At 42.6% G+C, this 258812-nt stretch overlaps 4 protein-coding genes and 1 long non-coding RNA gene across 9 annotated transcripts; 3 read left to right on the plus strand and 2 right to left on the minus strand.

Annotated features, from left to right (window-relative positions):
• The first annotated feature begins 16966 nt into the window (after positions 1-16966).
• ZMYND8 (zinc finger MYND-type containing 8) lies at positions 16967-59924 on the plus strand. Of its 3 annotated transcripts, none has more exons than XM_083873156.1 (21): positions 16967-17070; positions 26970-27040; positions 37707-37855; positions 42293-42511; positions 43369-43482; positions 44268-44360; positions 45638-45725; positions 46374-46429; positions 46883-46960; positions 47988-48103; positions 49198-49679; positions 50021-50161; positions 52725-52877; positions 53585-54088; positions 54549-54917; positions 56222-56412; positions 56951-57031; positions 58050-58128; positions 58677-58916; positions 59069-59226; positions 59508-59924. In XM_083873156.1, the coding sequence occupies exons 1-21, from the start codon at positions 17057-17059 to the stop codon at positions 59520-59522; spliced, it is 3411 nt and encodes a 1136-aa protein (XP_083729282.1). In that variant the 5' UTR covers positions 16967-17056; the 3' UTR covers positions 59523-59924. The 3 variants fall into 3 exon arrangements, with proteins under 3 accessions (XP_083729282.1, XP_083729284.1, XP_083729283.1); XM_083873158.1 differs by having other exon boundaries at positions 42368-42511; XM_083873157.1 differs by lacking the exon at positions 16967-17070 and adding an exon at positions 17119-17476.
• A 26-nt stretch (positions 59925-59950) lies between these two features.
• On the plus strand, positions 59951-63349 carry LOC310915936. Its single transcript, XR_014591240.1, has 2 exons — positions 59951-61310; positions 62535-63349. It is a non-coding gene; the product is annotated as an uncharacterized lncRNA (long non-coding RNA).
• A 4471-nt stretch (positions 63350-67820) lies between these two features.
• On the minus strand, positions 67821-153669 carry EYA2 (EYA transcriptional coactivator and phosphatase 2; the record flags this gene model as incomplete). 2 transcript variants are annotated; one of them, XM_083873555.1, is made up of 17 exons in its annotated part: positions 67821-68061; positions 70605-70705; positions 71487-71608; positions 72189-72303; positions 73290-73450; positions 74249-74307; positions 79684-79773; positions 91937-92020; positions 92507-92634; positions 94334-94511; positions 96444-96511; positions 108907-109023; positions 111817-111959; positions 112545-112593; positions 113551-113598; positions 116225-116343; positions 153605-153669. In XM_083873555.1, the coding sequence occupies 17 exons, from the start codon at positions 153667-153669 to the stop codon at positions 67981-67983; spliced, it is 1728 nt and encodes a 575-aa protein (XP_083729681.1). In that variant the 3' UTR covers positions 67821-67980. The 2 variants fall into 2 exon arrangements, with proteins under 2 accessions (XP_083729681.1, XP_083729682.1); XM_083873556.1 differs by lacking the exon at positions 113551-113598.
• Positions 153670-240067: 86398 nt separating this feature from the next.
• Positions 240068-246930, minus strand: SLC2A10 (solute carrier family 2 member 10). 2 transcript variants are annotated; one of them, XM_083873348.1, is made up of 5 exons: positions 246478-246930; positions 242943-244319; positions 241802-241924; positions 241121-241256; positions 240068-240461 (listed from the first exon to the last, which is right to left on the minus strand). In XM_083873348.1, exons 1-5 carry the CDS (start codon positions 246479-246481, stop codon positions 240362-240364), a joined length of 1740 nt encoding a protein of 579 aa, XP_083729474.1. In that variant the 5' UTR covers positions 246482-246930; the 3' UTR covers positions 240068-240361. The 2 variants fall into 2 exon arrangements, with proteins under 2 accessions (XP_083729474.1, XP_083729475.1); XM_083873349.1 differs by having other exon boundaries at positions 240068-240458; positions 246478-246926.
• Positions 246931-251571: 4641 nt separating this feature from the next.
• TP53RK (TP53 regulating kinase) lies at positions 251572-253147 on the plus strand (the record flags this gene model as incomplete). Its single annotated transcript, XM_083873557.1, has 2 exons — positions 251572-251971; positions 252539-253147. 2 exons carry the CDS (start codon positions 251572-251574, stop codon positions 253015-253017), a joined length of 879 nt encoding a protein of 292 aa, XP_083729683.1. The 3' UTR covers positions 253018-253147.
• Positions 253148-258812: the final 5665 nt, after the last annotated feature.

Genomic DNA, 258812 nt, shown 5'->3' on the forward strand with positions numbered 1-258812 from the left:
ACCTCCTTTACAGAATCCATTAGAGTTCATTGGGTTTTCATACCTTTGAGCAATGTGTTTCACATGCTAATTATGAGTTGTGTAAATAATGTTCTAAACATTCCCTTTCTTCATTTAAGATCCACTGGTTTTTACATTGACAGGATTAAAAGGTATCCAAGACTTTCCTACACTTTATTGTTCAGGGCTTTGTATTTGCCTATAATATCATATCTTTTGTTATTATATTCCTCCAAATTACATAATATCAGATTTCCAGTCTCTTTTCAATACCATAGTTTGAATATGTTGTGCATTTCTGAAACTTATTCAGTTTCATCTCTGTGCTTTTGTGATATAAATGAAAAAGAATTGAAACATCATCCTGTAGGGAAAATACACTATAAGTCAATTGCTGACAATGGTTTTTAGTATCTCCTGATCTATTTTCTATTAATGCCATGTTTGTTTGTTAGTTCAGCATTTGCTTCACTTAGCCCACAACACAGTCTTAGTTCATCCCGTAAAAAGGAATTATGTCATAAGAAGATATAAAGTAACAAGCCTGGACAAGATGTTTAGCTATGTGGATGGATAAAATGGGTGTATTGGAAATTGCGTGAAGAGAGGCTGCACAACAAGCTGATGTGTGAATTCCATAATGTTAAAGGAGAGGATTGGAGTGTATCAAATGAACTGGCACAGGATTTGCAAATAGGGTGCTCAGGGAGCTGGTAACCACAAGGAAAATTCTGCAATAGCTGGAAATTCAAAGGAAACAACTGTTAGAAATGAAAGAAAATATTGTTATTAGAGAGAAGCCAAACAATTGTGAAAGTCTAAGGAGCAGAATTAAGGAGATCAGGAATTGGAATGGAGCACAGTTGGAAGCAGAGAGAAAGATGAAAAGTTGGTACATTTGAGATAAAAGAGAAATAGAGGAATTAAAGATAGGAAATTAGGCTATGGGGAAGAAGAAAACCAGACATTCTGGTATCTTATTCATGGAAGAAATATTCCCCTACAAGAGGAGAAAATGAAAATAATGAAGGAAACTAAAGGTGACTTAAAGATGGAGAAAACTGAACTAGAATGATAGTTTGGTATTTATTAGAGTGGAAGAAGAGTAAAACCAAGGAAGAGGAGAATGAAGTCAGAGGAAATGCCATCAGAAGGAGGTACTGGAGGAATGCCTAGCCTGGGGATGATGGGGAGGGATATGATTATGAGAGAGAGAAAAAGGATCTGGCATAAAGGAAATGGAAGCTTTAAGAGAATCAAGGACCAAATCAAGGAAGAAAAGGGAGAGGATAGGGAGTAACAAAGTACAGAATCAGCATAAATAAAAATACTGTATTTCAATGGCCTCACTGAAATTCAAGATGCTCTCTAAAATAGTTAGCAAACCTTGTGTAAGAAATCACAACATGCCCATAGCTTTTCCATGTTTTCCAGTTGCATCTGCTGGTGCAATAAGCAACTGTTCCAGCCTTGAAATCTTGTTTGTTTTGTGACCTTGGACACGGCAACAGCACTGCTGGAATAGCTGTGGAATTTTGGCAACTTTGAATCTGTGCTGAGAATTTAAAGCAAGACTTCACCTGGGACCAAGTGCTTGCATCTCTATCAACAGAGCCTTTGACTCAAGGCTAGGTGTTCTCTTTTTTCAGCAGGAAATCAGGTAGCACTACGTGCTGTGGCTCTGCATAACTAGGAAGTTTTAGGAAATGTTCCACAATTCCCCAGCTCCCTTGGCAGTGGACTGCTGAGACTCTAACAAAGCAGTCCTAGCCTGCAGTCCTAGCCTGCAACTCCAGTCTGCAAAGCAGGAAACTGCCAAGGACAGAGGCTGCTGGGGAGTCAGCAAGATGCCATCGGGGTTTTTTGCGTCAGAGTGATGGAAAATCCCAACTGTTGTTCCTGATGCCAAGCAGGGAACACCCTGCCAGGAGTGCAACTACTGTAGGATAGGGAATATCTCTCCCAGAAGCAGTGGTTGCCATCCACAGCTCTGTCACACCAGTGGTCCCTTTTCTCCTGGGCACTTCCTGCAGCTCTATTGTGCATCTCCATCCCTTTCCTTATTTTGTTTTCTTGCAGCAGGGGCAATCAGACGGGCACTTACAGATTTAGAAGGGCTGTAACGAGATAGTTAAGAGGTCACTTTGTAGTTCCATAATGGATAATTGTGCCTAATGCTGACTCTGAAAGAGAACTCTTTGGAATGTATGAGTGCCAAGAAACAGGTCCTGCCCACAGTATACTGGGCTACAAACACTCTGTCACGGTTTGGGGGAGGTTTTCTCCCCAGACACTGGCATAGAATTAACCTGAACTACCCAAACCTGTTCTGCAGAACCCAGCACTGTACATTGGAGCTGCCTCTGTAGCTCATCTTTACTCACAGCCACACAACTTTGCTCAGTTTCAAATCAGACTGAAGACATTTCTGGCCACCAGTGACCTGGCATCTTACTTAGCTATGAGCACATCCTGTGCTTTGAGTTCCTCCAGGAAGAAAGCATTTGGTCAGAGTGGAATGCATGACTATGGCTAAAATAGAGTATAATCCATTTAGGTCCCACACTAGACTCTATTAGTCTGGAGTAAGAATGAAAAAGATTTGGGGAGAGATTGGAAACACAACAATCAAATGAAGGCACTTCCTGAGAATTATTTCCAAGACAAGAGATCAGCCTGTATTTTCATTTCAGAGAGTTAAGAGAGTCTAATTGTTTGTTTCTTTCAGACAAATGAAACTTCTCTAACAAGAAGGTGAGTGTTTCCCATTGTAAGAGAATGGAACATGAGACAGGTTCAACAGCTGAAGTTTTCTATTTTGAACAGGATTTACTTTTGAAAGTCTGAAGCCACTTGTAACTGTGAAAGAGGGGAAGGGCCATAGGTAGATCACATGTGATTGCTTTGATACTATCCATTTTGTGTCCCTGAAAACATAATAATTTCATAGCAAGGGTATTCATAACACTATCAGCTTACCTTGAACACTTTTTAAAACTTTTTCCCCCTAAAACTTAGTATCTGTAGTGAGTAGAATTCACTTTTTACAGCTGGGCAAACTGGCAGCATAGGTGCCATGATTTGGCACTGTAAGTAGTGTGTCGTAGTCCCATCCCACTACATTACTGTCAGACCTTTTGTCCTATAAACATTTCTCCCCTTGGAATATTTTTTAGCAAATAACTTCATAAATGATACTGAAGTAGTTTATCCTTTGTATTTAGCAGTATAACTATTGGCATGACCCAGTGGCTACACACAGAAAGAACTGGTGACTAGTACCAGATACCTCACCATTTTTAAACTGCTGCTGTTGGTAATAACAATAACAATAACGGCATTGACTATTGCAATTGATTCTGGCTTTTTTCTTTCCATTCAATGTAAAATGCTTTCTGAGAAGCCTTGAAATCTCCAGGGCTTTAAGCCTTGCAGTTTCTATTCTGTATTTGAAATTGGGTTTCCAAGCCTCACGTATACAGGTAAACACTCATTTTCCTGGCTCTCTCTCTGTTCAGGTTGCTCATATTAGTACAGCAGTGCATGTGTCACTGAACACAAATGTTTAGGACATTTCCTGTAATTTCATACTCAGGGCTGGTTTTGAGAAATGAACTTGTTTCAACAGTTATTTCTTCTTTGTGAACTGTGAAATAAGAAGTTATTGGTGTAACAGCAGAAATTGAACGTGTGCCAAGTCCCTTCCTTTGGGCAAAAGGGGAAAAAAGTGTTGCCTCAGAAAGAGAAGCCTTTTCAAGCCTGCCATGTCCTCACTTCCCTAAATAGCTCTCTCTCCTTAGACATTCTTCTGTAAGCACACACTTTTACATTTTCTTGAAAATTTTTAACAATCATCTGTGAGCAGCACCTGATGTGAAATGAACATAGCAAAGCTAAATGTGAGACTGTATAGAAAGGGAAGGTGATTTTATTTTAAACAAAACTGGTTTCAGTCAGTCATGCTTACTCTCCTGCAAATTTCATTCAGTCAGTCTTTCCTACTTGTTTTTCATACCTGCATTTTAACAAGGACTAAGATGTGCATGTCTGGCTAGTCCAACCAGGATTACTTGTGGTGCAGGCAAGGACAAAGGATGCCAGTTTGGGAGTCATCAGGTTTTCTGGGTTCTTTTTGCTGGGTGACCACATGCTGACTTTGGAAGTGTCTTTTGTGCCCTTCAGGAACCCAGATCTGTGAGTCATTGAGCAATGTTATTGATGGGCTCCCTGTCCTTTTGTCTCCTGTTCTGTGAAAAGTCTGGCAAGTCTGGCTTTAGTTTTATTTCTAGGCAAGGGAAGTACCGTGTCTCAAACATTGGTGACAGGTTATAGAGGATCCTGGGCTAAGGACTGTGCCTCTCACAGTGAGGTTACACTTGGAGGGAGTTCTGTGCTGGTCATTCTGACAGCAGCACTCGTTCCCAATGGAAGGCCACAGTGTAAACTAGCTCACTCACTTGTTAAAGCATGAATGGTGCCTGGAGTTTCCTGGCGGTTTTTTAGTCATGAAACTCAGTGCTATGAACACTTTTGTAAGGAGGACAGTGAGATGAAACCTCAGGAATGACTGTAAATACATTAGTGCTCTTTTGTATACTATTGTTCCATTGTTACCCAATAATAACAACAACAGTGCTGTACAGGCTTTTGTAAGAGGAGTTCCTGAGTTCAGGTGCCAGTAGCTTTGTTTGAGAGGGTCTGCACTGTTCTTTCAGCTACAGATATGCTTGTGGTTGAATAATGGCCTGCAGTTCCTGGAAGCTCATTAAATGTCATCCACATTATAGGCAGTCCAAGACTGAGAGTGCTGAGGGGAGGTGTGTTTATATGAGGGTTTGAAAGAGAATATCCAACAGTAGAATAACACCGAAACAGAGTAAAACCAGTATTTTATGGAAAATGTTGCAGGTGAGTGTAAGATGATGATGATCCTACCTGTCTAAAAGTCAAAGGTGCTGTATTTAATGTTTCCAAAATTTTAACCCTCTAGTGCATGATGTAAGTTATGTATTATGACCTTTCCTTTAAGGGAAACAAAACAGGAGAAACCCACCATCATGCTAAAGAAAAAAAAAAAAAAAAAAAAAAAAAAAGGCACATACATAACTTTAACAGCATCTCAGTTAAAATGAAATGTAAAGCTTATCTGTTTGTTACAGGCATGCAGCCAATGAAAGCAAATGTTAAAAGATAACAAACATTTTTGAATGAACATTCAATATTTCATTCAAAATTTTTGAGTGAACATGTTTAGCACAGCCCTGTATCAGCTGAATCTCCTACACAAGGAAGTGGTCCAACCTCCTTAAGTCTGATAACTACTGAGGATAATTGTTCTTTATTTCTGACTCCCACTTGCACCCCGCCACTATTGTTACTTGTTGTTTACCTTGGCTTTGCTTCAGATAATTCTGTTTGCAATCTTACCTGCATTTGTTAAACCAGAAAGATGCCATGCTTGGTTTCTAGATTGTCATGGCTGGAGCTGAAGACACCAGACAAATATAATCAAACTAAAGTCATCAAATCAAATAGATCTGATGGAAAGCTGCCTCCATCTCCAAACAAGAGAAACCAGATTTCTTCTGGTGATTAGGAGAGAATCTCACTAGCATGTACTGCCAAGTCTGTAACACAGACTATGACACATACACATATATTTGTGTGTAATGAGGCATTATCCTTTAAAAGCTACAAGGCACCAAGTTATTATCCCAGGTGGATGGTTGTCAAGTGACCAAGGCTACAGAAGAGGAAGTGGATGAACTGTCCAAATTATAAAGCTCAGAGATCAGCTTCAGTAAGGCTCAATTAGTGCTACTCCAGGAACTGTAACTGGGGAAATGGGAAAACAGATAGTTACAAGAAAGATTAAAGCTTTTTGTCAAATAAACATTGTTTATCCCCAACTCCAGTTTAAAGCAGCTTTAGGAGAATTTGAATTTTCACAGCAGTGCAAGGTAAGTCTGCCAGTATCAGCAAACTGCAAGGAAAATGACAAGGATTGGAATGGAGCTGGAACTTGACTTTGAAGAGTCACAGCGTCCCTGGGCTGCCAGTGCCAGTGTGTCACCATCCTCAGTAAAGAACTTCTTCCTAATACCTCATCTAAACCTATTCCCTTTCACTTTAAAATCATCCTCCCTTTGCCCTGTCACTGCACGTTCTTATAAATAGTTTCTCTCCATCTTTCCTGTATTCTCTGTTCAGGGACCAGCCCTACAACATCAGGGGATGCTACCAAGAACTCGGTGTTGGCGACCTTCGCGAGCATCAGCCCAAGGCTTGAGCGGTCGGGAGAACGTGAACAAACCCTGCATAAAGGAGCTTTAAGTTATAACTCAGACCTTCGATCGCCGCCCAGGCTCATCCAGCCCCGCTCAAAGCCCCCAGCTGTCGGCACACGCTGCCCGAACCCCAGCCTGGGGCTGTCCCCGACCCCAAACCCCGGCCCGGGGCTGTCCCCGACCCCAAACCCCGGCTCGGGGCTGTCCGCAATCCCAAACCCCGGCCCGGGGCTGTCCCCAATCCCAAACTCCGGCCCGGGGCTCTTCCTGACCCCAAACCCCGGCTCGGGCTATCCCCAATCCCAAACCCCGGGCCCGGGGCTGTCCCTGACCCCAAACCCCGGCCCGGGGCTGTCCCTGACCCCAAACCCGGCTCGGGGTCCCCGCCCGGGAGCCCCGGCCGCCCGCGCTGCGCTGCTGCCGCCTGTCGGCCTGAGCGCGGTACTGCAGGCGCGGGCGCACGCCCGGCCGGGGCCGCCCGCGGGACGGAGTCGCGGAGAGTGAGAGTCAGTCACAGAGTCAGTGACAGAGGCAGTGACAGAGGCAGTCACACAGTCAGTCACATAGTCAGTCACACAGTCAGTCACAGAATCACAAAATCACAAAACCAGTCACAGAATCACAAAACCACAGTCACAGAATCACAGTCACATAATCACAGAGTCACAGAATCGGAATAGGTTGGAAAAGACCTTTTGAGATCATCAGGTCCAACCCATGACCCAACACCTCCTCATCAACTAAACCACGGCACTGAGCGCCACGTCCACTCTTCTTTTAAACACGTCCAGGGACGGCGACGCCACCCCCTCTCTGGGCAGATGATTCCATTGCCCAATCTCTCTTTCAGTGAAGAATTTATTTCTAACCTGTAACCTAAACTTCCCTCGGCGCAGCTGAAGACTGTGTCCGCTCGTTGTGTCAGTTGTTGCCCAGGAGAAGGGACCGGCCCCGCCCGGCTCCAGCTGCCCCGTGCGGGCTGATCCAGCAGCACCGTGGCCTGGGCTCAGAGAGCACCACAGCATCCCCAAAACGCTGCTGGAGAAAGAGCGTTTCATGGGTGCTGGTCCACCCCTCACCCCAATAACTGGCCACCCTTACCATCAAAAACATTTAAATATAGTGATATATATAGTACGAGGGTGTAACCCCCCCCCCTTCCCCTTTTTTCTTCCCCTCTTCTTGACTCTTCTCAACTGTTTTTAAGGTAAATTCTCTCATCGATTTCCAAGCAAAAGCAATTAAGGTAGTATTAACAGGAATGGAAGATGAAACTGGCTTTTATGCATTGCTCTGCACAAGGAGGGCACATGGAAACTTTGGGGCAGTCTTTGTTGGCCCTCACACTAGATTAATTCATATTTACAATGCTTTGCTTCATCTGAATGGAGCTTTTTGTGATTTATTGCTAATATATCTTCAGAAATGTAGCCCTGGCCTGCCAGTACAGACAGGAATTGAATTAAAATAGGCTGTGGCTTGGTTCCTGGCATCTATTTACTGTTCTCATAGTAAACAGCAAGTTATGTCATTTGCAATGCTTAATAAACTCCCTTTTTGTTAAGAGAGTGTGTGTGTGTATAAGGAGAGCCTTCCACTGTGCCCGTGCTGAGAAATCCCCCAGCTCAGGTGGGTGGGTGTGCAAGGTACCAGTGCAAACTTCATACTGTGCCCTGGAAACACTTGGAGCCAGGAACGGGTGTCCACCCTTTCCTAACAAAGGCCTCAGGACCTGTGTCTGCAGCCAGGGTGGGGAGAGTCCATCACACAGGGACTCTCAAGAGCCCCAGAGACAAAAATCACCATTGGACAGGGCTACATAGACTGTAAGGGCATAAACCTCCAGGGATTACTTTGTTCAGGGTCTGTGTCTGCAGGCACAAGTCTGAGCTGTTCCTATTGTGCCTCTGAATTATTAAATTATTTTGCCCCCTGAAATACCTAGGGTAGGAAATGTCTTTAACACCTGCATGCATGCATGTTTATAGCAGTAAAATTTTCCTCTGGAAGTACATGTAGAGATGGTGGGGTGCCCTGTGTGTCACAGGGGGGACATACGAGTCACTGAGGGGAAAGTGTGTCACCCTTCATTGGCTGAAGCCGTGGGATGGTGAGGTAAGAGGAGCAGTGGCTTTGAGCTCAAGACTGGAATGGTGAGGCAAGAGTGAGGAGGTAGAGCTTGGAGCTGAACAGGGGGCATGAGAGGTCCTCTGGGCAAAGGCATTCCTGGCATCCCCAGGGCACCTTCTGGGGTGTGGCTGGCTCTGAGCTGGGTGACCTCCCTGTGTGCAGGGCTGGGCCTTTGCTGTGCTTGGCCTTTTGCCCTTGTGCTCCTTTGGCTGCTTGGAGAGAGAGGCAGCCCTGCCAGGAGGGTGAGAGTCCCTGGCTGCACACCTGCTCCCTTGTCTGTTTTTTATTTTTCAGGAATGTGATGGTTATCCTGCATAAGTGAATACTGAGTAATACTTATTATGCTTTTTTTTATATTTTCTGATGTAGTGTGTTTGTAGCTGTGTGACAAGGTATCACACTGATAGTGCTTGGATGTCGATGCAATAAGTCTCCTGAAATGGGATGAAACACTTAAAAAGAATATAATCCATCATTGACCTTTATAGCTCCCACAAATGTGATAAACCACAAAGTTTAGAAGGGAATTGAGAAGAGAATTGTAAATTAGATCATTCTGTTTTGGATTACTGCAGGAAACACAGATACTCTGAGTTAAGCTCTTATGTCCATTTGAAATTAACTTTGAAAACTCTCACACTGCCATTCTCACACCACTTGAAAGAAATATTTTATTTTCAATTTTCTAATAAGGGAATACATCCAGTTCAGAAAATGTTATTCTGATTACAACCACTCACTTGAATGTAAATGAAACATAGCTCCAAAAGCTCAGACAGACCTTCTTTATTTTCAGTGAGCTTTGTAGGAAACTGAATTTTGATCTGACATATCAAAGCTCAAAAAAATCGCGTGCTTTGTGCAAGAGTACTCATTCTGAATGTCACTGGGTATTGACAAAACTTTGAAGATATCCAATCATCATTTGGAATGAAATTAGAGGTGAATTTTGAGGGCCCATATGCCCACCTGTTCTCTCTGAGGTGTCACCATAAATATGGTGAGTTTTTTAGTGTACATTGGAGTTCTGTGTGTGTGGCTGCCTTGTGCATTCTAGCAAGAGGCCCAGTTTATTGAGGATTTTCTCTGTGCTGTTGCACCATACAAGAGCCCATTTGCTTCTAGCCTGTGTCTTTCCTACCACCTTGACTGAGATTTGCTATAATACTTGATTTTGAACTGTGACTTATGTGGCCAAAACACATCCAGACTGAGAACCAGCCGTTATTTCAAATGCTTTGTATTCCCTTGTCTTCATAGAATTAAATTATTGCAGGAGGTATTTGATGTGGATGGAGGAAGGTCATGCCTTAGGAGGCTCCTCTTTCCCACCACATCCAAGGACTGATGTTCCATGGGGACCTCACTAGAGAGGTGGCTTTCCGGGTAAATGTGTAATGTCCCTCAAATGAGCACTAGGGGATGCTAAACTCCTACACTATTTCGCGTCTGTGGGTTGGAAAATACCAATTTTGTGGCCTTATTACCATTCCTTTCCACACACACACAAAAAAAGGGAAAATAAGCTTTTGGCCATTCTATGCAATAAGGGTATTTTATTGGTAAGTATTCAAGTGAGTAGAAATAGATAATTTTTAAAATTCTTTCCTAATTGTTTGTCCTATTATGTATAAATGTCCTTTTTATGTGGGTATAAAGAAGTTTATTTTAAAATATCTATCATATAGAAACAACTAAGTCAAGACCATGATCCCAGTTCAATAAATTGCATGCAGAAGTAGGTAGAGAACATAAGATACACTTTACACAAATCTACAGAGATCTCTAGTCCAGTGCTCAAATTGTAGAAATTACCCTTTGAGAACAAACACAGAACAATCTGTAGATCTGAAATTTGTTACAGAGCAAAGCTGGTCATTCTGCACTAGAACATAATTTTCCTTTAAATAATTCAACAATCTAAATACTTCAAAAACCGTTGTTTTCAAGTGCTTATAAAAACTGTACAAAAAATGAATATTTAGATGTTTGACAATTATGTAAACTTCCATAAACTGTTAAAATGAAAAACGAAATATAAAAACAGATACAGGTAACATTTTTCAGTTAAAAGAACGAGCTTGGAACAAGCAGGAATGACGAGCTTACTTTTCAAAGAACTGCTATTTAGAAATTGCATTTGCTTTACAAATGTTTGCAAATAGAAGCAATATTAAAGAGAATTTTTAATTTTTATACATGAGTTACAGAGGACCAGTTTTTAATATGTTAAATTACACAGGCAGCCGCATTTGAAGTTTCCACTGAGAGCTCTACCTAAGGACATGCTGCTCTGTTCTTGAGGCAGTGCAGCATTTGTTTGTCAGAGTCGCTTTGTTGGGTTTTGGGCCATCAGAAAAAAGGAAATTTTTTGGCTGTTATTTGAAATGCTGGTGGCATTCTATGCTATCTATCAGGATCTAAGTTTTGAACCAATGTATACACATGCAAATAACTCCAAGTGTCTGTGCCCTTTGTGAGGTTGAAAAGTTGCATACAGGTTCATTTTTGACTCCCCTCAACTGTGACATCTGTCCACTCTAATGTCATCTGAGGATATTATGGCCCTTAATAACAAAACTTGCAGACTAGTGTCATACTTGAGACTTATTTTATGTACATAATTAACACACACTTGGATTTGATTGCTAGGGGCAAGTAGGTTAAATAGAGCATGATTTGTTCTGCTCTTTCAGAATTACTTTCATGTGGGCGTGCATTTCTTTACAGTAAGCAAAATGAAACAAGAGTTGAAAACAACTTTACAGTGGCTTTAGCTCAGGAATGTCCTCACTTTTGTCACCTGATAAGGGGAACACAGTAAACATTGGCTGCAAGTCCAGTAGTGCAAGAAAAATAACAACCTGTAAAGGCAGTAGAAGGAATTCAACAGTTTATGTCCATGCTAATTGATGTGAGTGACGTGTGCTAATTACAGGCAAGGCTTTCACCTGGCTTCAGAAGGCAAAGCCACAGCTGGAAAACCTGTTGCCTCTTTACAGGGACATGACTCTGTTTCAAAGGGTTTTTTCATTCTTGAAGAGACAAAAAGTCAGATCTACAGTGTCATTAAGACACGAAGAAAACCTAGTTGATACCACAAATGTGATGAAAAGATGGTAGCAGTGTTTTATCATGTAGTCTCACAGAAGCTTCTCATGGTGGTAGTGATTGTTTCAATTACCTGGAGCTGCTCAAGCCTGCTCCCAGTCCTGCCATGGCAGCAGTTACTGCAGCAGTGCTGTGAACTGGTGTGAACTGGAGCCTTTCCTGGCTGAAGACAACACAATAAATCTTTGATTCACTGTTCTCAGTGTCACAGTACAGACAGTTCTGCTAAAAGTGCAGCTGAGTGCTGTGGCTGGAAGGAAGGGCAAGATGCTTAAGCAAGTAAGTATGACTGAAAGAGAAAAGAAACTTGTGGTGGAAAAAGAAAGGACTTTTTGCTGGTGAGAGGTAAACCACAAACCTGAGATGAAATAGCAATTGGAACGGCACATAGAGAGGAGAAAGGTGTGAATACACAGAGCCTTGAAGCTGAAGCCAAACAGCAAATTTAGTGTGTGGAAGAATATGAAGGAGGTTAAAAGTGAAAATAATATAGTCTGAATCTGGCTTATGCAGGAAAAATTAATGTAGTAACTTTATCTTTATAATTTTGTCACTTGACATCTTTGGTATGAGCTTTAGCTTCTGGGATATGATCAGATTTAATTAAAAAAACCCAAACTAAAACAACAGTAGTAAAAACCAAAACATGAAAGAAGTTGTGTCGTCTGATTATTGCTAACCAACTGATTCCTGAATGTGAAAAATATCAAGAAAGAAATCATGGTAATAGGATTGGAATGTAGCATTATGTAGTCCTGAATAATTCCTCCCTAACAGCAGTGACTTCCTTTTGTTTCCTTTAGAAATACCCTATGCCAGAGTAAGTGCTATATACAAGATGACTCACACTTGGTCATTAGAATCAATTGGTGAAGTACAAACTTCTTTCAAGATTCTGTACTTGGGCCTCATGAAGGGTATTTACATTCCCATGGCCACAGAGATTGCCTGTGCAGAGCTGGACTCATCACAGAGCAAGGCTGATAAATCCACTTCTTCACCTGCATGGTGGGTGTGCTTCAGGCCTGATGTGCATCATGCCTGCATGTGTCTCACAGCTGCTTTCTGGGTTACTAGAAAAGTATTTGTCTGCACATAAAATATGAAACCAATCCTATCTGTTAGGCCTTTAATACAGAACATAAAATTTAGATACATAATAATGACAATTCCACTTTATACAGAATATCCAACAGCCCAGCTGTTTAATTGTGGAATGACTGGTTCAAAGTGGGGGTGAAAGCACTGAAATGGGCTTATGCCTTAAGGTAACATAGGCTGTGGTGCTTCTTTTAAAAAGCTACAGCTGTTAAGGGGCTCAAAGATGCCTTTTTTTTTTCCCCCAGGTATTTTTGGAAGATGATTGAACATGAATGGAGATTTCCTTTGGAAAGAAATGTACATGAAGCAGTTGCACAGCACACTAAAAATGGCCGTCAAGAGACACTTTCATAATGCACCAGATATTCTGTGTGTGCTAAAACTCAGCCAGGTTTTAATCTGCAGACAATGAGTGACCATTTTAATCCAGAACAAGTAATGTCAACCCTAAGTACTGAAAGCTGCTCTTCAGAAGGACCAATGCATGCAAAGCCTTTTAAGCTCATGGGCAAACCAGGGGCCTGCTGTGTATAGATACCTTCTCCTGTAGTTTCTAATAATGTATGAAATTACCAAGCTTCTTTGACAGGTCACTAATTTTAGAATCCAGTCCACTTTTAAAAATCGAGGAACTGTTTTTATAGACATTTATTGTTGGATTCTGTACCAGCAGTCTACTGGCCTTCAAGCAGTTGCTGATACTTTGTCAGATTCATGATAAAGGGGAAAAAGTTGAAGAGTTGTTTTTTTCCCAAGGCACTGAATGACAATGTTTTATGTTCTTATTCTAGAAATCAGGGTTATCAGCCAATGACTTGGAAATCCTGGATCGAGCTACACACTCTTAATGCATTCCCCCCAACTCTGTTTTAATGTATTTATTAATTATACTTGAAAAACATGACACTTCCCCTTTTGCTCATCTGTTCAAAATGCTCTGTCTTTTGTCCATCACTTAAATGTTCCATCGCTGTCAGTGATGATTCAGCCCTGTAGGGAGGGGTAAATATCAACCCCTGCTTCTGTCATACAGGCAGACATTTTCCTTACTGGCATTTGTTTAATTTGGAGGCTCTGGTATATATTATGTAGTATAGTCCCTTATAACTCTGTGATGCCTGGTGTGTGCACTTTCTGCAGATGCTACACAGTGGGCAGAGTTCTTTGCAAAGACCTGTATAATGGTCATAATAATTTTAACATTACTGTCTTTTAATTTTCTTTTGACTGAATTTGCTTTCCTTCGGTTTCTCTGTTCAGCTTTTTTTCTCCCCTGCCTCACAGCCCTGTTTTCCCTTAATATCTCCAAAGAATTGAAAAGAACAAATACAAGCTAATCTGATCTCCGCCCCCTTTTCTGCTTCAACAAAGCTTTTAGCTTCCCCTCTCGTGCTCTTTTTTTGTTTGTTTTGTTTTCTTTACCTTTCCTTCCCTCCCGCCATGAAAAGAAAAAATCACTACTCCTGTGTAAAAGAAATGGTCAAGCTGCAGCAGGACATGCAACCATGGTGACTTAAGACAAAAATCTGTATTTTCCAGATCTATCTGTGTGTTATACAAGGCTTGTACCTCGTGCTGCAAAATAAGCATGTGGACAAGAGAATAAAGAGAAATATATTTCAAGCTTCCCCTTTAATTCCTGACAGAATTTTTTGTCTTTTTGAGCAGAGAAGCCGAGTGGCTGAATATACACACTGTATGTGTCTGATGTGTTTTCTACGGTTTTGTTCCTGCTAATGACTGCAGGTTTATACATTTTTCTTTTGCAATTGGGCCACGGTTTCCGTGAATCAAGAGGAGAGGGGCCTTAGGCCTTTCCTAGGGCTGCTGCTGCCTCTCTCTCCACTGCTGCTCATTCTGTCTGATAGGCCCAAGTGTGTCAGCTTGGCAGCGTTCCCAGGCACCATCAGCATTACAACATTCCCGGAGTCGGCTCTGGGTTAGCACAAAGCATTGACAAATTCTGTGTATTTAGTTTTGTTCTCATGCTGTTCTTCACAGGGATTAGGACTTTTTTTTTTTTTTTTTTTTTTTTTAAGAGAATAATATTAGAGTAGAGCAGTCACACAATGAGCATAAATGTTAATGACTGACAATCCTCACATTTACTGCTCAGAGGAATCAAAATTTGGATGTTTGTGTGTCGGGGGTGATATCTCTGAGCAACGTAGGCCTTTAGCTGTTCAATTAAAAAGAAATCTATCTTGAATGGTTTGAACTGTTGAAACTGATGCAAGTATTTGCTGAATGTCATGAATTTCCAGTGTGTTCCTGCTGCTGTAGTGGGCTGTATGATTCCCTTTATAGCAGCATTCTCCCCAGTTTCTGCTACATTCCTAAAACAGAACAAACGGTCAGTGTCTCCACGAGCCTTCCTGCTCCCTGCCCTGAAAAACGCTGCCAAATCTAAAAAGAGAAAATGCTTCCAGCAGGGACTCTAGAGTTCCTTATGAGATGATAATTTATACCCTGGGCTGTTAATCCTCTGTTGCAGCCCGAAATGCAGAGACACAGAAGTGTAAGCCCAGCAAAGGGCTGCTGTGGCAGTTCCTTGTGACAATGCTATCTCAAGGAATAATCTGCATGCAGTATGGGACAATGCAGAGCAGGATGACTAATTTTACTGAGTGGCACAGTTATGAGTCACGTCGCTCTCAGGCAGAGAGGTTTGTGTGGTAAAGTAGTTATATCGTGAGAGGTGCTGTATGGAGGTAAGGGAGGGCACTAGGTTTTTTTGTGGTGATTGTTTCTGGGATTATTAGCACTCGACTAAACGTGAGGTGCATATTCTGTTTGCAATTGTCATAGATTTATGGAAGAGGGCTTTTTATAGTTGGTTTTGCACAATCTGAGATCCTGCATGTTCTGCTGGAAGAATGTTTATTTTTCTTTGGTTATTCTCTCTCATTATTTAATAATTATTGTTTCAATGTTAAGTGTCTCCCTCTACACCTTCCCTTGTTTTTTTTTTTTTTGCTTTTGTTTAATGAATAATTATTTGTTATTCAGTGTGCTTCAGAATCACCCTTTCATCTGCAATTTCCATTGCAATCTTCATGGCTACAGAATGATATATTACACAGATGCAAAATTTTGAACAATAATACAAAGGCTCGTTGGAGGCTTTCTAAAAATTTAACCTTTAAGATCTTCATCTGGAGTTAAGACTTCCTCCTTGGCACAACGATAAATCCTCCCACATTCACTGCATTAGGGAAAAGAACGCAATCACATTTTTTAATCAAAAGCTTGGGAACTGGCCCAAGATCAAACCGGTCGCTTACACGCCGTTTTTTTCTTTTTTTGTTTCATTTGCAGCGTTTTAGCAGGAGACAAAAAGGCAAAAACAAAACAAAACAAAAAATCTGAACAGCTCCATGAGCGTTTTGGTGGGGGCAGGCGGGTTAACTGGCCACGTAGGGAGAAATGTGTGTGTTTTCAGGGCCTTGCTGCATGTCAGAAAGCACCCAGGGCTAGAGGGTTAACGGACAGGAAGCTGCAGTTGCAGCCACCCCTGAGGAAGCCAGGTCTGTGTAACAGCCCGGGGCAGGCCCAGAGCTGGGGCCGGGGGATGGACAGCCCGAGCTCTGGGGTGACACCGGCTGTATTTTTAGTTTTGCTCTGCAGCATTTTAAACACAGGGAGGGCCTGCTCCGAGTGGTAGCAAGGCTCTGTGGTAAAGCAGTTTCCACTCTGGAATAGTTTTTGGGAAAAGGAGACGTGAGTGTTCATGTTTAAGGCTCTTTTTTGCTGTTGAGACTCAGCATATCGTGATATCTAAAGAAATCACACTGTAGGTACACGGTGGCTCTGCTGCATGTTCATACATTTAAATTCTGGAGCAGGACAACCCTTCTCTGAATCCTGAGTTATTAATTTCAGCCTCTCCTGTGCTCATGCACTCTCGGTGAGTTCTGCCCTCCGCCTGCGGCCTCGCCCTCTCGGCCAGCACAGCACCAGCGAGCCGAATTTCCCTTTCCCCGCAAACAAAAGAACAGCCCTGGCGACCTGGGCGAACTCTGCCTCCTTTGGCGTTTAGAAACAGCCAGACGGCTTCCACAGGCGGCAGGCCGGGGCCCATCTGGCGGGGCCGGCGGGGTGCGGGCGCTGCCCTGAGGCGGGCAGAGCGCGGCCGGGCCCGGGGCAGGCCCGGGGCGGGCGGCGGGAGCGGAGCGGGGCCTAGCGCGGCCGGCCTGCTCCGAGCCCGGGATGGCTCCTGCTCCCGGAGCCGCACAAAGATAATCGCTCAGGAAGTGTCTCAGCCAATCCCCTGGCGCTTTACATGCGGATTTGCCGGGGCAGCCAATCCGGGGGCGGCTTTCATGGGGAAGACAGATCATCAAGCCCAAGTGCCAAGCCCTCCCTGCCCGAGTACTGAGAGTCTGTCCTCCATGTTTTATAAGTATTGACATAACACTGTGTTAACAATGCATCCACAGAGGTAAGCCTTGCTTTTTACCTTGCTTTTTCTCTAAGGCCTATGAGTTGTGGGTTGAGAGTGTGGTTCTCTGTGATTTCTCGTGCAAAACTCACACCACAGCACTTATATTAAGTTGGAACTGTTTAAATTTTGCTTTCTTGGGTCACATGGTTAGTAGCCATTAGCCACAGCTTTATTTTACAGTCTGGCAAAGCCTTGGCATGCCTACTTCTTCACAGGAGGATGGTGTTTTTAGAGTTTATCAAGATCCTGGTATTCCAAAGGAGGTTTGTGTCTCTGAGCAGTTTGCCAGCACTATTGTCTGTTGTGTCACATGCCTGCTGGAGAGAAAATGGAAGCTAGGGAGCAGATGCATTTAACTGCCCTACAGGGAGTCAAGCAGGGATAATGGCAGACAGAGGAACAGGCAAGTTTACCTTTCTAAACAGTGAATGGAACAGCTAAGATAAGTTATCTCTGAGAAAATGTGGGATTTTTAAAAACCTAGGCATCAGCAAAAAGTGCTAATGGCAGATTGTAGATATTGGGCCTAGGTGGTGGTGGTGTGCTGTTGCATCATGTTTTTTATGCAGCTTATCTTAACTTAAAATGACTATTGAACCTTTTTTTTGCAGGAGTAATTAATACAACGCTTTTCTCTTTCTGAGGGGCAATGTATGGTTAATATTTTGTTCCTTTAAAAGGGAGTTTTTATGCTGCAGATTTTGGAAATGGAGTGCTGCTCAGTAAAACGCAGCAGTGCATCTGTTTACAAATCTGATGCTTTATGGAAAATGTTTTTGAACTGTTAGCTTTCTTGTTTTGCATAGTTCAAATAAACTAATGTAACTTTTATCTGTGCCTTTTTGTTTTACATTGTGTCAGCCACAGTTCTGTGTTTTGGAGTCCAGAAGATATAAAATCATGTGTGGTTCATGACAGTAGTACATGTTGTTTGTTCTTGTTTTTTTTTTTTTTTTTTTTTTCTCCTTTTATTTTTTTTAACTTTTGGTTTAATGCTACGTAATTATTTCAAGAAATTCCTTTTTGATCAATTCCCATATCTGCCAGCCTGTTGTATCTTCTTAACTGGAAAAATGAGATGGGTGCTTGAACAGTTGGTAAGTAAGCAGCATGCTACTCTCTGAACATTTTTAATAGTTTTCCCAAGATTTTATTTTTAATGGGTCAGTCAGTGCAGCAGATGAAGTGATGTTAGTGGTTGCTCATATAAAAGATCAGATTTGCTTAGCGTCCATTTTAAGGATCTTGTACATGTAAACTGCTCTGTTTGAATGCACTGTTTTTCTGATAATATGTCTCTAAATTTTGAAGCTTTTACTTCCTGTTTACCTCAGGCCGGTGAAAAATATTCTCCTTGCTGTTAGTTGATAGTTCACTAATTACCGTGTTTGCAGGGCAAAGCGCGTTTTCACTGTTCCTGGGGCTTTTCGGGTGTGATGAAAGTGCTAGTGCTCAGCAATGGAGTGACCTTATGAAGTAAAGTAAATAACACTTAATGAGCATATGTTTCTGATACTATACAAAGTGTAACCTCAGACAAACTCGCTTGGTTTAGAACTAATTTAGAAACATTTTGTGCTCTTTATAAAGATTTTAATTGTAGCGCCTGCATGCCTCTCTGAACAAGCTGTTTTTCAGTGATCACCAGGGCTGTTACAAAAGCAGAGGAAGGATGCTCTTTTGTGCTTTTGATGTAATTTTTGCACTTGTTTTAACAGTCCATACACATTATTTTAGGAAAGAACTGAAAGCTAGTCTGGCTTTGCAAATGACTGTGCTGAGGCACAGTGCATGCAAACTTTCACAGACCCTTGCCATGTATTTGGTAACTTGCTTTAACATAGCAATTTACCTCTGCTTACTTGTTTACCAGGGTGAATATCTTACTCTGAATGTCTCACTTTGGTTAAAAGCTTTCCTCCCCCCCACTCCATGCTTATCACCCCCCCCCCCCCCCCCCCCGCCACCCCATCCCTTAGGATTAGATTATAAGAATGTCTAGTTCAATTTGAAACCTGAAATACTGCTGGGGTACCACTGAATTTCATGTGATAGTATTCCTGTATGCAATTTTAATGCTTTTTTCAGCATACATGAAAGTGCTGACACAGCTAAGAAGTTATCCTGTTTTTTTGTTCTTCAGTTGTTAAAAACCAGAAATTACATTTGGACACAATTGTCCTAGTAGTAGTTTATACACGTTACCAGTTTACTTTCAGCCTTTAAGAGTGAACAACATAATATTTGTTTAATATCAGGAAGCAGGGGTAAGTGGTCTGCAATCAGAAAGCTTGCATTAAAATGGCTCCCACAGGTTTTGTTAAACCAGGATCTGTTTCAAATCTGCACCTCCAGACACACTGCTGACAGTGAAGCGCATTTGTGTGAGCTGCCCTCGTGCATGCAATGAAACGGAGCGCCGTGAGTCTGTTAAAGTTGGCTATTTTCAATCACTTGGGTGTAATTCTTTTATAGTTCACAAAAAACAAATGTCTGCATTGCAGCAAGATGTCTGAGGCAAGGTAGAGGCAGCAGCGTTGTGCCTCGGCTCAGCCCAATGGCGCTGCTCCGCCGGCGCCGGAGCCAATTGCCGCAGCAGGCAGGTTAAAGATTGACAATTGCAGTGGCAGGGCTGAGAAAGGCCTTCTGGAAATTTCTGCCATCTTTGTTCCGTCTTAAGTAAAGCTAATTCAGCCAAGCTGAACAATTTCATATATATATATCTATTTATTTTTTTTTCTGCTTTGTCAAGGTACAGTGTTGTTATCACTCACTTCCCTAGGTTGCATAATAAGCAGCACTCTGCTGTTTTTTTCTGTTCAGGACAGATGGAATGTGGGGTTTTGTTTAAGTGACAGATGCAGGGAAAAAGCACGTATGCTTTCTCCCCAAGATTTTACTGGCCTGGATCTTGTTACAATCACAATTAGACAGGACATGTATGAAGCAATGCAGCTGAGGTTTATTCAGCTTGGAGCAAATGGCCATTATTCTGATTATAACTAGCAGTTAATCGTATAATTGCACTGTAAGTTTTCTGGCTACTAGAGAGTAATTTGAATTGCCCAGGATGAATATGATTAGCCATTATTATTTAGTGCCAACATCCAGTTACTTTTGTAATTAACTGGACAAAGAATGGAGGGGGGGGAAACAAAGGAGGGATCTGGATTATAAATCATGGTGAAAACAGTAGCTTTTTAAAAGCTACATGCCTTTTTCATTCTTTGCAGGCAAACTGTTTTACTTGGAAGCTAAATAGTGCTAGGGAAAAGCTGAGTAATTTCTTTAAACAAATGACACTACTTAACATATTGAGAATGAAAAAAATGCGGAGTATAAACCACTCCAAATGTAACAGTCACCCCCCCTCACAGTAGGTAGGAGTATTGAAATGTAGCAGAAAACCTATGTTGCTACTAAGGGAGCATGTAATAAAAGGAACTTCATGCTCAAAAAGCAGAAATAGATTACATTACAAATTTAGCCCTTCATATCATGTCCACAAACTTCAACTGGCTCGTCTTCCTGAGCTGTCTTCCATTTTGTGGTATCACTTTTGCTTGAGGTTTTTGTTGTTGTTTTGTTTCGTTTCTGGTTTTGTTGTTTTGCTTCTTCTGTTCTGCTTTGTTTTCCAGTATGTTGTATTGGATCACTTTTCAGCCACTGGCCCTGTGGATCCAGGAGCTGGAAAGTGATAGCTGGTGGTCAGTTTTCCATAGTGGTGGTACTACTCCAGCATAATTGGTTAAAGGGAGATAAATCTCAGTAGAAGCTCTCCTGTGTCTGAAATTCAGGGCATTAATTTGAATTTCCTAAATATCCTGGAAGTTGAACAAAACCTTTGCCCATGCAAAATGGCGTAGACAGCGATTTTCAAATTTGTGGATCCCCAGTATTTTTCCCATGGGCACATGGATCCCATTAGAATGACTTTAAGCCTGTTAGACCAGGTTTGATTTACTTGGTTATTGTCTGCAAACCCCTTTGTGGTAGTCCAGTGGCTTTGAGGGGTCTGCAGACTGGGAACCATCACAGTAGGCCATCAAGCTTGGCCCTTTAAATGGTATTTAGGAAGTAATTTAAATACATTTGTTAATAAACATGTCTTGTGTTCATGGGTTAAAGTTTAATTTAGCCATAGCTACATAGGAAGTGAGTTTCAGGTATTTGGTAGTTGTGTGTCATTCTCATGTTAACCCTTTATTGCCCGTTGTCAGAGCATCTGTGTTTCACACTGTGAGATGAAAACCATGCTGTAACAGGATGTTAACATTCTTAATTCAGCTGATATAAAGCTTTACTTTCCAGCATGATTGTTCTCAAATTTTATTTTCAGCATCTGAAATCTGTAGGTATTTGGTTGCCTTGCTTGGGCCTCAGCTATATAGTTTATAGACTTAAAGATGACTGTTACACCAAGGATCCCCCTCCCTCCCCTGATTTTTCTTTTGTGCAGCTATTTTGCATGGACATTGAATAAGTGTAAGGTTTTAAAAAGGACCAAAATGTCCTTTAAATGAAAAATAGTTGCTTTGCTTGTTATCACAGGTAACCAGCTTAAACATTGCTGTACATAGATATCTGAACAAGCCTTTTGTGTATGTTAATTACTTAATACAAAGTGTTATTTGCTTAATACACATGGAGCGTTTTGCAGGGAATTCTGCAAAGGGAAATGTAAAATATGAGGTGCTCACACTGGAGGGTGAAGCTAAAATTGAGTGATTTCCTTAGTAACCTGTGACTTCACAAATCTCCCTGTCTTGTGCCTTTTTAGTTAAACGTTCGGATGTCAGGTGTCCTTTGGTCCTTCTTTACCATTTCTGATATTTAGGTGCTGCCTTTGAATCTTGCCCTGCTGTGTAAACAGGAGCTGCTGGTATTGAACAAAGTGCTACCATTTTAGCTCCAGAGCAGGAGTGAGGCAGTGCAGTGCTGGCAGACGCCATTTTAAGAGCCCTGCATAAATAGCATAGCTACCGATGAGTAAGAGACTGTTATAGGTGAGTGCTCATACAAAGCTGCTATTTATTCAGCAATGGCATGCAAATAGTGGTTTTTTGGTTTTAAATTTTTATTGAATGCAGTTTTTTTTTGGAGTCATTGTTTAGGATTGCTGCTCACAAATGTGATGCATGAGAGGCAGGGGTTATCTTAAAGATGAAATTCAGTTTTAGTGCTTATAGTCTTTAATAATTTTTTTTTGTTTTGTTTTGTTTTCTGTTAATTAAAAGGAAAAATGAATTCCAGAAATATGTAGTTCTTGATCTGAGATTCATGTGTTATTCCCTAATGTAGATCTAGATTGTGTATGTGGGCATTAGCTGTTTCGAGTGGTTTTCCATATCTGTCAGTTTTTCTTGGTTAAATGTCAAGGTGCAGTAGTTCATCTGCAACTTTTAATTGCTCTTCGTAGTTACTATGGATTAAAGCAGCTGTATATATTCTTGTATATGTACATTTTCTCAGGTAAGTACTACTATTAGTAAAGGAATGATTTTCCTAAACAGAAAAGTCAGTATATAATTCAGGGATGTGAAATTTGAAAACCCGGATTTTATATTAAAAAATCACCAGCCTCTCTTTAGTTTGGTAGAGAACATATTTAAAAATTAGGCAGCTAAGTTGTTTTTCTATTTTTGCCTAAGTATCAATAAATTTTGTATGCTTGCAGTCCTTATTTTTTTTTCTTTCTGTGCCCAACTCTCAAAGGCATAATCTCCACCCCTTCTACCCTCATTCAGACAGGCTAAACTAGTTTGTATGAAACAAATTAGCTTAACATTTTAGAAAACAAACTTCTGTTGTTGTTGTTGCAAGTTTTGTCAATATGAGTAGGGAAGTTTTAAATGATTAATTGGTTTTCTGGTCATTTGACAGGGGAACTGGCAAAGCTTGAATTTCAGTTGTGTTCTTAAGACGTGTTCCTCTGTGTTCATTCATCTTAATGAGGAAATAAGAGTAGCTTTCAGAATTACATGAGCTATTTGTTGTATTCATTTAGGTACTTAATTGAGTATATTTCAGTATCATTTTCTGATCTGCAGCCTCAGAGCATCCCATTCATAGATGCATGACAAGTAACACAGGCTGGCTGAAATAGCTGCTCTGAGCCCTGCAAAAATGAATTCTTAAAATAAAACTCTCTAGCATACAGTTATTGTTTCCATGGAATGAGATACTTGTTTTTAGTTATTTTGCTGCTGGTCTTAATTTGCCTTTTATTTTGTTGTGGGTAACAGAAGGTAACTGATTAAGAACCTGTTTTTCTTGAATTATTTAATTGGAAATCTTTTGCTGCATTTGGAAGTTTGTGCTTTATAAAGAAATTTCCGAATTTTCCTTGTATTGGTGGAGGGTGCAAAGGTGAAAAGATGTCAGCTTTAGAAAAGTTACTGTAAACTTGCTATGAATTGCTGCTATGTGTTTATAAACTGGAATCTCAAAGATGACCACTACAGTCATCACTGCCAGCATTCAAACAATGTCATGTTGTGGAAGTCATTATACATTACAGCAAATAAAGCAATGGGAGATGCCTTTGAAGAGCTGTGAATGTTCAGTAACTTTTATAGCTATGTCTAACACACTTTTATTTAATTGTTCCTCACCAACACTGGGATTTTTTTTTCAGAACAGTCTCTGTGGTTTTCTTATATACTTAAATGTTTGTGCCCTTAAAAGATTAATTAATTGCAGAGAATATGGAGATGCCTGTGTTCCTCTGAGGCTCAGGTTTCACATTGTAGTAGGTAATTGCTGGATTTTGTGTGACTGATGCACACTGTGCACATGTGTGTGTGGGGAATGTGCTCCTCCATTGCTGAGCAAAGTGGGGAACCTTGGCATCAAGTGGAGAATGAATTTTGACTGCTCATTTATACTTAAAATCTTTAAGAAGGCTTTTTTTCAGTCATCCTTTATGCGATGTTTGCATCCGTGCCCAGGGCAGGAACTAGATCATCTTTAAGGTCCTGTCCAAGGCAAGACATTGTATCATGTTATGATTCTTTGTATCAAGATTTTGCAAGACACTTTGTTTACCTTACAAGTGTTTCTGAAGTGTCTTATTTTTGTTTATACTGCTATTGCAAGAACACTTTAAGGGGTGATGGAGGAAACTGGCTCAGTTTCCTAAATTAGGCTGGTTGTATGAGTGGGGCACATTCTGAGCTGGAAAACTCTGCTCTGCTGTAACTAATAGGTTGGAGTCCTGCTCTGCAGTGCTGGGTTTGGGCCCAGGGGCCCAGAACATCCTCAGTCAGTCTGAGACATCTCCTGGTGCTTTGGTCAGTGGAGTAGGAGCAGTTCCTGCTGTGGTGTTGCCATATTGATCCATCACTCCCATTTCTCAGCCAGGATTCATGCACAGCTCTCTGGATTGTAATACTGATTTGTACCAACTACTGTATCTTTCATGTTGTACCATGTTCCCTCAGGCTGTGTTTTAAACAAAATGGCCTGATGGATTTGGATGAGTCTGGAATATTATGATTGCTTTAATGTGACTTAACTGTGAGCTGCTAAAAGGGTGGTGCCCTTTTCTCCCTGTGTGGTTCTCTCCCATTTTCTGCTTGTCCAGCTGGACAGTGAGTTACATTCCAGAACTGATTTGGATAAAATGGACATAATTTCTGGAACAAGAAGTTAAGGATTGGGGAAACCATTCCTTTTAGTGGCAGCCTATGTGAAATGAGCATAAATGTTCAACCTGAGTCTCATAAAGCCTTGTGTGTCCAAATCTGTGTCTGGAACTGGACCTATGTTTTAGAAGCAGGTAATGTGCACTGCCAGATTACTCCAGTCTTACAGAATTACTGGGTATGAATATTCACCTGTATGCATTATTGATTACATATACATGATGTTTTAAAAATATGTGGTTTCTTACAGTTTGGCTATATTGAAATAGGGTTTTATAAAGAGGGAAGGGAAGAAAAAACTCCAGTGCAGCATTGGAAGAGAACAATGAACCCATCCCATGAGCCCATCCCTGCCCTTTGCTTAGAAGAGGAACAGGCAAAGACAAGTGGTGCATGAAATGTTTTGGTGTCTGCAGGCCACTGCCAGCTCCTCTTTGCTGAGGCCCCTGGGAAAGGGTGTAACAAATGTGCAGGATAATTGATCTGCCCATGCATAGTAAATGTGTGAGCATCGTAGTATGGTTGGCTGTGTTGTGCATTTAATCTGCCCATGCAAAGTAAATCTGAGAAGCATTGTGTTACAGTCAACTGTGCTACACATTTACCATATTTCTGGTCACATGGGTGCCTTGCCTTGCTCCTGAAATGATCAGAATAGTCCGTGAGCTGGGAGGTAGATGCTGGTAGAACAGAACTCCCCTTCAGTGTTTTAGGACTTTAAAGAGCTTATTTTATAAATTATTTCTATATCCATGTGACAAAGAATAATGATTTCTGGCATTCGTGGAACTTCTCAGCTTTGGATCTTCCATACATTGAGCTTGGTTAATTTGTATGTAAAATTTCTGCTGACATAACTGTTCTGTTTAGAACTGTGAAAGGAATTGCAACAGAGTAGTTCATAGTTGATTAAAAGTAGTTTTGTCAAATAACAAATTAAAAAATCCTTCTGCTGTTAAGTTTTACTTTGTTTAGGATTCTCTTTTAACTTATACCCTTAACAAAGCTCCTGCTAATATAAACTGTTTGTCAGGCTGAAGAGTTTCTCTGCTATGAATGTAACCAAGTCCTCACTGTTGTTTCCGAGCTCTGATGAGATGCCTCAGGCAGATTTATGTAGTGGCTAAAGCAAAGGTTTCCAGCTGCCCTCTTGGCCCTGTCCCTGGGGCTGGGGTGGCTGAATGGAACCTCAGCCCACTCCATAGCAACAGAAATTCATAATCTGCCATATCAGCGCAAACTGGTGTCAGCAACAACTTCCATTAACAGACTGACTCTTAAATTGTCCCTGTAGAGGAGAGGATCCACATCCCTCATAGCTGTTGTGCTCTGGTGGACAATGCAATGCTGCCTGAAGCTCCAGAACCCCATTTGTCCATCATTTTGAGTTTGGGTTTGCTTCAACATCGTGTGTTTTCTTTTACTTTTTATCTAGGATAGTCACATCTCCAGAACTGCTCTGTAACTCTGTGTTTGTTCTTGTTCATTTTTCTTCTCCCTTCCATCTTCTTTCCCCGAAGTGACTTAACAAGCCAAATTGATTGAGTTGTTTTCTTGAATGGCATCACTATAGAATATCACAAGTAGAATATCAGGAAGTCAGATGTACTTTGTAATAATTTGATCCTGCCTGGAGCAAATGAAAACTGACTGTGTAAGATTGAATGGTAACAACTCTATACTGTTTACTCTTTATGGTTAATAATTGGTGGAATTGTATTGCCAATAAATTACAAATAATCAGTTTTCTGTTATACAGTCTAGTTCCAAAATCCTTAAAATTATTTATTTAATGGTTTTTAAAATTCCATTTTACCTTCTAATTTTTCGAGTTGTTCCGTTTTGCTAAGTCTGTTACTTCAGCTAATCTGTTCACAAATGCTGATGAGCATTTAATTGTTGGCAGGTATCTGTCCACATGGTTTATGAGATTAGAAGCTGCAAGGGACAGAATTCCTGTTTGTTACACACCAAGAGTTCATACATACATTGCCATAATCTTCGGTACATGTCACAAGACTGTCTTTGGTACAAAAATGTAACTTTTGTGCTTGGTAATTTGCAGCATATGTGTGTACCTGGATTGTTTCTCACTGTGGTTTGATCAGTGTATGCCCTGGCAAACAGCAAACCTTTCATTCCATCAGAAATTTTAATGTAGTTGTGTTTGACAGTGTTGGGTTGAACTTAATGGTCATGCAATTAATACAGTCCATAAAGTATTCTAATTCACCTTTTTGAATCCTGCAGCTTGGCTGAAGAGGAAATAAAGGCAGAGCAGGAGGTGGTGGAGGGGATGGACATCTCCACTCGATCCAAAGGTGAGTAAGAGGAATATTTCAATTAGATTCTACAACACAATCATTTCTAAACCAGTGTAGTGAAGCTGTGTTGTCTACCATGAGGCTACTCTTGAGTGGAGACTCAAGATTCACTGCATTTTTTGCAATGACTGCTCTATGTTAAGAAGTGTTTCAGTTTTTCCTTGGTTTTCATTATATAGCAAATATACACACACAAATATTTCAGTGTTATTTCTGGTCTATGAATAACCAAGGTTAAATTACCAAAAAACAGCAACCTCTTGTGTCACTTTATCATGGCTTCCTATTGGCAAGGCAGGAGAAAGTAGTAGTAGCAGCAAAACTATTAAGATAGTATTTCCTACTGTCATGAATTCTCTTTTTTCCCTAAGAATAAAGAATCACAGTAGCATTTCTATTTCCACAGAAATTAGTCCCCTGAGCAGTATGTATTTCATGGACATTCGTGCCTGTCCATCTCCTTTTGTACTTGCAGCTGACTTTGCAGCTGAGTTTACCTGAGAGCCATTTCTCTAAAACAGCAGCAATAGTTGCTACCATCCTTTTAAAGTTCTGGCACGTGCCCAGTTTCTCTTCATATTCCTACAGCAGGGCTCACAAGTCTGGGTAACTATGGATGTGCAGGTGGGCTTATCTTGAAGGCATGGCACAGATCAACTGCATGGTTTTTAATGAGGAAGCTTGGCTGGATAACATGGTTATAAAATTGGATTCAAGTCTTATTTGTACTGACAGACAGTAAATTTCTTGTTTCAGTTCTCGTGGTATGGTTAGGTGAGGTAGTGATTATGATCTGCCACCTCAGAAGAGACACACTTCGTCCTTTTGTCCCTTCTCCTTGTCTTTTTCTCCCTTCTCTCCTTCTCATCTTGTCAGTCTCCACCACTGGACTACTTTCAATATTTACTTCTCTTTGTATTTCAGTTTTCTAAGCCAGCAGAAAGTAAATGTTTTTGTTGCTTTAATGATTGCTGCTGACTGGGGTAAGCTCCCAGCTCTGCACTCCACCACTCACTTCCTTTGTGGTGCATGTCACATCCCAGCCACTTGAACTTTCTAACCAACTTAAAAGCTGAAACAGTTTTCTACTGCTGTAGTGGTCAACTTGTTTGTGAAAGAGTTTGATAACATAAGAACTTGGTATAACAGACAGTGGGGGTTATTAGATGCATTTAGCTGCCCATGAAATCTCATCTTTATTTCTCCTTGGAAACACTGGCCCGCTTTCTAGTACTGAGAGTTCTGCATGCCTTAACTGAGCTAAACCATTACTTATGTCACTCTGACGTAATCACTGTCTAAAAGACACTTAAAAATCTGATACCTACTTATGTAGATGTTTACATTTTAGTTCTGGTGCTTCAATCAGCCACAGACAGGTGTATGGGCCATACAAAGAGTTTCCATTTCCTCGTGGTCGTTCTTGTGCTGCCCTGACAGGATATGTTGTTTCAGTGAATTAAGCCCACAGGAGACTTTCTGCTTTTTGTTTGGAAGGGTTAAGATGAAGTTTCTTAGGACAGTGAACTGATTTAATATTATGGTTATTAAAAGGTCAGTCTGTCCTGTCCCAGCCTTCTCACACACATGATGTTGCAGCTTCCCTTGCATCGTGGGCTTCTAACAATTATACCTGGTCAGTTCAGAGGGATTTAACCTGGCAGAAAGAGACTCATGTTTTCACACTGTTTACTGTTATTGTAACTCCCTGTACCAGCTGATGCCAAAGCCAGTCTCACCACGGTGCTGGTTTAGGTTGACCAAGCTGGCTGTGTGGAAGGCACTGGTCCCTGCATAGATGTTCTCCTAGTGCTTTAAATACCAAGTGGGAGTGATGTAAATGGCATTTCTATATCACCGTAGTAGAGATAAAACTTAGTAACTGTTGAATCACTTTAATAATAAGGGAATTGGTATTTATTTAACTAGGTACTGATTCGCTTTAGTTGGTTTGTTAAATTTAACATATATGTTGATAAAACCCCTGCCAGCACCACTCCAAGGACAAGAATAACAACCACCCACCTCAAGCCCTTGCAGGCTTATATTTTTTCCAGTGAAGAATGTGGGATATAAAGAACCCTTTATACTTACCTGTAAACCATTTCTCTTTGTTATATACCCAACCTCATCTGTAAATTAGTTATAGAACTTTATAATAGTTGACAATATAATTTTTCACAGAAAATAAAAGAATCATAAATGTCATCTCCAGGAGCTGGCCACATTACAGGCCTGGTGTAATGAATCTTTCTGGACTCCTGTTATTTGGATTGAAACAAGCTTCTCTCATAGTTTGGTGCAGTATTTCTGCAGCAGAGAAGTCACAAACCAGAATTTCAAAACTGTTACTCTGCTCTGCGCAAGGCAGAAAAGGTGCAGCAAAGTTCTCAGCTGGTGGGATGGTGGCAGCAATGTCTCCACTTGTAGCAATTGGCTTGTGCAGAGTTTTGTTTTTTGTGTTTTGGAAAGGATGTAGATGAGGAAGGTGACCCCATCTAGGCAAACCTGATGGGGAGCACACAGCTCTTTCTGCTTTGTTTGGGTTTTTTGATGTGTGAGAAGCTGGTACAGGAGATGAGTCTGAGGCACTGTATAACTTCAGACTTGACCCAGAGCAGCGGATATGCTGCAGGTCTGTGACCTGCTTTCCCAGCTATGGTTTGTACAGCTCGTGTGAGGCTGTGTCTAAAGAAAGTTGTAGGGAAATAAATTTAATTGCTTTAACACCAATTAGCCCGATGCACACCTCTTCATGAACATTCTTGTTTTGATATAAGCAGTTTAATTGCTATAATTCAATTGCAGTTCAGTTTAAACTAAACTAAACCAAGCATTGTTTAATCTGGGACACAGGTCTGAACACAGCCTTTGAATTGGTCTAGGAAACGTGGTGGTTTCAAAGCAGCCTGAGCTGGTCAAACGGTTCAGTGCAGCAGTTTTATCCACTTCTTTCCATACCCTAGCTGGCAGGAAGCTAACTGAACCATAAAATATGAACAGTGTTCTACTAGCTCAGTGTGCTGAAACAGCTTGGTGGGCTGCCAGAAATGGTGTAAGAGAGAAGGCAGGAATACACCAGTTGGGTGCAGGAAGTGTGGAGCTTTGTTAGCAAGCATTTAGGCAGGACTAGGCTGGAATGAAACCAGAGCTGAGAGCCATCAATGACACTTCTTACTTTATATTGTGGTAGATTAAGCGAGTCTGTAGCTGGGGTCAGGCCTGTGGAGTCCTTCCTACATGTTCAGCAGCATTTCTCTACCTTCTCCTTTGCTGGCTGTAATCCTTCTGTGTCAAGCAGCTGATCTAGCAGAAAATTGATCATTTTTTGTAGTACCAGATTTTTGCCTGAATCATGAACTGATTACTGCTATTAGACATAAGTGCCTGTCTCCAAAAAGTTGTGGGGGACAGATACATGGTAAGGTGGGAAAGAGGAGTAGAGTTACTCCAGCAGTTATAATTTAGATCTGCTTGTAAGCTGTGCCTGTGCAGCATTGTTAAAGACAAGGTTTTAAAATACACTGCTCTGTTGATGAGAACAAGAAGGCATAAGACATCTGAGAACTGGCAATGGGAAATGACAGCTTAAAGAGAAGGCAAGGAGTTCAGAACCAGAAAATGGAGTGAACAAAGGATTGCTTTTTAGTGAAGCAGAGAGGCCATGGTTACATGATTATGTTTTGTCCTTTGTATAGGATACATTAACATGTCCAGCAGAAACATCCTGTTACATTTCTGTTCCAGCCTTATGAACAACTTTTTAACCTTGTTTATTGAATATTTCAAGGTCTCTGGATAAATGTCTAGGCATTTCCAGGTTTCAGAGCAAATTTTGCCTTTGCTTGTACTTGTTCTCTTTGGACAAAATAAACTCCCCATTGGGTGTTTTCTTCCTATTAACCTGGAAGAATTTTTTTTTTTTTTTAAGCCTTCCTGCTAGTTTAACCTACTTAGCTGCCAACAGTAGCAAACTGTGGTGGCAGATGGACTTCCATGTAGGTTTTCATGTATTTCAGCTGGTACTGGAGCCATTGTCTGTTTAGTGCCCAGTCAAAGGGAGCTCTTCAACTCTCTTCTTGCCATCATCAGTCTCAGATCTCTTATATTGCCTTTGCATCTCTGCTGACTCTTAGGACTTGGGTGAAGAGGTTGTTTTCTACCTGCTTTTCTTACTGTACTAGGTTACTGGGGAATTGAGCAGATGTTGGACATTGCTGGGAGCAGCCTTGCCCTGGCAGGGACAGTTGGTCATAAGATGGTCTCAGCTTGGCATAAAATCATATACTGAGGCCTTACTGCTTAATGGGGAGAATTCTGACATTTACAGATTTGGTTGTTTTTTTTTTTTTCAGGTTTGTGTTAAAAGCTTTGGTCTTAAGAAACTCCTCTCAGTGGTAGAATGTTCAGATACAATGAATATAAATACAGAAATGACTAATTAAATGGAATTCCCAGAGTGCATGATACATTTTGTAACGGTTTCATAATTGTACATCTCTATCAGCTTTCTCTGCAGCGATACCAAGTATTTAATCACACAGAGATGAGATTTTTACTCCAGTGTTAGGCTGAGACTCCTGCAGGGAACAGGAGTGTAGCCCTGGGCTTTTGTCTCTAGTGCAGAGCCCTTGCTATCAGCAGGCCCACCTTAGGAGGGCCTTGGGACAGCCAGGCTCCAGCTTATCCTTGCCTTTCAGCTCTCACCTTGCAAGTTGTTGGGGAGTGTTTCTTTTTCTTTATCTCCCAAAGTCTTACAGTGAAGAAACAACTAACAGCGTCCTTTTGTACTGGTGTAAAACTGTAACGTGGCAGGGGTTAATCAGAATTTACACAACCACGGCTGACCTCTGCTATTTATTACATTAAGCAACTGGATTGGGTTAATTACATTGGTTGAAGTTTCTGGAATGTAAACAGAGCTTTAGTGGTTGGTTGCAACTGCATCATATTTCAAAATTCCGGCAGAAAATTAAAATTCCTCAAAGCTGAGTGTAAGTTCTAACAGATTTATCCATGGTTTTATTAAGTTTTTAAGATATTTACCCTTGCTAAGGTATTATAGGTAATGGATTTGAAAAATCAGAAATCTTTTAACAACCATTCAAATTCAACTGGAAGGCTTCACAGTTCTGGAATTTGTCTAAATTATGAATTGAAACCTGTTCTATCAAATGGGACAAGTTAGTATTGCTACATTTTCTGTCAGATTTCTTCAGTGATTACACTCCAGGCCATTTGAAGTACAGACATTCAGAGATTTTGAGGAGTGAAGAGAGACGTGACAGTCTAGGTGGAAGTCTAGGTGATTTTTTTTTCTTCCTTCTAAAGCCATGGATACACATTTCTGCAGGGTAATGACAGCTTAAGCAATCTTCAGTCACCTTTCTTTTCTTGTACCTTCTCTCACACTGCCTTCTCATAGCTGTTTCTTAAATCCATCAAATCAATTCTTCATGCCACTGTTTTCAATAAATTTTTGTTCTGTTACATTTCATTGAATTTAATTCCTTGATTTGGTTCACCAAACGTTTGCAGAACTGTTTGTGCCATAATAAAAGGCAGAGCAGGGCATTGGGGATTAAGGTTAACAGAAGTAGCCTTGGGCTGGCTCTGTTTAAGTGACACTTCTGAGTGTCTCATGTTTCTAGTTGGAAGCATATTCAGAATTTTGCATATTTGACCCACTTGCATTGAGATATCAGAAACTTGCTTATATTACAGAGAAGTCATTGGTGTAACTCAGTTTACTGATATCTCCTGGGAGGCTAAAATAATGCTTTCACTGAAAAAACACATTACTGTTCCTGGCTCCTGGAAAACCAAGATGACTGCTAATCTTACTGCCTTTATCACAAATCATATTGAAAAGCTTTTTTAATTTCTTCTTCTTGTTGTTGTTACGATTTAAACAAAGGTGTTTCTTAGTTTTTCTCTTCTTGCTTTCCAGAACAGAGAAGTTTTATTCTCCAAGCAGTGAACAGCTCATTTTTTTTCATAGGATTTATATCTACAATTTAAGAAAATTAGGTACAGAAATTGAATAAGTAATACTCTTCATGAAAGTAAACTTGCTATAGTTAAGATTTATTTTTTTTATTGTCTGCACTTTATTTTGAAATGCAAAACTTTGCTTCCCATCCACATAATCTCAAAGAAGGATGGTTCTTCATTCTCAGTAAAAGGTTTGATCTTCCAGTTTCCACATTTTTTGGGAAGACTTTTGTTTTTTTGACTTAACTTTTTTGTGGGGTTGAATTTGAAAATGGTGGTCTATTGTAATTCTGATTTCCTCTGGCTTTTCTCATTTGCCCTGCCACAGCAGCATCCCTCCTTCATTATTACTTTTCCATCCTTTTCTCTCATACTGGCTCTTTCAGCTCTGGGACTTGTTGCTTTGCTGATTTAACTCAAATTAAATTCTAAGGTTTTTCTTGATTTAGGCCATATCAGTTTTCCAAACTATCCTGCTTCCTGGGTGAACAAAGCACAGTGCTAGAGAAAGAAAAAAGGAACAAATTTTATTTGTGGAAAGGTGGTGTGAACTTTGACTTAGGTGTGGATTTTAGCTCTCATTAAAGCTTTAATAGGAGAGAAAACAATCCAAATATAAGAGATGCCTAGAAATACGTATGTAGACATGATTTCACCATTGTTTTAGTTTGGAATTGCTTTGATTGCATTTAACTTGAGCTTTTTAATTTAAAAAATAACAGAAAAGAAGTATGAAAAGAAGGGCATAAGGGAGTGTCACTGTCAGTCTTTGGTACTGAGCAGTTTATGCTGTGTTCTTACAGTAAGGCATGTTGATGTTGCTTATTTTCAAGAAGAATTACATTTAAATACCACAGGAAAAGCAAGGAAAACAACATCCTACTTTTACAGGTTTTCTGAGTTGGCACCTGCTTCTATTGAGAAAAGTGAGACTTCTCACTTGTCAGGAATCACTGCTATGGAGTGTTTACAGTGCAGCACTTTGCAATACACAGAGTATAAAAATATTTGGTTGTGGTCTGTGTTCCATATGCTGCAGCAAAGATAAGATCTCTGACATAAATAATACACTTTTGTTTGTTTTTATAATTTTTTGAAGCTAAACTATAGTAAGTCATTACCATAGTTAGCTGCTTACAAAGTGCATTGCCATCACATAGAATTGGACTTACAGAAGAGTCATAAAGTGTGAAATGATGGTGCTTTAGGGTTTGAGTATTCTTTAGTCTGTCCCCTGGGAGCAGTAGTTACTAATCCTTTAGTCTCATGGTGGCATCGGGAAACAAAGGTTTAAGCTTCAGGTGAAGCTCAGGTTGGCTTGTTGCTTCCCAATGGATGATCTGTAAGAGCACTCAGAGGTGCTTATTGTCAACCTTGACAACATCACAGACCAATTAATACTAACCTAGTGATGTAAAATCAGGGGACTTTTCAAAAGTTATTTCCGATGTCTGTTTTTTTTCACTAGAACTGAAAGCACATTTTAAAAATCGTGCTAAGAAAGCAAAATCACACACACACAAAAAATCAAGAAATAGGTAGACTAAGGTTGCTGGTCAAAATTAATATTTTTAGTACAATTGGCTTATCAATGAGAAGTTTGGTTCAGACTGACAAGCTCATTGTGTGATGCGGGTTCAGTAGGAACAGGGACATTACAGGACCACATGCCGGGTGGTGACCAGCTGGCATGGTGAGATCCTTCCTCAGGTGAGACCATTCTTGCTCATTAAACACTTTTTGAAAAATATTTACTTATCATAGAAGAGATCACAGAAATTCTGGCTGTTTCCTTTGGAGCAGAAACTCGAGTCCACCCCTTAAGCAACTGTTCTACTCACCAAGTTATTGCCCAGCTTAAATTTGGTATCTTTTATTCTTTCCCTCCAGATTTGTGTCAGTTTTTTCAAGTAAGCCTACACTAGGGAAATGATTCAAAATTAAAAATTAACTTTCTTCCTGACAGGTTGTTTTAATAGGGATCAGTTTCTTGATGTGGCTCACAACTCAGCTACAGGAACTTTGCTCACACAGCTGGGAGGGCCAGGGAGTGAGAAGCAGCAGTTTGTGCTAAACAACTGAAAGAAAGTCACACAAAATGCAATTTTTTAATCATAAGTAGAATTGGAAATTATAGCTCAAACAATTTAAGAATATGCCACCATTTTTTTGTTACTTGAACTGAATTAAAAGATTGTTCATATTATCTGATCTCTCATAGATAGGTAAATTGGCAGAAGAGTGTGGTAGTTAAAGACAGTGGCCTATTCCACTAGCACAACTAAATCTGAAACAACATGCCTGTGCATTGCTGTTTTCCTGTCTATTCTTTAATTTTTCCAGTTACATTGCCTCAAGAAAACCCCTCTGTGCATTTGAATAACTTGCCAGCTGAAAAAAAAAAAAAAAAGGGAAGTGTATTTCAGGTCAGTTTTTGTACTAAGTCTATGAGTCACCACCAGTTGATTTGAAAATCCCCAGTATACTCAGGCTTCTTGAACCAAAGAGGAAAATTACATCACTTTAAGTGGGTTTTGAAATTACTTAACCAAACATACATGTTTGTGTGACCATTTCATAAGATTGGTATTAGATCAGCACCTTTTTTTGCTGAATTGTAGCTTGGATTTGGCTGTGACTGAATAGTCATTCAGTTCTGGTTTAGCTAATAACAGTTTCACACTTTTCCTGACCCTGAATCAGTTAGTTTAGGAAAGAAACAACATTTAAAAGTGAAAAGCCTCACATTATGGGGCAGGAACTTCACAGCTGATTTTCATATGGAGACCTGAGACACAACCTGCAGTGTCACAGTTTCTTTGTAAACATCACAATATGAGCTGAAGAGCTGAAAGGAAACTGGTGTGCTCCACTGGTGGCAGTCATGTACCTGGAAATAAGAAATAAAGCCAAAGGGCAGAAAACTCTACTGTCCATTTTCCCTCCTGGTTTAAGGTGTGCCTGCAATAGGTACAATCGGGAAATAAAAGCCCAAGGCTCCTCTGGGAGTTATGCGGATGGCTTTATTTGCTGATGAGAAACTTGGGCTTAGAGACCTTTTTGAGGATATTGTTTGCAAATTTTAATAAACAAAGACTTTAATGTGATGATGGGAAAATGAGAAAAGACATGGTATGATGCTGTTTTTTGTGGGTCACTCTGCAAACAGTTCCCATGCTGAATAAGTTTTATTCTACTTCCATGGAAAAAAAAATAGCATTCAGAGCTTGTTTGTTTTTAGGTTTGATCATTTTGATTTAGTTGTGGGCTTTGGTTTAGCTGACACTGATGCTGCAGTTTCTTCCAGGATAGCTGGATTAGCACAGCTCTCTTGGGATATATGAAACATATCCCAACCTAAGGAGTTCTTCTGCCACCTTCTGTGCATAATCAGCTAAAGTGACAAGCCCTCAGAGTCTCCTGTCAGCAGACTTGTACTGTGTTGGCATTTTCATTGTCATAATTGCTTAAGGAGAGCAGAAAGCAGACATTGTATTTTTCACACATATAGGTGACATAGCAGCTCTTTGTATTGTCAAATCAATCTAAATTTTGGGCTAAATGGAGCAGGAGGCAGATTTTCTTGAATGCAAACACACAAAGTAACAATAATGGCCGCAGACACATGGTATTGATTGATTTCAGCCAAGGCATGCCAGCAGATATCTGGTGCTAAATGCTGCCAATACGTGTAAAAGGGGAGGGGGTGTGTGTGAAGGGAAAAAAAGTCACAGGTCTCGGTGTCAGAGCTCAAAACATGACAAGTTTTTGTTTGTTTATTTAAACCAGCTTTACTACATTTTGCCAGCATTTTGTAACTTATGTCAACAGAGGAGTTTCTCTGAGAGCTGACACTAATATGTCTGCTAGGCAGCACTGCTGTGCCTACAGAACTAGTGGGAGACGTTTCTAGAATTGTTGAAATTCCAGATGTTGTTAGCCTGGTGTAGCTATTCTGGAGTAGTAAAACACAGGATGGGCAAAAACTCCTACAATTGTTTTCTCTTTCAGTTATATGTCCTTCCATCTATGTTTTCATGTGTTTTTTGTATTTATTTTTAGTTTCCCTAAATGTTATCATGACACATGTTAACCAAGCTTTTGGTCAATCAAAAGTCATCATATAGCACTATATTTTCCATAGATTTGTGTAAAAAGTAGCCAAAACCACTGGAGTTTTGTTTGAAGTTTTTTTTTTTTTTTTTTCTGTGCAGGTAAATATTAGGGGGATGGTTCACTTGTTTCTCTTGTGATATTGTTGAATTCTGGTCCCTGTGGTTCCATATGTAGTTTTGTTTTGTTGCATGCATTAAAAGCTTAAGGAAAAATTAATTTTGTTGACCCAGCTCTGATATTTCAAAAAATACCAGAGAAAATTTCACTTGTGTTTTGTCAGAATCATATCACTGTTCTATGTCTGCCCTTTACAGCTGATTGTGTACTTGTTTCTTTTGAAAAATATCTGTAATTTCTTTTTAATTGAGCTGAATATTTCATATTCATTAGGGATTGCTGCAGTTTTGTTCTGAGAGAACGAAGTTGCAGATGCAGTTCTTTTAAAAAGATGAAATAAAAATCTTTGAAGAGTGTGAATGAGAAACCAATAACATTGTTGGAACATTTTTCATCAATTTGCAGCCTTTAACCCTGTTGTTTGTACCTGTTACAGATCCTGGCTCTGCTGAACGCACAGCACAAAAACGGAAATTCCCCAGCCCTCCACATTCCTCCAATGGCCACTCACCTCAAGATGCATCAACAAGTCCTATAAAAAAGAAAAAGAAGCCTGGTCTATTGAACAGTAATAATAAAGAGCAGGTAAGAGAAGTCATGGTTTTATTACACTGGAATATTGAACAGTAGAGGATGTAGAGATAGCTGATCAGGAGCTCAGATTTGTTTAAGGAAGCTCCATTTTTGTAGAGGAATGGATCTTAATTTTTGAATGCAGTGGGAGTAGGAGTTGGTATTATAATTTTGATTTGAATACTCTTTGATTATTGTTTTACATCTGTTGAAAAAGACCACCTGTGTCCTGCTTAGTGTTTTCATAAAGGTAATAAGATGTATAACCAATAAATGCACTTTGGAACAGAATTATTATGAGTAATAACAATAATGAATAATAACAATAATGAATAATAACAATAATAAAACCAACAATAGCTGGTTTTTTATTAAAACCATTAGCAGGAAATGTTCAATAATGTGACAACCTAGGTTAAGAAAGGTCTCAATGTCAGTGAAGTTCCTCATCTGCTTGCAGTCCTTTCTTACTGCCTGTTAGACAGTTCTACCTTGGTGCTCTGTATATTTTTTCCCCTTCCTTAAAAAGGCAGTATACACTCCTACCAAACTTGTTAAATCAAAGGGTCACACTGGTTTTTCAGTCTTTATACTTGTAACCTTATTTTTGCTGTCTTCTGAATGCTGAATTGATAGCATTTGTTGTCCTTCTTAGAACTTAGACTCCACAAGACTTTGACAATTTCTGATTCATTGTATGATGCACACAAAAGAATTATACGAATTGTATTGAACAGCAAATGCTGTAAAGCATCTGTATCATCTTGGAGTAGATGACATGAAAACAGTCTTCAGCCTTACTGAAATTACTTCACACCTGATGTTCCTGTGTATTTTTCAAAGTGCTTTTTTGTGTCATGGGGGTTTTTTGCCAGTGTCATATAAACACAGGATTAAGTTCTGAGTGTTCAAAGCACTTTCTCCTGGCATAAGAGCATCCACATTATCCTGGTACAATTGCACTGGTGAAGAAAGAAAATGAAATTCCTACTCTGCACTTGTCCTGGAACAAAAGCTGGGAATAAATCAGGCCTTAAACCCGTGTAAATTGTATTTTATTTCAGGATAATCAGGAGGTGTAACTGTATCATGTGGAGGTGCACTGGGGTCAGTTTGGCATTTGCTGAGCTTCACTGCAGCCTGAGTTTATTCCTTTACATCTTGGATATTTTCTAGACAGATATTGTCCCTCTGAAGTTTCAGCTTGTAACTGTGTAGTGCAGAGATAATTTTGCAAATAATGGGATTGAATCCTTGGGTATAAATTTCCACTTTTTCTTCCTGCATTTAAAAATACATGTGAAAACGCAGTTGCAGTTGTTGAACTTGATAAATTCCCCTTGGTAAATACTTTTCTGTTTTCCAGGTGTCTCAGACCTGAAATGTACAGGCTAGAATAAAGTTGTGTATCTAATGAAGAAAACCTATCAGACTTGCTTATTTTGCTGTATTTATTACAAGTTAGCAAGAAAATATCATCTGTTTAGTTCTGTTTAGCTTTCGCAAGTTGCTTTTCATTTGATGTTGTCTTGCATGTCAGATTTGAAGTGGGCATGCCTGAAGATTGTCGTGTCTAAATAGGTTCAAACTCTGCTCTCTGTGGTAGTGGGAGTTGTTTTTAAAGATTCTTTCATTGCTAAGTAGATGTGAGCTGAGCATACAGGTTCTAGTTTTGCTCTCAGGGTGAGTTTGAGTATGATGTAGCTGCTAGCTGTGGTTTTGATTGACTGATAAATCTGTTTTGAGGTATGACAACCTCCCTGGAAACCTCTAACTTAATATTCTACGTTACAAAGTGCTTTATAGTACTTGAACATTTTGAAGTACAATTTCTAAAATGATGGTTGCACAAAGCTTTCTATTCCATGTTATGGGTGCAGTAACAGATCTTCAGAACGGTGCCAATCAAGTATTTAAAGTGCTGAAAATCAAGCAAAGAATTAAGGAATTGTAGAATGTAACTAATGTGAAAAATCAGGAACTTCTGACACTTAATTGCTCAGTTATAATGTAATTGAAGTTGTCAGCTTGTTTTACTACTAGTTTCAATTGTAATTTAAACTGACTATAAATAGTGGTCTTTTTCTCTCCAAAACAACACTACAATACTGTTGTTTGTTTTCTTCAGTTTTCTTTGTCATTCTGCAGGTCTTAATAATTTCAATAAGGCCTTTAAAACAAGCTACCACCTAGTTGAGCTTGAACTTTAATAACTGTTAAAGTTTTAACTCTTAAAACATATTACTGTGACTAGGATAAATGAAAAGGTCTCTTGATGCAGTTGAATTGTTCATTTTCAGTCTTTCAGTTTTGTTCTTTGCGTCTCTCTTGAGTCTCTAAACCCTTTTTTTTGTTTGTTTGTTTTTTGTTTCTTAAACTTGGCTTTGGCAAAATAAAGATAGGTGGTAGATGTCTAAATGATAAATGCATCCTTGAACAGAAAACCAATTCATCTCATGTTCAAGCAAAAATTGACTTCTCTTCAGTTTGGATGTTATGATTTCTTTGGAAGTTTCACAGGTTTTATGTTTGTTTTAAAGCAGAATCTTTGAATCTTACAAAGTTAGTGTGGATATACTACTTATATCCACTTCAAAGTCAGAATATGCATGAAATTCCTCTGGTAATTTCCTTTATCTTCAGTGGAGGAAGTGCCCCATAGCTTAAGATGATTGGTCTCACAGCTGTGGTGCATTTAGCTGCAAACAAAACATGTTTCTGCACTGGAAATTACCAGTTTCCCTTCCTCATTCTGGTTTCATTGTTTGAATGCTTGTTGTAGTAATTAATTTGAAATGGTCTTAAACCCTTATGCTGTCCCACTTATTTCACAAGATCTCACAGAACCATCCTTCTGAAATTCTTGTCATGTTGTGTCATTAAATGTGTGTATATAGAAAGTACAGAAGTAACACTTTGCCCATTTCTGTGGTGGGAACAAAGTGTCTCTTTGGGCTTTATCATCTGTAGAATAGAAAATGAAAACCACCAAAACCAGCACAAAATCAAGTGAAATTTTAGACGGCAGAGTGTTTATGGATAACATCCTTTCTTTGCCTAAAATACTATGTAGTGTTAGATAATCTGGGATTTTTTTGGGATACAACATCTTCAGGTGGGTTGTTGCTTCTACCTTGAAGATCCCTTATTCCTGCAAATAATTAGACCTCCTCCTTTGTAACTTTAGGTATCTAGAAATGCCATGGTTGAAAGTAACACACTGGTGCTTTCTGGGGACATTATTTATGCCCCGTGTGACTGATTTTGTTCAGGATGCCTTAGAGGTACAGAACACACCTTTGGTTGCCCTGGTCTGTGAATCACATGGGGGTGTGTGAGAGAGTCTCAGAAGCTTGACAGTCTCAGAAGTTGCAGATTTGTAAATGGTGTAGGACACTTGCAAAATGACCTGAGAATCAAACAAAATAGTTCTTCAGACTACAAGTGTTTGGATAATTACAAGTGAAGTCACGAGCAAGTGGTTTTACATCAAACAAAAAAGTCTAATTAAATGAGCTGTGTAAAATCTCAAGGCTGTTTCCCTCCTCATCAAACTACCCCTATAAAGAATACCAAACAGAGAATTTGAGTTCCCTTGTCACTAATAAATAGAAAATAGTTTTCCAATAAATGTTAGCAGCTCTTCAAAGATGATATAACAAACTTTAGGTAACTCTGGACTCATTTTAAACCATCCCAGGCTTTTCACTTCTTGTGTTTTGGCATCAGCTGTGTCATCTTTGAGCTCTCAGGCTCAAGGGGAAGACCAGCTCATGCAGGTTACAAAGTTAACACTGTTTTCTAGTGCAGGCATACCAGTAGAGATGTGAGTCTTAAACTGTGATATGCATTTAGGTGGTGAATGAAATCTCTCCTGTAGTGGAGGTGGCTGCTCAGAACGTGAATTTGCTCCTTTGTCATCCTTCTCTACAGTTTGCCTTATTAATCAAAATCAGCATTGGCTTGCTTCGTGGTACAAAGCTATAAACTGCTGCAAACCTGCACAGATTTGCATGGTGTTCAACTCTTTGTTTCAGGACTAACTTCTTCAGTTGTCCCAGGTTTAGCCACCACTAAATATCTCAGTATTTGGCTTGCACGGCCCCATGAAATTCTGAGTTTAGAGGGCGTTATAGCTTCTATAGCAATACTTCTTTCTTGCAGCTGAAAGTGTTTGCTGGCTCTTGTTGAATTGCATGTCTTGCACTCAATGCCCTCACTTGCCACAAAAAATTTATTGCTGGTCTTGAGTGCAAATTGTCATTTGACATCTGATTAAGCAGTAAACTTCTTTATGAATGATTTTGTGCAATGACTAAGATACTGTGCTTGCATAAATGTTAATCAAACTCTGTAAATTGCTGTTTGCTTATATATTATGAATATTATGATGTGAAAAAATGCAAATTTGTTTTGAAACCAAACCTGTTTTTCTTGCCTACATTTCAGTCAGAACTAAGACATGGTCCGTTTTACTATATGAAGCAGCCACTCACCACAGACCCTGTTGATGTTGTACCACAGGATGGACGGAATGATTTCTATTGCTGGGTTTGTCATCGGGAAGGCCAAGTCCTCTGCTGTGAACTCTGTCCTCGGGTTTATCATGCTAAGTGTCTGAAACTGACAGCCGAACCAGAGGGGGATTGGTTTTGCCCAGAATGTGAGGTTAGTTTGCCATAAGGAGTGGATTTCTTTCTTGGTTTTGAGATTTAAGCAGCTTTTTCTGTGTGCTGAAGTGTTTCTGGTTTATTCCTACATTGCCTCTTGGTCAAAGTACCAGAAAAATTTGTACAGAAGAGGAGGCATCCATGGCTCTGCTTCACCACTTTTTCTCTGTGTGTTACCTGGCCTGTGTTTGCCTTCTTACCACGAGTCTCCAGCTTCCTCTGTGTCTCCAGCTCTAGAGAAGCACCATTTCAAAGTGATCTCTTCATCAGGCACCAGTAATTCAGAAATCATTCTGCAGTTTTCAGTAGTTTAACTTGAGCTTCTTCTGGTGGGCTGATCAGCTTTGCAGCAGTGCAGAAAAATTGCACTATAGGGTCTACATAAACAAGTGGGTATTTTGTTAATGTGGAAGAATTTAATCATTCCTCTCCAGTGATTTCTGGGGAGAGAATACTTAGCATCCAAGTATCTGTAGTGAAAGCAAATTGGTTTAGGGCATGTTTTCCTCTGATCACTTATTTTATTAGAGCCCAGGTGACCTTCTCACTCTCCCACATTGCTCTGAACCCACGTTGTATTTGGGAATTATGTATTCACATATTCACTTTGTGTCATCTTGAGGATGCTGGATAATTTTCTGGTCTTTTCCTTTTTTTTTTTTCTTTTTTGATAACATACACAGGCCAAAATCCAGGTAAAACAGGCATCTGAAGTACTTACAGTGCATTTTCAGAAATGTTTTGTTTCTTATAAAACAGCTATTATCTTTCATTTGAATGCTAGAATGTTTCAGTGGAGAAAGATTTATCTGGAAATGTTTGCTAATGAAGTGTTTTTTTAATCTGAACTTTTAGAAAATCACAGTTGCAGAATGCATAGAAACACAGAGTAAAGCAATGACAATGCTCACCATCGAACAGCTATCATATCTACTGAAGTTTGCACTACAGAAAATGAAACAGCCAGGGGTAAGGACATTTTCGTTGATTTCTTCTTTAAATACTTGGATCATGTATTTGTCATAATCTGGGGTCTGTTTCCTTTAGTGGATGATGAATGTTTAGTTTAGTTTATCAGATTGTCTGTGACAGCTTCTGTTCTATCTGCCACCTGTCTAGCACAGACAGATTAATTTAAGTTGTACAGACTGTTTTTGGAGTGCAGTGTAGTTCTGTGATGTAACTTCTGGATGTATTTTCAGTTGGTGGTTTTCCAGTGGAAGGTGGTGGTTTCTTACTCTCTGAAAGTGGACAATGCTCTATCAGACATAAAAGGAGAATGTGAGGACATGATCTCTTCCCAGTATATTTATATGGACAGGAGCCCTAGGCACTGATACTGTTGCATTATTGATTATAAGTGCTGAAAATGTAGCTTCTATCTGTTATTAGCAAGTGTTCTTACCACAGAAATTGGTTGTATCACTAACTTTTAAAGTGCTGAGGAAATTTCTTTCAGTATGTCTAAAACATGTGTCATTGTGTGTTGTAAATCACAACAGTACCTTCTGCAAATCCCCCAATTTGTGACGTTTGCAATTCATCATGTCCAGTATATGAAAAATCAGTCAAATGAGACCTTTTAGTTCCTTTTGTTCTGCTAATAATTTATTACCTCACAATATTTTATAATTACCTTTGAAGAATTTTGTCTGATAACACAGCTGGAAATAGTATTAGAAAATGAGTGAGTGTTGTCATTGATGAAACTGTTCAGTATTAGTAACCAGTGTGGTTATTTTTTCCCCTAACAGACAGAGCCATTTCAAAAGCCAGTTTCACTGGATCAACACCCAGATTATGCAGAATATATCTTTCATCCAATGGACCTTTGTACATTAGAGAAGGTTTGTATGAAGCTAACAGAGGAAGGCTCCTTGAGTTTGATTGCTATCTGTAACATTTTAGAAATGTTTGATGGCAGGAGGAAAGAAGTTGTTTGATATTTTTTTGATGGGTGGGGTGGTTTCTTAGTATGAAAGTCAGTTCATTTACAGCTTAAAAACAATCATATGTTAACTGAACTTCACTGTTTTGTCTGAGCCAGTAACAAGTGCTCAGGAAAAAATAGCGTGAAAAAGACAAGCTTACACTACTGACTTCCTCCTATTAAATTAATCTGATTCTATAAATGATCTCCAGGAGAGACTTCTTAAAGCAGGATTTTCATTTGATCATTATGTTTTATTATGTTTCATTTGATCATTACAGATCATTCGTTCATTAATTAGGGACCATTTGATGTATATCCAGGGGTCATTCCAGACTCATTTTACTGATCATTCAACAAATACTGTAATCTCCACTGCACCTGAGGTGTAGAAGAAAAAAGAAACAGTCAAGAGGTGGATAATGGCACTTTCATTCTCAATTCAATAGCAATTTGAAAGTACATAGAACGAAGAAATTCTCAATTCTCCATTGCTTAATGAAGAGTGAAGCATTGCAGAGCTTTGTTCTGTCAGGACCTGGTGAAGAGAGAAATTTTGATTTTGATTTGTGGAGGCTGATGTCTTTATGGTATAAAGTATGGTAACAAAACCATGGGACTGATTTTATTTAATCAAATTGCTTTACCCACTAGGCAGACTGTAATATCAAACATATTGTCTAATGTACTGTGACCAGTATTTTTTATGGATCTTGTAAAAATTAAAACTGCTGTGAAGTGATAATGCATCAGTAGAAGAAACCAAAGACTGTTTTCTGCAGAAACATCCTGTTCCTAATGCTGTGTTAGGAAACATGATTTTTTGGAAATGTTTGAGATGTTGACCTAAATAATTCACTATTTAATTTAGACAGTTCATACATTTTCAGGGCAGTCAAAAGGCACCTTGAATGTGAGAGATTCTTAAGCATTTAGAATCATAAGTCTGCAGTAAATCAATATCATAGAATCACAGATTGGTTTGGGTTGGAAGAGCCTTTAAAGCTCAGCTAGTTCCAGCCCCCTGCTGTGGACAGGACCAGGATGCTTAGAGCTCTATCCAGCCTGGCCTTGAACACCTCCAGGGGTCAGTTTTATTTATTGTATGACTGATACAGCACAACGTTCAGGAAGAAGCTGTCGCTTTTTTACTGATTTCTTCTTCCTGATACATTCTTAATTTCTTCTTTACAGAATGTTAAAAAGAAAATGTACGGTTGCACTGAAGCATTTTTGGCTGATGCCAAATGGATTTTGCACAACTGCATTATTTACAATGGGGGTAGGTATTAATATGTACTTACATCCTCAGATATGAAACTTTGACATAGTTAAAGTCATGGAGCAATTTCTAGATTTCTGCACTGAAAGTGTCTTCCTGTTAATGACCACAGTGCCTAAAAACATCAAATTTTTTGAACGACTGCCATAAATAAAACTGTAGGGCCAGGTACAACCTGAGCTGTCACTTGGTCATTTCACCTTAGAGCAAACATTTCATATAAGGTAAAATCGTGGAATGGTTTGGGTTCATGGGATCATTGAATGGTTTGGACCTCAGATGACCTGATCCAATTTGCATCATTTAGTTCCAACCCGCAAATTGCTTTAATGTTTTGCGTTGTACCTCACTTGATTGAGACCTAATCGAGAAGCTCATACAGCACATCCCTCATTGAAGGGGTGGGTCAGTGGTGGGAAGGCTGCAATAGGCTACAAAAAGGAGCACTTAATGATTATTAAATGTCACATTGAGAAGAAAAGTGTTGTTCTGCTTTTGCAAGCATGTAGTTCATGCATATTTTTGACATAATTTTTTTAGATCTTCTCTTTTGTTTTTATGGACAACTTTTGTATCTGAAAACTGTTGATTTTATCTTATTTCTACCATAACAATTTTCTTGGTTAAAGCATTTTATTGTTTCCTCAGGAAATCACAAATTGACACAAACAGCAAAAGTCATCATCAAAATCTGTGAGCATGAGGTATGAGTGCCTCAATTAAATTAATTGTTCTGTATGTTTAGTATTCCATGCCATGTATTTGTGAGTGATGTAATACATATTTTCCAAGATGTGTAATGCAGATTTATAATTTTTGTAGATTTCCTTAAAATTTAGGTATCCATATCCATAGCCTACAGAATGGCATTTGGCAAAGGCATTTCTAAGGTGTCTTCCACTAGGACATTCACTGTTTATAATTAAAACTTGTGGGGAGGGGAGGGAAGAGGAGAAAGTGGATATATGGATTCTGCTGAAAGGCACCTGTCTTGTTAATGAATATTTGGAGCTGGAAAAAGAGACCAACATCTTCTGATGCATAGATGTACTTTCTGTGGTTCTACTGTTACAATATGATTTTCCTCTGAAGAAACGCAAATGACCACACTTCGGACTCTGTTTAATCTCTCCAATAACTTTGCTTTTTCTTTCCAGATGAATGAAATTGAAGTATGTCCGGAATGTTATTTAGCTGCTTGCCAAAAACGCGAGAATTGGTTTTGTGAGCCTTGTGTAAGTTAAAAATTATGGTAGTCTAGCTACTACATGAAACTAATTGTTCTCATTTGACTGTTATCCCCTCTTTGTTTGAAAGTTGTGGTGGTTACTGAGTCAAGGAAAGCTGCTGTAGCTGACCAGACTGGCATATCATCCTTGTGGAATCAGACTGTCTCCAGTTACTTAGCTGTAAGACTGGAGGTTTTCACAAAAGGGTTGGTCTAGTCAGAAGTAATTGTAAAGGCTGTCAGCAACCAGTTCACAAGTTCCCTGTCCTCAAATATAAGGTAACTGCCTTGTGCCAGCAGCGCTTACATGTGGTACGCTCAGTACCCAGTGGATTTCTGAAATGTGAACCTCTCTCTGCAGATGTGCATCAGTTTAGACTTGATTTTTCTTTTGTGACCTATTGATAAGTTGTCTGTTTCCTGTTTAATACTGAACTGAATTTGGGAAGACACCCTGAGATTCTTAAGTAGAAGTGTGTAATCTGTCAAGTTTTTTCTTGGACTGTCCTGGTTTCAGCTGGGATAAGAGTTCCTTTCCTTCTTAGCAGCTGGAACAGTGCTGTATTTTTACAATAATGTTGATGACACACTGATGTTTTGGTTTTTGCTGAGTAGTGCTTACCCTAAGTCAAGGACTTTTTAGTGTCCTATGATCTGCCAAGACACAGGCCTAAGTGAAAATCAGAGCATTTCAAAGATTGGCTCTAACCTAACTTATGTGATGCTATATATTTGGAAGGGACTAATCAAAAATAAATGAATTAGGAAGTGCAATAACGATAAGTTTAATCAAGATGTGTAAAGTTTTATGTTTTGGGAGTTTTTTTAAAATATAATTTTATCATTTTGTCCTCTCAGGATTTATTATAGTTTATAGTAAAATGCAATCTTGTATTTGGCAAGTGCCTTATGCACATTGGATATTTACTGAATCTAAGTACTACATACAGTTTTTAATAAAATCATGTTTGTTATCAGATTTGAAGGTAGTAGTGCTTACATTTCCTTACTGTGTATTTTGCCTCTTCCTCTAGAGCAATCCCCACCCTTTGGTCTGGGCTAAACTCAAAGGCTTTCCATTCTGGCCTGCTAAAGCACTGAGGGATAAAGACGGGCAAGTCGATGCCCGTTTCTTTGGCCAACATGACAGGTGGGACTTGAACAAAAGAATGTCTGGCTGTGCTTAAAAAATTCATGTTGTAGTTTTGTGTGCTTAAAAGTTTTTGGATCCTGTCTTTGGAACATTGACCCTAACAAACTGTAGCAAACAGTTTTAGTTCCTTACATGATGTCTGTAAGAGGGTGAGCCATATTTGTAAGGTACATACATGATCTGGTGAGTATGCAGCTTAATTCCTGTGGCTGGTGTCGTGCTGGGGAGAACTGGAGTTCTTAAAGGTGGAAAAAACAAATGAAGTAATTTAAGTTGTCTAAACATTATGGGAATATATACACACACCTGTAGGTTTAAAATATACAGAAATACAACCTGTGTTGAAATTGCCAGTTTTGCTCTGAAGGGAGTTCTCTGTACTTGTGAATCCTCTGCTTAGATGGACACAGCCATGATGAATTCAAGTTGATTTAATTTAGAAATATAAATCTATAATATGTGCTGTAAAAAACCCAACTATACAGAGCCGTGGAATAATTAAGTCAAAGCTCCTGCTATCTTAGCATCTTGGGAGGCAGTTTCAGGGTCTGCTTTATTTCATGATAGATAAAATCTGTCCAGTACTTGCTGCTAGAACTTTTCCTGGCATGGAATTGGCCAACCTGGCCTGGGGTGTAAAATGTTACTAAGAAGGTGCTTGTGAAGTATTCATTTCCTTACGTGCTTTTTACATTTTTGTGCTATGACAGATAGACTGTTTAGCAATGGCTGTCTTGCAGTTACACAAGTGTTCCAATTAGGGATATTTCGTCATATTTGGCCAGTGTTAAGTCATGTTTTATTGCTACTGAGTAAAGTAAAATAAGCCAGTGATAATCCAAGGCATGCAATTTGCTTACTTACCAAAACTAAGCACTGAAGTATTAAAAGAATGTAATGATGGTTCTTTAAAATTATCTGAGCTCTTCATGTTTTTATGATCATAAAATCATAATTGTGATTATGATTTTATGATTATGATTTCATGATTATACGATTCACATAAATCAGTATGTGAATAAAAGTTGGCAATGTCAATTCACAGTATGAAATGTAGTGTATGATCTTTTATTTCTCTGTTTTATGTACAGGGCCTGGGTTCCAATAAATAATTGCTACCTCATGTCTAAAGAAATTCCTTTTTCTGTGAAAAAGACTAAAAGCATCTTCAATAGTGCAATGCAAGAAATGGAGGTTTATGTTGATAACATTCGTAGAAAATTTGGAGTATTTAATTATGCACCTTTCCGGACACCATATACTCCCAACAATCAATACCAAATGTTGTTAGACCCTGCAAACCCAGCTGCTGGAACTGCAAAGACAGACAAACAAGAGAAAATCAAACTGAATTTTGATATGACAGCATCACCCAAGATCCTGATGAGCAAGTCCATGCTGGGCAGTAGCACAGGTCGCAGGATTTCACTGACAGATATGCCACGGTCACCAATGAGTACAAACTCATCAGTTCACACTGGGTCTGATGTTGAACAGGATGCAGAGAAAAAAGCAACTTCCAGTCATTTTAGTGCCAGTGAAGAATCCATGGACTTCATTGAGAAAAATACAGGTAAAAAAAAATGAGGTACAGGACTTTGGAAATGGACTGGTTTTATTCCATATACTTTTTAAAGACAGGCTGTATTATGACTTGGTTTATGAAGAAATTTAAAAAAAAAAGAGAGGAATTTAACTTTCAGTATCACAGATAAGAAAGAACAGTTCTTTCTGTTACGTTGAGAAGGAATGAATAATCTTGAAAAGTGACTGAACCTGTTTAGTTTAAATAGCAGGAAATTGTTGTGACTATTAAAGTGAATGGAGAGTGGAAATAAATAAGAAAAAATTAGAATTGTCATGAGTAGGTGTTCTGGTATTAAATGTGTCTTTATTGATTTTGTACTTTTTCAGCTTCTCCAGCACCAACAAGAACAGGTCAAGCAGGGAGCTTGTCAGGCAGCCCCAAACCTTTCTCTCCTCAAGCATCAACGCCAATTTCTGCTAAACAAGAAAGAACTTCCACTCCAGGAAGCATTCTGAATCTTAACCTTGGTTAGTTTTGACATTTTAAAACCTAATATTCTTACAGCTGAGCAAATTATGGTGGTGTCAGTGCAGCATAATATGAACAAACGTGCTTGTGTGTGGCTTTAAATGAACAAAGGTCTTTAAATGAGGCGCACATGTAATTATTGTTTCATCAGATTTACTGGGTTTCTTATCTTGTATAAGAAAGTTTCCGTTATTTTTTTCTTGTTGATGAAAGGAAGTGGTTAAAGGATAATTTTTTTTCATAGCTGAACTGTAGAAGTGAGTATGTCTAAACAGTAGGTAAGTTTCTAAAGGTTGTTATTACATGAACATTGCTGCTCTTCACCACTCCGTCTCTCTCAAGTGAATTGCTGGCAAGATTTTCTTGTGATCTTTAGGATTTAGGATTTACTAGGGCTTCTCTCTTGCTGCCTTCACATCACCTCCTCACTGACCATCCCTCTCTAGGGAGATAGATGGATGAAAGGAATTAGCAGAATTCTTGAAGTCTTGAAACTCCCTAGAAGTAAATTTTGGGATTGTGGAATTTTGAAAGATGGAGTAGGTAAGTACTAAGTTGGTAAAATAGTTCTGCAATCCAAACATGTAAATCAGTTTTTCCTCAGTCATGTTTTGTTCCTGTGAGCATTCTGATTCAGTTCTGGCAACTTTTTGCCTCCAGAGAACCAGGATTTTGCCCTTTGGTGTTAGCTAGGTATTTCAGGAAGGCTTAAGTTCAATGGATGAATTTATGTTCAGTGCCTTACAGATATTCTAATTCTAGATACAAGCTCACAAATCTATTTTTCAGTGGGTCATATATGTGGATGTGATTGTAGAGTTTCTTCTGCACTGCAGCTGTTTGTCACCTCATCTGAGGTGACAATGCATTTGGAAGTGCTGCAGTTATTTGAGCCACAGATGGGAGACATCAGCTGGAGCACTTTGAATAAATAGCATAGATTGGAAATTCTGCTGTTATGGTCTATGAGTAATACCATAAAAGAAAGTGCTTGTATGCTCTCAAGTAGAATATCTGGGGGTTTTTTTCATGTTTAGGGGAATTTCCTTTATTAAATATGCTTTTTGGTGATAAGAGTGAAAATAACAATCCTTCTTCATTTAATAGTGTCAGCTGTGCAGACATGGGTTCTTCTGTGGATATTAGAATTTTTCCAATATAACTCATTGTGGCTCGTTATCATACATGACATAAACAGGATTTCTCTCTGCAAAAACAAAAGTGAGAGTCCAGAAAACAAAGGCACTCTGTTTCTTCAGAAGAGTGCTAGGATGAATCTGTGGTCTCCAATTCACCAAAAAGGAAGGAAAAATAACAGAAATTAACCATCTGTTGCTACTGTCAGACTTGCTAAATCAAAATATGGAGGTGTGAATGAGCAAGATATACAGGGATTTGGGGGGAAGAAAAATGTGTCTCTGATAGAATAGAACCTGCCCTTGGATAACAGAGGCAGGAAACAGTATGAATGTACCTTGATAGGAAATTCAAACTTAAAAAGAATGTCTGGTCAGAGGAATCATTGGTTCTGCTCTTAGTATTTATTTCACTTTTCTCTAAGTTGCACCTCAGCAGACAATGTTTTGTAGATATATATACAGTAAAATAGAGCAATACTGTGTCATATTTAACCGCTCTAGAATGAAACTTGAAAATAAAGCACAAATGCACATTGTGCCAGTGTTACCTTTTGCCCTCTCTATGGCCTCTGGTTTTTCTCAGCTTATGGCATTGGCTTTTCTGATCCTACCATGAGCCAGTAGAAGGAGCTAAATTGGCCAAACATAATTCTTCTCTTCATTTTTTCCCCTTTCATCATGGGTCCTTTCTCTTCCCCCAGCTAATTCCAGTTGGTTTAGTGCCCTGAGCACTGATGGAATGTCAGCACTCCTGGCAAAGGGTAACGGATAGGACTGTGCTATACAAATAGAGCCTCTGAAATGGGAAAATTGAAGCAAAAATGTGAAACTTAGTTGCTAAGACAGTTTTACCCTTAGCACTGTAGTGTGTATTCTTTGCAGACAGATGTGTGCATTTCAGAGTGAAAATTCTACACATGTAGGTGAAAACTCAAGATTTTGCTGATGTACACTGAAAAATGTATTATTCTATCTTGGAGTTACTAATCTATCCAGTGGAATAATCCACATTTTTATATGTATTCTCATGACCTAACTTTTGGATTTTAAATGGCTATAAAGATTTTATTTCTATTTAATTTTCTCTGTGAAGGTAGTACTCCTAGTAGTAAATAACAGCAGTAGCTTGGTAGAGGTGCTGTCAGAAAGCTTTACAAACCTGAATGGGGATTTCTTGATAAATTTGCATTGGTGGAGAAAATGTCCCCATAATTGATGCCTGTGTTTTGTGTGTGAAGAGAGGAAGAATCCATTCTTTGTAGTAAAATCATTGTAGAGCTATAATTTAACCCATAATCACAACAAAAAGCGCAGTACGTTCCAGATCGTCTGCATTGCTCTTTGGTGAAATGTGTTTTATCTGGATTCTGATCTCGGTTCTTTTTTGTCAAATCTCTTTCTTAGCGTGTGTTTCTATTTGCAGACCGTAGCAAAGCTGAGATGGATCTGAAGGAGCTGAGCGAGTCGGTGCAGCAGCAGAGCACCCCAGTGCAGCTCATCTCGCCCAAGCGCCAGATCCGCAGCCGCTTCCAGCTCAATCTGGACAAGACCATCGAGAGCTGTAAAGCACAACTGGGTGAGTGTCCCTCAAGAGCAACAGTGCACATGGGAAGGATACACCTAAATTGGAGGTTAAATAAGTTTTTGAGTAGTAAAACCATAAATATTTTAAGTTTTAAAACAAGAGTAGAGAATATTCAAACTCTTTGAGGCAAGTAGAATGCACTGAACTGGTTTGCTTTGAAACACATGAGACCTGATGTTTAAAATTTTTGTCAAAAAACTTTCATCTTTTAACCTGTTTCTGTACCATTCTGATGTGGATAGTATGAGAGGATTATAGTTTTATCTGCTTTGCATGTTGAAAAATTTGAGAATTCTGCCTAAATTGTCAATTGCACAAAGTAGAATGAATGTAAGCAACTAACTATAATCAGGTGAATAGTGTTGCTGATTTTTAAGGTGGCTTCTTGTGGATAAAAATAATTCCTTTTTTAATTTGCCAGCATTGGGTCCTCAGTTGAACAAAAGGCTTTGCAGAGGATGGGAAAAAGCAGTGAAAGGAGGACCATTGAATGAAATAAAAATGTTGATTGGATGTTGAATGTAGAAGTTCATTCTTACACATTGTGGTGCTGGGATAGGGCACTAAGCTTTGTAGCTTAAGGACTTACAGTTAAGTTAATGAGTTGTGTACACTTTGTTCCAGTATATAGAGTATTTTCTTGGTAATGTCAGTCAGCCTGATGTCAGCATGGAATGTATTTTCCTTCCCACAATTAGGAATAAATGAAATCTCTGAAGCTGTTTATACTGCAGTAGAACACAGTGACTCTGAAGATTCTGAAAAATCTGATACCAGTGACAGTGAATATAGCGATGAGGATCAGAAATCAAAGAATGATCAAGAGGATGGTGAGGACAAGGAAGGTACAAGAAGTGACAAAGAATCATTGAGCTTGAAAAAAAAACCTAAGCCTCCAGCACAGAATGAAGACAAAGAGGAACTTAAAAGCACAAGTCCAGAAGTGGAGAAAACGGAAGAACCGGTCAAGGAAAAGGCTGTTTCAGACACTGAAAAAGAATTTTCTGAAAAGGGAAAGAGTTTACAGCATCCTGCAAAAGAAAAGCTGAAAGGTAAAGATGAAACAGACTCTCCAACTGTGCATCTAGGACTGGACTCTGATTCTGAGAGTGAACTCGTCATTGATCTAGGAGATGATCATTGTGCTCGTGAAGGAAGGAAAAACAAGAAAGACTCTAAAGAACCTTCTCCTAAACAAGATGGTAGGATGAAATTATTTCCTTTTTTCCTCCTCTGTTCTGTAGGGCTCTTACCAAAGGTAGAATTGCCACCTTTATTTCTGCATTAAGATTAAAATATCTGTATTGAAACAATTTTTAAGAGTGATTGTTCATCCTTTGTGACGATGAAAAAGTTTTCAGTGCCCATTGTAGTTTCTGCTTTAAACAAAATCAGTTTTACTGTTTCCTTTCAGCTGTATAGAACTATAAATATCCGTAATTTTTGCTCTGTGACAAATGTAGAGTTTATTTTGCAATTATTACTACTTTCAGTTGAATTTCCATGACCTCCCAACATTTCAGCTATCTGTAGAATATTGATTACTTTTGAAGAAAATAATTCAAAGCAGACTAGAAGGTATATATATTCCAAAAACTAGATGGAAAATCATGAATCAGATGTGTTGGTGAAAAGCTGGCATAACGTCTTATGTTTGTTTAGTTGTAGGTAAAACTCCACCTTCCTCCAGTGCAAGCACCCAGCCTCTCCCAGAAACTCCAGTCCTCACCCGCTCCTCATCGCAGACCCCCCCAGCTGGTGTGACAGCAACCACCAGTGCTGCTTCCACTGTCAGTGCTCCCTCTGCTGCCACAGGAAGCCCTGTGAAAAAGCAGAGGCCTCTGCTGCCCAAGGAAACTGCCCCTGCTGTGCAGAGGGTGGTGTGGAATTCTTCAAATAAATTCCAGACGTCTTCTCAGAAATGGCACATGCAGAAGGTACAGAGACAGCAGCAGCAGAGCCAGCAGTCTCAGTCACAGCAGCCTCAGTCCTCTCAGGGGACAAGATATCAGACAAGACAAGCAGTTAAAGGTACACACTTTTCTAACTCATATGCTAAAGCCATTAATTATTCCACTTGCCGTGTTTACCAGTGTCACCTCAGTATCTACAAATGGCTTCCAGTTTTATCTGACAAGCAGCAGATCTGAAGGGTTTTTCAGAGTATAATTTGACAACAATGAAATTACCAGGGCTTCGGGATTTGTCTTTGAAATCCCTGTTGTTTAACAAGACTTTGATGCTAGTTTACTGAGCAAACAGCCCTGGCATTTCAGAATGTTTTCACAACTGTTTTCTCACCATTCTTTTGCTGGAGCCTTCACCAATAGCTGGCACAGGGTAACACAAGCCTGTGCTACTGTTCCTTCCCTTCTCTTAACAGCAACTTTATGTAAATCAGCTTCATTTGTCATTTCAAGTTAATAAACTGAACTGTTTACTGCTGTGCCTGATGAGGAGACATTCTCCACTCTGCTGACACCACTGGCACACAGGTGATTTTGTAGAGGAGAGAGGTTTAAGTGATGGTTCACATAAAGACATTTACAGAGACTCATTTCTCTGGCCCCAAACTGCTTTTGTTTATGTCATTTAAGCAGTGTTGAGGAAGTGGTATCTTTCTGCTTGTACACTGCACAAATTGATACAGAAATATTCAGTGAGGAAAAATAAACGTGAAAATTGGAGAAGTTAAATGCAAAACTTTTAGTAGAATCATACTTTAATACATGCCTTATCAGTGTGGGCTGAGCTTCACATTCAACCCATGAGTTTGTTTTCTCAATATTGCTTACTATTGAGCACATCATGGCAATGTTCCATTTTAAATATTATAGTCTAGAAATCTATCACGTGAAAACTATAAAAGCTATAGATTTCTTATTTACTAAATTGGCAGAAAAAAAATACAGCACATAAAGATGAATAATTTGTTTATCTCAGTAATTCCACTACTGAGAATATTGGCAATGAAGATGTCTTTTATAATATGAATCAGTAAATATAATTTGAAAAGTTTTATTCTTAAAAAAATACTATTTTAAAAATACTCCAGCAGATAAGTCTTTAGAACTGAGGGAGACTTCTGCATTGGCCAGTCTAAAATGATAAGTTTCAAAGTTATATTTGCTTCATTATCTCTAAGCCTTGCAATTTATGTACAAATTCAGTGGCTGGGCACTGTGTAATTAATCATTAGGTGGCACCATTGCATAAATAAAGCAAATCTGAAATGATTGCATGCACACAGTTCAGTTGATATTGAAGGCAGACATTTGCCTATTGTTTTCATAGTTCCTTGTGTGATTGATCCCCTCAATGTTCTCTTTCCTTAGCTGTACAGCAAAAAGAGATCACCCAGAGCACTTCCACATCCACTATAACCCTGGTCACAAGCACTCAGCCTATTTCCATGGTTACCAGCTCTGGATCTGCAAGCACACTTTCCTCCTCACTCAGCACAGACTTGCCAATTGCAACAGCTTCAGCTGATGTGGCTGCAGATATTGCTAAATATACCAGCAAAGTAAGTTCTGCAGGAAAGTTTTAAGGAAGTTGTACTTTTCTCTTAAAACACCCTGTAGTTTCATCAAGTGGGAACTTGTCATAAATGTGTTCATGCATTAAGCAGATGTTAAGTTGTTAAAGAGAAGGGGTGGTGTAGTACTGCTGTCATCATAGTGACAGCGAGGGAAGGGACATGAGCCTTCCATACTCCCTTAGGTATTTAGATTAAAAAATCAATGAATACTATATATTTTTGCATTGAGTTTCTTCCCCTAATTCATGGTCATATATATTTTGTTTATAAATTATATCAGTAAGAGTTTCTTAGAAAAGTAGAAGGTCAAGAAGTTCACCTGTTCAGGACACTTAAGAATCAGAGTCCTGATAAAAACTGTTGTGCTCTACCATGTAAATAAGTAGAACCAGGTAAATTACATACATTTAGAGAGAGAGAAGGATAGCAATATAGGTACCCAATAGAGGGGTTGAAGGAAAATTAAAGTGGGAATCTACTAAAAATATATATCAAAGAATTATTTTTCCTTTTTGTCTTTCAGATGATGGATGCCATCAAAGGAACAATGACTGAAATATATAATGATCTTTCAAAAAATACTACTGGAAGTACAATAGCTGAGGTTAGTGTAAGATTAAAAAACCCTCGTATTTTAAGTTTGCAAAATGCAATTTAGTATTTTTATATATGCAAATAACTGTCATATAACTGTATCTACAAAGGATTATATATGAAGACTGTCAAGAGAGAACTAATTTCTGTGCTGTTTTAGAAGTAATGAGTAGAGTGGTGGAAAAACCACTGAAAAAATACCAGATGGGCTCTGTAAGATAAGCATTAAGCCATCAAACCCAGGTCCTTTAATCTTCTGTCAAGAATTTGCCACCTTGTTTAAAATCAGAAATGAAGTTGACTTTTTGAATATAAAATTATTGTAAACTGTGTAGTGCAGTAGCTTATTCCAGTTACGTGATTATGACCATAGTTTTTAATACTTGTTTAAAATACTTTGAATGTTTTTCATTTTTAATGAAATGCTATACATTGCTTTTAATATTTCCTAAGGGTAGGACTTAGTATCTTCTAAGGGTTTTTTTTTAACCTTGGAAAAAGCAGATTAAGCAGTGCAAACTAAGAATGAATGGGAACAAATAAAGCTCAAAGTGTGATGATTTGTTTACTTCTTTAACCAAAATAAGGAAGTCAAAGTTTTGAGCAAAGCTATTTGTATTCCCAATCCACAGTGAATAGATAATCTTGCTTTTCTAAGCCTCATCTAGTTAAAAATAAAAAAAATAAATGAAATGTCATGCTAATAAATGCAAACAGCACTGAGGAATAGGTTCTTGATTCCAGTCAAATTTGAGACTTGACAGTTTCAGAAGAATCAAGTTTAACAAGTTTTTTTTCTTCTTCACAAGAGTCCCGTGCTCTTTATGGTGAGCAGATCTAGCAAACAGATATTTAGAATACTTCACACTTTGGTTTGGGGTTCACTAGTGCCATGTTCTTATGTTAATATGAAGGAGCCTCGATGTAAACTATGCCTGATTGCTTTGGGCATGGTTTTTATATAATAATTATGTATTACACACCATGCCCTGGTTGTAATTGCTAACTATTAAATTTTTAATATTTAGATTCGGCGTTTGAGGATTGAGATAGAAAAACTTCAATGGTTACATCAACAGGAACTCTCAGAAATGAAACATAATCTAGGTATGAAAATGACAGTCCAAACCAGTGTGTCAGGTATTGTCCTACATAGAAAATGGAAATGCTTGTAGTATGTGTTACCTTCATCACATAATGCTGCACATTGTCCCTCTTGGAACTGTCACGTTTTTCTTTGTAAAGAAACCAAGATATGATGAGCAAACGAGATGAGAGAAGAGATGGAATCCTCTGTATTTTCTGAATATTGGAGCACAATGAAAGTTTGGGCTTGCAAAGACGAGGCACATTAGCAGCAGCTACATATGTCCTTTTTGTGCTCTTGCTGTATTCTGGTCTTTTGTGGGACATCTAGAACTAAAGTGTTAAACAAATGGAAGGTAATGGTTAAAAATCATGGTGCCAGAATTAGAAAAGAAGATGGAAGACTTGCATTTGTTGAGTTGGTATGAAACAGATGCCCAAACTCAGGGAATACCTTGACTGCTAGTTTTAATTTCATGTTGTTTTTAAACTTATGAATATTACTGTGTTGCTTCTTGCTATTGTGGGGTGGAAAATGCAAACCCATCTTTCTCTGGATTTTTGAGTAGAACTGACAATGGCTGAAATGCGTCAGAGCCTGGAACAGGAACGAGATCGTTTAATTGCTGAGGTGAAGAAGCAGCTGGAACTGGAAAAGCAACAAGCAGTGGATGAGACCAAGAAGAAGCAGTGGTGTGCCAACTGCAAGAAAGAGGCCATCTTTTATTGCTGTTGGAATACCAGTTACTGTGACTACCCCTGCCAACAAGCTCACTGGCCTGAGCATATGAAATCTTGCACACAGTCAGGTAATGGTGTCCCTTACACAGCTGGAGGGAGGTTTGGTGGGTGGATGGATCCACAGTGACTCAGTTCTTCATGTGCAGATGTGACTCTAAGGAGGGACTATGAACTGGGTCCCATGAGTTGTGGCCTCATTCTCTTTTTTCCTTGATTTTAGCTACTGCGACACAGCAAGAAACAGATACTGAAATTAGCACAGAAACACTAAATAAATCATCCCAGCCCAGCTCAAGTGTGCAGTCTACACCCACAGAAACAGCCAGCACTCCTAAGGAAAAGGAAGGTTCAGCTGATAAAAGCAAAGAGAGTGTTACAGTGAGTATTATCACTTCAAACAAAAATAATGTGTAAGATTCTCTGAAGCCTGCCCCTAAAGGCTTTCCTGGATAAGCCAGGAATTTATAACTGTTTGTGTATTCCAAAGAGTTTTGGAGAGTGATAGAGTTGTGGGTTTTGTTCTTCATCCTGTGAAAAAACCTCCTCCTGTCCTCTGGGAACACCCTCTCCCCTTCACTTATTCCCAGTTAAACCTTGTGTTGGCTTACCTCATCCTTCCAGCCACGGGGGACTGGATCTCTTTCTCTCTCTCTCCCCAGGACCCATCAGTGTAGCTTCTGCTCTGGATCTTTCGATACAAGTTGCCTTCTGATAAGCAATACTGACTGCAGCACTTCCAAGCCCTTCTTGCCTGGGGGTTCAGAGGCCAAGCTCAAGACCTGCATTCAAACCAACTTACTTTCTCACCACAGACTGCCATTAGGGTACCACAATGTTCCATAACACTGAGACAACACTTCACCTGGATCTACGGTTAACGGAGCAGTTTGAAATCCTCCATAGCATCTACTCTGATAGTTTTCAGTAGGCAAGGATGAGCAAATGCTCTAAAAAAAAAAGGGACTTAACATTGCATATATAGAAAATGTTTATAGAGAAGATTCTGCTTTATAGGTAGGGCTTGACTATTAGCAATTTTGGCATCATTTTTTTTCTGCCCTTGCAAGATTTATTAAATGAAAAATTTTAGTGGGGGGGGGGCCGGGGCTGATCCTTCAAACCCTTACACATGATCCTCCACATCAGTAGGAGCCTTGTTGTATTTTAAAATATTAAAAGCAAACTAATTTTGTAGTATTGTGATTCCAGCATGATGTCTCATTGAGATAGTCCTGTAGAATTGGGAAGCATAGTAATCTAGAGAGCTGTGTTCATTACTTGACACTTTTGCTACTGTCTGGTGTTAGAGCTCTGGGCTTGAAATGTCACCTAAGGGAGTAACTTGGGGAACAGATTTGAAGAGGGGGGGAAAAAGAGGTGCTGTTTCACTTAAATGTTTTGATGAAGTTGGTTAAACTCTGAAGTTGGTTAAATTCACTTAATGTTCATATGCATTGTTATGGCAGCACAAACTTTGTATTACTGGGGAAGTAGGGAATGTGAGACCTAAAACCTGCCAGGGAATATTCCAGTCACACAGATGTGGAATTGCTTTTATATAGATGTTCTACCTGAAACATCATGCTGTATACATTGACCATGTTCATAATTTGAATTTTGTTTTATTAATGAGGAAGTAACCTGTGAATTCATTAAGATGCAAATTTTTAACACAAAGAAAACATCCAACATAAATTGCGTATCATAATAATAATGTAACAACTAGGTGGAATTTAATGTAAAAGCTGAGGCTTCTACTGAGGTTGCCTGTGCTGTCTCTGCAGATAGCAACAGGTGTGACAAGCAACCAGCCTATAAAACTGGTCCAGGTACCGCAGACCACCACCTATAGTCCAACTACTCAACCCAAAATTTTAAGTACAGTGTCATAATTTAAAGTCTGCAGCAGTGCTGTTCCTGGCATTAAAATTGCTCAGTATCTCTGGGGGGTTGTCTCCATCTGCTGTTGTATCAAGAGATGAATTCACTGGTATAGTCTCAACTTGCAGTGCAAAATGCTTTACTTTGGCTGTGCAACATTCCACCCTTTCATTCCATTCACAATTGCAAGGATCCAGAAATCTTTGAGTCTGGCAAAGGCACTGAGGACAGGCAGAGGCCATTTCACATTATTGGTCTGTTTCATGTATATACTTGACCACAACATCAATGTAAATATATAGAATTCATTTTAAATATCTTTTAAATATTGTTTTGTCTATGGTATCCTAAAGAGATTTAGAGATTTAATTATTTCTGAGCTATGCTTGATATTCCTGTGACATCTCAGTACCTGTGAAAAAGAATATGCATTTGTCAGCAATGTCTCTCCCATGCAGTCTTGCACACATTAGCATTATGAAATGAGAAATTGCATTGGAATCAGACCTGGGTTTTTCCATCAAAGGCTTAACCAAGGACATCCGAATTCCCTAGTGTCAGTCGCAGTAGATGGGATGAAAGTGAGTTGGATTTTTGTATTCTATACACCATATTAGCCCGTTATTTCAGCTGGTTATGCTCTGCAGTGCTCATGTAAGAGCCAAGTCCTGAGCTGATGCTGCCCTGGTGCACTGCTCTGCCTCTGTGCTGGGTTCAGCAGGGAAGCCCATGTGTGGGTAACTTCATTTCTCACTTAAAATACTGTTATGAACTATCTGACTTAACAGTGTACCTCACCCACACTGTGACTGTGAGGCCTGCTGTGCCTGTGTGTGCTGCTGGATACACACTCGTGCACAAACAGGGCTTCACAGCCACCAGATTGCACACACACACAGTTCCTGGTGGGGATGGAGACTTCCCACATTCTGAGCCTTTCAATTCCACCTGGTCTCAGCTGAGACCACTGTGCACCTTTGCAGCATTGGCCCTGGGTTGCTTGGACTGAACTACCATTAACAATAAGGTTTTGTATGTGTTTTAAAATCCAATAGCAGACTTCTAAGACATCAGGCTTCTTTTGTGAATAGCTGCAAGGTTGTAAGATCCTATGGTGGTTTTGTGTAATATTCAGAAAAATGGCAGTTACCCTCATTGGTTTTCTGTAACACCAAGTGTATTGAGTTATGTAAAGCAGAATTGGAAGGTGTGAAAGGTTTCCAACTTTATTTGTGCATGTTTATAACTTTGTACACATTTGCATTAGTCTTGCACAGCTACAGACACCTCTGTATTCTAATGACTGCACGTGCAATTTAAATAATTTTAAACCTTAGTGCATGTTTAATATGTATGCAAAATGTACATATGTGTAAAACTGGCAGAGGTGGAAAATTTACCTCTCAGGGAATGATCTTAACACATTTAAGGAGTCTCGCACATTCCATATTCCGATCGCGCTAAGAACTGAAACTTAATTATTTCCATGTGTGTAAGTGTGTATATTTAAAAGGCAACTGTGGCAACCCTGATTTCCCCACCTCTAGTACTGACAGTGACTTACATAATGGCTTCTTTAGAATTCAGTTTGCGTTTTGTGTCCAACTAGGAATTGCTTCCTCTGAACAACTTCCATTTGTATCTTCTGGGTACCATTTCCAGTGAACCTTGTAAACACATCTGAAATCATTACAAAATGGCAGTAACCTTGAATTTATTTAGCAAATTGGTCCCATGTTTGTTTTTTTATTCTTCCTGCAGTTAAAATAATGTAAAAATATGAACCCATCTTCTTTGCATTCCAGGGAATGGAATGAGTAGGCTTCTGGAAGGCACAGACTCAGTCACAAAGGAGCTGTAATCCATCTCAGCAGGGATACTCAGAGTCTTTGTGCAATATCATTAAGACACTCATGTGGTTTCTTGAATCAGTGTGGGGAAACATTGGGCTTCAGTGAACTCGTATTTGTTCTTCCATGTCCTCTCTGGAATGTCACACTACCACTGGGGGAAGATTTGTGCATCCCTTTCAGGTTCCTCAAAATCTCACTCCCTGTTTCTTCCACAAGATGTTGTGAACTGAAATGGATGCGTTTGTCTGATCACCAGTTGTGCATCACTGGAATTGTATTGGAACACACTTTGCAGTTTGTATGGTAGAGACATTTCTAGACTTTCTCATGTTTTTGGAGGAAGGTTAAGATACAGACTTTAGGTTAAATAAATCCTCTTACAGATCTCCAGAGTGATGTGACCCTGACCAGATTGTTTAACATTCTTGTGCCTTTGTCTCTGCATCTGTAGAATCAATTACCACCTATAGAGATGTCCTGAAACTCCATTTGTTGAGATGTACAAATCATGATCAGTATGATGGAAGTGTAAAGTTTATTCTATATTAATATTTTTACAGGGTGTGTAAGACAGTTCCCAGTAATGCTGATGTTTTTGCTATTGATTTGTGCAGAAGTTAACTTAAGTACTTTTTTTTGTTCAGATGGATGTTCTTTGTTCTCGTCTGTGTAGACTGAATGCATGGGGGAAACTTCCTTTTGGGGAAAAAGATTTAAGTAACGTGTAATGAGAATATACTTATAAACAAGGGTATTTTTGTACTCCAGTTTGATTTGTCAGAACTTTTTCAAATGACAAAGGATTTTCTTAGCCCTTTTTCCTCTTCCCATGTATTAGTTTGCAGAAAATACGTAACTGGATGTAACTCTGAAACCCTCACCCTCCAAGCACAGGCAGTGTGTGCAGCCCTATAGCACCTCTGTCCCTGTAATTCTATGGCAGTGATGAGAACACAGGAGCTCTTAGCTGTAGGGAAGTAATGCACTACTCCTCCCCTGGAATGAGGTAATACTGTGGTAATAAAGGTATTAGTTCTTGCACAAAATTGGAACTTGTTCTGGATTTCCCCTGGAAAACAAATCTCAATTTCTGTGGTCATGTTTATGTGACCTTTAACATAACAATCTGTTTCTCTTGGTTTTAATCCACAGACCATTCCTGTAGTGGTAAGTCCTTCTGCTGGGACAGTGGCAATGAGAACTGGAGTTCAGTATGTTCAGACCACAATGCCAGTCCAAGTACGAAGAGTCTAACTGCTAACAAGAAGTCCATACAATTGTTGGAATAAATAAATCTAATAGAAATGTTACAAATAAACACAGTTCTTTGGATTAACCTTAGAGGTTCAGACTTCAGCTTTGTGTATGTGTACAAAGCATAAATTACACTACATTAATGTAAAGCATTAGTGCTGGCTTAGAAAAGCTAAGGACAGGTAAGATCCATATTAAGTCTATGCTTCTTTTGTAAATAATGTACAATTTGTGGATGTCATTAGAGTACCATCTCCTTTTTATATTTGTATTGACTTTAACTTATAAAGAGCATTTGAAGTTGGAAAAGGAAGGTTTAAAACAGCCTTACCACAACCTAATGCTGAAAACTGGTCTTGGGAAACTGCATCAAATAATCTAGTATGGAAAATCTGAACAACTTTTTGCATTTGGAGTGAAAAAAATTTCTGTACTTTGAAACTTGTGGAATTTCTCTGACTAACCAAGTGAGGAAGGATCTCTCTTTTTTACTTCGCTCGATTAGGCAAATTATGTGGACCTGAAATCCATAAAAATTGATACTGTTTTTCACAATGACCAGGCTGACAACAAATATTAATGTTGTTTACAGGTTAAAATAATTTAAAAATTTCATTCAGTCCAAGATCAGAAAATTTGCAAAGTGTGATAGCAGCTGGTTGTAGCAGGATTTCTGATTACTGATATCAAAGCTTGAGGAAAGTAAAGTTTATTGCTATGCCTCACTGTTTTCTTATTTTTTAAAAAATCCTCTCAAAGGACTTTGAGCAAGAACTAGGTGTGGAGAAAAACATGGATTGGGAAACATGGGCGAAGGACTTTGGATGCTGGGCCAGAGCATGTATTATTTATATGATGGAATTTATGTTTTTCTGTAAGCATGAAGCAGTGCAGTATGAGAGGAAGCACCCCCTGGAGATGCTGTCTGTTACACTGAGGCTGTAGTCCCATTTTGTATGTTGTGTAAAACAAAAGCATTTGAACAAAGCAAAGGTGATGTATGTATATGAGAAAATTAATTGTATGATATCATTCCAGTACATTCTGTTGTACATTTTAGTCATGTTGATTTTTTCCCATTGTTTATATAAGAATGCGGTTTGTACAGTCTCCAGCTAGTACCCAGATTAGAGGGAAAAAAGTATTAGAAGAAAAAAAAAAAAAAAAGCGAGAACAGAATATTCATTAATTGCAGTTGTGTCAAAACTAGCCTAGCTGGCCTTATTTGTGAAGCATAATTGCTTTTAGCATATGGAAGTATTTTTTCACATTTTCTTTGTATAAAATTTGTATTAAACTTAAATATCTTTTTTGACAATTGTGTTTCGTTGTGACTGAGACAGGTGACACACACGGTATGCTTTGGGTTCCTCCAGTCTTTCAAGAAACATCACAATTTTTTTTATTAAACTGTTTTAGAAAAATGTTCTGTGTTCCTGGATTTCCAGTTTTGGTTCAGTCTGGAGGAATGTTCATTTCTGCACAGTCTCCAGATCACAGGTAATTTCACTTATGTTGGCATCTTCTGTCTCAGAAGTGTGGGATCTTTGGATCCAAGCCTGTTCCATTTTAAGTTTGTGTAGCATTCATTCATTGCTTGGATTGGGGTTGGACAGATACACATCAGTGTCAGGTGTATTTGTGAGTTAGAAATGGGGCCTCTCATGGTGAGTGCAGTTGGAGCCCCTCAAGAGGGCATGAACTGGGCCAGACTTCTCTGTGTGTGTCTTAATTATGAAGTTGAAACAGGGAGCTTATGAAACATTGCAAAATCTGTGAATATTGTCTGAAGTTTCTGCTCCTTCCTGCACTTACCTTGTTCTGTGCATTTGTAAGGCAACCACAGTTCATGTTCTCAGTGCTACTGTTCACAGAAAAGCACAAAACTTGAAAGCCTGGAAAGATGTTTTGGCCTTCCCCATGGAATTTGGGTGCTGAGACAAGGCCTTGTGTTAGAGGCAAAAGAAAGTGATGTAGAAATTGTTGTAGGAAACCTCACTGCTTTCTGACACCCATTCCAGTCTGTGGAGGGTTTTTGTAAATTAATGAGCATTGTTTTTTTTTCTGCAGAAGAGATGTTTTCTTTCCTCCTTTAAAATAACAGGTGCCCAAATCCTAGTAAAGTATGTAGAAAATGTAGAAATACATAAAACTACAGGTGAAGGAAGTGAACAAGTCCTATACATGTGTGTGCATGCTCCCAGGCCTTTTGGATGTTCCTAAGTACAAAACTGCTGTAGATCCCTCTTCTACCCATGATAAACTGCCTGGAACAGTAAATCCTGATACTCTTGCTGCACTGAGAGATGAATGTGCCACGTGACGGGTGGCTGGAAGGAAGTGGTGACACTTTTGTGACAGACTGTGTTCCTGACCCTTGGTGTGTCCCACCCAAAGCTCTGGTAAGAATGTCAGCAACAAAACCAAGAGCTTTCAAACCTTTGAATATATTCAGAAAGCAAAATCTTCCAAGAAACTTTAAAAAACACCCCGGAATCAGTGTTCAGACAATTGACTTGATTAAGTCAGGTGTTAAATTTGGAATTTCAAGGAAGATCAGTTAGTTGATTGATGGGGTATTAAAAGCTGAAGTTGTGCTTCTCTGGGAATCTGCAATCCCATTTATTCCTCTTTCAGAAGTTTATTTACCAGAGCGCTTACCCTGCAAACATTAGTCAATTCTCCACTGACTTTGTCACAAATAGGAAGTTGTATCACAAGTGAAGGAAACCATTCTTAGAGCAGAGAAACCTTGAGGAAAAAATTCTGCTCAGCAAGCCCTGAGTCAAGCAATGCCTGGGCTGGAAAAGTGACACTTTGCATGGAGTTGTGCTAAGCCCAGAGAGCAGCTCTTTGCAAATGCCCCCACAGTGTGTACTGAAAGGCTGGGTTTGGTCATGCTGATGTGAGGATGCTGCTTTGGATTAATTTAAGATCACATTTTCTGATTTAGCTTCGCAGAAAATCCCCTCTCAGATCTAGTATGGTTTTCTCTAAATGTTTTTAGAGGCTAGGAGTATCCCTCAGGTTTGTGTAGCACTTGTGTAACCCTTTGAGAGGTGAGGGCTGTAGCACTTGCTGCATCTCTAACCCCTCCTTCCAGAGAGGGTTTGATCCTTCTGACCTTACCTGGTGCCACAGCAAGGAACAATCAGCCATTTTCAACATAAGAGATCCATCCAGGCCCAGAGAACTTAAATATTTTGACAGCAAATTTACCAGGCCAGCCTTGAACCAGGGAGCACACATCCCACATCCTACCTTTAGATCCAAGAGTGGTGGGAGAGAAGGCAGGTACTCCAGTCCCCCAAAATGTAAACATGTTTTTATTTAATGCCTTTCACTCATCACAAGGTACTTTTCCCCATCCTCAGCCCCAAGACGGCAGCATAAGGCACCGTGTAGACACAGGCACAGTCCATGGCCCATCTTGGTAAGGTTCAAAAACACAGCTACAGTTCTTACCAGCAGTACCATGTGTCCTCACTACTCATGTACACGATATGATTCTCCCCAGGGTTTGTTCTGGAGAAATGAACTATTAATTTAGAACAGTAAGACTTTCCCCACCCTCCCTCCCCAACCCCCCCAAAAGCCAGATGAAAAACACAGGTACAGAGCTTAATACCAGAGTAATGAGATTAGTTCATAAATTAAAAAAATCCAAAAAAAAAAAAAAAAAAAAAAAAAAAAAAAAAAAAAAAAAAAAAAAAAAATCAACAGTTTCACTCCTATTTTCAGAAGGTCCTGTGTGATGTGATGGATTGTGCAGAGACTCCTTGCTGTGTCCTCTTCCCCTTTCAAAACCAAGAATGCTGACAGGGAGACCCAGACTTGTAGCATTTGCCTTGTTGATGGCAAAAAGGCCATTAGAGCTCTGAGCCTCCACCTTAGCCAGCAACTGCAGCATCCCAGCGACTGAGCAGGAGGATGTTCCTCTGTCCAAAGGAAGGAGGACTTGAGACAATATTCTTTGGCTGCAAGTTCTTAAAGGCTTCCACTGAAAGGGTTCTCCTTCAGAAAAAAAAAGAAACACTGCAGTTGCTGTGGGATTTTTTTTTTTGCTGAAAAAACGTTGAGGAATAGGTGGAACTGATATAAGAGTCTGAGTGGAGCCTTCCCAGTGCTAAGATGTTGGGGTCTGCTACAAATATTCAAGTTCCAAGGCGTGCCGAAGAGCTTCCAGGTCAGCGTGACAGGAGATTCTCCAGAAGGGCATGTTGTGCTAGAGTGAAACCAAAAGAGTGCAAGTTTTTTTCAGTTTTTGTATAATACTGAGATCAAACAACTTTCTTAGCTTGTACCCTCAGGAAGAGAGTTTTGTACTTGGCCACCAGGTTGTAACAGTGCCAGAGGCTCATCCTGGGGAGGGAGGGATCTGTTGATCTGTCTCTCCTATGCAGACAGGAAGACACATCCTCCACAATTCAGGAGTGTCCTACTTCACAGGTGATGTGGGCTGGATACTAAACTTTGCTCCTATTTTTTCCCCCCACAAATGAATTAGGAATGTTTCTAGAATTGCAGTATTACTAGAAACAGTTTTAAGTGAACATCAGTAGTGAAAGCTGTTATCAGTCATTCACAGACAAGGAAATAAAATCTATCTATTGGAAAAGGAAGTTATTAACATTTATAAAAATATAAATAAAGGGATGAAATGCCACACAATCAAAATGCTTTCTAACAATTCACTTTCCCAATTAACTAGAACAGTAGGTCATACTGCATTTTCTGTAAATGTAGGGACTGGTATCATTGCTCAGATCAATTATTCATTTAATGTAACACTGTTGGCTCAGGGGAAGGTGAACAGGGTTATCAAACAGCCTGTTCTCAAAAAAACGTTCCTAATTCCCATTTAAGGGTGATTGTCTTAAATTATTCTTCTGCCTCCCTGTTTTGAATTTGTATTTGCTGTGATAAATCTGAGGCCCTGTACACACAAGTCTAAATTTTAACCAGCCTGTTCCAATCTGAGCATCTGGATAAAATCTGGAAGGTCAGCTACCTGTGACCTACTCTTATCTTCTTTATACTATCCTGATCATTCTCTTAAAAGTTGTGAATATACTGTAGGAAAACAACATCTGAAAGCATCTGAGAGAGGACAAAGTATCAACTTTTTAATTGCTGTGAAAAAAGTGCAGTTCAATTTCATTGGGGACCTGGAATGTTACCTGTCCCCAGAGTGCCCTGAAAGCATCCCTGAACAGCAGAGTTCCTTAGCAATAGCTGTGATCCCCGTGGCTGCTTGCACAGAGAGAACCTTAAAATAATTAGAACATGCTCTTAGATATTAAATACAACTATATTTGGTGTGTTCTGGTGAGCCTGGGGTTTGTGCTGGATTTGTTTCTTCACCAAAACTGTTAAAGCAGTTAAATCAGACACAGCTCCTTTCTGCATTATGATTTTGTAACATTTGGGACTCTGATTTTGTCTTCTCCCAAAATGTCAGTCTCTGCACAGTCAGTGGTATATATGTACTAATAAATGTACAGAAAGCCTAAACTGACAGCACTTAGTCCCTTCCAGCATGAGTGTAACACTGCTAAGAGTCTTTTATCACTGCAGGAATTCACCTGTAACCACACTGCTCCTGCATAAACAGCTTCATCAAAGCTTCAGAGAACATACACTTCCCAGATAGATTCTGATGAAGGGAGATGTTCCTTTTCCAATTGTACTTACATGTGTACAAAAACCTCCAGTAGTTCCAGATGTTTTTGTTACAGAGTGACTATTTACACTCCTCTGACCTTTAAATACAACTAGAACTTCTCTCTGATATGTTGCCTGTTGCCTACCAGTAAATAAATGTTTTCTTGGAGCTGTTTATCAGTGTGTGTAGAGACAGCAAGCAAACCCAGACAGCTGAAGAGACTGAAATCCACTGCTCTGCAATTTCACTTTAAGAGGAAAAGTTATTTCCTTCCCCCTCCTCCAGTTTCTATTAAACCTCTTCCATTAAATTATCTGTTTTTCTTTCTTAAACTAGAAGAAAACTTGGCCTCCCAGCCACTCCTGTTGTTCAGCAGTTACAGATTTATCACTCATCAGACAGGTGAAGAAAAATGACCCATGAAGCTGGAGATGTTATCAGTGCTGTCAGCAAAGCAGCGAAAGACTCTCTGCCTGTCCCCTCCCTTTTTTTTTTTTCTCTATAAAGCTCAGGTGTGTACAAGGTTTGATTAATGATTGTCATCAATCAAAGGAGGCAACAGCCCAGCAAAGAATGTGCTCTACTAATGGCTGAGCTGCTCGGGCCAGGAGGAGACAGGAGGCTCTTGAAACCCCAGCAGGGGAGATTGCTGAACCTCCCCAGCTCTCCAAGCAGGCTGGGAGCCCCTGCAGCCTTTGATGCAGTTCTGTTCACTGACCCACTGCCTTTGAAGTGTGGCACTGAGCTGCCACAAGCAGCAGGCCATTGTCACTTCAGCCCCAATCATGCATTTTGGATTCTTCCTGACAGCTCCTTAACCCTTCACGAGCTACAAAACCACCTGCAGTTTTAGGTAGTTTTCCAAGGTGAGTGTAGATATTGTTGCTTCCACTGGCCAGGAAAAATACACTATAAAAAAGATTGAGTTCTGCTGCTTTGAAGATAACCTGAGATACAGTTCTGGGGATAGAGCATGTGCCCCCCAACTTATTTGTAATTGTAAGCTGCTTCAAATGGAGGGAGATTCATTAAATGCTTAAATAAAGAAAGAGTCATTGCAATCAAAACTTGGAAGAATCCAGCATGGCATCCACAAACTGTACCTTTTTTGCTCCCTGTTCCTCTTCAACACCATCTCCTATTACAATGTACACGGCTTTCCTTCCAAACCTCTGCATTATTCTTTCAAAACAGCTTTCTTTCCCTGAGCAACACAAGAGAAGATACACTTTTTATCTGGACACACACCACAAGCAGAGCTAATATTCAAGCACAGGACCTGGAGTTATCCCCCAACTGAAGTGGCTGCAACATTCTTTGCTTTCTATTCAAACTGGATCTTCTTCTGAGGCAGATCCTCTCCATCCCATGACAGTCAGTAGCACTTGTTTTGTCAGCCAAGGACTTGCAAGTGCTGCAGTTTTCTGTGGGCTTTGTGACTGTGATGGCTTAGGCCACCAGCTGGCAGACTGATGTGACACTCATGGCACTCAGTTTCCAGAGCCCTCTTCTGTTCATTCTGGTTGCAGTAAAATCATGAAAATGCAATGATCCTCAGAGGTTCAAACACACCAGAAAGAACAGAACACAAAAAAGCCCCAAGCCAACCCTATCAGTAGTTATTACTCACAAAGCTCATTCAGCACACTTGACCCCTCTGCAAGAGTAAGAGGATCCAAAAAGTGTTTCTGTAACAGGTCCAACCAGACCTTCCTTCCAGCTGGGTGCAGCTGGACATCCCACGAGCAGTCACTGCTCCCCAGGGTGGGTATATTTCTATATATCTGGCTCACTTCCCCACGGAGACACTTGAGAAGTGTTTTTTAGACTTTTTCCTGCAGTCTGTACTAGGTTAAGTGTGGGAGTCAGGATGTGAATTAGATATCTGTTATTATGGAGCTAAAAATAAAGCTCACTCATTGCACGACTTAGGGACAAAACTTCAGCCTGTCTTAGGTGAGGTTTGCTCGTCAGTTTGCTCGTACCTGTTTTTGTTGCACTGTAAATGTTTTCAATGGGGAAGACAGTGCCCAGTCCATAGAGAAGCACTTTAGCCAGAGCTGGTATAAGCTGAGTTGTGGTGACCAACACATTCACACAGTTGGGCCTAGGAAACAGAAGTTATTAGAAATCTGGGTTTCTCTCTTTCACCCTGGACTGAAAGATGGTAGGAAGCAAACTTTTCCTGCCACTGGAAGTTCCTGAGCCAAGGGGGGATTTTGCAGCCAGAGGAAGATAATGTGAGTACCAGAAATGTCTTTTGATCAGCTCAGAAGAATGAAAAAACCACAAACCAAACTAGCAGCAGTGATGCAGCCGTACTGCAAGCTTGCCAGGATCTCTTTGGTGGGAATTTAAGCACAGTGAAGTAATGTCCATGCTGGGTTCTGTGAGGGCTCTTCCCTCCCTCTCCTCTTTGGTAAAACTGCTCACATGAAAATGGTGCCATAGGTGAGGGAGCCAAGGAAAGGCAAGGAAAAGGACTGTTCTGATTTTGCTCAGTTCACCATCCCAAGCTCACCCCAGCCCTTGATAATTCAGCCTGGCAAACATGTGCAGACTGCCCTCCCACAGGCTTGGCCAGCAAAGCCCTGTGAATGTGTCTCAGTTTGTTTAGAGGGGGAAAACAAGGGAAGCAAAGGAGCTCCTGGATCAAACTCACAGGCAGTTCTTGGAGCTGTTCTTACCGGGAATGTATCAAATTCAGAGCCTTCAGAGCATGTGTGAGCCAGAGATCAGTCAGAGCTTCCAGTTCTGCTCTCAGCTGCAGCCAGGTCTCCCTCTTAGGAGCTCCTATTAAACCTGCAAGCAGGGAAAGTGTCTTTGCAGAAGCACAGAAAGGGACTTGCATGGCTTTGTATGCACAGTGCCAAAGGGCACCTGCCTGTGTTCTGCACTCCCACTGCCCCTCTCTTGGCCCTGGTGACTCCCTTTGTCACTGCCATGTCATTCCAAGGCCCTGCCTTGAGGTCTGACTCAGCAGCACAATCCTCTGCAGCTCAGCTTCCTTCCCCTTCTATTTCTGTGGAATGGTTCAGTCAAGCACACAGGGCAGGACCTCCTTGGAACACCTTTCTTGGAGTGACCATAAAGCTTGCATGGGAAGTGAGCAGCAAGATGGAAAGTGGGAAGTGACCTGAGGCCAGGATGGTTTTGTTTCTCCTGAAAAGCCATGTCCCATTTCCAGTACATGGAGGGCAGACTTGTCCTCCAACTAATAAATAAGTTGTGGTGATGCTTTGAATTTTGCTTCTTTCTTTTTCTAGTCAGAGGGAAACCTGCACTGATGTACTAAAAGGGAAGCTGAGAGTCTCTTGTAAGAACTGTCTGGAACTTGGTGAGATGAACCAATCCAGGGAATCCTGATATCTGGTGGTATCGTTTTGGAGGAGTTAAAACAAGTAGTTATAATACAAGAAAGCCTTCAGACAGCAATCAGACATGCTGTGTACAAAAAAAAGGGATTATTTAGTTTTGAACTGTTTGCTTGCCTGCTAAACATTCTGGAAAATTGGAGAAGGTAGCTTTCCTGCCAAATAAATGACAAAATAAAGCCTCACACTTGGACCTGAGTCTTTCTCAAACCACTAAACCAGGTATTTTAGCTTGACCCCTGCAAATCCTGTACAGAACCACATTTCAGGGTGACTGCAGAGGTGCTTGCTCAGCTCACTGTGAAGCACTCAAATCATGAGGCTCCCTACACCTCCTCCAGAGATGTCCCTGGAGGGTCTGCACTTTTTTGGGCAGCTGAAAGGGCTGCTGGTGGCCTGGCCAGGGGCACTTACCCCCCACATTGTTTTTGTAGGTGTTGTACATCTCTTTGACCCGGCGGTAGCGGAACGCCAATTTCCTCATCCAGTCGACTCCCCCGTGCACGCCCGAGCCTAGGCACAGGTTGGCACTGGCACTGGAACTGTGGAAGCCATCCGCAGAGAAGTTATATGTGCTGGGAGAGGGGGAGGCAAGGGGAGAGGTCACTGTAATTACAGCCTGCACAGCGCCATCAGGGAGGGGAAATGATTGAAAAGAAATGTGGAGACAAGCGGCAGCAGAGACACGCACAGGACGGGCTGTACAGGACTGAAGTTCAGCTTCAGCACAGTTACCAGCACAGATCTGAAAAATGTTCTGTTCCTGCATCAATTTCTCACAATAATCATCCATAAAACCACAAATTGCAAAGCTCTACGTGAGTTCTGCACATTTCATTCTTTTACCATGGCTCTGCAGGCAACACTTTGGGAAAAGCAGATGGAATTGTGCAGAAGTAGTTTCTATGAACATGATGACCCAACTCACACAGGTAATGGTCATGTTTGGTGCAGTTTGGGTACAAATTTCAACAAGGATCTGGCACAGCAAAGTCCAGCTCCTCACACTAAGCCCATTCACTACAGGTTGGACAGTGGGAAACCTTTCAGTCTGGTTTTGAAGCATTTTGGCAACAGCTGTGGCAATTGTCTGGTTAAATCATATCAGAAACTGGTGTGGTCTGACTGGAGTTCAACCTCATATAAATGTATTTCCCAGAATGGTTCAAAGCTCAGCACAGTCAGGGCCTGACAGAAGGCACAGGCACAATAATGTCAGAAAGGGGACTCTACTTCTGTGTGCTCGATAAATGCAGACAGCATGGAGCCAGGAGGGGAGACAGTGCAGGTCTGAGATCACTGACCAGCCCCCTGCTATTTCCAAAGGGCTGGGACTGCCTGTCCTGCAGCTTCCAGCTTGGGACACCCCATACCTTAGATCTTGACCATTATCATCTGATGATACATCATCTATGTGGATCTGGTCACAGTCCTAAGAAGCAGATTAAAAAAAAAATAAATAGAATAGTAAGTAAATGTTGTAGAAAAAAGAATTGAAATAATATAATGCAAAACAACTTTAAGCATAATATTAAGGAGATAAAATCTTACAATGATTTCTAAGTATTGTAGTCTAGCCAGTTAATTGTTAGCAACAAGTATCACATAACACTTGCACAAAATAAGGACAGACAGAGTGTGTGTGAGATCTGCTGTTATCAAAGGGCACAACAGCTCTTGAGTAACACAGTGAGTGGAACTCCTTCCTATGCAGACAGGAGGAAGAGAGATGCTTGTGTTTAACTGAGGAAAGCTGTGCTTTTTCTACTCTTGTGTGGATGATAAGGCAGAGACTTGGCAGCCTTTCCCCCTGTGAGAATACTGCTTTGGACAGGAGGTGTATGCCTGCATAATTACAGGGGGAGAATATCTGTCCCAAAGAGATTTCCAGAGATGCCTGTCCTGCCAGTGTTCTCCCAGATTGTTCTGAGGGGGCTGAGCTGCCTTTGATGTACAGGGGAGCTGGGCTGAAGCACTGAAGGCAACACTCCTTCACTGCCCCAGCCACAGACTGAACTGAGGAATAAATAGCGTGTGTCAGTAATGAGGAAATCTGTGCATAGGAAATTTAACCAGAAAATACACTTGGAGCTCAGCCTGCATGAAGTATGTGCTCAAGATCTTATCTTCCAAAATTCTTCATTGTTCCAGTGGTGGAGGCCCTTCCTCAAAAATGTGAGAAATGTCATTCCTTTGGTTTCTTTCTCAGTCTCAGCATTAACATTAGGAAGAGAAAAATTGGGAAGTTCCCCCCATCACCTTAACTCTCCTTTCTCCATGAGCCTTACAGGTGAGAGCAGAACAGAAAGCCTGCATGCTGATGAACACTATCTTTTGTTTTGGCTGATTTTTCAACAGAGTTTAAAAGCTGTGACACTTGGTACCCCAGGACTCTGGAGTCAGAACAACTGCAGCTAACCAAGGTGCAGTAATTCTTCACCACTTAACTGTTCTGTAAACTACAGAATTTGTTTTATCTTCCTTACACAATGATGAGTTTGATGAATTACTTTAAACTAGCTTCTTTCAGAAAATGGAAATAAAAATAACCCCCAAAGAAGTAACCAAACTTGTTGTCAACGGCAAAACATGACAGACAGTTCTTGTCTATATTAATGAGATTTTCTGCAGCATTTTAGATAATTCTCCAAAAAGACGCACAACTGCATCTTGTTCTCATCTCATCAGCCCTCTTAGCAACCCATCACTGGAGTGTAAATTGCTGTATATAATTGTAGCCAAGCAGAGAATCATCCAGATCTCTGCTGGCACCTCTTTCCTGCAACTCCAGCATTTTTTAAGCCTCCTCCCAGTGGTTTGGAGGAAGTCTGGCAGGAGAAGGCCCACTTTATGTCCTCAATTCTTCTGCAGGATATAATAGGTGTTAAGAGAACCCTTTTAAATTAATGTGTATTTTGGGATGCCAGGTATGTTTTGAATTTTGTAGTTAAAACACAGAACACTATTCCTGGAATTGTACAAGAGCTTTTTCACACAAGAAAGAAAACCCAAAAGAATTTGGATTGAGATTTGGACTTTCAGGAAAGAAGACTGGAATAGTGTGAACCACGCTGGGGTCACGCTGATGCAGCCCACTCCTCCTCAGCTGTACAGCGTGGGGCACTGAGTCAGGGGAAAGGCATTTGTGGAGGGATCTGTTTTTCTCATTTGTGAATGGATTGTTCTGTACACTGAAGTGTGACAACAGTAGCTATCACATTTCTGAGTTAATAAAACACCCTGACACTGGGTGAGACACTACCTCATAGCACTGCTCGTGTTACCGGGAACTCGGGGAGCTGCCTGCAGCCACAGCCTGCACCACCTCCTGCCACTGGGCTGCAGGACTCATTTTTCATTCTTGCAGGATTTCCTTGAAATCTCAGCGAGTGGGGAATCAAAGCAGGATCCCTCAGAGGTTGTTGGAATGGCAGGAAGGCTGTGATGGGGACGTGGTCTCACATCTGCTGATTTTCAGTCTGACACACTGGGATCTCAGGGTGGATGATGAGTGGCACACACAGCCCGTACCTCAGTCGAATGTGTAAGACCTCAGGCAGCCCTTGCAGCTCTGGGCACTGATCTGGTCTTACTCTTGGGATATCTCTGGGTGCTGCACAACCTGCCTCCAGGTGGGACCAGCCACATTTGGAGGAGCCTGAGCTTGTTTTAAATGGCACTGCTGGCTTGGAGAAAGCCTCTGCTGCCTCCTTGTGAAATACAGGGTTCCTGAGGAGCTCCTTCTGTTATCCCTCACATTCCCACTCTCAAGGTATGTCTCGTGCAGGTATGAAAACAACTTAAAAAGGCACATGTAGACTATTTGTGGATCAGGAGTGTGCTAAGAGTTTTAAACACCTCATGGATTCACTGATCAGTGGAGCTTGTATCCCTCATTAGGTGGGGGTTAACAGTTCCCAGGACACAAAACCTCCAGGGATGGCTCTGAAAGGCAGCAACTTGTAAACACACTAATCCCCTTGTTTGTTAATTCCTCATCTCCTTGTCAGTCCTCCTGCCCTTAATACCTGTTTTCCAGAGAGATGGACAATAATATCTCCAGAGGGACAGGGGGTGGAAGGTGCTGTTCTTTAGCCAGCATTGTACTGTGAACAAAAGGCATCTGGGAAAATAAAGCACAAGCCTGGAAAGCTCCGAGTTTGTATTTTAACTTCACTGTGATTTGTAACCTTGAGTAAGTTATTTTCTCCCCAGTTCCCCTAAAAAGGGGAGCAGAGAGGGAGAATATCTCCTGTCAGGTGAATATTGCTGATAAATTCTGCAGCATGATCAGAGCCCTTTGTGCACAGCACCTTGCATGGCTCACACTTGCAGACTGTAGGGAATTCATCTGCCTCTAAGACTTAACTTGCTGACAGAGAATCCCTTTCTGTAAAAAGACTGAAACTTTTTAGTAGGGTCTAAGATTTCTCCAGTCACCCCCCTGTCCTGGGGATCAGTGATCAGCCTCCTCCCAAGTTACCCCAAGATTTGGGGTGAACCAGCTGGAACCTGGCCTGTCTAGACTGCAGCACTAAGAGAGGATGGGCTGAAGCAAGATGGATCTGAATAGATCCATCTGAATGGAACTGCATAGCCAAAATGCATTCAGCTAATGCATCCAGGAAACAATTACCTGAATCCCTTCTGGGTAGATCCTAAGAAAAGATAAAGCCCTGGCTAACCAGAGTTTCAGATTATTTTTTTTTTTCCTGACAGCAAAAAAGGAGCATTCCAGTTCAGGCTCCTCCCTCAGATTCTAAAGTCAGTTTTTTGCCACGATGTGACATCACATCCTCACCAGACCAAGGAGAATCACACAAATGGGCTGAGAAAACCTTGCTGTATCTATGGACAAATGTTTTGTCCTCATCAGGCACTTCCTGGGAATGCTTCAGAAGGGCTTTGCACCCTGGCAGCACCTTCTCCTCTGCACAGCCCTGCAACCTGCAGCCAGCAGAATAAATCATTCCCCTGTGCTAAAGCAAGGGAATTGATTTCCTTGTCCAACTTGCCTCTCTGGAAAGGATGGGTGACATTTTCTCCACTTGTTTCCCTTATTCCACAGCCAGGAATGCCAGGAGGCCAGCCATGCTCTGGAATTCTGCATTTCAGGCTGCTGGAACCCCCCAGAATAGCTGAACTTGGATTTGTGCCACAGAAACACCAGGCTCTGATTATGAGAATTCCTGCTTTGGCTTCAAATGGGCAGCTCTGCCCCTGCTCCCTCAGGTCAGCCCCTCACACTCTGCCCCAGCACTAAAGATGGTCAGAAATAGTTTCTGTCTTGTGCAATTTTAGCTCATTTTGTCTTGCACAGGCCAGCACTGCACCACATGATGGTGCTAATGTATATGGCAATGCTTGTGGGTCTTCAACTCAATCTGTTCCCGTGCTGCTTTTTACAAATTCTTTCTTTCATTTTTAAGGATGTTATTCACTGCATTTTTTAAGCCCAGTACTTGGTGATGTATGATCCTTAAATACCCCTCTGTGAACACACAAAAGTGACTTTTATTTATCATCCCAAATGAAGGAGTAGGGTGGGTAACTGGACGACTCTGTTGCTGCAAATTCTTCCAAACTGACATGGCTTTTTTGGAAAGTAAAATTCTGTAAGGCACATTTACTTTTCTTTAAGTCTCCATCATCCATCAATTTTTCATTGAGAAAGCTCAGCTAAAACCAAACCACCAGTGCCCAGAGCTGTTACTGAGTGACAAATGTGCACAACTTGACGAAGGCCAGACAATTTGCTGCTTCATTTAAAGTTTTGGAGCAGTAAGTGAAAAAAAGGAGAAAACTTATTTTTAAGTGAAAAAAGAAGAAAACTCATTTTAAAATAACTGGTAATTCTTGCAAAAGTCTAGATAGAAAGGCAGAGGGGTTTTGTAGGGTCACTGTACAGGACATGGAGCTTTGTTGCATCACATATTGAGATCTGATGGGTGAAAGGTGATGGTTCTGTAGTAATATTATCACTTCTTAAATACTGCCCTGGGCTTCCAAAGAGGAGCTCTCTTTTTTTCTTTTTTCCCCTAAGAGAAAGATTTTACTTTGTACTTTCCGTTCCCTCATCACAAACTCCCTCTATGAAAAAAGTTGAAAGAGGAAAAGTCTGTCAGTTCAGGTGCTTGTCCTTGAAAGGAAATAAAAATTCTCAGCAAGTCAAACCTTAAGACTGCAGGAGCCAGGTGGCAGGAAAGGTTGTGCCTCCCCTAGCACAGGGGACCACAGTGCAATTAAGCAGTGAAGGAACCAGAAATTCCTGCTGAACTCCTCAGGCACAGAAAAAGTTCTCTCCTTTCATCTGGCACAGAAACAAATTCTTCCTTTTTCAAGTGAAGGAAGGAAAAAAAAAAAAAAAAAGACCACAGAAGTCAGCCCAGGGATGCCAGGTTTTTTCTTCTCCAAATGCCTCCAAGCAGTGTTTTGATTCCAAGGTGCCCTGAGCACAAACCCCACCTTATCACTCTGTACATGATCCACTCATTCTGAGTGTTCTGACTGCAAATGCCAACACATTTTCATCACTGCTGCACAGCTGTTCCTCAGCATTCTGCCAGCATCACTTTGCCTGCATTTTACCACACACTCAAAAGGATTTTTGCTTTGTATGAGAGTATTTAGGAAAAAAAAAAATTCCTGACCAGAACAGAGGTGTCAAAGGGCTGCTTCCAATAAGCCAACTAAGGTCCATTTCTCTGGGGCCAAAAAGAAAAAGTTTCTTGGTCAAAACTCCCATGTTTGTAGACCACATGCAAATGATTCCAGAGAAAGATGTTAAATTAAATAAGCAGCTACATACCTCCAGGTCATTGAAGAACAGATGTGTATCTGCAAGGTTGAAGATCATTTCTTCCATCATGAGGCCTATCCTCACAGACGTTGTGGTGTCCTATAGAGGGAAAACCAGCTTTTTTTCCATTCACTTTGATTTTCTTTTTTGAGGATGGGTGTGGGGGTGGGAGATCCTAGACCAAACTCAGGATGTACACATTCCTATTTCTTAAAACACATTTATTAAAGTAATTTTACTTCCCAAGTATATTTAAACATTAACAAGATTCTCCCATCCTTTTGCTCTCCTAGATAAACAAATTCTGTTCTTTGAAGGATGTCTGTGACTCCCCCTGACCACTAACAGCCCACACACTTCAGATGACATAAAGATCCTTTAAACACCTGAAGCTATGTAAGAATTGCTTCAGTAGGTTAGATAAAAAATTGATTTCCAACATCATCATTAATGACTAGTTTGGGGGTAGTTATGCAGCAACATGACATGCAGAGGGTGATTCTTTGCTGTCTTGTCCTTCAAACCAGCAATTCCACCCCCATTGAAGCTGCCTACTTATTTACCAGCATCAGCAGAGTTAAAACAGCCCCATCCTACCATGTACACCCAATTATAACGTGATAAAACCCTTGTCCAATATGAGTATTGCTGCTCAGATCAGCAGGCTTGCAGAGCCCCAACTGCAGCCCCAATGGCAGCTACTCCCAAATACTGACACTGCTTTAAAAAAAAAAAAGACAAGACACAGCACAAACTCAGGACAGGCTCCCTCTGCCACTGCACTGGGGTTGGGAATGGCAAAGCACTCAATGCCCCTGACTGTGCCCATCTCTCACTGATTTTCCTGTCCCAGCAGCTCCCAGCCCAACCATGTGTGGGTATCATTCAGCCCTTCCCCAGCAGGGTCCCAAACTGCTTCCTGAAAGGGAAGGGCATGGTGCAGAAGCTCTGGCTGCCTGTAGCATTTTAAAACCATGCTTTTTGAATGACTGAATGGAAAGATGCACGTGCTGGCAGCTCTAAAATATCTTCTGTACCTTCATAAGCACATGTGAACATTCTCACACCCAGATCCTGCTCCTGCCAATATCAGTGACAAAACCTTTAGTGAATTCTCCTGGAGAAGGATGATGCTACCTGCAGCTCCACTTAAGTGAGTTTAGTTAATTCATCCTAGAAAAATCAATGTTTTCCCCAGCTGAGACACCACTGAGCCTGTGAAAGGGCTGTCACTTCATTGCCTCACCAAGTCAGCAAGTCAACCACCCCTCCTGCCCCAGACACCTACACCTTGTTCCTAAATCCACAGCAAGAGCACAAAAACACATTGATGCAAACAAAGTTACCAGCAGTGCATTTTCTTATTCATTAAATACCTCACAAACACAAGCAAAAATAATCTGTATTTAATTCCATAAACAGTCATAGCACAAAAGCTTTGTGCCTGTTCAAACTGAACAACAACAGACAACTTGGGAAAACCCCACACATTCCCACAACAGAATTTCCTCTCTGTTGTTAATTCATCTTCAGCAGGTCAGGCACCTCATCTTGATGTATAAATCTGCCTTGCTTCAGCATGGTGTGTGTGACTTCAGCAGAGGAAACCCACCCACTTAAACACAGCCTCTGCTCTAATTTTCTGCAGATTTCTTTGGAGCCCTGTTATTGTATGACAGGACAGTGATGAATTGACTGAGGAGCTCTAACAGGGAGCACAATGTTGGGAGGGTGAGCACATTTCAATCAACCTTTGTGGCAGACGCCGTTGACATGGATGGTGTACTACACACCAAGCTAATTATTACACATTCTCAGTGAAGCTCTCTTTAATTAGAGCAGAATGGCTGTGGTTTCAGCCATGTGTGTGACTCACAAGCACTGTGCCCATTACAGAGGAGCTCTGTCACTCACGTTTAATCATTTGCTGTCCCAGAAACAAGAGCACTGTCTCTGGGCAAAAAGTAAAAAACTTCAACAGGCTTGCCTTGAACGTGTCTCTCATTTTCAGCCCCAGAGCTGCTCCCCTGATGAGGCACAGGGACACAGGCCCAATCAGGGCATTTGACTGTGGCCCCATAGGAGCAGCACTGAATCAAATTTTACTACCCAGGTGTAGTTCCACGGGGGAACTGTTTTGAAGAAAATATGCTGCTAGGAAGAAATTATTTTGTAAAATGGTTTTTAATGAAGCAATTTATTTTTATACATTTCAAGGATCATTAGGCTTTAAAACTCTTTCAGGAAATCTCATTGGCTGCTATCTGTCATTTATCCTCTAAGTTTCATTTTAGCTTTATTGGTATTAATCACTAATGGGGAGTAGGAAACATTTCCACAGTGTATGAAGTTACCTTCTCTTTAACTAAACAATATGGAAACCAAACTCTAGATGAGAGGGGGGGGTAGAAAAAAAAAATCTTTCTCTTGAGATACAGAGTATGATGGAATGAAAACAAAACAGAAAAATGCACTTTACCACCCAGAGGGGAAGTTGTTTGGGGAAATGATTTGGCACCACTGCTTCCACAGTATGGACATTTCCTCCACAACAAGGCACACTTCCAAGTCTTAAAGAGGCTGATAAAGTTTTAAGGCCAACCAGCACTCCCAGTATGACAGAGGTGTCCAGAGGCACGAGGCCAGGGCTCCTCCAGCAGTTATTTATTTGCATTACTGTAGCATCTAGAAGCACTAGTCCCAGACTTGAACCCCACTGTGCCAGAGGTTGTGCCCAACCCAAGGAAAGATGGAGTCAATTCAAGTAGGAATGAACAGGAAAATCAGGCTGACAGAGAAGCACCAAAATGAGATGGGTGTACCCAAATTCTCTGTGTGTAAATAATCAGAGAGAGAACTATGAAATTTGAAGATGTTGATGGAGTGCTCTTCCTAGGCACAGAAACCCTGTGCCACTAAAGGACATCTCTGTGCTGCCAGTGGTGCCCTGGTGGTCTGTGAGTGCCTGTGCTGGAGCAGTGAGTTCAGCAGAGCAATGTAAAGTTACCAGTGATCCCTGCTAAAATCCTTCTGTAGGAAAAGTGTGCCCAGGAGCCCTGGGAATGAGATTCCTGACTAACACATCCAAGTAACACTTCCTCATGCATGTGAAGCTCAAGGACCACAGACAGCTTGGAATCAAATCTCCTCCAGGAACCACTTTTCTGCAGTGAAAACAGATTAATCTAAAAACTCAACCCTCAGAGCTTGTTTAGTAACTTTAGAAGAGCGAGGTCCTCCCTCTGCTAATCTACAAGTCATGCTCTCACAAACAGGGACAATGAGAGGCAGGGGTGGAAAACAGGCAATAAACTCCTTTTGTAAATAAAACTTCCAGCAGCACAGTGAAACCCCACATGCCTCATCTCTGCCATGCTCCACTGGTGGAATGTCCTTCAGGGTCAAAATTAAACAGCCCCACAAATTAGTTTTAGTGCAAAGCCCTGGTGCTCGGACATGGCAGACCAAGCATTCCTGATCCTCCCATGCACAGCCTGAACAGCTTCCCCCCATGGAAGCTTGGGGGAGACAAGTATCAGGAGGGAAGTGATCATTCTCAATTATTCATTCCTCCATACACCCTTCTCAGCACATCCTTCACTCCCACTTCTAAAGAACAGGAGTCACAGTTTCAGAGTTGCCCATTTCTATTTAGGGCACACCTTGAGGGAACCGAGAGGTAAAAAAGTTCCTATTCCCTACTAGTGCTTCATAAACAACAAGTGATCAAAACATACAAAAAAAATAAGCCCTTATTCAACATTTTCGATCAGAAATGTTTTTCCTAAAGAGCATCATTGGACATGTCCCTGCTGACAGTGACCACACCTTGTGAGTGAGGTAATTTCCACTGTGAGAGAGGCTCTGCCAACACCCAGCTCCCCTTGCTCTGGGGAACTTTTGCTGCCTGCTCAGCACATATTCCTACTAGAGGGAAACATGGGCAGCAGCAGCCTGTGGAACATAAAAAGGAAGACAAAAACATCCACTTAGCAAGGAGCACATTTAATTTCATATCCTAGTGGCATATCACACATTTGTTGCCAGTGTTGCTCTTAGTTTGGCCATTTGCAAGCACTGCTTCTAACCCTTGAACTAGTTCTCTACATTTGAAGTGAATTGTGTTTTAAAAATTACAATTTGAGTTCCGTTATGTCCACTGAGCTACTAACACCTCCCCTAAAATTAATTTCTGTTTCAGTTTTCATGTTAAACCTTCATTTCAAGTAATAATACGACAGAAGATTGCTAAAAGGAGCTTGTTGAACAGCCTTCAGTTTGTCTTGAAGACAATTTCCATGAAAACTGGGGGTGAGCAAAGAACAAATATTTCCCCATGACAGCAGTGGGAAGGCAGATCTGCTCACACCACACAGAACTCCCACTACTCTGTATTTTAGCAGAGCAAAGGGAATGCAGAATGTGCATGTACACCCAAATTAGCTTTAACGTGGCTGCAAACTGCTGCCAGGAGGTTGCAATGTGCACTGTGTGGGTCCCTAGACCCTCTCCAGGAGCTGACCTGCACAGAAACCTTCACTGCCAGGGGTAGTGGCTTCAGCCCCAGAGCAGCCTTTGAGCCAAACTGCACCAGCAGCACCTCCCCAAAGGCTCTGCACTGAAACCACCTTCCCACAGACCTCCTGGAACACGGAGATGGATTTTTCATGCGCTGCTTCTACTTGCCCCAGAACATGCATTAAGAAGACATGTATTTGTTAACACCTGCAACTAATCCAAGCTGCATGTCCACAGCCAGCTCTGCCTTCCTGCACACGGTAATTCTGAGAGGAAGAGGGAAGGAGATTTATCTCTGGCAATCTCTCAAGTGCAAGTCACTCATGCCTCCAACCCTGGCTCCAAAGCTCTCTCCAAGCTCTGCCTTGCAGGTGCCCTGCTCAGACTTGCAGGCCATTAGCAAAGGGGCAAAGCTGCCTCCTTTGAGACAGATAACAAATCTGCTTCTTGTCTGACTCTGCTTCTCTTCAGCAACGTGACAATTAACTCGACATTGGAATTGTTGGGACAAAGTCATTCTGAGCGTGGAGCTTGGATCCAGACACCCTTAAAAACCTCACCAAAATAAAGCCCTAGCATTTAAAACTAATCAGTCCTTTTAAATCCCTGTCAAATACCTATTTATGCCGTGAGCAAATAATTACTTTTCTACAAGGAAGAAAGTATTAATTAAGAGTATTCATCAGACTCCTATTCTATAGGGTTTATCTGCCACAGGTGTCAGCCAGAGGTGAGAGACGGATTAGGATACAATCAAGGGCCTTCCAAGTTAAATCTCCTCCTTGTGGTTATCTGTTAATAACAAAGTTGTCACCAAAAGAAAGAATTTAATAGTTTTAATTGTGTTTAATTACTTGGAAACGCCTAGAAAAATGGACCAACTTGGTTGTAGCATTAAAAACAAAAAATAATCAAAAATATTCAAAGATACGAATACCAGGGCCACATGTTTGAACAAAAAGTCTGTGAGAATAATCATCCTTTCGTTGTAACATTTTATACCTTGATCAAAATTTGAGACGTGAACAAGACTTTCCCAGAATAATGGGAAATTAACTGTGTGTATGAGTTCTAGTTCAAGTAAATTCATGTCTTTTTCAGGAAAAAAAATCACATTTCACTCTTTTACTCACTACACCTAAGTAGCTTAGCTTGCAATTTTATCTCTTTAATAACACAGGCTACAGCCAGTCTGAGCCTCTCAGAGCTTTCCCAGTGAGAGTGAGTATTTGTGAGGAAAGTTCTTTAAAGTAATGAAAGTAGTGGAGGACCTAAAAGACATTTTCTGAAGTGATTTACCTAAGGGACTACACTTCAGGCTTTTTTGAAAAGGATCATCCCTTTTCAAACAGAACATCTCAGTTCTTCAGTGTCCAAACTTTTTCCCACCAAAATAAGGACATTGTTTATGAAAACATTGATACATCCAAGGTTTATTAGACAATCTACTGAATTTAAATGAAAAGTGTCCACAGACAGCACAGTGTGACATTGTGGGAAGTCCATGATGGATGGAGAGCAAACAGAACTGAATCCCTTTTCTTCAGGTCCATTTTTATATTCAACCCTTCTGTGATTTAAGAGGCACTTCTAAGTATTCCTACTGTTCACTGAAAAACTCCCTTTACTGTTGTGTCTCCTCACATATGGTTGGAAATTATTCCAATAACCAAATGGGCACACAGGTCACTAAATCCTCACATTTAGGGGCACAAAGAGGTTGAAAAGGCTCTTCTCCCGCTCCAAAGGAACTCTGCTTAGGGACAGCCACATTAATTTATCCAGGGTCTGAACCCATCAGGTCTGAAGTGGATTCCAGTCCTGTGGGAATAGTGTACCTAAATACAGGTTAAAAGCTGGGCCATGATGCTTGAGGATAAATGGGAATTATTTTTATTTAGTAATACAAAAGTTTCATGACCAAAAACCTACAAATAATTTCTTTTTACTGTACATAGCATGAGTTTCAGAAAAGGGAGTGGAATTCAAACCAAATTAATCTTCATTTCCTTCCCCTCTACACAGGAAAGTCACTGTATTTTTATATTAAAGCCCTTGATAGCCCTGTGAAAAATACAAAACTTCTGGAAAGCTTGGTGGAAACACATCATGGAGTGTAATCCTCAGCACAATGACATATTTTGCACATGCAGCTTCCTAAAATAAGTCATGTCCTCTTGTTTTTTTTAACTTTTCCCCTTAAAACTTCAGTCCCAATTCAGCCATAGTGGAAAGCAGGTTCCCTTTCCTCAAGCTTAATAACCCAGCATTGTTTCTGATATATATTTTATGTCAAAAATAATCCTTTAATAGTTCCAAATGCCACGTGTGGTCTGCTCAGAACCCCCCCTGCTCCCCTAAGCTCCAGGACAAGAGGTCACATCCACAGGAGCTCAGAGCATCTCCTGTGCCCACCTCCAACCTGCTGGGATCTGGTTTTTGCTGCTCCTGCTGCTGCTTCTCATCATCAACCAGCACAGATGATAAACACAGATGTTTGCTCCCGAAATACACATTGGAAATAATCAAATGGCTGGAATTATTTACTCCCTTCTCTCCAATAATGAGCTAAATAATTGATATAGCAGCATGTCTAAAGTAACAGACTTCTTTATTACCTGCAGTGATTGAATGCTTTTTTAATTTAACTTAAAAAGGCATTAAACACAAGGTTTAGCCTCCAGTGGGTAAAAAAATCTCCAACTTCCTCAGAAAATCCTTTCCAAATTGTATTCATCTTGACTTAATCCATGATCTACTGAGTGAATTAGGCTCTATTTGTTTTGAAAATCTATTTTATGGAGTTCCAAGGGCTGTGTTTTCCTTAGGAAGGGCTTATTCTGCCTTTCTGCCCAGGATGCCTGCTAGCAGCCCTCAGCATTGGCCTCTGCAGGTTTTTAACGTCCCAAGGTGCCCCACACATATGACTAACAAAATGTAAATAAACACAGCTGAGCCAGTAAGAAATTGGAAGGTTTTCTCATTAAAGAAATAAAATAAACAGATGTCCTTAAGCACTTTGGCTCATGTTTGTCAAAGGAATGGAAAACTCTCAGATGTTTGAACAGCAGTCATGATATAAGGCCACATCTCAAGCGAGAGAAGAGGGAAAAAAGCGATGCCCTGGCACTTAGAATTAACTAATAGTCCTCAAGGGAGGCCCCTTTTGATTTGAACCTTAGCAACTTCTACAAATAGTTTTTAACAGCCGAGCAATAAAATGGGGTTTTATTCCTTCTCAGTTTGTAAAGTAGTAAAGGACAGACTCGGCCATTAGGAGCATGAATCACCAGCAGATTTGATTAAATCCCCATGGTGTTTCAATCAGGTCCTGGCTTTAGGGTCCTGTGAGAGAACAAAGCAGGGAAAAGCACAAGCTACTTGAAGCAGTCAGTGAAAGCAGGGAAGGGAGAAAAAAAGAAATTAAAAAATCAAACCTAGGGTTTTACAAGGATCTTGAGTAGAGCCAAGGAGGAACCTTTCAATGACTTTTTTATTTTTTAAATTGGAAATTATAATTCATTTAAAGGAAAACTTTTTATAAGAACATGTAACAGCCAGTGAAACTTTGGAGGAATAAGGTTTCTTAGATCCACAACATCATTTCTGGTGAGAACAAGACAGTCCAGTTCACAGCCAGCATACAGCAGCTGTAACATTGGTTTCAATGCTAGAAAATCATATTTATGTCCTGTCCTCAACTGGGCCAAGCAGAAACTTTTGCTACTCTGTCCCAAAGGTCCTGCTATGATTGGTGGACCTCTCCTGGGTCACTGCAAACTTCTCATCAGAGAGGCCAAGCCCATGTTTGCACGGGCTGGAAAGGTGAGTGCATGTCCTGTCTCACCCACACCTGTCTGCTTAGAGCTTCAGTAAACCTCACATTGCCACTTCTGAAACACAAAAGCATTAAAAAAAGTGTCACAGAAAACCAGTCCCTGCCTCAAACCAGCCCCTCTGAGGCACACTGCAGGCCTCCAGTGAATGCAGAGTGGCTGCTCCAGGTAAAGCAACCCCACAGCCCCAACTCCCAGGGACACTGAGTCATCCAGGGGAGCCAAACTCCTTTCACTGACAGTTAACCAACATCCAGAGCATGACTCTGATCTAGAACTGGGACATAATGCACTTTCCAAATTTTTGCAGTATGTTTTTTTTTTTCTTAATTTGAGCTAATTCCAAATGCTGAACAATCTCAGAAATCATGTGGCTCTTGCAGGGAATTTTATAGATCAGAACTCCCAGGTATCAGCAGACACTGTCAAAGTGCTGATAGAGATCCAACACAATTCAAGAATTTAAACTGTCCTATGTGTTCAAATCTCTAAAAAAAAAGATCCAGGATTTTGGAGTATCTTGCATGTAAAAATGAATTTTAACTCCAGTTTTTACTTTACTCACAAGTCATTTGGACACTTCAATCCCAAGAAGTGATGCAACACAGAACAAGAATACACATTCTTGGAACAATACAAAATACTAAGAAAAGGTATTCAGGGTATTTCTGTGAAAAGCTTCACAGAGCTCCCTCAAATTAGGACAAACAACAAACCCACTGCTCCCTTTTTTTCTTGATACCAGTCCTTTGAAAAGCATGAGAATGAAACTGCAGTATAATACTGGAACAAAAATTTCTGCATCTCTTTCAGTCTGAGAAATTTTAAGGCTTAGACAACACAGGTTATGGAACAATCTTGCAAATATCCCAGATGGGGAAAGAGGAATAGAGTCATGATTATTTTTGGCAGAAGACTGCCTGCAATCTCCTCATATTGTTTCTGAATTACTACCACCAAAGGAGTCTCTCTGTGCTCACCTTGCTATGTCAAACAAATCCCTTGACTTTTACCCAACTCCTGTGAAAGCCCAGCAGTCCTGTTATGGATTTTGAGCCATTTTCCCCCACTATATTCAATGATTTGGGGGAGAAATCTTTGCTGACAAGGCAGAGCCTGCAGCCATCTCCCTGTGGAACAGCAGCTCCATCACACACACCTAAGGGATTAAAAAGGCTGGAGGGACACCTCAATAAGCCACAAGGGTCTACATCTGCTGGGGCCTGTAGGCACATGGCAAATATTCTGCACCCATAAAGTGATCAGAACCTGCAGAACAAGTTTTATAAACCCTCCTGAACAGAATATCCAGGGTTACCTGCCTGTGGAACTTTTGGGGTGTTGCCTTTTCTTGTCACCCTGTGGCAAAGACAGTAAGATAAAATTTCTGATGACTCTGCAATCCATGGGCTACAGCAAAGGTTTGGGAAGAGAGGACAAAAAAGGAGCAGCCTAGGCTGGGCTATTCATTCATGCTTCAACTTTCAGTAAATTTTGGGTTTTAACTGCTACTGATGCTGTGGGTAAAGTATTTTCTAAACACCTGAGATTAATTCTCAATCCCCTGAGGAGGCCATGTCTATGTAAAGAGCCACAGAGAAAACAAAGAGAATTTTCACATGAAGTCAGGTCAGAAAATATGCATTGAAGCATTAACCATTACTAACATGACTTTTTGTGTGTCCTTACTCCTGTCTTTTTATTTTTTCATCATCTTTGGACAGCTCCCTGTTGCTGCCATCACCAAGGAAGGGACATCACACACAACCATTTGTGATTAAGTAGCTGAAGAAGACAGGAATTTAGACCCAAATCTCTGAAGCTGTGGTTGGTGTTTTTCCTCCCATCTTTCAAGAAAAATCACCCCAGAAAAAGGTGTTACTCCTCAGCTTGAACAACTTTACAGAGTAATTATTTGAGCACCTGCAGCTCCACCAGTGTAACAGACAGGTTGATACTGGGAGATAAATGCTGGCCAGGGGAATGGTCAGGATTACATAAACTGACACCTTTTCTAGAGGAAGACACAGTGAACCAAGATCTCCATGTGTGAGATTTAATTACAAGCATATGCATGTCTAATTACAGGCATGTGAATTTTTTATGGAGAATTTTGGTTTTGATACCTAATTTACTTTGAGATTAACACTTCCTACAGTACTGAAGTAAGAGATTCTGAAACTATTAACCTCTGGCTGCTTCACTTGTACTTGATAGTTTTGAATTGTGCTACTATTTAACATTTCCCTCTTGGTTCAAGGTCTGTTCCAAAGCCCACCAAAGCCTCTGGTTGTCTTTGGATCAAGCCACAAGCCTATAATACTTTTACAACACAACCATTTCCCCTACAGGAGAGTCCTGAGGAATTTAATACTGATGAAACAAATGAAGACCTGCAAAGACAAAAAGTCCTTCTAGAGCAGTTTCTCATGGAATCTGTCATAACTTAATAGAAATGGTGATTCATCCTTTCAAAAAAATATTCCTGTTTATATAATTCTCTAAATTAGTATAAAGGAAACAGCCAACAGAAGCTCCCACACAGCAGATTCCAACTCTGCACCCTCTAAACGTGTGCAGGAGGCAGCAGGTGAAGGCATTTTCCTCAGAGGTTCTGTGCAAGGACAAATCAGCCCATTAAGGGAATTCTCCACACGAATTCAGCAGCCCCTACCCAAGGCTAAGCTCAACCACAGAGCAGATCTGCACACCCTGAGCTTGTTTCCTGATCCTGCCTAATTCTTTCTGCTGTTTGCAGGCAGTAGGTCTGAGCTTACACACCTACACCTCGTTCATTATGTTCCCTGGGAAAAGTAACCACTTCAATTACCTTCTACAACTCCGGTCTGGGTAAATCCCTGCTTGGAAACATGTGCTTGCTTTTCAGAGGGTGCTGTTAGAAGTGTTAGCAGCATTCCAAGTGCTGCAGTAGACTTCCACACCACAAACACCATTTTATATCCTTTACAACTGTGCACATCTAACAGTGAACAATAAATCTATCTTACTAATTACACGTTCAGCTTGTTATAACCATCGTAAAAAAGTACAGCTGGTAAAGCCATGAAATGATGTCAAATCATATTTCTGCTTTCTGGAGAGAAGCTGGGTTATTTTCCAGTCTCCTGATGAAGCTGAGTACTCAAAGCCATGTGTGGAAACAGCTGCCAACTAGGTCATCCACCTTTAATTAGGTAATGATATTGTCTTTTTTCCTACCCATTTAAAAGTGTTTGACATTCTGTAATTCAAAGTGACTTAGGTGTTTATCATAAAAAGCTGCCTTAGGAAGAAATTGAAGCATGAGGTACTAAATCCAAAAGCCAGTGTTTTCTCCTTAGCAGCCAAGTTCAGGCTGTTCAGCCACGGTTATCTAAAAAAAAAAAAAAAGGAATTGCCTGTATTTCAAAGGGGGATCTAAAGTATGGTCAGCTAAATGTGTCTGAAACCCCCTTAGAAATGTGAGCTTTGGCAGCTATGTGGGAAGCACAGCCAGTTCTTCATGGCAACACAGACTGAGGAACACAAAATCTCTTTTAAAAAATTGCCTGAGATTTGTAAGAAAACAAAAAAATCTAACAAAAAAAGAATTAGCTTATTCAGGCTGGAGTTAATGGAGCTGGCTGCTGGATGCTCTCTCTTGCAGAAGACAGACACTGGAAGAACATCCCAGCAAGCAGCAGCTGAACAACACAAGCTTTGGAAAAACAAAAGGGCTACTTGCAACATGAAAGGAAGGTAAATTAAATTTTCACATGTTGGGAGGAAATACCACAGGACACGTTTACACAAATATGTCTGAATAAAACAGGCAGCATCTGTTTGAGGAGCTGTCTCATCAGCTGCCCCCACAGTTCCCGACGCAATTTGGCTGGACAAGCAGTAATGCTAAAAAAATTAAATCTTACCTTCCCATATCTGGATGCAAAGGTTCCCGTGAGTAAGGAGTGAAAAATAATTATCGTCTCATCCAAATCCCACACAAACACACGCTGTGATGACAGATGGAGTGGAAAAAAAAGAAATATAGTTACATATTAAGCAACTGCAAGAACAGGTTCAGTCAGGAAATATGTCCTGTTGGACTAGAGATTTTTTAAGATCTCAAGCCATTTGGAGCACTGAGTGTGGATGTTTTGTGAAAGAAGGCAAAAGGAAACATCAGGAATTTTGGAGCTATGTGTGTGCTGGCCATCCCAAGAGCCTGCTCTCCTAACAACCACAGAAATCCCTTGTTGTCTATCAAGTCAGGGGAACAAAACATCAGACTCACAGAGAGCCCAAAGGAAAAGAAAAAAGGGGATGTATGAAGAATAGTTTGAGATATAGATAACACAGAAATTGAGAATTGTTTTGACTACTCGTGCCTGCAGATTCCAGTTGTGTAACTAATTTGGTTCTGTCTCTTGGATTTGCTAACAGAGGCAACTGTTCATCTTTGCTGGATGTACCAAAGGAATAGAAATTAAAGTTATTACCTCAATCTCACTGTCAGCAGTAGGGGAAGGATCGTTGCTTCTTTTTGACCGGGCTCGTACCTTGCCATCTGACCCTCTGTGGTGTCTGTCTGTCTCTGTATCTTTTGCTGATGTTGTTGAATATTCCCCTATTAGGAGAAAGAAATTCCATTGTAAACTTAAATTTTGCATTGTGTCACTGTAACTAGAGCATCAAACCTTTCATTGAAAAGCAACAGAAAAACTAAAAACACCATGAGAACATCTTTCTCTTTTCACATCAACAGCTAACAGTGCTAGAGAAATAAGTTTTCACTCTTAAGATTTGTTAAAACAATTTCAAAAATCACCAAAACCTCATATAGAATGTTTTAAAAAGGACGTATCACTTCAAAAAACCTTATCAAAATTTTCATTGGAAATGAAAAACTTTTGGAATTTTACTCCCCTCCATTTTTTACAAAGATAGAAATGAGAAAGGCAATAGAAACAGAATCCAATGCCAATTACACTTCTAAAATCTTTTTTTCAAATATTTTTGGTTTTTATTTTTTTTCAAATTTGATGAATGCTAATGAATAAAAATATACTTTCAACATCAACTTTTATTTAAAAATAAATAAAACTAATTAGAATAATAGAACTAACCTGTTGAGCCTTACCCCATTTCTTAGAGGATAGTATTTTAGCTATAACTAAGACAGTTAAAAGTAAACTTCCCATGTATAAAGTATCTGTTTTGATTGGCTTGAGTTTCACAGACCTGTCTGGGTTTCACTCACCTTACATTGCAAATCCTTTTCAAACATATTTTTCTTTACACCTTGCTAAATTGTGGCCTCTGCAACTTCCTAGAGTAACTGTGCTCTTCTTCAGAGAAGCTGGGATTGTGCCCAAGGAGCCTGTTTGAAATCATCCCCTCTCAAAAAAGGCTGAGATAAGATCTAAAGAACGGAAAATCCTCCAACTGCTTTTAGAGCAGTCTGTGATCACTTCTTTTTAAAAAACAATACTGGTTTATTTTTCCTTTAGAGCAACCACAGATGTTCAGATTTGTTTCCTAAGTCAGCAGACCTTCAGTGGGTGTGTACTGGGATCATCCACAAATTGTGTGGTGCTTTATATAAATGTTATTGCACGCCAATGAAAACCAGTAGGGAAGTGATATCTGGAGATTGCTCTTGAACAGGACACTGGGGGATCATAATCCACCAGTAATTCCATAAACCACTTAAGCTTTGAAGCTTTAAAAGTTAGGCATTCAAAGAGAGGACACAAATTTTGAAGGTTTTTTTTTTTTTTTTTTGTGTGGAATTCACCTTGAAGTTTCACATTAGACACACAGCTCATGTAGATTTTTTAAAGAGGGACCTTCTCTTGATGTAGTTGTTTATGAATGCACAATATTACATGTTGTTGTAAGAGGTGAATATAATCCTTGACAAAGAGATGGGCTAAAAAGTCATCAGACATTGAGGAAAATTAGAATTTTTCAGTGCATGGCTACTTGTTTTGAATTCATTGCTATCCATGATGAGCCCTCAGTACTGATCTGGGGTTGGTATGTCATTGTCTTACCTTTCTGTAGAAGAAAAGAAAAGAAAAAAAAGAAATCTCCTCCCCCTTAGAGGAGATCAAACCTCATATACTCATGAAAACAGCACAGGATGGTTTTAAAGAGCTTGGGATATTCCAACCTCTTCCCAAACCCCTGTGTGAGAACCGTTCAGTACCAGACAATCCGAGCTATCAATACGGATTTTAAAAAAACCCCAACAACAAGATGACAGTGTTTGTGTCTGCAGATGGCTGAGGCTGCCAGGCTGGGAACACAAGAGAGGCACCTACCAGAGAGGGATTCTGTGCTCTGGCTGGTGATGTTGTGGGAAGACTCCTGCAGGGAGTAGGTGGAGGTGGGGATGGCCGAGGGGCTGATGCTGTTGGCGGACACGTACGGGGAGCTGTAGGACGAGCTGTAATACTGAGAGTACTGGCTCTGAGGGAAGCTGGGATATGAGGAATATTCCTTGGAGGGAAAAAAACAAACATCTAACTTGCATACATCTGGTTTTATCTCACAAAAAAGTAAGGCACCACAAAAGCAATGTGTTATTTGTGTACACAGCAAGTCATGGCTCAGGAATATTTCACTGAAGAACTGCATTTCACTCACTTAGGGAATTACATTTCTGCTTCTCCCACATACACTCCTCTTTTATTATGATAGGCTAATCAACAAGAGGTCAGAAATCTGGCACGTTTGGGGTTTTTTATAGGATTTTAGTTATCGGTGATGACACATTTTATATTACAGAGTTTAACAATTTTATGTAACAGTGAAGTAGGGTGGCTTTCTGAAAAGGGCCATGATGGAACACATAATCTTTGTAAACAACAAAACACCTAAGAAACTGCAAGAACAGAATAAATAACTTGGTGAGGAAAGGAGCAAAACAGGCTGCATTTTCCCATGATCAGCAACATCTTCTGATCAGCTCTTAGGCTAAAAAATTAAAAGAAAGTAGCGATTCTTTTTCAGCAATGCTCAGGACAGTCTTTCCAACTATCTCAGCAATAAATAAATTCCTGACTGATCTTGCCTACCTACAGAAAAATTAACTAAAAATATGAGGTGCAAGTGACCTTGGGGAGCTGAGGTATCACAAAACTCTTTGTCTTGATTTTAAGGCTCCCAAAGAAACCCCATAGCATTATCTTTGCATGTTTGGTAGGTGTATTGTGAAAAGCAGGACATTGAAAAACATTATAAAACGTATCTCTGAACAATCAAAGCATAAAAGGTTTGATTTGTTTCTTTTTGTTTTAATGGCAACTCCTGTCCTTGTCCACTGAATTTGCTTTTCCAGATAAAGAATTGTGTTCATGCTCTGGGCATTGTCTTCAAGCAGAAGGCTTTTATTTCCTCAGAAATTATAATTAGCCTCTGGTATTAAATAAAATTAAATAATAAATAGTCTTTGGAAAGACTAAAAAGCACTTTCCTCCTTAACAGCTTACATCTTTGTCTGTGACAGCTATTTCATTAACTTCAGTCACCAGGGAGCTCTCAAGAACAAAGACTCAAATTGTCATAAGAACAATTAGACTGAAAAAGAAATGAGATTATTTCATTGCTTTCTCCTACAGAAAATTACAAAATAATAAAAAAAGCCCAACTTTCCCCTCCTGTTTAGGTAACCATGCACTTCTATCAGCAATGCTGATGTCTTAAACCCAAACTGAAGCAACAAAGAAATTGCCCACTGTTGTCATTAAAAACACAAGTCAACAATCACCCTACAAACAAGGAACTGAAATTATTGGCCAACCAAAACACATTTTCTGGGACAGAGTACTCATTGGTTTGGTCCAAACAAGAGGAGTCATTTACTACTGAAAAACATCTGTCCTATGTGTATGTGCCTGCTGTTTATTTATACACACACATTTATCAAGGTCTCTGAGGCATGGACAGGTGTGTTCTCAGAGGGAAGTGCACAGACAGCTCAGAGGACTCCACATCCACCAGGGCCTGCCAACACCTCTCTCAGACTGTTCCCATTTACTGCACAGTGCCAAGACAGCAGATGACAGGGTTCTAGATGCCTTCCCCTCTGGAGAGGATACACAACATATCTGAAAGTTGTAAGATGGCAGAAGAATGAGGAAACTCTTGGCACTGCTGCAGCAGCCAGTCAGAGACTGCCAGGGCACCCTCCTCCTGCAAGGTCTGCACTCTGTGTGTGTGTACTGAGACACATCTTAAAATTAACCAAGATATATTGAAGTCCAGCAAATGGGCAGGCCCAAGGAGTAGAGCAGAATGGTGTTCAGCAAAACACAAAAAAATACCTTCCTTAAATATCTGTGAACACTAAAATAATCTCTCTGATCTATAAATCTTCCAAGTGGTTTAAAATAAGTGACAAGTTTGCCAGCAATGGATGCTGAACCATACCTGATGCACAGCACTGAATCCTGCAGAATTTGTCAGGCCATTGGCTCCCTGGTAAATCCCTGCTGTGCCTGAGGGAAAGAGGATCACAGTCATAAGATACACCAGCAATCAAAGTAACAGGGTATGTTACTTAATTCAATTAATTTTCAACAGGAAGTAAAGGACCAGCTCACTACAAAAAAGTATGGTACAAATCTGAGGCTGTAAAAACTTCGGACTGTTACTGGGGTTTACTGACTGAAAGGCATTCATTACATACACTAAAATATTGATTATTGGGCCAGGAAACACAGCTGGAACACAAGGATTCGGCCCAGATTTAAAATTCAGTTACTTCTTTTTACAATAAGTAATGGAATAGCATTTTCTAGAATAGTAATTTTAGAAAAGTGATTTTTAGCTTCTCCTCCTGTATGAAAACCCCTCAGGTTACATTTACATCTTCCCAACATGTGCTGTTTCATGCATGGGTATCCTGGCATCTGTCCTAATTAATCAGGTACCCAGGAGTTTTCAGAAGAAAAATCTGTTCCCTGGTGTTGCTATTCCCTGTGTGAGAACAATATTGCAGAGATTTCTGGGACAGCAAGGAGCAAATGTATTTCTTCACCCTGGGTTATTAGGAAAAGATGGACATGGTTCTGTCCCAAGTGAAGCAGCTGATGTTCAGCCAGGCTCCCTCAGCTGCAGGAAGCACCATCACAAAGATTTTGTTTTGAGAAGTAAATGTTTAGGTAAGGTCTACAGGAATGGTCTGTCTTTGCCTCCCACCAGGCCAGTGGTAGCAGAGCCATAAGCTCTCATCCCCTCACAAGATCTAGCCTTGATTTAACCCCACTCTGTGCTGGTGTGGATTTCAGCAGTTTTCATTTCACATGGTATGTGAAAGAGGCATGATTTTGGTGCTGCCTGGCTGCACTGGGCTCATCTTGGCTTCATTCTGTCACCTCAATGGGTCAATCAGACTGAGCCCTAATCAGGACTTTGGCCTTTTTTTCCTCATCTGGCTTCCCACCATGTGAATGACTTTGGGCAGTGCTGATTTAACCATATGACACTCTGCACGTCTTCACGGGGCAACCACCCACCCAAGTTCCACTTGCTTGTTTTTATTTTAGGACACCAGATTAGCTGGGGAATGGACAGCTGAACAAACTCCACTCTGCCAAGTGCAGCTACAAAGCACATGCACTGAGAAATAAATCTCAAGCCAAAAAGAACCAAGAGAGAGGACTCTGCCCTCCAGAACTAATTTGTTGCCACGTGTGGTCTTTAAAAAGAAAATAGCAGAGAGGAAGAAAACAGTGCACGTGACTGCCAGGTAGCTGCAGGCCAGGTCTCCCCAAGACCCAGAATGTGCTGCCTGGGAGCTGGGCCAGTGCAGGTGGGCTTGTGTGATGCCTCCTCCTGGCATTCCTGCCTTGGAGGCAGCTGTGGGTGGATCAGTGCCCAATCCCTCCTGCTTCCAACAATCCACATGGGGAGACTGCCCAGAGCAGCATCCCAAAGACAGCAACACATTCAGCTCTTGGCACTTCCCCACTTCCCACCCGTGAAAGGCTTGGGCAGGTTTTCCAAAAGTCACAGGTATGCAGCAGCATGAATATATTCCTGTGGTAACAGCATTTCTCACCACTGTGAAGGAGAGTAATAGTGCTCACAGGCAAAAACAACTTTCACAGAAGACAAAACAGCTCTTGTACACCAGAGCTTGAAACAATACAGGGGGGAATTTTTGATTTTCCTAAACTGTCATTTAGAAACAATCCATCATCCTTTATTAAAGCTGTCAAGAGGGGGATGAGTTACCTCGAGGGACTCATGCTTTATGTGTAAATTGTGATGAGAACATGTTTGTTGCTGTGCTACCTGCACATGATACTGCAGCTTCCTGGTTTCCAAACAGTCAGAGAGAGTGAGGAAAAAGAGGGATTCACTCAGCTGGATTAAACTTCCTCAGAACTTTGCACCAGCTGTGAAGAATGCGTGTGCCTGTGCACCCACCATAAGTGAACAGGGAGAGGAGGGCAGGAATGGAGGGATGAGAGGATGGGGAATGACTCCCCAGTGTGCTCCACAGCTTCCCACAGTGCCCTGTGACTGCACCCAGTGTGGTGCATTTTACACTGTGGTTTTGTAAAATATATTTTTGACACTTTGGATGAGCTACCCAAGTTCAGATGTCCCTGCAGGCCACTGCAGGCTGGCTCCCTCTGCCCAGGGGATTTTCCAAAGGAAGGATAGATTTTTTTTTGCCTACATACTTAAATATTTGTGAAAGTGCTGAAGACTGGTATTCCCTATAAACTGAAGTTCAACCTGGTAACTCAGGTTTTTCTCTTCTTCTGGCTCCTGTCATTGCATCCTGACCAAGGAGGATGACCATCCCAGCACTGTTTATCTAAACTGGGATCAAACACAACCCTTTTCCTTGCCCCCCAGCAGTGCATTCAGAGATCTGAACCCCCTCCTCACAGCACACCTCAGAGCTGTATGTCTTGGCAGCTCAGTGTTACAGCAGAATAATTACAAATAAGGACAGTGGGGACAACCAAAGTAAGTAAATACTTAGAATTTCTTCCTAGCTGAACAAGGATGAAAAGCTGGGAGAAAAAAAAATAAAAAATTACGTATCTGCATTTAAAAGAAAGTTCTTAAAGATTCAGGTTCAGAAATATTTGTCTTGGGAACTATTATAGCTCAGACCCTGTTCCACTTCACAGGCCAGACCAGAGAGACAATGTTTTCAATGATGCACCCTCAGTTCAAATGGCAGGAAAACAAACAAGTGCCACAGGCAATGAAGACAAAGATAAATCCTCTCTCCATAAACAGAGAATGAGGCCTGCTGGCCACAATTTCTGTGAGCAGCCTTATAGAGTTCAGCGGTTCAGAACACATACCAGAACCAGCCCCAAATGTTTGCTTTTCCTCCTTAAGTTGTTGATAGGAAATAAACACTTCCGTAACAAAATGAATTCTGCCAGGTGCAATTTCAGTAAATTTTACACTCAAGAAATGGGAAAATTCTCAACAGATATTGCAATTTAGCCTTATTTCCCCTGTAGCCATTTTCTCCCTCAAACACTTTCCCAGGTAATAGCACTTCTTGTAATAGTCAGAGAGAAAGACTGGAATGAAGTTTGAAAACGGTGCTATGGGGAATGAGCAATGAGCACTCCTAGGAAGCCCCTTGGTAAGCAATGTACATGAATGCCTGGCTCCCTCCCATTTCTGCCTATTTCCAAAGAACTTTTGCTTTCACATATATTGGCTTTTTTTTTCCACGGACCTCTGAAGACAACACACACTCTCAAACTGAGGCTGGTTTTATATTTGCAGTACTGTAGAGGTGGGAGCAAGCAATTTGTTTCCATCTATCTTGGTAGCTCAATGCCAAGTAATTGCATTCAAACTCCCTGCAAATCAGAAACAAGCCTAGGATCTCTCCCTTTGGATCTTCTCCATATGGAATATGGCTCACATCTGTGTTCAATCAAGCCAGTTGCTAAATGTCACAATGCCCTCATTCACAGGTAGCTTAAAGAACATTTAGCTCATAATAAAACAATCTGAACTCTGAAGTAGAACAGCTCTTCAGATGTGTGGTACTGTAAGTGTTCCTGTAAAGTATTTATATCACAAACACACTTGCATGGAAAGACACGGCATGAAAGGAGTCCACATGCCAGGCAGAGCCAGTGCCACGATTTTTCCTTGATAAGTAGATGTGGCCCTTCCCTATGTGAGTGTCCAAGGGCAACATGTACAGAAAAACTCTTTGTGAGCTGATTAATGTTCTATTCCTGTTCTCATACAGATGGATTTCATTTGCTATTTTCCCCTCATTCACTTTCTAATTCAAGCATTCCAAAAAAGCCCTATGCCATGGTCAGTGATAATTCCAATGGTGCGTGATCTGGCCTGTGTTCCTGCAAAAACTTTCATACCAGCTTCTCACCCTCTACATCTGTCTTTCAGTCACTGCAGAATCAGGCTGTATTTCTTCCCCTCCTTGCCAGGTATGGGCAAGTAAAGAAAAGAAAGGAATATTCATCATTATTTTCAGTGTATTTAGAACTAAGCTCTGGCACTGCTAAAAAAAAAAAAAAAAAGGTTTTTTTCAGCTTATGAATGCACAGTGTGATACAGGAATGCTGGTGTCTTAGGGAGTGGTGATTATGAAGACAGGATGGACCTGTGGTGTAGTTCAGATCAAAACCACAGCAAGCTTTGAAAATCAGGTTTGTGTCCTTGTCTTTCACAGGTCAGAGGGGCCCTGACAACAGGGAGGTGTTCTCCAAGCCTCCTGTACTGCTCAAAAGAGAATAGGCTGCTATATTTAGAAGAACAGATGGTTTGCACTTTCAACATTTAATGAAATACCCAACAGTCAGAGGAGGAGATGGCCAGTTCAGTGCAGGTGGACAGTTTTGGTATTTATCACAGCTCTCTGTGCAGTCAGCAACAACCTTGAATCCAGGAACACTTCAAAGATGCAACACTGAGGGTGGCTACCACGGGCATTTCTGAGTATGTTTGTGTCATGATTTAACATCCAAAAAACAGAATGATGCAGCTTAGACCTAAGCGTTTCCTCTGACTTGCAGATGAAACACACAATGGTTCCACAGAGAGTTCTCTCAAAGGATTATTTGACCATTTAGGACTAATAAAATAAATGCCTGCAGGGGTCAGCTGAATTGCATGGTATTTTACAAGGCTGCACACAATGGCCTGTGCATTCTGACATCATGGGGCTGTTTTCCTGCAGGAAGCACTGCTGACTGTGAGTGATGCAGGCAAAGGCCCCAGCCCACCTCCCTGCACAGTGTGCCTCACTCTGTGCTGTGAACAACATCTGCCTGAGGACTTCCATGGTCATTCAGAGAGGTTCTTTGCAGTGCTTTAGCTCTCTGACAAGCTAATGTTTCCTGCAGTAAATACTGCCTTCTCCAAGCTGCTACATTTTTAGTGAGAGGTTAAGCACTCATCAAAATTACCTCCCACCAGCTATACTCTAGTGCCTTGTAAGGTTCCAAATCCTACAACATCTGCCTGCATTTACTGGGCAAGAAGACTCATAAAACCTTGCATGGTTGTCAGCTGTGGAGGCATTTCAAGACTATCTGACCTGTTAAAGGAGAAGAAAAACTCAACCCATATGTACTTTGCAGCAGATTGCTCAACTGTTTGCCATTAGGTGTAATGAACCCTTCCCCAAAAAGTCTTGTATTTCTGTCTGGAAGGGCTCAGACAGTGCAGGGAAGAGCAAACTGCATTAACCTAGATGAAAAGCATTATTCTACAATGTTACACCACTTGACATCAGCAGTGTCTGGTAAAGGACATTGCTCCCAAAAGCATATGAACACCTCCTGCAGATGATACTCTCAGATACAAAACCCATTCAACATAAGCCCATTTGTCTCCCACCACAATCCCATTCAGTCTTTTCAGCCTGACCAGGTGTTTGAGGGCACTCTGGTGATATAAAACACATTTCACAGTTCAGTTTTTCTGAGTCAAAGCTCTTCCCCTGCCCCTGGGAGTACTCAACCCACAGAGCCTCAAAGAGCTTTAATAAGTGATGACCAGAGCAGCTCTAAGAGCCTGGCTTTTACCATCCTTTGAGCTTGGTCATCTGTATAGCTCAATCCAGATCAACAATGGTGTTGAAAGTGCTGGGATGGTTTATAGTTCCTCTCAGGATTTGAACCATGGGAAAGCAGTCAGATTTTACTGTACTTTGAGAAAGTGTTTCTAACCATTTCTGTCCAACAATGCTCCAGCTAGAGAAGGAAATCACACTGGACTCTCTTCAAAAACAAATTATAAGGAAATGTTTTGGGCCAAAAAGTGAACATCCTTACAGCAAGGATGTAGACTCTTTCTATGCAATACCTTGTTGAAAAAAAAACAACCAGCAAAACTGACTTTGAGTGACTCCATGGACACCAAAGAATAAAGATTCCTCCAGCTGCAGCTTCATCCTGGAGACAATCCTCCACTGATAGATAGCAAGACATAAAGGAAGCTGGATTTTCCACCTCCTGTGCTAATTAGTGGCCATGAACCTCCAGTTCCCAGGTCACCATTCAAATCGAAGCAGCCTTGTCACATCTATTCTTGCCCTGTCAGCACAACTGTTATTTAGCAACTCTCTTCCTCTTGAGCAAAGTAAATCTCCAAATACCAGTGGAAAAGAGGGAGATGGTCAGCACATCTCCACTCTTTGACCCACTACTGAGGATTCCTGTAAGTCCGAACTGAGTACTCTAGATCCAGGCATTTGTCTTGAGGCTTTTCCAGCCTCCATGCACTGCTTCAGTACTGCAGGGGCTCCAGGAGAAGAGCCACAGCAGAGAAAAATGTAAGAAACTTGTCAACAGCAGAGTGATCTTTGTCCTGGTAATGACATGTCAGCATCAATTAATCTGCCAGTTACAGAATTTCTAAGTCAAATTTTTATCCTCCTCCTTTCATCTGTGACAACTCAATGGGCTCCCTTCAGACAGTGCAGGTACTCTCGTAGTTCTGGAGGTCACAGCACTGCAGACCAGAAGTGTCAGAGTTTAAACCCTGCCAACATAAACAGAAGGGGCATCCAAATTCCAAATAAAAAGGCCCATGCAAGAGTGTTATCCACTGCCAGCAGAGCAGTTCAGAAACTCCTGAGCTGCACAGCCTGTGCTGACTGAAGCAGGGTCAGGATGAACTTGTCCACAAACATTATCCCAGTCTCTCATCCTGGGACTGAATTCTGTTTTTTCCACCACAGCATTACCTCACACAGTGCATTGGAGATGAGGTACAAGAAAAGCAGTACCAGTACTGCATAGCATCATGAATCTGATGTTTCCCAACTTTCAAATGCTTGACTATGCAGGTATGATGTTTCTTGAAACAGATTTTTATATGTAATTTTACACTAGCTCTTCTATTGCCTTCTAGACATTTTCAAAATCATTAGGTGTACTGAATCAATTATTCAGTGAAGCTTTGATAACATTTTAGCATATTCTTTGCCAAGTGCACTGTAACCTGAAGAATCAAGGCCAAGTTCATGATTTCCTAAGCTATTACCATCCATTTTTTCTGGAGTTTTTTACATCCTACAGAAGCAATGAAAATAAAATCCACAAAGCGAAGTATCTGTGACATACAGACATCTCTGTGACTGTTTTCTGTGCTGATTTTGCTCATTAACCCACGTTTTGAGATTTCTATCTGACCTCGTATCTACCAATGCTCCCAAGACAGTGAAGCAGCATGTTTGAGAAATGTCACTTCTTTCTTCTTTGTAGGTTCCCCCTTTCTCACCACACAAACTTTTCTCTGTATTTTCCTTATCCAGTCCCTTTACCATTGCCCCTACCTTACTGCTTCTCTCTGATTCATGACTGCCACAGCTGCTGCCACCTCCCCAGTGCCACCTCTGCCAGCCTGGTGACAAAGTCACACAAAACTCTCAAGGAGACACAAGACACCTCCAAAATAAATGCTCTGCCTCAGAGAAGATTCCTGTTTTGACCGTACCAGTTAGTATTTGATTTCCATTAAACGGCAAGAGTTAGAGCAGAGCTTTCCCCTCGGGTAGCAGTAGCAGAGCTCCTTGCAGCCCACAGTGCATCACTGTCAACACCTTTGCCTCTCCCACAGACTTCCCTCTCCTAGAAGTCAGCTCGTTTTAAAACAAAGTAAATGGAGCACAGTCAGCCCCTGGTGTTTAAAAATCTTTGAAAGGGAGACTGTGCTGTTATTCTGAGGAACCTTGTATTTATACTGCAAAAAGTGAGGTCTGACCCCTCCTGAAGAGAGGCCTCTCCCTGCTGAACCCACCACGGAGTGGAGCACAACTTTACTGCCATGGCTTTAGACTGAAATTAATGCAAACCAGCTGTGAGGCAGAAGCTTTTGAAAGAGGCTGCTCCTTTTCTACGGAGGCTTTAATTTTATCAATCTAAGGCATCTGAGTGACAGTTTGCTGAGAACATGCTCTGACTTTCCTTTAGTTTTGGGACTTCACATGGATTCACTATCTGAATGCCAAACTGTGATCCACATTTCTCAGGTGTAGATTGAAATTTCACCACTATTTTCATCACAAAGTACTTCAAGAATCAAGTTTAAAACTAAACATGGGCTTCCTTTGTAAAATTCAAGCAGGCAGAGGTAACTTCAAATGCCAAATTGGTATTTATGGCCTCGTATTAAATTTTTAATACACAAATTGGCACAATTGCAAGAAATTCTGGCATCTCTTGAAAAAAAAAATTGTTAAGATTATCCAAATATCAACAAGGGTCAAAATGTTTTCAGCATAAGAAAACATTTTAATTGATTAATTATTCAGATTTTACTTGTTCTCAGGCCTGGAGAACAATTCATAACCAATTCATTCTGCAAACATAAGTAATATATATATAATTAATCCATTTTAAATCAGTGTTGCACAAGAGAAATCATAATTTCTATTCATTCACTACTTCACAGCTCATCAGAAGGGCTCTGCAAAGAAAACAAATATTCAGCAGTAGCAAAGAATTTCACTGCATAGGTCTTTGGTCCCAAATTTATGTCTGTCCCAAGCTCAACACTGCTCTGCAATTCCTTGGCAAAGGAAAGTTATCCCAGTTACATAACTGATTTTTCCTTTGTAATGTAAAAAGTATTTTGTGGGTAGATAGATTTGGATATTAAAAAAACCCCAAAAAAGCAGTCAAATCTTTTCCTGCCCAACAACAGCATCCACAGTGGTCTTTGGCCACAGTTTTAACTGTTGTGCAACTTCATAGTTTCATACCAGCTGTCATTTCAGCAATTACAACTGAAGAGCAATGCATTGTCTAGGAATTAATGACAAACTGAGAAGAGATGGCCTAATGTGCAATCAAGGGGTAGCACATGCTCTTGCAACCACAGGAAATGCTCTATAAGCTGGCTGTTACTGCACTCTCTGCAGAGCTGATGGGCTTCTGGGTTAGTTAATGTGCTGGCACAATTTTCTCTTTGTATTTTACATAGCTCACTAAATGCTAAGTTTCTTATATTCCAAAGATTTCTCCCCCACCCTCAGCAATGAGCAGTTTCCTCTGCTCAGTTAAGACAGTAAGCTTTTGGGGAAAAAACTGGAAGATAATCTTTGTGTCTCATGTTCAATTTCTATCATTGAATAATAATTTTACCAGAAGTCTGAGCAAATCACTGAACTGATAAACTGTCAGAAAATGTAAACTTAGAAAAATGTGTGCTAAAAAGCAAAATATGTTTCTAATACCAAGCCCAGGGTGTTTGGTGATTTGGTGCTGTAATTGAACACTTACATGAGGACTGACTAAGAAATGGAATGGACCTTGAAGAAACACTTCTTTCCCAGCATGACAAATTTACCACTTTAAAGGCAAAAATCTAATGCAAGCTGTAACCTCCTCTCCAGATTCAGGACTCTAAAAGTAAGTGCCATCCCCAGACTGGCCACATGCATACTTCAGATCTCTTCACTATGAAACAAATAATTTTCTAAATGTAATAATGACATGGAACAACCCCGTACACAGAACTGGTTAAAAACAAAAAAGAGAGGAAAAAAGCCACCCTTTCAGGGCAAATATGTGAATACCAAATTTCAGTCTGAATGTTACCTGAAGCCTGACGGTATCCATTGTTACTTGGCAATTAAAATCTTTATTTCAATTCACAATACCTTTGCAATATGGTTTTGAGTAATTTTTATGAGCTATGGAACTTGCTAATCTAATCTTCTATATTTGTATATGTGTGTGACACACTGCATTAGCTATCTGGCTAACAAACTCTTCCACAATCAATTTTATTTCATGCTAGGGAAGCAGGAAAATAGATTTCCCCTTCTGGCTGGCTGTAAAATAGCTCCTTTTCTTCATCATTTACTGACCAAAATGCTGTTATATCTTATTTTTTGCTCTTTAGTGGATCCTGTTCTCGCTCAAGAACCAGGATACAACTGACAGCTGGAGTTCAGGATGAAAAGCTGAATGTTACCCCTTTCCACCTGCACCTGTGTTTGTAGTGCAAGCAAACAGACCTGAACAGAGAGCAGAATGTGGCTTCAGAGGTACCATTTACTGCTCCCAGCCTCACAGGCATCCCTCCCTGCCAGCACAAACCAGCACCAACCATGCTGGCACCTCCTGAAGGACAGCATTTGTCCTAGAGCCCTGTGAGACAAATTTGTCACCCAAGAGGTCGTGTATTCCTTGGTGAGTGGTGTAGCACCTAAAATGGACTCTTATTTGCTGCTGTAACTCATCTCTGAGGGGACAGTGAGGAGGAATCACGAGGCTGAGCAATCTGACCACCCACCCTCATCCACAGATGAGATCATTATGTTGCTCTGGGACTGGCCCTCCATGGAGGCAAATAATACAAACTTATTTCAAACTATTAACACCTTGCAGTACTTGCAGAGAATAGCTTAAAAAGAAATCTTTTTCCTTGCACTTTATAATAGAAAACTGAGCAGCAGTTGGAGATGCCTTTTCTTGCTGAGCCCCTGACCATCACCCCCTTCATGATCTCTCTTCCCACATGATGCAAAAAACATTTTGTCCTTGAACGGGGAGTTAGAAGCTTGACTCTTAAAGCCCCCTTGAATTTTTCTATTAAAATATATTGACAAAAGTCTGCCCTTTTCAGCTGGTTTAGCCCATCACCAGCAAAGCCCCAGTGGTGCTGGAGCTGGCAGAGGGAGTCATCACCTCCCCACCCCCAGGAGCTGTGGCGTGGGAAAGCCCTGAGCCCACATTCCTTGGTAGCACTCAGCACAGGAAGGCTCCTGCCTCCTCACTCAAACCTTTCACTAGCACTCAGCAAGTTAAATAAACCATACAGCCAGGGAGCTTCAGACTGCTCCTCTCATGAGTGAGAAGAAGAGTGGAAATATTTGTTTACAGGAAGACACATTTACTGCTGCTCCCTGTGCCTGGGAGGAAGCACCTGCCAATTGCAGAAACTGTTTTCTCCCGTTTTCTTTTGCATTAAAGGTTTACGGAGCTGGCTGAAATGATCTTCCTGGAATAAATATCTGGAAAGAAGTGATTTTACCTACTAGCACAGCATTGCCCCAGGACACATTCATGCTCACACACATAGTTCTTCTCCTCAGCTTGTTCTGGTACAACTCAAGGCTGTGTCACTGTTGTTTGCAAGTGTAACATTTTCAAATGCTGATGCACAAAATTTGCTTGTCTAAAACCTCTTGACTGAACAATGGGAGCACCTTAAAAACCTCAGTCCTAAGAAAGTCAAGAGTCTGCCTTCTCAAAAGAGCACATGAGGAAGTAGGACAGGTGAAACCTGTAGGAGTCCAGGTGAGAAAATCCCAAACCCACAGGCTTTTTTTTTTTTTGTTTTGTTTTGGTTTTTTTTGGTTTTGTTTTGTTTTTTTTATTTTTGGTGCCACATCCAACACAGGTGCCTTCAGCATGTCCTATGAGGTATTCAAGCTCCAAAATCCACCTTAATGTTAGAGAGAACGTGCTCTGACAAAACTAGCAGGTGAAGTCTCAGCCAAGGGTCAACTCTTAGTCTTCACCTTTCTTAGATAATATCTGGAATAAAATGGATTTTACCTTGTTTTCCCTGTTTTTTGCAACTGTTCAGGATTTTAGTTGCTCTCAGACTTGAAATAAAAGTGGATTTGTATGTCCATCTTTCACTTTCAGGATTGAGAAGAATTAAGAGAACTAAAAGACAACTTTGCAATGGGGACAGCTAATTATGTCACAAACAGGCTTTTTGCATAAAACCCTCAACAATATCAAAAAGCAAAGTGGTAGATGTGATTTCTCTCCCCTTCCACAATTTCCACAAGAGTTTGGGAAAGCTGTGCAATTCCTCTGGTTTTCCAAGCCTTGGAAAATCTCAGAGGGATGGGCAAAGCCAACATAGAGCTTTATCCTTGTGTGCATTCATCTCTCCTCAAGCAGAGTCACTATCATTTCTCTTAGTATCAAAGTATCAGCAGTTCAAAAAATAATAGTAGGGAGAATATGCAGCAATTTAAGCACAGAGCAGTTTGTTCAGGTCAGAATAAGGGAGAAAGAAGTTTAATACTGACAGGACTGTTTGCATGAAGTGTAAAACCACCTTTGTTTTGCTTCCATCAGAATGCAGGAATTCACACACCAACACAACAATCCCAGGTATGCAGTCATAGAACTAATTAAGAAAAAGAAAACACAGTTTCTGCAGAAAGACAAAGCTCATATTGATCATAGGTGAACAATTCTATTAAGTCCAGTCCCTCAGCCAGAAATCAATGCCTTGATGAGCAAAACAGATCCAGCAGACACTTACCTTCTTCCCTGTGCTGAACTGCCTGCACCTACAAGCTCCCCACAGCAATTGCAGGAGGAGAATTGGTGCAGCACAGAGCTGTAGGGCTGTGAGTGTGAGTGCCCAGAGCCCACCCTGCACTCACCGTGCATCTGGTACGTGTAGGGAGCCTGTCCTGCTGCCGGGGTGCTGAAGCTGGAGCCATAGCTGAGAAATCCACTCTGTCCTGGAGAGTGGCTCAGGCTGTCCTCTGTCTTAATGCCTTTGGGGTGCACAGGGGGAACCAAGAGCAAAATGTGAGTGCTTGGCATATAAAGATGTAAAAAAAGCAAGTGTTGGAATTAACAAATTTTCAGCTGGATTTTAACCTAATAAACTCTTTTTTTTTTTTTTCACACTTTCTTTTACATACATACACATATTTTATATATCTATATATATGTTTAATTATTTGCATTACCCAAACAGGTCTCCGAACAGCCAAACAAATTAATCACAAATTTATTTGAGTCAGCTACCTCCTATACCCACACTCAAATGCACTTTGGCTAAGATGGTAAACAGCCATGAATAATATTGTTTTCAAAAACAATTTCTGAATACATAGTTTTGTTATAGAATTGAAGAAACTCACTGACACAAACTTTCTGAAGACTTAACAGTTGCAAGCAATTATTAACAATGGAACAGGACCTTCAGCAAAATAACCTCAAGATTTGTGTTCTCAAAAGAGTTATTTTTTACTTGCACTGTATTTTCAGCTTTAGTACCAAAACATCTATTGGCAAGTCCTACAGGAGGGTTATCATCTACTCAGTTGCACAGTTCAGGAACAACAGGTAAGCCCTGAAGCCACAAAAATCTTTTCATTTCTAAAACCAGGCAATTAAACTGACAATTTACAGGGGGAACGGCAATAGCTGAATTAAACATTGCAAGATGAAACCCTTGCTGGTAATGAAAGGAGTTGATATTTTATTCTGAGATTGTACAGCTGTATTATTAAAATAAACAGCTCAAAGGTGCAACATATTATGAACCCTTTGGGCGTGATCCTTCCCTCCTTTGCATCCTATTTGCACAACAAAAGATGGCCATTGGATACTCCCTGGGTGCTGGGATTAAACAGAGACCCTGCTGATGTTTGGGCCTTGGATTTACACTTTCCATGCTGCTGCCATCTTTTAGCACTTGTAGGCAAACTTGTAGACAAGTTGAATTCAGGTGTCTTTCCCCAAACATGCTCCTTTCTAGCTTAACTAGAAACAGCAAGTCTGTGCTTGCTCAGGTTTGGAGTAAGTTCTCCCACATAATGGTTTGTCTAATAAAAATCACTTATTATAGTTTTAGGTGAGAAGAACTGAGATGCAGTTTGAGCACAAACTCATAACAGGATGACCGTGAAAGGCAGGAAGTTTATTTGGACAGTGAGGGGACAAGTGCTGCTGCAATTGTGTGGCTTCATCACTGCTGGGGAAGAGAAGTGTGTGGAGAAGCTCCTCTTCCCAACACCCCGTGCTTTTCTATTCCATCAGCACTCCCCAGCCCAGCATTCAACCCACCCACCCCAGTTACAATTAATCTTCAGTGAACGGGCCTCTTTGGAAGCCTAAAAATTGTTGTCAGACAGCAAAATAACTTAGCACCAAATTAATTTCCACATAATGTTTTGTTTTGTCTAGAAGCTGGCCCAGTTTTATTTTTTGTGCCTAAAAACAATACTGCTTCATTGTTCTTGGTTGTCAGCCAGGTGGAGTTTTTCATGTGCTGTGCTGAGTATCTTAGAGAGGGTGTAGGGGCTGGGGGAGGGAAAGCACTGCTGGAGGATGCTAAGAGGTCACCCACAGGATTTATAAGCAGCATATGGGCCTGACACATGCATGCCCTAAAGCCTCTAGGCAGTAGCAAATGGCTTTGCTTTCACCTGCTCCAACAGGACAACTGTTCAGAGTTTTCCCTGGAAGTCAGCCAGCTGATGCAAACACACAAATAGCTCCAGGAAAGGGTCTCAAAACATTCCTCTCATCATCCTGGTAGAGCTTTGGCTCTGTCAAGGCCACTTCCCCAGCCTGCCAGAGTGCTGCACCAAATTTCCCTTCAGTAAAAGCTTTGTCTGTATAAAAACTTCTTGTTGGGAAGAGATACTGTATTTGCCAAGTGTTTAAGAGCACAAGAGAAAATAGGAGTGGAAACAAAACCATAAAGCCATTTTAATGGTGCAAGACTCAGCCCTTATGGGGGCAGCCAGAAGTAAGAAGCCCAAAGCTTTCTGTTAAAGAGCTGTACCTAAACAAGAGCAACATCCCTTTGGTCTTCGGGAGTGGAAAGAACTTCCTCAGGAGCTCAGTATTCCCATGCAGAGCTTGAGGACACTCAAGGCTTGGTTTATCAGGCATTCCCCTGTCAGGAATGCTGGTTTAATTATTCCCTGTGTGAACCCCCCAGCTGCTCCTGCCCAGCACTGTCTCCCCACAGCTGTTGGCAAGGCTGGGCAGAGCAGCAGGAACAAAGCCAGCTGGGGTTAGAAATGTGGACTGCACATACAGCCAGTGACTGTCCATTTAAACACAAACTGTCTTTCAAGACCAAGGTACTCTGTTGCATCTCACCCATGCTGTATTCTGCTCTGCATTTTGGTCCTTCTGTAATAATATACACAAAAATTTTCTCAAAGTAGTCTGTGTTATTGAAACTTCAGGAAGAATCAAGAATGGAAAAGTGTAGTTTTTATAAATATCATATTTACTCTACTTTGTCTTGACAGTGAATCATGGGAACACTCACGAGCTACTACTCCTACATGGCACATCCTACTGAAACTGAATATCTCATAGTCTGCTACTGACTGGCTCCAAACTTACCTAGCCTGCAAAAACATAATCCATGATATGAAGAGCTGATATGTTTAAACCTGATACAGTTCAAAATAAAACTAACATTTTTAAACTCAGACTTTCCTCTAAGCCTAAGAAGACAACATTGCTGAGACATAAATGACACTTCACTCCAAGGCTTAAAGACCTCAAAACAGGCACCAGGAGTGTGGAGTACTCACTGTAGGAGGGGATCCCGTAGGGCTGCCCTGGGGGAGGATAGGCAGTGTAGGCAGCAGCCTGCTGGATTCCTGTGCTGTACTGAGCCTGTCCATAGGCGGCCATGCTGGGGAAGGACGGGACTGTCACTATATGGGGGTAATGTCTGTTCAGAACAAGAAAACAGAAGGGTTTAAGGCAATAGTTACTGTACGTGATCTTCTAGAGCACAAGCAGAACAGTCTTAGGCATCTTGCTAAAATAACATTCAACACAGGATGCTGACTATTTTGGGAATTGACTGGACTGAAGCAGAAGTTTGTTTTATGAACTACCGGATTAAGCGTGGCGACTTTAAGACACTGCAAAATATATGCAAGTTTAAAAAAGAAAATAAAATCAACACTGATTCTTCATGTTTCATTTTGAGTTTGCTGAACAAGTGAGTGAGATGGGAAACCTCAGACATTTCGACACATCCCCTCTGTGGTCACCCATAAACACAACAATATCCAAACTGATAAGGTCTGGATACCCAGGGGTACAAAAACACAATTCATCGCACCTCAAACCCTATTTCACTGCATATCCAAGAAGATTAAGAACCAGCTACTTCACTGTGCCAGAGACGTGCGGGGGAACAGGTGGATGGGCTTAGGGCAGATGTTTTTTAAGGTGACAGAAGTCTGCACAAAATGGCTGTTCAGCAAAACACGGATTTTAAATTACAGCACTTGGCATGAGCACTCACTTTGTGGTGTACAGATGGAGAGGACACTGCGGTGCTGCTTTGCTGCTGCCTGGAAAACAAAATTAAAGCGTCTTAGATTTTCATCATGTTCTGTTCTATGGCCAAGCTGATAAAATTGTTTTTACCACTGATGGTTTGAGAAAAATACACAAGAATCAAGAGACTTTTTTATTTTTTAGTTAACAGTCCCAAACTGAGGCAGGTAAGATACTCTCTGCTTAACAACAAATATAGATTTAGTTTTTAATTGAGGGTAATACCAGTTGATTGAACTACCAGTTTCTTCTTCTCATGGGACTGATATCAGTCGTGAAGCTGGGCTTTGAAGCAATGACTCATATGCTAAAGGCTATAAAAGCCAATACTATGATTGCTGAAGTGATTTAAGCTCACTGCACATTTTGATCTTTTGCTTTTTTTGGTACTCTCCTAGACCATGACTCACTTTTTTTAATGTCCATTAAAATATCAAATAGTAGTAAATATTAAAAATACAACATCATAAATCTCCTTAATTTGATTTTTTTGAGTTAACTATAGCATACCTTATTGAACTATCAGCAATCAAAAAATTAAAACAGTAGAAAACCTATCACACAAATTATATGTGCAAGATGCTTTCTAATGGACCAAACAGTTGTGTGCTGTAACATTACCAAAGAAAAATGTGCCACCAGCTTTATTCAGAGATAAATTTACATTTACCTAACTAAAACCTAAAAACAAACAAACAGAGCTAAATTAAAACATGCAAGTTGCCTGCAAGTTATACTGAAAACATCATACCAAAATACCACCATGTACAGTTTGCAGGTTGCCTTCACAGTGCCATCCAAACTCTACTTCTCAGCTCCTGGCAGCTGGAGCTGCCATTAATTCAGCACTATAAATGCCAAAACATTCTCACAATGATCAATAATGACAAGGCACAACTGATTCAGCCTCTGTGTCTCCTGGCTGCATCAATGCCCACACCAGACTCACTGCACATGGCTTCTCCACCCACCTTCAGTGACCAAAACAGCACAACTTCCTTTGTTCACACATTGGTCAGCTGGCAAATGAAACATTTAAACCATTTTTCATTTAATGAAATATGCAAATACACATAAAGTCTAAATAAATGCAAATAGTCCTATGGGTTTGGGTAACTTGTGCTGTAAACATGGACAGAATAACCAGAAAGATCCAACATGCTCACATCTGAAATGTTTGTTTGTCCTGATTTAGATCTCTCTTGAAACTGTTTTTTCACACACAACCCTTTTCCACAACATTTTACATGGCTTAATCATTTTACACTCTAACACAGAGATTACACCAAACTATTTTTAAAAATCCTGCCATTTCATCTGGTAACTCTTTAGACTAAATTTCAATAAAAATTGCATCATCGTGAGTCCTTACTAAAAATATTGATTACTTGGTATCATTCTTTTTTTTAGAAAGTTAATTTATGTAATTAATGTGAAACCTATACAGGCTTAATCACTAACAGGAGCACTCTAATCACTGACAGAAATAAACCAGAAAGAGTCTTTCTTCAAACCCCTGCAACCCTCCAACATCTTAGAAAAGTAAAACCCATCTGCAACCCTACCTTGCTTTCTGTACCTATAAAATGTGGTACAGTAACCCATTTCCCAAGCAACAGGCAGGGAGGTTGATTTTAAAATACTGTCAAAGGACAGTGTTATACAAATGCACATATTGACAAAGGATAATGTGATAGACATGCATCTATTCACTTACACATCCACAGGAAAAACAGAGTTTAAATCCAAAACTGGGCTTACCTGAGTCACCTTCAAAATCACCATGAAAAATTTGCTTTGACTTACCTGAAAGACAACAGTTTAGAAAATTAGATTTTCAACTGTGAAAACAAGAACTACACCATTTCTGTCTGTCCCTCATTACCAAACAGAACTGCATTGAAGAAATAGACTTTTTACAGTTAATGTCTTTAATTCTTAATGGCTTTTACATCAAAAAAACCCAGCAGAATAGTTTGAGCACAAGCCTAATTTCTTTTCTCTTTGAAAAATACTACAGCTTCAAATTTTTCATTTTGGTACAGAACAAATAAGTTTGCCAAGAATGCCAAGCAGGAATTTACTGTGTGTGAATATGCAATATGCTACTGTCACTGACAAGAAAAGGCAAAACTGATCCTACAGGCAAAATGTGCACTTGAAAATTATACTGATATAACTGCACATCTCATGACAAGCACCCATGAAATCAACAGGCCAGACAGCTACATGGACATCTAAATGAATAAGTACTATGACTAGACTTGCTAAATTTAATACTTTATGTGCAATACAGAGCATAAATTGGAGTGCATTTATTACATTAAGGGCTCTGTCAGTCTGAGAATTGTCAAACACACAAGTATTTTCCTGTTCTTCAAATTAACCAGAAGTATTTTCAAGGGAAACAGCACAATCTTGGTAGCACAGGGGATCATTCTGTAGAAAAAACACCAAAATATTTCTATAAGAAACAAATCAACGAGGGCTGTCACTGGCAAACTGGTGTCCCACAGTACAGCTCCTGTGCTGGCTCTTGTTTATATCACATAACAAAAAACAGTTCCTGCACCAAGACGTTTACAAAATGATGTACCTAAAAATCATTTCTAGCTCTAATCTTTTCTGCAAACAGGGAACATTTAAAAGGATGTTTCCTTTAGGCTGTTATTCCTTCTACTGCTCTCGCAAATAGGCAGTCACAATGGGCGTGATTTAACCACGCAATTCCTAATGCCTGAGCAAACATGCAAACAAAACATCTCCTGGGCTTCTAAGAGCCTATAAATGAAGGGTTAAACATACTACTAAAACATAATAGCCAGTGCCTTTTCCTAACTCCCCTCTAACAGGAAGGCTGACAGATCCTGACCGCAGCAAACAATAGCTGGGATTGTACTAGCAAGAACTAGTTCAGCTGCATCACTTGCCAATAATTTTTTTAGCAGATTTAACATTCTTCTGTTTCCTTCACTTGAACAGTATGATGGGGCGGGGGGGGGGGGGAGAAGGAGGAGAGCAGATAAATTTCCATCAGAGCCTCAACCACTGAAAGAATTTGTCCCTGATACCTGCCAAATGTGAAACTCCAGAGCAGAGACCAGCAGGGCTAACCATGTGGGGATGGCAGCAGTGGTCTCAGAGCGATGCAAACTGGGGCACAGAACTGCTTTGGCAAGAGGTTTTCAGGCTGCTCAATACATTTCTGGGCCTGGGAGCTCCCAGGGCCCCCACCTTAACAGCAGCACAGCCAGCAAAGCCCAGGGCTCACGTTCACACCACCACTGGGGCTCCAGCAAAAACTACCAGGTCTGCACAAAATATGGTTTACACCTGCAGCTCTTCCTGTGGAACAAAAATCTACACGTGCATGTGTGTAAATGCAGGCACCAACTGTACACAGATATATAATTACATATGAAATATTTCTATTCCATTTGCATTTCAAGCCATTGTGGAAATAAAGGATTCAACCACAAGTGGTGAGTCTACAAAGAAGAAAAACAACTCAAAAATCTCAGTTGCTCACTAAACTGAAGAACTAATTGCCAGAAGAGAGGCCTTGCAGTGGCCAGCTCCCTCTGATTACACACATTCATACATGTTATGGTAAAGCAGCAAACAGCAAGCAGAAGAGCAGCCTACCTTCTATGTCATCTGGAGCCGTGGCATAAATGTGAGAAAGGTTAAGCTTCAGTCTGTCAGGGCACTCTCTATTTACAGTCAGACTGGGTGATATCACTAGATCTAGCATTTCCTTATACCTGAAGGAAAACAAAGGAAAAATACAATTTATTCATTAATTATGCATGCTTACTAATGATTCAATTTTTTTCCTAAGAGTATAAATATTAAAGCTGATTACCTAAACCCAGGCTTCATATAAATTCCACATAATAACATTCACTAAAGTTTTCATCAAAGGGAAATGCTGAATTAAAATGCAGTACTTGCTTCCTTGGAGATTACACCCATCTGATTAATGATTTCCCTTTCTTTCCAGATTTTGCCATATAAAAACTAAATTCCTGATCTCTCATATGCCATCAAAGCAAGAGTACACACACCATTGTCCAGTGAGGCTGCAGAACAGACTGTAACAGGCTGAAAATGAAGCTGAGGGCAGTTAAGATCATTATCGAGTCTTACCAGGTAATAAAGTTAGTACTGGTGACAGGATCAGTTTTGCAGGGGACACCCAAACCAGGCACCCAACTACAATGTCCTGGCCATTAGGTGGCAGTGATACAAGGACAGTCCCTTTCACATGAGCAACCTCATCTGATGCAACTAAAATTTTGCATTAGCCACATCTAGGACTTACATCTCTGAAGAAAAACCATAACTCTTCATGTGTGCACATGAGTGATACCACCATGAAAGGTTACAACCTCTGCATTACATCAACAGTCCAGAAAGCAGGACTAAATCATTATTTCAGACCTTATGTATAAAATCAATAGGTCTATTCATGGACACATCACCATTTTCAATTCATGTGCATACCTGCAGCTCTAGACCTTTTCCAGCTGCCTGCTTCCCTTGGAAGTGTTGGATGTTTTGGATGGGTAAAAAATATGTCATTAAGTGCACAGATTTACACACTTCTGCAAATTTTGGTGAAGAAAATGGGGTGAGCACATTAAGGTCTGTTACATTCAATACCTGCACGACTCCTTTTATGCAAGGCAGGTCTCCTTGAAACCTTTACTCTCACAATGTTCTCCCCTTGCTCCCTGTGCAAACAATGCCTGTGTCTGGAAGAACCCACAGGGCAAGGAAAACCTGGAGCTAAATTTCTCAATTCATTGTCTTTATTTCTTTTTAAATACACACCATGCAATGGAAACCTATTTGAATTTTCCAAGACTAAACTTGCAGCTTTTGGTTCAAGCCCAGACCAGATGAAGAACAGAGAACTCAAAGGTTCTATGCTGTTCTTTGCTTTCCACGGCCACACAGAGCACAACTTCAGTTCAGTTCCCTGGAAGTCACTGGCTGGAATTAGGGCTATTAGGGGAAAGTATAACTGTGCTCTTGGACAGAACAGGGCCTGAGCAAGAGCAGATGGAGGAGAGGGAATTTGGTGGTGAGTGGATCCTGGCTGCAGCTTGCTCAGGCTGCCCTTCCCTTGTCTCTGAACGTGCCAAGGCAGCTGGCACATCCCTGCTCCAGGCTGGCACCTCCCTGAGCTGGACTATGCAGGCAGCAGGTGGCATGGCAGCACCTGGCTGGTAACAACCCAGAGCACACCTAAAACATCCCTAAGTTAAAGAAAGCAGCGCATAAAGCTGAAACCTTCAGGCTTCTGCAATACCAATCTATGCGCTCCTGGGAGAAGCCAAGAGGTTTGTTTTGATATTCTGTTTAAATATCCCGGTATGGCTTTACCAGCTCTAAGAAAGAGAAAAGCACAGTTTTTATCTGAACCTCCTCAATCCCTTTTATAAAGTCTGTGAGCCCTTGTGAGGGAGGGCCAGTATTGTTAAGAACGAGCACAAACCAGATCATTTCACCTGTAACTAAACAGCAAAGACCGAAGCTAAATTCAGTTTCACTTTCTCACCTAACAGCTGCCCAGACAGAAAAAACATGAACCCTCTGTGAATTCACAGAACTATCCAAAATAGGCATGAACAGTGTCCACAACCCCAATCCTCCTCTCTCCAGGTGGGATCTGGGATCTGTCTGCCTCCCTTGGAAATCCATGTGGGTATCTCATCACCAACACAACCTCAATCCCAGAGGCTGGTAAAGGCTTCCCAAGTATGTGCCATGAAGGAGACCTCATGAATGACCAGTGTGGTAGAAAAGCAGTACTCTGGATCCAACACTTGTGTCATCCTTTTGTCCCCAAGTGCTACCTGCTGCAGATTTGCTAAGGAAACGAGAGCAGCATAAAAAATCAGCCTTGCTCTGCAGCTGCATCTTTGTTGTTAGTGGGTCTCAAAGGGTTCCACCTTCAGATGTGTCCTTGTAAGAGGATCACAACAGGCTCCCCCTCCCTGCCTTAGATACAAACTGAAAATGCAGATGCACAGGGCCAACAACTGTGCCCACAGCCAGTGCCCACGTCACCAACGGAGTGGAAATGCAACAAGGAGTCAGATGTGTGCAAGGACACAAAAAATATTCCCCAGGTGTAAAAATATTCTACCCAAGGCACACAGCCCAATGACAGAGCTGAAACAACAATCCACGACTCCTCACCCAACTCAGAACACAGCTCATGAGAGGCTTCACTCAGCCCCCACAGCACTGCAGGAAGTTCTGCTCCATCTGGTACCAAGCACAGACTGCAGGGCAGCAAGGGATGGTCACAATCCTTATTCTGCACTCTGAACTTGTGCCAGAGCTTCTTCCCCAGAAATGCCTCATCCCACTCCCTTGCTGGCACAGCCAGGCTGCCACAGAGAAAGGGCTCAGGAAGAATTTTGTGGTGCTTCTCAGTTGGGCAGAACAAGCTCTGGCTCCTAAGGCTCTCTGAAAAACAGCAGGGTGGGCAGGGGGCTTTTTCCCCAGAGGAATTAGTTCATTCAAATCCACTGACACCCAATTAAATTTTGTCTGCATGGCTGAGAAGGTGGGGTTCCATTTTATACAAGCTTTTCCATTCCATTCCAATCACCATTTCATCTCTTCTCCCCTTACTTCCCTAGTGCTATCCCTGAACTGAGGGAAAGCACTGCTGCCCCAGATCCTGTCAAGCTGGGGCTGCTCCACCTTGTTTCTCAGATAACACACGCCCTTCAGCATAATCCAAACCCCCATCATTCATGACAGTGCCCAGGCTGTTGCCAAGTGAACAGGAGCAGATGTTTAAAGGGAAATGATCTTTTATAGTGATTAATGCACTTTAATTACATCATTGTTCAGAGATTTCATTAGCTACTCTCTGCCTGATGATTTTTCTACTGGTTTTGTTCTGTTCACTTTTGTATTCACAAAGTCACATCGTATTTTCCTGTATTTATTCTGTAACATTTTCCTGTGGTTTTTTTCAGCTCTCATTTTAGTTTGGAGCATGTATTAGTTGCATGTACAAACAGGTAACTTTTCAGAGAAGTGCCTGTCTGGTTGTGCATGTCACGTATGAGTGCTGTGAGTGGCTCTGCCTGTTTTGCACGCACCATTTACTGATTTATTCATGTGCGTTTCTTGCCTATGGACCTCTTGACAAGAGTTTCTGAAATTCCAGTTTTAATGATGGCAAGCTACAGAAAATCATCAAATAATGGAACAGGGCTGGTATTTAGCACAGTAAATGACATGCTGGAGTGCAACTGATGAAAATATCAGGTCTTTGTTTTCTTTTTAGAGAAAAAACATTTTCTGGCTTAAGCAGCCTACAGTAAATCAGTAATAAAGTTTGCTGAATACGAGCTTTTATTAAAACCAGTGATGGCAGCATCCAGCATCTGACAGACATCTGGAAGAGCTTTTGGCTTCTATAATTAAGAAGAACCTTGTGTGAATTTGTTGCTCAGCTTTTCCATTAGAATCCCCTACTCAAACCCCAGTATTTTGCCCTGAAAGTTAGCCCACGAAATCCCTGCCAAAAACAAAGATTAAAAGTTTTTTCTAATATTTAGGAAGGAAAAAAAAATAGAAATAGATGTATTTTTTTTTCAGTCATTATGAATCTAGGAATGCCAGATTAAACAATTTAAGGTTTCAGATTTTTGACTGAGGTGTTGGGGCAGCTGGCAAATCCCATATTCTTTTGCAGTGATGTTTTGACGGCAGCGATTCCAGACCCCAAGTCAAGACAGTCAAATGTGTGCTGAAGACCGAACTCCTGAGTGATCTCATCTCTCTCCAGCACAGTACTCAAAAATGGGTGTCCAATGCCTGGAGGGACCCTGTGTGCAGACTGAGCCTGCAAGGTGATGAGAGCTCCATGGATCGTATTTTGAAAGGGTGGAACAGGAAAACCACTGTGGCATTGTGGGCAGATGGAACCTCTCCACAGCTCTGCCCAGCACAGCTGACAAGCCAGGAGGCACCAGCAACAGATCAAGGAGTCTCCTTCCAGAGCCTGGAGCTCTGCCGCTCAGGCAGAACTGAAATTCTCTCTCAGTCTGCTCTCACTTTTTATTAACATCCTCCCCACAACTCACTAAAAGCAGCTCAGGACCACGGGCACTTCCACCCTCCCTGTGCAGGCAGTGGACTTGTGCCTGGAGTCTGCACTTTTCACTCATCTCCACTCCATTTCTGGGGTGAGACGACAGAATTCTGGCTTCAAAACGTACCTGAGTGGTACAAAAAACGTTCAAAGAACTTTCAGGGCACTTTCAGCAAATAAGACACCTGGGTAGTATCAGGTACCAGGGTAAACTCAATGGCCAAGTGATTAAGAGATCTCAGGGGGAATATGAGCAAGGAAGAGCAGGATATTTTCCCCAAAATGACAGCAGTCTGCAGGAGGGCATCTGAGCAACAGAAAGGACAGTCAGGAGTAAAAGACCCAGGGCTGGGGGGAAAGCTGGCATGGGTGTGGGAAAAAAGGAGAATGAGCTCTGCATCTGTCATCAGTGAAGGAACTGAAGAGTTAGGAGCCCTGCAGGTGAAAAAGACAGAACTCCTCCCCTTGGGAAAAAAAAAAACCTGCCAGATCTTACAGTGGAAAAGACAACTACTTCAAGGGAGTGAGAAACTGCAAAGTTTGTCCATGAAGGGAGAGATAAATACAGAAATTTATGCTCCCTGCAACAATCCCATGCAATGATCTTCTCAAGAATTTTTCCTTGTATCTGGATGGAGGCCAAATACAAGCTTAAACCACTAGATCTTCCTAAACATATGCATATGCCAACACAGAGCCCTAGGCAGGAGTGGTACAAGCCAAGTCTTCTGCTTTTAGCTCTGCTGGGAAGGGGAGGAGTAGAGACAGAGATTGCAGCCAAATTGCAAGAGTAACATTTTTGTCTTGCTTCTGTGACTTTATCTGGTTTTAATTAGTTGATCAACCGCTTTCATCTTTCTACCCTCCTAAAAAATGGTGCAGATTGCTAAGAAATACTTTATTACTCCAGTGGTACTCATCATTAAAAAGATGGCAGCCTGATTTTCCCCAGTTTATTTCAGAAGTGAATCACAAGCAAAAAAAATCTGAAGATGGCTTTCTCACTCTCTGATTCAGAGAAAACAAATAAATCCCATCCCAGTCCTAAAAATTTGGGTTTAATTCATTCCTAGGAAATACAAGATTAATTTTTTCTCCCATATGAATAAAATTTTGAAAAGCACCTGCTATGCCTCATTAATTTTCATTGGGAATTAAAACTTCTACTGTTTTAACTCCATGGGAAGCATAGCAGCTTAGGCAGCATTGCCAGGAACTTTTGGTAGCAAAATTCTGCTCCCAATTTTACTTTGCTCCTGTACAAAAATAAAGGAATCATTCATAAGCAAAGAAAACAGTATTATCTTGCAGCCACCTTCCACATGGTATAATCATAGGGAATCTCCCACACTGGAGATTTTGGCTGCTTCTCTCCACACATTTCAAAAGCAGAGGAAAGTAATTTCATTTCCTCTGTCAGTACATTCCTCCCCACACTGTTTGGACGTTCTCCTCTCCATCTATAATAGATGCTTTGTTCCATTTCTCAAAAGCTCAAAAACGCTTCAGCAGGTGAAAGCCACGACCCTATTTTCTCTCCTATAATGAGTCTTAGTCCATCCACGAGTACATCTGATAGATGCAGGCAGGAAAAGCCTGAACAGGCATAAAGTTAAAGCTGGGCTGGCACGAATGCTCACGTCCAGGACTGACAGCACAGCCTTGATGACAAGATATCCTTTCAAGGTGACCTGCAGGGCAGACGCCTCAGGCTGTTTATGCTCCCGAGAGCTGCTTTTTACTGATGTAACTGCAAAATAAAAGCTGCAGGACTTGTCTGGATTTATCATTGCCCAGCCTGTTTCAGACACAAAAGAAAAGAGGAACTCCTCACTATGGCTCCCAGCCCTGGGGTGGGGGTACAGAGCTGCAGCACGTATTATCTCAGCCTAAGGATGAAACCAAGAGAAACAAGACAAAAGTTATGTGATAGGTAAGGAAAAAAAATTGTCTGGGTTAACATTAAGATTTTCAAATGCCTCTTTTATTAAAAAAAAAGAAAGAAAGAAAAAAGAAGCGTTAATTCCAAACAAGTTTAAGAAAAATAACTGAGAAAAAATAACAGAATAGACCAATTCTTTCACACTTCTGAAACCACTATTGTTCAAAAATAACCAAAGTATTCCATCAGCTTTAAAATCTTTCCCCACATGGTTTCTGTGTTTTGTCTTTCTCTCTTTAAATGAGACAGTCTTTTTTATCAAAATTTTACTTTCACTGGAAGTTTTCTGTCTTGCTCTAACCCATAGGCCAGACAGTGAAAAACAGATGAAAATTCCTGTCTCATGAATTTTTTGAGCCACATTCACTTTTTTTTTTTTCTTTTTTGGAAGGCAAGTCAGCCTTAAGGTTTTTCAGTGCTTGGAATTGGCACAAATAATCGCCTTGTTTCCCTGGAAGTCCTGAATTTCCAGAAGCATTGACTTGCTTCGCCAGGTTTCATCACCTGCTATTCCAGTCTGCTTTTCATTGATTTTTCTTTAAATACACTATTTCTTTTTTTGGCTCAGACCTGTTAATTTAAAAAATAATAATAATAATAATAATAGTAAAAAAAAAAAAAAGTAGGGTGTCTTCATATAAATAAATGTTCTTCCTCCTCCTAGCAGGGCTTCACTACTGCCTTCTCCAGGTGCTGTTTTCCCGATCCCCCCTGCAGACACAGAGTAGACTGAGATGAAAAAGGGGGATGAGCTGAGCTGGGCTGGGATTACCCTGCATTTCCTGTGATTAACATGGGAAGAGATTAAAGGAAGACAGGGCAGAGGGAGCAGCAGCATTTTCTGGCTGAGCAGTCCACAGCAAAGGGGAATCAGTTCCATTTTGACGAAAAGGACTGTCTTATTTAAAGAAAAAACACCCAAGACAAGGTACCTTCACCATTTATTCTGAAAGCACTCTGAGAGAGGCAGCTTGAAAATCTGAGTGAGCTCATGATGGGGCTCACACCACAGACCTTCAGCCTGGCAGCCTGACCAGAAATACATCATGACAGTGGCTGGAGTCATTGGGTCTTCTAAAATTCATTTCAACAACAGTATTTCACTTATTCTAAGTCAAAATGAGAAACCAGAATTTTTCACAATGCATTTTTTTGGTCTGTTGGATCTATTTGCTAAGTGGAGCAACCCTTGCAAAGATATTATTTTCCAAAGCACAAAATTACTCAGCTCTCTTACTGTGAACAAGCAAGTACCACACAGAACAGGATACATTAATAAAGAAACACTATGAGCTTATAGCCTACAGTGATTTGGAATATAAAATTGTATGTGTATCCATCCACACAAATGTACATAAATAATCTCTTTCAGCTTCCACATTCCTCTTTGACATTCACGAGCTTTTTAATTCCATCACACCTCTTCCTATTCAAAACCCCCAGGCATGCAAGGGCTGTATGTGACTGCAGAAAACCACTCCAGCAGCTCCAGCTGCAGAACTGGGGCCCTTAATGCAAAATAACTGCTTTGAGTCAGGGCTTCCCACACCAGGGGCTGCAGAGTCCAGCTCATGACACTTGTCACTATTTAGGCACCTCTTTCTGCTTTGAAGAACAATATTTTTTTACTCCTTCTCCTCAGAATCACAAGGGCTAAAAACATACTGAAACATAAATATACATATAATATATATAAATATAAATGTATGAAATTAGAGTTTATTCCCCTCACTCAGTTTTCTGCTTTCTTCTCACACATCATGGTGAATAAAGAGCCGCATCTTTGCTGGGCCATGAAACTCTGGTCTTACCAGGAAAAAACTCATTCTCAGTTGTGTGTGTTCATAGGACCTTATTTTGTAAAACATTTGCATCATCAATATACTGCAATATTAAAAAAATTACATAATAAAAATTAAGCATCCAGAAACTACTTCAGCTCTACCATACCAGGATGAAGTAGAGACAATAAAGCACTAAACATCACAGAAAAAAACATCTGCTTCCAAAAGCAGTGGAAAATCACAAATAAAAACTTGCTTTCCTGGCTTACCTGTGAAGCCTGGGGCATACCTGCCCAGCCTCCAGAGGCATGAGAAGAACAACTTCCAGGCAATCATTTTTGTACAACTAACTATTCAATGAGGCAAGTAATAACTTCCCTGGAACTCCATTTAATGCAGCAGGACAAGAAAAACCATCACAAGCTGCAGAGGACTTAGGAGGGAAAGCACCTCACACAGCTGGAGCTGCAGGGCAGCAGGAATTCTATCACTGCACAGTTTAATGGAGGGAAAGTTGGCCACTAGCTGCAATGAGTGCCAAGGGGAAACCTTTTCCAGAAAGTTTAGAACATTTATACCACCCACATCCTAACAACAAACTCCTCATTCAAGAGGTGGTGATGCACCATTCATGAAGCTGCCCCAACCCTCAGAGTGTGAGCAACCTGGTCTAGTGGAAGGTGCCCCAGCCCCTGGCAGAGGGGTTGGAACAAGATGATCTTTAAGGTCTCTTCCAACCCAAGCCATTGTATGATTCCATGAAACTTCCACAGAAAAATCAATGTATTAGAAAACACTTGCTCATGCTGCTTGAGAAGTAAAACTCTTACTAAAATCCACAGGTAACTGTGCAAGAAAAAGTGGTGCTCACTCACATGGGAACAGTTCTCATAGAGGACACAATGAGATTAATTCTGTCATAGAGAAACAGCAGATCAAACCCTGTTCTGAGACTCAGAAAACCTGGGGTTTTCTCCCTGCTCTGCCCCAGTAACTCAGCAGACTCCTGGGTGAGTCCTTTGTGCCACCACTTTGCTTCCTGATCTTTGTGTGTCTTCCCTAGAGAAGCTGCAGGACAAGTGTTCCTCTTTATGCATGTGAAGCATCCACCAGTGCAATGGTGTCCTACTCTCTGTGAGACCTCCAGGTACTGCAGTATTAAATAAACTGCAGTACCAATTATATATATATATATATATATATATATATAATTTTCCCTAGGGCTGCAGTCTACCTTGCAGTAACATTACTGAGTCCTTCCAATTGCTACGAGATTGGGCAAGTTTTTCAGGACCACATTAAGGCCTCTGTAAAACTGGGAACTACAGTATGAATTGCCAATTAAGCTCTTTTTAGGGGCTGGAAAGTGCTCTGAAATCTTTAGGTGTAATCTGTTACACTGCTGGAGTATTGATATCCATGCCAATGAATAATGACCAACGTGAACACAAGACAGCCAAGGAGGAGGCGAGGCACGAGACCTGTCCTTCAGGGCATGTTCTCTCACTCATTTTTGGTCCAAAATCTCTCCATTCCCAGACTATGAGAATTTCTTCACCATTTTGATTTACTTCTCAAACCTGTCAGAGTCCTGCAATGGCTCCAGCAATTCACTAAGAAAGGTAGGGCTGCCCCTTTATAACAGGTCTGTGTCAGCACCTCCGTTCTCAGCCTGTAAAGGAGGGGCACTTGGGGAATAATAATTCAGAAAGAGCTATGGGAAAAGAACTATGAAATGTAAGTTAGCAAAAGGACTTTGGATGTGAGGGAAAAGTCTAGCATAACAGTGCAGGTGAGGCTGGAGTGAGAATGACGTACTCTCTCCCTGGTTAAATCCCTCAAGTCAGACTTTCTCCAAGAGAGAAGACAGCAAAGAGCTGTTGTGTGTGCAGAAGGCTGGAAGAATCTCTGACTGCCTCGTTTTCCTTATCAATAAAAGAGCAGTGATGGTGATCTGGCTATGGCACTTCTGAACAGAACTGCTCTATTAGTGCTACAATTAATGAAAATGACAGGTTCACGAAGTTTATCTGTTGATCATTCTGTGATCCCTCCTTTTGGTGCTGCTTAACACACTCTTGTCCACAAATGCTGTAGGCAAAGCTTGTCCAGCACTATTGTAGCTGCTATGAAAGGCACTGCAAATGCAGGGGCTCACTCAATACCATTTAACCCTGAAGCTGGTTCCCAAATGCATGGCCTGGATGAGGAAATCCAACTGTACTCTGATATGCATTCCCTTTTTAGATACCAAGTAAGTCAGGTTATCAGTCTGGATTTAGTCAATATGTGGTTACATAAATCAAATTAATGAACTTCAAACAGTCCCTTAGTCACAATCCTTCTTTGAGAAGAGTAGAGAATAGTCCTGGAAGAGAAGATATCACTCAGCTTAACTTCAAGAAATTATCCTTCCCTTCTCTTCTTCACAGATCTAACTAAAGCCACCTTTTCCCTCAGTTTTTGACTCGTAATAAAATAAAAATCAACTGTCATTATGAATAATATTTCTGTAGTGAAAGTTGGTTACCTCACCAGTAGGAATACTGAAATGTCAATTTTTTTGTTCATGTATCTAACACTGGAAGACTCAAAAGGGACACTCTGATTCAATGGGTTGGCTGACAATGGCAGTTCACAGATAAAAGTGCAGCAGATTTCTTGTTTTAATGAGCTACAGCACAACAGCAGTGAGCAAAGTAGCACAATGTAATAATTGCTACTCATCTTGGAGATGTTAGGAGACAAAAGGACAATAATCAAAAGCAATGCTTGTGCAAAATGTGCTTTGTTACTCATGCCAATTAATAGTGTGGAAACAGCCAAGGGGAAAAGGAATCTACTCAGAGCAAATGCTGAGCATGTTTTCCTTGATATTAACTCCATTAATATTCTTTTTCTGTGGGTATTTGAAAGTCAGGCTAAAGTAACAGCATGGGAATAACAAACGGGACAGCATGATTCACTTTGTATGTTCAGGTGGGCAAAAGTCTGATTTCCCACAAGTTTTGGAGGGACAACAGGCTGAAGCTTTTTTCTTTAAGACCAGGTGAAAGTTAACCTGGGCCCAAGTTCCCAAAGCTGTTGGCTGTTAGGTTTATTTTCAAGACAGAGAGAAGGAATTTTTGCAGGGATAAGCAGAGGATATTAATAAAGAAGAATCTCAGAGATCCTGCCATCCAGTCACTGATGCTCTGCAGGACAGCACTGTAGTAAAAACCCCAAATAAAACAAATGCAACCAACATCATGCCATTACACACAAATGTCCCTGTTTCCCTTTGCAAAGCCTGGTCTGATAATGAAAAACACTTCCTGGAAGTGCCATTTTATGATATTAAACAGGCCTCAAATAACTTAACAAAGTGCAGAGGGACACTGACATTTGAACTGCAGGAGTTTTGTTTTCCGTCTTGCTTTTCCCCACTGCGAATACTGCATGTGAATAACTGAAATTTTTAAAATCTCTTTTCCTCCTTTCACCATGATGTAATGGAAGTGTAGCACAAGAATAACAATGTAGACCTACTGCTGCTGGAGCCAAGTTTGGCACCAGGAGAGATTAGGGTTGGCACCAAACACCATGGTCTTTAAAATAAATTTGGCAGCCTTAGCTCTTGCCACTGCTGCCATAAACAGCAGTCAGGGCAGTAAATGGAAAAGTGCTGAAAGAGACCATGAGTTTGTAACTGGAACAAAGATGCCCATTAGCCAACCACTTAATCTAACACCTTCTCATATATGAAACGTAAAGGGTTTTACAATGGCATGTCAAAATTAGCAGCAGTAGCAGGGACCAAAGTGTAACATAACAGTGCCTTTCATCTGTCCATCACACCAAACTGAGCTTACAAAACCCACCAGCCAGCTACCTGTCAGCCAGGAGAATTAACATGCACAACTGCAAGTTCCACCAGATTATTCAAAGAAAAATACTTAATCTATACAAGAGGACATCTGTCTCAACAATTTTTCTCTTTCCAGTTATGCTTTCCCGGGAGGACATTTGCTCCTATTCAGTGATGCTGGAACAGTTCTCTGGAAAGAGATGCATATGTGTGTTTTTCTTCTTTAAATGCAGATGGAACAGAGCAGAAATGCAAGGTTTCCTCACTGTATCCCTCCTGGCTTGAACTGAAAGAGCATGGGCTGATTTTCTCTGCTCTATAAAAGGAGTCTGATGATTTGTGATGTGGACATCTGCCTGTGACTGGACAGACGCCACCAGCTTATTTCACACAGACAACTAGACAGCCGTGTAATAGCAGCGTCTTTCAATTGCTACTTAATTTATTTTTTTTAAAGACCTAATTACTTAGAAGAAAAACTCCATATTAAATCCCAAATTTCACTACATTTAAAAATTCTTTAAGCACCAACTTGCAAATAAGAGACCACCATCACCTGTTAGATAAGTCAGAAGCATGTGTGGTGCTGTAACAGCTTTTTGCCACTTGGTTAGCACTAAAACACATAAGAACATTCAAGGCAGATTTCAAGCAGTAACTTTCACCAACAGGCACTCCTAAATGGACAGCCACCATGGTGTTTGTGTAGGAAGGCACACAGAAGTTACAGACTCCTTTTCCACCTTTGTTCTAAGGTGAAAATGCACTTTTTCCCTCACTCCGCAAAATCAAACAAAATGAAAAAAATAGGGTCTGATTACTACCACCTAACTTGTTTTCTGATAGCTTCAAATTCTTCAAAAATCCTGCAAAATCCAAAAACAAAGGGCAACTCTCAATGACCACAAGCCATGGTATCTTTTATTAGATGTTTACAGCTTCAGTGACAAAACTAGCATCTTAAAGCTCACTTTGTTTCCCTAATGAGCACTTTCCTCCTGTCATATTATACACCACTTCCCCTTGGGAGCACCAGTGGAACTCTTAAGAAGTTCCTCTGTGACACAGCTCATCACCTCCGAGGCCACCTGTCAACAGCAACAACTCACACCCAATTTGGGATGCTGGGAACACGAGGGATCCAAACCAGCAAGAGGCAACTGTGTCATCCACAGCACTGCAGGGCAGCTCCAGGTAATTCCGTCAGGGACAGAAAACGACAGCTCCTGGAGTTCTTTCAGATAATCTAAGAAAAGGGTTTTATCATCTGTACAGATTAAAAAAATACGGTTGCAAGTAAAAGCCAACTTTCACTGCTTGGATACTTGAGAACAAGCTCACGTGTGCCATGGAGAAGGTGACAGCCTTAGACTTAAAACTCAGATTTGATCTGCAATTTCCCTAGCTTAAAGGCAAATTTTGCTCACACACATGGGACTTCAAAGGCCCTCACCTTTTCACAGCCCAGGAGAGCAGCCTGACAGCCTGGTTCAGCAGTGAATGTGCTTCCTGACATTGGATTAACTTTGGCTCATCACCTTCAGTGGAGCTTCTCTCTGACACTTTTATGGAGTAACTTCTACCACAGACAAAAGAATCAAAGTCATTTCCTGCCTCCAGCTAATACAGGATGGCACAGATATGTCCAATTCACTCACAAGCATCACTCAAAAGTGCTCTTGCTGACTCCAGCTGTTTGCAGCAATCAGGTACCAGAAAATAAAAAAATAAAATCAACACTGTAAAATACATGAATGCAGGGCTTGGCTTCCAAAAGAAATACAGCAGCTCACCTCTTTTTCCCCTTCACAGAAAATCAGATAACTCTAGTGAAAAACAAGGAAAGAGGAGACTGTGCATAATTTCAGATTGTGGTATGCCTTTTCTTTTAAATTAGTGAATATACAGGAGTATTACAAAAATTGGAGCAAAGGTATCTGAGCTCAAGCAAGTTATAGTTCTACATTAATTCCCCTCAATCACTAATTTGAGAGCCACCTTAAAATACTAACACAAATAGAATTGCTATTAGAAAACCAATTTACTTTATTTCTCTTCCACTGAATGGAATTGTCAGAAATGGCAAATTTGATGCCATGATCCAGTGGCTGGGGCTCTTGTAAGGTAGACAGTCCTGTGTCAGCCACAGGTTTTCTGTTATCAGAGTAGTTTACAAAGCCAACTCCTATTTAACCTGCTTGCCTCTATTCCCCTCCTCAGGGAGTAAAACAGGGGTTTCTGCATTTTTCCACTTCTGAGCAGGCTGAGCTCAAAATTATGAAGACAAAGTGCTGCACTCAGGTAAATCAACACAAGGCTATGAGGAAGAAAAATATATAAACACCAAAGACAGAAAAGCAGCCCCACACCTATGAAAAATGCCATGAAGCCAGTGTATTTCTGAGTTTTCCTTACCACTTCAGAATCTTTTTCTGCTCTTGTGCCCGTGCAGGGAGCAGGCACTGCCTGCAGTTGTCAGAGCCAAACAGAAGCCTCAATCGCATTCCTCTTCTCTCCTAGACCACATAACATCCCTCCTCATTCCAGCACCCAACTTTTGCACGGTTAAACTCTCTCTTTTAATTCCCATTTGGCTGTGTAACTCTCCTATCCCAGTGATTTCACTCCAGCTGGTCTGTTCCTGTCTGGAGCAGGAGGTGCCAGGTTTGTGCATCTCCTGCTGTGCCTCACATGGAGCATGACCAATGTGCCAACCCCTGGACAGCTGCTGCTTTTCCAGGCTGTCATCACAAAGACTGCCTGTGTGCCTGCTTGGAGGGCTTGGATCCTTCAGGAGCACAGCAACTGAATTCATCCAGTTCAGCTGCAAATTCAAGCGTGGAATTGAAATGCCACAATTAAGAGAATTAGCCCTTGCTTAGTTCAGCTTCTAATCCCAAACTAGCACTGGGGGGATCATCTAATGTCTTAAAATCCTGCATCCTCCACTTTGAACACACTTCCTGAAGGTTCACAGGGAGCATTTTCAGCAATAGACACTGCAGTGTAAATGGGTGCAAAGATTCCAAACTGCAAGGGGAGGAGAAATGTGCCAGAACCTCCACCTCCTAAACTCATCTAGGAGCTACTTCCTTAGTGTTCTCATACCAGTGGGGTACAAGTTAAGAAAGACAAAAATCATTAAGAAAATAACACAAAATAAGAAGAATGTGTGACACAGAATTAAAAAGCTCCTGGGATGTGGGCTTAAGAAAAGCCTTTTGAAATGCTATGGAGTACTGCTGAAAAAGATAATTTCTGAAACCTTTCTGTGCAATGGATTAAAAAAAATACAAGCCAAACAAAACCCACAAAAACCTTCAGTACAATTTCTAAACAAACAAAACAAGTTTCTGCTAGAATTACGCTCCGTCTATTTCCCTCTAATTCTTGTGGACTGCCCACAAGAACTCGAGTTTCTGGCTTGTTGGAGAGAAGTTAACAACATCTGATTGAAAAAGGCCACGTTTTCCTTGTCCTGCCACATACCACTTTGCCAGCAAATACGTGGGACAAATAATTTGAAAAGCACGTACACACACCTTAAACAAAAGTCTAAGTTTTAAGAACAACAGTCTGCCAGTGAAAGCTGTAAGAGTTAAGATTTTTCTCAAAGCTAAGCATACATTTTTCCATGCAAGCAGCTGAATCATGGATATTTTAAAGAATAGTTTATTAAGCACAATATAGCATATCTCCTACTCAGCTCTATAAAATGCGTCCAGTGCTGCACAAAGCATTAAAAAGCATTTAAATCTGGAACTTGCTGGCATCCACTGGCACAGCAGAAGAATTGAGAGAACTAATCTAACAGCTGTCTGGAAACACAGCAGATTTATACCGAGGGTTTAGTCATTAACTGTAGTTATCTGACTTATACCAGAACACTGAATGAGCAGTGGTGGTCTAGATTAATGCAATGTATGGCAACCCCCAAAATACAGTCCTGGCTCCAGGATGCTGAAATTAATTGCTTTGCTTCTTAGTGGAAGCATTCCAGTCTGGTTAATAAAAAAGTGCAGTCAAAGAAAAGAGCCAAATAAAGGCTATATATGAGTCAGTTTATCAAATATCTATACATAGAATGGGTTTATTAGTCTTTTGCATTGCTATAGAAATGAATTTGCAGGCTACACACAGCAACAGAAAAATTGGCCTGATTTAATAGCCCAACACTTTTTTTTTGGTACCTGGTATACATTTGTATTTATTTTTTAAAGGGAAAAGGAGATAATATCAGAAAAGCAGAGGGATAAACAGCATCCTTAGCTGTATGGAGACTCACATCTAAGTGTGCATTTGAGACTGCAGTGTATGACAAATATTGCTAATTGGGTTAGAATTCAAATATCAAGTTTGGTGAATTCAAGGGAAAAACATTGTGTGAATACCACAAGAATCTATTAATAACTGAGCATATAAATGAAATTCTAAAAAAGCTGGTAAAATTACCCTTGGTTACACCAAAACTTTGGGTTCATGCCAAGAAAAGCTTTATGGTTTTTGACATGAGTACTCAGGTGGGTGGAATTCCAGGGGAACTTCACTCCAACAAGAGGTTTTCCTGTGGCACCTCCTAACACCTCCACTCCTCCTGATGACCGTGTGCTCTCCAGGGCTGGAGGACACCTGAGATGTTACACACTTGGGAGACAACTGAAAAACCTCCTGTGGACAATCCTTGTGAGGACTGACTGAAGGTATCAGAAGCAGAAACCACTGCATATTCTGCCAATAGCAAGGCAAGCTGCTAAAGAAGCTTTTCACTGTCATTTTGCTCAACAGTTTTTAAAGACTGATATTTTTAAAGACTGCTATCAAAGACAACACTGAGGTAATGTGAAAGCTGAGCCTGGCTTCTCCTCTCCACCTCCCATCCCCCAGGCCCTTCTCCCTGCAGTTTATTTGGCAGAGAGGGATTGCACAGCCTCATCCAACATTGCTACCCGAGTGTTCCTGAACATGATTAATTTGCTAATGATACAAATCTCCAAACAGCACGTTAGTTCTTATGGATGATTTATGAAATGCCAGAGATCATTCTCTCACCAGTGATAAGCTCTTTCAAGCTCGTGGTTTTGTATGAAACCTCTTGCAATTTCTAAGGCCATTCTCAACTTTGCATCACTCCCCAGATAGGGCAGGGGCAGAGCTGCAGCAAGGATTTCTGTAATGAACTGCAGGTTATGTATACACACAAATAAAACAGAGGGTCAGATTATGAATTCTTGCATACTTCCATATGTAAAAAGCCCAGAGTGTGCTTTGGAGCAGAGACAAGCCTCACTAGGCAAACACTCTGTTTGGGCTGTTCTCCTCCCAGGATGCAAGTACTCACCAGCAATTGCAAAATTAGGGAACGTTTCCTTTTCTCAACTGCTCAAAATATTGTCCTTGGCACCCCAATGGCTCAAGATATACAAGAGTAGGGATTCCAAATACAGTCTCAGAAACTTCAGTAGTTTTTCACAGTTCTTTGCCAGATATTGCCTATGCTGTACAACCCACCTGAAACCCACAACACCCCAAGAGTTACTCAGATCCCAGCACCCTCTTGACCAGAAGACACCAGTGATACCCAAGAGCCCTCAGCTATGATTTTACTCCTTCCATCAATGACATACAGATTAGTTTTCTTTTACAAGCAACATTTCCAGTTGGCTTGTGTTTCCTTGTGCTCATTCTCCACATTTATGCAGACTGTAAGTTATTTTTACCTATGTGGAATAACCACAGATAGCTGAAAATATTTAAGATATGAGATCTTCACTACGACCAGCCAAGAATCCTACCGCTGCTCTTTTTGCTCTGACAAGTTCGCCCCTGCTTAACAAAAATACTTCCAAAACTGGAATACTTGGGGTTGATAGGGCAGTTTTGGAACTTTTCCTGAATCTTAAGGGCTGGCATTATCTACTAATTCCTGTAACAGTAGGCTACCATGAGACACCTCTGAGTGCCATTTGTTTTTTTGCTCAAGCGTGCTGTATTTCCAAAGGGTGCGGTTGTCTCTCTCCTCAGTGCACTTACTTGTCTCCAGTATGAGTGTGCTTAGACACAGCTGGAGTTCCATCCAGCTTTGCTGCCTCTAAAACACTACATTAATTTGTAGGCATTAGTTAGCATGCCATCCCTCAGGGTGTGCGTCCCCAGGGTTAGCCAGGGGTATTTTCCACTCGTGGCACCTCCAAAGTCAGATCTTTGAACCCCTTTGCACACCACAAACTTGGGGTCACTCCAGGCCTGCCCTGCATCCTTTCCTGGCACAGAAACAAGTCAGTCTGGTCAGGCTTCTATGCATAAACAAGTGATTTTTATTTGGTAAAAAAACTTCTCAGTCTTGTCGCTATTCTTCATGCACATTTGTATCACTGAAATATTTCAAAGAAGCAACTCAGTAATGCCATGTATTTCTCTGCCTTGTTCCAAGTGTAAAATCTTTCTAAGGCTCTCCAGATTATGACATTGCACTAAGACAACTTCACATCACCTCCAAGTTACAATTACAAGCCAGTGAGAGATATAAAACCTGAATTTGGACCCTGGGTACAAAGAGAAATAACAGACAGGAGCAAACAAGATTTGGGAATTCAGTATGAAACCAGACCTTCCGTTCCTATAATAACTGGAGCAATCTGGAATTGAACTGCCCAATATTGTTGTGGCTTTCTTTTTACTTTATCATAAAAACCAATTAATACACGTGCATTTAACATTAGGGCACTGTCAGTTATAAAATAGGACCTGTACATTTGACAGAAAAGCCATTTCAAACCTGCAGTTTGTTTTGTAAATCAGTGTAACTCTGGCTGCATTTAATAAACGTGAGAAAGAGAGAATTTTACATATATTTGTTTAAATGTACTTCTGTGCTCAGACAAGCCACAGAGGTTTGCTTGTTTCAGCTCTACAGTTCTGCCCACAAGCTGGTAAAACCATTATTGCCACAGGAACCTCACAGGAGCAATAAAACAAACAAACAAACAAACAAACAAATACACCCAAGGGCCCACAAAATCCTAAAATCAAACCAATCTATCCTCATCTGTGTGCACAGTCTGACTGAAAAATACACATGCAATCAAGCTACAATTAGCTCCTGACACCATCAGCAACTTCAGATGTCAGAGATCACCTGCTGTGCATGAGGCTTTTAAAACCAAACATTTCTTTTCACTCTGGGCTTTATCTTGGTTCTCTTTTGCAGCCCGAAACGAATCATAACTCCAGGCACAGAGGTGAGGCTGTGGGACCAACACTGCTGCACTCCTGGAAGCAGAAATGTTTGAGCAAAGGTGAGGAGGTCGGAAAAGGGCAAAGTCCCAAGTAATTTTAAGTGGTTCAGCTAAGTAGGGAAGGCTAATGGGAAACCATTTTAATTTGTTACAGTCATCCCCAGCGAATAAAAGGACAACGTTTTTCTCCAGCAGCTTGATTACAAAGCAGTGAATCCCTCTGTGTATATAAAAGATCTATGAACAGTATAGATCAAATGTCAGAAAAAGATTTGTACTTTGTGTTGGAAACAGTTTTAGATACTCAATCATTCTCATTTTTAAATACTTCCAACAATTATTCTTTCCCTAGAAACAGACATATGCAAGTAATTCTGCCATTCTCTTCTACAAAGACACAAAGTAGTGACATTTTTGCAGCAAACATCTTTGGACTTTCTCTTTTCATAAACACCTAAGAAACACAGTTTTGAGCACAGAAACACGTAACCTTTCCCTCTCTCCCAACAACATTGTCTGACTCTTGCTGGTAACAAAAATTTATGCTGCTTCAAGTACTGGCTGCAATCTCTACTTTACAGACCCCAGGCAGCAGCAAACATGCAAACAAGGCACAGCTCAAGGTGACAATATTCCCCAGCAGCAGAAATATCTCGGAGTAAGAATGATGCCAGAACAGGATTGTTCTCCAGTTGCTGACAGGGGTTTTGTGCAGTGTATCAATTTCTTTTTTCCCCGAAAAACTGCCAGTTCTGATAAACTCATAGGCCAACATACAACCTATTTCAGGCACTAATCTAAGATGGGATGGAAAAGCATTTAAAACAGAGAAAGTTGTAGCTGCTCAGTCACAGGTTCTTTTTCAAAAAGAGGAGTTTTTTCGGTCAGAAGCAGAATTTTTAGGCTTAGAAGTAGAATATTCAACCATTAGGAATTATTAAGTTTTTCTGAAGTTCTATAATTCAGAGGCAAACCCCAAATATTTGGTTTATTTCTCAACAAAACAGTGACCTGGTCATGGCAATTTGTATCTTGTGCCCACATTGTTTTTTTTCTCTGATCATAAGAAATAAATACTCTGAAACAAAAAGCACTTTAATTACATCTACATTCACAGTAGGTCTTGGACCTCTACCTGCTGCTGTAATCAAAAACCACCACACACTGAACCACAAAACTTTTTGTAACACAGACTCAGTACTGCACACTAAATAGTTCTGTCAACCCAATTTTTCAGAAACCTTCTTGTACTGAATTTGCCTTTTGATAAGGAACTTCAACCAGTCCTGCAACTGAGGAAACCCTTGAGGTAAAAAATGCTGACAGCCCCCCAGGGACTACTTAGGAGAGATGTTACACCATGTCTCAGCACACACTTGCACCAGGACAAGGGGCCCTTACAGCGGGATGGGGACATGATCACATTACCAACAGCTCAGCCATGGGGTGGTAAAGCTCTTTGACAGCTTTATTCACCTTTTTCCTAACTAAAGGACAAAATTCTGCTGCTGGCATCTCAACTCCACAACATATACCTGCTTCCTGAGGCACTCACACCAACACTTCCACACTCCTGTGTCTTGAACTAACACTGTTCGTTGCATCCTGAACCAGGTTTTGGAGAGATCAGCTCAGTCTTTAACAAACTTTTCTATACACAGCATATAGTGTAATTTTTTAAAAGGCTGAATTTTAAAACTTTTAATCCATTTATTGTCAATGATGGATTTTACAGCAGTTTGGATGTGTGGGTATCAACCCCTGGCCAAAGCAGGCTCTGGTGTTTGTGTTCTGTCTGCCCACAACACTGCCTGTCACTTCTACTGCCTAAAATGTTCTCTTGTGTGGTTTTGCAGAGCGTCCCTCCCTGCTGTGCACTACACACCAACAGTTGGGTTTCAGCTCATATATGGCTCTTTTGAGCTCATGGGGAGCAAGGGGAAGGAGTGAGAACAACAGGGGATGGGACCCAAAGCTAAATAAATCAATGTCTCTTTGATCCTTTGGGACAAGGATGCTGTAAAAACACATGGTTATTAGAACTGTGATTTTATTGGTTAAAGAGTTGGTTACTGGCACTGTATTTCAGCATGAACTTACATTATGGTACTAAGTACAAAGTGTTCATTCTGTTTGTGGCTATAAGAATTAATCTCTTCCATGTGCAGAGAGAGTGTGTGATAATTCAGCTGAGATCCCCGTTGGTCGCCCGGGCAAGCACCCACCAGCTGCAGGGCTTTCAACAATGCACAGCAACAGCTCCAAGAACAAATGATGTAACTAACACCCCTCTGAGTGCTACCAAGCAGGGCCAGAGCAGCCTGATCATTTCAGGGTCTTCATCCAAGTAGGTTGTCAGAAACCTGAAAACCTGAAACTAAAAGGTGAGCTTCTCCCCAAACACTCCCAACGCTTAACTCTGGACAGGATTCAACAGCTAATGGATACTGAATGAAATGGTATGGTTCTAATAGCTTGCATTTGCCTCAATAATAAGGAAAGGTCTGATCCTGATTATTAAAAATGAAAAACTAATTTGCAGTGTTTATGTGGATGGCAGCTTTATATGCATGATAGAAATGCTCCAACTGCCTTTACAATCCAGCTGGAACAAAGTTTTCATTTTTCTTTTTCATGAAATTTCATTTATTATGAGCACTGTGTCTTAGTAAGGCAGCTGCTGGCAGCAAGATGTGAAATTTAAGTTGAGTTGGTTAGTACCAAGAGCCAAGATATAATATGTTTTTGTCAGAGACAAGTTTTTCTTGTATATATGCAGTAATTAAAATAGTTTGTCAATCAATCCTATCAACCCCCCTTGAAGGAAGAGATAATGCCATTTTAAAATAAAATTTACAAATTGCAGCCAAAAATATGTAACTGTTACAGCTCATTTCAGAGAGGTCTTTAAGTAGGTAATGCACCAATGACTTCAGAAATTAAGGATACCTGGTTTTCATCACTGTCCTACTAACATTGTGTTAGATTTTGGGCAAGTCACTCCTGACAAGATTCCAAATGGGAATTAAACAAAGATCAGTGTGTTACTGTTATACACTGAGGATGTCTCACACACAGCCTGCACCTGGAGGAAATTGTCCTGGGCTTCCTACAACTGGGGCAAGCACTCCTGTCATTCACTACATAACCATGATTTTCCTCCAGCTTCTCTGGCTGTTACAAAAGAAAGCAGCAGTAAACTTCACATCTTCCTCCAAACCTCCTCTAGAATGTGTTTAAGATGCATATTTCAAAAATACCTACCTAAAACTGCCCTTGGGGAACAGCTGAATGAACAGGACAGGACTTGGTACATGCTGTTGGAAGTTCAAGCCAGGTAAGGGTTGAAATTTGATAAATAAGTGAATAAAAGAAAACATGAAAAAAACCCCACCTAAACAGAAGTATCAAGCTGATCAATCCTCAACAGCTACAATGACTTGCAAATTGACTTCTTTCCCAAATTGTTGCCTGGAAGTTCAATTATCAAGGGTAATTGCAAAACTGTATCATCATCTATTCTGGGATTTGATAAGCTCCAAATGATTGTAAACATGATGTAAACATACTACTGACCAAAGATACAACCCTGCCCTTGGGCCAGCCACAGCCTCCTGCAGCGACACAAGCCTGACCAACAAACTCATCTTTAACTGTTGTCCAGCTCAGCTGGATCAGCACGTTGATGCAGCTTGCAGCACATCCAATGGCACCATCCCCGAGGAGGAGACAGGAACATGCAGCCAGGTCTCAGTCAGACAACCCAGTCTGGAAATCACATTTATGATCTATCAACACCACTGCTCCAGGAGGGTCCCACTGCCCACGGGGTAGTTCTACTGCCACATAAGACCAGCCCAGATTACTCCCCTGTTCAGGTGACAGCTACCTGCACTTCCCTGTAAACACAGGATTACAATTAAATACTCCAACACAGCTGAAGTTGGCACCACTTTTACTATTATAATGTTAACTGACAAACAGATTAATTTAATGGCTTTGAGGACTCTGCCCACACCACCTAATCCATAAATTATACTCATGTCCGGACTTTTGAGCAACTCTTACTTGCAATCTACTTCAGGTATTTGCAGCTCTTTGGGGGTTTACTTCTTGTCATGCTTACAGCTTGACAACCATCTACTGAAGTTGAAAACAGATCCAAAAAGTTCAACTAAAGAACTAGAAAATTAAATCGCATTTAGGAATGGGCAGGAGGTTGCTCACTGATGTTCAGTATCAGTGATCACTGTGGCCGGCTTCAGGGTACTTGCAAGTATTTTTAAGCCAAAGAAAACTTAGCAGATTTTTTCCTCCAAACAATTCTTTCTCTGAGGAGTTTTTTAAGGAATAAGCACTGGGGTTTACTCTTCTGAGATAACATGCATTGTTAAAGACAACTGGATTCTATCTCTTCTGTATTAGAAAAAATAAATCTGACTTGTCAGTATCTGGAGAGTTAAAATACTCAGATTAAAAATGCACTTAGTACATTCAAAAAGATGAGAGCTGGTGGCCCATCACTCCACAAGTACTGCCTCCAAACACATATTCACAGATTTACAGCAATACAAAAATACAAGGCTGGCAAGAAACCGAAATGAGAATAAAACACATATGAATCATGAACACAACTAATTAAACATGAAAATTATCTTCACAGTCACCTTCCCCATTGTAAGTTAACATTCAGCAGAACAAATTTGAGAAGTGTACTTTAGACATATGCAATCTGGGAGTAATATTTCTTTTAAACTCATGTCAGGATAACACAGCTTCCTTTCCAAGCACTGATTATTTTGGGCTCTCGTAAGTGAAGCGAAAAATGCTTAAGACTGAACACAAGCCTTGGCTGACAGCACTTAAGTGAGCCTGGAAATCTTCAAATTTACCGTGTTGGGAACTGCTGTGTAACTTCTAGGCTAAGACTTCAGGGCCAAGCATACCTATATTCCGTCAACTCACAAGTTAAAGAAATCAGATTTTGGCAACTAAACTCTAACTTCCTTTTGCATAAATAACACACCAACATCTAAGCACTCGACTGTTCACTGTCAGGGGACCATGTGAAAAACACCTCAACAAATCACATCCCAGCTATTTCTTCTTTACTAACATTTAATTTGCAGAATACAATCCAAATTGCACTTCCAAAAGTCACAAGGGTGTATCAGCCACTTCAGGAACTACAAAAAAGAAAAAAAAAATCCACAGCAAAATCTGGAGCTTGCTTTTCAGTGATGCTGAAAAACCCCTGTATGAAATAACTTTTAAGAGTATATGCCAAGAGTAATTACAGAATTTTGAGTTCCAGAGACTGTAACTTTGCAGGTTCCATTCTACTTCTTCTGGTAATGGTATTTTCATCAACAATGAGAGCATCCACTTGAGGAAAGACAGAGAGCATCGTGTTGGCACAACAAAACCCTTTCATTAAGGAGACATCTGGGCCATTAATAGCAGTCTGCTGGGGAAGGCTGCACCTCGCTAGATTGGGTTTCAAACCAAGTTCTCCATGAGGTGTTGAGCAAAAGAGAATTGGCTGCAAGCAGGACAACACAGGCCTGGTGGGTTTTGTTTACTGGGCAGTTACAGGACCACTAAATGATTAATGAAGGGCTGACAGCTTCTTTGTGGAGTAGCAGACAATATTTTGGGGCAAAACTTTGGCTTGTCAGGTTAAACAGAAAAATGCTTACACAGAGCTCTCTCTCCTGAGCTAACTGCTGTTCAAATGACTTTTCTAACTTGCTTCCCAGGACAAGAACATAAATATAGGGCTATCTTAAAGGAGAAAAAAGAAGCACAACAAAATGCTAGTTTGCCAGAGCATCTGGTACATTAATATGTGTGATAACACCAGCAGCACACCTTCATTACCACCTTGTTAGCAGCTACAGGCAAATCTGCAGCAAGATCCCTCTCAAAGTAAACCTAATTCCACTGAGAACAGCAGGATCATTTACCCTCCTCAGACAAACTCTGCCCTGCACTCTCCAGGCTCTTCCCAGGCACAGAGCTGCCATCACCATCAGGAATGGCAAGTGGCTCATAAGGAACTGAGCATGCCTTCCTTTGGAGCATAAATAAGGTAAAAAATGATGCCACGCAAGCTTGATGTTAATAGCTGAAAAGCCCCGAAGCCCAGCATATCAAGAAAAATTTTTATGCTATTTAAGCCTTGGATGCATGATAAAATCAAGAGGATGGCCATCAGCTGATGGCAAGACCATCTCACCTGTTTCTCACTTTAGATATGAATATTAATAGAATACAGGCAAAAACCCCCAAACATTGAAGAAGATTTGGCCTTGGGAGAGACAGAGAAGAGGAGAAGTCCTCTACAGGAGCCTTTCCAGTCTTCAGAGCAGTTATAAATTTTCTGGCCACTTAAAATCAAAAAACACACTTTAGAAAACATATCTAGGAAATGTAAGATCCTGAACATGCAAAAAATGTGTCCCTAGTTCAGGAATCCATGTAAAAGACAACACATTTCACAGCCAGCATGTCACCATACAAGTACAACTACATTTTCAATCAAAATCAGTCCTTAAACATTGGTTAAACACAAGCTCAGTTTTTCATGCAGGATCACTTGTGCCCACAAAATGCCTGAACAGCCTCCGTGCATCAACTCAGACACTTCTGGAGAGGGGGATCTAATTTTAGCACTCAGGTCTCTCAGGCAGGCAGGGCAAGCAAGGCTGGCTGACCTTCTCTGTCACCCTTCCCTGCTGCACGATGCTCTAAACCTGGCAGGAATTCCTGCTGGATGGGATGTGCCATCAGCCCATGCTCTGATGTGAATTTAAAAAGTGCTGATTTTGTCAGGCTCTACCAGGTGTCTGCACCAGGGGGGCTGCAGGGAAGGGTGAGGGTCAGTCCTGGGCTGCTTCCACCGCAGACCCACAGCAGAACCCATCTGAGGCTGGTGACACCTCTGTCAAAAGGCAAAATCCAGCACGACAGGAAAGAAAAAATGCGAGAGAAAAAGCCACAGCTCCTGGAGAAAACAGGCTGGAGCTGGTTCTCCTGACAGGCAGGAACTGTAGCCTGCAGAGCCCACACTGGAGCACGGGAGAGGTGTGAGGAAGAAGTGGTAAAAAGGAAATGAACACTCTGACTGCAGCTCCTCACTCCCCATTCCCTTGGGTGAGGCAGAGGAACTGGGAATGTGGGAACAGAGTTGAGCTTGGAAAAAGGAGGTGGGCAGGACTGGTTTAGTTCTTGCCTTTGTTTCTCACCATCCAATGCTATTGTAATTGGCAATAAATTAACAGTCCCCAAGGTGAGTCTGTTTTGCCTGTGATGGGAGATAGTAAGTGATTTCCCTGTCTACATCTGGACCCATGAATTTTTTTATCCTATTTTCTCCCCTGATCTGTGGAGGATGGGGAGAGGGTGAGGAGCTGGGTGGGCATCTGGCCACAATGAACCCACCACAGGAAAGAGTGTTTCTTATTCACCTCAGTGCTCTGACTGAAGAATACACTGTAACTGGAAGAAATGTAGCAAACCCTATAAATTTCCTTTCTAATAATCTGTCAGAACATAAAATCTTCCATTTCTCCAACTAACCATAGAACATCTGAGATTAAATCTTCCTAGTGAGAAACACAACTGTGTCACCATGGCCTGGAGTCTGCAGGACATGCCAGGGCTCTCCCTGTGACATAAACACCTCCACCACAAAGTTGTTGGGCATGTTGCTTCCAACATTTACGTTGTTTGGTGCAGTACTGACTTCTCCTTCCCAAATCTCTAACACCACTGGAGTCCTAACACTGAACAACCATTTCTGTCATAGACATGTACTGCAAACAATGAGCAACTTTTTGGGTTGGACTAAACATAGGGGAAGAGTAAACCAGAAAGCCCTCAAGAAGCAAAGAGTGCTGCTGCTGCAGGGTGAGCAGGTTGTTTAAGGGAGAGAAACTGAAATCCTTACTTCTCTCCCCCCAGGACTGTGATGGTTCATGCTCCCGCCCACACCAAGCCATTGGAAATGACAGCACTGGAAGGACAAGAGCGGAGTTAAATTTTTGTTACTGCAGCAAAAGGCAAAGTGAGGACACCACACCAGTCTCTGCACACTGGAATAACTTTCTGTTGGGAAAAATGACTTGTCAAGGCACTGATGTGGCAGAAACACCGTGCTCTCTGTGGAAAGGTTCAAGCTGCAGATATTCTCCAGCAGCTTTTTTATCCAAGTCTTGGAGCCAATTCCTTTGACACTGTGATAGAGAACATAAGCCATCAGTAAGCAGAGTGGGGCTCTTTTCTCCAGCAATCCAGTTCCTCCTCCAGCAATCACCAGGATGCAGTAGGTGCAGCTGGGAGGAGAACTGAGCGCCAGCCTGGGCATTGCTGCGTGTCACAGCTCCTCCTCTGGAGTCCTATCGAGTGGCTTTCCTCCTCAAACATGTCCTAATGAATTCCACTGAAGCCTGCAGGTAAAATCCTTCCCCAAGCACTCTGCCCTGATTGATAGCTTTAGAGCCTTCCTTCACACGACTTCGGCTGCTTTTCAGACCTTTATTTTTTCTTCTTTTTTTGTAACTGTCTCCAACGGGAAGTTGCACTTGGTTTTTTCACTGTACGTTTCTCTTAAAACTGACATCTCTGCATTGTAATGAAGGAACCCCTGGGTATTAGTGACAAATTAGTCACCAGCTAAAGAATATTTTCTTTTCATTTCTATACCAGGTGGAAGATATTAAAATCTCTAGAGGAATTTCATCTACTCTGCCACAATAAATCATCGCACGATTTTCTTTTAAAGTGACTTAATGTTACTGCCTCTAAAACTTCATCACCATTAAAATAGTCTTCTGAACTTGGTGAGGGAGACTTTACCATAAACAGTGTGTGTTTAATTATACTTTGAAAATTAATGCAATTTCACTTTCATACTTTAAATAGTGTTTTTGAAATATGAATTATTCCCTTCTGAGAAGAAAACCCATGTACTACTATAGGTAGAAATTAACAGAAAAATATTTTCCCTTCTTTGTTTAATTACCTAATAAACAACAGTATTTTAAAAATCTCCACAAGATCCCACATAGTCTGTAAGAAAAGGAGAAATATTGCACTCACTATTTTTTGTTGAAGAACTTGTAAGTAGCAGCCAAAATAGAGGGGAAAAAAATCGTAAAAACACTTAGGTAGATAACTAAAGCCATAGGACACTGAAATACATCAAAATACGCAGTGAAGGCAGAGATTTACCTTTTTTTTCCCTAGAAGGCTACTACTATTATAATAGTAATATATTATTAAAAAGCTGATGCTCAAAATATTAACTTTACAACCATGTAGATTTTGTGTCATTACAGTGGAGTTTTCTACTTTATAAGACAGATAGTTCTTTAGTTTATAATCAAAGCTAAATACTACACAAGTGGCTTATATCTTCTGATTAAATGGCTTCACATACATTTATGTGCTTTCAATCATAAATTAATTAATTTTTCAAATTATAACAGGTCCATTAAGTAAGCCAGCAGCAAAAGAGTTCATTTTACAACAAAAAGTAACCCCAAGACTGAAATTTAAGAGTCCTGCCCCACCAGCAAAGGGAGGGCAGGAGTGTGTCTATCAATAGATACAGCACACCAACTCTACATCCAATTGTTTCTTCCTCTATTTGCCAAGAAAAGAGAAGAAGATGAATTAAAAAGCAGAAATGTAAAACCAAAGCATTAAACACTACTAGATATTTAAGATCCCACAGTGTTTCTTACAAGTGCAGGGCATCACTCCCCCGCTCCTCCCGGGGGAGTTCCAGCTCCAATAATTACCTTCTGTCTGCTCACAAAGTTCAAGTTCAAAACAATATTCATTTTCCACTTCCTGTCCTAAAGCAGGGCACGATGCTTCTGTGCATGGCTCAGAAACCATCCTGCTCCACCACAGACATGGTTAAACCACGGCTGGGACTGAATAATCCTGATTTGTGGCAGGGGGCTGGGGGAAGGAGAATCCCTGGGCTTTAAGAAGGAAAGCCTCCAGCTCCAACATCAACACATCTGACTTTTAGCAGCAGCATCCTTTATTAGAAATTAGAAACCAAGCATTTGTCTCCACACCCCACTCCTAATTTGTGGGGGGTGTAAGTGGCGTTTCAAAACTAATCTAGCCCAGAAGTTTTGCTGCATCTCAAATATTTTACAGGAGACTCACTTGGATTCCTCAGCCCCCTCCCCATCTAGTTCTCCTCCCCAAATTATATTCATCTGCTGCAGTGAACAGGAAGGATGGTTGCCAAACAAACAAAATGAAATCATATATAATAACAGGCAGAATACGCCTTCCTTCAAACCACAATTTAAGAGTTTTCAGGTGAAGAGACACAGAAGAAAGGAAGACAGCAAAGGTCTGTGAAAGTGGCTATACAGAACATAATCTCACATTGCCCTGTACAGGGTTACACACATTTACAGCATTGCTGAATGATTATGTATTTCTGGTCAGAGACCTAAGCTTGCCTCTTATTCAGAGAGAAATGAATTTTATTAAAAACAAGATTCCTCCAACGTAGGTATTTATACAACAGGCCACCAAGGCTAAACAGAATAAGGATCCCATTATTTTATTTCAATAAATAAAAACCGTGTCTGCCTTATTTTCCTTCTGCACACCTAACTCCACCAACACATTCAGCAGTACCAGGTCAGAAGAGATGTGATACCAGACTAAGTCATATCATTGCAAACTTTTGGTGCAGGAGATTACAATCACTGGTACCAAAAGGGCTGTGGTACCTCCCTCTCTCCACCCAATTCAGATTTATCAGCTTTTTAAACTGCTGCTGGAAACGTTTGCTGATATGCGAAGAGGCCATTGAGCATGGATAGCACAGACAGATATTGACAGATTGACAGATATTGATTCCCACTCCCATTTTGCAAGGCTCAGGCACTGAAGAAGTCAGCTGGACTTCATTGGCAGCAGTTAAAATGGGATTTAAAAAGGAAGTTTAAATATGCATTTTTGCAACAAGTACAAAAGGTTTAGAACTGCTCCCACTCAACAAGGGCTCAACCTTTATTTGAGTGAACTGATTGGGAACTGCAGTGAGAGCATGACTGGATCTAATACATTTATGCATAGCTGAACACAAGGAAGGAGAAAATTTATGTATTTTGCTTGTACAAGCATTAAGGCTGACTTTCTCCTAACTCTATCTCAGTGAAGAGGAGTAGTATCAACACAGCACTTACCAAACTTAAAAAAACCATGGGGTTTATAAATTCAAAAATAAAGTCAGCCTACAAAAGAAGAACAAAAAGGAAAATCTGGATACAGTGAAAATAGCATTCACATATTTTACTTCAAAGAGTGTAGTCTTTCAGAAAAAAATGGAGCTTTTTAGTTTTAGTTAAGGGGTGGAAAAAACAATCTTTCTTTTTCAATAAAAAGTATTGCTCAATTTTAGACAAGATTTTGTCTTGTTTCACCCACAGGAGTGGGGAAAAATAATAAATTTACATAGCTTACAAAAATGAAGTACACACTGTCAACATTTACGAAGGGTAAAGTATTTTGTAAATACATTTTTACTTGTCTTAGAATCAAAGAATTGTCAAATAGTTGCAATTAAACTCCAAGGATGGTAACTGAGTATAGAAGAGCAGTCGCAAGGGGAATCAAAACGAGTGATACAGATCTATATTCAAAACTGATCAAAGTTATTTCCAAAGTAGCTGTAGGACAATTACACAGCAAACAGCCAAATCAAATGTGTCACCAAGAGACACGATTTGCAATAGATGGAAAACTTGTCTTTAAGACAGCTGATGAGCCTCTCTGCGTGGTGCACAGACAGAGCTGTAAATAACTGGGGCCCCCAGACTGCTCTGCTTACTCAACCTATTTAAAAAACAAGAACATTTCAGATGCCTGCCCCACTTTCCCCTCAGTGTTTCTTGTGGGTGCTTGAGTAATCCTAGAGGCATGTCCAGTTTTTAAGGCATTTGCTGAGTTTATGGAACATTTCCCACGTCCCCCTGTCTTTGGAAGTACCTGGCTGTCCTGCTCTGGTTGAGCTTCTCTGTGAAGTCTGTTCTTTCCAGCACAGACACAGGCATCAACTCTCCATAAGTTAACCAGCTACAATCTGAGCTGATCAGTATTAAATAACTTTCTTTATTTAGGACTATTGTTTTATTTAGCTAGGCTGCTTTTCATCTCAAAAACAGGGATGGCAAATGAGAATTTCTGCACGATGAGACTGAATACCTACAGTTAGGTGTTCAAGCCAGCAGCACGAACCTATCCATTTTCTCAAACCTCCCTGCACATCTAAGAAGGGGCAATTAAACCTGGAACTTCTTTGATTACTGCAACCCATAAAAGTAGGAGCCCACAGCCAGGAGCAGGCAGAGAGAAACCCTGTTTGCAAGGAGACATGGCTCCAGTTAAGCCTGAAGTCTGTAATGTTGGCTTATGTAAAAACATTCCCAAAGAAGTCTATTACACTTAAAATAATTCAAGACTTCCATTTCCCTGAATTATTAAGCGGTGTTGCAGCAAAGGCAAGCTGAGGTTCTATCATGCATCAATTTCCTCTCCAAAAAGCAGAGGGGAGATGAATGACACCAGCACTTCATGCAGCACTCACGCAAAGACATGGACGTGAAGAAATCTCAGGTTTGTAACCAAATACTTTAAACCTTCATTTCCTTAACAGGAAACCAGCTGGGAATAAGTTAGAAGTGGGCTATCATCAAGGAAGTTTCTAACATCTGAACAACAAACTTCAGTCCCACCAGTCTCTGCGCATCAATAACAAACCCTTCACCTGCTTTTCAAATTGCTAAGACCCAAATCATAGCCAGGCTCCCACACCCTCGAGCCCATTTTCACTCTTTGTATTCAAACCTGGCAGCGACAACACAAAAAACCCTCAGCAGTCTTGCAAATAACAAAATCCCACACCCCAACAAAACACGCACCCTCCTCTACCAAATAAATGTCAGTCAACAAATAGGCACAAATTTCACAATGGCTGAGGTCATTCCCTTTAAGTCATTACGGTTTGTGGGTGAGTTTTCCTGGTGGTTTTACCATTGGTTTCTGTGATTGCAGCTATGCTTATTTATGCATTTAAGGCGTATGATCTAATACACTTAGGTTTAACTACTTCATTCTTTTGACATTCTTTCCAAATTATAAAAAGGATTCTTGGTGTTTTCGCTGCCTTGGTAAAGCAACAAAATTGCTGTCCACATAATTTCTTAAAAATACAGAACAGAGTAAGTACTTGATGAAAATAATTCAAATGAAAAAAACTCTACCCCAGACATTCCCTTATCCAAGATAACATTTCTGTTCTCTCTCCTCCTTTCCAAGGGAACTTACTATTTTTTTAGAAGTAGATGTTTTGCTGGCTTTTTAAAAACAATATCCAGGCCTTAAGAGTGATTCAGCCACAACTTATAATCAACACAGTAGTTCAGCTTATTTTTTTAAGCCCTTCTATTTTTACTGTTATGCTTTTAAAAAAACTGCACATTTGCGGTATGCTTCAGTCACACTGCATCTTCCACAGCACTTTGAATTCTACAATAATGCTCATTTTATTCAATGCCTTTTGGTTATCTACCAGGGATCCTTGCTTGATAAAAATCAAAGAAAGCAATTTTCTACCTTTTTCTAATGGAAATTTAAATTATCTTCTCCCTCCAAGGCACAAAAAAGCCCAAAAAGCCCCCATCATCCAAGAGAGGCTGGAGAAACTTGCTGATTTGTAGGAAATATTCAGAAACATGAAATGAAAATTAAAATTGTGAATAGAGATGGGTGTGCACATCTCTCTCCCAATACCGCGTGTGGTGCATGGCTATTACCTTGTATGCAAAAGTCACGGTAAAATATTTTAATTGACCTTTTTAAACTTGAGGCCATGGGTACTTCTGCATTTCTGGAGTCCCTGATACGGTTCTATATGTCCATGTTTCTAAGCATGTTTCTAATCAGCAGATGAATGAGTGGAGAGCCCCCCCATGAGCTCTGTGGAGAGAGAAGGGCCCATCCTGCAGAGGAGGTGCCACCTCTCTCAGCTCAGCACCACCACCAGGCACAGCTGTCCTGAGTCCAGCAAGGACCCAGCCACACCAATAAGACATTATTCACTGGCACACAAAACACTCTCAATTTCCCGAGCCATTGGACCCCCCCATGTCCCCAAATCTGTAAAATCCCTCCCTCACAGCCACGCACTCTGTGGACACCACAACAATGTCCCAGGCTGCTCTGTCCCCTCCCGCTCCATCCTTTCCAAGCCGCTTTTTCTACTCGAACCCCAGCTAAAACAATCCTCCACAGATTACAGCAAACCTCCTTTGCAATTCCCCATAAACCTTACCACAACCCTGCAGCAGACTTCTGGCTTTGAACAGAGCCTCTGCACCTAAACACCAGGGAAAACACCCCAGCACGGCACTAAGGGAGCGTTTTCCGGACACAGCAGAGGCGACAAACAGAATGAGAGCAGAGACAAGATGCCATCTCGACTCGAGGCAAACAACCTCTTCTGACCTCTGGCAGCTCCCACACACTATTAAACAAAAAGTATTCTCTCCATGTTAATGAACCATGTACAATCTAAGAGATAACGCTGATGTTAAATAAACATGTTTATGTGTGACTCCTAATGCCGCGACTTAAGCAGCTGCAGACAAATAATTTTAAACGGGAAGGATTATGCCTGTGTAAATTTTCTCATCTCATTTTACACATCTTTGAAATAATTAAAACGCATAATTAAGACACAAGCAGAAAGACTGAGTGAAGAGAGGTTTGACTATTTTTAATTAAATATTCGCTCTGTGACACGCTCACTGGAACCATCTCTGCAGTGGATATTATTTTGGATCCAATTTTCCTCTCACACCTCTTGCAGCAGTAAATCAAGATCAACTGAACAGCCTGACAAAGAAGGGAGCTGGATTGGGTTTTGAATGCTGCAATAAAAAAAAAAAAAAAATTTCACCAGACCCAAATCCTTATTCCTGCTTTCTCCTCTCTCCTGCTTCAAACCTTGGGCAGCACCAAACCTACCTGGAAATGGCAGCACCTCCAGGCCCCAAACGACACAACCAAGAGGAGCAATTATTTGCATCCTAATTGAAGGGCTTATCCTCACCTGATTAAAGCAAGGTGTTTGTTAAACATCATTACTTGAGTTAAGATCTGCAAATAAAGATGAAGTATTGTTTTAAGAATTCGACTGCCATGAAACAATTGTTTTCTGATGGGATCTCTTAATGAACAGTCCCAACCAGGATGGTCTTTCTGGCTTTTCAGAAGAAAAGGAAGGGAAAGAGATTTGACAAGTTCTCCTTATTCATATCAAAGTGAACAAAATGCCAAGAGGTTTGAGTAGTTACATTTTCTTTTCTGTAGACATATAATAAGAGAAAAAGAAATATTGTAATTTTTACTGAATTAAGCCACCAAAAAAGAGGACGTATTTAAACCTGAATGGCTTTACTTTAGTATATACCATTGTTTATAACTCTGAACATATTTTTTATTCCTAACTATTTTTCTGTCCTATGCAGTACAATGTGAAATTTAATGAAAACAATCTGATTATTAATAATCCAGAAGACTCCTCCATGCACTCATCAAATATATATTGCTACTGCTGTTAAAAATACACAGGTACAGGGAAACTAACTATACACTGGGAATGGCGGGGTGAGATTTCCCTACACGGTCCACCAAATGACCCCTCCACTCACAGAATACATTTAAAATCTTTATATTAGAAGTGCAGTGTTCCATGGCTTATGAAAAGGATTTGAACGCGCAACTTCATTTAACAGTTTGTCCCGAATAAAAGTTACCCCAGCCGGGCAAAATTAACTCAAAAATATTTTCTTAGCATTCTAAGAACTTCTGCTAGTTTTCACAGATTTATAAAAGCATTTTTCACTGCATAAGTAATCTTAACAATCGTTTCCACAGATTAGGTCTAACAACCTGTGAATTTATTGCAGAAGGAATTTACTGCAAGGAATAATTAGTCTTCAGCACTGTTCATGCTTGTTCTCCCGCTGAAGACACCTTAAGACCATCTGGTTACTGCAAAAATTTGGCACAGAAGAAACAAATCTTACTGAAGAGAATTATAGCTGATTTCAGACTAGCTGTTGTACTACTACACATCATAAATAACAGTTGGGAAGACAGCAGAAAATTACTAACGTCTTTAATTGTTTTCTTTGTCAGCAGTGTGTACACATACACACTGACACACAAACACAGCCACGCAGACTTCAGCCCGACGCCTTGCAGGCTGCGAGTTAAACATGCAACTAATATTGGCAGGATTAACAGCTAAATTATTAAATTTTCAGGGGAAAAAAAAAAGCATATTAACCAGCTACACATAACACAGCAACACACGAGACTCTTTAAGTGATATTCTGAGATCAAGGTCTTTGTGTGAATACCTGAGTTTAATTCCTTCTTATAATTCAAGGCATATTTGCACACACTGTGGAGTTGAATACGGGACTTATTGTTGGAGGGGGAGTTATCAACAACATTTTTATTTCTCCCTAATGAAGCTTTTCTAATGGAACCTAAGACTGCCAATGTTGTGAGGTATTTGAAACAGGAACCCTTTTCAAAAATTTCAACCAAATAATGGTGATAAGATTAGCGAGTCATGGGAATCGAGTCTCCATGTACAATTTTAAAAGAAAATGAGCTGAGGGGAGTGGGCTAAACAAAGTAAAGCAAAACAAATCGATGAGCGTAAAACCAAAAGCATAAACCACTTGTTATTTAGCCAAATGTTTTGACCTGTTGGTGGGTGAATAGAAGAGGCAAGAATTACATGGACTATTTGACTCTGTAGCTGCACAATTCAATTTTACACCATACATTTAGATTATTGTTTTGTTGGGTTTTTTTTTTAATTAAGAGTTTTAAGATAGAACAATTAAGCCAAGTTATCAGCTGCTGTACCATTTCAAGTGAATTTTCAAAACATGCTTAAAAAGTTTCTGGAATGTTTCCAAAGCTGTGAGTACTGATTATTTTCAAAGCATTTGTACTGCAAGTCTTTCCTACTTGCTTGTGTTACATCCGAGGCCACACGATGCCTTCAATTTCAAAGCAGAAATAAAAATTCAGCTTTCTTTAAAAAAGAATGGTGAGAAAGAATATATCCTGTCTGAAGCAACAAGTGACAAAGCAATGCAATGCTACATGTATGAAACTATCTAAGCAGCATTAGTTTAGACACAGAATTACTGGTTTAAACGTGTCCCATCTTTTGTGGACCAGATTGCCCTAATACACACAGATGTGGGCTAGCATGAAGAAATTTAGACATGCTTTCTTAATAAATTGGGGGAGAGGAAGGGGAGGGACCCTTCCACGGGTGGCATTGCAGAGATAAGAAATATTCAGTAAATTCATGAAGTCCACGAGAGAGACTAAACAATAAACCCTCCCTGCCACTGCCTTTAACGGCGCTCAGGGATGCGTGAACTCGATACTGCGCTGGACAAAATTCTGCTAATATTTGATACAGACCAATAAACTCTTTATTGGTTCACTGCACGTATTTTAGCAATCACGACTTTATACAACAGAATCTATCATTATTTGAAAAGTCTGAACAACAGTAGCTGTACACCATGAATAATTTCCTTGAGAGGCCATTCACTGGGCTCAAGCATAATTTAACACTCAGAAAAGTTTACTTAAACCGCATAAATCACATTCAAGTTTTCCTCATAGAAGCAGCCGCGGGAAAGCGCGGCGGCTCATTTTATTTAAACGCACGCTTCACCTTCTAAAATAACTAATAAGCGGGGCTCGCTTGACGGTCAAACCGAACCGCGCACTGCGCGGCAATTAACCCCCGGCGCTAATTCCCGGCGGCCGCTCCGCTGCCCCGCCACGGCCGCCCCCCGACGGGCTGCGCGCCCCCCGCCCCGCACCCGCGGAGCGCTCCGGCATGGGAACCCCTCCGGACATCCGCACCCGCGGAGCGCTCCGGCACGGGAACCGCTCCGGGCTCCGCACCCGCGGGCGCGCAGATCCCCTGCCCCACTCACCGGCGGTGCAGCGCGGAGCCGCGGCGCTGCGGAGTGTGCGCGCCCGCCGCGGGCGCAGTGAGCATGTGCGAGGCAGGCGCGCATGCCCGCGGAAAGGAGCGGAGCGGAGCGGGGCGGCGGCTCCGCACCCCGCGCTGTGCCCCGGGCGCGCCCACCCGCCCCCTCCCCGCCGCGCCTCCCGCCGGAGCCGCCCGGGGCTGCGCGGGGCGCGGAGTTACGGCCGCACCGCACCGCGGCTCGGGGGGTTCGCCCTGGGCTCCTCTGACCGACCTGTTGCTCGCCCGGCCCCGGCACAGCCGGCCCTCCGTCCGCCCCCCGAGCGCGGGGCCGCCGTTCCCTCGCAGCGCCCCGGGGCTGCCCCCGCGCCGCCGCCGTCGGGGCGCACCTACCGCACGCCTTGGGGCCGCGGCGCAGCGCTGCCCGCGGTGCCGGGCCGGAGGAGGAGCCTCCCGCGGCTCCCGGGGCCGCCCGGCAGCCCCCGCTACTGTCACGGAGCTGCCCGCGCCCCCCGGGCCGCAGGGAGCGCGGAGCCGCCGGGGCCGGGCCGGGCCGGGCAGCCTCTCACCGGCCGCAGGTACGCGCTGCCCGCGCTGGCTCCCGCCCGAGGCTGTGGTGTGATGTTGGTGCTACCAGCGTTCATCGAGCTGCGAGTCCTTGAAAGAAATTCGTCCCGCAGAACTTGGATCCTTGAATAGCATGTGAATACCACCTTGCCTCTGTTTCCATGAAAACAGTCTCTTTCACTACAGTCCTGGTGTTACGGATCTCTAGTGACAATTTTAAAATATCAATTTAAAAGGAAAGGCTTGTGTTGACATCTGTTTTTTCTTAACATGTGCAGTGCCACAGAGCCGTGGGTCCTGCAGACCTGCAGGAACAGCATCACCCTCACTAGCCACCCTTCTGCACTCACAGAGCATCACAGAGCTCCTGGCTCCCCAGAGGCTGAGAGCCTGCCCGTAGTTCCCATCACATCAAGTGACACAGAGTGGATTTGTGGCCGTACAGAGGTGCTGTCCCATCGCTCACGTCAGCACAGAACTGGAGGCAGACTGGCGTGTGCCCCTTGTGCTCCTGCCTGTGCTGGACTCCTCACTCAGGCACCTCATCTGCTTGTCTGCACATCTGAGAGTGGGGCACCTTCAGATGGTTCATGCTGGGAAGATGGGGCTGGGACATCCCAGCCTGCCCCTTCCCTGAATCCCATTGTTCTGTTCACCCCACAAACAACATGTACTTCCCTTGCCCATGCTGGCCTCGCCCCTGCTCAGGTACCAGTTTGCCCCTTCCACCACCATACCTGCTCGCTGGGGATGCAGCTTGGCCACAGCAGCACTGGAGTGTTTCATTTCCACACCCTGCTCTTCCTCCTTATTTCCCCTTCTCACCAGTCTGGGACAGACCACAGTTCTCCAGTTCTGTCTCTCCAGCACTGGGGAGGCATCGGAGGAGACCTGCAATTCCTTGTCCCGACGGCTTTTATTACACCTAGCCCTTTCCTCAGGAAGGAGATATCCCATGAACCGCAGTGGAAAAGCCAAAGGAGCACAAAGGGTGTTGAGTTCAGGGTTTGAACAAGCTGCAGCCCACTCATGGATTTAACTCAAAATTTTGACAATGGAACAAAAACATCATTGCAACGAGACAGCTGTTTTTACTATCAAAATCTCTCAGATCAGTTTGACTGCAAAGTGTGTTCCTACAATCCAGAGGAGACAAAGCTCCCAGCATCAGTTTGGAGCTGGCAGCCTTCCTAGCATGAGCTACCTCCCGCCAGCCTAGAAAAACCAAAGCTCTTTCAGTTGTTATTCCCCATCAGTTCTCGGCACTAACCCCCTGATTTCCCCATGGATTATCTGCAGTTCTGAGTTTATGCTGCTCTCACATTAAACTCTGAGCAATCAGTGGCTGGGGGGACTTCCTTGCTGCCTTTCTCACCTGTAATTGTGGTTCTGGTGAGGAGTCTCTGAAGTACAAGAAAGTCTTTGGATCCATCTTGAAAATAAATCTTTTCCTTCCTCCCCCTGCCGTGCCCAAAAGCCTGATTGCCACATTAACTCCTTTTGAAGCTGGTTTTAACAAGTAAATTCATATCTAAAAATGCCTTGCTTGCAAAATTCTCCCAACCCCTGATTTCACAACATATTTGAATATATGCTTAGTTTTATGCATGTGAATAGGCCTGCAACAATCAATACAATTATTTACCTAAGTGCTTAAAGTCAGGCAGGTATTTAAGAATTAGTATTGTTTGTGGTAATGCCACGGCAAGCCAGGCAGGGACCAGGACCTCATTGTTTGTTCAGCAGCCTGCACACAAAAAGACACTCCTTGTCCCTTTCAGTGTAAGCAATTTTTGTGAGTTGTGAGTAACTTGTGAATCACTGCCAGAAACACCTTTCCTGAGCTGGTGCGTAAACATTATTTGTCTACTCTAATATCCTTCTTATTTACTGAAAACATTGTATGCAATATTTAGAAAAGTAATCAAGGCACAGTGGGAAAAGGGTGGGTGAAGAGGAAGATAAAGGATATTTTTTCAATTAGGAATCTTAAGTATTTTCGTCACTGTTAGTATTCAGGAAAATACTTGTAGGTCTTAGAAGCCATTTAGAAAGGCAAGGGAATCATGTGGCTTCTGCCCCGTCGGTGATACTGTGGGTTGGTGTGCATGGACAGACAGCTGCATGGGGTACAGCCTGCAGGATGAGAGATGAGGAGCCAGTCCTCATAGCTGGCTTGATAAAAGTCTCCATCAAGCTGGGACATCATCAGCCATACAATGCCAGGGATTTCTCAAACCAGTGGAATTTTTTTGGTCAAAGACCAAGCCAGGTTCAGAAGGTGGTTTGCTTGGCTTGTTACTCTGTGCTTGTTCCCACATATCATAAACTCAAAGACTAAATGGAAACGGTGCAGAAATCTCCACATAGTTACCAAATGGAAATGCTCCTGATCATTGGGCTGGGTGCCAGTGTTCTGCACAGATTTAGGAGATAATGATCCTCCTTTGGCACCTGAGCAGCCAGGCAATACCCTGTCCTTAGGGAACATGGGGAGAGGTCTCCTGCCAGACCCTGGGATCCAGAGTGTTTATCCCATAGTGTGGGAGAGCCATACCTCAGCCTCTCTGAAGAGAAGGTGAAGAGCTAAATCCCAAATTTTAGTTACTATGGAAATGTATTTCCCTTGAGGGAACATTACCAGTTTCTGCTGTTGACCTTATTGTCAAATTGAAGAGAGTTACATGGGTACAAACACTGGTTCTGCTTTTAAAAAGAAGAAATGAGCCAGTATTGAACTTCAGCACCCTCCCTGACAATTAAATGTGATGTCACCCCCTGTCACAAACCAAGGCAAGAAGTCCTCAAAAGGGATACAGAGGATTTATTTGGGTACTGAATAGGGTTAACCCTGAGCATAGAAACACCCCAAGTCAGAAATGGCTTTACAAAATGTAAGAATTTAACAGTAATGCATTTTGGGCTCTTCCTAATTGTCCTCTGGCCCTTGGGTTCATGTTTTCAATTTCTCTTTGCAACCACAATGCTGAGTAACTTAGTTGTCTTCTAAAATTAAAACTGAGAATCTCACATTTTCATGTTTTCACATGATGCCAGAGCTCATGCTTTGTGGGGAAAACAACAAAAACAAACCCCAAACACCCCAACCCTCACATTTTAAAAGACTTTCAACAAAATTGCGAAAGTTGGCAGCCATAATATTTCCTAACACATTATTTTGTGGATTCCACTGAAATTTCATTCTCAAGGCTAATGGTTGCTTTCTCTCTGGTAAATGCCCTGAACTGCTGCTTTATTGTTAGAACATTGTTAATTTATACAGTAATTTAAAAACAGAGGAGAGGTACTCTGTCCTCAAGTAATTAGAGGATAAATAACACAATAGAGACTATTTTAAATTTCTTTGCTATACAGCTAAACAGAATTATGTAAAAATGACCTTTTTTATGTATTGATGCTCAGGCCTGCAAGATACCAAGGCTCTAATTCTGGAAATACTTTAAATATATTTAATTTGAATACCACCAGACTGCCCCCAGTGCAATAAAGCATTTCACATGGGACTGTGCCATCTGAGGGGCCTTAACTGTGCAGTACTTGGTTGCATTTTTGGTGCCAAAAGGCTCTGCTCCTTGTAGGATGGATTCTTCTGTGGATAACAGGAGCTATGTCAGGATCTGAGTGCTAACATCTCCCATTCAGAACCAGAGCCATCAATTCTGAGATTATTCTTCTTATTTCTATGAACTCCTTGTTTGCAAAGTCACAGGCCACAACATTAAACACATTTTATCTCAGGCTTTGGTATTGATAATAAGCCAATATGTGTTATTTAGCCTGTTTCATCAACATTCAGAACATTTGTAACTGATAAACAAAGTGCATGTTAGCTATTAAAGCTCAAAATTAGGCAGGCAGTAAAAAGTAATCTGAGAGCAGGACTGTAGCTACTGATACTATTGAAGCTGGTCTTAAAACATATGGTTTCCAATCATTGACACAATGCACAAAAATAAAACCCTGCAACTGAGGAGTGCCTGATCTGTTCACCACTAAATGATCAAATATGCCTGTTTGTTTTTTAGTTTTATGTCCCCTTCCTCTTTCTGGTTTTCAAAAGTAGAAGCTTGCTATTTAATATTAGCTGAAGATTTGGCCCTTATTACGGACTGCAGACAGGCTTCATTAATCAATTTCTACTACTGGATTGAAATGAAAAAAAACCAGATTTTTTTTTTTTTTTTTTTTTTTTTTTTTTTTTTTTTAATACTCTCCCACTATTTTGCTTGGAATTTCTCCTGTAGAAACAGTAGATCCCTCTGCTCCATCCTTCCTGTTTCCTCATGCTTTAGCAGAAAAATGTTTTGTACTATGCAGACAATGTGATTTCACAAATAAAACATCCATTGACAGAAAATGTGTGATTTGTTTCAGGCTGAGATCCTGCCACTCTTACTGCAGGCATCTCTAACAATAGAGGTAAACCAAATTTCATCTTTGAGTACAGCTGAAAAGCAATTAGTTTGCATAGAAAGGTATTAAAATGAAAAATAAGTATTATGACTATTTTGATCTTTTTCTTCATGAGCTTTTTGTCAAGACCTCTTTTAATAACATAATGTAAGACTTAAATTCTTGTGTTGTGCTGCCTGCATGGAGCATTATATGCAAACACATGGTTCCTGCTGACTCACTTTGCCACGTGCAGTTATGAACCCAGATCAGAATATGGGAAATGCCGTGGCTCTGCTGGTGGAAGGAATGATGGTCTGCAGGAGAGATTTGAAAACCTGACACTGAGCTAAAGCCATATTTTAAAGTTAAGGTTTGATGTTATTTCAATTACCAGCAATAAAAAAAAATCCCTAGGAAGAATTCAGACATTGATCCATTTGGAGAGGAGGTGCAGGATTGGGGAAATTTTTTTTCACCAGAGTAGAGCTGAAAAATTACCAATTTTTAGTTCTAATCAATGTGTGCATCAAAAGCCAGATTAAGAAAACCTGTATTAACTTTTAATAAAAGCACATTCCCTTTGAAACTAGTATATATTGGTGGTCCAAAAGGAAGACACATGGTCCACTCCTGTGGTTGTGAGTGAAAGCGGAAGGGATTTGTGCAGTTATTTTCTCATGGGTCCTTGGCTTTTTAAAATTTTTTTCTTTACACTTCAGGTGAAACATTTTGTAGATATCAACTTCCTCCTCAGGGAAGACTTATGAATTCCACAGGCTGGCAAACCTACTCATGAACTATAACTTCTGGCTCTGTTTCACTATGACTGGAGCAGCATGCATGAGGCAAAACACAATTTGGGGCTGTCACTGAAGTTGCCTCTGACCCATATAAAGTTGTATCTCTCTCTAGGCGGCTGATTTTTCAGTAAGCCAAAAAAAGCTGAATTTTGGGTGGGCTCCAAATTAGGCACTGGTTGGCTTTTGATGCAACAGCATCAAAGTGCCCTGGCTGAGACTGCAGCAGCAGCTCAGCAGCACTGCTGGTACAGAGAGCCTGAGTAGTCTTCCAGAAATCTTTCATTTAATTTATCTTGTAGAACTGCAAGTATTTTGGAAGTTCATTCACACAGGAATCAAAAGCCATTTTTCTTCTAGCTTTATGTAGGATTTTGACTGCAAGGAAGAGTTTGATTTTAGGAATTGGAATGCAAGCAGTCCAAAATTTTCTGTCCTAGTGGGAATGAGTCTCATTATTATGTACATTAAAATTGATAATCAAAGACAAATGCTTCAGTCTGTTATTTTAAACTTGGAGAATGTTTACCTAAATTCTATCTACTTTCATTCAGGAATTCTCATCTGGCTTTTTAAACTGTTCTCTATCTTTAAGGAACGTTTCTTTAAGTCACATTATACTTGATGGAATAGCAGGGACAAATTCAGTTGTACTTTGAATGTAATTTAACTGCACCATAGAAACAGGCTTTCAAACCTTTCATCGAACTGATTTACGAGCGGAACTAAGGTTTGCTTAGTACAACATTTTCACAGTAAGAGTTACATTCCCACAAAAGGGAATGCTGTCAGGTAGAATGACCATGAGTCAATTCTGCCACACCAATTGCTTTGTGCAGATAAGCCAATCTGCCTGCCACAAAATTTTAATTAGAAATTTAACACAATATTTTAAAAATTGCTCTAAACCACGGCTGTTAATGATTTTTAAACCATCTGAGAATACAATAGATGCCTTAAGAGCATTTTGCCAGTTTCCCATCATTACTAAGGACTCCACATCGGTGAACTTTTAAATTTGTTTTACGAACTAAAGAAAGAGCAGATGCTGGAAGAAGTGGAATGTACCAAAGGAGATGTGCTTCCAGAGTGCAACTTGTACTGCATATAATAATGCTTGGGATTACAAACTGTGAAGATCCATCCCAAATTAAAATAGTAAGTGCTCTTTCCTAACTCCTATGCAAATACGAAATTTGAGAGAATCAGATCTAGTCAGTCCGTGCTAGGAAATCACTAACAGTGTATTTTCAATTTTTTGGTCAAGCATACAGTAATTCCCTTCCTGTTTATTATGACAGAGATCATTTGTGTTTTGCTAATCCATATTACAGGCAGGAATAAGCCCCGTCCTCAATCTGTGAGGCCAAGAGCTCCATGCACCCTTCCCATAACTCATTGGTCACCCTTTAGGAGTGTAAAGCAAGGAAATCAATATGATTTATAGGTTTTGGGGCAATTCTCTGCAGATCAATTTACCTAGGATAATTCTTTTAAAAACTGACTCTGGTAAAATGTTTCCTTTTCTTTCTGTGCTCAAGAAGATAATTGGACTAAAATGTTCCCTTATGCTCCAAAAATGTGACTTTGCATGATCTAATTTTTACTTTTTTTTTTTTTTTTTTTTTTTTTTAAGCTTACCACCCCCTTCTGCTCCCATGCACTAGTGCAGAGGAACAGCACTTCTTGTCCTTCCCTGGCACAGAGGAGACAGGCAGCTCTATGCCCTACACAGCCCAAATCAGTGCTGACCCTGGAGATTTATTCCTCTGCTAGGCTGTGAGCAGGGAAACTTTCAAAAAGAAGCTATTCCAAATAGTGGGAGGTATTATGATAAGATCTCCGTCTGGCGTGCAGCAATTTGAGTACTTCTACTGCCTTGTTTATACCATTTAAAATATCTAATGAATACAATATGCTGTCCCCAAAATAATATTGCATATAAGGCCTGTAAATTTAGAGTTGAAAGTTTTATTAAAGAATTTGGCATATTACTTCTCTGTAAATATTAACTGAGTGTTCCTTAAAATGCTTTCCCAAGCTTCTACTGCACCCAACAAGAAGACAGGGGAGTACAGGTAGCCAGGATGAAGTGCCAATCCAGTGGACAAGCTTTCTCTTGTTCCACTGTATTTGGGAGATATTTTTCCACCTCTTAACAAGTGTTCACTGAAATGTTGTGTTTTTCAGGGAGCAGCAAATGCCAATAGATACCTGAGGGAAGGGGGCCCAGGAGCCAAGTGTGGCTGCAGCACGGGCAGTGATGGGTGCCAACAATGGGGTCCATTTAGAACCCCAGATGTGAGGAGCAATGAGCCCAGGTCCATCCAGGGAGCCCACTCAGGTGAGGGCAGGAGAGGGCAAAGAGCAGACCAGAGATAAACCACCAGGACCAAAGTTCACCCAGGACTCCAGCCTGGACACACAAACACCTCTAATGCAGACATGGAATGGATACCCTGAGGCTGAGCCTAAACAGAGCTCCTGGGCCATGGGCAGGGGTTGTAGGTGGGGGCCCAACTGAGGCTGCTCAGAGCAGTTAAGGACTGAATACATCCAGGGCGCTGCCAATATCTAGAAATAACTGTGGTCCAAACAAATCTATTTGTTTGCTCGAGTTTGGTGCAGGGCATGAGCAAACAGGCCGGGATAAACAGGCGCCAGCCGACAGCTTGGGCTGGAGTCCAGCCCTTCCAAGGGAGGTTCTTGTGCAACTGCAGCCTGGGGGTGGGCAGAGCTGGCAGTCAGGGGTATGACAGCTGGAGTTTGGTGCCCAGCAGTGTTTGGTGATGGGTTTGGTGCCCAGCAGAGTGCCCATGGTGACCCGACTGCCCTGCAGCCACCAGCTGTCTCTGGCCACCAGCAATTTCCTGGGCCTGGCTGGGTTCTGTTATTTATGTGACTCTTCTGACTCTACCAACTCTTGGCATAGACCAAACTGGCTCTAAGGCTTGGCTTATGGCAAGGGCTGTGCTCAGCTGGTCAGGAGTAGGGAAGGCCCAGATGGAGGAAGTTGTTCCATGAAGTTTTGAGCCTCTTTCTACTGCACACAGTCTGTGAGGAGACCCAACTTGTTTTTCTCCAAAATGAGTTGATGTCTCTTTAGAGCTCTGAATGAGATGGGTTATTTTCCTTCTGCATTGTGAGGTATCCACATTGGTCTCTTAGAACACATTTACAGAAAATAATAGGTATTTATATATATTTATAGTAACTTTTTTTTTTCCCTTTATGAAGAAATGGGAAATAATGTCTTGATTTGGGAGAAAATGATTTTGCCACCAGGCTTTGTGAGCCTCTCTCCATTCATTTCAAACGTTGCCCGTTTTAACATTAACTTCCAGAGGCGTCGTATGCCAGTACAATAGAGATCAGAAATATTGAGTGCATTACAAGTAGCAGGTTACACTTCAAAACACTTGGTTCACAGTGTTTGAGACCATTAATCATTTTTATTATTCTAAAGGACTGAAAGGGCTTAGAAACTTTGCCTAGGAAGCAGTATAGATTCTGAACAGCTGCACTACGACTCCTGCTCACATTAGGTTTTGGACAGACCATTGATTTTCAGTAAATGTTCTTGGCGGCCAGGAAGTGCTGAAACTGGCAAACTTTCTCTCACAAAGCTTTTTTTTTTCTTTTTTTTTTTTTTCGCTTCTGAAATGAGAAACATGCTGGTTATTCTGATTTAGATCATCAGTATGGCCCTGATTTACCACTATATCACACTCTTATAAAACTGGAGTATCAAGGGACCTTAGTTACAGGCCAGACAAAATCAAATGCACTGTAGGGAGCATATATACAATTTTGCAAGACTTTTTTTTTTTTTTTTTAATGTCTGTGTTAATAGGCACTGTACATGTAAACTCTTGCATTTGTCTTGTCTTTGTTGTTATGACAAATATTGACAAGGAAGATACCCAATACAACTTGGCTGCATGTGAATTCAGATTTTCAGAATGGACTGAAAAACATCACACTTACAGAAAAAGAAGCATATCCACAAACTAGCAACAAGGTATTATCATTACCTGTGCAATTTTGTCTGCGCTAAAATGACATTTGATTTGGTCTCTTTATATTTTTGCATACTTTGTTCTGCAAATGAAAATACCAGACACTGTACAGAGAGATGACAGGATACTTTATCCTGGGTTTCCTTCCTGGAAGTTACACTTTATTACTTGTAAACTGGAAAATACAACCTGCATTGTTCCCAAACCCGTGGAGCTGTTTAAGAAGAGAGGTGTCTAGAACAGGCTGTGTTTTTAAGAGAAAATAGGATTGTAGTTTGGACTTGAATGTGGGACTTTAATGCATAAGAAAATCTCAATTCAATAATAAAAATGGGCTGTGTCTGAAAATGGCATTCTAATTAAGTCTTATGAAGATTTTAGTGACAAAGGGGGTAAATAAACACCATTTGTATCTCCCTAGACAAAGCAATATCACTCTTTCTTTTATTTAACCTTTTTACTTCTCTTTTCGTGCCTCTTACAAGCTCTATTGGTTTGGTTGTTTTTTGTTTTTTTTTTTTCTGTAGAGAGGGAGAAAGTTAGGAAATTGGAAACCCTCCTGCCCTGCCAGCAGAGGTGGAAAACAAAAGCAGTCAGTTGCCAGAACCTAGAATTATGTTCTGAACGGATGCAGTATAAAGCAGCAATATTTTGATATTTTTAGTTGGACCATTTAGAATGGAAATAGAATTATATCATATTTGAAAACAGTTCTGGAAACAGAAAAGCTGCAGTCTTTGTAATTGGATTTTTCTTGAAAAAGGTTCTTATGAAGAGCACTTACAAAAAAGAAGTATTGTAGAAGGGTAAGTGAGAAGTACTGCAGGCAGAGTAATAGAAACATTCTCTATATTTGATATTTTCAGTCCTATAGAAATCTTCATGTGGAAACGCCTGGGGGAAAAAAATTCAAACAGAGCATCTGATGTGATTGGTCAAATATTCAGTATAAAAAAGGCTCCCATTTCCTTGCTCAGGAAAAATAAATTTACTGTTTGTGGGTTTTGTTTCTGAAGTCAGGCCATTACAGACAAATCTCTGTTCTTGTTTTTGGTTGGTTGGTTGGTTTTGTGTTTGGTTTTTTTGGGGGGGATTTGCCTTTTTTGTTGTTTTCCATTTTTTGTTCATTTGTTTTTGAGACAGAATAAGTTTCTAGTTTTCATGGTTTTCATGAACTCAAACCAACTCATGCTGCACGAAACAAATGAGATCTCTCAAACTCTGTAACCTATAAAATCTCTTGATTCTTGAGTGAGTGTCACAATGTGAGTGTGGAGGCAGCACTGCTGTGATTTAGTGCCCACAGGGGTGGCACAGCTGCCGAGGGTGTCAGACAACGAGCCCACTCGGGCTTATTTATAGAGACCCACACGCTTTTCATCTCCCTTTGGTATTTTTATTTCAGTGCTGTTTGAGATCCCAGCCTTCCTGCACTTTCACATGAGAAAATAGTGCCTCTCCTGATGAGCTGAGATTTTAAGAGAGGCGGAAGAGGGGAGAAGGAAGAGAAAGGCTCCCTCATTCCATCAGCTCAGCTCTGGGTTCCCAACAGGAAAACTGGGATACAGAGCTTTGCACATTTTGAACTGTGGTTTTTGTGTTTTGGTTGGGGTTTTTTAAAGACAGTCATGCTTTGGGATTGCACAGAAAACCAATTTGCTGCACAGTGCCACTTAGAAAGTGAACTCGTGTCTGGACAATTTTCCACTAGAGCCTGTCCAACTTCCCAAACTGCTTTCTTTTGTTGCTTTTGGGATGAACTTGACTTTCATCGCAGAGAGCTCTCTCCTTTGTTTTCAAAGTCTTTTTCTGCCAAGCCAAGTAACTCTCAAGCACAGTCCTCTGAAGGCACTGAAGCATGTTGAATACAGAAGAGTAATTTGTTCCCTCAGGCTGTATATGTCTTGTATTAAAAGTTACAAGATGTGAATCTGTGGCTGTGCTGAGAGCACACACTGGATTTGTTGTATGGTGAGAAGAGAACAGGTTATGGTTAATCTTGTTCATTCACCGAAGATAAGAGAGGCACTGCCCTTTCTGCTTTTTTGTTTTCTTGGGTCTGGATCAAATCCCCATCTGTCCATCAATGTGAACAATTGTGTCTGAGTCAAGTGTGCTTTGATTAAAAATGATATGGCTGGAAACACCCTTTTTACAGAGAAGAAATGAATAAGGAAATGGCCCTCCTGTGTGAGCTTTTGGGGAGAGACTGTCTGCTCAGCTCACAGGCCAGTCAAAATATGCTCTCCAGCAGGGAAATTAATAAATAGACCAGTTTCAATAGATGGAGATTTAAGGGTAGGAGACTAATGTTGTTCTAAAATTCTTTTGGGTTGGAACTTAAATCCAACCTTAATGAGGTCATAGTAGAAAATTAATTTATTTTCTATCTTCAAAACAATATCTTCTTTGTTAAACAAGAAGATTGCAGAGATTTCTTTTTCAATAATTATTTTTATATATGCTCAAAAATGTGCAAAAGCTCTGGCCCCTTTCATTTCCTGAAGACAATCAGGATAACCTTAAGTGGACCACATGAATGTATTTAACCTCATATTCTTAGGTGTTACGGAGAATTGAGAAACCTCCATTCTCTGGATTTCCTCTGTATGGGATGTCAAGAATGATATGAAAGGAGTGGTTTTGTAGTGAAAATACAAAACTGCTGAGTAACAGCAACATGAGTATTCAGGGACCTGGTTTGGACTAGTCTTTAGTGGAAGTGGTGGAAACTCCATCATTCAAAACATCAAAGTCTTATGACTGCTGAGAGTCTGACAATACCGGGTGTTTTTCTTAAATCTCCAGCTTCTGGAATTCAGCATTTCCATGTACTTTACATAAGCAAGCACACTGATGAGCTACTGGTGTTGCTACTTGTGGAGAAAGGCTCAGAAATGAGACACGGAAAGACTCGAATAGTCAAATACGAAGAAGCAACGGTTCCTGATTTGGAATATGTTTATATTTTGAATATATTTTGAATATATTTCTGCGAGTTTGCCCATCCCTCAGAAAACAAAAGCAGTGGCCTGTGAAGTGTCCACAATAGAGAAATGTCAGTGGTAAGAGGTGGTGTGGGCATCCTGGGATCCTGGCATCCTTCAGGAATTTCATGGCTCTTTGGAATCACACAGGTGTTGGGTGGGTATTTCACAGAGCTGCTGCAAGGCAGGGAAGGGGCGCAATATGAGGGTTTAATGAGTAAAGAACTGCTGAGATCCACATCTGGGGCTTGACTTTGGATCTGTCCCGAGCAGGGTAAGAATGTCACTATGTATCTAAATCACTGATTTTATGAGTGATTTCCATGTTCAGTTTCCTGCATGAAGTGTGAAAGTTCTCCTCATCAAAGAATGGGTTTATTTAAGACCAAAGGACTTGGCAATACACCCTCAAAGAATGGATAACTCTTCTGTGGCAGTCACAGCTGACCCAGGGGAAGAACAGAGGTGACTGATGAAAATGGGAACCTCTTGGCATAGGTGGTGTCTGATGGATCCACACTGTGTGCAAGCAGGTAACATTTCAGCACCTGTGTGAATCTCACTGGGATTTTGGAAGGAAATGAATGGAAGGCAAGGCAGATACTTTAGGGAAGAGTGACTTGATGGAAGTGGTGGTATAATAATGCTGAGATTATTCTACTGTGGTCAGGAAACTGTTTCTCTGTTGATCAGATCCAGATAAATCTCTGTGTGTCTCGTTGCTGCAGACCCTATAGTCACAGGTAACACCTAGCACAGTCTAATGCAGCTCTGGTACTACAAGGGCTTTCCAAGAGCCTGCAGATTCCTGGAGCTCATTTTACACACAACCTTCTCCAAAATCCACCCAGGGTGGGCCACCACATGGCCAAGGCACCATTAACTCTCTGCCAACCGTGCAAAGCACCACCTCTGTGCTGAAAGCAAAGGGTGGGTCCTGCCAGAGCATTTCATTAAAATTAAAATCCACTTACAGGTAGATTCCTAAAATTTCACCTTCCAAAGGGTCTGAGCTAGTCCTGCTGGGATACAAAGAAGTGATTCACAAAGCTATTTCTAACTTGCTGCTTAGCTGCTTAAGCCATCACATGGCAACTGCTGCCTGCACTAAATGGAAAAGAGTATTCTTTACATGCAGACACAGTTTAATGTCTTTGCCAAAGTTTTTTTTCACCTCCTCTGCTACCCTGAGCCATCACCTGCTAGTGCTTGTGGCGTGCAAATTGGAGAGTTTTCTTTATGAGTTGCACATAAAATCCACACCTCTGGTCATGCATGAGAAACTGCTGAAAGAGCCCGATACAGCCCTGAACGTGTTCCCTGTTTTATGGACAGGACCTGAAGGTTGTTTGCTTTTCAGAACTGCACCATGTGTCATGCCTGACCCTGCTGGCACTCACAGATACTAAATGACACACTCTTGGCAGGGGACGCAGCTGGCTAATTATGCATGCAGTTTACCTACAGACTGGCTTTAAAAGGAGCCCAGTTAAATGATCCAAGGGGTCAGAAGAAAAATGAAAGCATTGCTGGAGGAGTGAAATCTTTTCTACCTCCTGAGGCAAAACCCACGGTTTTCACAATGATCAGGGAAAAAACAAAGCAGAGCAGATGTGTTCTCTTTAAAAAGAAGCCTATTTTGCTCCTTATTAGTTTTGGTCATTATTACGCTTGACATTAATTTTTGATATTCTGAAAGAGGGATTCCCACGCTATTTGAATATTATTTTAATACTGCTCTTTTTCTTGTTCAATAACTGTCCACTTTCATGGTGTTATTTTTATAGAACTCGTAGTTTAGGTGAGCAAAGGTAACAGAACCTGTCTGTTCTTCTCTGTCTTGTTTGTCGAGAGTTTTCTAGTTGGGCTGATGTAACCCTAATGCCATTTGTGGGACAGAATGGGCTTCCCAAATGACTCTGTCTTCTAGTTAAAAAGGCGTTTCAAAATCAAAGTTATCTGCCTAACAAAGGGAAAATGCACTTGTCACAACTTTTCACAAATCTGAATGGCCTTCTTGAGTTTTCAGATGATCCACTAAAGGACTTTGCGTGCGCTGCTGCCAGGAACACAATGCTGAGAGCAGTGCCAGTGCCCCACAGTTTGCAAAAGCCCAGGCACAGTTTGTGGTCCCAGCTCTGCAGGCCAGTGGTTACCAGGCAGTGCAGGAGCAGCACATGGGTGTTTCCAACCTTAAAGCATTTGCCATCTCAATTTTGCTCCACAGCAGTGATGAGTTTTCTCTGGAGGCATGCCCAGCCCTTTTGGGGAATATACCTCTTGCAAAATAGGACATGAACTTAAGTTTCCTTGATTAAATCTTGTGGTATGCACACTTTGAGAGTTGCCCAGCAAATGCCTTCTGCATTTGACAGCGCGGATCCAAAGATAGCTCACGCTGCTGCTGTCTGGGCAAACTGTTTTTCCTTCTGCTGCCTATAAAATAGCTGGAAAATCTTCTTGGGGGAGAAAGATTTCTGGAAACTCCAGAGTGAGCTGAATTCCCCAAGTCATTACACTTGGTTAGTGTCTTTCACAACACTGCTAAGCCCTGGGTAATGGTATGCATAACCCCGAAAAGCAGAAACAGAAAGACAGGAAATTATGGCTGAACTAGTGTTTTTCTTAGGGCGTTAGTGCTCACTGTTGGAACAACCAGTGCCAGGTATTGTGAAACACAGTGAGAAGCCCCTTTTCACCTAAGTTTCTGTTTAAAATTCAACCAGATTATAATGAGATATGAAATTCTCCAGAAGAGGTATTCTGTAAAGGCAGGAAGGAGTGTCACTGCCTCTCTGGGAGTCTTGGGTACACCCAGGTCATGGTCCCTGCAAGTCAGCCTGTGCTGCTAATCCCACAGCTCCAGCATCACAGGGGAGTTCCCTCACCAGTGTAAGGAAAAGTCAGTTGATGTTTAAAACAATTGTGATGTGCTGTTTGAGCTTTTGAGGGTTTAGATTGTCCTCATAGCTGTGATGTTGTTCAGTGCACTTCGTGTATTTCAAATGAAGTCACATCTCATGTTCTAGAACCATACCATTAAGGCTGGTGCTTTAAAAAGAACTCCAAACACTGCAATGTTTGGGGAAAAGCTCTGCGTAGTCCAATGGGTGCTTCTCTGGTTATCTCTGTCTTGTGGGCCACTCTTAAAGCAATGCTCATTATGTGAAGCAATCGACAAAATTCCAGTCTAATTGACAAGCTTTGATACCATGAGGGTGCAACAGGACACTCAGAAGGAGTGACAAGCCCCTTGCTCATGTCTGATGCCCAGAGAGCAGAGTTTAAAACAGCCTGAGTCAGGCTGTGTCATCTTCCAAGAGCTTTCCTGAGGGATATAAAGCACAGTGGAGCAATATTTGTTGAAAGCCATGTTAAGGACTTCATGAGCTCTGTGCTTGCCCAGCCTGGTTTCTCCTCACAGCCTCGCCCCACCTGAACCTCTGCAGTCTGTGTGACTGGCCAGCCACAGCCTGGTTATTTGGGGCAGAAAACAGCAATTGCTTTGGAGGAGGGAAGCAGCAGCAGCAAAAGCAGCCCTTAAACCTTCAAAAGGGGTGAAAAAATCAAGTGCAGTTGTTGGGCAATCGCAAGGAAGGAGAAGAAGGACAGCAAATCACTTCCAAGTACATATTGACAAACATGACCTTGCAGCCTTGAATCCTCACAAATTAAAAGTGGCTTATTCCAAATTTTGACAGAGAAACGATGGAGTCTCATTGCACCATTTGCTTCAATGGTTTTTTAAGGTCTTGGCGTATCAACTCAATATTTTTATTAGAAAACAGACGAGTGTTATGTGGCCTGAGAAGCTGTACAGATGAATACCTGAGAGGAGTTTTGCACACTTTTGCCATAAGGAACAGATCAAGCCTTGCTCACGCGTGTTGTTCATTTACACCTTGCATCACACGCAGCCCAGCGCCTTCATCTCAGCTTCGTGCTAAACCCAGACAATGAGCCCGATTCACCACTGCATTCCTTTATTTTTACCTCAGGATAATTCCTTTTAAATCAGAGGACAGACTGGACTAACCCAGTGGTTTTTGTGCCAAAGAAATCAATGCTACAAGCCTTTGAGCTTCCTGACCTGCTGTTTTGCTTTAACCTTCACTTTGGGGTTTTTTATCCTAGTTGGGAATCTTGATGGGTTCATAGTTGTTGGAGGCTCCTCTGTTGTCTCAAGAGAGGCAGTTAGGTGCTAGAATTAAATACTGAATGACAGATTTGTCATAGCATGGGAAGAGCAAAACAAAACAGCTGTCTGCAGAAACCTGAAGGAGCAGGAACTAGACTGCTCTTTAAAAATAAACTTGGCATTGGAGATGGTGACTGAGATAAAGTCATAGCCAAAAATGATGAATATTTAGGATGCTCAAAAATATTCCTATGTTAGTGGTTTGCAAATGTGGGAACAATATATTCAAGCTTTATTTTCTTTAGCATGTTCTTTGGCTTGAAGTGAAGTTCAACATTCAAAATGACCATGTAATAATGGAACCATTTCAGTCAATCTCCTGTTTTTCTGTATTCAGTCAGATCCTCTGTCTCCAGTGCCAAAAATAAGTTTTTACTGATTTTTACTTTTATTAGCCTGAAAGGACAAAAACCAATGGAGGATCAGCAGACTGAGATTGAATGATACAAATCCAAGTTCACTGAATTTGCCTGTTTAAACTCATTAAGGAAGTGGGCTACCATAAATGTTGCTGAGATTCTAATTTATCCAACAAAGTAATCCATGATGAAGATGTAGGGCTGAAAGAACTCACACACACAAGCCAGACTATGGTCCTGATAATATAAATCTTATTACAGTATTTACTTGTCTATATTACGTAGGTTTTTATATGGAAAGAGAAGTGAGAAGGAGTAAATACTCCATGATGGTGTTTTCAGAGCCAAACAGATCCAAACTAGTTCTGCCTCCACTGCCACACTGGTGGGTTCTCATGTGCACACCCCACAGGAAGTGAAAATTAACTAAAAAATTAATCTTCTCCACCAAAGTGGACCTTTCTGTCCCAGGTTGAAGGAACATAGTTTGTTTGCCCCCAGGTCTGACATGGGATGGCAGGAGAAGGGACAATCAGGAACATACACCAGGGAGACGCTGTTTCTGCCATAGCCAAGAGTGAGTTACAAGAAGGCTTTGCCAGTGCTGCCATGTACACATCAGTGAATGATCACTGTGGTCACCATCCTCACTGCCTGCTGAGTTGCTCGTGGGAAAGGGGCTGTGCAAGAGTCAGTGACCATCTTCATGGGTGACTGAGGCAGGATGGGTGTGTGAGAATAAAATTTCTGCATTTGTGACTCCATTTTTGTATGCTCATAACAAAACTCCAGGCACGTTCAACAGCCTATAGGGTTTGTTTGGGGGAACACATCCCAAAGCCTGGTTTGACAGTCTTTGTGCACTGTTTGGCACTGGGGATGGTATCTCCATACTGAGAAAGAGCTGAGATGACTCCAGTTACAGCTCTGTATTTCATTTCCCAGGACCCTGTAGAAATGTTTCCCAGTTTATATGTGTGAGACAGTGTCTGCTCTGGCTATCACTCAGCTGCAGACTGAGAGGCCCAAATCCAGAGGTTAAGCTTAGCTTAAACTGTTGTAATCATCTCATTTGTGTGTCCGAAGCATCTGTTCCTGTCTTTGCTCAGTTTTCATGGCAACACGAGAATGGGTCACAGGTACACAGATTTTTCAGCTGGGAGGTACTTGGTTTGGAGGCTTTGACAGAATGTGAAAGCAGATTAGTTTCACGTAATATCACGTTTTCTTACTGGCATTTTCTGTGAGTGCGTTTATCAGGGAAGCTGCAAAAAGCTGGGAAGCTGCTCCACAGGAACTTTGAAGCAGAGCTGAGATCCAAGGTACTTCTAAATGTCAGAGCTGGAAAGTGAAATGGATGCCTGTTTGTACCTATTTCACATGTAGCTCTACTTTCTCAGCTATAGTGTAACTAAGAGAAAAGTGTCAGGATTATTATACAAGGCCTAGTCAAACCTACATGCACTTCCACCTGAAGTCATTAAGGTATGCACAAAACTTGGTTTACTCAAAATGTGCTGAAATTGTTCATTTAAGCACTCAAAAACCAGAATAGTCAAGAATGATGCTGTGACTTTACACAGACTATTTTTTGTCCCTGTGCTTGATTCAGTTAAATCAAAACGGCATCATCCTGTCCTGCTTCATCCATGGACGCTCACTGGATATTCAGGACTTTTTATGCCCTTTTAATACTTGTTAATACAGATGTTTTGTACTGCACATTATTTCAATGCTGCTGGAATATGAAAGTTCATTTATTCGTGTACATTTCTGTGGTGGTATCACCATTATACCTGAATGCTTCTCAAAATCAATTACTTCACCTTTGCCTCAATGCTGCAATAGTCAATCCTATTTACAGTAAGCAGAGAAGACAGTTACTCAGCTTCCAGAAGCCTCTGATGACTGTTTGCAGACCAACAATTCTGAACTGCATGAGTTAGACGCAGGCAGAGCTGAAGTCACACTGGGGACTGCAAAACATCCAGGCACCACACACATTCCCACAGCAGCAAATGTCAAGCCCTTGCTGAAAAGAAGGGAGGAAGCAAAAACTTCTCAGTGAAATGTGTGTGAGGTTGTTATTTTTACAGTGTTTCTAAGCTTCAGAGACATCATGCAGGTGGGTCAGGATGTCAGGACCTGAATAGCAGCACTTGAAGCTTCCTAATGTGATGAAAACCTTACACAGACCCTCAGCTCTTCCTCCTGTTTGATTCCTTCTGGCTTATGACTAGAAGAGCCTTAATTAGCTCTTGAACATGTCCTTAAACGGCAGGTGGAATTTATTCCCATTCTTTCTTTGTGTATTTCTTTTTCCCTAAGGACAAAAGGAAACAGTTCTGTCTCAGAGGATCCCCCAGCTGGTACTACTTGTGGATGATGCCCCATCTGTTCTTGCTGCTGCTGAAAACATGCAGGGCAGTGCTGACAAACACAGCTCGCACTCTGCAGTCTGAGGGAAAAGCTGGCCTGACTGTCTGGGTGAAATCTCTTTGCACTGCTCTGACAGGAGTGTATCACCACTTGGGTGGCAGCCAGTTACACACCACATCTGTGAAATCTGGGGGCTGCCTGGGCTGAAGCACTCTCGTCATTATATCATGTCCAAACTATTTGTGCATGGGAACTGATGCTGATACTTCCAGTAAAAAAAAAAAACAACGCCTTTTCTGAAGCTACGTGCAATAGCTACATGGTAAATGTCTGGAGAGTAGTTAAAACCTTCTGTATATGTGTGCACGAGTCTCTTGATATCAAAGAGATTTATGACATTTCAAATAATGTTAACAGTATAGCATGCAAGTTGTGCATGAATTAGCTACAATAAATAATAAAGCAAATTGTTAAGAGGCCTATTAGATCATCTTCTGATGCCACTCTTTAAATGTTTCATGTAGCACTTTCCCTGTGTGGTGGCTTGCTACCATCTATGAGAGCATTAGTTCACTAATCAAGCATTAGCATTAATGAGAGATATTCAATCACTCTCTGAACATGCCTAGAGGACCAAGGAGATGATGCTGGCAGATATATGTCCTTTATTTTTAAAAGCATATATAGATCTTACACAGCAATGGGTAAGGAATCATAAGAAAATAATTTAGAAACAGGTGAAGTTTAATAAGCAAATTGGACTGTCAAACCAAGGTACATCCACCCTTAGCAATGGAGCTTCTGCTTTCTGAAAACTCAGATCTCTGTGTTTTTAAAAGATTATTCTGTATATCTGTTTTCCTCTCTTTTGCCTTTGTGACCTTGCATGGATGATACAGACTTTGAGACAGATCTGAGTTGTAAGTGATTCTGGAAGTGAGACAGTATTTTATCAGATTTCCTTGTAAGCTCCAGACTTACCTTCCTAACAGATGTTTCTCATGCTTGGCTGATAGAAAAGGGACCATATTATTAATAACTGAACTCCTATGGATATAATATAATAATGTCTGCAGTAAATTAAGTGAGATGGGAGGGCACCTGTGTTACCCCCTTGCTGGCTGCAGGACAGTGCTCAGAGGTGAGCACAGGCATGGGGAACACTCATGGCGCTGGAACAAAGACGCAGTTGACCCCTGACATCATTTAAAGCTACTTGATGCCAAGGACTTCCTCACTTTTTACGGATATTGAAACAAATAAGTCATGGAAATGATGACTGACCCCAGCCATATGGGAGCAGAGAGATTAACTGCTAATATGGAAAGTTACCTGGCCAGCTTTGAGATCAGTCACGGGAGAAGGGGAGATCAGAGGGAGGGCTGCCGAAACCGTGAGGTAATGTGGCTGCTGGGGAAGAGGGGCTGGAGTGGGACTGACTGGGAGAGAAGAGGTGAAGGTTTTTCTCTGCTGGAGCCAAAAGTGTTCGTCATCATGTGGCTGACTGACAAAGCTGCCTTTTCTAGGACGTGCTTGATGCTATGGGAATAACGAGCATGGGGAAGTTGCTGTGAAGTGCACGGGAGGAAAAGCAGTAAATCAAGGACCAGAACAAAGCTGGAAAGCCTCTGCCCAGTCCTCAGCAAAATATAAGCAAGAACAGTGAGTCAGGGAACAGGAAAAGGTCTGCAGGGCTCATTGAGGGAGAGCTGGAGAGAAGAAATATGGAGCAGTGTGGTGCAGGGACACTGCTGCTGACAGGAGTAAGGAACAAAACTGAGCCATTAAACTTGGGGGCTGTATAAATAAACACCAGTCCTTGTAGCAACTTGATTACATGGTTAATTAGATGATACCAGCCTTTATTTAAATACACATCCCACTGAAACCCAACAGGAAAACTTCACAGTTGTTCTCACAGCACACAGGGAGATGATACAGTTTCACTAAAGATTATTTGGGTGTGAATTTTCACTTTCCCTGAGCACGAGATTAAAACTCTCACTAAAACTATTTAATTGATTACGAAGCTGAAATATGTAGAACTTAATAAACAGTAAAAAGAAAACAGGTTTTGAACCAAATTATGGATGTTTCATTGTAAGGAGTGTTAGCCAGTCCATACTTGAAAACTTTCATTTTACAATGAACTGTAAAGTTTAATTTTAGCAAATGACCATTAATAGGAATTGCCTTGGAAAAGAGTAAAAATGCAGTTGCTAGGGCGTTCAAAGCTTTAGACATCCATAGAATTGGAAAGGCAAAAAAAACTGACATAAAGAAAAAATAAGGCTGAGATCAGATTTTACCTTTCTCACCTGGGACAGTCATGATGTAATCCTGCTGAACTGACTGAGAATATTCAACGTGAAAGACTATTCAACATGGGAAGATGTTTCTTGCTGAAAGGGAGCGAAGGAAACATGCACACACTGGTGAGGGGTTGTGGCATGCAGACTTAAATCCAGGAAATGAGGAATTAGCATGGAGCAATTCACATGAAAGTTCAGAAAACATATTGTGTGGGATAATATATTGCAAGGGGTCATTCCTACACTTGTTGGGAATTATTTTAAGACATAAAGAGACCATGTCTACATTTCTGTCTGTCTGTCCACCCATAGTGAGACTTCTGGTGAAATCAGATATCAGGGGTTTTATAGATGCATTAAATGGAAGTCGAATTTCCTTTCCAGAATATCATGAAAATTACTAATTTTTAAAAAATGAATCTTGCCCTAGGATTGCTTGGAGAGTTCTGTGTGGATAACTGTGAAATGAAGTATTTCGTTCAAATAAATTAGATCCATAGAAGAAACTGATAAAGGACAGAAGTGGAACTAAGAATTTTTTCTTTCATTTTTTTCCCCCTTATTTTCTTTTTTCCTCCCCTCTTTTTTTTTTTTTTTTTTTTTTTTTTTTTTTTTTTTTTTTTTTTAAATTTTATTTTCTTGTTTCTTTGCTCTTCATGTGGTTTTGGATAATTTTCATTCTGAATCCTGGTTTACATGATTGGAATATAATGTGTGCAATGTATTAACTTAAGTTTTTGGCAATTATGGAAATTTGTCACCCTTAGAGCTGCCTTCTGCTTCCATTTTTGTCACTTTGGTGGCTGAAATTTCTTTCAGTGTCATAAAATTTAAGGTTGTAAAATTCATATTGTAACTTTAACAGCCACATCTGTTTTAAACATTTTTTGTTTTAAGAACTCAATGAGAATTTAATGACAAGGCAATAAAAGGAAAAGTTGAAGGAAATTAGCACAGATTTGTAAAGCCATAAGACATGTTCCTGCACTTCTGTGGGCCATCAAATTACAAAGAAACAGCCCAATTGCTTTTATTATAGCAATTCTGCTCTTAAAGCATTTCATCGTTTGATGCATTAGCAAGAATTAACATTTCATTTACATCAGTATTAATAATTACAATTATACCCAGGTGCAGGATATTGTCATTAACATACAGACACCACCAGCATGTTCAGAGAAAAAACATTTTTCTACAGTGCTGCCACTGTGTTTGACAGTAATACATGATAAATTTTATTTTGGGTGCCACCGAATTAATCTACAGGACCAAGAATGTAATAAAAATCACTTTTCCCTTCATTGTCTTGCTACAGATCCAACCTTTCAAATGGTGTAAGTCAGGGTAATGTGGCTGCTGTTGCTCAGACCCATCCATGCAGCAGAACCCAAAGGTGCTGAAGATGGGAGGGATCCCTGGACATCCAGCCCCCAGCTCAGGACAGGCTCAGCCAGATCAAGTTTCTCTGGCCGTGTCCAGCCAGGTTTTGGATTTCAGCACAACCTCCTCAGGCAATCCTGTCCTGACCACTCTCACCGTAGAAAAAGTTTCTCGTTTGTTTAAATGGTATTTTTTGTGTTTATTTCTGTGCCCATTGCCTCTTGTCCTGCCACTGGGTATCACTGAGCCATCTTTTCATCCAGATCCCATCAGACCATCAGATATCTGTAGAGATATTCATGAGGCTCCCCAAGAGGCTCCTCTTCTCCAGGCTGAACAGTCCTGGCTCTAAGCTTCTCTTCAGATGTCAGATGTCCCAGTCCGTTAATCACCTTTCTTGCTCTTTGCAGGACTCACACCACTCCATGTCTCTGCTGTACTGGGGAGCCCAGAAACATTTAATAACAGCCCATTTGAAATTATGAACTTAACCTGATGTAGAGTACCTCTGACACTAGATCTCCTGGTCCTCCTCTGCCTCTCCTTCTGGCCCTTTTCAGTCTGATTTCTGTCTCTGCTGATAAATGGAGACCAAATGGAAAGCTGTAAAAATCTGTCCTACAAATCCCTTAACGTTGCATGTAATGTTTATGAAATCGGAGTCACATAAACATTTATGTAAATCAATTAGGAGCGAGCAGGCAGGATTCAGGATTGCTTTCAGTATCACTTTCCTATTGAAAACCCTTCTAGGCAGACCTGGTTAACCCAGTCAATATGTTACAAGCTGTCTCGGTGCCATCTTTTATATATGTTTGCAAAACTCATTATGGCAGAGAAAAGGAAGGGGTTTGAAAGAAGAAATTCAATGACCAGAAGCATTTCAGCAGCCTATCTTGCCAAATATAATTGCTACCATGGCTAGACTCTTGGCATCTGGTTGTGGCTCAGTTGTTATGTCTGTCACTCCTGCAGTATTTAATAAAGCATTTATAAAGAACTCTTTTTAGATAAGACTTTGCTAAGAAACACAGGTTCTATCCCACTGGCAACTATTTCAGATAAAGTGATTTACTGAGTATTCACAAGTGAGTTGCTGCTTCTGGACTTCAGAGCTCACCACCAGTGCAAAAGTTAAAAAGTGTGTTGAAAACAGTTCCACTCAGGGCAGATTTAAAGTTCCTTCCTACAGTAGGTCAAAGATAAGAAAAATAGTAGCACTGCAGGTTTAAAATGTAATTTGATTCTTGGAGGGGCAACGCTGAGCTCAAAGGAGTCTCTGTTACATGGGTAAGTGATGCAGAAAGTTATCACAGTACAGGGTCAGCATGCTCAGAGTTTTCCTGCTCCATCATTTTGAGATTTCCATTTTCAGTTCACAGCTGTGCCACAAAGCAAAGGCATGAGGAATGCGTATCCCACCAGTTCTTTTTAATTGCTCCACAGAACTTACTATAGACAGGATATGACTTTCCACTGGCAAACTGACATACGTTTCTGTAATTTGTCTGTTTTGTCTGCAAAATTCCACAGACGAAGTTAAAAGCATCTGCTGCACATTTGATCCTGGTAGCCCCACTTGGATACAGAAAGGTGCTAATAACTTGCCAAAATTTATGGAGTCTAACACTCCAGTCTAACTCTGACAGACTCTCTGAAGTCCTGAGCCGAGAAAAAGCTTTCAAAAAAATTTTTTTTCCATTATAGACTTGACTTCTGCATGATAATTTGTGTCATCTGTGTAAGTTCACTGACAGCACACAAAACTGATAATTACTTGTAATGCAAGAGTGCATCCAATTTGTTGGCTGTGTGCACAGATTCCCATTTTGCTTGTACAATATTAAGCACATCTCGCACAGGAACTTCCTGTACTCATCATTGACTTTCTCTGTTATTTTTGGAAGATCTGGATAGATAGACAATAAATGAGCACAACTTAGAATAGAAAGTTTTATCCCAATCCAACAACAACGTTAGTCTTTATTTTCTATGAAATCACAGGTCAAAATTTGCACAATAGCGGGTCAGCTGAATTGCTAGAGAAAAATTTGGGATAATCAACTATATTTGTGCAGGATACTGGATCTGCTCCATTTCTCATGAAAAGTGTCCTGAGATCACAGTGGAGACAGTAATTTAGTTACATGACTTGTAGTGTATAATTTTGTCATTTATAGTGCATCAGTGTCATATTTAATAAAACTGAAAACACACAAAATACTTCTGGCTGGTTAATAAGTTATTCTTCAGTGTTTGTCATGAACAAAATAAAAGATGTACAGAAAACTTTACTTTTCCCAGTTATTTCTAGTGCTGTTTTTTATCCTTGGAATGCCTGGAAGGATGCTTGCTGCATTTTAGGGTTGAAAGAGTGAAAATATAAATGCTTCTCTTTGATTTCAGTGAAATTTGGGGCATTCAAAAAATTATTTTTTATTTGTTGATAAAATAAATACTCCAAAGGCCACTCTATCTTTCACTTCATAATTATCTTTTCAGTTCATAATTATCTCCCAACTTTGATAGATTTTATTACAGTTTGAAACTGAGGTTGAGTTTTTTTTGAATTTAAAAGAAACTCCCCCCCACCACCACTACAAAAAAAAAAAAAAAAGGCACCAGAAAATTACAAGAAGAAAACAAAACTCTGAGTTTTGTTCCATTTTTGACCGTGACAGTAGGTTTCATGCAGTATTAATGAGAGGAGAATTTGGATCTAAAGATGTAATTTGGTTTCTTATTTCTCTTTTCTGTCACTTCCACTGAAGAAACAGACTTACAATACGTCTTTGCTTGCTTAATGCTATTGCTAATTGCCCAGATGGGACTCTGAGAGACCATTAAGTGTCTATTGATTGCAGCTTGCCTATGACAGATGAAGTTGACTCTGGTGGGCTTTTTCTTTTTTTTTCCCTGTCTGGTGCTGTAAACCAAGGTCTTTGTGCTCCTGCTGACCGTGACTTTCCTGTATTGACTTTCCTGGTTTTTTGCAACTTCCCATGTAACTTTCTGCTGTTCAGAGACGTGGCACTGGGTGATGGGTGCACTGTCCCTGTGACTATTAACTCTGGAGCATATGTGCTGTCTGCTTTTTAGTTTTTGCTGTTGCTGTGTTTCAACAGTTGAGAAATGGGATGTGTTGGAAATAGGGTTTTGTGGGAGGGCTGTTTGCCTGGGGCTCTGCACCTGTGCATATCCACACCACCAAAACAGCACTCAGGTCTGCTCTGTGGTCACTGTTTAGCAGGTAAAATGACATTTAATGCTTTTTCTCAAGAGTCATGACTGTGGATGAAGGTGTGCCACTCAGTTTAGTTATTAGCTAATGTGAATTTGAAACTGCTTACATCCATGTTCTGCCTGAAAAGTGTGTCCTGCTATCATTGCCCCCAAAGAAAGGTGAAAAGTCTGCTCAGCTTCCCTCTGGATAGAAGCCTGAATCTCTGTTGGGGTTTAGTACATTGTCCAACAGAAAGAAATTGCTGAGTTAAAATAAAAGCTGTCCACAAGTAAAGAGGAAGAAGGAGATTTGGAAATATACATTTTAAAGAGCAGAGGAGGTGGTAGGACTGAGTGGAAAAGAAAAACAAGAAACACTGTGTAGGAGGAACAGACACATGGGAAAAATGAAATAATAAAATTATTCTCTGGAAACTAAAAAAAAAAAAAGGTAACAAAACTGCCAGAAATATAAAAGGAAGTCCAGAGTTACGAAATGAACAAAAACAAGTGTGATAATGGAAGTGGGGAAAGGTGGTGCCCCCCAGTAGCCCTGTGCCTCCCCTGGGCAGGCTCTGGCAGCTTCCTCCAGTGTTCACTGCCTGTGAGAGACCTTGGCCAGGGGCAGGGAAGGTCTGGAGCCCAGCAGGACAGGTGAAAACAAGGCTCCATGATCTGCAAGGTGGTTGTTGTGGCATCTGCTCCATAATGCCAGACCAATGAAATGGCCACAACTGTCAGGCTGTGCTGATCATTCATGCTCTGACCACTGCCAGATAAACTGACTGGCATCACGTTTTGTTGCTTCCCCTGGTCACAACTGTTACTTTTTGTTTGATGATCCTGAACATGCCTCATGTAAACCTCGTCCTTTCCTTGCTATTTCCTCAAGAGAGACAACTGCCTTCCCTGTAGCCTCTTGTTTTCAATGCAGTTGAAAAATTGTTCTAACACATTGAGCCACGAGATCAGATTTCATCCCAGTCTGGGGGTCTGCACGGGCTCTTGTGAGATGCCTCATTGATCCAAAGCACTTAGAGTGACCTACTGGACTCTGTGTAATATCAGTGTCAAGGAAATGTTCCATCTGTGCCGTCCTGCAAACGCCTCGTCCCCACCAAGGTCAACATCAGCAGTTCAACCCACAAAGCTGTTGCTTGTGGGTCAAGTTCCATGATGCCATCTCTGGATTTGCACACAAAGTAGGCACAAACAGATATGTCTGGGTCTGTGCAGAGAGCATGAAGCACATCTTGGTCTCTAGCAGCGAAAGGACGGGGGGAAATGAGGGCAGACCTGCATTTCTGCAGCTGAGTGATTCAAATTTTGCCCTTAACCCTTCACAGCACAATGGACTTAGGGCTGAGTTTGGCCTTAGATACTTGGAAAGGACCTGCCTTCAAGTGTTGGGTTGGAAATATATAAAATTAATGACTAATGTTCAACAAGACTCTAACATGGATGGGTGGGGCCCATTTTCTGTGTCAGTCAAATCTGAGCCACGGAGCTGCTGACTCCTGACAGACGACCCATTTCCCAGCCCCAGACACAAACAATCCCCTTAGGCTGCTCAGGGACTCCGTGCACAGTGTGGGCTCTGCCCCCTGTGCTGAGCCAGACCCTCTGTCCCCTCTGCTAAACGTGGCTCCTAGCACAGCCAGCATAGACGCTCACAGACACCCTGTGTGCTCCTCTGCAGCCCCCAGAAGGAAGGGGCACAGGCACCATCTGCCAGCACAGGTGTGGGTCCCCACAAGCGCCAGCACAACGTGGCAGGGCTGTCACAGGGGTGGATTGTCCCAGCACAGCTGTGTGGGGACGGCCATCTGCACCCTGCAGCCACCGCGGGCCTCGGCATCGGCCATTCAAGAGCTGACACAGACTAATTTATGAGAAATTGCTTTTAGCAGGTGCTAACCTGTCTCGACCACGGATAATGGGAGAGTTTGCTGTTGGGAATCAAACCAGAGAGCCATAAAACCTGGGTATCGTTACAGATTTTACTGGAGAGCACAGCTGTTGCAATGTCATCATGTCTCTCTGTCCAAGACACACCAATTCCTGCTGAGTTCTGACCAGCTGAATGGCAGGAATTAGAGCCTTGCAATCACAGAGCAGCAATTGCCATGTCAATATTATTCAATTCTCTGTGTGTGTGCACGTTTGTCTGGCTGCCACATTGCCACATGCTCTTGACACTTACTGCAAATCTCTGTTCCTTGCTTATCCCTCACTTCCATTTCTCTGCTGGAGAAAACCAGAGAAGTGAGTATTGTCACTTCGGAAAACCAGAAGTGAGTATTTTCCCCCCCTTCAGTCTCACTACATATGTCACTAATAGGACTTTTCAAAACTTTTGTCAGTCACCTTCTGTAACAGCCTGAGGAATACTGTAGGGACATCTCTAGTAGCTGGATACAGGATATTGTATTTCTTAGTTTGTCCAGTTGAATAATTGCTTGGAGTAGCTTTATGGACTTGCACGACTTTTACTTGGAAGGAAGTAAAAAGCCAACTGGGGAATCAAAATATTTCTAGGGTGACTTACAGAAGAGTCAGGTTAAAATCAACAGGTCAGGGTTTGATATGAGATCGTAAATTAGGTGCCTGGAGAGAATTTGTTGGGAGGAGCCATATCTGACATACTGAAATAATTTGAAAAAACACCATTTATTGATGCACCATTTTTCATTATTAAAGTGTTGCTCCTGCTTTTTGCATTTAATGCATTTAAGCTGCAAGATACTGTTGAAGAAAAGGGTGAGAATCAAAGCTATTCAACTCTCCCCTTGTTGTCTCTCTTATTCTGGAGCACACATTCCTGGAGGTGATAGTCCTTGATAGTAGTGTAGGACTGGATCAGCAAGCTCAGTTCTCACCCTGGAAATCACTTCTCTGCATCAGGTAGCAGCAGGGAGCTGAGCAGAAGAGGAGCACATTTGGGTAACAGCCTGCACGGCGAGAAGGGAACTCTGCCTGTCAGTCTGGCATCTTTCACTAACACCAAATTTGCTTTAAGGATAAAAAAAAAAAAAAATGAAGCCAGGATGTGGTTGAGAGTGAACATGTGTTGGAAGTTCAGCTTAGGTAATACAATAAGCTCTTCAAGAACAGGTTCTCTTTCTTCTCAGTGTAAATAAATACTCATGATATCATGATAGCCCCAGACATATTCATTTTCTTGGGATTCTCTCCGTTCCTTATCGGAGGTGGTGTCCCGTGCGTTATTGATGTGGGCTCATTTGAGAGCCTGTGCCCTTGTCCATATGCACAAGTCATTTAATAAGATGAGAAGCAATGTGTAAAATAACAAGAGTGTTGATGTAAAGTTCTCAAATGGCCAGCACTGGGATTAATAGTTAATGGCCTATTGACACAGAATATTTACTGACGAGCAACACAGGGTTCCAGTGACACCAATACAGGGTTGTTTTGAGGGCTACATCCCTTTTTTAAATTTTTTTTTTTAAGATTTAATTAGTAAAATGCATTTTATTGGTGTTTGTTAGCAAGATTCTCATGCAGCAATCATGGGGAAGTGTTCACTTGGAAAGAAACAAATTGAGGTAAAGAAAGACCCTCTAAAATCACAGTAGATTTTTTGAATGGCCTGATGAGATTGTCACAGCTAACAGCTCTTCTAGAAATGCTTGATAAGATAATTAAGAGGAAAATCAAATTTTGTGCTTCAGGGTATAAATTGATCAAAAAATCTTTCCCATGAACAGCTGTCTAGTTAAGCATTCAAAATGCAAATGCATGTACATGTGAGTGATTGTGATTTTCCCATCCTTGGGAACAACTGTGGGAGCAGCATTTACACCCCACATCATGTCACCAGGGACAGGAGCAGCAGCCCTGATAGACCAGTGGTCAGGTGAAGCAGAGCCAGGCTGTGCTGGTTGTCCAAAGGAGAAGGGATCCCCTCTGCCTTTGGCTCCTGGTCAGCTGGAGTCTGGTCACTGGAACATGTGGTGACCCAGTGCTTGTGCTGTGGGTCTGCTTCTCTCTTGGCAGAGCTGGGAAGTTGGACAAAGTCAGAATCTGACTCCAGTGAAAGGCAGCCAGCACCATGGCTCCTCTGCTCTTCTCTTCAAACTGGCTACTGTGAAAAGCATAACTCTGAACCCAAAACCTCAGACCTGCTGCAGTTGGAGAATCCTGACCCAGAGTTTCAGGGGGATGTAAAACACCAGGATAAATCAGTGGTGCTTCCATGTGCTCAGATCCGGGCAAGGCTTTGCTCAGGAAAAGAAACCAAAGAACTCTCTGCCTCTGCAGGACAGTGTAAGTTGAACATCAGACCTGCTCTTCTACTGCCAGTGCCACTGAGTGCTCCCAGCACAGGTGTGTGCAGCCAGGAGCTTCTCCTGCCCCAGCTCTCCAACACACCAGTGTTACCAAGGACACTGCATGAGTTAACACAACTGAGCTCGACTCTCTACTCCCAAAATTGAAATTAAACTAATTATGTTTTTCTGCTAAATGAAAAAAATCTCACACAGAAACAAGCTGGAGCAAAAGGGGAATGTTTTATAATAACTCTTCCAAAGCCAACAATACTTTAGGAAAACTTCCCCTGGACTAGTTTTTATGGAAGTGTATTTTATACAATTCTTCACAGAAAAATTCATCAGGATAAACAGTCAGCTGGGTTAGTGACTCCAGAATTATCTGTGTGTCACTGGAGGAGCTTGATCCCTCTAAAAGATTGGTGCAGAAGGCTGATAGTGAATGGGATGGGAAACCTCATTAAGAAGCCAGATCCTCCTCCCCAAACTGCCTCATGGGTGACACTCACTACTGCAGCAACCTGTGCTTGGTAATCCCTTCCCAATCTCTTCAGTAGATATGAACTCCTTGTCTTTCATGTGCATTTCCTGACTGATTCCTATGGGTTATCTGTGCATTATTTTTAAGGACACCAAAAATAAAAAAGATGGCAGAATAAGACAAATTAATTCCCTGCAATTAGAAGAGTGTAGACCTAGGTAGGAATGCCAGTATTGATATATTCCTCACAAATATGTGAGCAAATATCACCTTATAGATGTAGCTGCATAAATGCTAACAGATTTTCTATATCTCCAAACATATTTTATGTGTGCACCTAGATGACAGTCTCTGTAAATCTGAGATAAGTGCTCATTGTTCCTCCCGGGCAGAAAGGCAGGAACCCACCTCTGTCACACAGACCTGTACCCAGATCCAGCTGTAACTTTAGAGCAGCAGCACATGCAGACACATCTGTTAGTGGGCACTGGGCAAAACTGGTATCAGTGAACTGACCTCTATGTCCGAGCAAGGGAATTGAAACCCAGAAGCAGCAAGGCTGGGGCTTTTAATGAAGTGAATGAGAAATGAAAAAAGAGAGATTGAAAGTGCCTTGTGCTGTGATACATAATTGATGAGACTCTAAGCAGGGCTTCAGTGGCTAATAAATTATTAAACACTGACTCATTAGGGAAAGATTTCATTATAGGATAATTTAATTAAACAACAGGCAAAAAGAGGAAAGAGCTTTAAGGGACTGCATCCTTCTGTTTTTTTCCACCGTGACACTGATGATTTAAAGAGAGAGGAGCCAAGAAATAATCCTGAAGATGGGAAAGTTGTTTACTGTGGAGGAGAGGAGTGATCCTTGGCTTTCTCAGTGCTCACATTTTCATTTCCCTGTTGTATGGTGGATGTGGGCAGTTGTTATTCTGCTTTAAATAAATTTTGCAGGACCTTTCCCTGGTGTAAAAGCCCACATGGCAGGGCAGGTGAGAAGTGGCCCCAGCAATGCTGTCCCGTGGTGATAGACAGGAGATTGTCAGCTGTGGTTCCTGCAGAGCACAGGGCTGGAGCTGTGGCTGAGGCCAGGCTCCATCCCAGCACCTCTGGTGAGCCAGGGCTGGGATGACTCTGGTCCATCCCTCACCAGCCACGCTGCCTCAGGGGACAGGACAGCAAGGGACGGTGTCCAACCTCAGCTTTCAATCTTTACAAGGCAAGAGGCCCTGGGGTAGAGCCAGATCTCCATCCTGAGAGGGCTGAGGGCCAGGAACCTCTGCCTTTGACTGACCTCTGCATTTTCCCAGGGCACCAACCCTTTTTCTTACAGATGAAATAAAATTCTCTAATATCACCATCCAAGTACATGTAGAAAGCAGTGCTCAAGACCAGGACCTCTCATGGTACAACCCACAGGTGGATGGTGTCACCAGCCTAGAGAACAAGAGTGGAGGGAAGAGCCAGGCCAGCACTCAGCAGTGGGGGTGTTTGGATACAAGGGGCTCTCTTCTTTATCTTAGTTAAAGACAATGAAGATACATGTCAGCCCCTGAAGGGAGACTGAAGGGACACCAAGTCCCCTGGTGAACATTTGGCAGCAGTGAGAGGGCTCTCTGGGTAGGGCTGGGGTTTGTAGGCACAGCTCCTTCAGGTTCCCACATTGTCTGACCTGGGCTGGGATAGAGCTCCCCAAATCACCCCATGGGCACTGCAGGAAGCAGGGCAGGGAGAAGAGACGGAGTGCTTGACACCATCCCATGACTGAAGAGGGGATACGTTTTCATTTTACGTTTTCATTGGCAGGACAGAAATTTGTACAAAGAGTGACTTTTCCTTGCTCCTCCAGGGTGGATTTTTTCTTTTTTCCCCAGATGAGTTTATTTTCCATCAGGGTAAGGACAGCTGGGAGGAAGGAGAGAGGGTGGTCAGGTCAGAGGGAGCCACAGGACAGCAATGGCAGTGACTGAGAACCCAGAGGGATTTCCTTCTGCATCTCTCCTGGTGAGAGTTGGTGAACCTCACTGAGTTCCCCCCTCCTTTTTTTCTTAAACAATATGCAAAACAAACAGATGGACAGATTTTTGGGTCATTTGGCTGTTTTGCTCAGGGCTGTGAGTGGGATGAGTGCCCAGCTGCTATTTCTGCACAAGGAGGTTTTCAAGATGGAACAGACAAGGTCAGGTGCATCCAAACTGATAAATGAAACAAGGAGAACTTGCAGGATGACAAGCATAGCAGGAGCAGAAAATCTTCATTTCCAAGCAGTTACATTCAGTATCTGTTTTACTTCAGAAAGATGCATGCAGCTGTCTAACATTTGCTCAAGCCCTCAATTTTGGGCCCCATTTCAATTCCTTTGGGCTTTCCTACACCCAGGGTGTATCTGCAAAGTAGGAAAAATTAGGACTGAATTTTTTTCCCAAAACTGTGAGGTTACTGCAAAATCAAGAACAGTTCCTTTTATTTTTGCAAAATGCAAAGGTAAACAACACAACAAAATTACCTTTGATTGAAAGAATCTGTTCATCTCCTCACAGGGAAAGCAAGAAGAGGGAGGGAACAAGGAATACAGATGTGATGAAGGCACATGGGGATGTTTTAATAAAACCATAGCCAGTATTTTGGAGAAAATGGTGATTCCTCTGTGTCTCACAGCATTGTGACCCCTCATGGAGTGAAAGGCTGGTTCTGGGCTCCCCATTCAAGACAAAAATAAATGGAAGGGAGGCCAGAGAAGGGGCAGGAAGATGGTCAGGAGGTTGAAGGAAGCAGCTGAGTGGAAGCTACGAAAAAGCTAACGGGGATCTTAATTGCTTCTAATTGCCAGGCTCTTCATAGGGGTTGTACCAGGTAATTGTATCCCCCCAAGGATATTTCTGCTTATCAAATGTAATGAAATGCTTGGCTAGACATCATTCTCAAGTCTATAGGAAGTAGGAAAAATATCTCTGTCCTTTTTAAATGAGAAGAGGGTTCTTCATAAATATAAAATTGTACTTAACTGCTGTCATTTGCCAGCAGGCTGCCCACAGCTCCTCCTTATTTGTGCTGATCTTTTGTGGTCCTTGTTTACTAGTTCCAACAGAAAAATAGGAAATGGCTGGGGTTTTATGCTGGAATGCAATCCCATGGCAAGTGTGGTCAGAAATTTGGGAAGTCCCCCAGAAACACTAACTTTTTAATTACTACTCAGAAAATAGAGAGACAAGAAAGAAAAAAAGCCTGTCAGACAAAGGAGGAATATGACATTTGCCTCTTGATAATCACCTATAAATGCCCGAGAGAAGGGAAACCAGTCCAAAAAGTACTTATGTGCACTGTGAGAAGAGATTATTCTGTCTGAGACTGACTGACAGCTTTGGTTTAGAGTCTCACTGGCATAAAGTGAATATGCATGAGAGAAAAGGACTTAGAAAAGGTTTTGTTTCTGCAGAGAAGGACAAAATCTGTTTAGTTCACAAAAAAAGAGCAAAATATGATAGAAAATATGAGTTCCTAGCTGCCAGTCTTTTCAGCTTAGCTCAGAAGCTGCTCCTCTGCTGAGATGGGGAGGCTCCAGAAGACTTGTGGCAGCCAGAAAGTTCATCAGATTTAATTTCTGGCTGGGCAGTATAAATGGAGTTCTGCAATTGTATCTGGTCCTGTCTCACTGGCCAAAATTAAGGGACCTGCTCTCATCAGTCCCTTTAAATGGTGACCTGGGAAATAGAGCTGGGATGCTTAAATCAAACAGATAATCAAGTGAAAAACAATTAATCAAAAAGAGAGGGGAACAGCTAAAGCAGATCCTAAAATTAACAGCAATTGACATATTCTAAGTTACACTCTTGAACTGTCCTGCAGCAGCCTGATGCAAACTCTTTCCTTCCATTAGCTGTGGGTGTAATTCATTTGTGAAGTTGTAGGTTGGTACTGGGTAATTGATACAGGACCTCAGTCTCAGAAGAACTCAGCTTTTAACATTATATTTTCTTCTTAAGTTCTCCCTAAATGGATTCTAAATTTTGTTTCTGCAAATATTCTTTGCCAGATCTTAGTGTGTGAAGTTGAGAAGCCTCTTCCCCTTCCCTTATAAAAACTTTCACTCTGAGCACTTATTGCTGCTGTGCACAAAATGTCTGTGATGAGGATGCAGAGAGATGCTGTGGTCACATCTTCCTTCCTCTGGCTGACAGTGAGTATCAACTATTTCATTTCAGGAGACATGGCACATGCTCGCATTCTCATTAATGGCAGAAGGATTGCTGTTCTGATTAACCTCACTCTCAAGGATAGTTTTGGAAAGTAGTCAATGAAGCTAAAGAAGACAGTCTTAATAGTGAAAATTAATATTTTTGCATTATTGCCCAAATGCAGTGCTTGTTCTGTTCTAAGAATTCAATAGAAGCTGTGGAAAAGTGAAATCTCTCAGTTTTATGCTGTGTCTTGAACTGTGAGTTTTGATTTGCCAACAATTTAGAAGTTTGGCTTCATTTGCATAGATGCTCAGAAGATGATGCTCTCTTTGGTCTGCAGAGGGAGCAGATAATTTTTTAAGGGAAAGTGTTTCTTTGGAGAATTTCAAGAAAAGTTGAAATCATAAGTGGATTGCCTGTCCATTTATGGATCAGGCTTTTCCTCTGGAATGAGGAAGATTAAAAGAGGTATGAAGTGGTTATGGGGAAAATGGTAATAGGGGGAAAGAAATAAGTAGAAATACCTCCCTCTCGTTACTCAGGTTTTGCATACATTCACTTTTGGCTGTGCATGCACGAGATCAAGATTTTTCCCTCATTTATCTCAGAATAAGGCTGGAGTAACTCTACCAGTGTTCACAGACTCCTTCTTGCCTCCGAACCATCCTGTCCTTCTTTTTTGACCCTCCTCCTCGGCTGAGGCCATCCTTGCATGGCTTTGCACCAGAGCTCATTGTGCCTTTAGCTGTCCTGGCACTCCTTCCTTGGGCTCAGCATTCCAGCATTGTTGGCACCAGGGCTTGCAGACCACATTTTTCCTGGCTGTGCTGCTGATAGGGGATTACTGCAGCAAAGCTGGACTTGGCACAAGCCTCCAGAGCCAGGCTGGCAGGAGCACTGTGGTCCTGGCAAAGGAGGTATCACAGCTCCCAGATCCACTGTCCCCTCCAACTCTGTCACTGAACTGGGACTTTAGTAATCCCATTCCCTGATTAAACTTGTTTCAGGTATAAATGTCCTTCTCTACTTTCATATATTGGACTATTGAGATATTTCTCAGTCATTAATGGAAAATTAATATAAAAGGGATTTCTGTAATGCAACAGGTCATTGAAGGGTTATCTGGCACTCCCACAGTTTCATTTGGTCATTTTTGGAAACCATCTGACCCTCTGCCTCAGTTTCTCTCAATATAAAATGCAGAAGTGTGCAGATGTGCTGGAAGTCAGCAAACAGGACTGATTCAAATGGTGTGAGAGTGGGACAGACAGACAGACATCCTTTTCAGCAGTGCCATCATCTGAACTGATGTCAATTAGTGGGAGCATGTTTTTAGGATTAGCATAGCCCTGGGGAGGGAAGGGGGGTGGGCTGCTGCCACATTCTCTACTTGGGGCCATCTCACTGGCAGAGCTCTCCCAAATGCAGTGAGGAATGAATACAGCAAGATGTGGAGGAGATTGATGTTGATGCTCCTCCCCAGAGCCACAGAGGTTCAATAAACATCTCTGCAAAGCCTTCAGAAACTTTTTTGGGTAGAAGCTGTGGCAGCAGAGTAGTCTAATTCTTCTTTGTTGTCATAATGATTGTTTTGAAAGATTTGACTTGCTGTTTTTCAAAGAGATTTTCTACCTGATATGCAGAAAACCACCCCGAGGGGGAGGAAGAACCCTCTCCAGTGAAAGACTTCCAGTTACAGCCCAGAGCAGAGACAAGCCCCTCTTTTATTTCACCAGTTACCTGCTTTGCGGGCTGATGGCTCAAAAGGATTTAACCCCCCTCCTTCTCTCAGCTTCAGAGGTAAAACATCGGGCTTGTTCTCTCGCTGTGACCTCCAGGAAGTTTGGCACATTCCTTAAGTGAGATTGACCCCAAGTTCCTTTTTCTGATGTTTTTGGATTAAGGCAGACTTGGCACTCCCGTGGGCTGTGATAGAGTCAGCATTCCCCAACTGTGATGGTTTGTCATGGGTCAGCACAAGCAAAAGCCTGTTCAGCACAAGGTCGTGGAGCTGCAGCAGGGCTTCCTGCAGATTAGTGCTGAAAAGTGTAAAAGCAAGAGGAGGGAGCATGGCTGAGCAGGCTGAAACCCTCTGGGTTCCACGGGTTAGCCCTGCTGTGCTGTGATACTCAGACACACTTAGAAATGTGTTAAAAGCTGGTTTATGAGCAAAACATCTCTGGGGTGTTTCAGGCTGCCCCACAGACTGCTCAGCTCCCCATTGTCCCACGCTGGACTGGGCAGGGTGTGTTCCTGTGACATAGACTGATGTTTCCAGAGGTGTTGAGGCCAGTTAGACACATCTCCCTTTACTCATCACAGCTCTCAAAATGCCAACAGTAGCTTCACTGGTAGCTGCAAGCTGACAGAACTGGGAGCCTGGGAATAAATGCAGGCTGGAGTACAGCAGGAGGCACTGCTGGCTCATCGAGGGAAGATCTGACATCTCATCTCCTTGTGGATGAAACAGGTATGAGGGCTGTGAGATCCCAAGGAATACCAGAGTCAGATCATTATTTCAGATCCATGGCCCTTAGAGCTTCCTTGGAGAGTGATTGATTCTGCTTTGCTATGATATGTCTAATACAGCACTGATAACTTCAGAGTGTCCTGCACTTCAGCTGTCATTAACTAGGCTTTGCACAGGTTATTGCTGAATCTTTTTTTTTCCCTCTTTTTGCAGTGGATTAAGAAGACTGCAAAAGTGTTCTGGGTTTATTTACAGTCTATTGATATTCCAAACATAAGAAACACAAAATAATTGCAGGAACAGGTTTTTATAAGATGATGGTTAGACTTGGGAATAGATTTTTTTTTTTTTTTTAATTTAACACATTTGCATTTCTTACATCTTATTTAAGCAGTAAGCAGTGCTGGATCATTAGTAAAGCAATTCTTCATCCATCACTGCTGTTACTGCTGGTTTGAAAATGCAAAAATCAAAATTTGGAAATTCAGAGTAAAAGTCTAATTTACATTTTAGTTTAATCCCCCTTCAGTGTTGCTTCTTCTTCCTGAACCCTTCCATCCCCTCCCTTCCCTAAGCACCCCCAAAGGAGACACACTACTATTGGTGACCACTGAGTTTTGTAGATATGCTCTGGTCAGTGCTGGATTGCAGAGGGTGCAGCACCCCAGGACCCTCTAATGCTGTTTATTACAGTATTCCATGTGTGGTTATCACAGGTGGAAAACACTGAGTCCCTGGCACAGGCAGAGCAGCCTCATCTCACCCCTGAGCAAAATCAAAAGCTCTGAACAGAGACAGGAGGACTGAGAAGGTGAGAACTGAGTTATCTTTCTTACAGACTTGCTGAGGCTGCAGGCAGAACCCACAGTAAGGGAGGCAGAGGCTCAGCCATGGATGGATGGAAGGATTTGTGCATTTCACTGCAGGATTGGTGCATTTAAGTGCAGCATGAAGAGGGACCTCAAGCACCCTCTTGGCTGTGACTGAAATTAGAGCTGGTTCTCCTTGCCATCTGTGCCCTTCCAGGAGTCCTTCCCCCTCAGGCTTCACAGACACATCAGCAGTAGTTTTCTTGCCAAGGCTCACTCTGTCTTAGACATTGCAAAGTGCCTTTTGTGAGTTTCTTCAGAGTTTTGATTTTTTAAATAAACTTCCAGGATAGGCCATATTTCATACGGAAAAACAGGAAAAGAAGGAGTGTGAGTAGTGAAGTGGAGTGAGAAGAAAGATTTAAAACACCAGAGAATTTTCAGTTACTTTTAACTGTCTTAAGAGGCATTATAAATAACTATAACAAGCCCAGTTTTTCACCCTTCATTAGTTATTCCAATCCAGCTGTATTTATTGATGGTGATTCTCCAGCTGAGCAAAACTCCATCATTTCTAGTGCTTAAAAAAGTCGGTGAAAGACTAAATGCAGAGCTGAGGTTGGTAGATAGACCATAGCCAAGAAAGCTGAAATTCTGGCTCTAAATAATATTTTCCAACCCACTCTATAATCAGAGACTTGCTGGGTCCCCACATAACTTCTTAAATTATTGTATGTAACCCCTGAAATCAAACATAGACATGACTTTGTCTTTAAGGAGGGGTTAGATTTAAAATTAAGTCATCTGGGAGCCAAGGGAAATTTTCTAGGTGCTAAAATTGGCTCTGGAGCTGCCATTTCCCAGCACAGCAGAATAGTTCACCCCCATCCTAGAGGTCACAGCAAAGCACGAATTGAAGGTGTTAATGTAAAACCTCAAATCCACAGACTTCTTGACTTATGGAGCTGAATTTGCTTTCTAGGAACGAAGGACAAGATTCATTAGAGATGAGGATGGAAAAAAAACTTTCATTTTTTTGTGTCACAAGGCTTAGATATGCCAATTGTTCCTGCCAGTGACAGGTCAGGACACCCCAGACAAGCTGTTTTGAGGTGCTTTGCAGAACCTCTCTGGGTCGTGGCCCCATCAGGTTTGAAGTGGCTCTCCAGGCACAGAGCAAGAGGAGGTACTAATGAGATTGTGAATATGTATTTATGCTAATAAAGGCACAGGGGCCTCTAAAAATAAATGCAGAAAAATCCTGTCTTTACTGACCTCAGGAATAAGCTACTTCTGTTCTCAACCTCGTCCTTTGCTGCAGAGGTCCAGGAGAACCATTTCCAGCTATGGCAGGGCAGGTGTACCTGCAGTTGTTGGGGTCTCCAGCTTGTGAAAGACCTCAGATGTGAAGGAGAGGGTCAGTGCAGGCATGAGGGAGGCTGGTTCATCTCATGGCTCCCCTCCTCTTTCCCCTCATTAGCATCACTCATGTGCTGAGTGCTCAGTGTTTCAGGATGGGAAGAATTTGTACCAATGCAGGTCTCTCCCCATCATTCCTATTAAAATCATTATACTCTCTACCCCTAAATGCTTCTACCTGATAAAAGGCTCTGCTGATCCTGAAATAAAACAGAGATGTTGGAAAACTCCTATAGCAAAGCCTACACTGAGCCATGGCAGAATGGATAAATAGGATATTTAAGCACATCTGCTCTTGTATAGGTGAGTCCCTGAGTGGCACCAGGATGCTCTGGAGCTGCTGTAACTGTCACAACTCCAAATTCTGACCTCAGCAACAACGGAAAAAAAAGCAACAGAAAGTGTTTTCCTCCAATGGATCCTCATCTGCCCTTGGTATCCAGAAGCTGCAGTGGGTGACCGCAGTGTGAAGGTAAACCTTGCCTTGACATGGAGAGTGATGAATTGTTTCTATCCTGAAATCCAATCTCTGAAATTGATTGCACCATCACAGTAAATCCATTACTGGAGCAACCCATTTTACCAATACCACATTTCAATAATTTATTTTAGAATAAAAGGCTTTTTAAAGTATCAGATGAAATTAAGATCAGTTCTTTGATATCTGTAAATACTGGAAGCACTGCTTCAGATGGAAGTGTCATAGATACTTCCTGAAAGTGAAATTATATTTCATAAAGATAACAGGCTAGATGGAGGGAGGGCTGTGGGGAAGGAGAGAAATCTCATTTAATGTGTGCACCTCCCTCTTTGGGGATGGTCAATTCTGTAATATTTATGTAGGCAGACTTGCTCAATGGCTTATATATTTTGAAATTTTGCAGGATAGGAGTTAATAAATAAAGACAAATAGTTCTGTGAGTCAAGTTTTTGCACTGATGCTCAGACAGGCCAGCATGCTTTTTTCAGAGCTAATGATGTGGCAGATGCAAACAGACAGAGCAGATCAGGCCATCAGCCCATCCAGCCTTGCACCTTGTCTCTGCCAAGGGCTGGCAAGAGGGAAGAAATGGTAAGAAACCAGAGCAATCCCAGTGTCCCATCACAGCACCTGGCCAGCTAAACTTGCAGAGAGTTCTGAACTCTTCCACTGAGTCCTTGGTGGACTTCAATGCTTTTACAAGATAAATCCACAGAATGCTCAGAATGGGCTCCTGTTTTTGATAATACTCTCCTTTTCTAACAATTTATCTCTGATTACAATGACACATTAACTAAATGCTGTGTTATATCGATGGATATTCCCAGCACTATGGCCAGACCCTGTGTCACATCCGCCCTCCAGGCAAATCTACCCCAACCTGCTCTGAAGCATCTAGAGCTGGTTTTAAGGCAGTTGGAGGTTTCCATGTTCACTGTGCTGTGCTCTGCAGCTATCAGAGCTCTGAGTAATGGGATCTGTGTTTAGGAAGCTGATAGAAGGGAAAATGCAAAGCAGGGGTATATCCCCATATTTAATATACATGTAACATTTTATCCTCCAATTTCTGCCTGTTTACAATACAAATAAAATGAGCTGCCCTTGGTGTGACATTCCTTGCATTTTTACATCAGCTTAACCCTGGAAATGCTTAATCCTGGTTTAATGGTCTTTTAATAGAAGTGGTCAGTAGTTTTGTAAATGTTTAAGTGACAGGTTGACAGACATTGAGTTAACACTTTAATCCTGGCTGCAGGCCAAATGGCTACCAAGCTGGTTTTTCTTTAAACCTGAGAGTGGGGCATTTATTTCCAACTCAGCCTCAGGTTAGAGGTGGTGGCTCTGAGTGTTTACAGGAGGAAAATGGGTGTTGCACTGCGTTATCAAGAGGTACCTTTGGGCGGTGGGCAGCATTTCTATCCCAAACCTTTGACAGACAATTTCCTTTTCCTCTGCAGAATGCAGTAACGTTATTACAGGTGGGTCTGAACACTCTGTAGAAAGATTGTCTTTCTCCTAATTGCCAAAGAGTTTTTCTGTAAGTGACTCTAATATAGAAATACAGAATCATTTAGGTTGGAAAAGACCCTTAATATTGAATCCAACTGTAAATGTAACACTGCCAAGTCCACCACTAAACCATGTCCCTAAGTGCCATGTCTGCATTATCAAGAATTCCAGATGCGAAGTATTAGAGGGAGATTTCCCAGAATAAGTAGGTACTTATAAATGCTGCAATAAACACTGTCTGTGCACTGGGCATCTTGGATGACTTTCTTACAAAATCAAGCATGAATTTACAACTGAGCTTTTGCAGCAAATCTGGACTAGACAGCTGATGCCCTCATAGTCCAGAAGTGTTCACTTCCCCAGATCACACTGCCTCCTGGGCCAGTTCCTTCTCCAGCTCTGGGAGTGCACACCTGGTCCATGTCCATATCCATCCCTCCATGGTTGTGCCCATGTAGGGGGAGCACAGAACTGCTCAAGTATTTGAGGACCAAAGTGAAATAAGAGTTAAGAACAGGGACTGGTGCCTCTGACTGTCTTTGCAGTCCTGGGAATACTGAATTGATGAGCTCAGGCTCTGCAGACACCAATGGTGTCCAGATCCCATAGGAGTGTGGGGTAGCCCTGCAGTGATGTGCTTCCCAAAAGAAAAGACAACTTTGGTGGGGTTGGCACTGCTGAGGAAGGGCCACAGCTCCTCCTGCAACATCCTCTGAGCCTCAGATATGGCATAATTTGATGTAATACATTATTCATGTCAGCAGTTCTCTGAAAAATACTGAAATAATTTCTTTTATGCTCCAGACCATATTTGGCTTAGGTCAATCTGTTAAACAGTAAGTTTTAATTTTATGGGAACAGTCTTTCCTCTTTTACAGAGGAGGGATTTAGCAGATTCATTAGTTGCTACCAGCTTACATGGGAAACAGTGAGCTAGTAAGGACAGCTGGAATATGTTTTAGCTAGTAAAAAAACATTTCTCTTCTTTAAATTTATGCACTTTATGCAATTTATGCATATTCTTAGCTATGCTTTATTTTCCCCTTCATTTTGGAATTTACTGTGTTAAGTTTTTTGTTATATGTTCAGAGTGTGTGTTTGAATATGTGTCTGTGTATAAAGTATATTCAGTTTGGAATGACTTATTCACACAGGGATAGATTAGGAAAAAGTCTCTCCTGGTGATTGACAGTTGCACTCAGACCATGGGGATTATGGGGGATCAGTGAGGATTATCTCATTTACTTTCATTAACCCTTGAGTTTACTTTGCCAGTTCTCTTCCAAATGCCACTCAACTCAACGTTAACAGTTTCTTTTAACAGACAACTTTGCTGCCTAAGTCCAAAGCTGGTTTTTAAAGATGAGCTTTAGTGTTCTAAAGTGGTTAGTGATAAGGAGAGATATTTAATGCTGAATGTTGAATGAATCAAAAAGGATTGATGCTCCGCAATGGTATAAAAAACCTCTTCCAGAATTTTTATCTACTTAGCTCAATGGAAACAGAAATTTAACTTGCTTAGGCATTTCCTTCCTAATGTCCTGCAATGTCTTTGTAGAAACTTTAGATCAGAACAAAACTGAACAGAAAATTCAATCCCTTCTCCCTATGGTGAATGGTTCAATATCCATCTACTTAAATTTTGTACTTTCATGATTGCATTTTTTTGATATTGAGCCTACAGATCTAACTCCTGCTGGTGAGAGGTACCAGCCTGGAGCCAGATTATAGACCAGGTAGATGAGGTGCTCCTTGCACTCAACCTTTGTACCAGCAATGAGGGGAGTATTATTTCTGTTGACACAAATTCAGCAGCCAGAGAAAGCACCCAGAGGAATCCTCTGTTATGTCACCATTGCTAAAGTCACATCAGCTTCTGGTAGATTTAAAAGCATGAAAGGAGAAGTTTGGTGAAGGACCCAGATTTGCACTCCCTGTTGCAGGAACCAGTCCCTTCACTCAGGATTGAAGGACCCAGATTTATCAAAGTTTTTCTGAATCTCAATGTGTGGAGTATGATTAACCTCCTGCTTCTTTTCCACCCATTCTCTCCCAAGGCTATGAACAAAACAAAGATGATACCTGAAATATGAAACCTTTCAGCAACTTGGAAGAAATTAATTTCGTCGCTGACCATTGTGCAGCACAGTTGCTCATGTGCCTGCATATTACATGTGTAATGCTAATAGCAAAACATGGAGAGAAAGCCACTTAATCCCACTTTTGCTCCCATGTGACTCTTATAGGGAAACATCCAGTCTTGGAATATGTGGAACTAAATGCAGAATGGATATGTATACCCACGGAGGCTGAGCTCAGCCCAGAATCCCCTGGATTAAGGGCTGGATGTAATTTTCATTGTTCATGCTTTGCACAAGTGTCTACTGTATTTCAAATCCTGTGTTATTCCCTTGCAGATCAGGAGTGAAAGATATGGCTGGATGTGTCCAAACAGATGCTCCATTGCACAGTACTCTGCAGAAAAAATGGTTTTGACACTTGAGAAACAGGTTATAGAGTATTTTTTTGGCTATTTTTACAAGAACTAAAAAAAAAATCACTGATATGTAAGTGAGCAGAAGCTCTACATCAAATTTCAGTGTGCAAATTTATGTATTTCTAAAATGCTCTAACAAAGTAGAAGCAACATGTCAGTGACACAAAGGGAAATGTTTATAAAAATTCATATAAGCCATTTGTTAAAAAAATTAATTAAAGATAAAATTATTTTAACAGATTATTCTAAAATAAGGAATGTGAATAGCAGTTTTTAAACAGAAACTTATTAAGTAACTTTCTAGGAAAGTCTTTCACAAAATCTCCTCCTCTGTGATCAGGATATGACTGGAACCCCAAGAATAAATAATGAATAGCAATTCTTAATGCCATGGAAGTCTCAGAAGCCAGTGGGATATCTTTGCTTGAAGGTAAACAACATAAATATGTGCAGAGTCATGGCACTGGGAAGTATTCTGGTAAAACAAAGAAGATACCTGCAGGCACATGTTGTTTTGTAGTATTAGACAGTATAGATTATTTGATCCTGTCAAATATCCCTAAAAAAACCCATTGGAAAACCCTGGTTAGCCACTTTGTATGTCCCTGGCCAATGAAGTCATGCGTGGAATTTGCAACCTGTAGGAACTGGGATGTTCCAGGCTCATCTTATTTTTATTTTTTTAAAATTATTTTCTGTTTCTGAACTCATTTCCAGTTTTCTGATTCAATGTGTTTTAATTATAATTAGAAGCAATTGCTTTCTTTGGGATTTTTTGTTTGGTTTTAGTTTGGTTTTGGTTGAGGGGTTTTTGAGGTTTTTTTGGTTGGTTTTGGTGCTTCAGACACTTCCAGATGGAATTTGCAACTACCTTTATCTAAGAATTTAGCTGCAATCTGCTAGGGCATGTCCTCTGGTTAAACAAATAAACCCAGAGAAGCTTTTGGGAATGGAGTAACATCAGATGTCAAAGGCAGCTTCGTGCTCTTGAGGAAATTTTTGTGAGGTGCCTTAGGGACCCTAAAATTGGACAGTGCCCTACACTGTGCAGGTATCAGCAAGTACCTGTGACTCCTCTGCAGTTGGGAAATTAGGAAACACAACAAAACAAAACCATTTTCTGCCTTAGCAACTCATCTCAAGTGCAAGAAGTAGAGATTTCCTCCAGGTTACACAGTTACTGACTCTCCAGTCAACCAATTAGTGCCAGACAAGGCTGTGACATCTGGAGTTGGTTAGTGGAGCATTAGCTGTTCATTGGGATGTTTTGACTGGGCTCTTCAATGGGATTTATTGTACTTTATAGTTGTTTATTTTCCAATCAGAGTCAGCCTTTAAGTCAAGATTGCTGCTTCAGCCCCTTCTGAGCAAAAAGAAACACAAAGAAAGACTGTCCTCTGACTCTTCAGTAGAGAGAGTTTCTCAGCAATTAAACATGGGCTTAAAACATGGGCTTTAAACAGGGCAAAGTCAAGAGAGTGCTCACTGCATGCTGGTGGTGACAAGAGGGTGATGCAAACAACAGTAGGGCAGGTATGGAGATACACCTGCTGCTTCTTCTTGCTTTAAAAAGAAAGATTATTCATCTGATGCTGGAAAAAAATAAGGAAGAATGGGATTTGCTACATTTTAGCCTTGAGTAGCAGAAGGCAGAGGAGCAGATGCTCACTGCCCACACTCACACCTGGCTGACCTCCAGACACTGCACCTTCTGAGATTGAAGACAAGGACCTGCAAACCACCCCTGTCCCACCTGCCGAGGTGGCTTCCAAGGAAGTGGCCTTGCTAGCGAGGGGATGTTTTCATTGTGGGATTATCTCTTTGAGACTGGAAAGAATTCTGAAAGGCGTTGTACCAGCACCTGGAAGCTGCATTACAAACACAGCCTGAATTTACTTAACCTGAAGGAAAAAAGTTTCCCTCTACCCAGTCCTCACTGAGGTGTTTGCAGTAACAGCACACAAAGCCACTGTGCAGAAACGTACCTGGCTGTGGGAGTATTTCTCAAATATGTCTGTAGAGAGCAGCCAGACTATTTCTCCTGTGCTGAAACCTGAGTTTCACTGACAGTTTTAGGTGCCCAACTTCAGAGAAGTTTGGGGGAAAAAATATGATATGTAAATTCTCATTGAGCCTCATTAAGAGGTGAGAAGAGATTAAAGTCTGCAGCTCCTGGTTTTGGGAGACAACTTCCATGTGGACTTCTGCCTTCTCCTCCTCCTCCTTCCCCACTCCCCACACATTGCACCTGAGGTTGGTGGCATTTGGCTGAGGTGGCTGCTCAGGGGAGTCACCTGCTTCTCCTGGGGATGGCGCAGGGCCACCCACCTGGCCAGCCAGGCTGAGGGGCTGGAGGCTTTCCCGACATGGAAATCAGCTTCTCCAGCACACCTGGTATTCCTCGCAATCCCAGCCTCATTGCCTGGCCATAAAAGAGCCCAGTGCAGCCGAGGAGGGCTCACAGGGCCCTGCAGCCTGCACAAACACCCAGAGCTGGGGAAGGTGTCGGCGTGTCCCACGCCCCTGATGGATCCAGCAGCAGCTCCAGCACAGGGCTCCCACCCTGTCACCCTCGCAGCCTGCAGACCTCCACTGCTGCTTCCCCTCTCCAGGCAAACCCCAGGAGCTGTGTCAGCCCCGCTCAGAACCGCTTGGCAGAGCTTCAGCCCCAGTCATTAAACCGCCGGCCAAAAAACCTGCCTGCAGACTCACCACCGCTACCTCTTTTATTACCCAGCTCCACATAATCTCTAGTTTTCCTTTTATTACCTGGACTGAAGTCCAGCAGAAGTGTATGTTCCTATGCTGGCCACGCTTCAGTTCCTAATCCTCACTGCAAGAAAACTAGGACTGCTTTTTCCCCTACTTTCTTTTTCTCTACCAGTGTTTGGGTCTTCATTGAGTTGCTTCAGTGATATTCAGTCAACATCAAATATTTTGCATTTAACATAATTTCTCCTACATTTTTTTCCTATTTATCCTAAGCATTACACTCCACTGAGAAGTATATCCTCAAACTATACTAGCAGCAGTCTAACTGGTCTTTTTTTAGTCTGCTCTGAAATGAAAATGACTTTGAGCTCACAAATGGAAAAACCCAGCTCCATTTGAAAGCAGGTATTAAGACTTGACACATTACCAAGTATGTCAAAAAAATAACCGAGGACTGAGAGTCCTGTGGGCATCGCACTGGCATTTGAAATTGGGTAATAGATAGGACGTTTGTTTTTCACTCACCACTTCAGTGGTAATTGTTGGTTCAATACCACAAACTTGACTGTACAGAGCACACAGAATCTGACCTCTCCTCCCCTTACCTCCAACCACTTGCACATGCTGTTCCAGGGGGTTGGCATTTGGGACTGGTGCTAAAGAGAGACCACATGGAGTCTTTCAGATTATAGGCAGAGAGAGGTGATCTTAATTCATTCTGATGTGCTCGTGCTTTCTGTGTGTGTCTGTAATGTCATCAAGAGCTTCTGAGGGAAACTGCTAACCTTGCAGCCTGTCGCTTTTAATGGAGGGAATAACACGTAAAATCACCTAATTTGCTGTGAACGTGAAGTGGCAAATTAAAAATGCCTGTGTCATCACATTTGTCTGGAGGTATTTCCTGACCAAACAAAGGCCCAACTAATAAAGTGCATTCCAGATTTTCACTAAATAATGTGGGTTGTTACATAATAAAGTCTCCGTGCTCCTGGCCCTGTTAGAATCCATGGGGAAACCTCTTTAGCTCAACTGTTTGGAGAGGCAGAAAGTATCTGGGCTTATTAGACCTTCATGCATGGAGGGGGTGCATGTACAGTGCAAATTTTATAGATTTGTCTTGGCCAGACGTTTGCCAGGGCTGTGTCGTGCTGTGGCTGCCAAGGGCTGGAAATCAGCACTGTGCATGCTACAAGGAAAACTTTTGTTCCTTGGATTCCTCCCCCTCCTGTATATAAGCCGAAAGTCTTTATATTTGAACTAAATATTTAAATGCTCTGTTATTCAGACAAATGAGAACTTGATCTTTGGTCTGAGCTGTGGAATTAATATCAATACACTGGAATATTTTTACTTACCTAATGTGTGTTCATTGGGATTATGCCAATCGTCAGGTATGTTTGCACATATGAGGAAATTCTTTGCTTTCACCAGAGTGACTTGGAAATCTGCTGGTGAGGCTATCAGAGGATCTAACTGAGCCTCTGCTGGGCTGGGGAGCTAATCCGGGCAGATCCAGGTTGTTCCTCATTGGAAATGTGTGGGATTTCTTTTATCATGTCTTCCACATTAATAATAGACTAAACCCCACAAAGTTTATTGTTTTCATTTTATTTCCATATTTTTTCTCCTAAAAGGTTCAGATTTTATAATTGACATGAAACCATCCCAGTTTTCTGCCTGCTGTATATCTGGGGGTGAGATGACCTTTAAAGGCTGAAAGGAGCAATAGCAAAGGTATGTGAGCAAGGTAGGATTCTTCTTCAAAACTGATCTGACTCCATGGTGGAAAAAATTACTATCGAAAATAACAGATAGGCTCCAAAAACACCGAGGTTCCTTATAAAAATGCTACCCCAGAATGGCTTTTTCTTTTTGGTTATTTTTGTCTCTTAATTTCATTTCTGGTAAAGACCAGAGCAGTGGTCGACTTATATTGATACACCTATGGAAAAAAGCATCAGAAAACACTAATGTGCCTACATTTATTTTGTATGAAATAACATTCATGTCAACTGCAGACCTCAGGCATCTGAACTAGGAAGTGACATGAAGAATAAAGAGAGAAGCCAAACTGCCCCCAGGGCAGAAAGGTGCCTGGATTATCGCCTGGATCTTCCTGCTGAGGTTCAGCATGGTTTAGTGATGCTGCAAAAATCCTGGGAGGAAATGATTTTGAGGAATTAGCCTTTAGTGCTTTGTGATGGGAACACAAGGAGAACATTGCAGCTCCTGTGGCTGTTTGAAGCCTGGATTTGGAAGGAGCTTTCCCACACAGGCCCTGAAGGTGAGACCTCCTTGCCTGGCCAAGGTGCCACCACTGACTTGGACAGCGATGGCTGCAGGAGCACCTGTGGGAAGGTGGCAGCTTTTAAAAGGAAAGTCAGGATGTTGGGAAAAAAATGTAAAGCAAAACAAGATGGTAAAATGGTAAAAGGCACAGCAGTTCTTTCTAAAAGATGGGCTGCAGTATCTCTGTGTGCTACCAGGGGCTTGGGGCCGCAGGGAAGTTCATTTGAGGGCGCAGCACACAGTGTGGGAGCTGTTGCTAATAGCAGCCTCACAGTCGCTGGAGTTTATCCACTGCCATCTGTCTTCATTTTGCACATCTTACTCAGGGAGGTGCCACAAATCAAAATGACTTGGTGCGTCATCCCAGCCCTTCCAGCTGGGCCAGGTGGTGTGTGTGGCTGGCAGTGCAGGGCAAACTGCTCCCAGAGAGGCACAGGGCAGGAGCTGGGGCTTCCCAGAGAGCAGAGAACTGCATTGTCTGCTCAGTATCAGCTCCACTTCTCTAAAGGTCACAGCAAATTGAGAATAGGAGCCCTGGTGAGTCATGATAGTTTGCACATAATATCTGGCTGTTCTTTGCTTTTTCTGCCTTTTTCTGTGGTCTGGCGCTGGGCTCCAAGTTGTGAACTCCAGGAAGCTGCTGCAGGTGTGGTGCCAGTAACTCCAAGCTGGTAATGAGAGTTGTTCCCATCAGCTCAGCTGAACAGATTCTCTGTCAGAAGAGTGATCTCTGATGGCCAAGAAAGTGTGGCATGTATTTTTCCCTTTGAGAAATAATTTTCTGTGTGTAACATTGCCAGCATAAATCCCCTTAGTCAGCAATTGTCCCTCCATACATGAATGTTACTGATGTTACTGTTCTGCAACGTTGGTTTTCTTAGGAAAACAAAACAAAAATGTTTATAAAGAGAAAGAAAATCAGTGTAAGGAAGGTAGTAAATGGTAACCAGGACAAGCAGAGGTGACAGCAAACAAAACAAATGCTATCTTCTTTCCATCTTCTCTGGATAGTTTGATGATGCTTGATGGTTGCTTGTAGTTTTAAGGCAAATTAATTTCGGGAACACTCCTTGCCATCTTTCTCTTTGCCAGTGTTTCTGTAGTTGTATTAAGTTGATTTTATCACAGCAGTAATTTCAGTGTAGATTTCCAATTTGCTGTAATGTTCGCCTAGACAAGGGGCATAAAGATGAATGTTTGAAAGCCAGGAGGGCTGAGTGTTGGGGCTGAGCTTGAATCTCTTGCTGATGAAGATGAGGAAATGCTGAGGATGAGGTTGCTGAGGTGAGCCCAACTGATCCACACACACCTACCCAAACAGCAGCCCTACAGCCTCTTCAGTTTAGTCCACCAGCAGTGCTTTGTCTTTTCTCTAAAATATCCATTTCATGAAGCAGAACTTGGGGGAAAAGCCCAGTTGCTTCATGCCAGCCCTTGTCCTCTTGCAAAAAAGCAAAAAGACCCCCCAAAACGTAGAAGAATTCTTGTCCTGCTTCTTGGTTTTCTTCCAGCAGGGTGGAGAAAAAAACCAGTGGTTTTTCTTGTGTTGAAAAGAACACAGAAAGAATAATCTGCAGCCAGGCCCTGATGGGGAAGGATCATGATGCTTAGCTCCTGGCTGCAGCCAAATGGTAAATTCCAGTGCAGGAGCTGGAGATGCCAGGCTGGGCTGGGGAAAACACCAAACCCTGAACAATCCAATCCATGACCACAGAGCTGGGGGTGACTGGGAACCCTGTTCCACAGGAATTTTGTGTTGGCAGCAGCAGTGGCCATGTGCAGGCGGGAGCAGCAGCAGTACGAGCTGCTGGAGCAGCCAAGGGACTCTGTGAGGAGTGGGCTGGGCCACCCTGATCCCCAGGAAAAGGTGCCTTGGATGATGTCTGGCTGTGCCACTGCTGATCCATGGTGGGCTGGGTGTGTTCAAGGGGAGCCTCTCCAGGTCTGTGTTCCAGTAACCAACACATGGGAAATTAAGAGATAAAGCAATTGCTTTAGCAAACCTGGATGTGAGTGGCTTAATAAATATATCTGACTTCAGCCCCAGATGTCTTCTAAGTCTTGTAAAATGGTTTCCTGAGTAGCCTGGATAATAATGACGGAATTTAGCATTATCTCAGATCTGACAATTGCTAGCTTTAGTTTCATTTTTTCTTTTTCTTCCTTGAGCCTTCTTGCCTTCTTTCTCCCCAGGAGAGCTGAGTCTAGACAGTGAGCTGGAAAAACCAGAGAAAGTGAGGCAGAGAGCACCTTCCTGGTACATCTGCTCCACCCTCTAATCCAACTTCTGCACATGTGCTTTTTTCACAGCCATTTCTAATTAGTTGTCACAATCTTAGACCTCACAGACTGGGAATATAGGAGAGCCTGATGCCTGTATAGGAAAAAATATCACACTTGTCTTTCCAATCAACACTGTTTCATTAGAATGGAGCTGTTGGCTGCTGCTCATCTCCTGGGGTAGAAAGGAGGAGTTCACCACAGAGCTGGGGAAACTTTCTGACCTTCACCTTTTCTCCTCACATCCTCAGAGCCTTTTTTTCTCTAAGACTCACATTTTCATAAGTAGCAAGAGAGCACTTCTAGACAAGGCTCCCAAATATTTGATTTACAAGAACTGAAAGGCTCAGTAAACCACTGGGACCATCTCCTGAGGATGGAAGCAATCTGTTCCTGAGGGATACTCCTTGGATCAGTCCCTATGTGTGCATACACCATGGACACAGAGCAGAGAGAAAAACATATTCATGCAATGCTTTGGTCCCATTTTCTGCTCTTGATGAAAAGTGTGTTTATCTGGAGAAGAGCATCCAGCATTAGTGCAAGTGTGGGGGTGTTGCAAAAAGGAATAATTCTTCCCCAAAACATGCTTGCAAACCTGGACAAGTTGGTAGTGAAGTCAAAAGGCTTCTGAATATGCCAGGCTGGGGAGCAGAACCCAAAGGTAGCAAAACAGCTCACAGTCTGAAGTGATGTCTTTTAAGCATTATGACAGCAGAGCAGCTCAAAATAATACTTTTAACCCAGATTAAATGATTCTGATCACAGAAGCACATGAGAGGTTCCCAGCATTGATGTCCTTGTGTTCTGAAGCTGTGCAGCATGAAGCAGGCTCATAGTGACCCATCCTCCTCTGGGTGTTGTGTACAGCCTAAAGCAGCTTTGCTGGAGAGGGTTGCCCAGCTCACTGGCCATGTGAAGCTCTACAAGGATGGCTTTTCTGTAGTAATAAACAGTAAAAATTGGGAAATAAAAAAAAAAAAGAGGAGCAACAGTGGGCAAAGGAACACCTTCCCTCTCAAAATCTCTCTGAACTGCAAGGAGCTTTTCTTGCATCAGTAGCATGGAGGGACTTTGCTGAGGAGTTTATGTGGGGTTTCTCTCTGCATCTCCAGTTTCAGCATCTTGGGTATATCCTGGCCTCCAGCGCTGGCCCCTCGCGGCAGGAACATGTGAACTCCGGAAGCTCTGCTCCAGGTCTCAGATAGGGAAGCTGAGTACTCGAGTCAACACTTCAAATTTATTGATGTCTTGCACAAATATTTATGAGGCCATTTCCTCCTGCACTGGCAGGCACAGAGCCAGTGAGCCCGCTAATTCATGGTATGGTATTTATTGACAGGAATGTGTGATTGTTTCAGGTTAAGGGCAAAACTGGGTGCTGCAGCATAGAGAAGGGATGTGTGAGAGTTCAGTGAGGGAGTGGGAGCCCAAAGGGCTTTAGCAGCAATTTCCTAATACAGCAAATCCAGGGCACTGCATGGTGTGGCATCACTGGGATCCTCAGAAAGCCAGAGCCCTCAGTGCTGGGCTCTGCTCTTGCTCCTCTTCCTTGTTCTTCCTCAAGAAAACTTCACTGACAGGGTTTGAGGAATGAATTCAGGATATAGCTGGTAACTCTGCAACACTCCAAAGACATGTCACAGACACATGGAGAATCTTCTGGACCTTCTGTGCAGGTTATTTGACAGAAACACTGATATATCCTGAGAGTCACCCTGTATCAAATTCCTCAGATTTTGCATTCCCAGCCAAAATCTCTCTGCACTGAAAACCAATGGTGCTAAGCTCTAGAAGCACATAGTCCAAAACCAGAGGGACCACATACTTATAGGCTTCCAGCTCTGAAGTGGTGCCAGGGGGTATCTCCTGTTACAGCCCTGGCAGCTGTGGCCAGGCTCCTTCCTGGCTCAGCCCATGGAGCACCAGCTCAGCCTCAGCTGGAGCCCCACAGCCCCAGCCCTTGGCCTCAGCCTGGGGACCACGAGGGAGAGAGCAGAACACTATGGCAAGGCCCTTTCAAACTCAAAATGTGTAAAGCAAAGGAAGCAAGAAGGCTTTGCCATACAGGTGACATGGGCACATCAAGTTTTCCTCACTGCTTTGGTCCTGGGGTGAGAAGACGGAGTTTTTAAGCACAGTGTGGCTGTGCTTTCTCCTTGGCAAGACTTCCTCATGAGCCAGAGCTCTGGCTCAGTGGTGAGTGAGGAAACTCAGGGCTCCAGCAAGGCGAATCCCAGCAGATTTGCACCAGGAAGGTGCCAGCCCAGCACCAAGGCATGGATAGAAGGATGTAAAGGTGACCAAAAGTTATTTTCTTCCCTCTTCACCTTTCCCCTTCCATGAAGCCAAGCACGGTGTCTAATCAAAGTGTTGCCCTTTCATGGATGACTAATCACACAGAAAAGTCACCAAAACTCTTTGTCCCATAATTACATTACAAAAAATGCAATAAAGTAATAGCATCTTTACATTACCATAGTTGAAGTGGATTTTTAACTAGCTTTGTCACTGGCATGTAAAAAATTAAATAAAAAAGCATGGGCATTAATTTAAAAAAGAAATGATATTACAGTAACTCTGTGTATAGTGAGAGTTTCAATTTTAATTTTAGTTCATTATCTTTTTCCTTATTAAGAAAGCTAAATCTGTTTTGTGTTTTCATTATTTCATTAGCTCAAGAAACCTCATCAGTAACTGTGAAAGCTTCCAGCATAAATAGCACAATTTTCATATGTGAGATGGAATAATTTGCTTAACCACCTATTCAGCAGAGGCTGGAGCTAACAATTAGAGAAAGCAGCGTGATTCAAAAATAAGTTACAATTGATTGTGTTTCAGTGGAAATGAAGTTTGGAATGTGCTAATTTGATTTGATGTACACATCTGAGCCATAGTAAGTTGACATGAGACTTGGGACACCTCATGAAAGAAGACTCTTCTTAGGAAATGTACAAAAAATTGTTTAATATAATATTTAAAACACAATTAAAGCAACATGCTAATGACACTCACTTCTCAGAATTGGCTAGTGACATCTTCTTCAGGATTTACATCCAGATGGAAAATTTAAGATATGCTCAGCAGTATGAAACATCATGTGCTCTGGAAGGGCTTATGAACTAATCCACTTTGGAGTGAATGTTTTAGAACATTCATAATTTCAGTGCTTTTTTGGCCAAACCTCCCATTCCAACAATGATCCCTGTGGACTAAATAAGGGCTAGAGCCAAGAGGGTTAAAGTAATCTCTGTCTATACAGTGAACTGTAAACTAGAATCAGTTCATTTTTACACAGGTAATTTTTACTCTTCAAAGACCTCTGGAGGCAGGAAAGGAAGTTTCAAGAGGCCATAGCTGGTCATTTCAGCTGAATTTTCTAAAGCCCTGCAAAAGACAACATTTCTATGTGGAAATGCAGAACAACAGTAGTTTGTGGACCTGCCTTGTCTTCTCACCACACACAGCAAGGTCTGGGCTGTTCCCAGGTGTGCAGAGGATTTGGGAGATGCTATGGCCCCTTGTCAGCTCTGTAGCTGGGAACACGTGTGGGTCAAACCCTTCTCCCTCCCTCATGCACTCCCTGGCAAGTGTGAGCCTTTGTGGGCTCCATTTAAAAGGTTTCTGACCTTCCTGACAACCCTTTCCCTGTCCCCATCCCTCACTCTTCTCTCCACATCAATTTCCTTTATCCAACTGTTCTTCCCAAGTCAGAAGAGTGACACTGCTTAGGTTAAACTGTGATGTTCAAGGTGATACTTCATGGTCTGTTTGAAAGAAACCTTGGACTGAGGAGGTTCCTCTGGGTCTGTGGTCAAAGCAGGTAGATCAAACAGGCAACATCCCACTCGCTGTGTTGGTGTCTCCATGAATCTAAGGAAAAGAAGTTTTGACTTTCTTTTTCACCCCACCTGCTCTGGTTTGGCTTACCCTGGAAGACATTGTGCCATGTGAGAGCACGTGTGTCAGATGTTGTTATTTGATGATGATAAATATCTATAAGTAGCTCCATTTTGAGTGAGCTCTCAGACCTGCCTAGATAGGATTGTGAACTCTGTCCAACAAAGACACACAAACTGCTAATCTGCAGGCAGTGAATCCTCTCTTCTTTACATGCAGAGGCTACTGAGACAAAACCAAGGAGGTGTTTGTTGCTAGTAGCTATATGTGCACTGTAGAAATCCATCTGCTAACCAGAGGACCACCCACAGATCATTGTTTTGGACACTTTATTGCAATTTTCTTTTATAGATGTCCTGCAGTACAGACTCCACCAGGATTCTGGTCTCTGGCACATACGTATGTATTGAGCACACTGACAGAAACCTAATGACTTACATGGCTCAGGCATTAAGAATATATTTCAGAGGTTTTTAAATGAGAAACCCTGAATTGTTTATGGAAAGCTCCTTGGATCTCCTTTTCCAGGAATGCATTATTTATTGTGCTGGTACCACAGAGGCATAGGGAGATACCCTGAGGAGGAGAGGCAAAGCTCCCTGTCGCGTTTGGTGTTGTAACAAAGCACCAGGGCCTGGTTCTGATCTTGCTCATGTCGGTGTAAATCATGAGCAGTGTGGCCTGTGGATACATGTTCTCTTCTTGCTCAAGTGGTGCCAGCACAGAAATTGGCTCTTTGCTGCTTTCTTGCTACAGGTTCCTTCTTTGCCAGCCCCAGAGCACAGTGCCAGGGCCCTTCTCCTAGAAATGACTTGGCTGGGGGTTGTGGGCTGTTCCTTCTTCTGCAGCCTTCAGTGCCTGCTTCTCCCAGAGGGTGCACAGAGAAGGAGGCCGGGAGCATCTGCCTGTGAAACATTCATTTTGCCAAGCCAGGGGTGGAGGTTCACTGTAAAGAGCAAACTTGGGGCTCAAGCCTCTGAAACAGCTTTGAAAATCCATCTACACCCTGAAATATTTATAAGATAAGAATGCATTTGGTGTGCCCATCAATGAATGATCCCATTGATTGTCCCATCTGTATCTCCAGCCAGCTTTTCCCCCTGCTCCCTCTTTGCTGCTTTGTAGCCCTTGGCTTTGCTTGCTGCAGTCTAGACCTTCCTCCAAAAGATGCAGGGAGAGTGACTTTTTGACAGCAGCACCATCTGGCTGGGTGTACTCATCTCCTGGGAAAAGCAGCTTCGCCTCAGGAAGGGCAGGTAGTTGTAGCAAGCCTGGCTTGAAGGAGGTGAATCTTCTCTAGTCCCTCCTGGATTTGCTGGGTTACCTGGGGAATGTCTCCAAATAGGTTGTGAAAACTTTGTCTTGGGGTGGTCTATGATTATGGATCTCTACGGCAAGCAGGGGTGTGTTTTGACACAATTTTATTATTGTTTACCCTTTCTAAAGTTTCTCTGCAAGGAATTTGAATTGTGCCTAGCTCAACGTGGGGCATTTGTGGTCTGGAAGGGAAGTGTGAATGCAGAGTAATAGAAATATCCACTGGTAAAGACATGAGAGGAGAATGACAAATCCATCCTTTTCTCCCTGAAACAAGAAGGGCTGTTTCTTACTGGTATTATGTCCATTAAAACCAGCGGGCATTTAATCCCTACTGGCAAGGGGTTCTTTGGGAGAGAGATGGTTGCTTTAGTCATAACCTCACTAATATTACTAGTCTTCAAAAAGTTATATTGCAGAGCTCTTAAATTGCACAGAGGCATGGATGGAGACGGAGGGAGAGAGAAATGGTGTCAAGCCTTGTGACAGGTGTGTCCCCAAAAGCTCTGAGCTCAGTGATGGGGAGAAGGGGCCAAATGAAATTCCTGGGAAAGAATTTTAGCAGCATGGTACCCCACTCTGTGGCTTCTCTCCTTGCACCTGGTTTGCTCATGTGGATGGGGAAGAGGCCACTGCCAAAGGAAAGATTTTCCTGCTCGGAATGCAGGTCTGTGGGCCGGGGGCAGGAATGGTGTCCAGCAGGAATGTGAGCAAGGTGGAATCGCTCTCCCAAAACCACCCCCTGGGGCCAGAAATTACATTTCAGTCTCAGCAGTACTGTTGAGGCCATGAACTGGCTGCTTGGTCCATTTCACTCCTTTCTGGCTGCCTGGGTTATAAATTGCCGTTGTTCCTGCATTAGATTTATATCAAGGGAAACTGCACAGAGCTTCAGCCGAGGAGTCCAGCTCATTCCTTCTGCCTGTCTGATCCAGGGACGGGATTTTAGCGGGACAGACAGAAACATTAGCAATGCTCTGCAGTTTATGGGGTGAATTTGAGCTTGTAGGAAATCCCGTCATTCTTCCAGCACGTGCATTCATTAGAGCTAAGGGCACTTCTACAGATGTTGGGGTGGAGGAGGTCACCTAATAATGTCTATCACAGGGCATCCTTTTTCAGTGGGTGTAGCTCTGAGCCAGCAGAAGGCTGAGGGTTTAATTAGACTGTGACACTACAGAGTTATGGAGATTAAAGGGCATTTGACTTCATTTTTTTCACATGGCATTCAGTTTTTAAAATGTCACTGCGAAGTACTTTAGGGCCCTGTTTCATCACTGCATTATTTTTATTCCATGCCAATGTCACCTCATTGATTTCTGGATGGAAGGCTGGAGGGCCCAACGCACCATGGAAATTCTGAGGTTGGCTTTGAAATGAAATCTGGGATTCAGCTCATTTGTCGTCTTGGGGAGTTTCCAGGCTGTGGTCACACTGTGTGTGTTCGTGTATGCAGAGAATGAAAATTCTGCCAGTTTGAGGTTTCTTGCTGGACTAATGACAAATATCACCACTGAGCCTACAGTCCCATGGCTCATCTAATGCCAGGTGCCTTCAGGATTACTCAGGCCAGATGTGAGTTGTAAGGAAAAATGACTGTTTTCATTAATATTACTTTAAAAATTGTTTTGTGAAAAAGAACTGGGTTTGACATTTTCAGTAGAAAACTCATGAGAATAAGAAAAATTATTTTGAAATTTTGGGTTTGGTTCTACCTTTGTTTGGTTTTGTATCATTTCTTTCCTGCTATCTTGTTCTACTTTCTCATGTTTTTGCACTCAGGAGGTCATGGAAGGCAGAGGAAAGGGTAGAGCTCTCATCACACTTGGAGCTAAAGCTCTACAATTTAATTTTGAAATCTGACATTGATTTAGAAGAAAAATTTAAGGTTATCTGAAAAATATTAGGAAGGTAGCTTTCTCAGAGAAAAAAATTATAAAATTGCCAGCCAGCTCAGCTTGAAATAGATGTTTGGAAACTCGACAACACAGCATTGGTAGGCTATTTTCCAATTATCATTAAATGTGTAGAGAACCATATAGAATAGAAAGTGGAGATTCCTCCTGTGGAGAGACTTGGGCAGGCAGGGATCATTCAGACATCAGGAACATGGCTTGAGGCTGCTCCTGTTCCCTCCACTGCTTCCAGTCCAAGGGACAGGGCACGTTCTGCACCCTGGGATGTGAAATTTCTTCCAGGCTGGCACAGCCCCACACTGCTCCTGGCTGCTCTAGTGCTCCACTGCCTTCCCTCCAGCAGTAGGGCAAGGGATTGTTTTATTTTCACTCCTAAGCACTGCAAAGACCTCCAGCAACTGAAATGAGAGGCAGGAAGACAGAGACAAACTCATTATTGTTGTTGCTATTATTCCTGTCCACTTTGTGAGGTGCCCAAGAGCAGACCATGAAGATGTCCTGTTTAAATTGGAATGTTGTTTCTCAGTGTCCCAAATGTCTTCCAGCTTGGAGAAAGGGATGCTGCAACAGCTATTGGGACATGAGGTGTTCCCAGGCCAGAACCAGTGAAGAGAAAAGGAAAATAAACCTGTTATTTTCAGAAACAGACTGTGCACAGGAGCCACGTGCAGACCATCTATCCGTGTGCTGTGTCTGAGTGCAGGTATTTGTGCACAGCCCATGAGCCTGCACTGGGCATATCTGAGCACTTGTGCTCTGGGTGTGAGCTGCAGGTGTTGTATGAGGATTTCTGCCCCAGATCTGGGTGGGTGTTTATGAGGTTATGGCTGGCTGCCCTCTGGGTACAGCTGTGAGTATCTGCTTCACTTTGTGTCTGTGGTGGATGGATGGGAATGTCCAACCTGCTTGGCTGGGAGGACTGAGAAGTCATTGCAAAGAATCCTGATAATTGTTCAGCTCAACCTTCGTTCTGGCTTCAATTTCTGAATTTTGTTTGTGTGATTATTCTTCATAAACTTGTAAAGAAGGAAAAGATGTAGTGGATAATCCACATATACCTGCAGATCTTAAAGACAAAATGTTCTTCCCCTTAAGTTCTCCCTGTCCTTGATTGATATAATTTTAAAGAGTAAAAGATTTGACATTTTTTGTCAAATTTTGACCCACCATTCTCTGGAGAGCACCACCACTGAAGGGACACTGGCAATACAAGATCTGGTTTGTAGCTTCCATGTGGCCAGGCTGTTCTTTACATCTTTAAAGCACAAGAACAGCTTTACATATGTCTTATGAAAGTTATCTATTGCTGAAAAAAATGCAGCAGATGAACTGTGTCTTCCTGCCCTCAAAAGCATGAGCTGCTGTCTGAAGAGACCTAATGAGAAGATTAAAGATAAAGGTTCTGAATTCAATTTGAAGTGTCAATATGTAACTCAGTAAGAAATGAAACATTTTTCAATTACTGGTAATATGAAACAAAATAGTGGGAAATAGAAATGGCAATCTTTTTAGCTAACCTGAAGGCCATTTCCAAGAGGCACTGTGCATTAACTAAGCAGTGAAAATTTTTACATCACTATTTTCCCTTGTGCCCATAATAGCATAAAATAAAAAGATTTTAGATAAGATTTCATTCAGTGAATCAATTGCAAAACCACACAGAGCCTTAGTGGGCATTCAGTCCTCGATCTAATGGAAATTTTTACGAGGATGTCAATGCTAAGTTGATTCCTACAGCGGAAAGCACATACAAAGGATCCAATTACAGATGGAAACCTTTTGCTTTCTAAGAGACTTTATTAACCCCTGAAGCACTGAATATGCAAAGGATTAGTGAAAAGTTTTCTGATTAACTGGATGATGGTTTATATCTGGTTGCTCCCCACCCCACCCCCCCACCAGCTCATTTTCTTTTTTCCTTCTGCAAATAGAAAATAATACTGTGCACTGGAGGTAATGAACAGTCACAGCAAAGCCTGCAGAGAAGCTGCTGGATCCTAGAGGAAAGGCACAAGCAGGTTGCATCAACTGTGGGAAGTAACTGCCTAACAGATTTTAGCCTTAAAAATGAAAATAGCCAGCAAAGCATGAAACTGATTGTTAGACTTTCTGCCACAGAGTCTTCTCAGAGTGAGTTGGGAATTTGTAATGCAGGAATGGGACCATCAGTCTCCAAAAATCAGGGGGAGAAGGAAGGGTGAGAGCATTATATCGTGTGATGAGACAGTGTGTTGGTACTCTGAGCTCCCCATTTCACAGAGCTTTAGGGGCAGATTGGGGAGCATCTTTCAGTTCAAATTCTCCCCTCCATGGGAAGGGAGCAGAAAAAGCTTTACAGTGGTTCTTACAGCAATATGCTTGGAGACAGAGTGTGCAGGTTTGGAGCTCTACTGTTACAAGCCCATAGGCAGCTTTTCTTAATTTATGATAAAATGTTTACTATTTCATTGAATCACTTTGCCTGGTGAAGTCTCAAACATGCGACTCCTGCCTGCTCTGAATGGCAAGCAAAGCTCAGGAGCTGAATTTTTGGTGAGGAGCTCATGAGTGAGAACATTTTGTTGGTGGATGTGTGCAAGGCTTGAACAGTCAGTGGGGTCTGCAGTGTGTGCAGAGCATTTGACAGAGGAGGCACATTAATTTTTATAACCACTTGTGAATACTTCTTGTGCTTCTGCTGGGCCTTTGTTTTGTTTAATCTCATCTCCTCCTACCATCATTTCACCATGCTTTAGCCCAGGGCTGGGCCCACAATCTGTGTACATATGAGTCACTGTCCATGACTGTATTATATCTTATATATATATAAGATAGATATATTATAGAAATGAAAGAGCAAAAAGGTATGGCTGGTGACATAAGTAAACTTTGCTCTATTCCCACTTGTGATCAGGTCTAACTTAATTTCATGGCAGTAACTCTTGATTCATGATGAAGTAAAGTAGAAAAAGGCCATGGCAGAAGTGTTTATGAACTGAACTCTAACTGAAACCCTAGAGGTGGAAATCCAATCTCAAGTTTCAGATCTGGATTCAGATTTGACATGCCCCAAAATTTCTGTGGGTTCAGATCCAGGCTTTTGTTCTGAGCCCATAAGAGCCCAGTGAAAAGTCAAGTACAGTGTTTGTTCAACACTCCTGACAGCACTTACTCACTGCTCTGCTGAGACTGCAGATATGAAAACAAGCACAACGTGCCCTGGACAGCCTGGCCAGGCTCCAGCGGGGAGTTTCATCCCCCTGGAAGAGATGGAAAGATGGCCTGAGCCAGGGTGCTCAGCCTGTGCCTGCGAGCGTGCAAGAGGGGCTTTTGGCTTCTCCTTTTGAAATGAAAGGAAAGAAGAATATAGGGTCAGAGTTCTTTAAATCTCCACTGATTTTGTTTGTGTTTAAGCTGTGGACATTTGAGATGTGGGAATGTCAAAAATGCCTTGCACAAGCCAAACTTACTCACTTATCCCTTGCATATTTGGAGAGACGTTTTTCTTTGTCCCCCAAGTCCAACCTTGGTCCCAGACCATGGGCAGTGAAATCACTTGGTGTTTATCCTTGCAGGGTGAGCTCTGTAGGTAACTGTTGGTACTAAGGGATCCCTCCAGTTATTAGTCGAATAAAAAGATCCTCTAGGGACAGAAGTTTTATATATTTGTGTTGCTGTAGCAGGAGAGAGAGGGAGGCCACTGTGAAGGAATATGTTGCTCAGTCCCTGGTTGTCCCAGGCTGTGGCACTGGCAAACACCACTGAGTTTTCCTTGAAGAAAAATGGATCAGTCTCCCACTGTTGTGTTGTGACTTCCCAAACCAATACACACCCCTTATGAATAACACATTTGTATCTAAAATTAGGCCAAGCCAGGATGCAGCTCTAGGGTTGGCTTTGTCCCCACCATCTGCTGTGCTGGAGATGAAAGGAGGCTCATGGGCAGCTGAGTTGCTTCCACGGGGACTTGTGCAGGTCTTATTTCCCAGTCCTGTATTTCTTTGACTGATCTATCTGAATCATGAGTTGCAGGTCAGCTTGTGTTCCTGACACTGAAAGAAATGTAAAATAATCTTCAGTGTAGAATCTATTTATGGACCTGTTCTTTCTGTGCAAAATGACTTGAGATTTTGTTGAGTCACTCACCTGACTTTATTTGGGCCAACTTACACAGCCCAGCTTTGCTGGTTTAGGCTTAAACTGTTCAAAGAGTGCTGTCTTTACTTGAGTGTACCAGCAGCACCAAAGTCTCTGTCAACACTCAATAAATAAGGCAGCAGAAAGCCTGTAACTTTTAATGATAAATACTGTCAGTATTCTCTGATAGGCTTTTTTTGGGGAGTGATTATCCATATTGCCATTGTGTACAAGGAGAGAATATCCTGCAAGTGAGAGCAGCTATATTTAGAAGACAACTGCAGCTGGCAGTGGGGAGTGCTGAGGTGGCTGTAACTGATACCCCAAAATGGAGGTCAGAAATTTGACCTTTCTGCTTGGCAGCCAAGCAGCTGAGCCTTGCTGTTGTCTTTTTGGACAAATTATGAGTGGAAGAGCTGCTGCCTGTTCAGAAAAGTTCTAATCAATTTGCTGTAAATTACTAAGAATTATTTACAGCAGATTTAGTAAGTTCATCACACACCAGGCATGCTGCACAGTTTCAGCTGCAGGGAAGCACAAGCCACCACCATGAAAGTGAGAACAAACTTAGAATAAACTTAATTGTGGGATTCCAAGTAAATTTTGTCTTTCGAATATTCTTTGTAATATCATGAAACAATCTATTTTAGTCAAAACCTGCTTTATGAAGTTAAACTGCTTTGATTTTTCTGCCCAGCTTTAAATTAAGAGATTGGATTTTATTTTAGAATTGTTTTTTCAAGCTAAAGAATAGAAGTAGGTTTGGTGGTAATAATAATTTATAGGAGGAAAAGATCCTTCTGACGTGGCTCAGCCTCAAAAATTCTCCAAGTGATTGGGAGAGTCTTTGGGCCCACAACAGACACAGGGAGCAGTAAAATTTCCTACTCAGACTAGGGACTACCAGAGCCACTGCTCATGCCAGCAGTGGGAAAGCCAAAATGGGAGAACAGTCACCCAGTGCTTGTGTCCAGCAGGGTTCACTCCCCACTGAGGTGCCCTGGTGGTTCACCCACTGTGCTGACAATAGAAATGCGTGTATCTCCACCCTTCAGGGATTATTATTTACCTTTTGTACATATCCAGATAATTCCACTGATGTGGTTTACATCAGGTAAATTTGAGAGTGTTGTAGAAAACCTGTTTTTGAGAACAAGGAGTCTTCACTCAGCTGTTCCAACATGTACCATTCCCAGTCTTTCACAGAATCATTAAGGTTGGAAAAGACCTCTGAGGTCATTGGGTCCAGCTGTTAACCCAGCACCACTGTGTTCACCACTTACATGATTAAGATACATGGAGATATTAAAGAAATCACCACTTAGTCAAACATTTAATAAAAAGTAGGTGACAGGTATGCAAAGATCACACACAAATTCTCAAGAAGAAATACCTTTTCCACTTTCACTGCATACCTACTGCACTGACTTTTCATATACACACTGCTGCTGGATTTTTTTTTTAATTGGCCTTGTCTCTCCTGTGCTTTTGAACTTCATCTCTAATTTCTTACAGCGCTCTTTCTGCCACTTTCCTGTCATTAATTGCTGCTCTCCTGAGCCCTACATGAGTGTCACTTTGTTGAGCTGCCAAGGTATGTAGGATATAATGCATCTGCTTGTTTTCTTTTCCTACCCTCCTGGCCCTGAGCCAGGGAAATGCCATCACCTCATCACCTGCAGCTTGCCATTCTAATATCTCTCATTTTAAATTAAACTCCACATTTTATTTCTCAGGCATGGCAAGAATTTTACAGCACTTGCACTTTAAAGAGGTGGCTTTGACCATGCTATAGGCAGAGACAGGTCTGTCCAGATGTCCACGGACTCTTTGCTTCCTTTCGGCTGTGTTTGCATAGGTGGACAAGCTGATTCCCTGTGGAATGTACTGGGCCAAGCACTGGAATAGGAGAAAATGCATGGGACAGCTGATTGAGCTGGCCTGCCTGACAGGTGCCCAGCTCCAGGGCTGACAAACAAGTCACATTTGCTGAACAATTTCAGCATTTCTTCAGCATGATCTGACAAATACTATTTCAGAGAACTTCAGGATATTTTTCTCTGATTTGAGACTGGGGTGGGCAGATTTGGTGCCACAGGTCAGCACTTTTCATATACCAGTGGCTGCTCTCTGGGCATTTCACCTCCCTGCTCCATAATGCAAGGAAAAGGTTTGCAGTGAACTGAAGGGCAGACTACTGGTGGCTGAGTTCTGCTGTTAAACTTTTAATGCAGAGAACCAGGACTGGGCTAGGCTGAACTTGGGTTTGGCAAGTTTTTCTGTACCATGCTGGGCAGATATATGTTTGGATTCTCTACTTGTTTATGTATTTTTCTTGGCCCCTGCAGCTGCGTCTGCATTGTGATTAAAAAGTATTTAATTAACATACAAAAATAAAATTTAAAAGTGTAATAGTTATTGTAAAAATAAAACTGTACCAAACCACTCAGGAAAACAGCACCCTGGGGAGCTGGTAAGCTTGGAAAAGCTGGAAAAATACAACTACAACTGTAACAACTTCTCTCAAGAGGGGTACAACCAGCCAGGAAAATAAAACCCACCATCTACTACAGCCAACAACCACCCTGAGGGCACCAAGGCAAGGCAAATAAAACACACACCCAAAGCTGAACAAGAAAAGTGCCTTTCCCCATACTTGTTTTCAATACTGGGAGTTGTGAGCAGCCAACAAAGTCAACTGGGCTTTTGCTGGGATGGCAGATTTGGGAGATGCAGAGGTGAAATTGTGGCCCTTTGAGCTGCAAAGCTTGTGCCACTTGAGAGCCAGGTGCTTTTATCAGAGTTGTGTCATCTTTGGTTAAATATCTTGGCATCAGGTGTTTTTCCTCAGTTTCTCTAGCTCCAGGCATGGTGTGGCTGCAGGACCAAGGAGTGCTGCTGCTGTGTCACCTCCCCTGCAGGCAGCAGTAATGTCCTGCCCTGAATTCTTGCAGTCTGCCAGAAAACCTTTGTCAGAGGGAGCAGCGTCTGATGGCATTTATTGTCAGAGCTGTGGGACACTGGGAGGCAGCTTGAACAGCTGTGGGGTTGAACCCAGGCTGCAGAGGGGCAGCAGCTCCCCCAGGTACCTGAGGGCAACGTGGGGCACCCAGGTCAGGGCCCTGAGATTCTGCAAACCCAGAGATCACAGCCCTTGCACAGCAGCAGCTCTTCCTTCACTGCATTCTGGTATTTTTACTAGCTTGGTTTCCAAACAGTAAGTTCTTATTTTTTCTGTCCTGGCAGTAGGTGGGATTAAAATGCTTGAACAGAATTAGCAAGAGAATATGAGAAACAGAGAAGGGCTTAAGAGTGGGAAACCTGGGTCAGGAAGATGGGCTTTGCAATTAGTCCTGCATGCTGTGAGGCTGGGGATTGTCATTATCTCCCAAAGACCACATCTTATCTTGAGCCCTCTGAGAGCACTTTTCTTCCTGGGCCTCCCTGTCCTGGATGTTTCTGTTGGCCAAAGGCTCCTGCCCATCCCAGGGGACCAAGGGACCTCCCAGGCACTGGGAGGGGTGGGTGATGTGAGGGGCTGCTCCAGGGGAGCTGGGGGACCTGAGCTGGGTGTGAGGGGCCCTGGCTGCTGCTGTGGAGGGGTGGAAGGGATGTGGGGGATGTTGAGAGGATGCTCTGGGTGTGAGTCAGGGACTCCACTTGGGGGTAGAGCAAGATTTCAGAGCAATCTCTGCCCAAAAACGCTTCTGTGGCATAATTTCTTCTGGCCTTTTGCGTGGCCTGAAGGCTCACTAATGCACCAATGCATCTTTCTTAACTGACTGATTTAAACCTCTCTGAGGCCAGAATATATAAACTCTTCTAAATTGCTACAGTCACATTTTTACTCCCTTTAAAAAACAAGTGTAAATTCCTCATGGCCAGCCACTTTTTATGGATCCCTTCAGTGCTTTTGTGAATTGCAAGGTCCTTGGGCCCTGGCCATGAATATCAGGTTTGCAGCAACTGAATTATTTTCGTGATTAAAGATAGTAAAGGATTTACAGGCACTTTTTTTTTTTTCTTTTCTTTTTTTTTTTCCCTCCATAGAAATCTCTCTTGGTTGCATTTGTCCTGAGCTCTGCTGTGTTTCACAGAAAATGAGATGGGAATTTGTGCCAAAGCAAAAGGTTAATTTCAAAACCACAGTAGAACTGGGGATATAATGGCATATGATAAGGATTTTTTTTTTTTTTTTCTGGTGAGTCTGGGAACAGAGTCACTATCTTCTGTGTGCAGAAACTCAATTTAACATAAACAATGAGAAAATACTTCTGCCAGGGCAATTCCAATTAACGTGTCTCTCCCCTACAAAAAGGTGGCATCACCTTTCTGTGCCCAGCCCTTTTCTCTCAAACACCTGCACTAGAGATTTTCATTGTTTACTTTTTTTTTATTTTTTTTTCCCTCACAGCCTTTGGACAGACCTTGTGCTGTTAGTTTATTTTACAAAAATTTTCTTCAGAGTTGTTATTGGAAGGCTCAAAGAGGCACCTGCATGATGGCTGAGTACAGAACAAGTGGGATGGATGAATCAGCCTTGGTGAAATAAGAATAATCCTGGACTGCTGACCAAAACAAATCAGTTGTTTGATGTGACTAAACCATTTGGTGGTTAATGTCCCTGGCAGTATTTATTCCTGCAGCCTCAGGCATTTCCTGGTGCTGGTCCAAGCTGAAGCCACTGTATCAGGTGCTGGAAAGTTCATGTAGAAACAGCCAAAGCCCTTTTGTGCCCTGGGGGATTGACATCACCCTGCAGGGACTGAGCTGGTTGTGGAAAAGCATCCTTCAGACACTGTGGCATCCTTTCCAGACAGGTGCTACTTCTGGCCTCCCTACTCTAAGCTACTAGAAAGTGGAGATTTATGAGCCAGCTCCATGATATATAGCATTTGATCCTTGTCCTGATGGCTTGCAAGAACTTGGACCTTGGATTGTTTCTGATCCCTTGGCCCAGCAGTGCTGTGCTGGCACAGCTCCAGGGCAGAATTTAGCAAGTCCTGCAGCTCGGGCCAGTATAACTTTTTAAACTACTGACAAATGTGATCTTCCTTTGCTCCTTACCCTTGATTTGCCTCCATTCATTTTCCTGTCACTGAAATCCCTCATTACTCTCAGTCCAAGCGGTTCACAAACCTTGCTGAATTTCTTCTTTTTTTTTATTCTTCGGGCTGAAACTTTGGTCTGGCCTTATAATTACAGCATTATTAATGTATTTTTATCATTGTTAATTATTTTTACATGCTGAAATTGATTCAATATGCCTGGAGCTGCCATGCTGGAACATGCCTTGATTCTTTTCCAAGCTGGAGCCCTTGTGCACCAAACGTGGAGAGTTCCAATGGCTTTAAATCACTATAAACCTCACTGAGTGATTTAAGTTATTGGAGTGTATTCAAGTTTTTATAAGCCCTCGAATGTGAACTCTGCTTGAATTCTGGGTATGTACAGTGCAGTGGGATCTAAAATGGTTTGAGTGCTCAACATACTTTCTAAGCCCCTGGCTGGCTGGAGAATAATCAGGCTTGTCGGGCAGTGCACCGTGCAGGGACTTGGTATGATGGGAACCATCACATTTTAAAAATGCTTTTAATTCCTTTAGATTGAAACATTCCTGCTTCATTTAAGGGACTTTGGGCAGAGCTTTCTGTGTGGCTTGGAGGATCGGCAGTGCAATGAAGTGGGTTTCATACTGGTGTTGATGGATTGACTCGTGCAAGGTCAGTCTCAAGGCAAGGCATCCCTGATCTCTGGTGACAGCCAGTGGAGTTGTGATCTGTGCCAGGACCCAGGTTTGGGGTGTGCAGAGAGCTGATCCCTTCTCTGATCTGCAGGTCGGGTCCTAAGTCTGGGTCAGTGGTGTCTGTCCTGACCCTGGTATAGTGATGGCCACACCAGCTGTCCCTTGGGCACATCCTCTGACCAGGAGGGCACCAGGGAGGGACATCGGGAGCCAACAGCTGGAGATGCTGAAATTTTAAGCTCTTTTTTCGAAGGTCTCAGGTCAGGAAAAAGCTGTAAGAACACGGGTGAGAAGTTTGCCATGCAGTGGAGGGAGGAGACCAATGTGGGTGTGAGAGAAAGCAGGAGAGAAGGGGTCCCTCCCACCCTGACTTCCCTGGACATGGCCCAGCACTATTTACACACCATGTTAAACTGGCTTGGGAACATCTCAAGTGGAAATGTAAAATCTGAAAACAGAAAAAGGGTGTTGAAGGAGTGCTATAGCTGCAGAGCAATATGATCCACAGCTCTGACTTTGAGGCTGGTGCATTGGAGACAGCAGAGAACCCAATGTCCTGCAAAATATTTACTCATTTCAGATTTCACTTTTTATGGACAACTGCATAACATCTCCACGATAATTCTTTGCCCTTGCCATCAAGTAGCCAGCTCTTTTTAAACTCACAAGTGCAGTTGCTGAACACATTGCTGTAGTTGGGAGATTTGCCTTGATGAATTGTTCTATTCAGTTTGACATCATTAGGTATGTATGGGGCAGGGGGAGTAACTGACCTGTACTGACCTGTACAGTAAAACAGTTAGGATTTTTACCCATAAAGCTAATTCCTGCTGCTTCTGCTCAGTAAATAATGACAGCTGTGAGATCTGTGAGTGCTGAGCACCTTAGAACACTTTTTGTTATGTACATAAATGGACCTATATTTAATATTCTCAGTTGATTAAAAAGTAGTTTTCTAATCCTAATGGACTAAATTCTGCCCTGAATTACTATACCTGAACTAACTTTAAATAAAACAGAAAAAACCTGAGTTTAAACACCTATTAGTTAGGGCAGGATTAGGCCCATCATACTGCTCAAATCTCATTTTAATAGTAAGAGAGAGTTTTATTAGTCGTCTTAATGACAGAGCAAACCCCAAACTACTGTTCATTCAAGGAACAGGTTCTTATATTTTAAACAACATTTAATTCTCCTTAAAACCTCTTTTATTAAAAAGTTTTAAGAATAATATTAAATACATAAACAGCCATGTTAATTAGATTATATAGTTAATGTACATTGGAACTATGACTTATTGCAGAGTTACTGCCCATGAAAGCACATTTTGATCATTCCAGGCTGTAATCCCCACTTAATCCATCCCCAGTCTGTCAATCAGTCGAATACAATCAGGATATTTATGATCACATCAGACCAGAGATCTGGAAGAATTTAGCAACTTTGCAGAGCTGAATCCAGAAAAGGGAGGAGGGGGAAATGTTTCCACTGGCAAAATGAACCATTGCCAGGAAAAACATTATTGTTGACTTGGCCCATGTAATTGAATTTTCTACTCAGAAGTAACTTACAAACCAGCAACCAGGAGAAATTATCAGTGCTGGGAACTCTCATAATAACAAAGCAGAGGAGTTTTACCTGGCACAGCATTTTTTAAAATCATGTTTTTCTTCTTCTTTCTTAACATAGCTCTGTGGTTTTTCCTCTCATAATTTTCTACCATCATGAAATAATTCAAATCTCTAGGGCAGCAGGGGAAAGCATCCCTTTCTTGGGCCCCCATCTCCTGACATCCACCTCAGCCCCTGCTCCAGTGACTGCAAACACCTCCCAGCAAGAGCTGGCTCTCTCTGGACAGGGGACACCTGAACACTGAGGGGGCACTTGATCCCCTTTGGGGTCCAAGCTACTTTTAAATACCTGAATTGTGTCTCAATGTTTTTGTAGGGCTGTGCAATTCAGCAACAAAACACGTGGCAGAGTGAGAGTGTCCAACAGGAGTATGACCCCTCTTGGAAAGGAGGAGGTGCAGTGCTGTCATCTTCTGGGAACTGCAATGGTTATCTTGTGGGTTATTTCAATACCCTCCATCCTTGAAATCATTCTCCATGAGAGAGATGAAGAAGCAGAAAGTGTTAGGAAGAAAGATGTCTCAGAAGGGAGGAGACCAGCACTGCTCAGCTCCAGGTGGAGGGAAACTGAATGGGGCTTTACAAAGATGGGGAATATGCATCCTCTCCATGCTTCTCATCAAACTCAGGATAATCTTCTTGTATCCACTGTCCTACCTCTCAGTGTCAGGATGTGATAAATAACTTCCATTCTGGACACCTTATTCTCTCACTTTCAAATACAGAGAAAAACTGAGGTAGGAGGCTGTGCTATCACCTTCCTTGCAGCTGTTCATAGCTGTACATGGGGTGTGATTTCCATGTCTGTTTAGACAACAAAATTGGCATTTTCCTGCTCAAAGCCACATGTAAGAGCCTGATCTGGCCATTTCTGCCCTCAGTAATGTTGAGGATAATTATGAAGACTTTCACCTACTGGTGCACAGCCCCTGTGATCAAGCTCAACCAGTAAGTGACTTTTTTCCTCCCAAGCCTGAACGAATCAAAGCACGTTTCATACTTTGCCATTTGATTGTGATTTGGTCCTTTGCCTGGATGGCAAAGGGCTGGACTCCAAAAACTGTTTCTTCCATGAGCTTCAGTGATTGGAGCTGTGCTGAGCTTGGATAGGCAATCCTGTGATGAGCTTTCCAAGTTCCAGTTGGCTTTCTAACAAACTCCCCCTCATTAAGCTCAGAAGGCCACTGGAGATGGTGCTCAAAGGATGAGCTTGCTGGGCTCTTGATCTTGCCTCCTCCAAGTCATACTTGTCTCAGTTGCTACTTTATCACTTCTGACTTAGAACTCTCTCTATGAGAAGTAGACAAATATTTCTTAGGGGAGGGGTTTGGTTATTGAAGAGAGAAGTGCAAAATAGAAAACAGCAGGATAATCAATATTCCGTAAGGCTTTGCCAGGATTCTCCTGATAGAGACAGTCAACACCCTTTCCCTGCTCTGATAGCAGTAGAGCTCTTGGAATGGAGCATTGTCAGGGGATTAGTCTTCTGCTTGTAAAAGAAATGCTTTAGCAGTTCTTGAGCAGCATGACGCCATTATCTTGTTGACAGTGCTCTGTGTCACTGATACTGTCTCTGCTGCAGCTTCTGTTCAGACACAATTTGCTTTCATTAAGCTTTCATCTAACATCTTCCTTTTGCAGGACATTTGCCTTCATTTTCCTACAGATACTAGAGCATCCCTTAATAACTGCATAAACGAAAGTTGCAATGAGTGTGTTTGATAATAAATGGGCATTAGGAATAAATGAGGAAACCCACAGCTGAGGAGTCTTTGCTGCCTGTGGCACGACACAGCTCCTTGCCTGAGAACTTGAAACATGTCAGTTATAGTTTGTTTCTATCAGAGTAATGTGGTAGTTGTATCTATGCCACTTTCCCAAGAATGTAAATGCTTCGTTAGTTCTGTCCCTGTCCTGAAAAATCTAATATGGCACAAATAAAGTGCGGTAAATGGCTTCATGGAAAGCAGATGTGAGTGGAAGCCTAGACTCCTACCAAGGCTTTAGGGGACTTCAAAGACTGGAAGAAAGAGCTGAACAAAATATTTGACTGTGCCAAATTTTCACTGTTCTTGATGAAAGAGCAAAAGTGAGGAAAAGAAAAAAAAAAGAAAATCTGTCTCCTTGTTTTCATTTTCTGCTAGCCTAGGGCAAGGCTTTTAGAAGGAATAAATTACAAGCAAACAGGGAGAGACTGAATGGAGCAACTGCTGAACAAAGGGCATTCTTGGAAGGGTCTGGTTTTAGAGAACCTAGAAATTGTCAGCTCAGTTATCAGGAGGCAGCCTCGCTCCCCTCCCGCCAGCCGCTGCTTTTGAGCTCCCCGGGAGCTCCCTGCCTGCAAACGCTGTCCCTGCACGGCCACGGGGAGCCCTCGGAAAAGTGGCCAAGGCAGGCGTGGCTGGCAGGATTTGGCCGGTGCCAAGTGCAGAATGCTTTGAAAATTTGGCAGCAGATTTGAGTGCGACATAAATGATTGCAACCTTTAAAGTTGCTTTGCTGAACAAGCCCGTTTGGGCTGTACTTGGAAGTGATGTAGAATATAGAGGATGGTATTAAAGAGGGTAAAACATGCCAGCTCTGAAAACTAGAATAATTTATTCCTGTTGGTTTGGGTATCATGTACTACATAAGGATTGAAAAATAAAGCCATGCGCAGAACAATCAGATTTTTCTTTTCTTCCTCAGATACTGTGTGGGGGTAAAGGCTGTGACTTAACAAAAGTTGGTCAGAAAAGAGAGGAGAAATATAAGACACTGAGCTGTGTTGCTTGTGGCAGTTTTATGAAATGATGTTTCATCTCTTTAAAATCTTTTCCATCCCTATTTCCTTCCAAACTGCCCACTAGAATCCACCCCTAGTGAAGGTTTGGCTGGCAGAGTCCTGCTGGTGGTTTTGACTGTCTCCTCCACCAGTGAATACCTCTGTTGTAGGTGCAATTTATGATCCTGAGCTCTGGGTTTCCTTGCTCCGTGTGAGAGCAACCTGCAGGAGAATCTTTATCCACATGGCCGGTGAGGTATGTTTGTTTTGTATGTTTTTCACACAGGCAGAGAGTTCTAGGACAAGGAAAGAATGGTTTTAATCTGAAAGGTGGAAGATTTAGATTAGATATAAGGAAGAAATTCTTCCCTGTGAGGGTGATGAGGCCCTGGCACAGGTTGCCCAGAGGAGATGAGGTTGTCCCATCCCTGGAAATGTCCAAGGCCAGGCTGATGGAGGTCTGAGCAACCTGGGATAGTGGAAAATGTCCCTGCCCATGTCAGGGGCTTGGAATGAGAGGAGCTTTAAAACCCATTCCCCCCCAGACAATTCTGTGATTCTGTGATTTGAGTTATGCAATATTATTCTCTCATTTTTTCCTTATTTTTTGTACTTCCTTCTCCATGTCCTAAACTGGAAATATCTTTTAAGCAGTATTAACCCACTCTTAGTCACCCAGTTCATAGCTTAATTTACGTAGATGCTCCTTGTGGCTGCACATGACAATAAGCCAGCGTTTTGCAGAATATATTTTGTAGATGGACACACAGTTGTGAATTAGTTGTGGGACCTCAAGGCACATCTACCAAATAAAATCGTGTTGCAGAAAATAATTATGTTTGCCTGAGTTTGGGCCAGGCTGTGTAAAGATTCTCCACACTGAAATGTTGCTGGCTCAGCCTATGGTTTAGGTGTAACTATGGAGGTTTATTTAATTGTTACAGTTTTGGAGTTTTTTTGAAAACCAAAAAAGAAAATAGGGCAGCTGAAGTGGATGAGCTGAGGGAAGAAAATCCTGGTACTTGCTAAGTGCTTAGCTGATTTCCCACTCCGTTTTCTGCAGTAGCCCGAATACCAGGCTGTATTTGTTTGCTGCTGCCTGCTGAAGCCTTCGACCTCAGCCTGCCCTTCTCTCCCTTAGTGCTGACAGTAAGTGAAGAAATGCGAAATTCATTCATCTGCCCGAGAACCCTTTGAAGTTCCCCACTAAAAGCTCTATTGTTTTATTAGCTGTTAATGCGGCACGGGGGAATTCGGCGGTGCATAGCAGAGCCGGGGTGCGGGGGGGCCCTTCCTGGTAATTTGTCACTCTTTAGAAGTGTGACACGCTCAGCTCTGCAAACACGGGCAGGATGGAGAGCCCAGGGCTGGGCTGGGGCTGCTCGGGGCACGGAGCTCCCACCGCCCTGGGCACAGCCCCGGGGCTGCAGCGGCTCGGGGATGGGGACAGGAGAGGTCACACCCCCTGTACTCTCTGCAGGACGTGCTGCAGGCCAAGGGTGATGATAAATTAAAGGTCATGCAGAGCCAACCGTGCTGGCTGCAACTACAGACCGGCTGTGGAGAGAGTGGGCACACTGGGGCTCTGTGGGGTCTCAGTGGGTGCTGGGGTCGGGGGCAGGTTTCCTCTTCACTTCCCCGCGTTAAGAAGGTTTGGTGATGGATGCCCAAAAGCAGCTACTCTAAATCCTTTTCCTGCCCTTTCTCAGATACCCGGCTGCAGTGTGGGGCTGCAAGGTGCTGCTGGTGTTCTGGGACTCCCCCAGCAGTAGCACTGCTCAGGGCTGGCAGCACGGGCCATGGGGATGGCTGGTGGCTTTCAGGGCTGATCCAATGCCTGAACATCATCCTGGCTTCCTAAAAAACACACGCTGGGAATGCTGCTGAACTGCAAGGTGAGGCTTGTCTTCCTCCACATGGGCTCTGCACAGGCAAAGAGTCAGAGCCACAGGTAACTGATAAAGCGCCCATTGCCTTCCCCTTGTGGCTCTCACCTCTCTGTACCTCACTTCCCCCCGCAAGGAGGGAGCTGCAGGGAGCTGCTGTGTCATTGTCCGGACACAGGCGCTGGGCAGGCACAAACCAGCCCCTGTGCAGGGTCCGGACAGCACAGCCAGGAGAGAGGGAAGTGAAGTGGGTCCTGCCTGGGGCTGTTCATGGCCCAGCAGGCACAAAGGGGCTCTGCAGAAGCCATCCATCAGTGCAAGGGCTGCTCCTGCAGCTCGGCACAGCTGCTGGCAGGGGCTGTGTCCCGTAAACACAAACAGGAAGGGCGGCACAGCCCCGGCCCCGCTGCCCGTGTTTGCTTTGCTGGGCTCCGGTTGTTTCTCACTGACTCAGCTGGGCAGTCCATCACCACAGCCTTTCTTCTCCTCCTTCTTCCCAGAGCCTTCTGTGGCGCTTAAACTAAGTCAACAGAAATGCAAAACTCCTGTCTCCATCCGGACAATCCTTGAGAGCTTTGCCCATGGTTTGCACAACTGTTTACCTGCTCCAAAGGGAGCTCCTGCACTGAGCCACAATCCTCAATGGAAGGTTGTCCTGCCATGTGAAACTGCTGCTGTTTGTTCTTGGAGGAAATGAGTGTCCCAGCATTTTCCCGTGGCAGAAAGGTGAGGGGTCACCAGGAGCTTGTCTGCTGATATCTATAATGTGGGAGTGTGCAATCGATCTGATCTGCTGGGCCCTCACCTCGGGGCTGGGACACATCCAGGCTGGGTGGCACAGGGGACCAGAGCACTGTCAGTGGTGAAATCAGTGTTCCTCTTTGGCAGGGAATTTAAAATTCAGTGCCTTAGAAAAGCACTGCAGGCAATGGCAGAAAATAACACTCACTTTATTGTCCCGATTCAGCAAATCACCTGTGAGGTTTGTGTATGTGTGTGTTCTGCATAAAACACATCCCCAAGGTTTGAATTGTGCTTCAATGGTGAAGCCTTTTTAAGGTTTATTGTTACTGGTCACAGTTCTGCTGAGGGGTAACCTTGTAAGGCAGTTGTTGTAGACCTAAACTCAATGCACAGTGCACAATTAGCAGCTCTCAAGTAGTTTAAAACCCAGTGGCCTATTCAGCCTCTCTCCCAACATCACTTGTGACTTTGACATTCTTATCAAAACTTGCAACCACTTTAGTCCAATGTCAGTAGATTTGTAAACCACAACAACAATAAAAAGAAAAAGAAATATTAATTATTAAAGTATTTATTATGCCCATGTTTCTCTTTCTGCTTAAATGGTGGCACAATTAATTAACATGATAAATGTGTAATTGCATTACCAGCCTTTGTATGCAGCCACAGCTACCACACAGGCAGGCAGGAAAAGCACACAATGAGCACCTGCAGCTGCTGTGATCCCCTCTGCAAATCCCAGCCCCTTTGGAGCAGATGGGAGGGAGAATCACCCCTGATTTAGTAATTAATGTCTTCTGGGCTCCTGTGCACCTCTGGGTTTGTAAAGCACCTCCAGGACAGGCTGCTTGACACTGGGAGGCAAGTGTCACCCTGCTACTGATCAACTTCATCACCTTCCCAAATCCCAGTTCTTGACCAGTGGTTAGATGTGAACGAGGTGTGCAGAATGCTCACATGCCCCCCAGTTGCTTAATTAGGAAAGCTTTAGGATGACACTTTCCCCTCTGAGGGAAAAAGCACCAGGCAGCCTTGGAAAGATGCTATTCCTGGACAAATCCCTGCAGGCAGAGTGCACACACATTTTGCATGGCTAGGCTGGGTTTCAGGGCTTTGATCAGAGCACTCTTGGGTGCTCTGCTTCCCAGTCCATGGGGGATTTGCTCATGTGGGTGCTGACTCTCAGAGCCTTCAAGCCCTGAGCAGGAGCATCCCTGAAGCAGTGCACTGGATTGGTTCTTTGCCACCCAGTTTCCAGAGGTTTGAGAGGGATTTGAACTCTATCCCAAATTTCTCTGCTTTAATGCTTGGAAAATGTATTTAAAGGAGGCATACATACTCAAAACGCTGCTCTACAGAAATGTCTCTTTCATCATGTTCCCATTAACCTTAGAATGCTTTTAAGCACTTTTCTTCCACGAGAATGAAACTGGGGAATATTTCCAGCTACTCAGAATTTTTTTTCTTTCAGCTCATGGGAATTGGTCAAACTCAAGATATCAAACAGAAACCAAACCCAACTGGTGTTTTGTCTTTCAAAAAACCCCTCTGCCCTGTTGTTACAGCTCTGCATTCAGAGCCCTATTTCTGAATATAAAGTAGGGGTTTTGTGAAGGTCACCAGCAGTTCTAGTGCCAGCACAGTGCAGAGTCTCACTGTTGCATTAGAAAGGCAGGTTTGTGCTTACCACATTGCTTCAGAACTTGATAGAAAAGACATTTTTAGAAAGCAGTTTGGTACTTCGAGCATCTGGCTTCCAGTGGAAAAATGGTGTCATGTCCCAGGTGACTTGTGCCCTCAGAGCTGGGTAAATGCAACCACGGGGTTCTGGATTTCTTTTGGAAAACAACCAGAAAGGTGTGCTGAGGTTTTCTCTCTTTTTTTTCCCCAGTCCTTAATCTTACAGCTACTGTTTAGGATAAGTAAAGGTGAGGCCAAGGGGAAGGTTGGGTGTTCTGTGGTGTAGCTCAAGCTGTAAGGGTACCAGAAGGGTCCTGGTGGGGCTTCTCCACAGACTTTGGTGTTGTCCTGCATGTTAAAGCAGAGGGTGAAGACTGGAACCAATTCCACCTTCCCTGATTCCTTCCAGGGAATTTCTAGTAAATGGACACATAACATTGAAGTAGCCTTGAAGTAGCTGCAGGGCATGTGAAGAGGCAGATTTTAGAGGGGTGGTGAAAGCCTGATGCCCAAGGCTTAAATGTGTTTCTCTGAGTTAGTTTTAGAAAAAAAATGGAAGTGAGGAGTGAGGGATTTCACATTATGGAACTCTTGGCAACCAGCTGGGCTGCCTGACACAGGGTCTGTCCTCCCCCTGTTGTCACACAGGAGAGAGCAACTCCTTCCTCAGGCACTTTGCTGAGGGCCAGCTCACCCCATGGGGGACCGAGCTGTGGGGAACCTGTGACACATCCCATGGCATTGCTGGGGGTTTATACCCACAAAATTCTTCTCTCTTTCAGCAGGATGTCTGATAAGTTCAAGCTAAGAAGAGACATTTCCATCCTTAAGTGGTGAAGCTGTCCAAGTTACAGACAGCCATATTTCCAGATGGGTAAAATTCCAGAGAAACCATAATGGATTTGACACATCTCAAAGGATGACGGTGGAGGTGCTGACTCCCCCTTTAATTCCTTCCCCTAACAGACAGGGTCCCTGAACCTGGAGCATTTCCCCGACATGTGCAGTGCTTGTTTCTCTCTCACTGCATGTCTGCTTGGCTTTGCCTTCCTCCCCTGACTCGTAACTCCCAGCTCCTTTCCTGCGGGAAAGATTAGGGAGGATAGGAAGTCGTCTGTGCAAAAAGCATCCCTGGCCAAAATAAATACAGGTCACAAGATTAGGCTTCATCAGAACTTTAAGCCTGGCCCAAGCTAAACAAATGAGCTGTCATGCCTTGGTAAAAGCTCCAGTATGAGTGAGCTGGCACGACTGCAAAAACGGTAAAGCAGTTAATAGGTTTTGCAATATGGAAGCTTAAAGTTTTGTTTTCAGTGCTGCATTCCTGACAGTCAAGACTTGCACTGAACTTCAAATGTCATTAATTTTGTGTGCTGGCCTTGCTTGCTACTATGCAAACACCCTTCCCAAAGCACAGCAATAGCAGCAAAACACCACCATGGGGCTTGTCCACTCCAGAGAGCCCTCACAGTGCACAGGAACAAACACAGGATGGTGAAAAACACCCTGTTTTCAGCAGCTTGGCAGCTCTTGTCTGTTGACACTCTGAGACTGAATCTTTTAATGAATTACAGATCAGTTTTGAAAAAAAAATCCCAGAACTCTAGCTGTTCAAATACCTAACTTTTTGATGTCTAAATATCTACATAAAAAATACCACCAGAGCCATGGACAGCAGGTGTTGTTCATAGTCATCAGGTAGTTGTTCATGAAAAAGGGTAACTGAACCAGTAAGTAGGTGAAATCTCCCAGGTTTCCTTTTAAAGAGGGTAATTTGCACCAAGAGAGGACTGTGAGTATTTTCTCCTGCAATGAGTAGAGTCCATGAACACGGGACTCGGGCACTGCCTTCTGGCTCTGGCACTGCCCTGTTATTCATCTCTGGAGCTGTTAATCCCCCCTGAGCACTTTGATTCCCACACCTGCACAGTGGGCATGGCAGTGGCAGAACAGCCACTGGGCTGGAAAAAGTATTGATGCTGCAAACCACAGAGAGGCTGCAGCAATCCACAGTGCTCTGCTATCTTCAATAATTACTAGTCTTAAACATTATAAAGGAAAAAACCAAAACCAGCAAGCATTAAAAGTCTTTATGGAACAAAAGCCAGGCTTTTAATAATGTTTTAATGTACTTGACAAAGCTTTGGTTCAGAGCTAAGTATGCAAGGGTTGAGACAATTGAAAAACCAAAATACTTATCCCAGTAGAGACCTTGCAGCTTATCAGGTAACTGCAGGCTGTATTTTGGCCACTTTTAACTGGGCATTAAAAGTCTTTTTGACACTTTCTTTATTCCCCTACAATAGACTCTAACAGCCCCTCCGAGGCCTTCTACAGCCCGATGTGTAAAACGTAATGGGGATTGGTTTAAAGAGTGGAATTTGACCTGAGAGAGATGTGAGTATTCAGGGACTACTTAGTCCTCAGTAGCACTTGGGGGCTCTTTAGTTTGTGGGGCACTTTATTACTCATGAGCGCTCAGGGACGCTGCACTCCTTTGCTGTCTGGTGCCTTTCTCTGCTCAGGCATTGCTGTGTTGTTGCAGAGCAGATACAGAGCCTTCCTCCTCCTCTTCCTCCTCCTGTTCATGGAAGGAGCAGCTGGACCTGGGGCTGCTCAGGGATACTGAGGTGTCCTCAAGGGTGTTTGTCAGTGGAAAAGGATTGAAGTTACTTAACTGGCCACAAACATGAGACCTGTGGATGCAGGGGAATGTCTGGTGTTCACACAACTGTAAATATATGGACAAGAGGCCAAAGCAAGCTCACAGGGAAGCTCTTCCTGCTGGTGGGACTCTGCATTATTCCAGTGCAAAGCTACTCATCAATGCATTGAAGAGAGGTACTTGTTTCAGCCTTGTCCTTCTGCTTTTCCTTGTCCTCCTGGCTGTGTCCCTGAGTCCTACACCAGCCCCTGCCAAAAGCAGAGGGGGATGCCCTGGTGCTGGCAGACTCTGTTATTTTCTGTTTCTGTGAAGCAAGCCTGGGTGAAAGTGCCAAAACTCTCGCCCTGCCCTGAGCTGCCACTCTTTTGCTTTCCAGTATTGGCCAGCTGTGGAGATGTGATCATTCCTCATCCATGGCCACAGCCATCCTCCAAGGCAGGGCTGGAGGGAATGAGGTGGGCTCACAGACAGTGGTAGTCTTCTCACTTTTACTTTTCCCCTTAGCTTAAATTATTCCCAGACGTGTGAACTCAGCAAACAAGGATCAAGTTTTCTCCACAAGGCGAGGTTTAGTCCAGGGCTGGAATAGTGCCTGAGCTTCCCAGTGGTCAGGAAAAAGCTTGCAGGGAGCAGATGAGCAATTCCTTTTGTATTTTCCATCCATCAGGAAAAGCTGCATCTGAAAAAATAGCTGAACTGGAAAATAAAACTAGACAAGTCTGAACAAATATGGAAACCATCCCTGGCCTGGTATTGGAAAAGTCTCAAATGCTGGAAAGGAGAGAAGCAGAGAGGGAATGGATAAGTTTTGGCTTCTGTTAGGAATATGGAAGGAATTATTTCATTTTTTTTCCCCCATCTATTTGTTCTCTATATGGCACTCTGTGTGGTTAACCCTCCATCTTTGTCATAAATATATGTGGCAGAGACAAGTTTTTTTCAGAGATCCCAACCAAAACATCTGTTTTGCATCTGTGGTTTTGCATATGTAAATATTATTACTAATAGTAGCAAAAGCCATCGTAATGGCAGCAGGAATAGAAACACTATTAATAGTCATAGTGCTGACATTTTATTTGTGTTGCTGCAGGAGGTCACACCGTGCACCAGCACTCAGCTGTGAGTTTGAGTGAGAACAAAAGGATGGCTGTGACCCCTGGGAGCTGTGAGTGAGATGGGACACTGCCATGGGTGTGGTGCCAGGATTGTCCCTGTGCGACTGTGGCACCTCAACCTGATGATTTTCCCCAGCCCTTTGCAGAGTGGCAATGGCTCCACAAGTGGCAATGGCTTCTTGCAACTCTTGTCATTGTGGCAAGCAGAGGAGGATTCCCAGTGGAGAGAGTGGCTGAGAAATACCTGAAGGAAAATGGAAAACTTCCCAGTAAAGACACTGATGTGATTTCTGCATATCTGGAAACAGAATTTGTCCTGGCAGGTCCAGGGGAAGGGCAGTGGTCTTGGTGTTGGTGAGCCCTGAGGTCTCACTCCAGTCCAGCCAAAGATACCTTGTCTCCCTCCCTACAGAGAGCAGCTCTTCTGGGTGGGTGACCTGTCAGTGCAACTCGTGCAAACCATCAGCAGCCGGGTGGAGACCTTATCTTTGTGTCTCTGCTTCACTGATGTCATTAAAAGTGACAACAACTCTCCTTCTTCCCTCTGCTTTTTGAATTAGTAGACCTCAGGGATAGGGGAGCTGGGACCAGGAGCAGAAGGAAGAAGATCAGATGGAGCAGGAGGAACAAGGCACAAGCCATATATACCAAGCCTGGAGAGTTGGAGGTGCTGGTGCTGGCAGCAGCACTTCAGAGAGGAGAGATGCAATAAAAGGAGGAAGCATCCACCATATTTTAGGCTTTGGTCTGACCCATGCAGTGCCTGGAGACACACAAGCTAACAAAACACAACACTCCCATCTCCTTCCAGGTTTTCCCTGGGTTGAACGGGTATCTTTGTTCCTATATGAGGAATGTTTTTTGTTCGGCTCTGGTTGTTCTGCTGGATCTGTAGTGCATTAAACAGCCCATCTTCTGGTTTGTATTTTTTCCACTTATCGTGTTTCATGGATTCTGGCTTTTTTCAGCCAGCTCTGTATCCCCCTGAGCAGAGACTAAGCAGGATCCAGTCCCTGAGCTTGCTGCCTTCACATGCACAAAAGGGATATGGACTCAAATCCCACATTTCTCTGCTGAGTTGTGGGAATATTTGCAGGAGGGACTCACACCTTGCTCTGCTTTCAGTCTATCACCTGGATCACGTTTCCACAGCTGGCCATGGCAGGCTCAGGGATGGTACATGCTGCCACTGACACTTTACATCACCTCTCTACAAGCTGGTTCCCGACATCAGTCTGAACCAGCCAAGACTTGTATTCATTTCTCACATCGTTCAGATTTTCATTTTGGCACACATCATTCAGGTTTTGATTAGAGCAGCACTAAGAGTGGGGGATGGCTTGTTGGTGCTTTTCAAAGATCTGCCCCTCCAGCCACCTTTCCCGGGACACCAGGCTTTGCAGCATCCCTGCTCCCAGCCCCAATCCTCCCGAAGCCTTTCCCCTCCAGTTTTCCAAGAGATGCTCTGCTGATCTTTTCCTGCCCACTCCGAGTAGCAAGTGGTGTCTGTGGGTGGGCTGGGCCTGGCGGGGCTCTCCCTGCCGGCGGTGATTATCCGGCAGCACCTCGCGGGGAGGCAGGGAAGCCTCTGGCTAATCCGTGCCGGGGCTGGATGCGCGCCTGGATCATTTCAGCGCGGCTCGGAGCGCCCGGCGATGCGCGCAGCCCGCCCCTCGCACAGCTCATGGCACAGGCATCTGTCACCCAAACCTGTCCGCATGAAAGGCTGTCTGCACGACCGGGGGAAAAAGAAAGGCATGACAGCACAATTAGTGAGAGCAAATGAAAGGCTGTTTGAAGAGGAGGAGGGAGGAAAGGGGAGAGCTGCATAAATCCCTGGTGGGGTTTTGGGCTTGACATCAAAACCCCTTAACAGTGTATTACTTCAGCCCCCAATGTGGACAGATGTTGAGCTGTGGCTCAAAGGAAGTCAGAAATCTTTCCTTAGAAAAAATTTGGCTGGGAAACTAAAGAAAATATTGTGAAAGAAAAGGAAATAAAAGCCCACTAAAGAAGATTTATCACTGCCTCAAGCATTTCTGTATCCTCTAGTCTTATGAGGTCTCAGCCTCAGGGGAGAGCAGAAGAGAAACAGCCTGTTGCAATGTTAATGGGTCAAAATTTGGAGTGGGGACACATTCGTCCAGTTGGATGATGATGATGGAGGGAGCCAACTCGCCCAGCCGAGCCCTCCTCCCATCCACCCTGACCCCAGCCAGCCTTCAGGGCCCTCTGGCACCAGCCTGCAGCATTCCCCAGCACACCCAACCCAGCTCCCCTTTTTGCCCGCCCATTCCCATTTGTAAGGGGTTTATGGAGCCCTTTGTCAATGGTAAAATGTGTTCATCACTAAAAGAGTTTAGTATCATCCACAAACATGGAGATTTTGCTGTCCATTCCCTTGCCAACACTGAAGGTGCTGAATAAAACCAGACCCAAAGAGATTCTTGAGCAATCTCGTTGCTGAATCTCATTTACCTTCAAAAACTGCCCGTTAAACATTGCACTTTGCTACCTACAAGACAGGAATATCCTTAAAGAGGTTTCAGCATATAAAAGAAACATTGCTTTAATCTCATGGCACTGTAGAGGTTTTTAAAAATAATTTTGACAAAATCTCTCATCTGTTTTTGTCTGTTGGATCCTCCCTATCCACTTGATGTGTTTGATATATTCCTAGAGTCCCAGTATGCTGGCAAGGGAAATTTTCCCTCTTTGTCATCCACATCCGCTGGCTCTTTCCCAGCTGCCCATGTGTTTGCTGCTGGTGCAGACCCCAGCAAGGACAGAGATGACACTCACCCCTGCAGCTCCCAGGGTCCCCTTCCAGAGCTTGGTTTGTAGCTGGGAGCTGCACCTGCCACCCCTCTGGTACAGCAGCCATTTGGAAGTTGCACTGGTCCAGTTCCTCTAATCTACTGGGTGTGAGGTTCTCCCAAATATCTGCAGCAGTGGAGACCAACCCTCAGCTGTGCCCAAGCTGTCTCATCATATCTTATCCTCCCTGGCACCCTGTTGCATCGTTGTGTTGAGCAATGGCTCCCCAGCCAGTTTCTTCCTTTTGATATAGTTAAATAAACATTTTTAGAAGACACTTGCAAAATCTTGATGCTCTTTTTTAGCTCTCTTTGCTGTCTACTCTTTACTTGCTGCGCTTTATGGCTTTTCCTTTTCTCCTCATGTGGGAAACCTTTTCACTTTTAAAACACTGACTTTCTCCCTGTCATACCTCCTTAACCTTAGCAGTGAGTCAGGGAGGGTATTTTTTAGGACCTCTTAGTTCTTTTTGAGTTGTGGCACATGTTTTGCTTAGGCTTTAATAGAGCATTTTTTAATCACCTCCAGACCGCTCGCAGGCTCCTTGCTTTCTGCCTGCTCCTTTTCAGTTTGTTGTTATTGACTAATCACCTTATTTTTTCATAGTTCCCTTTCTTGAAATTGTAGAGCCCCAGGCTGGATTTATTTGGTGTGCACTCTCCCACTACAGCATTAAAGGTTGTTTTGTGGTCACTAGCAGAGACCAGCTCTCCCACAAACACCTTGTGAAGCAGGTCCTGTGCATGGCTCCCCACCAAACCCAGAGCAGCAGCTCTCCTTGCACTTCCAGCACTGCTTGGTCCTGGAGACCCTTTATTGTACCCAAACCCACTTTTTATTCCTTCCTGATGGATCACTGAGCTGACTAACTTCTCTAATCTCATTTTATATTTGCTGTTCATTACCTTTATCCTTATCAGGGCTCAGTAGCACAGTACTGGTTCTACCTTTTTTTTTTTTTTTTAACTGGAATCTGTGATTTCCTATCTCAAGAAATCTGTAATGGTTTTGGGGTTGTTATTCAGGATTGGAAAGCCTGGCATTATCTTATTTTTTAAGCTTCTGGTGCAGTGACAGAAGCACATCTAAGTTTTGTCTTTGGTTGCTTAATAATGTTCCTGTGAGTCTGGGGGTACCATACACGGCAAATTCACCTTATCTACTGTAGCTGCTTCCTTTATTTCCCTGCTGCTCTGCCCTGGATACAGGCCACCTCCTCCTCACCCGAGTGCCAGTCTGAATTTCTACACCCACTGACCTTCCTTCAGCTTTTCATCTGAACATCCCTTCTCAGCTTTTCCATGCCACAGTGCCACCTGCCCAGGCCCTGTGACAGCAGCTGGCAGCTCCAGAGCTGTGTCCCTTCCCGGGAACACACACCCCTCATGGCAAGGGCTGCAGGAGCAGAGCTGGGACCTTGCCCTGCAGCCCTGGGGCTGTCCCACACCTCCTCTCTGCCTGGTGGCCGTGCAGGCTGTGCAAGCACAGACACCGAACCCTGTGCAGTGTGTGACAAGCTGGGCACCTCTCGCAGATTCCTCCTCCTGGGGGGCTGAAGCTGCTGGGTTTGGAAGGTGCAGTGTGGGATTTTTTGTGTAAAGTGGGAACAGCAGCCCTTTGCCCTGGGCTCATTGACTCCCCCTTACCACGAGCTGTCTCACAGCTTTCTGCCCCGTCACCCCAGCACCCGGCACTGTCCCTGGCCCTGTCTGCTGGCCCCAGGGGACAATTCGGGTGCCCTCCCAGCACAACCAGCCCCTCTCGCTGCCCCTGACCCGGGTCCCTGCGACACCCCAGCGTCCCCATCCTCTGCCCGTGCCTTGTCCCCAGCACAGCCCCGGCAGCTGCTCACCCCCCGCGGGGTACCCCCAATTCCCACCGGCAAATCCATCCCTCCTGCCCGGCCCCAGCAGGGAAGGGGCTCCGAGGGGTGCAGAGGGCTCGGATTTTGGGGATTGTGGGGTCTAACAAACGGGCGGTGCCGGCCGCCCACTGGTGGCAGGTCCGGTGCCGTGCGCCCTCCCCGGCCCCATCCCGGTGTTCCCGAGACCTGGAAAATAACACACCGTGCTCACAAACGAGCCTCGAGGATGGAGAAACTGTCAGCAAAACCCGTGCTTTAATTCCTGCGTATAAAACCATTAATCTCTTAAATGATAGGAGACAAAAATGATGGAAAAATTAAAATATGTCAAAGGAAGGATATATTCCCTTCCTGTGAAGAGTGATTCTCCAAAGACCCAAAGGACATGCTGTTGGCGTGTTCCCAGATCTAAGGCAGTGCAGGGAGAAGTGTCACTGCCCAGAGGTCCCCAGTTAAAGGCCCCAGAAGTGTCCCCAGAATGGCTCAGGCTGCTCCCCTGCCGGTGGGACTCCTCACACACGATGCTGCCGCGGGCAGGTCGCTGGTTTCATGTGCTGCCGGCGTGCTCCACTCTCTGGTACTGTGCGTGTGTCCAGCCCGCTCCTCTTCCCCGCCTCTGCTTGAACACATTTCCTTCCCACACCCTGCTGGGAGTGATGAGGGTCAGGAGCGGCGGCTGCAGCGCCAGGGAGCCAGGCAGGGGCTCACAGCACTGACTCCCGAGGGGTGTGTGCTCTGCCCCTTGGCATCGGCAGTGAGGCAGCACAGTCTCTTCTGCTCCAGCAGTGCCTGCCCTGCCATCTCCATCACAATCAGGATGGCAAAACCACATTTTGATCTTCCCTGGCCCATTACTTTAGGGGAAGCTTTGTGTGAAAATTACCAGGTTGGGAGCCCATGCTCCAGGAGTCCCTGCCTCAGAGGAGAAGGATCAGTCTGGGATTACTCTAAGGTGAAAAGACAGGACTATCACCCTCTCCTGCCTCCTCCCAGTCCTGACCTTCCTGTCCCATGTTGTGGTCCTGGTCTCCTCTCCTTGACCACAAGGCCTAATTTTTAGCCCATTTTTCCTGAGTGTCACTACTGCCCTCCAGCAGCACAGTTCCAAGGCTCAGGGCAGTGACCTGCTGATGAAGCTGCTGCAGTTCTCCCACCCTGTCCCACAGCCCTGCCTCAAACTTGAGATTTTTTTGTGTTCTCTGTAGCACTGGACAGACTCCACATCAGCCCAGTGCCACAGGGCTCAGAGGCTGGCAGTGGGGCGCACCCAAAGCCAGCACTCCTGCTGGGACAACAGCACACCTACCGTTTCCTGGAGAACTGCTGGTCTATCTCCTCCAGGGACTGTCCTTTTGTTTCAGGCACAAAAAGGTAAATGAATATAACAGCCATCACTCCCATCAGCCCATAGAGAAGAAACATCCAAGAGAATCCAATGGCATCTGCAGAGATTTAAGTGTGTGAAAGTAGGGGGTGGGTCACATCGTGGGGTACAAAGGAAACTGGTTCCTTACTGTGAGACAATCATTGGTGCCTGACCGGGGCACCTTATTTTGTAAAGCCTTCAAGAGGGCTGGGAAACTCCTGGGAAAATCTGCAAGGCCTGGACTGGGAATTGGCAAAGGGAAAGGCTGGTGCATGCCAGGCTTTGCCAGCACCAGGGGGAGGAAGGCAGCTGAGCTCCAGGGCCAGCAGTGCCTGCTGAGGAGCGCTGAAAGCTATAGAAACTGCAGACTCTGTGTTTGCTGATACTGTGGTGCTACAGTGCAGCCCAGTGGGCAATGGGTGATTTTATAAACGAGTGACAGAGAGGCTCTGAGCAGAGCTGCTGGTGCCTGGCTTTCCTGCTCTCAGGAGCAACAGGGTCACACCTATCCCAGCCTCAAGTCCTCAGGGTTCAAAATGCCACTAAATCTCCAAATGGCTCATGGTGGCCACCTTCCTTGACCAGGTGTGGGAGGTGGAGGGAGGGGAAGGAGTTACTTACCAATAAGGTCCAGGAAGGAGAGGCTGATCAGTAAATTAGCAGCCCAGTTAAAGCTGTTACAGAAGGCAAAGGCTCTTCCTCTTATCCCAGCAGGGTAAATCTCACTCAGGACCAGCCAGGTCACTGCACAGATTAGAGAGATCACAAAGACAGTGTGGAGTTAAGCAATTTGTTTGGGAAATGGGCAAGGGGGATTTCAGCAGGGGGTTTAAACTCTGCCTTCACCCAGCACCCGCTGCTGGTGGTGTCAAACATTCATCTATCTCAGAGACAGATCACAGCAGAACACTTCAAACCTCCTGTGTTCAACGCTTCATGGAGGAATGAAAGAGCAATAAACAGGCCCAGGGAGTAAAGAAGAAAGCAGGGTAGCTGATCATTCCATTTCGCAGGAGATGAAGAGATCTGACAGGCCTGCTGTCAGGTCATGCTCTTTGTAAAGAAATGAGAAAAGGGTGGAATTAGGGAGACAACATTGCATTTGGGCTAAAATCAGAGTTAAAGCAATAGATATCTTTAGGTCTCTCCTATCCTGGAGTTATTTTGCTTGAAATAATTTTCAGGGTGGCTGGAGACTTGCTCACTTAACATTCTTTTCTTGAGTTAAATGCTGTTTTCTCCCATCAAGGCATTTAAATGCCAGAAAACTGTAGAACATACATGGAAGCAAGACCTAATCTTTAATCTCATCTGATGAAAAATAAATAATAATAAATAGAATTAAAAAAATCCAATTGATATTGAAAAACTTCAAAAGAGCTTCAACTTCCAGTTCTGCACTGACTTTTATAATCACACAGCAGAAGCCCCTCAGCCCTGTATTTTCCTCCTCACCAGGGTGACAGGAAGTTTATGTAGTGCTTGTGGGGTTTGTAGGATACTCTGATTTTCCTTCACAGAAAAAACTTAAGAGAAAAAAAAACAGCTTTACAAGAGTAGTGAATAGCATTGAAGAGAAAGTTACTCTAGTGCTGTAGCTGACAGAGTGCTAGAAAATGATTCAGAATGGGACATATTTCCAGTTCCCAGACACTGAGCTGCTCGGCACAGTAGACACATAAGGAATGGTTCAAGCAGGCAGCTTGCAGACCAGCCCTAGTTTTAGTCTCTGGGTTAGTGCAAGGATAAACACCACACTTACTTGGCCCAAATCCAATTGAGAAGGCACTCACAAAAGCCATCATGCTCAGCAGTGTAATCCAATTTAAGACCGTATGTTGTGCCCAGGGAGCAGCACTGAGAGGAGGGCCTGTGCTTTCCAGTGCTTCTTTCTTGGACTGACCTACCAAGTCCCTTTTCTGAGTGAGGGAAGAATTAGGAACAACCTCTTTGCTTTGAGTGCTGGCAAAGACTTTAGTAAGGCTCGTTGTGGCAGCAAAACTGGGGCCTGCCTGACTTTTGACAGCATCTGACACTGGAGGGATGGGTGACACAGCAGACTGGGGGGGCACAGGTGCCAGAGGGTGCTGGCTGAGGCTGTGGGATGCATTGGGGCCCGTGGCTGCTTTGCAGTCCCTGGCCATGGCCAGCGGGGCCATGCGGCTGGTGAGGCCGATGGTGGTGACAGAGATGGCCATCACCACACAGCCAGCCATGAGCAGCACTCTCCTGCCTGCCCTGTCTGCCAAGGCCATGGCCACCAGCGTGGCCACCACCTTTATTGCTCCCAGCCCAACTGAGGCCAGGATGGCTGAGGAGTTGCTCTGGAACCCCACCGAGTGGAAGATTTTGGAGGCATAGCCCAGCACATTGGGCTGCCCGGTGAACTGCTGGAAGAGCACCAGTCCCAGCCCCACCAGAGTCCGCCTTCTCATGTTGTCTCTGGTCCTGAAAAGATCAAGAAAGGAATAATGCCTCTCCTGATAGGGCTCCCGCTTTGCTGCTGCTCTGTCTTCTGTGTCCTGCAGTGGGATGAGGCCCTTCTGGCAGTCTGAGTCCCATGAGCTGAATTTAACAGGGTTCACTGGGAGAAAGAGGATGCTGAGGAACTGCATGGCCGTTGGGGCAATGGCCAGTCCAAACATGTACCTCCAGCCCTCCTCCACGTCCGCAAAGACATAATTCAGTGCATAGGACAGCAGGATGCCCACAGTGATTCCTGCTTCGTAGAGAGACACCAGCAGCCCTCGCTGGTGAGCAGCCACCATTTCTGAGACATAGATGCAGCAGGCCATGGATGAGACAGAGATGGCAAAGCCCACGGTCACACGCCCGATGACCAGCACGGTGAATGACCTGGCCAGTGTGAGGAGCAGGCTGCCCACCAAGAGCACCACGTTGCTGACCAGGATTGCTCTCCTGCGGCCGTGGCGGTCAATGAGGATCCCCCCGGCCAGGGAGGCCAGGAGGGCTCCGATGAGGACGGCGCTCACCACGACTTCTTGCTCGAAGCAGCTGAGCTGAAAGTCTGTCTGCAGCTGCAGCAGCGCCCCAGAGATTATCCCCAGCTCGTAGCCAAATATCAGCCCGCCCAGGAGAGACACTGTTGCAGATAAGAGGAGGACCAGTGGTGCACGACCTGGAAAACAAGAAAGCAGTGCTAGTTCATTTTTCTGATGCTATAAGACAAGCTATCAGCATGCACAGGCTGGAAAAAGCTCTCCTAGGACACCCACAGTTTTCCATCTACAAAGTCATGGTGTGGAATTCCCCCATAGGTCACTTGGTCATGAGTATAGAGGCACTTGCAGACAGTCACACAACCCATCAGACTTCTACTAACTGCAGGGGTACTCATTTGGGGTGCAGAACTTTGAAATCAGCACTTTTAAACAGCATTAAGGCTTGTTTTTAAGTGCAAGACAGTGATTTGTCGTGCCTGGAGTTGTATGGTGAGAACCTCTGTGGTATCTCTTGATTGTAGCTGCAAAATTTGTTCCGGGCAGGAAATGCAACTTCTGCTTTCTAGTTCTGAACTGTTCTGCATTACCATTTTCACATTTCAGTGCATGTGGTGCCACCAGCTCTCCCTGCAGGTTTTGCATTCTCACTCCCTATCTTGTCATTACAAGCCCTGCTCACTAAACTTTATTTTTCCTTTATTTTCTCCTTTAGTTAATCTTGTACTCTCGGCCTGACTTTGTGGGGTGGCCCTGATTTCTTCATCTCTCCTTCTGCAGCCCATAGCTCCCAGGATCTCCAAGTCAATCACAGTCTCCTCAGCCTGGTCCAGGCCCACAGGACAAACATCATTGCGAGCTGAAAAGTTTACTGTTGCCAACCTCAAATACATGAAGTGACTCTTTGACCTTGCCCTTCCCACAGGGTTAAGTGTGCCAGTCCCTAAGCATCTAAGCTTAGCTAAAACAAGACAAAAACAGCAGCAAAAGCAACCAAACAACCCTACAAAGCCAAGGTGCTGGCAGCACACACTTCCCATCACGGGGAGTGGATAAAAAGGCGACCATGTGTGAACCATGAGCCACGTTACACCAGCAGGGATTGCACTGGGGCAAGAGCCAGCCCTGATGTGGGAACCTCTGGGAACAGAAGTGACAGCGACCTCCCCTCTAATTACACTTTTGAAGCACAGGTAAAGTGCATTCGTTTTGGGGTTTGTGCTGTTTTGCAGCATATAATACTATCTGCATTCTCTTGTTTAATTAAAAATACTCACAATTTTGGGAGACTGTAGTGGAAAAAATGTGGGCACAACCACCAGACTGTGGAAACTTTTCTCACCCTGCCAAAGAACTTTTTTCCTGTCACAAGCTGTGTTTAATTGGAAGTGTCTCTACTTGGCCTTTAATTACAGTTATCAATGAAGGCTATTTCTCAGTGATGGCTGTATATAAATACAATTATTTTTATTCATTCTGCAACCCTCTGTGTTTCATTTGTGCTACTTATGCCATCCCAGCTATCCCAGTCCCTCCAACCATCCTCTGTGTGATCATCTGCACTGCTTTTAGCACTTGTATATATGCAGATAATTAGAAAAAATATCTGCTGAGAACATAAGGCATAAGTGGCCATCCCATTAGCTCCAAGCCACAAATTCTATTACACAGACAGTCCCACTATAAATACCATGGCTGATTTCACCAGGTTTTGCTGCATTTCTTGTTAACTTAATAAGCAGTCATGGCTTATGAACTCTGACTGAAATCCAGTTTATGTATCGTCTATTCTGACGTAGCTGGGGAATTTGAGGACTCTTCAGGTGTCCACACGAGGAGAGAAGGTTTGGTGGAGCGAGGAGCTGTGCCAGGCGATTCCCTCCCTACAGCAAACGGGCCGGGGCACCGTGCTCGGGGCCAGGGCAGTGACCCGCCGTCCAGCCGGGCTGGGCTGACCCCGGACTCTGCTCACACCAACGCCAAGGCCAATGGGCGCCGCGCCGCTGCCCCCGGCAATTCCCACCCACAGCAAACCCAGCTCCCTGCACAGTCCCGAACCCCGCTCCCCTCCCCGGGACAGCCCCGGCACAGCCCCGGCCCGGAGCCACAGGAAATTCCTCGCCTCTTATGCTCGCTGTACGCGCCGCTGGGGCCGCTAAAAAAAGAACGGAAAGAAAGGAAGGGGCGGGGGATGCACCTCCAGCCTTTAGGAAAAGTCGCAAACTTTCTTTTTTTTGTTTTCGTTGTTTTAGAAACTTCTCCCCGGGGCAGGAGGTGCCCGTCCCAGCGCGGCCGGAGGGGCCGGCACCCCGCGCCCCCCGCCCGTCCCGCACTCACCCATGGCGGGGCCCAGCGCGCCGGGCGCGGAGCGGAGCGCGGCGGGCGGAGCGGGGCGGAGCGGGGTCCGCCGGCCGGAGCGGGGCCGCGCCACGTCGCTGCCGCCCTGCCCTCGGCCGGGCAGCCTGGGGCTTGTAGTCGCCCTGCCCGCCCCTCTCGGGGGCGGGGGGCCCGGGCGGGGGGCGCTGCACGCCCCGGGAGCGATGCGGAGCCGGATCCCGGGGATGGGTGAGCCCAGGGGGGAGCCCGGCGGGACCGCGGCTGCATCTGCGGGGTGGCCCGGGACACACTGGGGACGTGGAGAGTTGGTCCAGAAACAAGGATGCGGGTCTGGTGGCTGGGCTGTCAGCTCTGTCCCCCCAGTCTGTGTCACTTGAGGAACAGAGATCCCTTCACTGCCTGCAGAGCTGCTCCTGTGCAGAGCTTCACTCCTTTAGACGGGAAAGCCTCCAGAAAGTCCACAAGAGCTTGACAGTTTGTTAATGTTTTTTGGTAGCTCGGCTGGAAAGCCACAGAAACCTGCTAGGAAAGGGGTGGCCAATTGAAAGCTGAAAACAAAAAGAACAGCAGGGGAGGTTTAGGTTGGAGATCAGGAAAAGGTTTTTCACACAGAGTGGTTAGGCACTGAACAGGCTCCCCTTAGGGCAGTGATCACAACACCAAGCCTGGCTGAGTTCAAAAAGCGTTTGGACGAAGCTCCCAGGCACCTGATGGATTGTTGGGGTGTCCTGTGCAGGGCCAGGAGTTGGACTCAATGACCCTCGTGGCCCCCCTCCATCTCAGTATATAGTTTGAGTCTACCATTCTGTGATTCTGTGTCTGGGTTTGCCCTCTTTCACGGCTGTGGGACAGAAAGAATCAGTCTCTCAAGCTTATCTCCTTCCCCTGACACAGTGCTCCATCAGACAAAACGTTCAGTACTCAATTTCCTTTGCAATTATTATTATTTTTTCTGCTGAGTGGAACAGGAGCCTTCCTGCTGCCCTGCTAAAAGACACTGGGACTTGCACTTGGATGCAAGATTATTTTCTGAGGCTAATTTCACGTGTCCCAAAGCCCAGTTTTTTAGACAAGGATTTTACAAAGCATGACACACCTCGAACTGCTTTCAGAACTCTCTAACACAATGTGCAAACATTGCCCCTTGGTGCCGTTTGTGTGAATGGCAGCTGCTGGACGGGTTGTGCTGTGCTGTGCTGAAGTACACGAGATGTTCAGGAGTTTGCTGTGACCCAGTGAGGAAGATGTGGTGCCACAGGTGGGAAGACATGCACAGCCTCCCCAGAGCCCTGCAGCAGGCACTGCCATTGCACGGTAAGTGCAGAGGACCACGAACCTGCTCTGTGCAAGCTGGCATGTGACTGCAGGTAATATTTCATTGGAAACTTATATTGAATTTTAATATTTAGTGTGTTATAACCACACGAGCTCCAGGACAGGTCTTGGAGAGCACAGGAAGAGCTTTATGGTGTGTTTACCAAAGGCGGCTGAAAAGGTGACATCAGTATGTACAGAAAGGCAGCTGTCACATCCACACTGTGGGGGCTGTGGGTTATTGTCCTCTGGAAAAAAAGGGTGAAAACCTGCTATGATGCACAGCAGGGAAAATTTAGGAAAAAAATTTCTTTCTTTGGAGTCCTTAAAGTACAGCTTTCTTATCACAACTTTCGTAGCCAGTGGGTGTTCTGGGCCTGCTGAAAGCAGCACCTTTGTCCCTAAACTCCAGGTGAGAAGGTCTGGGGGATTGGATCCACCAGTGCTTCATGCCTGCAGGCACCTTCCTGTCCTTGCTCCCTCCTGTGATGCCTTTTTCCTCCTCCTCTCCAGTCGGTGTGACTTGGCAGTGCCATTTCCCATCGATCCTTATCTCGCTCCCGGGCTTGCGGGCGCGTTCCTGCCTGGCAGCCGGACAGCAGCACATCCCCAGGGCTGAGCTGCAGGAATGTGCTCCTGGAGAGCTCCGCCTTGGGAACGGCAGCCTGTGCTTGGTAACACAACCCGCCCGTGGTTACTGCAAATGTTACCCTCTGCCTCTGAGCTGGAGCAGCTGAAAGAGGCTTTAAAATCACAGATTGAAATACAAATACAAGAGGAGAAAGAAGCTTGTCCTGGAAAAAGGAAGACATGGTGTTCAGGAATCCTCATCACACCCCCAAGCATGTTTTCTTCTGTTATGATTGACCCTTAGGAATGGGCTTGGGTGACCAAAATGACCAAACTCAATTCAGTTATTGATGGAAGTGATGGTCTCTGAGCAGGCAGAAGTGTCACAGCTGGTCAGGATGGAGCCAGCTCACCAGGAACCTGCATTTATTGCACATTCATTTGCATCCCAGAGAGATTTCTCCTCCTGATGCCAGGCTGCATGTGTTTTCTGTTATGACATCCTAACCCAGGGGGATTCCCTGGCAATGCTGGTCAGCAGTGTTGGTCCCACCAGGAATCGTGTTTCCTTGCACATTTTAGGGATGCCTCCAGCATGGCACCTTGCAACAACTCAAATTCATCCCTTTTCCCATCTGTACAGCTCTGAGGATGGCAGCCTCCATCCCTAAATAAGCTGGGGAGAGATGGGAGAGCTGCTTCCAGGGCTGCACCCTGCCTGATGCCAAGGGGTCTGTAGGACAGCAGGGATGGGCCCATCAGACCCGCCTTGGTTCCCATTACCTTGGTTTGCTGAGCTGCAATTTTTAACTTAATTGCAGTGTTTGTGAAAGGAGAGTTTGTAAATGCTTGTCACCAGGAGCACAAAGTTACATAATGAAACCATTTACCAGTCTGTGGCTTCAGTGCAGTTCTCTGGGGTGATTCAATATTCCAATAAAAATACCGGGTGATACCATAAATATTGTAAATGGCTCTAGTTAGTTTCCAAGGGCTATGTCAACTGTTTATTGCATTAAAAGAGAAAAGAATAAGTGAAATCACAGGGAAGATAGAATTTAAATAAATAAAATAAAGGGGAAAATAAAGCAAAAATATTTTCTTTCGTATTTTGAAAGCTCTGGAGGAGGTTTTTGGCCAGCATGAGAGAAAACCATCATGTTTGCCAAAATAATGAACCAAAGGCTATGTGTGCGCACTTGCTTATAGGTTGTATATGTGTGTCTGTGGGGGATCTGTGCACAGATCCTCTGATAAAAGCTGTTCACAACATGGGGAAAACTTTTTGCTTTATTTGAGTGCTTGAGGCATTTGCAAATTCCAGCCACAGAGACCAGGAATTCACCTCATTCCCTGGGCAAGCAGTTGGGCTCCTGCAGCCCTGCCACAGTGAGAGCAGCTGCAGGAGGCTGCCAGGGGAGTGCAGAATTGCAGGATGGATTACCTGTATCATTGAAAACTTGGGAAGGTTATTTAAAAGTTGTCACTGAAGCAAGATAAATATTTGCCAGGCGTGATCCCACCGTGCAATGACATGTAAGCTGTGTGGAATGTAGTAATAAAATATAAATATTCTGAAAAGGAAACAAATGCAGTGGATGAGAAAACAAAGACAAAATGGACTTGTGACACCTCCAAAAGCAACAATTGAAAACATATTTACACGGACTGGGATGAATTCTCTTGTATCTTCTGAGGAACATATTTGCAGCATGTGCGGATCACTCAGTAGGGCAGTGGGTTTTCAGGGTGCCATGAAAACCCAAATATTGCTCCAATGAGATTTATGAGGATAATGAGGTCTCTCGATAAGACGGCAATGTGGGATTTGGCTGCTCGAGGAAGGGGGAGTCACCTCAGTCAGGGTGTGAGTGGCCCATGGCAGGCCTGAGGCAGAAGTTCTAGTGGTGCCCAGTATGGGGGGCTGAGGTCACACCATGCCCTTGAAGCATTGATTTAGAAGAATTAAAGACTTTAGTCAAAATAGATAGTGCTGAGTTAATGTAGCTAAGACTTCCCTTTTGCTAACAGAAGCCAGACTGAAGGAACTGATAAATCTTAGAAGGAGCTGATAAATCAGGGAAGCTATCAAACTAGGCTTTTGCATCCTGAATAATCAATAGACCCCATGAATACAATACAATCATAAATCAAACAGTCCTGGAAAAAACAGGATTTAGCTGTCACTAACACTAAAGGTTAAAAAGTCAAGAGAGGAAGACCCATCTTCATCATTTTGGGACCCCACCCTATAAAAAAAGACCACCGACCCATTTCAAAGAACAAACTACGCATGTTTGATGGCTTTTTGGGCTAATTACCATACGAAGCGGGGAATGGGATGTACCAGAGTTATGAATATGCATCTGTGTTTTGGGTATTCAATACTCCTGTACATAAAAGACCCTGTGATCATCTGTAAAGGGCGCGTGTGTATTTGGGAGCTATCCCGCACGCTGCCCGGCGTCGTAATAAACAGACACTTTCTAACTTTAAAGTGTTAGAGAGTCTTTGTCCATCATACCCTGTACAGGCTGCTGACCCCCTGCAGAATATGGGCAAATCCCTTCTCCTTCCCTTCTCCTTCACCAGCTGGGCACCTACAGTGGGTCTGCACAGGCTCCAGCAGAGGCTTTTGGCACCTGAAAGAACAGGAGCCGGTGATGTCCCATCCTGTGGTGATGTCCCAGAGATGGAGTCCCCATGGTGATGCTCCAGTGCTGGGGGTGATGCTGTGGCAGTGGTGCCCCAGGGATGATGCCCTGGAAGGGGGTTCCACGGCTGAAAACCTCGGGAGAACCACGAGCTGCCACCTGCCACCTCGGGAGGACGTGCAGCCCTCACAGGCCCTGGGGCAGCCGCAGGTCTCGCTCTTGCACCGGCAAAACCAGGGGAGCACACGGCGGCTCGGGAATGCTCGGGAACAAGCCCCACCACGCTGCAGTCAGCCAGTATCCCCCGCCACGGCAGAGGCAAGCAGAGGGCAGCAGGATTTACCGGGGGAAGCACCGGTAGGGTTCGGAAGGAGCAGCCCCGGGAGCAGCGCGGGGCAGGCCGCGGGACAGCGAGGGCAGAGACCGGTGAGGCCGGGCGGGGCTTCGGCACTTCGGGCCTTTCCGCCACCGCCAACCGAGCCTGGCCGAGGATGGCCGGAGATTACCGAGCGTTGCCGAACAGGCGCCCCACGCATGCGCCGTGTGGGTCCCAGCGATGGCGGCGGCCCAGGCGGAGGCGGGCGGTGCGCGGTCGGTGATGGCGGGGCCCGCGGGCCCTGCGATGGGCGATGTGGGGCCGGCGATGGGCGATGTGGGGCCCGTGGGCGCCGCCGTGGGCGAGCTGGGGGCCGCGGGCCCCGCCGTGGACGGTTCGGAGGGCGCGGCGGGCGCCGCCGCGGTGGCAGAGGAGCCGCCGGCGCCGCCGGCGCTGCCGGGGCTGCGGCTGGTGCAGCAGGGCGCCGAGGCGCACGTGTACCGCGGGCTCTTCCTCGGGCGGGCCGCCGTGGCCAAGCTCCGCGTCCCCAAGCGCTACCGGCACCCGGCGCTGGAGGAGCGGCTCAGCCGGCGGCGCATGGCCCAGGAGGCGCGGTCGCTGCTGCGGTGCCGGCGGGCAGGTGGGCACGGGGGCGGCCGGGCCGGGCCGGGGTGCCTGGCAGGACGGACAGACAGACAGATAGACAGACAAACAGACAGACAGACAGATACCGGAGCGGGGTGAGCGGGGCAGCCCCGGCAGGGCACACAGAGACACCCTAGGGTAGTGTGAGCCCCATCATCCCGACGCTTCGCGTCGCTCAGAGCAGATCTCAGGCACCCGGCGCCTTCCTGCGCCATCCTGAAGGGTGCGGGGGCTTCTTCTTAGCTCTGCTCTTTCCGAGTGGCCCTGAAACTCATCCTGCCCTCGGTGTGTCCCAGAGTGTGTTTTATCGGGGAGGCTCGCCCCAGGAGGGGCTGGGCTGTCAAAAGGTTTGAGCTGCCAGGTCGTTGTAACACTGCAGGGCAGTGCAGATGCCACAGGAGTGAGTGTTGGCCGGGCCATTCCAAGGGGTGGATCATCAGTAGCTGGGATTGATCTCAACTGGCATTTCTGCCTAAGGCTTTTATCAGTTGTATTTTTTGTTAAAATAAAGCTGGGAATCATGTAAATTAACTGCTGGCATTTGATTTGTTCTTTTAAACAGGGATTCCAGCTCCAGTGGTCTACTTCGTGGATTATGTCACCAACTCCATCTTTCTTGAAGATATTGTAGACTCAATTACTGTTCAGGATCATATTTATTCTGTACAAAAGAGTGGAAATGATACCAGTGGCCTCCATAATTTGGCAGAGAAGATGGGTGAGCTGCTAGCAAGGATGCACGATGAGGATATTATCCATGGGGATCTCACAACTGCCAATCTCCTCCTGCGGCCGCCCATGGAGAAGCTGGACTTGGTGCTGATAGACTTTGGACTCAGTTTTATTTCGGGCCTTCCAGAGGATAAAGGAGTTGATTTGTATGTTCTGGAAAAAGCCTTCATTAGCACTCATCCAGATACTGAATCGATGTTCCAAGCTCTGCTGAAGAGCTATGCAGCCGCATCTAAAAAATCTGGTCCTGTGATCAAAAAGCTGGATGAGGTTCGGCTGAGGGGAAGGAAGAGATCCATGATTGGGTAGAAGAGAGTGGGGTTAGGGATGGAGAAATAGCAGGTTTTGCAAATAGGGTTATTTATATTTCTAGTTGGTTTTATTTCACAGATCGCTATTTTGGTAACTGTGTCTTCAAATAAATAAACTTGGAAGAGTTTTAAGTGTCATAAAGTAACTGAAGTAATTGTGAGGTTGGGGCAGAGCCAAGAAAGAAACAATTAGAGGTCACTTCTGTCCTAAGTGTTAAATGTTTCTAATACAAAGTAGTTTACAGTGTCATTCTACTAATTTTTGCAAGGTTAGAATCATTCAGAACAATCTCTCAGCCTGTGGACCATAAATTTGTGGGACGTTCTTAATTCAGAGACTACAAAAGGTAACTGAGAAAAACAAGTGTGCTGTTTTTCTCAGAAGACTTTACAGCAAAGGGTTTAAATCTGTTATAAATGACTCAACACATCCTGAAGACTTTCAGAACTAAATTCTGGAACGTGGGAAATGCTGAAATACCACACTAAACATAAACCAGTTTTATTTTCTTCTGGGAGTAAATTCTGGGTTTTTTCGCTCTCAGTCAATAGTACTGTCTTAAGGAAATATAAAATTTGTTAATCTAGAATAGTTTTCTACTGAGAAATTTCCACTTTCAGCAAGAAGTCTGCTGTAAATTTCCTTTTTTATACCTTTGTAAGGGGGATTGCTGGTATTGCCATTGCCTGCCCAGGTTGGCAGAGGTAATACTCTTTCTCATGGAATATTTTCTCTATATTACTTGATTTTTCTGGCTTACTGTATCTAATAGTGTGAATGGAAGGTGTGCCAGAGGAAAATCTTGCACACCTCACAGTGGGTTAGAAGATTATCCAGCTTTTTGAGTAGGTTGGGATGTGAGTTGGGTGAATGCGAGAGCATCGTTGTCTTCAGGTAATGATAGAAACAAACAGTGAACTTCTCACTGAGCAATTTGCTGTGCTGGGCAGTCATTTATCCATCGGGAGGATCCTCTGTTCTCTTGTGCAATGAAACTGCTCATGAAAAAGAGGGAGTGAAGTCCTTCATCTCTGCACAGCCACGGATGTCTCCCATATGGATCCTGTACGCGGAGTGGGAAAGGCAGGCAGGGCAGAAGGGATGAGGGCAGTGAGAAGCTGCTCTGGCAGGCAGGGCAGAAGGGATGAGAGCAGTGAGAAGCTGCTCTGGCAGGCAGGGCAGAAGGAGGGAAAGCTTTTCCCTCCCGGCTTGGAGCAGCGCGGACAGAACAGCGGGAACGGGGCGGGCGGCGCCGAGAAGCACGAGGCGCCTTCGGGGGCATCGTCGTACTCCGCGCGGTGGCGCCGGCGCAGCGCTGCCGCCCCTGCCCGCGCAGGTGGCCGGTTCGAATCCCGCAAGTGTCCTAGCGCGGCGGGCTGTCTGTGCCCGGCGCGCATTCACCTCTTGCCACAGGAGCCGCCTGGGCGAGTGCCCGACCCCGGCGTGTGGGGCACGGGTTCCACCGCCCAGCCACAGCTTTGGCTGCCGCGCCGGACCCCTCTTGCTCTCGGCAGGCTCCTGTGTTTTGTTTTCATTGCCCGGGCGCTCCCCCCGCCCGGCACAAGGGCGAGGAGCGGGGCTGGCGGAGCTGCTGCACCTTCTCCTCGCTGCCCGGAGAGCGGCGCGGGCACTGGAACCGGTGGGAGCAGGTGGGTGTGAGGTACTGAGTCCCCTCAGGGGGATCTGGGCCCCCAGTGCCGGCCCCGCTGAGGGGAGGAGGCGGCAGCCTGACCCCCCTTGCCCGCCGTCCCCATCTGTACAAACAGCCCTCTCCCCGTCTCCCGGTGATGCCAGGATTGAGTTCTGTTTGCAAAGCCCTTTGAAGAACTCTGTTTCCAGCGATCACGGTGTTTGTTAAAATGCGGTTCTCCCTGCGGGGCAGCGGAGCAGAAACAAAGCGGGTCCGCGGGAGGTTTGCGGTGCCCCGAGCCGGGGTCAGGCCCGTGGTCAGGCCCGTGGTCAGGCGCGGGGTCAGGCCCGTGGTCAGGCGCGGGGTCAGGCCCGTGGTCAGGCCCGTGGTCAGGCGCGGGGTCAGGCCCGTGGTCAGGCCCGTGGTCAGGCCCGGGGTCAGGCCCGTGGTCAGGCCCGGGGTCAGGCCGGTCCCCCGGGAGCCGGTGTGTGGGACTGGCCTTCAACAGGGGCTCCTCAACCGGCCTTGCTGAAATCAGCTCTGCCGTGCAGCTCCAAAACAAAGCAGGACATCGCTGGTCACGAAAAGCAAAATGTTTTGCTTTTTCGCTGCGTGATAAACCCCCTCCTTGTTATATAAGTGTTACTTTCTGCACATCTGTGTTAGGGCTTGTTGATATTTCCTCTTGGTCAGCCTGGTGTGTCTATGGATTGCTGTAGGGAATGCTGAGCTGCTGCTGCTGGAAGGTGGAAAATTCTCAGCAGGTGCATGTCCAGCAGAAAGGACACTCTGGACCTGCACAGTGCCCACCCCACATCTTCTTACAGCCTCAGCTGTATCAGTCCATCAGGAGCTGGACTCAGTGATCCTTGGGATCTAATTCAGGGACGAGTTGTGTCTGCAGCAGCAGCTCCTTGGATGAAAACCACTGGTTCCCTGCCTGGTCACAGGGCAGGTGGAGGTTCCAGTTTTTGTTGGCTGGGAACAGCTGGACATGCTGCTGTGTTAGCTTTCCATGCATCTCTCTGGTCATAAGTAACACAGAATTACTATTATTACTGTTATTAAAGTAATTTACCATTGCATTATTAACACTCAAGCTTCATGCCAGTGCATGTGCATTCTTATAAGTTAAATAGGACTCCTATTTATTTTCTTTCTTTTATTTTTTTTTTCTTGAATAGTTTTTATCTGCTGCAAATCCAGTTTTGAGCCACCAATATTCTTCCAGAGTTTGGCCTGACTTTTTACAAAGTCCTTGCAACCCACACTGGCAGAAATGACGATGTCCTGCCCTGTCCTACCCAGAGGGGCTGTTCTCCCAGAGGTTGTGTTGTCCTTCAGCCCCTCCAAAACCTTCTTACTGGCCCGTTGGGGGTCCCCGAGATTGTGGGATGTGACAAGTGGTGGCTGGTGGTGCATGAAGCCACTGGGGGTCTCTCTGCCACCATCACTAGCACCAGGAAAATCAGTATGTTCAGGGAAAACCTTTGAGCAGAATGTATTTACAACTGTGTGCTGGATGTACAGTTGATCACTCTGGGTCTTTCTAGTGCCTGAATCTCTTTGCTTTTAAGAATGAATTGTTGTCTCAGGGCACCGACTCCAGGCCTGCTGGGAACAGCTTCATTTCCAGAGGCTTCCCAGCACCTGCTTGACCTTGCTCTATACCTGGATATCACTCAAAAATGCCATGAATACAGGGAGGTGCAGATGAGATGTGGAAAGAGGAGTGAAAGGAAAGAGAGAAAGAATGAATGAATGGAAATAGAGGAATTTTATCAGCAGAAAGTGCAGTGTAGTATCTCTGAGGGAATTGCTGATTATTGATGGAGTTGTCTTTTCTGTTTGTTTTAGTATCTGACATCATCAGTGATTTCTGTGGTGGGAGTGGGGAGCTCTTGGCAGTCAGCCTGACTTTAGCTTGGCAATAAGGCCAAGTTCTGTTTTGCCCACGGATGCCATGAGGGCAGAACTGAACTAAGGAGATTTTTCAAAATAAGTGTGATTTGGAGACCTAGAGGAGCACTAAGAGGGAAATGGAACATGAAAAAAAAAACAAAAACAAAAACAAACAAAAACATACAAACAAGGAGCAGGGATGGAGACTGTTGAATAATCTGGGAATGCTGTTGCCATGATTTTTGGGCAGTGGCTGCTCTGTGATGGGGTTACTGTGTGTATATATAAAAACTCTCCATACAAGATATATGGTGTAGCTTTTTTCAGTGAACTTTTTTATAGTCTAGGCCTTGATTTCTGCAGGAAATTGATATTTTCCAGTTTTCTGCAAGATGAAGAACACTGATAACCTTTTGCAACTCTTCTCCCATCACTGCTGATAGAAAACCAAGTCAGTGCAATAAAAGCATAAAAGTCCATTTGTAACCCAGGGTTCACTCCCTGAGGGTCACTACAGATAAATAAAGCCCCTTCCTGGCCCAAGCACAAGCTGTGTCCCACAGTGGTCCCTTTGGGCACTCCACAGCACCTTTCTTTTCCCAATAAACTAAACTCACTTTCAGCAATGCCTGGGAGTGGTCTGACCCCAGTGATGGCCGTGGAGCACAGGGAAGGCACAGGCAGGGCAGCTGCAGCTGCTGCTGGCACTGGAAATGGGGGTGATAGAGATGGAGTTTACAAGAGAACAAACTAAACTTTAATTCCCAGCTGAAATCCAGGAAGGACAAGAGAACCAGCGTGTAGCAGCACCCCCTGGGCTTGTTGGGAAGCTCTGAAGGCTGAGGCAGCATCAGCCCCGCTGAGCGAGAGGGGCCGGGTGGGGTTGGGGAAGGGGTTATTCAGTGAGTCACGACTTGCAGAGGAATGTCCTGCCCGTCCCCTCGCCCTCCACACCAGAAATGTATTTGTATTTGTATTTGTATTTGTATTTGTATTTCTCTTGTAAGAGAAAGGACAATCTGTGCCTGTTGTTATTGTTTTGAAACTTTTTTGTTTTAATTTTCGAGGTTGATTTTGGGAGAATAAGATTTGTAGAGCTGCTTTGGTCCAGCATGTGGCAACTCTCAAACACGGGCTTCCACTCTCTGGCTGATGGGTATTTTGGGTAAGCTGAACCTGTTTTAAGCAGTTGCATTGTTTTACTGGCCTGAATTTTGCTTTCAGGTCTCCAGTCATCCCTCTGCCCATCCTCTCCATCACACACCCCTACCCAGGTAATGAAACAGCTCCTGCTACCACAGCCTGCTGTAGTGGCACTGAGGCAGCACAGCAACCTCCCACTCATTTACTCTGGCCACCATAACTTTGCATTCATGTTGTTGAGCAGCTAAGGAAGAGCAAGATAAAAATCCTCATTGATTTCCCTGTGTCAGCTCTGTGCTCTCCTCGGGCCCCGGGGAAGGGGCGTTTGCCAGCGGGGCTGGGCGGCCGCGGGGCCGGCGCCAGGCGGATCCGGATCCTCGCGGTGCCAGCGGCCCCCGGCAGTGCCCGGCAAGAGCCTTTGTGTCCGTTCTGCTGTTTGAAAAGAGCCGCAGCGGTGATGCCGCCACCCTTTAGCCCCTGCCCGGGATGGCTGTGAGCATTAACTGGTTTGTTGCTACTCGTGGAAAATTGCATATGTGCTGTTAAGGAGAGGAGGTGGATCCAGAGCCGGAGCAGAGTCCCTGCAGATGGGAGCACAGCCCTGTCTCTATTGCTGATTGTATCACCACGCTCTAATTTCTTGTTCCCCGTGTGCCAGTGATTCATGGTTTGTATAAGGGGAAAGAGGCTTTCTCACATCTGCTTTTTAATCCAATGCATTTGACTCCAACTTCCTTGATGATCTAGGAACTGGTATCGAGGAGGAGTGACTCTCCAGAAAGCTGATTAATTAATTAACTCTGCTGAACGTGAGTTTTATACACCTGTCATATATGGGTCAATTTGCCCAGGTTTTGAATATGTTTGAAAGCACTCAGGGGATGCTCGTGAAGTACTAAGGGTGTTACTTTGCTTTCCCATTTTCCTCCCCACCTCTTGGCTTTGTTTAGCCTTCAGTTGCAGGAATCCAGGCTGTGCAAAAAGCAGTTCCCTTGGCTTTGATTTCTTGCTCATCTTGCTAGTGGAGCAGCTCCGTTTCCTGGGGTGTTTTGCCTCTCACTGCGCTCAGAGGAGACTGGCAGCCTCTGCAGCACCTGCTGAGATTCACTGTGGTCAG

This window comes from Zosterops lateralis (genome assembly GCF_965231275.1).
Source record: "Zosterops lateralis genome assembly, chromosome: 16".
Taxonomy (NCBI): domain Eukaryota; kingdom Metazoa; phylum Chordata; class Aves; order Passeriformes; family Zosteropidae; genus Zosterops; species Zosterops lateralis.

What these genes read in the sequence shown, in the direction of transcription:
- ZMYND8 (XM_083873156.1), top strand. An exon ending in GAGCTGTAAAGCACAACTGG is followed by an intron (nt 52,878 to 53,584) that starts GTGAGTGTCCCT and finishes TCCCACAATTAG; the next exon opens with GAATAAATGAAATCTCTGAA. An exon ending in ACCTTCTCCTAAACAAGATG is followed by an intron (nt 54,089 to 54,548) that starts GTAGGATGAAAT and finishes ATGTTTGTTTAG; the next exon opens with TTGTAGGTAAAACTCCACCT.
- SLC2A10 (XM_083873348.1), bottom strand. An exon ending in CTCAATTGGATTTGGGCCAA is followed by an intron (nt 241,925 to 242,942) that starts GTAAGTGTGGTG and finishes TAATCTGTGCAG; the next exon opens with TGACCTGGCTGGTCCTGAGT. An exon ending in CAGCAGTTCTCCAGGAAACG is followed by an intron (nt 240,462 to 241,120) that starts GTAGGTGTGCTG and finishes CATCACTCCCAG; the next exon opens with CAGGGTGTGGGAAGGAAATG.